This window comes from Sparus aurata, chromosome 12 (genome assembly GCF_900880675.1).
Source record: "Sparus aurata chromosome 12, fSpaAur1.1, whole genome shotgun sequence".
NCBI lineage: Eukaryota > Metazoa > Chordata > Actinopteri > Spariformes > Sparidae > Sparus > Sparus aurata.
In genome coordinates this window covers 29,080,132-29,325,131 of record NC_044198.1, presented here as the reverse complement: position 1 = coordinate 29,325,131, position 245,000 = coordinate 29,080,132, and the positions used below count along the sequence as shown (strand labels likewise).

General features: G+C 44.0%; 16 protein-coding genes and 2 long non-coding RNA genes across 23 annotated transcripts in view; 10 read left to right on the top strand and 8 right to left on the bottom strand.

Moving 5' to 3' along the window:
• The window catches only part of LOC115593034 (uncharacterized), a 4,803-nt gene extending 2,800 nt beyond the window's left edge, over positions 1–2,003 (top strand). Inside the window, exons 3-5 of the mRNA XM_030436347.1 lie at positions 683–776; positions 1,192–1,962; positions 2,000–2,003. Of these exons, the coding sequence (XP_030292207.1) occupies positions 683–776; positions 1,192–1,962; positions 2,000–2,003 (869 nt within the window). The remainder of the gene's footprint in view (positions 1–682; positions 777–1,191; positions 1,963–1,999) is intronic.
• LOC115592669 (uncharacterized) lies at positions 1,978–5,538 on the top strand. Its single transcript, XM_030435704.1, has 2 exons — positions 1,978–2,667; positions 3,094–5,538. Exons 1-2 carry the CDS (start codon positions 2,012–2,014, stop codon positions 4,640–4,642), a joined length of 2,205 nt encoding a protein of 734 aa, XP_030291564.1. The 5' UTR covers positions 1,978–2,011; the 3' UTR covers positions 4,643–5,538.
• Positions 5,539–14,659: 9,121 nt separating this feature from the next.
• Positions 14,660–16,172, top strand: LOC115592724 (uncharacterized). The gene is made up of 3 exons (XR_003986204.1): positions 14,660–14,725; positions 15,067–15,230; positions 16,109–16,172. It is a non-coding gene; the product is annotated as an uncharacterized LOC115592724 (long non-coding RNA).
• A 23,816-nt stretch (positions 16,173–39,988) lies between these two features.
• Positions 39,989–45,513, top strand: LOC115592673 (uncharacterized). Its single transcript, XM_030435710.1, has 4 exons — positions 39,989–40,036; positions 41,898–42,073; positions 42,852–42,883; positions 43,290–45,513. The coding sequence occupies exons 2-4, from the start codon at positions 41,993–41,995 to the stop codon at positions 44,878–44,880; spliced, it is 1,704 nt and encodes a 567-aa protein (XP_030291570.1). The 5' UTR covers positions 39,989–40,036; positions 41,898–41,992; the 3' UTR covers positions 44,881–45,513.
• Positions 45,514–59,772: 14,259 nt separating this feature from the next.
• Positions 59,773–66,773, top strand: LOC115592674 (uncharacterized). The gene is made up of 4 exons (XM_030435711.1): positions 59,773–59,917; positions 60,343–60,518; positions 62,864–62,895; positions 65,088–66,773. Exons 2-4 carry the CDS (start codon positions 60,438–60,440, stop codon positions 66,676–66,678), a joined length of 1,704 nt encoding a protein of 567 aa, XP_030291571.1. The 5' UTR covers positions 59,773–59,917; positions 60,343–60,437; the 3' UTR covers positions 66,679–66,773.
• Positions 66,774–70,230: 3,457 nt separating this feature from the next.
• LOC115592681 (cilia- and flagella-associated protein 53-like) lies at positions 70,231–76,030 on the top strand. Its single transcript, XM_030435724.1, has 8 exons — positions 70,231–70,392; positions 71,639–71,868; positions 73,600–73,773; positions 73,860–74,163; positions 74,329–74,547; positions 75,152–75,368; positions 75,460–75,562; positions 75,689–76,030. Exons 1-8 carry the CDS (start codon positions 70,324–70,326, stop codon positions 75,930–75,932), a joined length of 1,560 nt encoding a protein of 519 aa, XP_030291584.1. The 5' UTR covers positions 70,231–70,323; the 3' UTR covers positions 75,933–76,030.
• Positions 76,031–78,790: 2,760 nt separating this feature from the next.
• myo5b (myosin VB) lies at positions 78,791–111,323 on the top strand. The gene is given in 41 exon segments (XM_030435775.1): positions 78,791–79,157; positions 85,966–86,076; positions 86,453–86,624; positions 86,821–86,965; positions 87,059–87,215; positions 87,869–88,012; positions 88,125–88,206; positions 90,128–90,235; positions 90,745–90,854; positions 90,954–91,219; positions 91,415–91,496; positions 91,578–91,718; positions 92,385–92,507; positions 93,043–93,126; positions 93,854–93,988; positions 94,071–94,168; positions 94,852–94,938; positions 95,849–95,960; positions 96,111–96,322; positions 96,594–96,720; positions 96,722–96,751; positions 96,877–97,116; positions 97,389–97,625; positions 97,717–97,810; positions 98,025–98,167; positions 98,756–98,875; positions 98,949–99,083; positions 99,187–99,252; positions 99,567–99,803; positions 100,506–100,597; positions 101,140–101,217; positions 101,942–102,140; positions 102,233–102,326; positions 102,401–102,544; positions 105,374–105,525; positions 105,607–105,696; positions 105,770–105,920; positions 107,429–107,723; positions 107,818–107,992; positions 108,076–108,156; positions 109,112–111,323. Coding segments are annotated over 41 exon segments (5,529 nt in total). The 5' UTR covers positions 78,791–79,130; the 3' UTR covers positions 109,265–111,323.
• Positions 111,324–118,895: 7,572 nt separating this feature from the next.
• il7r (interleukin 7 receptor) lies at positions 118,896–125,455 on the top strand. Of its 4 annotated transcripts, none has more exons than XR_003986201.1 (9): positions 118,896–119,406; positions 121,518–121,650; positions 121,741–121,892; positions 122,577–122,728; positions 122,812–122,986; positions 123,084–123,174; positions 123,254–123,326; positions 123,565–124,794; positions 124,891–125,455. XR_003986201.1 is itself a non-coding variant. In XM_030435737.1 (9 exons), the coding sequence occupies exons 2-9, from the start codon at positions 119,313–119,315 to the stop codon at positions 123,964–123,966; spliced, it is 1,272 nt and encodes a 423-aa protein (XP_030291597.1). In that variant the 5' UTR covers positions 118,896–119,260; positions 119,300–119,312; the 3' UTR covers positions 123,967–125,455. The 4 variants fall into 4 exon arrangements, 2 of the variants coding, with proteins under 2 accessions (XP_030291597.1, XP_030291596.1); XR_003986200.1 differs by having other exon boundaries at positions 124,867–125,455; XM_030435737.1 differs by having other exon boundaries at positions 118,896–119,260; positions 119,300–119,406; positions 123,565–125,455.
• On the bottom strand, positions 125,365–136,662 carry capslb (calcyphosine-like b). Of its 2 annotated transcripts, XM_030435765.1 has the most exons (6): positions 136,139–136,662; positions 135,825–136,017; positions 130,477–130,654; positions 130,192–130,401; positions 126,550–126,666; positions 125,365–126,004 (listed from the first exon to the last, which is right to left on the bottom strand). In XM_030435765.1, exons 2-5 carry the CDS (start codon positions 135,959–135,961, stop codon positions 126,565–126,567), a joined length of 627 nt encoding a protein of 208 aa, XP_030291625.1. In that variant the 5' UTR covers positions 135,962–136,017; positions 136,139–136,662; the 3' UTR covers positions 125,365–126,004; positions 126,550–126,564. The 2 variants fall into 2 exon arrangements, with proteins under 2 accessions (XP_030291625.1, XP_030291624.1); XM_030435764.1 differs by lacking the exon at positions 126,550–126,666 and having other exon boundaries at positions 136,139–136,655.
• Positions 136,663–141,476: 4,814 nt separating this feature from the next.
• Positions 141,477–145,335, top strand: LOC115593029 (oocyte zinc finger protein XlCOF19-like). The gene is made up of 2 exons (XM_030436342.1): positions 141,477–141,498; positions 144,139–145,335. The coding sequence occupies exons 1-2, from the start codon at positions 141,477–141,479 to the stop codon at positions 144,996–144,998; spliced, it is 882 nt and encodes a 293-aa protein (XP_030292202.1). The 3' UTR covers positions 144,999–145,335.
• A 7,737-nt stretch (positions 145,336–153,072) lies between these two features.
• On the top strand, positions 153,073–155,883 carry LOC115593025 (zinc finger protein OZF-like). Its single transcript, XM_030436338.1, has 2 exons — positions 153,073–153,233; positions 154,083–155,883. Exons 1-2 carry the CDS (start codon positions 153,073–153,075, stop codon positions 155,215–155,217), a joined length of 1,296 nt encoding a protein of 431 aa, XP_030292198.1. The 3' UTR covers positions 155,218–155,883.
• Positions 155,884–172,821: 16,938 nt separating this feature from the next.
• Positions 172,822–174,298, bottom strand: LOC115592690 (gastrula zinc finger protein XlCGF8.2DB-like). Its single transcript, XM_030435738.1, has one exon. It carries the CDS (start codon positions 174,268–174,270, stop codon positions 173,113–173,115), a length of 1,158 nt encoding a protein of 385 aa, XP_030291598.1. The 5' UTR covers positions 174,271–174,298; the 3' UTR covers positions 172,822–173,112.
• On the bottom strand, positions 172,880–184,749 carry LOC115592698 (gastrula zinc finger protein XlCGF8.2DB-like). Of its 2 annotated transcripts, XR_003986202.1 has the most exons (2): positions 183,635–184,749; positions 172,880–172,926 (listed from the first exon to the last, which is right to left on the bottom strand). XR_003986202.1 is itself a non-coding variant. In XM_030435751.1 (1 exon), exon 1 carries the CDS (start codon positions 184,719–184,721, stop codon positions 183,732–183,734), a length of 990 nt encoding a protein of 329 aa, XP_030291611.1. In that variant the 5' UTR covers positions 184,722–184,749; the 3' UTR covers positions 183,426–183,731. The 2 variants fall into 2 exon arrangements, 1 of the variants encoding a protein (XP_030291611.1); XM_030435751.1 differs by lacking the exon at positions 172,880–172,926 and having other exon boundaries at positions 183,426–184,749.
• LOC115592725 (uncharacterized) lies at positions 174,401–203,636 on the bottom strand. Its single transcript, XR_003986205.1, has 3 exons — positions 203,509–203,636; positions 174,836–175,171; positions 174,401–174,458 (listed from the first exon to the last, which is right to left on the bottom strand). It is a non-coding gene; the product is annotated as an uncharacterized LOC115592725 (long non-coding RNA).
• LOC115592711 (zinc finger protein 37-like) lies at positions 190,342–191,876 on the bottom strand. The gene has a single exon (XM_030435767.1). The coding sequence runs from the start codon at positions 191,183–191,185 to the stop codon at positions 190,652–190,654; it is 534 nt and encodes a 177-aa protein (XP_030291627.1). The 5' UTR covers positions 191,186–191,876; the 3' UTR covers positions 190,342–190,651.
• On the bottom strand, positions 201,365–203,496 carry LOC115592706 (zinc finger protein 879-like). The gene has a single exon (XM_030435761.1). The coding sequence runs from the start codon at positions 203,354–203,356 to the stop codon at positions 202,583–202,585; it is 774 nt and encodes a 257-aa protein (XP_030291621.1). The 5' UTR covers positions 203,357–203,496; the 3' UTR covers positions 201,365–202,582.
• Positions 203,637–212,516: 8,880 nt separating the features above from the next.
• LOC115593024 (gastrula zinc finger protein XlCGF8.2DB-like) lies at positions 212,517–214,361 on the bottom strand. Its single transcript, XM_030436337.1, has 2 exons — positions 214,324–214,361; positions 212,517–213,760 (listed from the first exon to the last, which is right to left on the bottom strand). Exons 1-2 carry the CDS (start codon positions 214,359–214,361, stop codon positions 212,734–212,736), a joined length of 1,065 nt encoding a protein of 354 aa, XP_030292197.1. The 3' UTR covers positions 212,517–212,733.
• Positions 214,362–215,629: 1,268 nt separating this feature from the next.
• LOC115592684 (zinc finger protein OZF-like) lies at positions 215,630–217,280 on the bottom strand. Its single transcript, XM_030435731.1, has one exon. It carries the CDS (start codon positions 217,186–217,188, stop codon positions 215,794–215,796), a length of 1,395 nt encoding a protein of 464 aa, XP_030291591.1. The 5' UTR covers positions 217,189–217,280; the 3' UTR covers positions 215,630–215,793.
• Between the last annotated feature and the right edge of the window lie 27,720 nt (positions 217,281–245,000).

Here is a 245,000-nt window from a genome sequence, read left to right as displayed (position 1 = left end):
CTGGAGACTCTGAGCTGACCTGTGAGGACGACCAGCTGTTGGCTGCAGTGTTGAAGCCCTGTTGGTGTGTTTGAGTTGTCAGATATCATTTTACAACAGAGATGCACTGAGACACTGACACCTTCTGGTGACTGTCAGGGATGAAAGTACAAAGAAGTAAAAGTTTGACTTGTGTTGTGCATTGATTCTTTATCTAGTCTTTGTACCCTGTGGGTGTTTTAATTGCTTCTATTCATCCATTAGTTTTCTCTGAAAGTAATTTCAGTAAATATATTCTGCTCCGCTGCCGGCAGATGTTTTCAGCCTGTTGTATGAACACGCTCGAGGCTGATTCATGGAGTTGATAAAGTTGATGTGACAGCTGACTGATCATGGTTGTCATTGTCTCTGAAGCCTGACAACACAAAACATTTCACAGGAAAGGCTTCAGGTCAGGGATGAGGAGGAGGAGGAGTTTTAGGCCTCCATCCAGGTCTCCCACAGCCCGAACTGGGCGTTGGTTCACTGAGCAGCTTTGTTTGCTCTCAGCGATGGCGGTACCAGCCGGCCAGCTGATGTAGAAGAGTGAAGTGCTCTGGCTGACCTGTGTTTGGAGGTAGACGGTGCAGTTGCGTTGCAGTAGTCCAGGCGGGATATGACCCATAAATGACCACTAAACATGATTTGTTTTCCTTGTTTTCAGGATCAGGTGAAGACGTGTGTGACCAGAATCACTCTCCAGCTTCAGTTGGACCTCCTCTGAAGTCTCTGACGCTCAAAGCCATTCAAGGTGCCGGGTAAGAAAGTCACCAGTTTTTCTTTGAGTGATGTAAAAACTACAGACTTTGTACAAACTGAATTCTGTTTAGTTGCTCAAAAGATAAACAAAAAATCATCAGTGAGGCCACACAATCAACACAAAGCATTTACGATTTAGAAAAACGATGTTCATCCTGTTCATAATGTGTTCAATTGATTTTCTCTGCAAAAAACAACATAAAGATCCAATAAGAGTTCTATTAAAGTACCCGACTGACATGTAGATCAACACCGGAGAATGGGTCAGGGTTCGGGTTGGTACCCATCTCTATGCTGCTGTGTTACTTTGTGTTCAGTCTGAACACACCTGAAGAATGAGGGCTGAACTGATCACTAGTTGATTGTTGATTTGAGAATGTGTGTGTGTTCATTGGATTTCTGTTTTTCCCACAGCATCCCATCAGTCTATAAAGACATCATCGCTAAAAGCAGTTCGCTCCGTTCAGGATCTCCGGCTGTCTACCAGCTGAAACACAAGAAGAAGAAGTCTGGAGCGCTGACAAGAATAACTGTTGGTGAGAAAGACCCTGCAAAGACAAACAGAACCATCTTACTTGTTGGTGACACAGGAACAGAGAAATCTACTCTGATCAACGCTCTGGTCAACTACACCGTGGGACTGGGGGAGGAGGATGGCATCTCAGTTCAGATCGCAAAGGACGAGAGGAAAAGTCAATCCAAGAAACACGACGTGATCGTGTACCAGATCTTTGGATATGAAGGTAAAACTCTGCCCTACTCTCTGACCATCATCGATACTCCTGGATACGGAGCAACTGGTGGGATTGAACAAGATGCCATCATCAGTCAGAGTTTATACGACTTGTTCAGCTCAGAAGACGAAATCCATGAGATGAATGCAGTGGGTCTGGTGCTGAAAGCCACTGAGAATCGAGTGAGTGATCGACTGCGGTGCATCTTTGATTCAGTGTTGTCTGTGTTTGGAAAAGACATGAAGAAGAATACGGTCGCCCTCATCACACACTCCGATGGAAGAACACCAAAAAACACTCTGAAAGCCCTCAAGGATGCAAACATTAAGTGTGCCAAAGACAAAAAGAATCAGCCGGTTCACTTCCTGTTTAACTTCCAGACAGCAGACAAGACGCGGGACACAGAAGAGCTTCAACATGCAGATACACCGACAACAGACGGACTGCGTCAGTTTACAGACTTTCTGGAAAAATCTCCACCTCAACAGCTGACGACGACCATGGAAGTCCTGAGTTCACGCTTCCAACTGACAGCCTGCATCAAAAACCTGAAAGAGAGAGCTGAAACCATCCAACTCAAACAGAAGAAGATCCAACAGGCTCAGGAAGCTCTGAAGAAACACAAGCAGGAGATGAAGAACAATGGAAATGTTACTGAAGAGGAGGCTGAGGACAACACAGTCAGAGTACCTGTCACAGGTGGAAACAGGTGGTGGGGGTGTGGGTTGTTCAACAAGGAACCCGAAGTCTCCACTTCCAGCACCAGGGAGCGTCCTGCACCCGCTCCCATTACAGAGAAGAAGAGGACAAGCAAAGTTAGAAAGACCATAGAAGATATGAGAGAGAAGTATGGAAGAGGTAAAGGAGACTGTGAGAGCCGTCTGGAGAATCTGGAGAAGGAAATGGAAGAACTTCAGAGAGAGAGAGATCAGGTGTTGGAGGAAACCTTCCAGCATGTCATCAGCCTGGAGAAGATCGCCCTGAATGTGGATTCACTGTCCACTTATGTCCACTTGGACTTCCTGATTCAGAAGACGAAGGAGAAGAGAGACGCAAAGAAGGTCAAGAAACTGGAGGAGATGAAGAGTCGAGTGAACAAAGGAGTCGTGGGAGCGCTGCGGTACAAACGGACGGCAGCTGCCAGAGCAGCAATGAAGTAAGTGAACATTATTCTGACCTGTTAGTGTGATGAAGTCCGGTCCAACACCACCACAGACTGCAACCTTAATGACACACATAGTCACAGTCACACCTCTCTGACAGCAGCAGGCAACACTGACTGTAGAATGACTGACCGAGCAGGTGAAGCTAATAATACAGCTACATTATAATGTGCAATCAATATTTTAATACAGGTTTATATGTTTTAATGAAACTTAAAGTGCTGCTTTTAAAACAGAATGTCCTGTTTATTGTTTCATACATTACGTAAATCTGTTGAAGTGGCGTTAACACACAGCTGCAACATGTTTGGACCAAAGAACTTCTGCTCTTCTTGTTTAACATGTTTGAGGTTGACAAGGACGGAAGGCTTGAATCTTTACATGCAATTAAATGTGTACATGATCTCGTTCCTCTGCAGGAAAACGAACACCTTGTTGAAAAACAAGGACATCGTCTCTAAAAGTGATCTGATCCAATCAGGATCTCCTGCTGTCTACCAGCTGAGACCAAAGAAAGAAGAGATTGGAACTCTAAGAAGAATGACTCTTGGTAAAAAAGATGTGAACCAGTCAAACAGAACCATCTTACTGTTGGGAGAAACAGGAGCAGGAAAATCTACTCTGATCAACACTCTGGTCAACTACACCATGGGAGTAGAGTGGGAGGACGATGTCTGGTTTCAGATTGTAGAGGAGAAGAGAAACCAATCAGAGAGTCAGACATCAGATGTGATCGTGTACCAGATCTTTGAATTTGAAGGTAAAACTCTGCCCTACTCTCTGACCATCATCGACACTCCTGGATATGAATATAACAGAGGGATCGAACAGGAAGACATCATCAGTCAAAGATTATTTGACTTGTTTCGCTCAGATGATGGAGTTCATGAGATTAATGCAGTGGGTCTGGTGCTGAAAGCAACTGAGAATCGTCTGAACGATCGACTGAAGTACGTCTTTGATTCAGTGGTGTCTCTGTTTGGAAAAAACATGGAGCAGAACATCGTCGCCCTCATCACACACTCAGATGGTCTGAGACCTGAAAACACCCTGAAAGCTCTCAAGGCTGCAAACATCAAATGTTCCAAAGATGAAAATAATCAACCTGCTCATTTTCTGTTCAACAACTGTCAGAGCAAACAGAAAACACAGACAAATCAGGACCAATTGAAAAGCTCATGGGACTTAACAACAGATGAAATGGGTCAGTTCACTGACTTTTTGGACGAAGCTGCCCCTCAGAAGCTGATGACAACTGTTGAAGTGTTGAACACACGAATCAGACTGACAGCCTGCATCCAAAACCTGCAGGAGAGGATCGAGCTGACGGAACTGAAACAGAGAGAACTCCAACAGACTCACGATGGTCTGAAGAAACATGAAGAGGAGATGAAGAACAATGAGAACTTCACTATAGAAATCGATGTGCCCTATAAGGAAAAGGAGAGTAGTAAGAAAGGAGCGACCTGCTGTAAAGTCTGTAAGGAGAACTGCCACGACCCGTGCACACTGGCTCTGAGTCCAAAATGGTGTGATGTCATGAAAAAAGGCGGCTGCATCGTGTGCACCAAGAAGTGTCCTGTGTCAGATCACGAGAAAGAAAAGAAGGTCTACGTGAACAAGACAATGAAAGTTCAGATGGACCTGAAAGATGTGAGAGAAAAGTATGAACGGAGTAAAGCCAACTGTGAGAAGACAACAAGCCTTCTGGAAACTCTGGAGAAGGAAATGGAGGAAGTGACAGCGGCCAAGTATCAGATGTTGGATGAATCCTTCCAGCAGGTTGTCAATCTGGAGCAGATCGCCCTGAATGTGGATTCACTGTCCTCTCATGTCCACTTAGACTTCCTGATTGAGAAGATGAAGGAGAAAGGAGACAAAGAGAAGATCCAGAAACTGGAAGAGATGAAGAGTCGAGTGGATGAAAGAACCAGAGCGGCAGCAGCTGGAGAAGAAGCAGATGAGTGAGGGACAACAGCCGTGGAGGAAACAGGCTGAACACTGCTGACAACTAAAGGTTTTATAATGTTTTTTATAATGTTTTTCTATAATGTCGATCTTACTCACTACATGAGAAATGAACATGTAATCACTAGTTAAATGTGTACTTCATGTAGACAGCGCCCTCTGTGGTCTGTAACCTGTTTGTTCTTGTAGATTGATTCAGTAATCAATAGTTACTTCACTGTCAGATGAGCATCAGTGAAAGCTGTGTCATCATGTTCTGGTGCTGAGAACAGCTCTGGACTGAAGACGCCTCCTGGTGGTGGTTAATGTCGGGTATGACAGCTCCCTGTCCTGTATCACAAACTGAACTCAGTCAGATCTCACAATTATTATTTGTGCTGACATTGCTGTTATAATCATGATTCTCTCCAATATAATCAGGCTTTTTCTCACATGTATATGCTCCTGCTGGTCTGAATAGATGTGTCTTATATATCCACCATGATATTATAATGTTGTATAAGTTGTTGTGAAACTAAATAGAAGTAAAGTCATTGTAAAGGAGTTTAGCCTGGAGGGGGTTAAACCTCTTCCTGTGTGTTGTGACGGTGTTAATAACAGCAGGATGTATGTGTGGAGGAGTTTAAGGTGCAGCTGCTGGATGTTTGACACTTTGTGACATTTGGATGAGAGAAGAACAAAGTGTCTTTAGACAAGAACATGTAACCACCAAGTAAAGAAAGGTCAACAACAGCTGGAGTGAAATCATTTGCATCCTGTTGTTGCTCCAGTTAATGTGTGTTATCTCAAAGTGCTGTAAGAACTGAGGAGAGACTGCTTCTCTTCACTCATATCTCTGTGATGATGATGCTGCTCTGGCTTGTAATAAGATGATAAAGATTAACTGAGAATCTGAATATTGTTCCATATGTACTATAAGTAATGATTATTTCTTTTTCTCAACATTTTCTTTAGTTTCTTTGTGTTTTACGTTTTACATGATTGACTTATAGTTGTTGTATTTTTGTGACATCCTTTCTTTTTTCAGTGTGCATCCTCAACAGGTGCTGATGGTGCCACCTTTAAAAACTTGACCTCAGTCTGTGAGCTTGCTGTGCATCGTGTCTGCGCCTGTTTTAAACTGCTTGCATTTTATTTTGTATTTTATTTAATTTACAATAAAGCACCAGCAACAGTGGACAGTCAAACTCTCTTTCATTGAATGTTTTTTGACACAAACTGTGAGTCTGACACTGCATCACCCACAGTCTCCAGGTGGTACAAACACAAAGGCAATAGAGGGTTAAAGGGTTAAAGGAGAAACTCTAAACTGGTTTTTGCAACTACAGTCTGTTTGTCTTTGTTTCTGAAACACTTTGAGTCTGTCACAGATTCACACAGCACCGTTATAACTGAGGTTTCATTAAAGATGCTTTCTGTAGTGACCACTAGAGGGAGCCAACACTGCATTACTGAAGGGATTCTGCTGTGTGGACTGACGAGACTCTACTGAACTAAACTAGTCCACTTTTACTGAAATCACACAAACCTGGCAACACAGCAGAGACCTCACAGGTTCACCTCATGAGGAGTTAAGGTTCGGGCATCACACTGGAACTGTTTGTAACTACAAATCAGCAACTACTCCTGTAGTACTCTACTGGGGTAACATGTAAAGACTTTTGGCGAAAGAGTTCAAGATGTGAATCTCAAATTCAAGCATCATCAAAAACATGCTGAAATTTATATTGAGCAATTTGGAATGATGACTAACAGCGTGTTGCCCCATACGGGGCACCATGTACAGTGTTCCATTCAACATTAATAGGGTTCGCCAAATTTTGGGTTAAATCTGGCGAGAAATATCAATGAATGATTATCAAGGATAATTATCAATTATGATACATAATAACATCAAGTTTACATTAGATCAACACCCTTGAAGAAGGGAAAAGAGCCAATTTACCAAATAAGTACTAAACTATCAGTTTGTAACTCTGATGAATAATTAACTTAATAACTTCAAACACAATTACCATAACAGCTGTAATGGTTGAAGGATTTTGCAGTTCTTGACAGTGTAGAGGTTTGTGACATTCACTCTTGTACAAAATTAAATACACAGCAAGAAGTTTCAAAAGTATTTTATTTAACACAAAGATGAAAACACACAATCAAACTAACATGTACTCTACACAGGTGTGTGTGCGTGTGACGTGAGGAGAAGATGGTCAGTTGCATGCAAAGACTCTGAGTCTGTGTGAAGCATCACTCAACTGATGTCAAATTATCTGTGTTGACCCAGTTCAACATTACCATTCTTTGATAAAAAGTTGCTGGTGGTTCCTTGGCTGATGAACCATGCAGGAGAAGATTGTAACTTATGAAAGTGATGTGTGAGTGTAAATAGTATTGAAAATGATCTTAACTCACACAGAGTAAATGTCCATTTACCACTGAGTGTTGGGCTTATGAAGCAACACTGACACACCAAACTCCAGTCATTTTTTCACTGATTGAGATGCAGAACCACATCACACACAATCAGTCACACCTTCTCCTCATTAAGATCCAAACAGCTGATTACCTTCATCAATACACACTTTTAATGAAGCAGCACACAGAGAACATTTCTAATAACAAGGACGTTCTCCTGCACTGATGTTTCTATAGGAAATATACGTACGTGCTGCTCCGACAGCGAAGCTTCAGTCTGAACAATCTGATGATGTCACACAGAATCAGATATCAGTCACAGACACACACTTTACTGCACAACGCGTACTTTTACTGCATGTAGCTGATTCTATTTGTGTACTTATTGATTTAATAGAGTACTTCTTGTACCACTGTTGATTTTTGGCTGAGAACATGCTGTGACACCTCCTCTCCTCAAGGTGGCAGTGTAGCGTCAGATATATCAGTGTTTGTCACACACACACACACACACACACACACACACACACACAGAAATTCATGTATTTCTGTCACATTTTCCAAAATGTTTCCTCAAACACAGATGCACGGTTGCAGAGGTGGAAAGTATCCAGGTAGATTTACTCAGTTACCTTGTCATACTACAGTTTAAAGGTACAAGGTACTAGAGGATGGATTTTACTCTGCTACATTTATTTGACATATTTACATTATTGTTATTCTGCAATTCTGCAATTCTTCCACTTTAGATAAATATTGATGCTAATAATGTACTTTTTATTAAATAAAAGATTAAGTATTTTTTTCCATCACTGTATGGTTGTACTGTGTGTGTGCGCGCGCACTCATGCTCACACACCCGCTGGGTAATTTATTAAAGAAAAGAGACTCTGCAGGACGCTGTTCGCCAGAGAGAGACGATGGTGAGCAAAGAAGAGTTTGAAGATGAAAGTCAGCTGTTTCTCCACATGTGAATAAAACACACACACACACACACAGGAGAAAACAAAGACATGATGAAAGAGGAAGGAAAGCGTGCATTTAGAGGAGAGAGTGGAATAAGAAAGAGGATGGGTGTTATTAAAACCACACGGTGTGGGAGAGTAAACAGGAAAGAGGAAGTGGATGAGGTTCAGCAAAGAAGAGCGACACATAAGACGATATCATAACAGGTATGGAGAGGAGGGGGAGGAGCTTTAGGGGGCCCCAGGTGGCCTCTCTCGACTCTATCAGCGGCAGGAGATTGTGGTCCACGGAGAGAGGAGGAGGATCGATGGGTGGAGGACAGATCGAGACGCAGCAAACAAGAGGAAGAGATCTTCTTCAAACATGTCCTCCTCTGTCCTCTGCTCGTCCATCAACCTCAACATGGACTCCTCCTCTGACTGTCTCTGACGGTCCAGCCACAATACTGTTGTAGCCGGCCGTCTCTGGGCAACACAGAGTCCAACTACCTCGCAGACTTTTCTTCAAGCTCTCTCCTGATGTGCCCAAGTCTCTGTGTATCTGGTTCTGTCCCGGAGCTCCCGAGCCCCACTCCTATATGTGTATGGAGTGTGGTAGTAGTACCGGTGCGGTGGCACAGAGCTTGGGGAGCAGACCAGGGCGCTGCAGTTGGCGCTGCAGCCCCGGCTCGGAGCAACAGGCTGTTCTACTGTTGTGCTAACTGTGGCTAATGCTCCGTGCTCGGCGCCCCGGTACTACTACCACACTCCATATGCATGTAGAGACCGGAGCTCGGGAGCTCCGGGACAGAACCAGATACACAGAGACTTGGGCACATCAGGAGAGAGCTTGAAGAAAAGTCCGCGAGGTAGTTGGACGGCCGGCACACGGGCCCTAAAATGGTGTATTGTGGCTGGACGGTCTAGCCCCGCCTTCCCGCAGGCTGCTGCCATTACCTTCTCAAATTATATGCAAACCACGCTCTACTTGCCCCTCCCATCAGGCCCCTCCCTCTCGACGCCAAAACAGTGACAGAAAGTTGAAACTGAAATTAGTGACACTAAAAATAAACTGACATTGTAAAAAAATCTGTCACTGAAAAAAAACTGACATGAAGAAAAAATCTGAAGATTGTCATTGAAAAATACAAAAAAATCCCAATAAAATAAAATGGAAAGAATTTCAGACTTTTATTATTTGAATTACTTTCTTTTTTCAGTGCCAATACTTGTTTCAATGCCAATACAACTGTTTTCAATACAAATGTTTCAATGACAATGTTTCTTTTTTCAGTACTGGTTTTGTTTTCAATGCCAATTTCTTTTTTTTTGGATGCCAAATTTTAAAGTCACAGTTCTGGCTCCATAAAGAAGCTTTCTGTAGTGACCACTAGAGGGAGCCAACACTGCATTACTGAAGGGATTCTGCTGTGTGGACTGATGAGACTCTACTGAACTAAACTAGTCCACATTTTACTGAAAACACACAAACCTGGCAACACAGCAGAGACCTCACAGGTTCACCTCAGGAGCAGTTACCATGACAACGTTACACCTTTAAACATGTTGTTTCATACGAGAGGGAAAGTTTGGTGTCAGATAAATAAATCATTAATTATTATTACATTAGTTCTGATGCTTTTTATAATAATGTGGGAAACAAAACACTGGTCAGAATAAATTGTTGAACTATAAAAAACAACAGTCACATTTCAGAGACTTGATATGATAAATGTTGATGATATTTCATATAAGACATTTTTGACAGAAAATTCAAACTGTATTTCCAGTGTCAACAATGAACATTTAAACTCAATAAATAAAGTTTTATTTCAAACAGCTCTGTTTGATTCTGTTTGTCTGTGATTGATGATCAGATTGAGCTTTACTTTTATGTGTAAATGTAACGTTCACACAACATGTATGAAACATTATGAAGCCCTCATTAGAAGGGCACCACCTCCATTAGGTGGTTAATCAACTGATTAATTAGCAGGAAAATAATCACATCAAATGTAAATCTGATCATAAAATAGAAATAGATACAACAACTCAATTCAAGTTTTTGAATAAATGATAAGAGATGGATGATGAATAAGGACCATTTAACATATAAACATATTTACATATGAACAGCTAGAGTGGATGAATGATGAGGCATGAATTCATTCTTTGGTTATCAAACTATTGGAGACAGAATTAATGAATCAATGAATGAATGTTATCAAAAATAGTTCAGAAACAGATAAAGGGAGAATACTTCACTGAGATCAATAAAGAAAAACATTATTTCAGAATCAGCTCTGCATCAGCTCTCAGACAGACACATGACGCCATGGGGCACCGATTGTAAAGTTGTGCATGTTAAAATAAACAGCAACTTTTCACATTAAGCAACAAACCATGTTTAAAAAACCATGTAGGCCTATTTTTTCATCCACCTTTGACCAGATTTACAGCAAAATTTGTGAACTTTGTTATATTAACTTAAAAAAACAAACATGATGTCAATGTTAAATCTAAATACAAATTCTAAATCTAAGTGTTAAATATTAAATCAGATCTTAAATCTTAAATCTAAATGTTAGATATAAATTCAAATGTTAAATTTAAATCAAATGATACATTTGAATATAAATATTAAATGTAAATATTACATATTACATATAAATCTAAATCTAAATAAATTTAGATTGAACATTCAACATTTATATTGTGTTTTGTGAAATGTTTTGCTTTATTGATAATCGTCAAGTATTCTCCTTTTATATGTTTCTGAATCATGTGTTTGTATGTTTCTCCAGTAGTCACACAAAGTTAGTAACACGCACTGAAGCAGCAGATCACATGACAGGATCATGCTGTCACTAAATGTTCATGTGACAGAATATTAGGAAACCTTTTTAAAATTGTGCTCCATTAAAACACTGTACATTACTTCCTCCAATGATAAACACAGTAGAATTATTGCTCTTCTGTCAGCGTTGACAAAAACTGACTAAATCAAAAGCTGAACAACTGTTGTATTGGATTACAAACTATTTTTTCTCACAGTTCCTGTCGTTGTCTATTCCTTCTTTTTCTTATTCACCAGTTCTTTAGACTCAGAATCAGAATCTGCTTTATTGGCCAAGTCTGTGAACACAAACAAGGATTCTGGCTCTGGTTAAGTTGCTCTCACTGTGCAGGGAATGGTCTCATAAACATTGAATAAAATGATAAAATAATGATAATAATAATTGAAAAATGAAGACTCATTGTATATTATACACATTGTTTAATCTTTGTATGTTGACTCCAGTGTTTTCCCTGTTGTGTTCTTTGTGTCTCGGATGCATCGCTGCTTCTGTTTCAACTTAGTTTAGTCTTCTGCTCTTGATTTCTGTCTTTGTTTGTCAACTTCCAGTCTTTGGTCCTTTTTTCAAAAATCATCACAGCTGGTGAGTATTATTTAATAAGGTTGTGTGACGATCCCTCCATCCAGGCACTAGGTGTCCCTGTTGCTTTTGTGTTGTATCTTACAGGTGCTGAATGGAGGGTCGTCAGCTGCATGAGTAACACCTGGGGCAGGTGCTCTGTCTATAATGACCTCATTCTGCGGACGGCCTCTCTCCCTGGAACTGATCCCTGCTCACCGGCAGGCCTGATGACAGCACGTTTTCGTTTCTTTGGATCTGCACATACATGCTTGCATTACTGATACTGATCTTTACACGTTTTCCTTGATTGTTTTCTGTTGGAGACCAATAAAATACTGCTTGCTAGTAACCAGCTGGTGTTTTGTCTCCCTACTTTGGCACAGCCTTGGAGCCGAGTTGTGACAGATGGGGGCTCGTTCAGTCGTTGATTGACCCGGTTTTTGAAGCACAGTTGCTCGGCTGGTTGAAGTGGGCGGAGATTGTGATTTCCTGGTGTAATGTCTGCGTGACGTCGAGGGTCAGGTAGTAGGTTGTGCATCTTGTTTCTGTGAATGGGTGGCAACTAATCATTTGGGAGACAAGTGAGGAGAGTGGTAAGTAATCTGTTGTGCTGGTTTTGGTTAAATGTAAGCAGTTGTAGCCCACTGAGTAAAATGCCTTGTTTTCAGGTATGTGTTGTAGTCAAGCTAGTTATGATGGTGAGTTTGCCGTTTTAACATTTAATCGAACCACACTCCTATCTGTAATTACATTTTAGATAGCCATAATAGCATTTCTCCTAGTCAAAATGGTAATTAAAGATATCCGCAATAACATTCTTACTAGTAGAAATTTTATTTGAAGATATCTACAACTTGATCTAAACTACATTTAAGATATCTAAAAATCCTTGAAAATTATAAGTGGCCGTTTTAACATTTAATAGCTAGACTGGATATGTATTACAGATATCTGTATATCCAAAATGTAAATTTAAATATCCAAAAATACATTGTGACTAGTAAAAATGTCATTACAGATATCCACAATTCTTATTATGACTGGAAAAATGAAATTATGGACATCTGTGTATATATATTGTGGAAATCCATAATGACATTTTTACTAGTGTAGTTTCTGGGCTTTTCTTCTCAAAGGTGTCGGCATGTAGTTTGTGTAAAAAGGAGTCTGTGGAGGCAAGGCTGGGTGGAATAGAGCAATCTTTATTAAAACCAAATCTAGCACCTTAAGTCCGGATCAGAAGCGGCCGCATTCTGATATTATCAAATCTGTGGACAAAACAATGCCAAAATGCTTTGCCCTCTGCTCCATCAAAAACCTCAGCCTTTGCTCTTAGGAGGTTTACCAAGTGCCACCCCTCCCTCTCCACTCGTAGGAGCCTTCTTAAAGTCCCTTGGGCTGTACCTGCCTACTCCTAATTGGTCACTGTGGTGGGTAGAGGGTCCATCTATCTAATCGACATGAAAAGGAGGTGGTGTATCTCCCTGCTCATCTCCCATAAATGGCTAATTTGTTACTGTCCCTCCTTAGGTCTTGTACTCCAAAATTACCTAAATGATCTCTCTATCCTTTTCTGGAGATGTACACGTTTAGATATCTTCCTCCACCTGACATAGGAGTCAGGCTCTGTTTTAGTCCCTATAGTGGCCTTGTCTCCTCCTAACTTTTGACCCACACACAGCTGAATGCTGCCTCCAAGGTCCCTTGGCCCCGTACTGTCTACATTCCTTAACTTACACAAGGAGGAACAGGTTAAATTTAAACTGAGTTGAATTAAAGGCCCCGAATGTGTTGCTGTCCAGATACCTCACTAGTCACAATGTATTCAAATTTACATTCTGGATACGTGGAATAGTTTTTCATTTTGGATATCTGAAATGAAAATAATGACCAGTAACAATTGGATTGAAGATATCTAAAATGTGAGTTTTTCCTAGTAAGAATTCAATTGCAGATATCCAGAATGTAATTGTGGATATCTGAAAATGATAGCCCATTACGCATGAATAGTAAAAGTGACGTCATTTGGCCTAGGAAGAATGTAATTCTGGATAGTTGAAATGTTCTTTTTGATGAGGAAGAATTGAATTACAGATATCTGCAGTACATATCCAGCCTAGCTATTAAATGTTAAAACGGCTTGCCATCGAGTTTGTGGCATTGAGTTCTGGTCGTTCTGTGCACAGCCATGATTTTGCTGCTGTTCTGTCCCTGGGTAGGCTTAAGAGCGAATTCCCTTTGGGGTTTGTTTGGGGGGGCTTTGATAGTGTGGTGACGAAAGTGGTTAAAGCAGTTACCTTGGGAGCACGTCTGGGGCTGCAGGTGGAGTCGCCAAATTTTGGTTGCTTGGAGCCGGGTTGTGACAGTTGCAACATCAGAAACAGACGTAAGAAATTAGTTGATCACTTTATGATATCATGAAGGTTACTGGTCAAATCTTGCTGTTACTTCCTTATACCTACACTATACAATGATCTGACCTGCAGTTTAATGGCAAGTATAAAATTGAATCAGGTACAAAGTCTGAGACAAATTCAGATGGAGGTGGAGTTACCTGAGTCTGTTATAACAAACCATTTATAGTTGATGGTTTTAATATCAGAGCCTGAACTAAGTTGATTTAATATAAAGTCTGGAAGTTATTTAATTGATAATAAATTCATGCAACATGTGATGAGTTGGTAAAATCAGGAAACATTTGTTTTAATCCATGTTTTACGGTCATATCCATACTGTGCAGTAGAATCATATCACAATAATCTGATATTTATAAAACCACAGCTGAGACTGGTGTTGGGCTGCAGGTCAGTCTGTGTATTAACTGGAACAAGATAACTCATTATTAAAGCATTGGTGGCCTGTGTGTGTGAATACACCTGAGATATGTAGTTTGTTCACATTTCATCAGGAGCTTTGTGGAACACTTGATCACAGCCAGTGGCAGCATGATGGTTACATTCCTTTTATGATTTAGAGAAAAACAACTTGTGAGTGATATTTTTGAGAGCTGACATGTCAGAAACAATCAGTCTGCAATGTGAAGTTTACATGTCTGGATGTATTAACTCAGCTAATGGACTGTTGCTGCTGCAGTGTCTGAATTACCCCTCAGGGATCAATAAAGATGTGTCTTATCTTATCAAAGTGAACTCTTACCCTCCTTCACCACTTGTTTTATTGATGGTTTGAAGTCACAGTGTTTCTATGAAATCATGTGACCACAGATTGTTTACCTCCTGCTGCAGTTCTGCTGTTTGCTCCGTGTCCCTCTTCAGCATCAGACGGCTGCAAGAAGTCATCAACAGGTAAGAACACTTTGGAAATTGAATGATGAAATACTTTAATATGTGCAGGATATATAATAATCAACTCTTAAAATAATACTTAGAATACTTCAGGTCTGACAGTCAGAACCTTCACGACGTCCGACTGCAATATTGATTCTGTTGCCAAATTAAAGTTGCAGCCAATAAGAAAATCATAATCTGCACACTGCTGCATTTCTGCCTCCACACACACACACACACACACAGAGCAGGCTATGAAATATGATGTAGTAAGACAAATCTGAAATGGCTTTGTTGAAATAGAAAGTAGGAGAGAGGACTAAAATGAAATAAAATGTTTAAATGATCTTCTTCTACAGGAATACTTCTCCTGCTGTCACCCAGCTGACTCTGCAGAGGAGAACAGAGAACACACATTTAATTTCAGGGAACCTTCCTGAAAATGTAATCAACAGAACCAAGAAGGAACAGTAAGGAACATCCACCTTCCTTCACTGATCCACCTCCTGAATCTACAACAGAGGTAAGAAACCAACTTTAGTCAAAACCAGTTTTAATGGATCTGCACTGACTGATACATTCCGTGTGTTTGTTGTACATGAAACTGTTAACATCCAAAATAAATACATAAATAAATTATAATTAATAATATAACTAAATGCAGACATTAATTAATTTACCAAATATGACAAAATGCATATTTACATTTAAATTTTCTTCTGTATTTATTAATCTTTGTATTTACTGCTGTTAATATACTTCCATGTTTAATTTCTATTTTACTCATTCATTTATTTAATTCTAAATATATATATGAATTTATCTATCTGTGCTTCTCTCTGTGTATTTTTAGCCTTATTTATTTTCCCTGAACTTTATTTCCAGATTTCCTTTTTAATTGAGTCTAATGTATTTCTGCTTCATTATGTAAATGAGGGTGCTGCTAGTCACAGCCAATCACAGCACAGTATTCCAGGACTATGAGGACCAATAAAACAGCAGCATCAGCGACAGCCTCAGTGTCTCAGCTACTCTGATCTGGATCAGAACACCAAATGGTGAACTGACTGTAGAGAGCTGAAGTCACGCTTCAGTTTCCCTCATGGAGCTTATTTCAGAAAGACTTTGTGTGGTAGTGAATGAAGACAGACATTATTTATTGATCCTGTTTGTTCATTTAAAAGAAGAAAGTGTCAGTTTGTCATAAATAAAGTAGAATATCATCTGTCATCAGCTCATTTACATGATGAAGCAGGTCGATGATTCAGTCTGCTGTCAGGAAAGTGCTTTTTAAAGACTGTTGGACATTTGATTGTAATTGTGTTGAATCATGTCATTGTGTTAGTTTCCTTCATTACAGATGAATTAAATGTAGTTCTGGTTCTGATTTTGTTTCTTCAGACACCAACACCAGACGTCACCATGGCAACAAGGTGAGTAACACAACCAACCTTTAAAACTGAATACAAACAGATTTTCAAATAGTTTCTAATGTTGTGATTTGATTTAAGTGTTTAAAGCCTGAGCTAGTGCGGGAGGTTGAGCGGTACCCGCTAGAGATAGTCGGGCTCAGCTCCACGCACAGTCTGGGCTCTGGAACCCAACTCCTTGAGAGAGGCTGGACTCTCTTTTACTCTAGAGTTGCTTGCAGCGAGCTGGTGTGGGCTTGCTCATAGCTCCCCAGCTCAGCCCATGTGCTGGAGTTCACCCCGGTGAACGAGAGGGTCGCCTCCCTGCTCTTTCAGGCCGGGATAAGTCTCTCACTGTTTTTTCGGCTTATGGGCTAAACAGCAGTGCAGAGTACCCGGCCTTTTTGGAGGCCCTGGGAGGGGTACTGGAGAGTGAACAGTGACTGCTTAAGAAGAAATGTAAGTGAATAACATGACAGAGAGCAGACAGTGTAGAAAACATCTTCACACAGTTGATACAAATGTTGAAACATGACAAAATGTTGTTGAGTGTGTTTCTATAAAGTGTTGATGTGATATCTTCATCAGAACATTGAAATGTGATCAGCACAGCTAACAGCTCTGCATTAAATGGAGTGAGGACGCCCCCTGGTGTTTCATGTTGAATACAACAGCTCTCTCCTCTATATCACACATTTAACACAAAGTCACATCCTGTTGTTGCTCCAGTTAATGTGTGTTATCTCAAAGTGCTGTAAGAACTGAGGAGAGTTTGCTTCTCTTCACTCATATCTCTGTGATGATGATGGCGGCTCTGGCTTGTAATAAGATGATAAAGATTAACTAAGAATCTGAATATTGTTCCATCTGTGCTATAAGAACTGATTATTTCTTTTTCTCAACATTTTCTTTAGTTTCTTTGTGTGAGTTGAATGTTTTTAAGGCTGATCTAATGTGTTTTTATGTGATTTATTGTGATGTTACTCTGATGTTGACACAAGTCTCAGTAACACATCACTGACATACTTCTGCTCATATAAAGCAGTTAAACATTATGTTTGTCATGTTCATCACTGTACAGAGGACTCTGAGTCTGGAGGGTTTTTGAAGAGTCATGTGATCTACTGTTCTTTGATTTGATTGGTTCTCTGGTTCCTTTATGTGTCTCCATGCTTGTAGAATATCTCAGATGACTCAGTCCACGTGGAAACATGTTGATCCATATGTTTAGTGATTGTAATATATTGTGTTATTCCACATGAAGTCATGTCCTGACTGATGCAGTGTTCAGTGAATCCTTAATAAAATCTGTGCTTGATGAACTCAGTTTGTTCAGAGTGTCTTCACTGGATCATCAGCAGCTTTCTGACTCTGTTGAATCTTCTGCTGAACTTTCTTCAACAATCGTCTGTTTGTCTTAGTTACTGAAACACTTTGAGTCTGACACAGATTCACACTGCACCGTTATAACTGAGGTTTCATTAAAGATGCTTTCTGTAGTGACCACTAGAGGGAGCCAACACTGCATTACTGAAGGGATTCTGCTGTGTGGACTGACGAGACTCTACTGAACTAAACTAGTACACTTTTTACTGAAAACACACAAACCTGGCAACACAGCAGAGACCTCACAGGTTCACCTCATGAGGATTCTGTTTCGAGCTTAATTTCTATGTGTAAATGTAGCGTTCTATCAACATGAAACATTTTGAAGCCCTCATAAGAAGGGGCACCACCTCTATTAGGTGATTAATCAACTGATTAATTAGCAGGAAAATTAATCAAATCAAATGAATCATAATCTTATATCTTAAAGTTGAAAATATTGATAACATTGATCTCCAAGGGAAATAGATACAACAACTTAATTCAAGTTTTTGAATAAATAATAAGAGATGGATGATGAATAAGGACCACTTAACATATAAATATATGTGCATATATACAGCTACAGTGCATGAATGATGAGGCATGAATTCATTCTCTGGTTATCAATATATCGGAGACAGAATTAATGAATCATTAAATAAATGTTATCAAAAATGATTCAGAAAATTAAAGCTGCAAGCACCGATGAACGGGCCCTCGCAGTCCACACGTGTCGGGGTGTGCCGCGTACATGTATTCAGGGCAAGACCCTCTACATGTTTGAGCAATTTGGAGTAGATGGCAAATTGTATGTGGAAGTTATAATGAGATGATAGTTATATGGCGAAGCATCAAAATGGACTGCGCCACCAGGTGTGACATAGGTGAAAGCTTTTGATAAGATTTGTCCACAGATGCTACTCGCAAAGTTTGGTGCAAATCTGTCAAATGGCCTAGGAGGAGTTCGAAAAAGTAAGTTTATCATTTTTTCACAGAGCCTTAGTGGCTCATGGGGAAGTAGTCACCTGAGTTTCATTTCATTCAGACAGGCCAATGTGGAGATATGTAACACTAGCGTGTCATGTTGTGAGCAAAATGTACACAAAGTTGTTATTTAATGTTAAACTTGAGTATTGTTTGGAATATCAAAATTCTTTTAATAACTTTTTGCCAGCAGAGTCCACAGATGCTGTGTCCAAAGTTTCGTGGAAATCCATGAAATTGCCTGGGAGGAAAAACTAGGTTTGCTTCATTTCGCAAATTTGGGGAAAAAAGATGGTGGGCGGAAATCGGGCCTATATCACAAGATTCAGCACAATTCAGTGAACGCCTGGAGGTTTTTGAATGTGCTACAAAGTATATGTGAGTTAGAAGCCAAAACACACTTTCTCTGATTATAGCGCCACCTAGTGGTGGAAATCGAGGACAAAAATAGATTATGACATTCTTCAGCACGTATATTTCAAGTTTGGTGAGTTTTTGGGTATGTTGAGGGAGTGAAAAATGCGATCATTTGGGACGTTGTTTGAAAAACAATAGGGACCTTCGGGCCCTATATATAAAAAGAGAATACTTCACTGAGATCAATAAAGCAAAACATTATTTAAGAATCAGCTCTGCATCAACTCTCAGACAGACACATGAAGAGGTAGGTGAAACGCTACTGTCTTCCGGCAACTATCCACGCGAGATCTCACGTGACTTTTCCAGCTTTTGATTTTTGTATTGTTTCTTATATGAGGCTATTTTTCAACTTCAAGGTCAATCGAGCTAACGCTAATGACAAAACAACAAATTCTCCGTGCATTTAAATGGAACTAAGTTTTAGGAGCGTTCCGCCTTAACTATTGTCCATGTTACATCGCATTCGGAAATCAACACTCCTTTGCTGGCAGGACGGCGGCTAACGGAACAAGCAACTGCTCATGTGAGTTGTTCAAAAACGTTCTTTTTAGCAAACTCTGTGTACACAAACAATATTCTTAATGCTCATGATCATGTGTAGAGACCCTGGTGATACAACGAGCAAAGTTTCATTTTGTGTCAAGCCTTTTTAGTGTTTTAAAAATATCAATTTTGATGCAAACATAGTATTTGCCCCTAGCACTCCAATTGAAAATGAGCTTGACCCAAAAATGAAAATACAGTAAATCTTAAAAGTCCCTCTTTCGTCATAATTGTGCTTTTACAAGGTTTGACTCATGTACATTCACAAACAAAGGTTACATTTTGGCCAGAGTTTCATTTTAACATTTAGCTTTGGATTTAACATTTAGATTTAAATGTAACATTCAGATTTAGATTTAACCTTTAGATTTAAATTCAAAACTTAGATGTGGATTTAAAGTTCAGAATTGGATTTAACGTTTAGATTTGACATTTAGATTTAGATTTTTCATTTAGATTTAATATTGACATTTAGATTTAAATTTAAGATTTAGATTTAACATTCATATTTAAATTGAACATTGAACAACAAGATACTGAAATTGCTCCTGATGTGCAGTTGGCACCTTTGTGGCAGCCACTGCCATCAGCAAGGGCCCTGCGATGAGCTGGCGACTCGTCCAGGGAGTACCCTGGCCTTCGCCTATAGAGTCACTGGATTTGGCCCCAGTAATCCCCGCTCCACCTTGAAAAGGTGGTATAAAGCGGTAACATCACCCGCGACCCTCATGGAGAAAGCGGAAGAAAACGAAACTAATTTAAATGTCAAATTTGGATTTAGCATTTATATTTAAATGTAAGATTTGGATTTAGCATTTATATTTAAATTGAACATTTATACTTAGATTTAACATTTAGATTTAGATTTAACATTTAGATTTAGATTTAACATTTGACATTTAGATTGAAATTTAACATTTAGATTGAGGATTTAACATTTAGATTGAGGATTTAACATTTAGATTTAATGTCTAGATTCAGATTTAACATTTAACATTTAGATTAAAATGTAGATTTAAATTTAACATTTAGATATGGATTTAACATTTAGATTTAGATTTAACAATTATACTTAAATTTAACATTTAGACTTAAATTTAACATTTCAATTTCGATTTAACATTTTGAATTGGATTTAACATTTAGACTTAAATTTAACATTTCAATTTCGATTTAACATTTAGACTTAAATTTAACATTAAGATTTAACATTTAGATCTAGATTTTAACATTTAACATTTAGATTTAAATTTAACTTTTGGATTGAAATTTAACATTTAGATTTAGGATTTAACATTTAGATTTAACACTTAGATTTAACATTTAGATTTAACATTTAGATTTAGATTTATCATTTAGGTTAAGATTCAACATTTAGATTTAAATCTAATATTTAGAATTGGATTCAACATTTAGCTTTAACATTGACATTTAAAATTAACATTGACATTTAGATTTGGATTCAACATTTAGATTTAAATTCAAGGTGGCTGTAGCTCAGCGGGTAGAGGAGGTCGGCTAGTGATTGGGAGGTCACTGGTTCAAATCCCAGCTCCGGGCTGAGTTGAGCTACATGTCGAAGCATCCTTTTGGATTTGACATTATATTTTTTACAAGATTAGTTAATATTAAAAAATATTGTTGTAAATCTGGTCAAAAGTAAGATTAAAAAATTCACACATGTTTTTTAAACGTGGTTTGTTGCTAAATGTGGCAAAGAGTTGCTCTTTCTTCTAGCATGTGCAACTTAACAATTGGCGTCCCATATGAAGATGGTTATTTCCTTTTTTCTTTGTTGATGGACTGGTGATGAGGTGAACTTCCTGGAAAGCACCTAGTGACCAGATTGTGTGATGCTCTGAAGCATGACAACAGCCAAATGATGAGAGCTGTAGCAGCAGCTGGTCTCACCTCTTCAGGATGATGAGTCCAGGCTGAGACGAGGTCTATCTGAGTCCACAGAGGAGACATACAGCATGTGTTCTCTGGACCTGTTGCCTTCAGTGAAAGGCTGCAGAGTTCAGATGCACGGAGCCAAAAAAGTCTGGAAAAGTAAAAAAGTTAACTACATGAAAACAGGAGGATTACAAAGTTGATTATTTATAAAGCAAACAGTGGACTGCTTGTGTCTTCAGGAATCTTTGCAGTCTTTCTTCTCAGTTTAGAGTTAATTCTGGAGCTTTCTTCAGCTGTTAGTAAAAAGTGAAAAACTAAATCCAACACCCTTGCAGGCCTCTTGGCTGCATGGCCAAGCAGGGGGCTTCACCATGGAGAGCCCAAGAAGGGTGAGCAAAAACCAAGAGTCAGGAAAAGAGGATGATGCAATATATCATAAGAACCAATGGAAGCACTGAGAGCTCATAAGATGAATAAATCAAATAACAAGTAACATAACAAATAAACATGTTCTTATCTGTAGTTCAGAATTATATAACAGTGAAGCACATCTAAAAGTTATGACTAAAACTTATCATAGCAGAGTGGAATCCTGTAAATGATCAGATTTTGAATCAGAGTTTCATAATATCAAAAAATGAAGACATGCTCTGAAACACAACATGTAAAGAACAGTAAATTGTTTTGGGCTGTCACCTCAGCCTCTCTCTGTTTGTGGAGCATGTGAATGACCCTGGACTGCCATCTAGTGGCCAGTCATGGCAAGGTATAAAAGGGAGGAGACTATGAGCCCTGTAAGCTCACCTGTGCGCATCTTCACCTGTGCGCATCTCAGTCGCCTTCTCCTTTGTCTCCGCTGGGCTGGCGCTGCATCTGTGCTGCCAAGCCTTTTCTTTGCCTGGATTATTTGTGGCACTCCCAGTAAGTTTGCTGCAGTCTGTCTTAAGTTTGTTTATTGTTATTAGGAGGCAGATGGCTTTCCAAACAGCACCTTCAACATACAAACACTTAGCTCCCTTGGTAAAGTGGAACGAGGTATGTGAAACTCAAATTTTGGGCAATTACTTTTATCCTTGTGGTGTCTAGATTTATTTTTGGTTAATCAAGTTTTAACAATGAGGGTAAACATTTTCTAATAAATGTATCTCTTTCGTATTTTATTATTGAATGGGGGTGATTGTATTGAGGATTTGGAAATTGTAAATCAAATGTTTCATGTGTTTAATCTAACCTCTTTATTTCTTTCTGTATTTCCTTTTCATAGTTTTCACGGTGCTACAGCAAACAATAAAAATTAAGCACCCTGTCAGAATCTCTCCGCCTCATTTTATTGACGCCAAGGGTCCGCTACAGTGAAAACTCGACCATCACGTCCGAGCCATTCTCCTTTGTCACCCGACGTCAGTAGCCGACGCAGCCTACAACCTTCGCACATGGACAAGATCAGTAAAGGAACAGTGCCCAACCTTTAAAGGTACAGCAAATGCAGTGAGAGACACTGGACTGAATCAATAAAGAAACAGGAGAAAGCAAGAAAATGGAGCAACGCACTTCATGTCTTCTTTGAATTAAATGTCAAAACATAAACCCATAGTTGGCTATCAGGGGTTAAGAGTTCAATGTTTGGTAAAGGTTACAGTAGCCCACATATTTTCCATCCCTGAATGATACATTTACAATGTCTTTTTAAATGAAAATGCTGAAAGGGTAAAGTGCAATATAACCTTTTATGCTTATAGCAATTGTGTGTTAATTTTGGTCACAGTTTGATATATTTTTGTCAAGAACTTTGTGAATGTGTTACTTTGTGAACTAAAAGGACCATGGCCTAATTCTGAACACAACCTAAAAAAAAAAAAAACTAAACAAACAAAACAAAACAAAAAAAACAAACATTCAAAATGTCACTTAAATCACAAGGGGTGGATAGCATCAAGGGTCAACCATCCAGGTCCAGCTCCTGTGAAAGAACTTTAACAGATAAGGGCCGAGAGTTGTGGGAAGAGAAGGCTAAACAATATGAGAAAAACTTCAGTAAGGCATACAACTTTTGGAAACAAACAGCAAGGGACTCCAGAACGAAACTGAAGGTATTTTGTGCACTAGATGACCTTGATAACATCCAACAAACCATAAAAACCAAACATGACACAGTGTGTGAACATTATGAGCCTATTAGGCGCAACTGCGTTTCCACCCCAGAAATTACTAAGAAAATGGATGCCTGCATCTCCCTCACAGCTGAGATCTGTGACATTGTGTGTAAAAGAAAGGAAACTATTGAAGAGGCGTTTAATGATGAATTGGAGAAAGAGAGGGTGAGGGAGACCCTAAACAAAAAATTATCATGGCTCCATTTTTGGATACACCAACACAGAGACAGTAATTTCAGAGGCGTCCTCAGTCCATTCCTCTACTCATTCCAAACAAGCTGAGGCCAAAGCAGAGCCTTCACTAAAACTGGGAAAGGCAAAGCAGAAAACTGAGACATCCTCAATTCATTCTGCTCTCTCTACAGTCTCTAGCAAATGAGCCGAGGCTGAAGCAGAGCTTGCAGTAAAACTGGAAAGGGCAAAGGCAATGCAAAAGATTCAAGCTCAACAAACAAAATTGTGCAAAATGGAAAATGAATGGAAACAGAGTGAAGCAAAAATGTTGGCAGAAATAAAACAGAAGGAGGCTGAAATGCACTTAAAACGAGAAGAGGAGAAGTTGAGGTTAAGATAGCTAGAAGTTGAAAATGAGGTGGAAGTGGCAGCTGCCCGGGTGAGAGCCTATAAAAATCTTGAAGGCAGTGTGCAGAATCATGGAGAAGAGGGTGAGCCTGCTGAGATCCTCTCTGTGCACCAAAAGGTGGAGTCCAGCTATTCACTAAACCCACGGGCTGTGCCATTCCAAGCTCAGACACCTCCTGAAATAACAAGTCAAGACACAGCCAATCTAGCCCAAGCCATTGCAAGCTCTTTAAGTGTAAGCAGGCTGTCTCCCCCTGAACCGATAACATTTGCTGGTGACCCTTTAAAATTTATTGACTGGGAGATTTCCTTTATGGCCCTTATTGATCAGAAGCCCCTCCCAGTTTGTGAAAAGATGCTTTATCTTAAACACTATCTTGCAGGAGAAGCACGCAAGGCTGTGGAGGGATTCTTTTATAGGAATTCTGAAGATGCCTATTACAGTGCTTTGACATTGTTGCAGGAAAGATATGGAAATCCTTTCATCGTTCAAAAGGCCTTTCGGGACAAGCTTATGAAATGGCCCAAAATCAGTGGAAGTGACCCTCCAGCCCTCAGAGAATTTGCAGACTTTTTAAAAGGCTGTGCTGAGGCTATGCCCCATGTTAAAGGATTAGCCATCTTAAATGATTGTGAGGAAAACCATAAATTACTGAAGAAATTACCAGACTGGATCGTGCGCCGATGGAGTAGGATTGTTGTTGATGAGTTGGACGCATCTGGTGAATATCCAAGCTTTTCAAATTTTACAGATTTCATGCAAAAGGAACCCCGGATAGCATGCAATCCCATCGCCTCCCCATTTCTGATGAACTCCAAAGCCATGGATGACAGAGTACCTAAAAGAGCACATACTCTGAATACTAGCACCCTGTCTAATAATTCTTCTGCTGGGATGCATAGAACGGCCTATTTTAAATCAAAACCACCTTGCCCAGTCTGCGAGGATGAAACCCATGGCGTAGCTAAGTGCCCCACCTTTGTAGAAAGACCCATTGAAGACAAAAGGGCATTCGTTCGAGAAAACCAACTTTGCTTTGGCTGCCTGTGGAAGGGACACTTCACAAAGGACTGCAAAAGGTGACACACATGCAGTACATGTGGCCGGCGTCATCCAACCTGCCTGCATGAAGAGAAGGGAAACGCATCCATGGCAGCTTTGGAGCAAAATCTTACTTCCACAGAAGATGGCAGAAGTCAGGAAGTCCACAATGTATTGTCCCATGCCGTCACTCAAAGTTCTTTCTCCACCTCTAATATTGTACCTGTATTTTTGTCATCAGTGAAAAGAGCCACACAGAGAGCTGCTCACCTATGCTTTACTTGATACACAGAGTGATTCGACTTTTATTTTGGAAGATTTGCTCAAGGAACTTAACGTGAAGGCATCATCTGTTCAATTGAAATTAAGCACAATGACAGCTGTCAACACTATATTATCAAGCAAGATTGCACACGGTTTGCAAATTAGAGGAATCCACTCTGAAACTCATGTTCAGCTACTTATGGCTTACTTTAGGGATTTTATCCCAGTAGACAGATCTCATATCCCAACTGACAAGACAGCGCTGCAGTGGACACACCTGAGACATCTGGCTGACAAACTCTCACCACTGCAAGACTGCGAAGTGGGATTGTTGATCGGATATGATTGTCCATTAGCATTAGCACCTCTGGAGGTCATCAGAGGTGATGGAAATTAGCCCTTCGCACAGAGAACCGAGCTTGGGTGGAGTATAACAGGATCATCTTATCCCCATCTTGACAGACCGGGAAGCCAGAGCTTTGTATATAGAGTTGAAGTGAAGGAAATGCCAATGCCATCAGCTGCTGACATTCTTAAAATTCTTGAGTCAGATTTTAATGAGAGGGGATATGAAGACAAGTATGTATCACAAGACGATGTCCGCTTCATCCAACACCTTAGCGACAACATAAAGCAGAGAGAAGATGGGCATTATGAGCTCCCCCTCCCCTTTAAGAGTGGCACTTTGCCCTTATTGCCAAATAACAAAAGGCTTGCCACTGTTCGTCTGCAACATTTAAGGAAGAAACTGAAGAACAATAAGCAGTATTATGATCATTATAAGACCTTTATGGAGGAAATTATCAGCAGAGGCGATGCAGAGCCAGCCCCTCCCATGGCTGAGGGAGAGATTGTGTGGTACATACCTCATCACGGTGTATACCACCCGCAAAAACCAGACAAGTTGAGGGTGGTTTTTGACTGTTCAGCAAAGTTCCATGGAGTGTCCCTCAATGACACTCTCCTAACTGGTCCGGACCTCATTAACTCACTGGTGGGAGTCCTTTGTCGTTTCCGAAAGGAAGCTGTGGCTGTGGTATGTGATATTGAAAGGATGTTTCATCAGTTTTTTGTTCCACCCAGAGTACGGAACTATCTGAGGTTTCTCTGGTGGGAGCATGGAGATTTGGAAACAGAACCCCAGGAATATCAGATGGCAGTTCACCTTTTTGGTGCTGCCTCATCCCCTGGTTGTGCCAACTTCGGCCTCAAGTATTTAGCACAGCAACATAAATCTGCTCATTCTTCAGCCTCAGCTTTTGTTGAGAAGAACTTTTATGTAGATGATGGCCTGACCAGTGTTCCTTCAATCAAAGAAGCCAAGGACTTGATTGTTGAAGCTCAGAGCTTGTGTAAAAAGGGAGGTTTGCATTTGCATAAGTTTAACTCAAACAGGCAAGAAGTTCTCAGCTGTGTTGATCCCTCAGAAAGGGCGACAACCGCTAAATCCCATGATCTCGGCCTAGATGTGACATCAGTGGGGTGTGCGCTTGGCATTCAGTGGTCAATAGAACATGACACCTTCAGTTTCAATGTCAACTTCAAGGACCAACCTGCTACTCACCGTGGTATTCTTTCAGTTGTTGCCTCCTTGTATGATCCACTGGGCTTTGTCTCCCCTTTCGCCTTACGTGGAAAGTGCATTTTACAGGAATTGTGTCGCATGGGTAAGGGATGGGATGAGCCCCTTCCTGAGGATGTATACTCACGGTGGGAGGAGTGGAAAGGTGGTCTCCAGAAACTGAGAGAAGTCAAGATACCCAGATGCTATCACCCACAAAACTTTGGTGACATCATGAGGACGGAACTGCACCACTTCTCAGATGCCAGTAATGTTGGTTATGGTGCATGTTCCTATGTACGATACATCAACGACAGAAATGAAATCTACTGTAGCCTTGTGATGGCCAAGGCAAGAGTAGCGCCTACAAAAATCCCGAGCATTCCAAGACTGGAACTTTCTGCTGCTGTAGTCTCTGCCAGAACAAGTGCCATGTTGAAAACTGAACTGGAAATGAAAATCGATGAGGAGTTCTTTTGGACAGACTCTCAAGTTGTGTTGGCATACATCCATAATGACTCAAGAAGGTTTCACGTGTTTGTCGCAAATCGCCTTGAAGTGATAAAGGAAAAAACAGATCCTGGTCAATGGCATTATGTTGATACATTAGAAAACCCAGTCGACCATGCCTCTAGAGGCCTTCATGTCTCTGGCATCTCCTCAACAAGCTGGATGTCAGGACCCAAATTCCTGTGGGAGCAAGAAGTGAAACCTAGACCTAATTTTTCTACTGAACTGCTGGTGGGTGACCCTGAAGTTAGAGCAGTTCAAGTGAATGTAGCCACTACCACTACCAGTGACTCCAACAACATGCTCAGCAGTTTGAGCCGATTTTCATCTTGGATAAGGCTCCTTAAGGTTGTTGCAAGAATTAAGAGGCTAGCATCCAAGCAAGGACATCAAGGTAATCATGTGACTGTTGAAGAACGAGAGAGCAGCTGAGGTGGTCATTAAACTCGCTCAGCAGCAAGCATTTCCCCAAGAGATAAAAACCCTTGAAAGAGGAGGTAGTCTCCCTAGTTCCAGTCCTCTTTTCCGACTTGATCCTATTGTGGATAAGGGCTTACTTCGAATTGGTGGGAGGCTAAAGCAATCATCTCTCAGTCAAGAACTAAAACACCCAGTAATCCTTCCAAAAACCTCTCACATTACCAAGCTCATTCTGTCCCATTATCATGACAGAATTTGCCATCAAGGTCGAAGTCAAACTCAAATGGAGCTCAGAGCCAATGGGTTTTGGCTTATTGGTGGGAGTAAATCTGTCGCCAAGTTGATATACAACTGTGTGAGGTGTAGGAAACTCCGACGCCCAGTAGAGGAGCAACGTATGGCTGAGCTTCCGAGGGAACGAGTTGAGGTATCAGCACCATTCACACACTGTGGTATGGATGTGTTTGGCCCGTTCATCATCAAGAGAGTACGCAAGGAATATAAGAGGTATGGATTGATCCTAACTTGCCTCTCTTCCCGAGCTGTTCACATTGAAATGTTGGAGGATCTGTCAACAGACACATTTATCAATGCTTTAAGGTGTTTCATTAGCCTCAGAGGAGCAGTACGTCAACTCCATTGTGACCATGGAACAAATTTTGTGGGAGCCAGGAATGAGCTCAGAGAGGCACTCAAACAGTGTGACATCACTGACATTTACCTGGCTGATAAACAATGTGAGTTCATCTTCAACGTTCCTGCAGCAAGTCATGCCGGTGGTGTTTGGGAACGCCAAATCCGAACCGTGAGAAATGTGTTGAGGGCCACTCTTTCTCTCTGTCCTGGTAGACTAGATGATGCTTCACTTCGAACTTTGTTCTATGAAGCTATGGCCATTGTTAACAGCCGCCCACTGAATACAGATGGAATCAATGATCCCACATCACTAGAGCCCTTGACGCCCAACCATCTCATCCTGATGAAGTCAAAGGTTGCTCTCCCACCCCCTGGGAAATTTGTAAGGGAAGACATGTATGCGACAAAACGGTGGCGACGAGTGCAGTATTTGATTGAACAGTTTTGGAGTTGCTGGAAGAAGGAATACCTCTTGAATATTTCTACACGGCAGAAGTGGCATGTGCCTCGGCGCAACCTAAAAGTTAATGATGTTGTCATCATCAAGGATGACTTTCTCCCCAGAAACCAGTGGCAGTTAGGACGGGTGGTTGAACCCATTCAAGGAAATGATGACCTAGTTCGAAAGGTCAAAGTGCAAGTGGGAGATCGAAAATCATCAGGGAGACTTTCAGTTATTGAAAGACCCATTCAGAAGCTGGTGCTCCTTTTAGAGAACGAGTGACTTACTGTTGCTATTATGCCAACCTGTTAACATTTGTGGTTCAGTACAAGAGTGTCAGAAGTTATGAACCTGAGCTTTTACATTTTGTCACTTATTATTTAAAAATCATGTATGATTCTTGTGGTAATAAATTCATCATGACGTGATTGGTGGGAGTGTAAAGAACAGTAAATTGTTTTAGGCTGTCACCTCAGCCTCTCTCTGTTTGTGGAGCATGTGAATGACCCTGGACTGCCATCTAGTGGCCAGTCCTAGCAAGGTATAAAAGGGAGGAGACTATGAGACCTGTAAGCTCACCTGTGCGCATCTTCACCTGTGCGCATCTCAGTCGCCTTCTCCTTTGTCTCCGCTGGGCTGGCGCTGCATCTGTGCTGCCGAGCCTTTTCTTTGCCTGGATTATTTGTGGCACTCCCAGTAAGTTTGATTTGATCCATGTATTGTAATCACGTACCATCTTAATGTTGATTAGGTTGCTGCAGTCTGTCTTAAGTTTGTTTATTGTTAATAGGAGGCAGATGGCTTTCCAAACAGCACCTTCAACATACAAACAATTAGCTCCCTTGGTAAAGTGGAACGAGGTATGTGAAACTCAAATTTTGGGCAATTACTTTTATCCTTGTGGTGTCTAGATTTATTTTTGGTTAATCAAGTTTTAACAATGAGTGTAAACATTTTCTAATAAATGTATCTCTTTCGTATTTTATTATTGAATGGGGGTGATTGTATTGAGGATTTGGAAATTGTAAATCAAATGTTTCATGTGTTTAATCTAACCTCTTTATTTCTTTCTGTATTTCCTTTTCATAGTTTTCACGGTGCTACATCCATCCATCCATTTTCATCCGCTTATCCGGGGCCGGGTCGCGGGGGCAGCTGCCTGAGCAGGGACACCCAGACTTCCCTCTCCCCGGATACTGCCTCCAGCTCTTCCGGGAGGACCCCAAGGCGTTCCCAGGCCAGCTGGGCGACATAGTCACACCAGCGTGTCCTGGGTCTTCCTCGGGGTCTCCTCCCGGAGGGACATGCCAGGAACACCTCCCGAGGGAGGCGTCCCGGGGGCATCCGAAACAGATGCCCGAGCCACCTCAGCTGGCTCCTCTCGATGTGGAGGAGGAGCAGCGGCTCTACTCTGAGCTCCTCCTGGGTGACAGAGCTCTTCACCCTATCTCTAAGGGAGCGCCCTGCCACCCTGCGGAGGAAACTCATTTCGGCCGCTTGTATCCGGGATCTTATTCTTTCGGTCATGACCCAAAGTTCATGGCCATAGGTGAGGGTCGGAACGTAGATTGACTGGTAAATCGAGAGCTTCGCCTTTCGGCTCAGCTCTCTCTTCACCACGGCGGACCGATACAAAGACCGCATTACTGCGGCCGCTGCACCGATCCGTCTGTCAATCTCACGCTCCATCCTTCCCTCACTCGTGAACAAGACCCCAAGATACTTAAACTCCTCCACTTGAGGCAGGAACTCTCCTCCCACCTGGAGGGAGCAGGCCACCTTTTTCCGGTCGAGAACCATGGCCTCGGATTTGGAGGTGCTGATTCTCATCCCAGCCGCTTCGCACTCGGCTGCAAACCGCCCCAGGACATGCTGGAGGTCCCGGCTCGAAGGAGCCAACAAGACCACATCATCCGCGAAAAACAGAGATGAGATCCATTGGCTCCCGAACCAGATCCCCTCCGGCCCGTGGCTGCGCCTAGAAATTCTGTCCATAAAAGTAATGAACAGAACCGGTGACAAAGGGCAGCCCTGCCGGAGTCCAACATGTACTGGGAACAGGTCTGACTTACTGCCGGCAATGCGAACCAAGCTCCTGCTCCGGCAGTACAGGGACCGTACGGCCCTTAAAAGAGGGCCCCCGACCCCGTACTCCCGGAGCACCCCCCACAGTATGCCACGAGGGACACGGTCGAATGCCTTCTCCAAGTCCACAAAACACATGTGGACTGGTTGGGCAAACTCCCATGAACCCTCGAGCACCCTGCGGAGGGTATAGAGCTGGTCCAGTGTTCCACGGCCAGGACGAAAACCGCATTGTTCCTCCTGGATCCGAGGTTCGACTATCGGCCGAATTCTCCTCTCCGGTACCCTGGAATACACTTTCCCGGGGAGGCTGAGGAGTGTGATCCCCCGATAGTTGGAACACACCCTCCGGTCCCCCTTTTTAAATAGGGGGACCACCACCCCGGTCTGCCAGTCCAGAGGCACTGTCCCCGACTGCCACGCGATGCTGCAGAGACGTGTCAGCCAAGACAGCCCCACAACATCCAGAGACTTGAGGTACTCAGGGCGGATCTCATCCACCCCCGGTGCTTTGCCACTGAGGAGCTTACGGACTACCTCAGTGACTTCGGCTTGGGTGATGGATGGGTCAACCTCTGAGTCCCCAGCCTCTGCTTCCTCTATGGAAGGCGTGTCAGTGGGATTGAGGAGATCCTCGAAGTATTCCTTCCACCGCCCGACGATGTCCCCAGTCGAGGTCAACAGCTCCCCACCTCCACTGTAAACAGTGTTAATGGAGGACTGCTTCCCCCTCCTGAGGTGCCGGATGGTTTGCCAGAATTTCTTCGAGGCCGACCGGTAGTCCTCCTCCATGGCCTCCCCGAACTCTTCCCAGACCCGAGTTTTTGCTTCCGAGACTGCCCGTGCTGCCGCACGCTTGGCCTGCCGGTACCCGTCAGCTGCCTCAGGAGTCCCCCAGGCCAGCCAGGCCCGGTAGGACTCCTTCTTCAGCTTGACAGCAACCCTTACTTCTGGGGTCCACCACCGGGTTCGGGGATTGCCGCCGCGACAGGCACCGGAGACCTTACGGCCACAGCTCCGGACAGCCGCGTCAACAATGGAGGTGGAGAACATGGTCCATTCGGACTCAATGTCCCCAGCCTCCCTCGGGATCTGGTCAAAGCTCTCCCGGAGGTGGGAGTTAAAGCTCTCCCGGAGGTGGGAGTTAAAGATCTCCCTGGCAGAGGGTTCTGCCAGACGTTCCCAGCAGACCCTCACGATACGTTTGGGTCTGCCAGGTCTGTCCAGCTTCCTCCCCCGCCAGCGGATCCAACTCACCACCAGGTGGTAATCAGTTGACAGCTCAGCCCCTCTCTTCACCCGAGTGTCCAAGACATACGGCTGGAGGTCAGATGACACGACCACAAAGTTGATCATTGATCTCCGGCCTAGGGTGTCCTGGTGCCACGTGCACATATGGACACCCTTATGCTTGAACATGGTGTTTGTTATGGACAAACTGTGACTAGACCAGAAGTCCAATAACAAAACACCACTCGGGTTCAGATCGGGGAGGCCATTCCTCCCAATCACACCCCTCCAGGTAACACTGTCATCGCCCACGTGGGCGTTGAAGTCCCCCAGGAGAACGACGGAGTCCCCGGTTGGAGCACTCTCCAGTACCCCTCCCAGGGACTCCAAGAAGGCCGGGTACTCTGCGCCGCTGTTTGGCCCATAAGCCGAGACAACGGTGAGAGTCCTATCCCCGACCCGAAGGCGCAGGGAAACGACCCTCTCGTTCACCGGGGAGAACTCCAACACATGGCGGCTGAGCTGGGGGGCTATAAGCAAGTCCACACCAGCTCGCCGCCTCTCGCCGTGGGCAACTCCAGAGTAGAAGAGAGTCCAGCCTCTCTCAAGGAGTTGGGTTCCAGAGCCCAGGCTGTGCGTGGAGGTGAGCCCGACTATTTCTAGCCGGTACCGCTCAACCTCCCGCACCAGCTCAGGCTCTTTCCCCCCCAGTGAGGTGACATTCCATGTCCCCATGGCTAGAGTCACCATCCGGGGATTGGGCCGCCGGGGCCCCCGCCCACGACCGCCACCCATATCCCTCTGCACCGGCCCCTTCTGAACCCTCCCGCTAGTGGTGAGCCTACGGGAGGGCGGGCCCACGTTGCTCGTTCGGGCTGCGCTCGGCCGGGTCCCGTGGGCAGAGACCCGGCCACCAGGCGCTCGCCTGCGAGCCCCAACCCCAGGCCTGGCTCCAGGGTGGGGCCCCGGTGACGCCGATCCGGGCGACGTGCACGTCCTTGGTATTCTTGTTGTCATCAGGGGCGAGTGAACCGATCTTAGTCTGACCCATCACCTAGGACCTGTTTGCCTTGGGAGACCCTACCAGGGGCATTAAGCCCCGGACAACATAGCTCCTAGGATCATTCGGGTGCTCAAACCACTCCACCACGATAAGGTGCCGGTCCTAGGAGGACGGTGCTACAGCAAACAATAAAAATTAAGCACCCGTCAGAATCTCTCCGCCTCATTTTGTTGACGCCAAGGGTCCGCTACACAACATATATATTTATTTACACATTCAAGCTGATAGTTCTGACCATTTCAGTCACTTAGGGTGAACAGAAGAGAAGGAAGAAAGAGAAACCAACTTAGTTGTGAATGTGGTGTATTTATGAATCTTCATAGGATGAAGACATAAGGATAAAGAGTCCTGGGGTCCGTTTCACAAAGCAGGTTCAACAAACTCTGAGTCTAACCCTGAACTCTGAGTTGATCTACTCTGAGATAGGAAACACTGAGTTTTCGGTTCCAGAACAGCTGATTTGAGTTAGTTTGATCAACTCCGAGTCGTTTCACCTGGAGTTAAGCAAGTGCATCACAAGTATAAAAAGACAGCATCAATGGAGCCCCGATTCGACAAGTTACCATGGCAACAGGGAAGAGGAGGGCTACGTTTTTCACCCCACTGAAATTGGAAATATTCATGTGCTCATGAGTTTGAGCACGTTTTTAGAAGGAAGTGTAACACTGCTGCAGCAGCAAAAGAGGGAGACGGCGTGGGAGAACATTGGTGCTCGGGTCAATGCGTAAGTTTAAATGTCTTACTTTGCAATCACAATAATATTACAGGGGGAAACTTGAGTGGTAGCCTATTAATTTATTTCATTTAGGTGCAAACCTGAGGGGGAGAAGCGCACTTGGCAGCAGCTTAAGATGAAACATAAAAACATTGTTGGGTACCTCATTTTGATCATGTTTTACATTGTAAAGTAAATATTAAGTGGCTGTTTGACTGTACAGTTGTTTTATCCCCAACATAATGCTGTTTTCACACATATAAATGTCTTCTCATCTATATCATGTTCTGTTAAATAATTAAGCCTGTTTACAGACTTCTACTCAGCCAACAGAAAGAAAGCAGATGCCCGTAAAACGGGTGGTGGCCCAGCACCGCCACCTCTAACGGAGGCAGAGGAGCTGAAAATGATAAAGATGGGTAGTAGCCGTTTCAGGGCGAGGCACACTTTTCTGACCGCTCTGATACAGTTGCCTTGCTCAAGTGCTCTGCATCTCCGACGTTGTATAAAAAACTCCCATTTGCAAAAAAAACGCAGTGCAACACACAATATCTGCTGGGATGTGAGAGCATGACTTCAGTTGGTAATGTTGGAAATGTAAGGACGGATCAGGTTGTGTATGTAAATGATGGACTGTGACGTGAAACGGTACCGCTCAAAAAGATAATTGTCTGGAAATGCAAGAACATCTATGCGAGGTCTGATAATCATCTCCCGACGAATATTTAATTCTCTGCGCAGTAATGCTGCACCTTCATCCACGGGATCATTATCAACAGGACATGCCATGGTAGTGAAAATAGTCGCCACCTAATATAACTTCTAATGTAGACCTACTGACTGATTTTTGCAATGATCAATGAGAACTATACTACGCCAAAACTCGCCTGCTGACTGAATGAATGAGGAAATCAAATACCGTGTGTGGCTGAAAGAGGGCGGAGACAGAGAGAAACTCGAGGTTTTTTTTAGAAAAACCTGGGGTCCGTTTCACAAAGCAGGTTTAGTGAAAACTCTGAGTCTGTTAACCCTGAAATGAGGGAAACTCTGAGTTTTCCGTGTCACAAAGGGAGGTAACTCAAACCAGAGAAAGAGGGGTAACTCCAGCCTGTTTCACAGAGAGAGGTAACTTAAGCTCTCGGTCAGTTACCATGGTAACATACTCTCTGAACCTAACCTGGTCGGGACCAGGTTTTTCTCAACAAACCTCGAGTTTCTCTCTGTCTCCGCCCTCTTTCAGCCACACACGGTATTTGATTTCCTCATTCATTCAGTCAGCAGGCGAGTTTTGGCGTAGTATAGTTCTCATTGATCATTGCAAAAATCAGTCAGTAGGCCTACATTAGAAGTTATATTAGGTGGCGACTATTTTCACTACCATGGCATGTCCTTTTGATAATGATCCCGTGGATGAAGGTGCAGCATTACTGCGCAGAGAATTAAATATCCCCATAATACCCCACCACCCGTTTTACGGGCATCTGCTTTCTTTCTGTTGGCTGAGTAGAAGTCTGTAAACAGGCTTAATTATTTAACAGAACATGATATAGATGAGAAGACATTTATATGTGTGAAAACAGCATTATGTTGGGGATAAAACAACTGTACAGTCAAACAGCCACTTAATATTTACTTTACAATGTAAAACATGATCAAAATGAGGTACCCCATGAGATTATGCCGAGGTCTAATGTTTTTATGTTTCATCTTAAGCTGCAGCCAAGTGCGCTTCTCTCCTTCAGGTTTGCACCTAAATGAAATAAATTAATAGGCTACCACTCAAGTTTCCCCCTGTAATATTATTGTGATTGCAAAGGACTGCATTTAAACTTACGCATTAACCCGAGCACCAATGTTCTCCCACGCCGTCTCCCTCTCTTTTGCTGCTGCAGCGGTGTTACACTTTCTTTTAAAAACGTGCTCAAACTCACCGTATGAGCACATTAATATTTACATTTCCAGTGGGGTGAAAAACGTAGCCCTCCTCTTCCCCGTTGCCATGGTGACTCGTCGAATCAGGGCTCCATTGATGCTGTCTTTTTATACTTGTGGTGCACACGCTTAACTCCAGGTGAAACTACTTAATCCATCAAACTAACTCAAATCAGCTGTTCTGGAACCGAAAACTCAGAGTTTCCTATCTCAGAGTAGATCAACTCAGAGTTCAGGGTTAGACTCAGAGTTTGTTGAACCTGCTTTGTGAAACGGACCCCAGGAGAAGACAAGGTTAGGTTCATAGAGTATGTTACCATGGTAACTGACCGACAGCTTAAGTTACCTCTCTCTGTGAAACAGGCTAGAGTTACCCCTCTTTCTCTGGTTTGAGTTACCTCTCTTTGTGAAACGGAAAACTCAGTTTCCCTCATTTCAGGGTTAACAGACTCAGAGTTTTCACTAAACCTGCTTTGTGAAACGGACCCCAGGTTGGTATTCTGAGGTCTGATCCTCGTCTTTCTTGACTCCTTCCTCACTAAGGTCAGAGGTCATCGGGTCTGCGTGTGTCTCTGCACTCAAACACAGGCACAAGAAGCCTTTCTATAAAACCATCATGTATTTATGAAATAATTTAGTTTCTTCATGTATTGTGGTGGAATACATTTATAAAGAGGACATATTATAAAAGACTAACTTTTGCACACTTGCGTGTACATTTGGGTAACTGGAGTCCCTGCCAACCCACAAACTGTGAAATGAAACCTCCCAGTTAGTGTGTTTGAGCTGCCTCAGTCATAATACATCCGAGATTTTGGCCTCCTTCTCACATAAGTGTTACGAGTCTCAACATGAAGTACCTCAGCAACAAATGATTTTTGATCCAGTGCCGTTTAGTTTCCTGAAAAACACAGGTGAAAGTTCCGGGGTATGAAGACACAAACTGAAGCTTTCTCTTCCCAATTTTCTTCTTTTATCACAAGATCTCAAAAACATGAAGCATACATATGAAACTATCCCTGTGAATGAGTGTCCTTTGTTTTTTTTTTTACCTATGTCCATCATTTAATTCACTGTCAATGCCTTATTTCAATAAAGTTCATTAGTACAGTTCATCTCCTCTTGGCCATTGTCAGTTTCACCACACTCTTAGATGAACATAACTGCCTTTCATTAGCATCAGTACTGTGTCAATGGTTACTTCCACTTAGTGCAAATAATTCATCCGAGAGTTAAACTCTGGAATCTCTATAAACTGACCGTGCAGTATAAAATTACACACTGATCTTTTAAATCCACTAACTGTAGTATGAAACTGTTCATACAACAAAAAAAAATCAACCATGTCACATAGGGAAACAGTTAAGATTAAATTCACAAAGTTCACAGCTTGAACCTTTTATTTGAACAAACTGCTTTTCTTCACAAACCTCCTCATAAATCTTAGAAAAACTCCTAGTCATAGAAATAACAAAATATCAGCGTATATGCCAAATGTTCAGGACCACAGCTTCAAATAAAATGCTTAACATTCTACAAACCATGTTAACAGTGTGTTTAACCTCTATACAAATGTAAACATTGTGTGCAAATGAACTCGTGGGCAACGCAGGCATGGCCATTAACCGCAGTAAGCAGTTTTATTTCCTGCATTTTTAAGATCTAATTAATGAAAAACTCAAGTCCATCAACAAAACTCAAACACTCACGTTACATTTAGTTTCACTTTAGGAGTAATTATTAGTGGCTTTCACTGTATACTAACCTGAAAAATATATGAGAAAGTTCAGAGGAATGAAGACACAAACTGATGCTTTTCATGTGAATGTGAACCTAAATGGTGATCAATATCAACAGAATGAGCAGCAGCATCAGTGACAGACTTGTTCAACTGCTAACTGAGTAACACAAAGCTCACACCCTCTGAGCCCAATACAATGTTAGCACATAGCACTCAGTAAAAGGAGTAGTTGTTGCGACTGGTTGTCTTTGAGGTGAATTTGTCACAGCTATTTTTCTTGGGTTTATATGATTGTGGCATTAAAATTTGTAGTTATGTTTGATTAGACTAACAAAGCTCAGAGAGCTTGTTGAACTATGTGCTGACACATTTCACACAGGGTCCAGTGACAAACAGGCAGTCTGTATAAAACTGAGCTTTAATCCTCTGCAGTGTTTTTGTTCTCAGCAGACAGATTCAGTCCTGTTGTAGTTCAGTAAACCACAGAAGACGCCTCAAACAAAACTTCCGTTCACCGGAAAACAAAACAGTTCCTGTATCAGCCGTCTAATCTGCACAGACTGGTTAGACTGTCTCTGTGTGCCAACTTCATACCAACAACAAATACTTAAGGACTTTCTGTTTCTCACTGACAGGAGATCATTTGAGATGTGAACTTAAATACAATGAGAGCCATTATAGAATATGATCACTGAGAAACAAAAAGAGAAACTTTAAACATTTCCTAAAATGTGCTGTTTGCATAGTTTTGATTTTCAGCATGTTTCAGTGTCGAGGTGTGCTCTTGCTTGGTTGGAATGAAAACCTGCAGCCACAGTGGCCCTTTACTGGATCAGTTTGACACCACTGTTTTAGATCATACTCAACCTAAAACCTGGTTGGAGGATGATTAGAAGTGATATCAGATGTGGTTTACCTGAACAGACTGAAACAGACTGACAACAGCAACACAGACAGCAGCATGACTCTGTGCTGATCAACAAGCAGCTGTGGAGGAAAAGAGCAGCAGCACAAACCATGAACATCTATATTATGTCAACTGATTCTAAAAATAAGTTGTTACGTCGCAATAAAAATTTAAAAACAATGAAACATTATGCAGCCGACGGTGTGAATCAAGTTTGTATCACACATACAGACTCACAAGACATCATCAAGTCATTTAATCCAGATAAATAGTGCAGCACATATATTTTAATTCAAAACTGGAAATTAAAGTCCATCATATGGAATTTGAAACAACACAACAAACAGACTTCTATTATTGTCAGCAGAAAAGTCGAACACACAGACCTCACAGTCTGTTGGAGGTGAACACATTCTGGTTCTGGTCTAACTGTTCTCATGTGGTTTCTGGTCAGGTCCCACTCTGAACTGAGTCTCTCTTTTTAAATGTTGTGTATTGGCTGTATTGGGATTTCCCCTCCTTCATGTTGACACATGTAGAACATGGATGGATGGTCAGAGCTGATAGAAAGTCCACTTTGATCCACTCATATATAATATGTTGTTGACTTACAGACATGAGACTCACTGCAATACAATAAGACCCCATCAGGACCGGTTATACTGAACTGACCTAAAATCCACAAAGATGCAGAAAGACCTCGACTCTGAGCAACCTTTAAAAACGTAACAGTGCGTTTTCTGTCTCTAATTAGCAAAAGTGTTTTCAACACATATTATGCTTTCTATCTTATGCTTTTGTTATCCACTGAAGAAGAACTGGCTGCTGACTAATGTCAACATCACAGACATGACTCTGCTGCACAATTCTCTCTCAGAGCTGCAGATGATGGAGTTCATGAGATCAACGCAGTGAAAGTATCAAGACAGGACAGAGGACCCAGAAGATCTTCAACATGCATTTACAAAAACAACTGGAGGACTGAAGAAGTTCACAGACTTTCTGAAAGAGAGGATTCAGTTAACTGAGAGAAATCCAACAGACCCAGGAAGCTCTGATGAAACATGAACAAGAGATGAAGAATAATGAGAAGTTCAATTTAGACGTTGATGAGTTCTACAAAGAGAAACAAACTATCAGTGCTGGGAGGAGGTGGTGGGCGTTGTGGCTAAATTATGAAGGAGCTTTAACTGGATTTGCAGGTTGTAATATAATCACATGTTAAAGAAAAAGTGATGTTCATGTAGTCTCACACAGCACAGAGAAACTTAACTCACTGCAGTCTCTGCACAGGACGTTTCCTGTATCTGAGGCTGTTTCTGTGAAATCACATGACCACAGAGGATCCACCCTTCATGCTGGTATAAAGACGCTGTCTGCTCTCACTGCTTCCTGATTATCAGACAGCTCTCTGAAGCTACAGCAGGTAGGAACAATTCAATATGTACAAGTTAAACAAGTTTAGGTAGAAACAACGATAATTGAAAATGTGCAGGATTTTAGACTACTCAAATGCTTCAAACGAAACAGTCACTTGACATAACTTATATTAATATATGAACAAATAACCACTGATTGAAGAAAAGTTTTAAAAGTGAGAAAAAGTCTATAGAGTGAATGTTTTATATGTGAAGAGGAGACAAATTTAGAATCTCTTTCTTCTGCATTTAAAGTTCTTCACACGTTAAGAAAAAAATGCTAAATCAGAATATTACTTATCTGTCACAACTCAGAACCTCAATAATCCACAGAAATTTTGGAAAGTGATAAAGTCTTTATCTGTAATTAAAAGTCCTCAGGCTCTCCCGGCATTTCTTCTCAAAGACTCGGTCCAAGTCTACGAAAGAACTGAGGCCCTAAATTGCTTTAACAAGCATTTTGTATCATCTGGTTCTTTGTTTGACACTACAGGAGCTGCCCCTGTGACTCCCTGTGCAGACTCCCGCAAGGTTTTCAGGAGAATCCGTTAATTTTGTACCTTTTGCTGTGCAGCAAAACATAAGATCACAGAAAGCCCACTGGACCTGACTTGATAGAGCCCTACTTTTAAAAAATAGCAGCTGATTTTGTAGCAAAGCATCCATTTGTGTGTCAGCTTTTGTTGTCTCTTAATGTGTGGCTGTGGCTCAGTGGGTAGAGCGGGTCGCCTAGTGATCGGAAGGTCCCTGGTTTGAATCCCAGCTCCCCCTAGCTGCATGTCAAAATGTTTTTGAGCAAGATGCTGAACCCCAAATTGCTCCTGATGAACAGTTGGCCTTGCATGGCAGCCTCTGTCATCAGTGGGTCCTTCACTTTTTATTGATCTGTCAAAAGCTTTTGACACTGTGGACCATGCTGTTTTAAAGCATAGGCTTCTTTGTTTGGGTTTGTCAGATCATGTAGTTTCCTGGTTCACAAATCATTTGAGTGACCGGACTCAGTGTACTAAATATGAAGGTCTGTGTCCACAAGGGGGTGCTACAGGGTTCAATATTAGAACCCCTCCTGTTCATTATGTACACTTATGATTAGGGAAATAATGTGTTGCTTCTCTGAGGTTTATTGCTAACTGTGGAGCCCTGACCCATCGTTGTGAACTGTATTCTCGAGTGGGATGGCCTTCTCTGTCCACTTGGAGGTTGGGACACTGGTGCACTTTTATTTACAAGGCCATGCTTGGGCTACTGCCCTCCTACATCTGTTACCTAATCACATGGAGGACTGCTGGTTCTTACAGTTTGCCTTCAAATGATCAGTTGTTGCTGTCTGTTCAATTTGCCCGTGTAGAACTGGGAAAGAGGACTTTAGTCTCCTCTGCTCCTTCTACATGGAACATGCTGCAAAAAGACTGGAAAATAACTGAACTGATTTCTTTGAATGCTTTTAAACTCAGGCTGAGAGCACTTGAGACGACCTTCTTTACTTGTAACTGTTTTTTATCATTCTAATTCACTTGTAACTGCTTTCTATAATGTTAATTGCTAATAGTTTTTTGCAATCCTACTTGCTGTCTGTATGTTGTGAGTGCAACTGTGCTGCCTCTTGGCCAGGACTCCCTTGAAAAAGAGGTTATTAATCTCAATGGGACTTTCCTGGTCAAATAAACGTTAAATAGATAAAAAACTAAATAAATAAAAGACCTCAGTGCTCACATATAGTTTTATAGCAGAACCAGATATCAGATGTAAAGAAGAAGTGCTCGCCAAGAGGAAACCTCCAAAACACGCCCTCATGTACACGGTGGTCTGAGAAAGACAGCAGACCACAGCAGATCAATAATAATCAAAAATAAACTGATGTCTCCACAGAAACTCCCTGATGGACAACAGACTGTACAGCTTGTTCCACCGACTCTGCACAGAAAAGGAGAACAAACATTTAGTTTGAGGGAAACTTCCTGAAAATGGAATCAACGAAACAAAAAAGGAACAGCATGGAATATCCACCTTTATTCACTGATCCACCTCCTGAATATACAACAGAGGTGAGAAACCAACTTTAGTCAAAACCAGTTCAGTTTAATGGATCTGAACTGACTGATACATTCTGTGTGTTTGTAGTACATGAAACTGTTAACATCCAAAATGAATACATACATAAATAAATGGCTCAATAGATATATAAATACGTAATTAAATACAAAATTTATATGAAGACTAAATGCAGACATTAATTAATTTACAAAATGTAACAAAATTGATTTTTATATTATATTTTCTTCTGTATTTATTCACTTTTGTATTAACTTTAGTTTATAAACCTTCAAATTCAGTTTCTATTTTATTGATAATTGAGGGTGCTGCCAGTCACAGCCAATCACAGCACAGTATTCCAGGACTATGAGGACCAATGAAACAGCAGCATCAGCGACAGCCTCAGTGTCTCAGCTACTCTGATCTGGATCAGAACACCAAATGGTGAACTGACTGTAGAGAGCTGAAGTCATGCTTCAGTTTCCCTCATGGAGCTTATTTCAGAAAGACTTTGTGTGGTAGTGAATGAAGACGGACACATTATTTATTGATCCTGTTTGTTCATTTAAAAGAAGAAAGTGTCAGTTTGTCATAAATAAAGTAGAATATCATCTGTCATCAGCTCATTTACATGATGAAGCAGGTCGATGATTCAGTCTGCTGTCAGGAAAGTGCTTTTTAAAGACTGTTGGACATTTGATTGTAATTGTGTTGAATCATGTCATTGTGTTAGTTTCCTTCATTACAGATGAATTAAATGTAGTTCTGGTTCTGATTTTGTTTCTTCAGACACCAACACCAGACGTCACCATGGCAACAGGGTGAGTATCACAGCCAACCTTTAAACTGAATTCAAACCGATTTTCAAATAGTTTCTAATGTTGTGATTTGATTGAAGTGTTTAAAGATGTAAACCCTGTTTATTGTTTCATACATTCTGTAAATCACTTTGAATTACATGTGTTTGACTTCAGAGTGGTTTTAATACCTTCTCAAAATCAGAAGAGGTCCATTACAACACCAGAACACTTTAATATACAGCTGTCACATTTTGTTCTGTTCCAATCAGTAAATACAAGTTGTTTAGTTGTTTTCTGATTTATTTGATTTGATTTGATTTAGCTTTTTCTACAATTAATATTAAATAACACATTTGAGACATACAAGGAGGGGAGGCTAAAGTCTGTACATGAAATTAAATGTGTAAATGATCTCCTTCTTCTACAGGAAAACTAAAGGCTCAGTGAAATACGAGGACATCATCTCGAAGAGTCTTCTTGTCCGTTCAGGATCTCCTGCTGTCTACCAGCTGAGACCAAAGAAAGAGGAGATTGGATCTCTAAGAAGAATGACTCTTGGTGAAAATGATGTGAACCATCCAAACAAAACCATCTTACTTGTGGGAGAAACAGGAACAGGAAAATCTGCTCTGATCAACGCTCTGGTCAACTACACCATAGGAGTGAAGTGGGAGGACGATGTCTGGTTTCAGATTGTAGAGGAGAAGAGAAACCAATCAGAGAGTCAGACATCAGATGTGATTGTGTACCAGATCTTTGGATTTGAAGGTAAAACTCTGCCCTACTCTCTGACCATCATCGACACTCCTGGATATGAATATAACAGAGGGACCGAACATGATGTCATCATCAGTGAAAGATTATTAGAGTGGTTCCGCTCAGATGATGGAGTTCATGAGATTAATGCAGTGGGTCTGGTGCTGAAAGCCAGTGAGAATCGACTGGATGATCGACTGATGTACATCTTTAATTCAGTGGTGTCTCTGTTTGGAAAAAACATGGAGCAGAACATCGTCGCCCTCATCACACACTCAAGTGGTCCGACATATAAAAATGCTCTGAAAGCTCTCGAGGCTGCAAACATTAAATGTGCCAAAGATGAAAAGAATCAGCCTCTTCACTTCCTGTTTAATAACTGCCAGCAAGACAGGACAGAGGACACAGAAGAATATCTTCAACAAGCATTTACAGAAACAACTGGAGGACTGAAGAAGTTCACAGACTTTCTGGAAAAAACTAGACCACAACAGCTGAAGACAACTGTGGAAGTTCTGAATTCACGAATCAGACTGAAAGCCTGCATCCAAAACCTGAAAGAGAGGATTCAGTTAACTGAAGACCAACAGACAGAAATCCAACAGACACAGGAAGCTCTGAAGAAACATGAAGAAGAGATGAAGAGTAATGAGAAGTTCACTGTAGACGTTGATGAGGTCTACAAAGAGAAACAAACTATTAATAAGGGATATTGGGGGTTGTGGTTTTATGAAGGAGCTGTGTGCTGTACAGTCTGTGAGGAGAACTGTCACCATCCTGGATGCACAAAGGCCTGGTATCCAAAGCACTGTGAGGTGATGAAAGGTGGCCGCTGCACTTCATGTACCAATAAGTGTCCTGTGTCAGATCACGTGAAAGAAGGCTGGATCTATGTGACCAAGACAAGAAAAGTTGAAAAGACCCTACAAGATGTGAAAGAGAAGTATGAAAAGAACAAGGAGGGACATGAGAGCAAGTTGAGCCTTTTGGAAATTCTTGCAAAGAAAAAGAAAGAACTTCAGAAAGAGAGAGATCAGATGTTGGAGGAGACCTTCCAGTATATTTCCAAACTGCAGCAGATCGCTCTGAAAGTTGATTCACTGTCCACTCTGGTCCACTTGGACTTCCTGATTGAGAAGATGAAGGAGAAAGGAGACAAAGAGAAGATCCAGAAACTGGAAGAGATGAAGAGACGAGTGGATGACAGAACCAGAGCAGCGATGTGCTACAGACAAACAGTGACTGCTAAAGAAAAAATGTAAGTGAAGAAGATGACAGAGAGCAGACAGTGTAGAAAACATCTTCACAAAGTTGATATAAATGTTGAAACATGACAAAATGTTGTTGAGTGTGTTTGTATAAAGTGTTGATGTGATAACTTCATCAGAACATTGAAATGTGATCAGCACAGCTAACAGCTCTGCATTAAATGGAGTGAGGACGCCCCCTGGTGTTTCATGTTGAATACAACAGCTCCCTCCTCTATATCACACATTTAACACAAAGTCACATCCTGTTGTAGAAACACACATTATTTGTGCTGACATTGCTGTTATAATCATGTTTCTCTCCAATATAATCAGGCTTTTGCTCACATGTTTATGCTCTTGCTGGTCTGAATAGATGTGTCTTATATATCCACCATGATATTATAATGTTGTATAAGTTGTTGTGAAACTAAATAGAAGTAAAGTCATTGTAAAGGAGTTTAGCCTGGAGGGGGTTAAACCTCTTCCTGTGTGTTGTGACGGTGTTAATAACAGCAGGATGTATGTGTGGAGGAGTTTAAGGTGCAGCTGCTGGATGTTTGACACTTTGTCACATTTGGATGAGAGAAGAACAAAGTGTCTTTAGACAAGAACATGTAACCACCAAGTAAAGAAAGGTCAGTAACAGCTGGAGTGAAATCATTTGCATCCTGTTGTTGCCAGTGTTGGGAAGATTACTTTGGAAATGTAGTTGGTTACAATTACAAGTTACCCTCTTGAAAATGTAATAGAAGTGTAACTATTTCAATTACTTTCTCAAAGTAATGTAACTAATTACATTTGATTACATTATGATTACTTTTCTTAATTTTGAATGAAATCTCTCAACTGTTAACCATTTTCACATTTTAAGACCTATAGTGTGTTAAACCTTTCAGTTCAAAGGTTTAACCATATATTATGAGTCTGACCTTCGGCCTGTACTGAAGGAGGCTCACTTCCTCACTAAACGGAGCGACAGCGGGCTGATTTCAGCCAAGAGGAGCAGGTTGTTTTAATGGAGAGAGTATGAGCGATACAAAAAAGCCTGATCACAGCCTGAAGCAACAGTGTTGCTGCAAATATGACAAGAGGAGGCTGATTTTAATTTCTGACAGCTCTACATTGAGCTGCTTTTAAATATGAAGCTTTAGAGCAACAACTGTTGTTTTGAACTGTGTTTTATATTGTTTTCAAATATTTCACTGATCACAATAATAAAATGCCAGTGTGTGTTTTATTGAAAGCGAGGCTGGGTGTGCGTATGAAAATAGGTTACAGTGGGTTTTTAGGTGCTGTAGCTACAAGCAAATCTCATGTTGTCTCTGTACAAAGACCTTTTTAAATGTGAGAAAACAGAGTAGACCTACTCAAGATTTGCGTTTGGGCAACACATAACAGGCGAAACAATTAATTTATTCATGGCCACATTAAGTTAAATTATCTGTCCTGCTGCGAGCGCACAACTTCTTTCAGTGGTGACTGACTGTATATAAAAGTAAACAGGCTATAGCCTAATAAATGACCTCCTGACGCGAGTCGGATCAACAGCTGAGCAGCGTATCCCCTCAGCTGAACATCTGTAGAGACGCTCAGAGAGAAAGTAAACAGCAGCGGGTCAGCGCGATCTCTCCCTCCGTACAAATGTTCTGATCCAGCTCCACTGGACTTTCAAAGTAAAGGTGACGTCAGCTGTAAATGAGTTAAATAGTGAAACAGCGGCGCTTTTATAGCCGATTTTATGATTAAACTCTGAACAGAACCTGGTCGGGACCAGGTTATGAGCTAAGCATAAGTTACCATGGTGATGTAGTCGGGCTAAAAGAGAGCCACCTTTGTAATACAGGGAAGCCTGGCTTCTGTCTGTATAAAGTGTTTTTGTATTTCCAGCCCAGGAACATCATGTGCGCCGCCGACACTGTTGCTGCTGAGTCTGACTGCCGCCGTACGGTTTGTCGGTTGAGTCGAATGGCACATGACCAGAGAGAGCCAATCACAAGCGTCAGTTTTGGCAGGAGGATGTTGATATGAAAATAACTAAAAACAAACATGAATCCAGGGGGGCGAAAAACTATTTGATAAATCCGAGCTTTTGCGGCGATTTTTCAAATGTAACTTAAGTTGTAATCATTGAAATTTCCAAAAGCAACTGTAATTTAATTACATATTTTCTCCCAGTAATGTAACGGATTACAATTGCGTAAATTTTGTAATTAAATTACGTAACGTCGTTACATGTAATTCGTTACTCCCCAACACTGGTTGTTGCTCCAGTTAATGTGTGTTATCTCAAAGTGCTGTAAGAACTGAGGAGAGACTGCTTCTCTTCACTCATATCTCTGTGATGATGATGCCGCTCTGGCTTGTAATAAGATGATAAAGATTAACTGAGAATCTGAATATTGTGTCATATTTCAGTAATAAATCACATCGGCAATAAACAAGAACTGTTTTTTTCAGCTTTCACAACATGATTTTGTTCTGTATCTGTAAGTGTTGTTTCTTCTGGCCTGTATGAAGGAAACACTTGAATATGACAGCAGCCATCAGTGCAGTAAGGACTCATAATTTATCATATCAGTTATTGAACATGTGACTTCAACCTCATTTATGTTGTGACTCAGTGTTTATTGTGCCTGATGTAGATAAGATTAATAGAAGAGTTTGATGCAGCGTCCTCTCTGACTGATGTCACAACTAATGACATTTTACTAAAGAACAGAGCAGGAGTCAATTATACTTGGGTTTATTTCATCACTCATTTGTTGGACACAAAGTTTTGATTTTTTTACTGTAAATTAAAATCAGTCCCAGTCATCAGTTTTCAGACTGCTTGATGTCTAATAATCAGTTTTGGCCCTGAACAACCACATCAGTCGACCCTAGTAGAGATAAATTCACTTACAAGACTGAAGGGACGAGGGAGAAAAGTGAAGGAACTCCTGAAGATTGTTGAGTTACTGAGGAGAGCTGGAAGAGATAAAGAAGGTGTGTGAGGATCTGCAGAGACAATCAGAGGGAGCTGAAACAGGAAACACTGCAGGACTGACAGACAACATCAGCCAGCTGCTGGATATCACCTCCAAACTCAGAACCTCTGCAGCTTCAGACTGGCACAGATCTGCCTGATCAAGACAAAGATAAATGTTGACTTTAAATCTATTAAACTTATTTCTTTGCTAAAAAAAAAAGACCTTCTTGTCATGGTCAACACTTCATACTGACTGTCATTGATAAATGGTAAATGTATTTATTACATTTAGTTCAATAATTTCACTGTTAAGAATCAAACGCTTCATAAAACAAAGTTAAAATCATCAGCTCGACTCTCTGAAGGCTCCAGATGATGTTTATGAACCAACTACACAGTATTTATTAAAATGTATAAAGTATTAATACACATCAACTCAGCTTCTCAATAAACAACTGCTAATAAATCATTTATAACGCGTTTCATTGCATTCATTATAATTTGCCATTTTATTTGTATACATAATTGTTTATTTTATTGATATGTGTAATGGACCCTTGGCATCAACGAATGAGGTGGAGAGATTCAAACGGGTGTTTAAATGTTATTATCTGCTGTAGCACCGTGAAAACTCGTGTTTGGTCACTATAGGGTTAACTCCCCGCGAGTTGTTTGTTTTGAACCTGTCGGCACCTGTACTGACGTCAGGGCCGATCTCCCGCTCGTTAGACTGACGGAAAAGCGCAAGTAGGAAATAATCAGAGAGTTCCCAACATGTGTTTGGTGAAACCGAGAGCTCAGAGAAAACTGTTAAAAAGAGAGAAACGTGTGTGAGAGGAGGTGCAGCGAGCACGTTCGCTTACGTTGACGGATCAGGATAATTGTTGACTTACCTTTGAAACTCCGGTGAGTGAAGGAGTCAGGACTCTGTAAGTTAAAAAGTTAAGTGAAGAAATCTTGATTGATTGAATCTGATATTATGATGATATCATTTTTTATTGAAGATGATGAAGTAATTTGATTTGTTGTTCTGCACAATATGTGTAGACTGGTTTCTGGTGACCCTGGATCCGCTGAGAGAAGTTTGAGATTGATGGCGAGCCAGGCCACCAGGAGAACTCTGAGGAACTCTGTTAGTGGACTGGCCAGCTACTGCAGGGTCCTCACAGTCAGAACGTCGTGGAACGCAACAGGATTTCCCAGATAAGCACATGAACACATACACTAATACCTACCCGGGTAGTGTACAGTAGAAACACAAGACCAACAACACAAAGAACAGTACCGGTACCACAAGGACTGAATGAAAGAAACTGGATCCAGGGACAATTATTTCTTTTCCAGAGAATTTTTTATATTTTCAAATTTTATTTTTTTTTAAAAAGCGAGAGCTCTATTTTATTTGGGGATATTTTTGAGTCACTATAACTGTGATATTTATGTGTTCAGTTGTTACTTACCTTATCCATCTTCTCTATTACTCCTGAGAACCTAGGTCTCAGTTAGCACAGATTTAATACCGGTGCTACATATGGAAAGGAAATACAGAAAGAAAAAAAGAGAGTAGATTAAATAAATGAAGCATTTCATTTACAATTTCCAAACCCTCAATGTAATCACCCCCAGTCAATAGAAAAATTAAAGATACATTTATTAGAAAATGTTTACAATCATTGTTAAAACTCGATCAACCATATCAAAATAGTGTTGGCAGCATCCCTCAAGATAAAATAAATCACAAGGATAAAAGTAATAGACGAAAATCTGAGTTCCACATACCTCGTTCCACTTTACCAAGGGAGCTCATCGTTTATTATGTTGAAGGTTCTGTCTGGAGAACCATCTGCCTCCTAATAACAATAATCAAACTTTAAACAGACCGCAGCAACCTAATCAACATAAAGATGGTACATGATTACAATACATGGTTCAAAGCAAACTTACTCAGAGAACCACAAATAATCCAAACAAAGGAGAGACTCGGCAGCACAGACGCAGCGTCAACCCAGCAGAGACAAAGGAGAAGGTGATGGAGATGCACACAGGTGAGGACACGCACAGGTGAGCTTACAGGGCTCACAGTCTCCTCCCTTTTATACCTTGCTGCCCTCACCCGGACTGGCCACTAGGTGGCAGTCCAAGGTCATTTACTGGCTCATCAGACAGAACACAGAGAGGCTGAGGAGACAGCCTGACAACAATATACTGATCTATTTCGACCTCACTCAGACCGTCACCACGGTCTTCACCTTGAATGATACCATCATCTCCCTATCCTCGAGACCATATAACAACAAAGTCATGTGACTGACCTTAAGGAGGCTTGACTCGCCGCCTACAAAAGCATCCAGGTGAGCACGCCTCTCCCTCTTTGCCTCACTCGCCTCATCCGAGACCGCAGGTAAGTAGCGTTTTTTTTTGGACTCCACAATTAGCAATCCGTCACTGCAGTGCAGGTGCCTTGCGCCCCTGAGGATTGTAGGTGGATTGTTTCCTTGGCGCATTTGATGAATTGTAAACATGACGGAGGTTACGCCACGTGAAGCAGAGCGTTTAACCTCTCTCTTTGTTTCAGGTGATTGTCATTAGAGACCCGCAGCTTGTGGTAAGTGGTTTCGTTTTCACAGCGTTTTCTCCTTCATAGGTGCGAATTATCAAGCAAATTAAGCGTGCTCAGAAGCCGCTTCCCCCTTTGTTTGTATTAGTGTTGATTTCCCCGTTTAACCCGCTGTCCGCAGTGGGTGGGAGCTTGTGTCCCCCCCCCCTCGTGCGTTCGCGCACAATGAGTGGGGCTGGTGAGCTTAAGTTGGTCGTGGGGTTGCTTTCTTCCCAACCGGCTTATTGGTAATTGAGTTAATAGGCAGCCCCCTTGCCTCTGTGCGCAGTAGGCTGCTCGTTTAATTTTCTCCCGTTTTTGGGTCTCTTTCTGTCAAACTTAAAGCTGCAGTAGCAGAATTTTTCATTCGCCCTAAATCCCTGCTTTTTGCAGTAGGTGGGTTGTTTTTCTTTCACTGGTTGTGTGCAGCCTGGTTTTTTGTTTCCCTTTGACCAGCTATTCGTAGCTGTTGGCTACATAGAGGAATGGCCTCTCATGCCTGCCGCTTTTGCCTGGGTGTTATGGACCCCCGTGATGGCCATCGGGAGTGCCCCTCCTGTTTGGGCATTGCCCATGTGTTGGAGGATGTTGCCAACCCCTGTGCAGCGGCAGTCGAGCTGCCCAGGGAAGAACGGGCTTGCAGGGCCAAACGACTGGAACTGTCTGTTTGTGCAGGGGCTGCGCAACCTGACCCTTCCCAGTTCAGTGAGGAGGGCGTGCATGCTCCTAAGACACGCTCTCGGAAGCGCAAACATGAACGCACCCCTAACCGTAAGAGAAGGCGTGGCTCTGGTGAGAAGCAGGCGGTCCAGCCCCCTGATGACCCTGTGGATGCTCCGGGTGGCCAGGGTGCCCATGGAGACACCCAATTGCAAATCCTGGCTGCCATACGTGGTCTGTCAGAGAGATTGGGCAGAGTGGAGGCCCAGTGGCCCGCCATGGCAGGCACGCCGGGGGAGGAGCACTTGAAGGAGCCCTCCCCTGATGAGTTGCCCTCTGGTCAGGGAGATGGAGGTGATACTCCGGACGTCATCTCCCTGTATGCACGGGACTCACCTTTTGGGAGCGGCGAACAGTCTGACATTGCTGGTTCAGACGAGCAGCTCAGGTCCTCTGCGGTTGAGGGGATGTCTAACCTCAGCCCAGCTTGCGGGGGCGAGTCTTCTGCCATCGACATAATTTCCAAAATTATGAGTGCGGCGAAGATTGTGGGACTCAACATCCCAGTTGTGGCACCTGCTCCGATGGACGGTGTGTGGGCTGGTATTTCCCACTCTCAGCACCCCATATCTGTTCCTGTGGCAGCAGATTATTTGCACATGCTCAGAAAATCTTGGAATGCCCCGAGTGGTGCACCTCAATTCAACGCTGGATGCCGGAGGCTGACGAAGGTCATGTACGCTCCTGACACCGGCATGGGGGACATGCCCCCGGTTGAGAGGGAGATGGCGGCCCTTACGTCTCTAGGCCCAGAACGGGTGACCGCTAACCCTCGCTGTCCTGTAAAGGAATGCGAAAAGACCGACCGCCTGGTGTGTCGTTCTTACAATGCTGCCACCCGGGCTGCCCGCTCCGGTAATGCGCTCGCCATTTTGTTGGCAGCCCTCAGGAGGACGGCTAACCCAGAGGATCAGGAAACTATGAGCCTGATAGACTCCGCTCTTGTCACTCACTCCCAACTTACAAGGGATGTTGGTGTAGTGATGTCATCTGCCATGATGTCCAGGAGGCAGATTTGGTTGGCGCAGACATCCCTTCCAGAGAACATTAGGAAGGAGCTCACAAACATGCCAATTGTGCCTGCACGCGTTTTTCATCCTGATGCTCAGGGCGTGTTGGACAAAGCTGAACAGTCTCGCCGCACTAGAGATTGTGTGCGGCGCACCTTTAGCAGAACCACGGCTCCCAGGTATGGTTCTAGGGGTCCCCAGCATTCAAACCATCCCCCTGGCGCTCGCCAGGAGCCGTGGCGGCAGCATGCTGGTTTCCCGGCCTCTGGTAATACACAACCGCCGTCACGCCGGCAGCAGCGGTTTCAGCCCCGTCCTCCCAGTAAAGAGGGGTCCCACAGGAGACGCCCCCCCCAGGGGTACGGGACGACAGGCTGGGGCCCCATAGGGGTGGGGGGTCGGCCGCCACAGTTTCCTCCCAGCTTTGCCTGGACAGCTGGGAGGAAAGGGTTTTGGACCCCTGGGTGCTGGCTACAGTGTCCACAGGGTACAGGATCCAGTTTCGGCGGCGACCCCCCCCTTTCTCTGGGGTCCGTATGACCACGGTCAGGGACCCAGTCCAGGAGAAAATTTTAGCAGGGGAAATTGCGACCCTTCTACAGAAGGATGCAATTATGAGGGTAGAGCCAAGCGAACAGCTCGCTGGCTTTTACTCTCTGTACTTCCTCGTGTCAAAAAAAGATGGAGGCCTACGCCCCATCTTGGACCTCAGACGCTTAAATGCTTTCATAAAGGTTTTGCCCTTCAAGATGCTGACCACGAGTCAGATCTTGGAGGCTGTGGAAAAGGGGGATTGGTTCACATCAGTGGATCTAAGGGACGCTTATTTCCACGTGCCCATCTGCCCAGACCACAGACCTTTTCTCCGCTTTGCCTTCCAGGGACGGGCCTACCAGTTCAAGGTCCTCCCATTTGGCCTTTCCCTCTCACCAAGGGTCTTTACCAGGGTGATTGGAGCAGCTCTGCGCCCTCTCCAGCTGTCGGGTATGAAAATCCTCCAGTATTTGGACGACTGGCTGATCTGTGCCCCATCCCACGACCAAGTTCTACGGGATACGGGTTTGGTTCTCTCCCACATCCAGTCCCTGGGGCTCAAAGTGAACTGGACGAAAACCAACCTGGAGCCAGGTCAGCAGGCGGTCTTTGTCGGGCTGCGCCTGGACTCTGTCGCAATGTCCGTGTCACTCACCTCTCAGAGGGTGGGAAACATCCTGGCCCTTCTGTCCCATTTTCGCCTCGGCAAGAGGCTGGAGTTGGCCCAGTTCCAGAGGCTGTTGGGCATGATCTCGGCTGCAGTGGCCGTTGTTCCTCTTGGTCTCCTCAGGGCTCGGCCTTTGCAGAGATGGTTCAATGCTCTCGGCCTCCACCCGAAATTACACAGACGTGCAAAGGTTCGGGTGACACACACGTTTCTCCGGGCTTTGCGCCCATGGAGGGACACGAGGCTCCTTCTCCAGGGTGTCCCCCTTGGGAATATTCCTTCGAGAAGGACGGTGGTAACCACAGATGCCTCCCTGACAGGGTGGGGAGCAGTGTGGGAACACAGGATGGTGCGTGGTGTCTGGGAACCCCCTTGGGGGGAGGAGCACATCAACGTCTTGGAACTGAGGGCAGTTTTCCTGGCGTTGAAGGCGCTCCTTCCTTCCATCCAGGGCAGGCATGTCCTGGTACGCACGGACAGTTCCTCCACGGTGTTCCATGTGAACCACCAGGGGGGCACCAGGTCACTGCGTTGCCTCCAGGTGGCGCAGACACTTCTGTTTTGGGCGGCTCAACATCTAGCTTCACTCAGGGCAGTCTACATTCCCGGCATTGCGAACCGGGCGGCAGACCTCCTGTCCAGGACAGGCCCTCTCCCAGGAGAGTGGAGGCTTCACCCAGAGGTGGTGGCCCTCCTGTGGGCTCAGTTTGGCATGGCCTGCGCCGACCTGTTCGCCTCTGCGGAGACAACACACTGCAGGATGTGGTTCTCCCTATTGGGCAGGGGGGGCCCTCTGGGTCTGGATGCTCTGTCTCACGAGTGGCCGGACGGGTTGTTGTACGCTTTTCCCCCACTCCCGTTGGTTTCCCAGGTGCTCCACAGGGTCACTATGGGCCATTACAAGGTGCTGCTGATAGCCCCTCGGTGGCCGAGGAAGTACTGGTTCCCCAGGCTCCTTCGCCTTGTCCACGGTCAACCCTGGGCCCTACCGGGCAGGGTGGACCTCCTCTCACAGGCGGAGGGCCAGATCTGGCATCCCAGACCTGCTCTTCTGCAGCTCTGGGCATGGCCCCTCCTCAGTCCCGGCCTCAGGGATTAGATGAAGCTGTTCTGAGGACTATAGGACATGCCCGAGCTCCCTCCACCCGTGCCAATTATAGCCAGAAGTGGAGTGTTTTCCTGACATGGTGTCAACGCGCACAAGTTGACCCATCTACGTGCCCCATTGAACTGATCCTCCGTTTTCTCCAGTCTCTCTTGGACTCAGGGAGGGCCGCTAGCACCATTAAAGTATACACTGCTGCTATTTCTTTCTTTCATGAGGCAGTGGGTGGGGTTACCGTAGGCAGGCACCCTTTGGTGTCGCAGTTCGTTAAAGGGGCCTGTCGCCTGCGTCCAATCAGGTCCCCCAGAGCTCCATCGTGGGACCTCCCGTTGGTGCTGAGGTCCCTGACTCAACCCCCGTATGAGCCCCTTGATCAGTCCACCCTCAAGTTCCTGTCCCACAAAACAGCTTTCCTCTTGGCTATATGTTCAGCTAAACGAGTGGGCGAATTACACGCTCTGTCTGCGAGTGGGGATTGTTTGAGGTGGAAGGCAGATGACACTGGCGTGTCTCTTTGGCCGAACCCTGCATTTCTGCCTAAAGTCGTAAACCCTCAGACAGTGAATCAGGTTATTGAGGTCAGTGCTTTTCGACCTGACCCTAATTTGTGCCCTGTGCGGGCACTCAGCACTTACATTGCACGTACTCAATCTCTGAGGCGCTCGCATTCGCAGTTGTTTGTGTGTTTCCGTGCTGACAAGCTGGGCCTCCCCGTGTCGAAACAATGTCTGTCCCGCTGGGTTGCCAATACTATCTCTGAGGCGTACTCTATGCAGGGCCTCCCGGCCCCGGGAAACGTGGTGGCCCACTCCACCAGGAGTGTAGCCACCTCCTGGGCTGCTCTGCGGGGGGTCCCCTTTTCTGACATCTGTGCAGCAGCTTCTTGGAGTGCTCCCTGTACCTTTGCCAGATTTTATAGGGTCAACGTGGCGTCGCCCTCTCCACTGGGCTCCGCTGTGCTCTCGGCTGCTGGACGAGGAGTGGTGGAGTCCTCGGTTCCTTGCGACGCTGATGGTACTAGTCATCCAAGGTGAAGACCGTGGTGACGGTCTGAGTGAGGTCGAAATAGATCGTAAGTTATGACTATAACTATGGATCTATGAGACCGAATGATGACCGTCACCATCTCTTGTCGCTCAGAACGGGCTGAGGCGTTCCAGGCAAGAGGGAGAGGCGTGCTCACCTGGATGCTTTTGTAGGCGGCGAGTCAAGCCTCCTTAAGGTCAGTCACATGACTTTGTTGTTATATGGTCTCGAGGATAGGGAGATGATGGTATCATTCAAGGTGAAGACCGTGGTGACGGTCATCGTTCGGTCTCATAGATCCACTCTGTGCTTGATGAACTCAGTTTGTTCAGAGTGTCTTCACTGGATCATCAGCAGCTTTTTGACTCTGTTGAATCTTCTGCTGAACTTTCTTCAACAATCGTCTGTTTGTCTTTGTTACTGAAACACTTTGAGTCTGACACAGATTCACACAGCAGCATTATAACTGAGGTGTCATTAAAGATGCTTTCTGTAGTGACCACTAGAGGGAGCCAACACTGCATTACTGAAGGGATTCTGCTGTGTGGACTGACGAGACTCTACTGAACTAAACTAGTCCACTTTTTACTGAAAACACAAAAACCTGGCCTCTAGATTATGCTTATCATACCAAAATAAAGTTGTGTATCATTCATTGAATTTTATCATTTGATTAGGACAGAAAGGTCAGATTTGCTTAGACAAAAGTCTTGTCGTGTCTTAAAACGATACAACCAATCACAGATTAGAGCTCCACCTGTGACAAATACTGTAATTAACACATTCCCAGGTGTGTATAAAACGAACCCCAGCACACCAGACCTTCATTGAAGTGCAGCTTGACCTCTGACAACATGCAAAAGATTCAACCACAACCAAAGTGCTGATCATCAAGAGCCTGAAGACCAAGTCTGCTGCTGAGGTGGCAGACATCTTCAATGTGTCCAAACGTCAAGTGGTGAGGATTAAAAAAAGATTTGAAGAAACTGGTGACGTTCATGACGAGCCCAGGTCAGACAGATCCCATAAAGCCTGAAACACACCGGCCCAGCCGTTGGCCATCTGAGGCGTTTGGAGAGACTCGGACGAGTTCAGGAACAAATCTGCTTGGTGTTTTCAGCTGCGTTGGAAGCTTTTGGAACTGTGAGGACGTTGTCTGCTCTGATTCAGCTCGCGAAGTCTGAGAGTGTTGGCTGTCGGCTGTCTGAGCCATCAGATACTCTGATTGGTTGTGTGCCAGCTGTATGATCATTGTGATTGGCGGTGTACTAGCGAATCAGCCCAGTGTGTGGGAGGGGCGGAAGTGACGATTCTGCTTATTAATTTTTCCCTCCTGCGACGTCTTCGTGTAATAACAAGCCCGTGATCGGGCAAAGCGACCATCAGCTCAGCCATAATGATCTAATGCCAAGGATTGTATTCCACAGACATCTCAGACGAATACTGAGCCAACACTGTGTGCTCTTTGTTTTTCTAATCTGATAATCTATGGTCTGCATTCTGTTCTGTCATTTCCTGTTTTCATGTCTTGGATTACTGGCACAAGACTAGCGCCACCTGATGTTAAGGAGGCTTATTGCATCTTGCGCAAGCACAGAACGTACACGCTACTGTGGAGTTGGCAGTCGTCGAGGCGGTATGTTCAGTGCAACTTTTCTGCTGAACGGGTCAGACAAGAGGCAACGGAGTGGTCAGATAAAGTCTGAGTCTGGACAGAGTTTGGGCGGTGCATGGGGGCCTTAAGACAACTGTTTGTTGCTTCAGCAGTCCAGGGCCAGCCCTTTTTCTACTGCAGTAGAGCTACATGAGAACTGGTCACCAGAAACCCCTGTATCTAGAACAGTTTGTGGAATTCTCTCACGCAGTGGTCTCCATGGCTGAATTACTGCTCTAACAAAAGAATCGTGTTGCATTTGCCAAAGCCCACAGCTTGTGGAAAGGATGGACAGTGGAAAAGTGGCAGAAGGTTGATTTTTCTGATGAATCATCCATTCAACTGCATCCCAAATGCCGCAAATACTGCATAAGACCTGTTAGAACCTGCATGGACCCAAGAGTCACCCAGATAACAGTCAAGTTTGGTGGAGGAGAAATCATGGTTTGCGGTTACATCCAGTGAGGGGGTGTGCGAGAGGTCTGCAGAGTGGATGGCAACATCAACAGAACCATCCAAACCACAAGAGAGGGCAAATTGTTCAGCAGGATGGAGCTTCTTCTCAAACTTCAGCCTCCACATCAAAGTTCCTGAAAGCAAAGAAGGTCAAGGTGCTCCATGATTGGCTAGCCCAGTCACCAGACATGAACATTATTGAGCATGTCTGGGGTAAGATGAAGGAGAAGGCTTGGAAGATGAAACCAATGAATCTTGATGAACTCTGGGAGTCCTGCAAGACTGCTTTCTTTGTCATTCCAGATGACTTCATCAATAAGTTATTTGAGTCATTGCCGAAAGGGATGGATTAGAGCTGCGCAATATATTGTTTGCGCATCGCCATCGCGATGTATGTGTTTGCAATAGTCACATCGCAAAACCTGCGATGCAGGACGCAAATGAATTCATCTAATTTCAAAGGAACCTGACACACACTGTACATGCAGACTCTGCATGTACAGCGATCCACCAATCACATTAGTTCTTAATCAGTGTGCCAAAGCAGACCAGCCCCTGCACATGGAGTAAGTCGCCGGTAACAACATTGAAAAATGAGCAACGAACAAGAGAAAATCGCGAAAAGGAAGAGCCTCGCTTTCAATAAAACACACGCGCGCATTCTATAACTGAGATCAGTGAAATGTGAAGACAATATCGACATCATTCAAAAATGAAAAAAGATAGTTGTTGCTTCAGTTTATTTATTTTTTAAATAGATGAGGTATAATATGTAAAAGTAGCACAATGTTGAGCTTTCAGAAATGAAAACACTAAGGGCTTAATATAATATTGATCATAATATTAATCATTGTTAACTTACACATTTACACGGTCAGCAGTTTCCTGCCAGCAGCCCTCCCTCGCTCTGTTGGCGGCGACAGTGTTACTTTTTGCCGTGATGTTTCTTTGAATTCTTCATAGTCCTGCATAATAAGAATCTGCTCATCTTGAGTAAAATATGTGGCCCGGAATCGATCCATTTTCGCAAGGAAGTAGAATAATATGACGTCAAACGCCCCCTTTTATGTGTACGCGCGCAGAGCAAAAAGCAGAGAACCGGACTTGACACATTAAGTTGATAACCACCGTCGCAGTACCGTTTAACTCTGATTGGGGACTCGGGGCTTTGTTGAGCTGCATCATGAGCACAAAGCCTGGCTATGTTGAGCCCCCTTCGCAGTACAGGCCTCTGGTCAGGAGGTTCAGTGAGGCAGCTGGTCTCACCTCTTCTGATGTTAATTAATAACAATCAAATGTTCAGACTTTTATTATTATCTGCAGAGTAATGGAAGACAAACATTTGCTACACTTTCAAAGTCCAATCAGTCCATCTTGTCTTCTTTTCCAGCTTTTGAGACAAAGTTTGCCAAATGAAACACATCAAAATAAAACAAGCGTTCCAGGTTCTGTTGACCTCAGTGACCTGCGGGAGAAAACCAGGTCTCAACAGATCTTTGACTTGTTCACAGATGTCATGTTCTAACCAACATACTGGTAATCTGCCATGCGCAGACATTCGCACACAAACGCACAAACTCTGAACTGAGTCTCTCTTTTTAAATGTTGTGTATGTTGGTTTGAGCTTTCCCCTCCTTTATGTTGACAGATGTAGAACATGGAAGCAGTGGCTGCTGACTAACGTCCTCTATGGGATTAATAGTGACATAAAGAGAGGTGTGTGCAGCAGAGTCATGTCAACATCACAGATATGACTCTGCTACACACACCTCCCTCAGAGCTGCACAGCAAAGTGGCAATTTCTAATTTACAGACACATTCAGGAAGTCTGTCTGAGAGCAGCTGTGTGGACACCAGGATGTTTGTTCCTCTAACGTTTATTCACTGAGGAGGTCACACAGATACTGGTGTGAAACATTCAACAAAACTGTTGAAGTCTGACTTTTAAAAGGACTTTCTAAATAAAAAGTGAATTTAGATTCTTCTGACTGCTTTTATTAAATGATGAAAAAGCAGTCGTGTGCAGTCACAGAAAATTGAGGATTTCCTACACTGAGATTCTTCATGAATCACTTTAGCAGGATTTACAGGTTGTAATATAATCACATGTTAAAGAAAAAGTGACGTTCATGTTCTCACACAGCACAGAGAAACTTAACTCACTGCAGTCTCTGCACAGGATGTTTCTGGTATCTGAGGCTGTTTCTGTTAAATCATGTGACCACAGATGATCGACCCTTCATGCTGCTATAAAGACGCTGTCTGCTCTCGCTGCTTCCTGATTATCAGACAGCTCTGTGAAGCCTACAGCAGGTAGGAACAATTCAATACGTACAAGTTAAACAAGTTGTGGTAGAAACAATTAAATACTTGAAAATGTGCAGGATTTAAGACGACTCTTAACACTTCAAATGAAACAGAGTCACTCGATATAACTTATATTAATATATGAACAAAAAAACACTGGTTGAAGAAAAGTTTTAAAAGTTAAGAAAAAGTCTATTGTGTGAATGTTTTTATGTGAAGAGGAGACAAATTTAGAATTTAGAATTTCTTTTGGATTTAAAGTTCTTCGACTCTCACATGTAGTCTTATAACAGAACCAGATAGTAAATAAGAAGCTCGCCAAGAGGAAACCTCCAAAACACGCCCTCATGTACACGACACATGAAGGGCTGAGAAAGACAGCAGACCACAGCAGATCAACAATAATCAAGAATAAATTGATGTCTCAGCAGAAACTCCCTGATGGACAACAGACTGTACAGCTTGTTCCACCGACTCTGCACAGAAAAGTAGAACAAACATTTAGTTTGAGGGAAACTTCCTGAAAATGGAATCAACAGAAAAAAGAAGGAACAGCATGGACAGTCCACCTTCATTCACTGATCCACCTCCTGAATCTACAACAGAGGTAAGAAACCAACTTTAGTCAAAACCAGTTCAGTTTTAATTATCTGAACTGAGCCACCTGATGATACATGTTGTGTGTTTGTTATACTGTTAAAATCCAGAGTAGATACATACATAAATAAATGGCTCAATAAATAAATAAATATGTCATTAAATACGAAATTAATATTAAAACAAAATGAAGGCATTAATTTACAAAATGTGACAAAAATCATATTTACAGTGGCTTGCAAAAGTATTCATCCCCATTGAACTTTTCCACATTTTGTCATGTTACAACCACAAATGTGTTTTATTGGGATTTTATGTGATAGACCAAAACAAAGTTGTGCATAATTGTGAAGTGGAAGGAAAATGATACATGGTTTTTTTTATTTTTTTTACAGATAAAAAACAAAGTGTGGTGTGCAAAAGTATTCACCCCACTTTACTCTGATATGCTAAAATAAAATCCAGTGCAAACAGTTGCCTTCAGAAGTCACCTAATTAGTAAATGGAGTCCAGCTGTGTGTAATCTAATCTCAGTATAAATACAGCTGATCTGAGAGGGCTTCAGAGGTTTGCTAGAGAACATACAGCAAACAGCATCATGAAGCCCAAAGAACACACCAGACAGGTCAGGGATAAAGTTGTGGAGAAGTTTAAAGCATGATTAGGATATGAAAAAATATCCCAAGCTTTGAACATCTCACAGAGCACTGTTCAATCCATCACCTAAAAATGGAAAGAATATGGCACAACTGCAAACCTACCAAGACATGGCTGTCCACCTAAACTGACAGGCTGGGCAGGGAGAGCATTGATCAGAGAAACAGCCAAGAGGCCCATGATAACTCTGGAGGAGCTGCAGAGATCACCAGCTCAGGTGGGAGAATCTGTCCACAGGACAACTATTAGTCATGCACTCCACAAATTGGGCCTTTATGGAAGAGTGGCAAGAAGAGAGCCGTTGTTGAAACAAAGCCATGCAGTTTGCCACAAGCCATGGGGGGGCACAATAAACAGGTGGAGGAAGGTGCTCTGGTCAGATGAGACCAAAATAGAAGTTTTTGGCCTAAATGCAAAACACTAAACATAAAAATAACACTGCACATCACCCTGAACACACCATCCCCACCGTGAAACATGGTGGTGGCAGCATCGTGCTGTGAGGATGCTTTTCCTCAGCAGGGACAGGGAAGCTGGTCAGAGTTGATGGGAAGATGGATGGAGCCAAATACAGGACACTCGTGGAAGAAAACCTGTTAGAGTCTGCAAAAGACCTGAGACTGGGGCGGAGTTTCACCTTCCAGCAGGACAACAAGCCTAAACATGCAGCCAGAGCTACAATGGAAGAAGATCAAATAATATTTATATGTTAGAACGACCCAGTCAAAGTCCAGACCTAAATCCACTTGAGAATCTCTGGCAAGACTTGATATTGCTGTTCACAGACACTCTCCATCCAATCAGACTAAACTTGAGCTATTTTGCCAGGACGATTGGGCAAATATTTCAGTCTCTATATGTGCAGCGCTGGTAGAGACTTACCCAGAAAGACTTGCAGCTGTCATTGCAGCAAAAGGTGGTTCTACAAAGTGTTGACTCAGGGGGGTGAATACTTTGGCACGCCACACTTTTCTGTTTTTTATTTGTAAAAAACATGTAAACCATGTATCATTTTCCTTCCACTTCACAATTGTGCATCACATTGTGTTGGTCTATCACATAAAATCCCAATAAAATACATTTGTGGTTAAAACGTGACAAAATGTGGAAAGGTTCAAGGGGGCTGAATACTTTTGCAAGGCGCTGTGTGTTTTAATTTTCTTCTGTATTTATTCACCTTTGTATGTTAATATACCTTCACATTGTATTTCTGCTTCATTATGTAAATGAGGGTGCTGCCAGTCACAGCCAATCACAGCACAGTATTCCAGGACTATGAGGACCAATAAAACAGCAGCATCAGCGACAGCCTCAGTGTCTCAGCTACTCTGATCTGGATCAGAACACCAAATGGTGAACTGACTGTAGAGAGCTGAAGTCACGCTTCAGTTTCCCTCATGGAGCTTATTTCAGAAAGACTTTGTGTGGTAGTGAATGAAGACGGACACATTATTTATTGATCCTGTTTGTTCATTTAAAAGAAGAAAGTGTCAGTTTGTCATAAATAAAGTAGAATATCATCTGTCATCAGCTCATTTACATGATGAAGCAGGTCGATGATTCAGTCTGCTGTCAGGAAAGTGCTTTTTAAAGACTGTTGGACATTTGATTGTAATTGTGTTGAATCATGTCATTGTGTTAGTTTCCTTCATTACAGATGAATTAAATGTAGTTCTGGTTCTGATTTTGTTTCTTCAGACACCAACACCAGACGTCACCATGGCAACAGGGTGAGTAACACAACCAACCTTTAGAAATTCAAACAGATATTCAAATAGTTTCTAATGTTGTGATTTGATTGAAGTGTTTAAAGATGTAAAGCCTGTTTATTGTTTCATACATTCTGTAAATCACTTTGAATTACATGTGTTTGACTTCAGAGTGGTTTTAATACCTTCTCAGAATCAGAAGAGGTCCATTACAACACCAGAACACTTTAATATACAGCTGGAGCATTTTGTTCTGTTCCAATCAGTAAATACAAGTTTTAATCTAATATATTTGATTCAGCTTTTTCACAGTTAACAGAAACCTCAAACATGTTTGACATGTACAAGGACGTGAGGCTAAAGTCTGAACATAAAATTAAATGTTTATTAATTTTTGGATTCATTTATAATCAATTAATAATTGGGATAAAACAGAGATGATGCCAATTTCCAATTCTGACCATACTTTATTGAACCATCTTAATTGGAAATGGTCAACTAAATGTATTAAGTATTTGGGTGTTTTTTCAGAGAAAACCGGAAGACACCTTTAATTTGAATTATCTTCCATTAGTGAATAAAATATCAGAGGAATTAAAGAGAATACGTCATCTTCCAATTTCTCTGATCGGTAGAGTTAATATAGTTAAAATGTCTGTGTTGTTTTTATATTTATTTCAAAATCTTCCGACTACTCCACCACAATCCTTTTTTTTTTTTTTTAAGTACAGAGTTTAGTGTCTTCCTTTATATGGAACAATAAAACCGCACATATTCTTATGTCAGTGTTACATTTGCCATGAGTCCGGTGGCCTGAAGCTTCCCAACTTTTATTATTACTTTCTGTCATCTCAGCTTACCCAGTTTAAACAATGGTTTCTATATATTTCATGTTCATGGAAAAGAATAGAATCCTTTGATATGTATCCATACAGTTTGGAACATTTACCATACATTGAGTTCAAAGTAGTGGATAAAATGACCAAGAATCCTGTTATTTTAAACAGCCTCAGCATTTGGTAATTGTCTCATAAACTGTTAAGCTATAAGATTTCTCTTTTCTCCTTTTTATCCAATTTGGAGGAACCCAAGTATCCAAGAATGTTGTCATCTGTTTGATAATGGGACATTTCTTTCATTGGCTCAGCTGCAACAGAGATATGGATTACCTCTTTCCCATTTATTTAGATTTTTTCAAATAAGTCATTCAGTCAATATTGAAAATGGTTCTCTTCAAGAACCCACACTATCAGAAATGTATGCTATATTAAACAATAAGAAGCAGGACAAGCAGAAAGTTATTTCTAAATTATATCAGGTCAATCATTATTGATTGTTCTGTAGTAAATACTGATAATGTAAGACAAAATTTGGAACAAGATCTTCATATGGAAATTCAGAAAGAGGATTACGTTTGTAGGCAAGTTCATAAGTGTTCTTACAATTTAAGGCATAAACTAGCTTTATTTAAGATGATACAGAGGATTTATTACACTCCAGAGAAACTACTAAAAATGAACAGTGAGATGTCATTTCTCTGCTGGTGTTGTAAGAAACAAAAGGGAAATTTTTTTTCACGTTTTGATCATGTGACTCACTCTGCTTCTTTTGGAATTCTGTTATCCAGTTGATATCTCAATGTTTAAATGTTTCCATTCCATTGTCACCTCGTTTATGTCTTTTTGGAACCGGTATGTCTGACAAGTGGAATAAACATCAAAGTAGGTATATGGATCTTGCTGTGTTGGCAGCCAGGAAATGTAGAACTTTAAAATGGAAAGAATCCGAACCCCTATTAATAGTGCACTGGTGGAATGAACGTTCAAGCTACCTCATACTGGACAATATATATTACAGGAGTAAAGGCAGATCCTCAGACTTTTTAAAAATCTGGCAGTCTCATTTGACTTTATGAGTGTTCTGGGTCAACATAAGGCATAGCAAAAATGTTATGATCTAAATGTAATAATTTGTGTTGTTTTATTGTGGTAGTTTTTTGTTTATTGTGAGTGGTTTACTTCCCACTTTTTTTTTTGTTGGTTTGTTTTATTTGTTTCTTATTTTTGTTGTCAGTGTCTGTTGTGTTTCGAGGATATATGTTTGGGTATTATTTTGGTTCTTTGATTGTTGTATATAAAATCTACAAAGGGATATTTAAAAGAGAAAAAAAAAGAAAAGAAATTAAATGTTTAAATGATCTCCTTCTTCTACAGGAAAACTAAAGGCTCAGTGAAATACGAGGACATCATCTTGAAGAGTCTTCTTGTCCGTTCAGGATCTCCTGCTGTCTACCAGCTGAGATCAAAGAAAGAGGAGATTGGATCTCTAAGAAGAATGACTCTTGGTGAAAAAGATCTGAACAAGTCAAACAGAACCATCTTACTTGTGGGAGAAACAGGAGCAGGAAAATCTACTCTGATCAACACTCTGGTCAACTACACCATGGGAGTGAAGTGGGAGGACGATGTCTGGTTTCAGATTGTAGAGGACGAGAAGAGAAACCAATCAGAGAGTCAGACATCAGATGTGATCGTGTACCAGATCTTTGAATTTGAAGGTAAAACTCTGCCCTACTCTCTGACCATCATCGACACTCCTGGATACGGAGATACTGGAGGGATTGAAAGAGATGCTAAAGTCAGTGAAAGATTATTAGACTGGTTCCGCTCAGATGATGGAGTTCATGAGGTTAATGCAGTGGGTCTGGTGCTGAAAGCAGCTGAGAATCGACTGGATGATCGACTGATGTACATCTTTGATTCAGTGGTGTCTCTGTTTGGGAAAGACATGGAGGAGAACATCGTCGCCCTCATTACTCATTCAAGTGGTCAGACACCTACATACACTCTGAAAGCTCTCGAGGATGCAAACATTAAATGTGCCAAATATGAAAAGAATCAGCCGGTTCACTTCCTGTTTGATAACATGCAGCAAGTAGAAAGGACAGAGGACCCAGAAGAATATCTTCAACATGCATTTACAAAAACAACTAAAGGACTGAAAAAGTTCACAGACTTTCTGGAAAAAACTGGACCACAACAGCTGAAGACAACTGTGGAGGTTCTGAAGTCACGAATCAGACTGACAGCCTGCATCCAAAACCTGAAAGAGAGGATTCAGTTAACTGAACTAAAACAGACAGAAATCCAACAGACCCAGGAAGCTCTGAAGGAACATGAAGAAGAGATGAAGAATGATGAGAAGTTCACTATAGAAGTTGATGAAGTCTACAAAGATAAACAAACTATCAGTGCTGGGAGGAGGTGGGTGTTCTTTTATGAAGGAGCTGTCTGCTGTACAGTCTGTGAGGAGAACTGTCACTATCCTGGATGCACAATGGTCCGTAGTCCAGAAAGCTGTGAGGTCATGAAAGATGGCCGCTGCACTTCATGTACCAGGAAGTGTCCTGTGTCAGATCATGTGAAAGAAGACTGGATCTATGTGACCAAGACAAGAAAAGTTAAAAAGACCCTACAAGATGTGAAGAAGAAGTATGAAAAGGAGAAATCAGAGTGTGAGAGGCTTTTGAAAAATCTCAAGAAGGAAATGAAAGAACTTGAGAAAGAGAGAGATCAGATGTTGGATGAGTCCTCCCAACATATTTTCAAACTGCAGCAGATCGCTCTGAAAGTTGATTCACTGTCCACTCTGGTCCACTTGGACTTCCTGATTGAGAAGATGAAGGACAAAGGAGACAAAGAGAAGATCCAGAAACTGGAAGAGATGAAGAGACGAGTGGAGGGAGATAAAAGATTTAAAGCAGCACTGCATTACTGCTATAATAAACTGAAATCACTTTGGTAAAGCAGCATTAATGAAGTGAGTGCAGAAGATGACAGAGAGCAGACAGTGTAGAAAACATCTTCACACAGTTGATATAAATGTTGAAACATGACAAAATGTTGTTGAGTGTGTTTGTATAAAGTGTTGATGTGATAACTTCATCAGAACATTGAAATGTGATCAGCACAGCTAACAGCTCTGCATTAAATGGAGTGAGGACGCCCCCTGGTGTTTCATGTTGAATACAACAGCTCCCTCCTCTATATCACACATTTAACACAAAGTCACATCCTGTTGTTGCCCCAGTTAATGTGTGTTAGACTGCTTCTCTTCACTCATATCTCTGTGATACTGATGGCACGCAATGGCGGAGGGGTGAGGTGGCAGAGGGTGGCCCTGGCCACCTCACGCTGAATCCTGGCCACCCTGGCCTGACCCCAACCACCGCATCACAGCTGTCACTACTTTCTGGCCTACGGAGCCTTTCCTGCACTGCGACGGCACTACCGGACACTTTAGATGCGCGCACATCCTGTGTGAACCCCCCTCTCTCCCCGGAGGAGAGTGCTACCAGCGGGTGCACGGTGCAGGGTCCAGGGTGAGACTGGCTGCACTGGGAGTTTACAGACTCTGAAAGAGCTCCGACGGTGTTTCCGCGGCACCTCATCCTCCAAACCCTTGAGCGAGGTCGTGGGTGAGGCGCTTCCAGCTGCTGGAGGCGGGGACCGAGAGGCGTCCGGCGAGGGTTAGCGGGTGGTCGAGGGCCGCTGCTTGCCTGAATCGATTCATAGGATTTTATGAATCGATATTGAATTGGGAAAAAATATGTTGCAATGCATTGATCGATATTTTACCCACCACTATTGGATATGTGCAGGTGATTGTAACATAACTTCCAATGTATGCTGTCTGTTGACTGGTGTGTCTCTACCTGCCAGAGAGTTCAAATGTGACTGAAGCTGAAACATTTGACTGAGGAATACTGTTAGGGTTCTTTTTCAGTGCCAGCTGAAATAGCCTGGTCAGAGGGTTTTGATACAGAGTTCAAATGATTCTCAATGTAATTTTATGTGGAGAACAAACAATTATTAGTTTTATTCTAACAACATTCCAGACCATCAACAAAATGCAACACCAACTGTTTTGTGCATGTGTACAGTAGCCCTTAAGCCTTGTATGCCTACGACTGGAATCAAATCTCAATTTGTTCCTTGTTAGATCCTTATGTTGGCCCATTTTGTTGGCCATTATTCATATGTGTGTGTATATAGCTTGATCAGGCTATAATAAAGACAACTGTTTTTCAAATTATGTCTGTGTATTCCTGATACACCGAGAGAATGAGCTCATAGTGATCACTACAAGCTGAGCATCTCCCAAGTCCTCTCAGCACAGTACGCAGTACAGTTGTATGTATATTGTGCTACATTTGTATAGTGTATGCATCGTTGTTATTTTACTTGCAGGAATAAGAAAAAAGTTAGATACACTGAATAATATTTGATCTTTTCCACCATTACCTGCATTCCTGATAGCATGGAGGTGTGTGGTTTAGGTGCCCTAAATACCCCTATATTTTCTAGTGAGACATTATAAATATGTCGTTTATTATATTTTTCCATTGGTTCAGGGTGGAAGGTTCTCTAAGAAGCCAGCATCTAGTTATTTTTCCTTGCTGCCATGAGGATCTTTGATAAGTATCTGTCCCTGTTGTGCAGATCCTTTGATATATTCCCCAAATAGAATGAAAGACAAGTAAAATCAATGTCAAATCCCAGAATCCTCTTTGTTGTCGCCTGTACTTGAGTCCAGAAAGGTTGTAAGGCGGGTCAGGACCAAAAAATGTGAGTCTGCCATTAGTTGTCCACATTGTCTCCAGCATTGATCTGATGACCAGTTTGTTTTGATTTTATTTTTGGGGTTATGAAAAGTCTCACCAGATTCTTCCAACAAAAGTTTCTCCAACTCTGTGAATCTGTGGTCGACGTCTGGGTGGGAGATTACAATACCCAACTGTCTTTCCCATGTTTGTTTTATATAATCTGTTGAGTGGTTCTTGATCAATGAAATACTTGAATACAGGTTCCCAATAATATGTTGGGTGGACTCTGAGTTGTATCATGAACATTTGTGTAACCCCATATTGATCTTCCGTACTCTGTCCATTCACCTCATTTTGATAATAATGTTGGATTTGTGTGTGTCTATACAAATCTTGTCTTCCTAAACCATATTTTTCAGACATAGTCTGTAAGTCCTTTAATTTCCCATCCTTTACTAATGAAGAGTGTGATGTAATTTCATACATTATCCACTGTCTATATTTTAAATCCAGGGACGCTGGGTTAAAATCTGGATCGTACGCTGGCCACCTCAGTATTTTTATTTCTGTTTGGATCTGAAATTGCTAGAAAGTCTAGCACACATTCAGTGAGAAACAAACCCATTGGTTCTGGAAATCAAGTAAGTCCCTAATAACAGAAGGGCAGCCCAGCAAAGATTGTACAGGTCTACCTGATATTGATAATTTATATTTTTCCAGTTGGCTTCATATTCAGGGTTTCACCAACAACTGAACAATTTTGACTTTAAATCTATTAAACTTATTTATTTGCTAAAAAGAAATGTTGTTCAACACTTTATAATAACTGTCATTAATAAATGGTAAATGTATAGTTATATATATATTTATATTATTGAAGATTCAAGATTCAAAGGTTTTATTTGTCACATACTCATACGCAGTGAAATGTTTTTGTGACATGTACTGTACTTCTGTGCTTAATTTAAGTAAAAATAAAAATATAATGCAGTGCAAGTAAAATACAATATAATATAATAAATACAATAAAATACTTTTTTGTTCAGAGTGCAGAGTTCAGGGCTCTGATTGCTCCTCATTCTCTCTGTGCATGTTTTATTACATTTAGTTCAATAATTTCACTGTTTAGAATCATACGCTTCATAAAACAAAGTTAAAATCATCAGCTCGACTCTCTGAAGGCTCCAGACGATGTTTATGAACCAACTACACAGTTTTTATTAATATCTATAAAGTATTAATACACATCAACTAAGCTTCTCAATGAACAACTGCTAATAAATCATTTATAACGCGTTTCATTGCTTCTTAACAGTGAAATGAATATGAACTTAAGGTTGATGAACTATAATTTTCTATTTTATTTGTATATATAATTGTTTATTTTATTGATATGACAAATATGATTAAGTGTTTGTCCTGCAGGAGGAGCAGGTGGATGAACTCCATCCATCCAGCAGGTGGCGCTGCGGAGCTGATGGTTCAGTGTGCAGTGATGATATAAACTGAGCAGCATGTGATTGTACAGGAGCAGCTGATCATCAGCTGATCATCACAACAACAGGTGGTCTGTAACGTGTTAAAAACATGAAAATGATAACAAAAACGTTTGAATCCATAAAGTTCATGAAAACAAACCTGGTCACTGCTTAGTTACTCTCTCCTCTGTGATTGGTGGAGGTAAGTGAGGGGCGGGGCCTCCACCAGCAGGGGCGCTATTGTGTTTCATGTTTGTGGTTACCATAGTAACTGAACGCCTCTGTGTAATGTTGACGGACTGCACGGACTGATCGATACTACTGATCATCTTCATCATCTTCATCATCCTCATCAGACAGTTTAAAATGCTGCTGGGTCAAAGAAGGAGAAGATGTCGGGAGTTCACCGGACCGACGCCTCATTCAGTGGCCGTGGTGAGTCACCGACACACGGTCACTCAGAGCCCGTCTGTCCCCTCAGAGAGGAACCAGACTCCCTTTAGAAATCACTCAATTTAGAGAGTTGTTCCATGACTGGAAACTCAACAGACGTTGTTAAACTCTGTCTCTGACAAAAAGTAAATCATTGTCTCCTTCTTGTAAATTCAGCATAAAGTTTAATACATGAAGCCAAGTATTAACCACAACATCACCAGACTCCATTAACAAATCAGTTAATTTTAGGAGTTGTTGAGCAGCGTAACACTTTATGAACATTATGAAACTCAATCTATGACAGATTGTAACTCATTGTGTCCTTGTTGTAAATTCAGCATTAAATCTTTCAGCTGAAGTTGTTTGTCTCCTTGTAAAAAGTGTCAGTTTGTGGCAGCATGTCTGTACCAGCCTGTCTGCTTCTGTGTCTAAAGTGCTAAAGTCTTACCTGCCAACATTGATCAGCTGTTTGAACACACTGTTTACACTGATTTCACCATTTACACTCCATTTATGAAAGAAGAAACATGTTATTGATCTAAACATGTCACATGTTACAAAGACACTAAACAGTAACAATATAGGCTACTTCTTTGTCCCCGTGGAGAAAGTCCCCAGACTCCCTTAACAAATGTGTCAGTTTAGTGAGTTGTTGAGTTGGAGACACTTTATAAACTCTGTGAAACTCTGTCTCTGACTCATTCTGCATTATTTGGACCTTCTTGTTAATTCAACAAATGTTCTTCATGAACTTCTTTCTGTCTTTGAGTAGAAACATGTTGTCTGTTGCATGTTGGTTCATGTTACACAGTGACTCAGTGTTTAACGACACATGATGTCAGGTGAGCTGTTTCTTTGTTTTATGTTTTCTTTGAGTGAATATTATTCATCTCACAGCTGTGTTCATTTAATAACTAGCGGATGTAACTCATTTAGACTGCAGCTCATTTTACATGGAGACGTGTTTAAACAGGATCAAAGACTTAACAAGAAATTATAAACTAATTAAAATAAACCTGAAACACATGATGAGGTATGACAGCAAATGATTTAATCCTTCATCATTCATTCATTTAAAGTTCACTCAGATACATAAAGATATGATTTCATAACGTTTGGACCAAATGATTGTTATTAATAATATGATGGAGCTGTGATGAAGGTGGAGTCATGTGACAGCAGGTGAGTTCTGTTGGCATACAATCTGAGACCTGAGACACTAATAAACGTGTTCTGTGTCTAACAGATAGCAAAAGCTCCGGCTTCGAGGCCGGTGGACCATCTGATCCTGGACAGACAGAAAGAGGACGCGGCCCGAGACAAAGTTCTGGAGTTCAGCAGGATCCAGCAGAACTGCGACAGGAAGACGACGTGGCTGAAGAGTTCAGACAATCATTTCCTGAGAGGAACCATCAAGAGACAAGTCCAAACTGTTCTGAAACAGCAGGAGGCCCAGGTCCAAAAGAGGAGAGACAGGTCCGTCTGGCTCATCACTCACAGTTACTCGAGTACTTTACAGAGTCCTTCCCTCTCAGATAACGTCATACTTCTACTGCATCTCAGAGATAAATACTGCCTCATCCTGTCTGTCTCCACCTGTCTGTCTCCTCCTGTCTGTCTCCACCTGTCTGTCTCCACCTGTCTGCCTCATCCTGTCTGTCTCATCCTGTCTGTCTCCACCTGTCTGTCTCCTCCTGTCTGTCTCCACCTGTCTGACTTCACCTGTCTGTCTCCACCTGTCTGTCTCATCCTGTCTGTCTCCACCTGTCTGTCTCATCCTGTCTGTCTCATCCTGTCTGTCTCCACCTGTCTGTCTCATCCTGTCTGTCTCCACCTGTCTGTCTCCACCTGTCTGTCTCATCCTGTCTGTCTCCACCTGTCTGTCTCATCCTGTCTGTCTCATCCTGTCTGTCTCCACCTGTCTGTCTCATCCTGCTGTCTCCACCTGTCTGTCTCCACCTGTCTGTCTCATCCTGCTGTCTCCACCTGTCTGTCTCCTCCTGTCTGTCTCATCCTGTCTGACTCCACCTGTCTGTCTCATCCTGCTGTCTCCACCTGTCTGTCTCCACCTGTCTGTCTCATCTTGTCTGTCTCCACCTGTCTGTCTCATCCTGCTGTCTCCACCTGTCTGACTCCACCTGTCTGTCTCCTCCCGTCTGTCTCATCTTGTCTGTCTCCACCCGTCTGTCTCTCCTGCTGTCTCCACCTGTCTGACTCCACCTGTCTGACTCCACCTGTCTGTCTCATCCTGCTGTCTCCACCTGTCTGTCTCCACCTGTCTGTCTCATCTTGTCTGTCTCATCCTGTCTGACTCCACCTGTCTGTCTCCACCTGTCTGTCTCATCCTGTCTGCCTCATCCTGTCTGTCTCCACCTGTCTGTCTCATCCTGTCTGTCTCCACCTGTCTGTCTCATCCTGTCTGTCTCATCCTGTCTGTCTCCACCTGTCTGTCTCATCCTGTCTGCCTCATCCTGTCTGTCTCCACCTGTCTGTCTCATCCTGTCTGACTCCACCTGTCTGTCTCCACCTGTCTGTCTCATCCTGCTGTCTCCACCTGTCTGTCTCCACCTGTCTGTCTCATCTTGTCTGTCTCATCCTGTCTGACTCCACCTGTCTGTCTCCACCTGTCTGTCTCATCCTGTCTGCCTCATCCTGTCTGTCTCCACCTGTCTGTCTCATCCTGTCTGTCTCATCCTGTCTGTCTCCACCTGTCTGTCTCATCCTGTCTGCCTCATCCTGTCTGTCTCCACCTGTCTGTCTCATCCTGTCTGACTCCACCTGTCTGTCTCATCCTGTCTGCCTCATCCTGTCTGTCTCCACCTGTCTGTCTCCACCTGTCTGTCTCATCCTTTCTGTCTCCACCTGTCTGTCTCATCCTGTCTGTCTCCACCTGTCTGTCTCCACCTGTCTGTCTCATCCTTTCTGTCTCATCCTGTCTGTCTCCACCTGTCTGTCTCATCCTGTCTGCCTCATCCTGTCTGTCTCCACCTGTCTGTCTCCACCTGTCTGTCTCATCCTGTCTGTCTCCACCTGTCTGTCTCATCCTGTCTGCCTCATCCTGTCTGTCTCCACCTGTCTGTCTCCACCTGTCTGTCTCATCCTTTCTGTCTCCACCTGTCTGTCTCATCCTGTCTGTCTCCACCTGTCTGTCTCCACCTGTCTGTCTCATCCTTTCTGTCTCCACCTGTCTGTCTCCACCTGTCTCAGGCTGCGTGTGCTGCTGGGGGTGGAGGAGCAGCAGTTCCTGCATGAGATGGAGGAGAAGATGGAGACATCGGTGGAGAAACAGGCGAAGATGAGAGAGCGAGCTAAGACTCTGAGAGAGAGGAGAGAGAGAGACAGACAGCAGCTGGTCTCAGAGAAGCTGGACCAGATCTTCAGGTGAGCACACCTGCAGATCTTCACTATAAGAGTTTCTGCTCATCGTTAGAGAGCATACCTCACCAGGTGATCGTGTGTGTCGTCAGGGAGCGGTGTGAGGAGCTGCGCACCATCCAGAGCCGACGCAGAGAGCAGCAGGTGTGCTCAGAGCGAGCCGCTCAGGTGAGGAGCCGGCAGGAGCAGGAGGAGCAGAGGCAGCGCGAGGAGAAGGTGTTCGACGAGCTGTGGGAGGCCGACCGACGTGCCAAAGAGGAGAGAGAGGAGCAGAGAGTGCAGAGACAGCAGCAGAGAGACATGCAGCAGCTGGAAGTCATCAGGAGACAGATGGAGGAAGCTGAGCAGCAGAGACAGCAGCAGAGACAGCTGAGAGACGAGGAGGCGGAGCTCATGGTCTGCACACACACACACACACACACACACATACTTATAGTATATATACAGTACATACAGTAAATACACAGACCGTACTGTAGAATCAGGAGTCATGGTTCAACATGAAGTACTGCTCTGTTCTCCTCTGTTGGACCTGACCCACTGGACCTCTCGGTGGTCCAGCTGCAGCAGCAGGAGGTGCAGCGGCTGCAGAAGCAGCGCGAGCAGCAGCAGAAGCTGGAGGATCAGCAGAGCAGACGGCGGCTGCTGGATCGAGGTTTACGGCTGAAGATGAAGCGTCTGGCCAGAGAGCAGCAGGACGAGTTGCAGCGGGACATGAATATCCTGCAGCAGCTGCTGCGACAGGACACTGATGAGAAACAGGAAGCTGCCCAGAAGAAGGTGAACACACTTTACTGCTCAGCTCCAAAGTGTGATGGCAGGATGGCAGCCACCGCTATAAGTGTATGAATGTATTTATGTAAGTCGCTTTGGACAAAAGCATCTGCTTAATACCCTTAAATGTAAATGTAAATGTAAAAAATGTATGAATACTCTTTATTCACTAAAAGTACTGACAGGAAATACTCTGTTACACAGAAAAGTCCTGTAGTCTCTGACTGAACTCAGGCAAGCTTCATCTCCTCGTTAAGTCAAACTGGACTCAAACTGTAAATCACCTCTGTACTGTAAATCACCTCTGTACTGTAAATCACCTCTGTACTGTGTCCTCTGTCTTCACACTGACATCACATCTTCACTGAAAGGCTGCTGAGCCCTCTCACCTGTGCTGACTCCACCTGTGGTGACTCCACCTGTGATCTGAGGCTGACTACTGTGAGCCACTTGCTAACAGCAGCTAGTAGCTATAGCAAAGTGTAGAGTGAGCAGCAGTTAGCGGTTGGAGCCGCCCTGTTTAGTTTTGGATCCTACTTCAAATTCTGGTTGTTTCTGAGGGATGACTCGGTTACAGTTGAAGCTAACAGCTGAGCTCTGTGTGTCTCAGGCTGAGCTGCGTGAGGAGCAGCAGAGGTACCGGCAGTATCTGGCGGATGAGCTGCAGAGGCAGAAGGAGGAGGAGAAGGAGACGGAGCAGCTGATCGAGGAGAAACTGAAGGAGGTGCTGACTAAGCGGGAGGAGCGGAGTCGACTGCAGCGCGAGGCCAGAAACCGACTGATGAAGGAAGTGATGGAGGCTCGAAGTCTGCAGATTCAACACAAACGTGAGAAAACTGAGCATTTTATTCACAATGTGGATTAATCTACCGCTGAACATTTTCCCTGATAAACGTCCCGTGTCCTCTGGTCCTGCAGTGGACATGAACCAGCAGAAACAAGAGGAGCTGTCAAAAGAGAGAGACGAGCTGGCCAGAGTGATGGAGGAGATGAAGCTGATAGACGAGGAGGAGAAAAGACGGTACGTTAGCAATCAACCAGGATGCACACTGCCGGGTCCTGGACTGGTCTCTGTTGGTCCTGAACTAGTCTCTGTTGGACCTGAACTTGTTTCTGTTTCTGAACTGGTCTCTGTTGGTCTTTGCAGTCAGAAGCAGACCCGTAAGGCGTATGAAGCCGACCTGAAGGCTCAGATGAGGCAGCAGCAGCAGCTTCGGTGCGAGCAGAGAGCTGAGGCTGACAGGGAGTATCAGCAGGGTCTGATCCAGCAGGAGCTGTACAACCAGAAGAAAGACGAGATCCTGTCCAGACCCACATCTCACACCACCGCCCCACATCCATTCAGACGAGCAGAGGGATCCAAGTCCGCCTCCACAGTCCGCAGCACATAGTCAGCCTGCACATGAAAGTCAAATACTTTAATCGACACTTCACTCTGATGTTCCTGTAAAAAAGGAAATCTAAATAATAAATTCTGTTCATGCTGTGAGATTTGTCTTTAATCCTTTCAATCAAAATAAAACTACCCAGAAAAAACTCTCAGTATCTTTACTTGTGACCAGACTTTCAGGTTTCAGGAGTCTCCTTCACTTATTTCTGTCTCATTAACCAGCAGCAGCATGTGCTAACATGATAATGTTTAACACCATCTCAGATTAGCATGTTAGCATGCCGACATCAACTGATAACTGAAGCGTTGGACACATGCTGACCTGATGGTGGCGCTCCATGAAAGTCAGAGGATCAGTTCTACCAGTGGCTCCAGAGGGGAACATCCTCACTACATGCACCTGGTACCTGTAGCTGGAGGGCAGGTGTTGTGTTGGGTAATGCAGTATTTACTGAGGGTGAGGGAGGAGATCCATGTTGCATCAAGTCTGGGGCTTTTATTGTGAAAGAACCATAATCCAGGAAGAAACAAGGTGAGTCAGTGTTTGTTTCAGCTCACAGGTGATGCAGACGGGCTGATCCACACACGAGCCCTCTGCTGAGTAACTCAGAGCATCTACTCGAGTACTGCACCTCAGTTTGAGCTACTTTGACTTGACTTGAGTATTTTCTCTTTTTCTCTGTGTGTCAGCTGTGATTAACTGATAATTAACTGCCCAGATGTTTAAAGTGATGAGTCATAATTAAGGCTGATTATTTACATAAACAAATCAGTAAAATAAATGTTTGATTTATAAAAGACAGACAACAGTAACACAGCTGGTTCCATGTTCACACAGGAGACACTGAACCAGATTTAAAGGAGCAGTTCTCATAGTTAACAGAACAGTTCTGGAGCTTCCCAGTGAAACACAGTTGCAGCGCTCTGCTGACCTCTTTGTTGTGCTTCCTTCATGCTTGTGGCAGGAAGATAAAAGCTGTTCTGGGCGGACCGGCGTCCTGTCAGAGTCATCAGCAGGTTAACACCTCATACCTGCAGAGGGAGTGGTTTGGGAGTGGACTCATTAGCTCGTGTAAGAATCAAAGTTAATGCTCAGACAGGTCTGAGACGAGCTGCTTCCCACAGTCAGTCAGGTGATCCAAGGAACAGAATGAACGTCTCTGGACGGAACCACTGACCCGACACAGGATCCAGAACTCACCAACAGGATGACCAGTGATTACTACCCCTACTCCCAGGTAAGGTCCGTTTCTTTATATGTGAGAGTTCTGACAGGGCCGACAGAGGTGTGTGGGTTAATGTCCACACACACACGCACACACACACACACACACACACACACACACACACACACACACACACACACTATCAGTATATTCTTGTCCACATTACACAACATCGCTGATAAGATTTCTCTCCTCGGAGGACCTTGTTCTTCAGGTCCAACAGAGGATCAGTAAAGGAGCAGTTCACCCAAAACCTAAATACAGTCATCATCTCCTGATATCAGGCAGATGGAAAGTCAGGTGAAGTTGTGAAGTCTCCAAAACACAAAAATAAACTCAAAAACTAGATTAAATCTTTGCAGAATTAGCTGTAAGCGTTGTACTTGTAGATATACAGACGACCGTCACTGGATCACTGTGATACTGAAGAAAACTTTAAAACATGAAGTTTCTCAGGCAGGTTCTGCTCATGTGAGGAGACACTTCTTACAGGATTTCTAAGTGGACTGATGTCAGGAGAAGTGTTGTAGTCCTCAGAACAGTTCTGGAGCTTCACAGTCAAACAGAGTTGCAGGTTATTTACACCCTCGCCTTGCGGTCGAGCTCGTGCACCACCTTCAGACGGGGTGCACACTCTGGACAGTACATCACATCTGGACCCAGTGTTGGAGGTGGCACCATGTTCATTCAAAAAACAGAACTTTCTGGGTATAAATTACCCGGATCTTCTGCAGCGTGCGGGTAACAGAGCGTGTGCACTACAGACTTCCTCTGATCGTCACCTGGTGTCTGTTGTGATCACCTGTCTGTATTGATCTGTTGTGGATGTTGATTGAACATGTGATCCGTGATGATGTCATCACAGTGTGACCGCGTGCTTTTATTGGCATGAAGTCAGACGATAACACGGCTGTAAAGAGTTTCACATCACATCAGGCAGACTCTCTGTTGTCTCAGCAGACATCCTGAAACCTACAGTGACATAAAAGATGTGAAGGTTCAGAACAAACAGAACCTCGGTGCTGATCCGGTCAGTGCAGCAGAACATTTTTAATGTCAAACATGAACTCAGCGCCTCCTGGCCCATGTGTACAGGGAAGTTTTGTTAGAGCTGTGTGTTGTCCTCTGCAGCCATGTTGGTTCTGACCCATAATGCAACTGACCTATGACATCACAGCATGACATCACAGTGAGGGGTGGATGATACTGTTTTGTTCAAGGTTGATACCGATAACAGAGAGACTGATAATCAATATTCAAAACCAATATACATGAACAGAAAACACTGAATCCGTCTGTCTGTGACATTAAATGTCCCATGATGCTTTTCACCGTGATGTTCAGCTCCACATTAATCTAACAAAGTTTATATTAAACCTTTTGAACATCTTATGAGTTGCAATCAATCACTTTGATTCAATCATCACAAATGAACAGAATCTCTGTGACGTCATCTCATCTTCATTTTATTTGTTATTCAGTGATGAAAAATTAAAACTCTCCTCCTGAATCCTGATGGACCCCTCAGCTCGATCCGGGGACCTCTGTGGGGTCCCGACCCTCATGTTGACAACCTGCGGTGTGTGTTGCAGTGCCCTGATGATCCAGTTGGTGTGTGTGCGTGTGTGTGTGTGTGTACAGTAGATCACACAGTGTCGTCAGGAAGTAGTTCCTGTGTGTTGTTGCTGGATTCACGGATCATTTCACGTCGTTTCTTTCCGTCCAATCACTGAAACAACTCACACACACACCTGCCGGTACCGGGAGCCGCTCAGCACGGAGCACGCGGACCGAACCTGCACCTGTCCGGACCGGAGACATGCGGACTGGGAGCTGTCCGCCGCTCACCTGCTGTACATGAACAAACTTCCGGATTTAAGGATTTTAATGGACTCTTGATGGGAACAACGACCGGACCTGACCCGACCCGACCGTCGTAGTTAGTTGGTTCAGGAGGGAAGTCGAGCCGAACCATGTCTGTGAACGAGCTGTACACAAAGGTGAGCCTTTTACCTGGAAAACTGCCCGACGTCACGCTTATACACGGACAGGTGTCTCATCTACAGGTGTCCGATCAGCCGGTGTTTCAACTCCGTTCAGAACTCCGTTTAACAAATCGTTATTTTAACGAACACAGAGTGTGTGTGTGTGTGTGTGTGTGTGTGTGTGTGTGATACACCCTTTCTGTCCGACATGAACCAAACTCCATGTTGTTGTAACGAAACTCTGAGAGCTGTGGCACCTGTTCATGTGCGCTCGGTGCCGCCCGGTACAACAGTGGTACTGACCAAAAATGTAAATACTGTCACAACTGTGACTGTGTTCTGGGCCGAACACGAGCCGAATGAGTGAGGAGACCGAGCAGAACACCTGGGGTGTGTCGTGTGTGGAGTCGGTGTCAGAAGCGACGCTGCGCTTTAAAGTGACATATTTTTGAATGAAGTTTAACACGACAGTGAGCGGGAAGGTGCAGGAACCGCTTCACCTGCGGACAGGCTCGGTGGGAGGAGCCTAGCAGACCTGTTGAGTTTAAATCAGACTCAGGAACAGCCGGACGGTTGTGTTTATTATGAAGGCACCTGGCTGTTGGAGGTGTGACGTCATCAGGGTTGTGTGTGTGTGAGTGTGTAGTTTCACACTGTAAACATGTGAATGGATCCTCGGGTTGGTTCTGTTAACAGGCCCAGTTCTGTCCACAGAGCCCGCTGCTGTTTGTTAATCTGAGCAGATGTTCTGTCAGTCTCAGCTGAGGGAGAGCTTCAGTTTGATCCTGATCAATAAAACTGACAGATATTGATCCGGTATCGGTGACAGATTGTCTGGAGGTTCTGATCAGTGTCTCAGACAGTTTGTGTGGAGGCGGGGCTTTGATCTGGACAGCAGCCTGTAATCCCTCCTGCTGGACTCTGTAGTCCACATCATTAAGTAGGGCCACTTAAAGCCGCTTCACCCGCTGGGGGGTGAAATAATCCAGAGCTGCAGGCCAGCGGGGCCCGACCTGCTGCTCCATCTGTTGGTGTTCAGCGCCAACGTCAGCTGAGTCCCCATCAGACACTGGGGGGCCCCCGCAGTCTCATGTGCTCATGGAACCAGGTGCCACGGTCCAGGGCCCCACAGTCCAGGGCCCGACGGTCCAGGGCCTCACAGTCCAGGGCCCCACGGTCCAGGGCCCCACAGTCCAGGGCCTCACGGTCCAGGGCCCCACAGTCCAGGGCCCGACGGTCCAGGGCCTCACGGTCCAGGGCCCGACGGTCCAGGGCCTCACAGTCCAGGGCCTCACGGTCCAGGGCCCCACAGTCCAGGGCCCGACGGTCCAGGGCCTCACAGTCCAGGGCCCGACGGTCCAGGGCCTCACAGTCCAGGGCCTCACGGTCCAGGGCCCCACAGTCCAGGGCCCGACGGTCCAGGGCCTCACGGTCCAGGGCCCCACGGTCCAGGGCCCCACGGTCCAGGGCCTCACGGTCCAGGGCCCCACAGTCCAGGGCCCGACGGTCCAGGGCCTCACAGTCCAGGGCCCCACGGTCCAGGGCCTCACAGTCCAGGGCCTCACAGTCCAGGGCCCCACGGTCCAGGACATCACAGTCCAGGGCCTCACAGTCCAGGGCCCCACGGTCCAGGGCCTCACGGTCCAGGGCCCCACGGTCCAGGGCCTCACGGTCCAGGGCCTCACGGTCCAGGGCCCCACGGTCCAGGACATCACGGTCCAGGGCCCCACGGTCCAGGACATCACAGTCCAGGGCCCCACGGTCCAGGACATCACAGTCCAGGGCCCCACAATCATGTTCATGTTTTTAAAAGCGGATTGTTTCTGGCTGTCAACCTGCCCGAGCTGATCCTGATCAGATATTTATTATTTCTTATCTTCGATGTGTTCACGTCACAGCTGCAGGTTCAGGATGTGTGAGGACGTCAGTGTGGATCAGCACGTCACTCTTTACTGACTGTTGAACTGAGATCAGATCAGAGAATCAGAGCTGAGACACTGAATCCGCTGTAAGCCGATGACATCACACTGACAGACAATCAGTGAAGAGATGATCGATCAGCAGATGAAGTGACGACGTGTCAGGTTTCATCTGTTCATGATGAAACATGTCGAGGCCTCAGAGTTTAAAACTGCAAGGCGGGTTCTGGTCCAGCAGAGCCGGATCAGGCTGAAACACCACAGAGTGTGTGTGTGTGTGTGTGTGTGTGTGTGTGTGTGTGTGTGTGTGTGTGTGTGCTGAAGATAAGTATTTATTATAATAATGATAATGTGTATTCACAGTCTAATGCAGCTGACGGTTTCTCACTGTGATGTAAACAGAGAGGAGAAGTGTTCTGACCCGGTGTTTATGACGGGAGAACTGGATGATTGCAGGACGATCGTTAAAGTTTATTGAAGTTCCCTCATTTTTTTGTTCAGGTGATTTTTTTCACTTCACAGAAAAATAAATCTTTTTTCTCGTGAAAGAATAAAAGAAGAAGAGAAGAAGAGGAAGTGATGTTCTGATGTATAGAAACAGTGGAGGGGATCGCTGAGCGTTTCCTCTCTGTGACCTTTAGCTGCTGTCGTCAGATCAAAGTTCCTCGACAGGTGCAGGTGTGTTGTGACTTCCTGTCAGACACACCTAGTGTGTGTGTCCCCCCCCCCCTCCCCTGATGTAATTGTGGGCGGAGCCTCACAGATTTCACCTGTGAACAGAAACCTGAACAGACGGGTCGTGTGTCCACTCACAGTCTGAGTCAGGTGAGCGCTTCAGCTGCCGCTCGTCTTTATTCTGAACCTGTAGAACAACTTGTTCTCTGCTGTTCTTCTTGTTTCTTCACCTCGTCACACACAAACACTCCCCGACACAGCCATCAGCCAATCACAGGGTGACAGAGAGTTTGTAAGGAGGCTTTCTTTTTCTTTCTTTAGTCTGAAGAAACCAACAGAGCAGAGGAGGAGTGACTGACGGTGCTGTCAGAACTTTACTGTGTGTGAGGGGGAAGCAGAGCTGCAGTACAGGAACATCATGACACCTGACGAGTGACGACATGTTGGAGTGTGTCGCTGAGCTGCTGACTCACAGGGTCGTATTCACAGAACACGAGATCTGAAGTGTTTCACTTGTTCTGTTCTGGTTCTTTGTCTCTGACCCGGCAGGCTGACTGTCAGTGGCTCTGGTTGTGGTGGCGGTCCTGCTAGACTTCAGGTGAACTGATGAAGCTCTGCATCAGTCCTCTGTGCTCTGAGTGAAGACAGTGTTACACCTGCACGGTATCCCACAATGCATTTCACTCAGAAGCACACTGAACATTTAACTAAAGTCTTCAGGCTCATTTTGGTTCTGACGTAACGAGGCTGGTTTGTGCTGAGAAGAGTCAGTCTGATGTTTCAAGTCTGGATGTATGTTGGTCAGCCCCTCCCCCACGCAAGTATGTTCCCGCGGGCGTGGGAGTCCTCCACCCCCGACAACACCACCCCCACCTCCTCCTCCTCCTCCACCTCCTCCTCCTCCTCCTCCACCCCCGACAACACCACCCCCACCTCCTCCTCCTCCTCCACCTCCTCCTCCTCCACCTCCACCCCCGACAACACCACCCCCACCTCCTCCTCCTCCTCCACCTCCTCCTCCTCCTCCTCCACCCCCGACAACACCACCCCCACCTCCTCCTCCTCCTCCACCTCCTCCTCCTCCTCCTCCACCCCCGACAACACCACCCCCACCTCCTCCTCCTCCTCCACCTCCTCCTCCTCCACCCCCGACAACACCACCCCCTCCTCCTCCTCCTCCTCCTCCTCCACCTCCTCCTCCTCCACCCCCGACAACACCACCCCCTCCTCCTCCTCCTCCTCCACCTCCTCCTCCTCCACCCCCGACAACACCACCCCCACCTCCTCCTCCTCCTCCACCTCCTCCTCCTCCACCTCCACCCCCGACAACACCACCCCCTCCTCCTCCTCCTCCTCCCACCTCCTCCTCCTCCTCCTCCACCCCCGACAACACCACCCCCCTCCTCCTCCTCCTCCTCCTCCTCCACCTCCTCCTCCTCCACCCCCGACAACACCACCCCACCTCCTCCTCCTCCTCCTCCACCCCCGACAACACCACCCCCTCCTCCTCCTCCTCCTCCTCCACCTCCACCACCTCCTCCTCCACCCCCGACAACACCATCCCCACCTCCTCCTCCTCCTCCTCCACCGCCTCCTCCTCCTCCACCCCCGACAACACCACCCCCACCTCCACCTCCTCCTCCTCCACCTCCTCCACCCCCGACAACACCACCCCCACCTCCACCTCCTCCTCCACCCACAGCAGCACCATCAAAAAAGAAGGTGATGCAGGAAAAACACCAAAACTCCATTTTATATTTCACACAGCGTCAAGATGTGTCAGAGCAACTTTTAACTTCTAAATATATACGTGTGTGTGTGTGTGCGTGTGTGTGTGTGTGTGTGCGTGTGTGTGTGTGTGTGCGCGTGTGTGTGTGTGTGTGTGTGTGTGTGTGTGTGTGTGTGTGTGGGTGCGTGCGTGCGTGCGTGCGTGCGTGCGTGCGTGCGTGCGTGCGTGCGTGCGTGCGTGCGTGTGTGTGCGGCCTCATTCCTGCTGGTGTGTCCTGCTGAGAGGCTCCACACAGACGACATGCTGCGCAGCCATTGGTCAGTTTGTGTCTGTGTCCCAGATACACAGACGCTCTGCCGGGCTTCTCTGATTGGCTGCAGAGATTTGTTCATGAGCTCCGTGTGTGTTTTTATCTGAACGTCATGATTTGTCAGAGCAGAAAGTTTCAGATGAAGTTTATTAATGCAGGAGGACGTTACTGTGCCGAGACGACTGAGAGAGTCACGCTGACATCAACAATCACAGAAGAGATGAGATGAAAAATAAATCAACTACAATTAATATAGAAAATGTTGCAGCATCGACATGTAATAAAAGGTTATTGCACCAGATATTGTTCTTGAAGGACTTTATGTTAATGTTCTTCCTCTGTGATTTATTGACTGACTGTTTCATCTAAATGAGTCCTGAAACACAAAAACATCTGGAAACTAAAACCTGGAGAGACGAGCAGAAGAACCAGTTCAGTGACAGAAAACAGAAAAACTTTAATTATTAAAAATGTTCATTATTGATGAAAACAGCTGCAGAATGTTCTGATGGTGTGAGACCAGACCAGCAGAACTGATCCAGTCTGTGGGACTCTGGTGAAACTGGTCTGACAGCTGCTTTGATGCAGGAAGCAGTTTGATTATAGCAAACTTTATTGATCCCAACCAGACGAACAGGAGAACAGATTCACTGTCACTTCCTCCAAACTACCAACCGACACCAAGAAGTGTGTGTGTGTGTGTGTGTGTGTGTGTGTGTGTGTGTGTGTGTTTCTTTAGTCCCTTTAATGCAAATCAACTTCACTGAAACCAGCACGTCATTTGAATAAACACACACACACGCTACCTGAGGTCACATGACCTGACGACTCGTTATGTAACTTCACACAGATTTACTGAAGTGAAATGTGACGAACCAGACCCGACCCAGAACCAGACCCTGTCCCAGGCCTGAGCAGCCTGGTTCTGTGAGGTCACTGTATTTAAATCTGACTGCAGTGTATTAATCTAAATCCTGCGTGCTGACTCAGCACTCTGTTTCTGTTCATCATATATTTATCCTGCTGACTCGGCGTTACCAGATAATCTGCTCCCAGCAGAGATTAACTGCTCCACGATGTGAAGACACAAAGAAGAACCGGCTCGGCTCGGCTCGGCTCGGCTCGGTGTGGTGTCTTCATGCCTCCTCATCCCGTCCTGACCGACATGTTTCAGATCTGAGGCTCATATTCAGCCTCAGAAACACAAACACAACATGTTTGTGTTTGTGGACGACGAGAGGTCCGTTTCTGTCTGAGTCTGAACCCTCATTGGGTCAAATCAGCTTTTCTGTGCCCAGAGAAGATCCTTCACACCAGCTAACCCTGAGAGAGGAGAGTGAAAACAGAAGAGTTGTGTTCATGTGTTGTTGAGTGTGTTCTGGTCCTGTTGGCTGTTGGTCCTCCTGACTGAGACGTTCCTCAGAGGGAGAGTTTACACCTGGTGTTACAGCAGGTTCTGATCTGGACACGTTATCTGGACAGTGAAGGTTCTGACCCGGTCTTTGTGTTGAGGAGCTCGATGCTGCTGTGTCTCAGTCCAGACTCCCTCACAGTGTCACAGTTTTGTGGGTTGTTGAGTTCGAGGAAACTTTATAAACTGTGTGTAACGAGTTCTTCAGTGTTTTCTGTCTCTGTCTGAAACATCGTGTGAACTCGTCCTGATGTTCTGATGAGACCAGATGTTTCATCAGTAAACACAGTTTCTGTCAGACATCTGTCTCAGTGTTATGATGCGTGCAGATGACATCACGTCTGATCACGTGTTGACTTCAGGGTTCATGATGTCCTCTGCAGCTCTGCAGGAGTGTTTCCATCATGAAGGCTCGTCTGCTGTAATTTCCACAGAAATGATAATCAGTGAGAGTTAACGAGGTCTTTGATCGGGACAGAAACTGTGTTAATCTACAGAAACAGACGTTCAGAGGGAGCTGATGGTTATCGCTCATTACTGTGATGAGACCAACGAGGATCTCATGCAGGGAGCAAAGTAACTAACTACAGTTACTCAGTTACTGTGGTTCAGCTCAGTTTACAGGTTCTTTTACATCTCAGAGGGAAATATTCAGTCTGATTCTGCAAAGTAAATGAATGAAACGCAGAGGAGCAGAAGAAGCTCCGGCTGCTGCTGCTCGATGCGTCCTCACAGAAACCTGTCAGCAGGGAATAAATGTTGTGTTGTGTTTGTTTCAGTACACCCGGGTCTGGATCCCCGACCCGGACGATGTGTGGAAGGCTGCAGAGATCACCAGAGACTACAAGGAGGGAGAAGCTGTTCTCCACCTGAAACTGGAGGATGAGACGGTAGTTACCCCTCTGAGGAGGCTCTGCACCACACGCCACACTGTAAAGATAGAAAGCATGAACCAGACACACAGACTCAGCTTCTCCTTCATATCATCCTGACAGACGAGACACAGAGCCAATCAATGCATCAGTACAGATCTGTAGATCAATATGCAACAGTGATCCCTCCAATGTGGTTTAGAAGCACTTGAGATAAAACCAGAGACACGTACATGAAGACGTGTGACTACTGCAAACTAAACAGAGGACATTATTTGTGACTGTGTATTGATTGTGTATTGACTGTATTGATTGTGTATTGACTGTATTGATTGTGTATTGTCTGTACTGATTGTGTAATGACTGTATTGATTGTGTATCGACTGGCCCTCAGCCTCTGGAGTACCCCGTGGGTCCGAAGAGTAACCCTCTCCCCTTCCTGCGTAACCCCGACATCCTGGTCGGGGAGAACGACCTCACCGCTCTCAGTTACCTGCACGAACCGGCCGTCCTGCACAACCTGCGAGTCCGCTTCCTGGAGTCCAACCACATCTACACCTACTGCGGTCAGTCGCTCAGCGGCCGCTCCGTCTTTATCGTCATTGTTCTGCTGCAGAGACTATAAACTGTCCACACGCCTCAAATTCAAAGTAGCATTTGTGCTGACAAATCATTTTAAATTCATGCAGCACATCAGGACATCATAAAAAGTGTGTGTGTGTGTGTGTGTGTGTGTGTGTGTGTGTGTGTGTGTGTGTGCAGGGATCGTGCTGGTGGCCATCAACCCGTACGAGCAGCTGCAGATTTATGGCGAGGAGGTCATCAACGCCTACAGCGGGCAGAACATGGGCGACATGGACCCTCACATCTTCGCCGTGGCTGAGGAGGCGTACAAACAGATGGCCAGGTCCGGTGTCATGTTGATCTGATCAGACGGACCTGTGTAAAGCGTGTTTGTTGTTGTGTGTGTGTTAATGTCTGTGTGTGTGTGTGTGTGTAGAGATGAGAGGAACCAGTCCATCATCGTGAGCGGAGAATCTGGAGCAGGAAAGACGGTTTCTGCAAAGTACGCTATGCGTTTCTTTGCCACCGTCGGCGGCTCGGCCAACGACACCAACGTGGAGGAGAAAGTTCTCGCCTCCAGTCCCATCATGGAGGTGAGCGTCTCTGAGGCCGCCATGACCACTTCCTGTTTGATTTGAACATTACACTTGTTCAAGTTCGTCAAGAAATTAAAGGAGCAGTTCAACATTCAGTGAAAGTTTGTCTTTATGCTGAATCTGAAACTACAGTCAGCAGCTCTTTAGCTTAGCTTAGCTTAGCATAAAGACTGGGAGCTAGCCTGGCTCCACCCACAGGCCAGCTCTTGTAAAACTCGCTCATCAACATCTCTGATCTGGTTGGTTTTGTCTGAACAATAACTTGAGCGTAGAAACGACGTGTTGTGATGCGACAGACTGTTTCCTGTCGGGGATCTCTGACCTCCAGGAGTCTCAGCTGGTTGCCTGGCAACATCTCAGAGACAGGAAGTAGTCCAGCATGTAACGACTCGTAACTACTTGATTCTAGTCGTGTGTTAAAGGAAGTCGTCCAGCCATATGTTGCCTTCATACGTTTCAACTGAAACAGGAAGTGGATTTCTTGTTCTGCAAATCAAAGTTAATTTCTTTCCTTTTTCACGTGTCAACATGTTTGATGTTCTGCTAACATGAAGACAGTATTGTTGCACTGCGTTCATCCTGTGGTTCTGACAGTCACTCTGAGCTCTCACAGACTCTGCTGCTGCTGACACTGACCGTCTGTCCAACAGGCCATCGGAAACGCCAAAACGACTCGGAACGACAACAGCAGTCGCTTTGGAAAGTACATCCAGATCGGTTTCAGCCGACGGTACCACATCATCGGAGCCAACATGAGGACGTACCTGCTGGAGAAGTCCCGCGTGGTTTTTCAGGTGAGTTGGACCCAGTTTAAAGTATAAAGTACACAGTGTGTAGTAAACAGTGCAGGACGGCCTGCTGTCTCTTTGTACAAAATGTTTGAGCTGTTGGTTTTTTGTCCGTCAGGCGGAGGACGAGAGGAATTATCACATCTTCTACCAGCTGTGTGCTTCAGCCAGTCTACCAGAGTTCAGAGAGCTCGGCCTCAGTGAGTCCACCTGTCTGTCTGTCTTATCATCCCTGTGTGACCTCTCACCTGTGCTCAGGTGCCTGCTCCAGCCTCTCACTTACTGCAGAGACGCCCACTGATGTTCAGTATAAGTTCCAGCATGAACCGGTGCCTGATGTGAACACAGTCTCTCTGAAACAAAGATTATTACAACTTCTAAAAGCAGCATCAGGATCAGCTGATGACATCAGTGATCGATGTGTCGCTGTGTGGTGCAGAAACTGTTTCACAGGAGGAAATTAACTTTATTTGACTGAAGATTATTTTTGTTTGATAATTAATCCAATAAGTGTAGTTCTGTTGGTGCTCAGATTAATTTCAGATTAATTTCAGATTAATTTCAGATTAATGTCCATAAGCCTGAAACTCCAACAGTTTGATCTGAGCTGCGTCTGTAATCTTCAGTACAGGCAGAAATAATATGATGATATCTCAGTATTCTGTTTTCATCTATTTTCTTTGGCCTCCACAGTTCAACACACAATTATCTTGAGTTAACGTCCATCTTAACGTTCCCTCTGCTGTTCCCTCAGCTGTTCCCTCTGCTGTTCCCTCTGCTGTTCCCTCTGCTGTTCCCTCAGCTGTTCCCTCAGCCGTTCCTCCAGCTGTTCCCTCAGCTGTTCCCTCAGCTGTTCCCTCAGCTGTTCCCTCAGCCGTTCCTCCAGCTGTTCCCTCTGCTGTTCCCTCAGCTGTTCCCTCTGCTGTTCCCTCTACTGTTCCCTCAGCTGTTCCCTCTGCTGTTCCCTCAGCTGTTCCCTCTGCTGTTCCCTCTACTGTTCCCTCAGCTGTTCCCTCTGCTGTTCCCTCAGCTGTTCCATCAGCTGTTCCCTCTGCTGTTCCCTCTACTGTTCCCTCTGCTGTTCCCTCAGCCGTTCCTCCAGCTGTTCCCTCAGCTGTTCCCTCTGCTGTTCCCTCTGCTGTTCCCTCTGCTGTTCCCTCAGCTGTTCCCTCTGCTGTTCCCTCAGCTGTTCCATCAGCTGTTCCCTCTGCTGTTCCCTCTACTGTTCCCTCTGCTGTTCCCTCAGCCGTTCCTCCAGCTGTTCCCTCAGCTGTTCCCTCTGCTGTTCCCTCTGCTGTTCCCTCAGCTGTTCCATCAGCTGTTCCCTCTGCTGTTCCCTCTACTGTTCCCTCTGCTGTTCCCTCAGCCGTTCCTCCAGCCGTTCCCTCAGCTGTTCCCTCCGCTGTTCCCTCAGCTGTTCCCTCTGCTGTTCCCTCTGCTGTTCCCTCAGCTGTTCCCTCAGCTGTTCCCTCTGCTGTTCCCTCTGCTGTTCCCTCAGCTGTTCCCTCTGCTGTTCCCTCTGCTGTTCCCTCTGCTGTTCCCTCTGCTGTTCCCTCAGCTGTTCCCTCAGCTGTTCCCTCAGCCGTTCCTCCAGCTGTTCCTTCTGCTGTTCCCTCTGCTGTTCCCTCTGCTGTTCCCTCAGCTGTTCCCTCTGCTGTTCCCTCTGCTGTTCCCTCAGCTGTTCCCTCTGCTGTTCCCTCAGCTGTTCCCTCAGCTGTTCCCTCTGCTGTTCCCTCAGCTGTTCCCTCTGCTGTTCCCTCTGCTGTTCCCTCTGCTGTTCCCTCTGCTGTTCCCTCAGCTGTTCCCTCAGCTGTTCCCTCAGCCGTTCCTCCAGCTGTTCCTTCTGCTGTTCCCTCTGCTGTTCCCTCTGCTGTTCCCTCAGCTGTTCCCTCTGCTGTTCCCTCTGCTGTTCCCTCAGCTGTTCCCTCTGCTGTTCCCTCTGCTGTTCCCTCTGCTGTTCCCTCAGCTGTTCCCTCTGCTGTTCCCTCTGTTATCAGACATGTAGCAGGTCTCTGCTCGTCTGAAGTGACGGCTCCACAGAAACACTTCACCTGAACTGATCTGAGAGCAGCTGTTCAGACTGGATATTGATAATGAGATGAGATTCTTTTTGTCCCTCAGCCAGCGCAGAAGATTTCACCTTCACGTCTCTGGGTGAGAACATCTTCATCGAGGGAGTGAACGATGCCGACGACTTCATAAAGACCAGAGAGGCCTTCACGCTGCTGGGTGAGCATCCGTTATCATGTTTCATCACCGAGGAGACGGAATCACTTCCTGCATCCTGAACGCTCTCAGCGCCGAGAGAAACACGCAGAACTCAACCAGAACAGGAAAAGAACCTGAGCCGATCAGCCTCTGTCAAATGTGTTAAACCTGTGTGTGTGTGTGCCTGATGTGAACACAGTCTCTCTGAAACAAAGATTATTACAACTTCTAAAAGCAGCATCAGGATCAGCTGATGACATCAGTGATCAATGTGTCGCTGTGTGGTGCAGAAACTGTTTCACAGGAGGAAATTAACTTTATTTGACTGAAGATTATTTTTGTTTGATAATTAATCCAATAAGTGAAGTTCTGTTGGTGCTCAGATTAATTTCAGATTAATTTCAGATTAATTTCAGATTAATTTCAGATTAATGTCCATAAACCTGAAATGGACCTGTGTGTGTGTGTGTGCGTGTGTGTGTGTGTGTGTGTGTGTGTGCGTGCGTGTGCGTGTGTGTGTGTGTGTGCAGGTATAAAGGAGAGCAGTCAGAGCAGCGTCTTTAAGGTCGTCGCCTCCATCCTTCACCTGGGCAACATCGAGATCTGCTCGGAGCGAGACGGAGAGTCCTGTCACATCTCAGTACGTCACCATGGTTACCAGCTGCTGATGATGATGATGAGCAGGTCAGTGTGTGTGTGTCCGTCCTCTGACAGGTGAATCTGTGTGTGTGTGTTGCAGAGGGACGACGTCCACCTGCAGCACTTCTGCCGGCTGCTGGGGGTGGAGCTGCAGCAGATGGAGCACTGGCTCTGTCACAGGAAGCTCGCCACCACGTCCGAGACATACGTGAAGAACATGTCCAGCAAACAGGCCAGCAACGCCCGCGACGCGCTCGCCAAACACATCTACGCACGCATGTTCGACTGGATCGTGGAGCACATCAACATGTCTCTGCAGGCGTCGTCCAAACAGCACTCGTTCATCGGAGTCCTGGACATCTACGGGTGAGACGGAGACATCTCTCCTGCTCAGGATCTTGATGGATCCTGGTTGTGGTGTTTCTGTTCTGTTATTCTGATTTAAACCCGGGCAGTGATTCTCTCTCTGGTCTGAGGCCCGGTCATGTGGTCTCTGTCTGGTCCTGGTTCTTGGTGGCCTGTTGTCCTGTTGGACTCACTCAGACGTCTGTGTGATTGCAGGTTCGAGACGTTCGAGGTGAACAGTTTTGAGCAGTTCTGCATCAACTACGCCAACGAGAAGCTTCAGCAGCAGTTCAACTCTGTGAGTGTGACGACCCGCGGCTGATCCGATGTGTTCGGGCCGAGTGTGAACATTAACCGAGCCGTCGTTGTGTCTCTGCAGCACGTGTTCAAACTGGAGCAGGAGGAGTACATGAAGGAGCAGATCCCCTGGACGCTCATAGACTTCTACGACAACCAGCCCTGCATCGACCTGATCGAGGCCAAGCTCGGCATCCTCGACCTGCTCGATGAGGAGTGTAAGGTGAGAATCAGACGGGACGCTGATTAAAACCAGACTCATGTCGACTGAAGACAAAGATTTATTAATAATAATTCATTAATCCATGTAGAGAAATAAGGTCACGTTACAGTCGCTCCGTTACGGCAGCAAACAATACATAAATGCAGACGAGAGAATAATATGAAAACATTAGAATAAGCTCATTTGATGATCATTCATCAGTGTTTCTGGTATACACACAGTCTGGAGGCGCTTCACACAGCGCCGCTGCAGTAACAGTGAGATAACCAGGTTCTGATCCGGCCCACACTAACATGTTGTCTTTACTCTGGGGGAGCAGGTGTGTGGGTCGGGTCGGGTCGGGTCGGGTCGTCTCTGCAGCTCTACAGGACTTCATTAGAAGATTATCTGTGATGTGAATGTCTTCAGTGGTTTTCTGATAAATCGTGAAGCTTTAATAAACATAAATCTGACAGGAATAAGTAAATAAAGTGCTGTTGTCTGGTACCAGAACCTCTCACATGGACTCAGCTGCTCTCAGCTCTGATCTGTGATCATTAATTCATCCTCTGCATCTGTGAAGTTATTGATGAGGATGTGGAGCATCTGTTGTTCCGAGCGCAGGTAGCCTCAATACAAGTTTAATCTCCTCCTCCACTTCTTACATAATCTGCTTCCTTGTTTCAGGTGCCAAAGGGAACGGATCAGAACTGGGCTCAGAAGCTCTACAAGCAGCACTCGAGCAGCGCTCACTTCCAGAAACCTCGAATGTCCAACGTCTCCTTCATCATCATTCACTTCGCCGACAAGGTGAGCCGAGGATCCGACCCGTTAACATCCACACACACGAAACCGCAGCACACAGCTGAGAACCAGGACAGACCGTCCTCAGGCTGCCGGTCCAGCACAGAGTCCTGGACCAGCACAGAGTCCTGGACCAGCACAGAGTCCTGGACCAGTACAGAGTCCTGGACCAGCACAGAGTCCTGGACTAGTACAGAGTCCTGGACCAGCACAGAGTCCTGGACTAGTACAGAGTCCTGGACCAGTACAGAGTCCTGGACCAGCACAGAGTCCTGGACTAGTACAGAGTCCTGGACCAGCACAGAGTCCTGGACCAGCACAGAGTCCCAGCTGACCCGCTTAGAATTATACATTATAATATACATTTTAATTATAATGTATAATTCTAAGTCAGGACAGCTGAGTGTGAAACAGGAAACAGGACGTCTGACTGTGATGAAGCCTGGTGATGTCACATCTCTGTTGTGATGTCACATCTCTGTTGTGATGTCACGTGTTGTGTTTAATGAATGAGCTGATGATGTCACTGGCGGGTCCACAGGTGGAGTATCAGTGTGAAGGCTTCCTGGAGAAGAACCGAGACACCGTCTACGAGGAGCAGATCAACATCCTGAAAGCCAGCCAGGTAAGAACCACAGAACCAGAACCACAGAACCACAGAACCACAGAACCTAAACCATAGGAACTAGAGTCAGAGGAACCAAAACAATAGAAACCAGAACCAGAGGAACAGAACCAAAGAACCAGAACCACAGCTCCAAACATCTGACTCAGTTTTTAAACTTTTATATATATTTTTTTATATATATATATATATATATATATATATATATATATATATATAATATTCAAGCTTCTCCTGAATCAATTAGAGGTGAGGACTGTTGGACCGGACTGTTCTGGTCTGTTCTGGTCTGTTCCGGTCTGGGTCAGTCCCTGGTCTCACGTTGATGTGCCTCCCTGCGTTGTGAGACCTTCTTCTTCCTCTGCAGTCGGACATGAACCCAGTCAGGCGTGCTGTCTGACGGAGGGTTAATGGACCAACTGGGACGAGGCTTTTGTCCGTGTTCAGTGGTGTGAGGCGGTCCGAGGTCAGAGGTCACGTGGTGAAAGCCCGTGTGAACCCACAGCTTCACTGTGACAAACGGTTCAGTGTGTCGGCATCAAACCGTTTCTAGAGTTTCTGAGGACCCGGATGTTGTAGAGCTCTGTGAGTCTGTGGTGGTTCTGAAGCTGTTGGCTGTGTTCTACAGTACTGGACTGTTGTGTGTCTGTGGTTCTGAATGTAGATGTGATTATCATGTGATCGATGAGGTCAAACTGAGTCAACATGGCCGCCTGTTTCCTCGCAGTTCCAGCTGGTGGCAGATCTGTTTAACGACAAAGACGGCGTCCCGTCCTCGAAGTCGTCCAGAGTGAACGTGCGAGCGGCCAAGCCGACTCCCAAAACTCCCAACAGAGAGCACAGGAAGACGGTGGGACACCAGGTGAGCTGCACGCCGCCGCCGCCGCCGCAGGACTCTGAGTGTCCACGCTCGGGCTGATCACGTGTTCCTCTTCCTGTTTCAGTTCCGCTCTTCTCTTCATCTGCTCATGGAGACTCTGAACGCCACCACGCCTCATTATGTCCGCTGCATCAAACCCAACGATGTCAAGGAGGCCTTCTCGTGAGTCCACCTCGCCTCCTCCGCAGCACCTGACACTGACGCCTCTGTTAGGGGTCAATACAGATTATTAGTCATCCAGGTGATCAATAACAGATCACCAGAACATTGACAGTAAAGATCTCAGTCTCAAAGTTGAGTATAATGAATGATGTAACCGACTACACTCCCCTCAGGTTCTGTTCAGATGTGCAGGTTCCTGCTGCGGTGTGTTCAGGTTCTCAGTTACTTAGCAACTTTAGTTACAGTTACTTTGTTATGCAGATTATTCAGCGCTGATCAGCTGTTACTGATGACATCACAGAGAGGACGCTGCCAAAGACTGCTGCTTTTTAAATGAATGTATTTCTCTTTTATCAGTAGAATATTACGTCCATGTGACGCAGACTCTCTGCAGATAAACAGTGACATGTTTTCACTCCTGCTGCTAAATGAAATGAGGCTCAGTCACATGTTTCCCATCAGTGAGCTGCTCACAGTCACAGTCAGAGACACAGTCAGAGACAGACGGTCAGAGACAGACGGTCAGTGTGAGACAGACAGACAGTGTTGAGTGTGCGATGCCACAGCAGCAGCAGCAGCAGCAGCAGCAGAAGAAGAAGAAGAAGAGGTAGCAGACTCAGTGAGGAGCTGAACTTTGTTCTGAACATGATGAAGATGATCTGACGTGTGTTCTGTCCCTGCAGGTTCGACTCCAGCCGAGCGGTGCAGCAGCTCCGAGCCTGCGGAGTCCTGGAGACCATCCGGATCAGTGCCGCTGGGTACCCGTCCAGGTGAGTCCTCCTCCTCTTCCTTTACTCTGAGCGCTGTTCTCAGGTCAGCTCATTTCCCCGTCTGCTGGCTGAGTGCCTGAAGCTGTTTGTTCAGAGAGGCGGTGACGTTTCTCCTCGAGGCCCGACAGGCGACAGAGAGTCTCTCCTCCGTGAAATCTAATAATGTGAGTCGGTGTGACTGCAGACAGCAGAGAGAAGTTCTGTCAGAAACAAACCTGCGCTGTGAGCAGGAGACAGACATTTAACTCTGTGATGTTTGAATGTGTCTGTAAAGGTGAAGACAGGACAGGAAGTCAGGCGGTGAGCTCGCTGCTGACCTCTGCTGGTGTTGTAGACAGCTCCTCGTCAGTGTCGTGATTTCAGCTGGTTCAGAAATCACTGAACTCGAGCTGACTGTCTGTTTTCACTCCGTCTGCAGATGTTTTCTTGTTTATTTGATTAATTCTCTCCCTTTCTTGTTTCTGTTGACAAAGACAATATTCTGACTGTATAGACGAGACAAAACAAATCTGAATATTCAGCTAATATTTCCGTTTACATGCAGCAGTTGATACTCAGACTGACGCACATCCTTTTAAAGCCGTGTGGAGGGAGTGAGCTTCTGTTCTGTGCAGCTTCTTCACCTCCTCTGTCGTCTGACGTCAACACAGAACCAGAACCTGTGAACAGGAGGAGGCTGTGTGTCGCAGCCGAGGCTCGTATGAGCTGAGCTCATGTTCATGTCAGAGACAGAAACAACAATAGTACCAACAGTACTGATTAGGAATATCTGACCAGAACCTGCTGTTAGCTGGACCTGCAACAGATTCTGAATGTTGTAATATTAAGAATAATAGTAGAAAATGAGCATGAACATGTGAGTGTGACCTGGTGTACAAACTGCAGTCAAACGCTGTGGTGCTGTTTGCAGGTGGACGTACCCAGATTTCTTCAGCAGGTATCGAGTGTTGCTGAAGAAGTCGGACATGATGTCAGCAGACAAGAAGCAGGTGTGCAGAAACCTGCTGGAGACGCTGATCAAGGTGACAAAACTTTATTCACACAACTGCCAGAAAACAAAGCTTCTTGTGCTGTTTCATTCGTATGAAATAATCGAGTCACTCCAGATGTTTAGTTGGGAAAGACGACACGTGTTGATTCGACTCTTCATCAGTTGTCCTGTCGTGTCTCAGGAGCCGGACATGTACCAGTTCGGAAAGACAAAGATCTTCTTCCGGGCGGGTCAGGTGGCGTACCTGGAGAAGATCCGGGCCGATAAGTTCCGCTCGGCCTGCATCAAGATCCAGAAGACGGTTCGAGGTTGGCTGCAGAGAGTTCGATACCGAAAGATCCGGAAGTCTGCCATCACTCTGCAGAGATACGGCCGAGGATACCTGGCCCGCAGGTGAGTCAGGAAACACTCAGAACACAAGTCCTCAGATCAGAGACCTCCAGAATGATCTGCAGACGATCAGAGCAAAGAAGAGAAGCTCAAGTGAGAAACAACAAACAGGAAATGTGAAATATGAGCTTCAGAAACTGGCTGAGGTTCATCTGAATGATAAAACATCAGCATGTCATCAGCTGATTAATGTTTGCATGAACTCTGCGTCAGACAGCAGTGCAGACGTATCTCAGGTTTGGTGTTCGGTGTAACTCCTGCTGGTTCTCCTCAGATACGCTGAGTTCCTGCGTCTGAGCCGAGCCGCCCTCATCTGTCAGAAGCAGTACCGCATGGTGAGAGATCGACGGGCCTTTCTGAGAGTGAGACAGGCTGTGGTCACCATCCAGGCGCACACCAGAGGGAATGTTCACCCGCAGGATCTACTGGGAGGTACGTTACAACCTCGTCTCCCTGCCAGCAGACTCAGGCTGTCTGCTGAATGGACGAGTGAATTGGAGACAAAGTGTTTCTAATTTAAGTTGGAATGTTCCTGAATGCCTCCCTGTCTCCTGCAGTTCCTCATGCACCACAAGGCCATGATCATCCAGAAGAGCGTGCGCGGCTGGCTGCAGAGGAAGAAGTTCAGACGGGCGCGCGCCGCCGCCATCATCATCCAGTGTGCGTACAGACGCAGGCTCGCCAAGCGCCGGCTGCAGCAGCTGAAGATCGAAGCTCGCTCTGCCCAGCACCTGAAGAAGCTCAACACGGGCATGGAGAACAAGATCGTCCAGCTGCAGAGGAAGATGGACGACCAGGTACACACTCACCTCGAGTCCTGCCACATACTGCTGATGATAACACTGCAGCTCAGCTGTGTCAGCTTCATGTGTCGACTCAGTGTTCAACACAACTTCACTGTCAGCCTGAGAAACAACAACCGTCACATAACGACATTAATAACAGCAACACATAATACTAACATTCTTAATAATCACAGTCATAACAACAGTACCAGTTCACAATGACATCACTTACCTTGATACTGCCGACAGTAATAACACTGAACATGCTTGGTGTCTGCGCTCAGTCCAAAGAGTTGAAGTCTCAGAACGAGCAGCTGCAGCAGGTGAACGTCACTCTGGGCTCGGAGGTGAACAAGCTGCAGAAGCAGCTGGAGCAGGCCCGCGGGCAGCAGGCTGGAGGAGGCCAGCTGACGTCTCTGCAGGAGGAGCTGGAGAGGCTGAGAGAGGAGCTGCAGGAGGCGGAGGCCCGCAACAAGAAGCTGGAGGAGGAGCACGGCACGGAGAAACAGTCGCTGCAGCAGGTGAGAGCGGAGGAGACGGCAGCAGGATCAATCTGTTCTGTCTCACTGTGAAACATGAAGCTGACGTCTTCCTGTGTGTGTCTGAGCTCAGAGGGTGGACGAGCTGCAGAGGGAAAACTCCCTGCTGAAGACGGAGAAGGAGGAGATGAACCAGATCATTGTTCAGCTCTCAAAGAGCTCTGAAGGTGAGGCTGACTCACCTGTCCACACAGGAAGCACATTTCTTCTTCACTGGTCTATAAGAAAGTAGTGTCACAGGTTCCAGAGTGACGGAGGCTCAGTCATCATTCCAATCTGAAGAGAGGAAATCTTCTGTTGTCAACACGACTCAGCTCATTAACCTGTGTGTGTGTGTGTGTGTGTGTGTGTGTGTGTGTGTGTGTGTGTGTGTGTCAGTAGACGGCAGCAGTGTGTCTCAGAAGGAGGCGACTCTGCAGAAGGAGTTGGATCAGGAGAGGCAGCGGTACCAGAATCTGCTTAAAGAGTTCTCCAGACTGGAGCAGAGATACGACAACCTGAAGGAGGAGGTGTCCCTGAACAAGGTGAGACACACACACACACACACACACACACACACACACTCACACACAGGTGGGGGGGATTACACCTGTGCAGCTCTAAGTACAGGTGATGATTTCCTCATTTGTGATCTGCAACATTTGTGGTTTGTGAGAGAAATTACAAACTGTGTGATGAACCAGTAACACAACAGCACCAGACTCCATTAACAAATGTGGTGATTTTAAGAGTTGTTGAGTTGAAACAAACTTTATAAACATCATGAAACTGTGTGTGTGACAGATTGTAACTGATTGTGTCCTTGTTGTAAATTCAGCATTAAATCTTTCAGCTGAAGTTGTTTGTCTCCTTGTAAAAAGTGTCAGTTTGTGGCAGCATGTCTGTACCAGCCTGTCTGCTTCTGTGTCTAAAGTGCTAAAGTCTTACCTGCCAACATTGATCAGCTGTTTGAACACACTGTTTACACTGATTTCACCATTTACACTCCATTTATGAAAGAAGAAACATGTTATTGATCTAAACATGTCACATGTTACAAAGACACTAAACAGGAACAATGTAAGCTACTTTAGCACATATGAAGTAACTCTGTTCCTCCCATGATCCTCCAGTTCCACCCCGGCCACAGGAGGAACCCGTCCAACGTGAGCAGCCTGGAGTCGGACTCTAACTACCCGTCCATCTCCACCTCAGAGGTGGGAGACACCGAGGACTCCATCCAGCTGGTGGAGGTGAGTGTGAGTGAGTGGATGGTGGCGGGGTCAGCCGGTTGAAGCTGGCGAGCTAACAGTTTGCTGTGTGCAGGAGATGGGAGTGGAGAAGGCTGCGATGGACATCAGTCTGTTCATGAAGCTGCAGAAGAGAGTGCGAGAGCTGGAGACGGAGAGGAAGAGGCTGCAGGCCAGCGTGGACAAGATGGAGGAGCTCGCCAAGCGCAAGGTGACAGTCGTCAATCAGTATTCATCAGAACTGGTCTCATGATCTCTAATGATGCATCCAGCAGAGGATCAGTGCTGTCAATCACATGTGCTCTTCTTTAAAGGGCTCTGAGTCGAGGAGTCCCACCTCTGAGACGGAGACTGCAGATCTGGCCTACGACAGCCTGAAGGTTCGCTTCACTTTCCTTCACACACATCAGCTCCTCAGCACTGAAGCCAGGCTGAGACAGGCTGCAGGAGAAGTCCCCCAAAGACTTTCCCACTGTTTGACATTGTGGTCAAAGCTAACTGAAGCTCATGTTATTGATAATCAAAGACTTAAAGGTAGAATCAGTAGGATTCATCTCAGCTGTTTGATCTGGTTCTGCTTTGATATTCTGTCTGAACTGAACTCATGACTGAAACAACACCTCTGTTGATTTGTCACATTCAAACAGACAAATCTTTAGTTTCATGTGGATCTTATCTGGATCTTGTTCTGCAGAGACAGGAGCTGGAAACAGAGAACAAGAAACTGAAGAACGACCTGAACGAGCTGAGGAAGACGATCTCTGAGCGCGCGTCTCAGAACAATTCGTCCAATGAGCTGCAGGACGGCTACAACCTGCTGCTCAGCCAGCTGAAAGCAGCCAATGAGGAGCTGGATGCTCGTAAGGAGGAAGTCCTGATTCTGAGGACGCAGATCGTCAGCACCGCTGAGCAACAGAAGAACAATCACATCGTGAGTTTAAACACTGTGATTGTGTCGCCTGAGTGCTCAATCAGTTATATTCATGACTCACGTCTGGTACACTTAACTTTCTTTAACATTACATTTCATAACATTTCTTCACTTTCTGAGCATCAGAACATTCTCAGATTACTGACAGTGTTGCAGCATCAGAGCAGATTGTTGGTGGAGTTCTGAGGCGCTGCAGAACTTTAAAGAACAGAATCATAGAAGTGATCCACAGATCTGAACCCTGAGGTGCTCCACAGTCACGTGTTACAGACAGGGCTACTCACCCTTTCATGAGTAATGGATTACTTGCAACAGACAGTTCAGCCAGCGGACACTTCATGGTTTACTCCAGCTCTGAGTCGAGGCTCCGTGTGGCAGCTGGTGTCAGAGCGCCACCTGGTGGTGTTCAGAGGATGATGCACTGATGGAGTTCAGTTTGTGTTGTAAATAAGATATTCAGATTTGTATTTTTATTGAATCTATGTGGAGGCGCCTGCAGCCAGCTGATGCTGACGCAGCTCAGTTTAGATGCAGGCGTCAGTGAACTGGCAGTGACTGGAACACCTTGACGAGTGTCCGTTCATAAAGAGTTAACTCACAACGTTTCCATTAAAGACGCTCTCGGTGCGTTCAGGTTCAGGTGGGGATGTTTCTGTGACTGTGAACTCGTGCTGACATTCAGTCTTCTGTGTGTCTGAGCAGGAGAGCGAAAATGTTCCTGAGCTGAACAGCAAAGAGCCCATCGACAAAGAGGAGGCGGCCAAAGCTTATCACGGACTGACCGAGTCCAAAAAGTAAGTGACTCCATCACCCACCGCGTTTAAAGAGACAGTACGTGTACTCAGTCCCGGATCAGTTTTAATCATCGTGTCACAGTTTTGTGTCTCGTGTTTTTCCTGCTTGCTTCTGTTTCTGCAGCTTTAACTCTGCTGTGACACTGACAGACAAACACTCTTTGTTTTCATGAATGAACAAACTGACCTTAGAGGACTGCACGTACTGTATCACTGTTTAAATGTGGCGGACCCTGCCACCTTTCCAGCTTCAAGCAGTGGAGAACAGCTTGTTTGTTCACTGATGGACACAGCTTGTATTATTACCTCATTAATATTGTAAATACAAAAATTTCTGGCTTCAAATTTCTTCTCCAAAACTACAGACTGCTCCTTTAAAGTGGAGCCATGTTTCTGGTTGATTTTGTGTTTTTGTGTCTTCAGCTTCTGTCTGTTTCTGATCTGCAGTCTGCCTCACATTCTGCTCTGCTTTTTTCCCTCTTCCTCTCCTCCTCCTCTTCTTCCTCTTCCTCTTCCTCTCTGTGCGTCCTGCTGGACTCCAGCACACAACAGGACTGGTGTCATTTGAATGAAGATGGAGAGCTGGGTTTGGCTTATCAGGGCCTGAAACAAGTGGCCAGGTCTCTGTGTGTTTGCTTCTCATTGTTCTGCTCACTTTCTTTACTTACTCTCCTTTATCTAACACATCAGCTCACCCTTTAACTCGCTGCACCGGCCCACAGAGTGTGAAATACAGGAGCCTCTGAGGGTCACTAAACCTCAAAATCAATTTTTAAAAAACTGAAGCTCGTTATTCTCAGTTTTGTGTGTGAACAGATTCTGCTGCAGCTGCAGAATATCTCAGTCTTCAACCAGCAACATGTTGGTACGTCTGTTAATACAGTCTGACTTCCTGTCTGCGGTCCATTGGTTCCTCCTGAAGACGCAAATCTTTATAAAATCCTCACGGATAAACACAGGAGCAGTTTGTGACATATGGCCAGAAGTTTAGTTAATCTACCGAGTGTGAAGAAACAACAGTGTTGATGTCAAACACGTCTCTGATCTGTGTCTGCTGAAGTTAGCATGCTAACCAGCTAGCCCTGCCCTGCTGGGAAAACCAGCATAGACCTGCACCAAAACACAACATATGCTGGTCTTGCTGGTGACCGGTCACTATTTAGCTAGTTAGTGACAGAGACATGCCACAGGTCCAGTACCTGTGCAGGACTCTGGTTGAGACCTCAGAGGGTATTTCACACACTGGTTGTTCAGTGATGCCACCTTCAAATAAAGTGTTAATACAGCACACAGCTCATTGTGAGGACATGAGATCAGCCTGTGTTTACACTCCTCTCCTGTCAGGCTGCTGGAGGCTCAGCTGCAGACTCAGTCCAGGCAGCACAAAGATGAACTGGAGGCTCTGCACACTCAGATCGAGCTGCTGAGAGACGACATCGAGAAGAAGCAGGAGATCCTCAACTACATGTCGTCTCTGTCTCCGGAGGCGAAGGTGGAGTACAGCGTCCAGCAGGAGATCACACGGCTCACCAACGACAACCTGGTGAGAGAATCACCTGCTGCCGCCGCACTGAACACACGGACGCCAGAACCACGTCAGGTCCACCATGATGCTTTGATTTTCTCTGTTTGCAGGACCTCAAGGAGCTGGTGGAGAAACTGGAGAAGAACGAGAGGAAGCTGAAGAAGCAGCTCCGGATCTACATGAAGAAAGTGCAGGAGTTAGAAGGTAGCAGCAGCTGTCCACATCTGCAGCATAGCTCTGTGGTGATAGCAGTGCTGAACTTCTCTGTCTCTCTGCAGCTTCTATGGCGGCAGCTCAGTCCAGCAGGTCCAAACCGGAGCTGATCCGGCAGGTCACAGTCCAGAGGAAAGAGAAAGACTTCGAGGGAATGCTGGAGTACAACAAGGAGGACGAAGCCCTGCTGCTCAAAGCTCTGATCACAGGTCAGTTTCACCGTCACCGGCTGTCATTCAGACCACAGTGTGACGAAGCTCCTTCAGCGTGAACAAGGTCCGTTAGTAACACTGAGATTTAACACAGGCTGAGTGTTAATCAGGTACAATCAGTACAGTAAAGAACAATACATCACAGTAGAACACAGTAAAGTACAATACATCACAGTAGAACACAGTAGAACACAGTGTAGAACGGTAGAACACAGTGAAGTTCAGTAGAACTCAGTAAAGAACAGTAGAACACAGTAAAGAACAGTAGAACACAGTAAAGAACAGTAGAACACAGTGAAGAACAGTAGAACTCAGTAAAGAACAGTAGAACACAGTAAAGAACAGTAAAGAACAGTAGAACACAGTGAAGAACAGTAGAACACAGTGAAGAACAGTAGAACACAGTGGAGAACAGTAGAACACAGTAAAGAACAGTAGAACACAGTGAAGAACAGTAGAACATAGTAAAGAACAGTAGAACAGTAAAAAACAGTAAAGAACAGTAGAACACAGTAAAGAACAGTAGAACACAGTGGAGAACAGTAGAACACAGTAAAGAACAGTAGAACACAGTGGAGAACAGTAGAACACAGTAAAGAACAGTAGAACACAGTAAAGAACAGTAGAACACAGTGAAGAACAGTAGAACTCAGTAAAGAACAGTAGAACACAGTAAAGAACAGTAGAACACAGTAAAGAACAGTAGAACACAGTGAAGAACAGTAGAACATAGTAAAGAACAGTAAAGAACAGTAGAACATAGTAAAGAACAGTAAAGAACAGTAGAACACAGTAAAGAACAGTAGAACTCAGTAAAGAACAGTAGAACACAGTAAAGAACAGTAAAGAACAGTAGAACACAGTGAAGAACAGTAGAACACAGTGAAGAACAGTAGAACTCAGTGAAGAACAGTAGAACTCAGTGAAGAACAGTAGAACACAGTGAAGAACAGTAGAACTCAGTAAAGAACAGTAGAACACAGTAAAGAACAGTAGAACACAGTAAAGAACAGTAGAACACAGTAAAGAACAGTAAAGAACAGTAGAACACAGTAAAGAACAGTAGAACTCAGTAAAGAACAGTAAAGAACAGTAGAACACAGTAAAGAACAGTAGAACACAGTGAAGAACAGTAGAACTCAGTAAAGAACAGTAGAACACAGTAAAGAACAGTAGAACACAGTAAAGAACAGTAGAACTCAGTAAAGAACAGTAAAGAACAGTAGAACACAGTAAAGAACAGTAAAGAACAGTAGAACACAGTAAAGAACAGTAAAGAACAGTAGAACACAGCAAAGAACAGTAAAGAACAGTAGAACACAGTAAAGAACAGTAGAACACAGTAAAGAACAGTAGAACTCAGTAAAGAACAGTAAAGACCAGTAGAACACAGTAAAGAACAGTAGAACACAGTGAAGAACAGTAGAACTCAGTAAAGAACAGTAGAACACAGTAAAGAACAGTAGAACACAGTAAAGAACAGTAGAACACAGTGGAGAACAGTAGAACACAGTAAAGAACAGTAGAACACAGTGGAGAACAGTAGAACACAGTAAAGAACAGTAGAACACAGTAAAGAACAGTAGAACACAGTGAAGAACAGTAGAACTCAGTAAAGAACAGTAGAACACAGTAAAGAACAGTAGAACACAGTAAAGAACAGTAGAACACAGTGAAGAACAGTAGAACATAGTAAAGAACAGTAAAGAACAGTAGAACACAGTAAAGAACAGTAGAACTCAGTAAAGAACAGTAAAGAACAGTAGAACACAGTAAAGAACAGTAAAGAACAGTAGAACACAGTAAAGAACAGTAGAACACAGTGAAGAACAGTAGAACTCAATAAAGAACAGTAGAACACAGTAAAGAACAGTAAAGAACAGTAGAAACACAGTAAGAACGTAAAGAACAGTAGAACACGTAAAGAACATAGAACACAGTGAAGAACAGTAGAACTCAGTGAAAGAACAGTAGAACTCAGTGAAGAACAGTAGAACACAGTAAAGAACAGTAGAACTCAGTAAAGAACATAAGAAAGTAGAATCAGTAAAGAACAGTAAGAACAGTAGAACACAGTAAAAGAACAGTAAAGAACAGTAGAACACAGTAAAGAAAAGCAGTAAGACAGTAGAAACACAAAGCAAAGAACAGTAAAGAACAGTAGAACACAGTAAAGAACAGTAGAACTCAGTAAAGAACAGTAAAGACCAGTAGAACACAGTAAAGAACAGTAGAACACAGTGAAGAACAGTAGAACTCAGTAAAGAACAGTAGAACACAGTAAAGAACAGTAGAACACAGTAAAGAACAGTAGAACACAGTAAAGAACAGTAAAGAACAGTAGAACACAGTAAAGAACAGTAAAGAACAGTAGAACTCAGTAAAGAACAGTAAAGAACAGTAGAACACAGTAAAGAACAGTAGAACACAGTGGAGAACAGTAGAACACAGTAAAGAACAGTAGAACACAGTGGAGAACAGTAGAACACAGTGGAGAACAGTAGAACTCAGTAAAGAACAGTAGAACTCAGTAAAGAACAGTAGAACACAGTAAAGAACAGTAGAACTCAGTAAAGAACAGTAGAACACAGTAAAGAACAGTAGAACTCAGTAAAGAACAGTAGAACACAGTGAAGAACAGTAGAACTCAGTAAAGAACAGTAGAACACAGTAAAGAACAGTAGAACTCAGTAAAGAACAGTAGAACACAGTGAAGAACAGTAGAACTCAGTAAAGAACAGTAGAACACAGTGAAGAACAGTAGAACTCAGTAAAGAACAGCACAGTGTTTGTTTGAAGCAGCTCTCGTGGCTCCGTGTGTTTCAGACATGAGGCCCAGCACAGTGTCCGCCACTGTTCCCTGTCTGCCTGCTTACATCCTCTTCATGTGCATCCGCCACGCCGACTACATCAACGACGACCAGAAGGTGGAGGCTCTGCTCACCTCCACCATCAACTCCATCAAGAAGGTCCTCAAGGTGAGCGTCCGCCACACGTCCACCTGTCTCATCATTAACACGCGTCCTCTTATTAAAGACACTTGTTCATGTCGTCTGCAGAAGAACAACGATGACTTTGAGATGACGTCCTTCTGGCTGGCCAACACCAGCCGCCTGCTGCACTGTCTGAAGCAGTACAGCGGAGACGAGGTGAGACTCACAGAGACGCACTTCAGTCTGTAGATGAGCACACACACAAACATGAACTCGTCTTCTCTTTCAGGCCTTCATGACGCAGAACACGAGCAAACAGAACGAACACTGTCTGAAGAACTTCGACCTGGCAGAGTACCGACAGGTGCTCAGTGACCTCTCCATCCAGATCTACCAGCAGCTCATCAAGGTGGCAGAGGGCATCATACAGCCAATGATCGGTGAGTTCACATTCCAGACGGTACGGGGCCAGAACCAGTCCGCCCAAAACACTTAAAGGGACAGTTCCCCCAAAGAGTGAATCTCACTCATCATTTCCTCTGAGGATATACAGTCAAGAGTCAGGAGTGTTGTAGTCCACAGATTTCTGGAAAACAGAGTTGCATCATTCTGCTGAACAGCTGAAGTCGCTGCAGACTTGATTTAAAGATGTTATTTACACCCTCAACATGCAGTCGAGCTCACTGACACTTTTATCTGAGCAGCTACAGTGAAGACTTCATTTAATAAAGGGTGAAATAACATCTTTAAAAACAAGTCCCCAGCTGCTTCTGTTGACCTGACGCTCTACCTGACCCGATCCAGAAGGATGATGTTTGTATCAAGTCATAGTAATCACAAAGTCGTGATGGAACTTGACGACAAAGACTACCCACAATGCCCTCCTCAGCCAATAGCAGGTCTCTTAAGATGATGTGTCACAGCTACATCACTTGTCATCATTAGCAGCACCCACAACATTAACCCTGCTGTTGTCTTTGGGTCAAACTGACCCTAAACTCTGTTTAACAGCAGAGAAAACGCCTTAAATTGTTTTTTCAACTTGAAATTTTGTCACTTTTCCTAAAGTGACCCAACATTAGAAAAAGGTAAATATTACCTTTATTCATATTTCCATGGAAGCTGTTCACCACCTGGGTACAAAGAACGTCTTTGGGTCATTTTTGACCCGGCAGTTAAAATCACAGTCACAGAGTTACAGACTACAGAACACACACACACACACACACACACACACACGGTGCTGATTGATCTCAGACAGAACTCAAACTTTCTCGTGCAGGTGTTCCGTCACCTTTCCACGATCACATACACAACTTTCAAAGATCAAAGTTCAAACAGTTTCACACAAACATTAAAGACGATGTTTACTAACACTTCTGTAAACGTGCTGCAGATGAAAGTGATGAATGAAATGATATTGCTTTATATGAGATCTTCAGTGAGAGTGGGTCATTCTGACCCAGAGGACGAGGGGCGTGTACAGAATAACAGGAGGGCACTCAGTGATGAATGTAATGCATATGATGCTTTTCCACTGATGGACAGTAGGAGGAGCTGATGGGCAAAGAAACACACCATCATAGTACGTTGCACATGACACAGTTATGTTGACAGCTTCATGATACGAATCATAAACACCCTGAAGAAGAATATCTGAACTATTTGAAGTGAAAACAATCTGTGGAATGTGATTCTATTGATTAGATACCTGATCCCTGAAGTTCTGTCAGCAGCAGCTCAGCTGACATGAGTAACGTAACAGCATCACAGTATTTTCTGTGAGCTGCAGACTGAAAACGGTACAAAGAGGTCAGAGATGACAGACACTGTTCAGTTAAACAATGTTCATGAGTGCGACCAGTATCACTCTACTATCTGAGGAGTCCTAAACTCAGACTAGCACGCAGCCCTGATCTGTCCTGATGCCTCCCCGTGTCGTCTCCAGTGTCGGCCATGTTGGAGAGTGAGAGCATCCCCAGCCTGGCGGGGGTCAAGCCGATGGGCTACAGGAACCGTTCGTCCAGCATGGACACCGACGCCGGCGGGCCCAGCAGCTACACTCTGGAGGCCCTGATCCGACAGCTGGGACAGTTCCACGGCATCATGGGGCAACATGGCCTGGACCCCGAGATCGCGGGTCAGGTGGTCCGACAGCTCTTCCACTGCATCAACGCCATCACCCTCAACAACCTGCTGCTGCGCAAAGACGTGTGCTCATGGAGCACCGGCATGCAGCTCAGGTACAAACACACCAACACACCGTCTGTTCACTATACACAGTGAGACATCATCACTGAAGACTGTGTGTGTGTGTGTGTGTGTGTGTGTGTGCAGGTACAACACCAGTCAGATGGAGGAGTGGCTCAGAGCGAACAACTTGTATCAGAGTAACGCTGCTGCCACCTTGGAGCCGATCATCCAGGCGGCTCAGCTGCTGCAGGTCAAGAAGAAGACGACTCAGGACGCCGAGGCCATCTGCTCACTGTGCACCAGCCTGACAACACAGCAGGTCAGCTCATCAACCACTCATATCAATTAGATATATCAGCTGATCTCTACCTGATATTGATCGGGTTCTTCCTTTTGTTTCAGATTGTAAAGATCTTGAACCTGTACACTCCTCTGAATGAGTTTGAAGAGAGAGTCACTGTGTCATTCATCAGGACCATTCAGGTGAGATTCAAACCTCCTGAGAGAACACATGAAACATGTTGTTGAACACATGAAACATGATGAACACATGAAACATGTTGTTGAACACATGAAACATGATGAACACATGAAACATGTTGTTGAACACATGAAACATGTTGTTGAACACATGAAACATGATGAACACATGAAACATGTTGTTGAACACATGAAACATGTTGTTGAACACATGAAACATGTTGTTGAACACATGAAACATGATGAACACATGAAACATGTTGTTGAACACATGAAACATGTTGTTGAACACATGAAACATGATGAACACATGAAATGTGTGAACACATGAAACATGTTGTTGAACACATGAAACATGTTGTTGAACACATGAAACATGTTGTTGAACACATGAAACATGTTGTTGAACACATGAAACATGATGAACACATGAAACTTCACTTCCTGATGACATCATCGTCTCTGATGTCCACCCAGAACAAACATCAGTGACCCTGCAGACAAGAGAAAAAGAATCACCCTGTTTTTTTTTCAGTATTAAAGTCAAAATCAAATCAAATCAGTTTTATTTATATAGCCCAAAATCACAATCACATTGCCTCAGTGGGCTTTACAATGTGTACAGTGAACAACATCCTCTGTCCTTAGACCCTCGATTCAAGCGAGGAAAATTTTCACATGTTGATGGAAAAAAAAAAACTTTTAACAGGGTAAAAAAAACAATGGAAGAAACCTCAGGAAGAGCCACAGAGGAGGATCCCTCTTCCAGGACGGACAGACATGCAATAGATGTTGCGTGTACAGAAAAGAGCGACAAATCACAGTTTACAAGTTACATTAACAGAAAGTAATCTATTACATCCAAATGTCCTGATTACATGGAAACAGCTACATACTAAAACAATCAGTTTTCATGAGTCACACATGTGTAACCCTCCATGTTCCCCTGTGTCTGCAGAGCTCTCTCCAGGACCGAAACGATCCTCCTCAGCTCCTCCTGGACACCAAACAGACGTTCCCCGTCCTCTTCCCGTACACGCCGTCTGCTCTCAGCCTGGAGACGCTGCACATCCCCGCCTCCCTCGACCTCGACTTCCTCATCAGAGTCTGATGATCTGAGAGGACGTGGCTTTAAATCCAGGACGAGCTGAGAACAGTCTGAGCAGACGGACAGAATCACATCCACCAGCCTGCTGCCAAAGTGTCTTTGTCTTCTTCTGTCACAGAAACTTTTTCCTAAATATATTCAGACACCTGAAGAGACGGCAGAGAGGATCAGATCCAGTCTGTTGCTCTCCTCCACTGTCTTCTTCTTCTTCTTTTCTATCTTGTTCTTTCCTTTCTCCAGCCCACACACAGCAAACATAATGTTACAGTAAGTCTGGATGGAGTGAAGACAGGCGAGCGGTCATGTGACAGACAGAAGTAAACAGGAAGTGTCCTGCAGGATGAAGACGGTCAGTGAGAAGTTTCAGTAAAGATGAGAAAGGACGGACAGGAACAACTACAGCTTAGTAGTTCTGACAAATAATGTTTAATGACCAACAAATAAAAGCCTTGACACATCTGTATGATGATATATGAATATTTATTAAGCCACACACAGTTTTTACAGTTGTTTTCTTTATAAGCTGTCAGTTAGCTGATGTAGCTTCCATCTGAAGACTCATCTACTCACTAATCAAATCAAATCAAGATTTGATTTGATCTGTGTTGAAGTTAGCATCAAACATGCAATGTCCAGTTACACCTCCAAAATTAATGCACCAAGCTAATTGGTTAGATTTAGGAAAAGATCAGAGATCACAGGTTCACCTGCAGCGTGTTCCTCAGAGAGTCTTCTGATCGACATCGTACAGGATTGAAACCGTGGTCAGCACCTATGAATGAACCCTGACCTCATCCTGACCTGGACTTTGTTTGTGTTTTGCTCTGTTCCATATCGCCCCCTGCTGGTGCTTCATACACACATGTACTTTTCATACCTAGGCGAGGCAAACGTCACTCTCATATTCTGCCCTCTTGTGCCGCTGCTTGTGCCCTGAATTTATTTCATTCTCAAAAAACATTTCTGGGATTCCTTGGAGTACCACAAATGTTTTTTGAGAATGAAACAAGTTCCTTCATAAACATTTAGTTCAGTCAGAATACTGCAGAATCTGGTACAAAATGCATAAACTGAAATGTGATTTAAAACAGCCATGTCTGTCCTATAACATTTTGTTATTCCTACGCTGCTGTGTTAATGTCAGTCTTAATAGTGGCACTTGGAGAGCCCAATATTTTCTTAGGTGGTACTTGATGTAAAACATTTGAGAAGCACTGACCTGTAGCGGATCTGTGGGTCTGCAACACTCTTTAATGTCAAACTGTTTTAATGACTCTAAAGTAATCAATACTTTTTGCTGCTCTCCTTATTTTGCCTTGAGGTCAGAGTGATTTGATCAGAATCTCGTGGATGTTCAGAGAAGTTTTTATAATGAAACTCTGCGGCTGTGTGATTTTCTTTTTACTTTCCTGTGTGCAATCATTTTACTGTCTCTTTTTCTACGGTTTCAGCTCATTTGGAACTTTTTCCTTGTGTGATTTGTACAACTGTGGATTGACACTAATAACTAATGATGCTAATTAATAAGTAGAACACTAAAATACACTGACAGGTGTTGTGCTGCAGCCGTATATACTGTACATACGGTACATAATCAGTGTCATTGTACTGGGTTTATTCCATGTGTCACTGTGGGATGATGGAAGTCACAATAATGATTGACACCTGTAGTGAACTCGTTATCAACACACTGGATCCTTTCTACAAAATGTAACTGTTATAAAGATGAAGAAGTTTGATTCTGAAGAACTTTACTGCACAATGGTTCATCATACAAATAAATGAAATACTAATAATATATTTTCATACGTTCAAAATGTCTCTGCATAAACATCCCTTGCAAAGAGTTTTCATGCTGCAGTGAACTTCTAAAGCTGATGTAAATGTTTAAAATGAATGGAGCACAAAGTCACTTCCTGTATTTCAAAGATGTAATTTTGAAAAATGAAGTAATTTTACTCATAAATACAAATGTTTGATAATTGTGCTGTTCTGATAATGACTCAGTGTCTCATCTGTGTCATGAGGAATAAATACTTTGTTTTTTCCATCAAAAGCAAAATTCTACAGTTTCAGTTTTCTGCAGTTGTCTAGTTACTAAACATCGTTATAGTAGTTACTACAGTAGTTACTATACATCACTCGAGTAGTTACTTTAATAGTTACTATACATCGCTACAGTAGTTACTTTAATAGTTACTATACATCGCTACAGTAGTTACCATAGTAGTTACTATACATCACTACAGTAGTTACCATAGTAGTTAATATACATCACTACAGTAGTTATTATAGTAGTTACTATACATCACTACAGTAGTTACTATACATTACTACAGTAGTTATTATAGTAGTTACTATACATCACTACAGTAGTTACTATACATTACTACAGTAGTTATTATAGTAGTTACTATACATCACTACAGTAGTTATTATAGTAGTTACTATACATCACTACAGTAGTTACTATAGTAGTTACTATGCAACACTACAGTAGTTATTATAGTAGTTACTATACAACACTACAGTAGTTATTATAGTAGTTACTATACAACACTACAGTAGTTACTATAGTAGTTACTATACATCACTACAGTAGTTATTATAGTAGTTACTATGCATCACTACAGTAGTTACTATAGTAGTTACTATGCAACACTACAGTAGTTATTATAGTAGTTACTATACAACACTACAGTAGTTATTATAGTAGTTACTATACATCACTACAGTAGTTACTATAGTAGTTACTATACATCACTACAGTAGTTACTATAGTAGTTACTATACATCACTACAGTAGTTATTATAGTAGTTACTATACATCACTACATTAGTTATTATAGTAGTTACTATACATCACTACAGTAGTTATTATAGTAGTTACTATACATCACTACAGTAGTTACTATAGTAGTTACTATACATCACTACAGTAGTTACTATAGTAGTTACTATACATCACTACAGTAGTTATTATAGTAGTTACTATACAACACTACAGTAGTTACTATGCAACACTACAGTAGTTACTACAGTAGTTACTATACATCACTACAGTAGTTACTTTAATCGTTACTATACATCACTACAGTAGTAGTAGTTACTATACTATAGTAGACAAATGTGTAACATTGGTAATGTGATGGCATCAAAAGCACAAAGGTCAACTTCCTGTGACATCATAATATTTAGCCAAAACTGCTCAGTCGTTTACTCCGTGCCACAGCTCAGGAGCAGCAACATGACTGGGGAGGAGGCACCCAACCAAGAGGCGGTTAAACAGTTCAAATGTTTGAACTGTGACTGATTGGCTGTTGTTGAGTGTGTGTGTGTGTGTGTGTGTGTGTGTGTGTGTGTGTGTGCGTGTGTGTGGGTGTGACTGTGTGAACATGGCAGAGGGATGATTCCCACAGCAGCTCTGAGTGTGTCAGTTGTTCCAGCTGTCTGTGGTTTACCTGTCGCTCAGGTGGCACACACTGTGACTGTGACATTTTCTCTTCTCTGTTCTGGTGCCTCAGTGTTGGAATGAACTCGCGACCAATGTCAGGACAGAGGAATCACTCGCCATCTTCTGTCAAAGACTCATTTGTTCAGACTTCACCTCGACCCTGCAGAGCATGACTCCCTGTAAATGCAAATGTAATTTAGAGCCTGAAGCCAACAGTGAATGTTTCTCCTGACAAGTCTGATATCTTCTTCTTCTGTTCCCTAACACACCTCTGTGAGCCACACTGAACACACACTGGACTTTACTGTGACTCAGTCCCACACACACACGGTCCTGCTGCCACAAACACTCACTACAAACCACATGTGGATTCATTCGCCACTGAGAATGGCCCCCAACAATTATTTCCTCCTGTCCTGAAACTACAGCGAGCAGCTGTTTGAAACATGAAACTAAATATGCGATGAGTCTTAAAATCTCAGTCGGAACCAACAGACCACACACAGGAAGTCAGACAGGACTGAGAGGCGGACAAGCGTGTTGGTTTGAAGCTGAACATGAGATTAAACTTAAAAAAGCATAAATGCTGTATGTTCCTTTTACTCCACTATATTTATTTGATAACTTTAGTGACTAGTTACTCTACAGATTACATGCTGCATCAGAGACGAAGTAGAACATTTTTATTTATTTTTTATTTTTTATCAGCAATCAGATAAAAAAGTACAAGTGAATATGTGTATAATTTACTTTACTTATACTTTTGATGTCAGATACTTTAAGACTCGAGTACTAGTCATATGGGGACTTTTGCTTTTACGAAAGTAATATTTTAACACTGTATCAGTACTTTCATTGAGTGTAACTGGTTCAGAGATGTTATCACACGGCTCCGTCTCAGATGTCTTCCTCTATTTGTATTCAAAATGAAACTCTCGCCAAAATGCAACCCAGGCTTTTTTTTGGGAATGTATACGAGTCAAACCTTCATGTAAAAGCATAATTACGACGAAAGAGGCACTTTTAAGATTTACCATATATTAGTTTTTGGGTCAAGCTCATTTTCAATGGGAGCGTTACGGGTTCAAAAACCTTCTTTTTAGTAAACTCTGTGTACACAAACAATGTTCTCAATGCTCGTGTTCATGTGTAGAGACCCTGGTGATGCTACCAGCAAAGTTTCATGTTGTGTCGAGACTTCTTACTGTTTTAAACAGAGAGATTTTGATGCTATCGTAAAAGTGCCCGTAGCACTTTCACCTGAACACGAAAACAGGGTACATTTTAAAAATGCCTCTTTCATCGTAATTATACTTTTACACGAAGGTTTGACTCATATACATTCACAAATAGACCCTCGGTTGCATTTTGGCGAGAGTTTCACTTCAAGGCAGTGAACATGTCACCATGTTGAGACGTGCTCCCTGTTCAGGTCGTCCTTCCATACATACAGTATATATCCATACATACATATGTACCTGTATACCTGCAGAAGTGGCACATCTATTTCTGTCTCCCATCTTCACACCTACACACATACCATGAGACCACAGTGTAAAATCTCATGTGATGAATGTGAGTGAAGCCACACCAAACTGAGCGGCTCTTTGAAGCCGGAGCTCCAGCCGCCACATGAATGTGTCTCTGAGCTGCTCGCTACAAACGCTGCTTCCTGCTGCTGCTCACGGCCTGTTTGTGCTTCACATCATCATCCTCATCACCACGCACACACACACACACACACACACCACACATACACACACACACGCACACACACACACACCACACACACACACACACACACACAATACACACACACAACACGCACACACACACACACACCACACACACCACACACCACACACACACCACACACACACACGCACACACACACCACACACGCACACACCAACACACACAACACACACACACAGCACACACACATACACACACCCACACACACACCCGCACACCACACCACGCACACACACACACACACACACAACACATCCACACACACCACACACACACACCACACACACACACACACACAGCACACACACACACACACACGCACACACCACACACACACAACGCACACCAACACACACACACACACACACACACACACTCACACACACACACACACACACACACACGTCACACACACACACGCACACACACACACGCACACACACACGCACACACACACGCACACACACACCACACATACACACACACGCACACACACACCACACATACACACACACACACACACACACAGCGTTGTGTCTGACAGCAGTCTGTAGCGCTGACATGCGAGTGAATTTCTGTAGAAAGGTGTTGCAAGTTGTGCAAACAGAGGTGAGACGTGTTCAGTAATGACTCTTCACCACATCCTCTTCCTCAACTCCTAATTTGTCTTCATCCTTTAAAAACACGGCGAGCAGCTTCAGCTTCAGCTCAGACATCAACTCATGATGAACTCATGATGGACACATGATGCAACATGTCGTCCAGCTGCCCTCTGTGTCTGTGAGTGACGTCATGAAACAGCTGATGAGTCCCCTCCTATCACGGACTGATCATTACAAATCAATACATGTTGTTATACATCAGAGCTCCTGCGCTCCTACACAGGTGTGTGATTCTACCTGCTCAGTTTGTTGTGCTGCTCATCTCAGGTCAGACTGACAGGAGCTGTCAATCAAACCCAGTACAACAGGCTGAAGATATCTACATGTTTTATTCATCATTAATGTCCCTCAGTTTAATCCTGAAGCTCTTCATGTGTTAAAAACAGTTAGCGGTTGCTAACGAGTGTCTGAATGAGACTACAGAGGTTGTCGGGGACATTAAACGTCCTCACAGTGAACACGGAGACTCATCTACTCACTAGTCCGTCTTTACAGGCCACTTTAGTTACACCTTTAATTTAGCTTCAAACATCACAGAGTGGTCCATCTGTGGAGATTATCCTGATGAACAGAACCTGGAAGGATCAGAAACAGATTATTTTCTGTAATAATCCAGAATCTAATTTAATCCCACAGAGGAACCAGAGAGATGCTAACTGCAGTTAGCTACAGAAACACACCATCCTGACACACTCTGTGGACCAACAAGTGTTTATTCTTCATCTTTCCAGTTTGACAGAGAGAGAAACAAACTGCATCATGAACACATCATCACGGATCAGAACACGTTGTCCTCCAGCAGCCGGACCTCCTGGACCTGCAGCGTACGCTCAGTGTGTGTGTGTGTGTGTGTGTGTGTGTGGATCAGAAGCACAGCTCAGTGTAAACAGGTGGCTCATCAGATTCCCATCAGTGGCAGAGAGGGAGGCGACCCAACACATGAAACCACAGCTGAAGATGTTTTGCGATGTGGAGCTGAGATATGAAGCTGAGGCGTGTGGTTAGAGGGGGCGGGGGTGTGTTTACTGCACAGCGTTAACTCTTTCTCTTCACGACTCTGACATGCTGCCCGGCTCGTCCTCAAACTCTCCATCTGCCTCCAGGATTTTCATCCACTGCGTCTCCAACATGTGAACCACAGCTGACGCCCCCACACACACACACACACACGCTCAACAGCTCGACGCCACACCAACCCATCAGCCCTTGAACGCACCGGGCCTCACACACACACACACACACACACACACACACACACACCTCACACAGTGGAGTTATCTAACAGGCATAATCAAGTCAAAAGTAAAGATATGGTGTTCAAATACTACGAATAGTCCTCAAATTAAAGTTTTAAAGTATCTCCTTCCCCTGTATCACCTGCAGCAGAAAACAGTGTGACAGAAAATCTAACTCTGTCTTCTTTGAGCTGTTTCTGTTCTGAGATCGTTTGCCGGCACAGACAGCGTTTCCCAGCATGCCTTGTTTCACAACTTGACAGGACATTGCTGTGCCTGGAATCTACCTGGATCCTGGATGAGACACATGTTGTGTGCTCAGAGAGAGCAGCTGACAGAGGAGAGAACAGGAAAAACCACCAGAGACACTTTCAGCAAACACAAACGATTCATCAGAAGCAGAAATGAAACTTAAGCGGAGAGAAAAATAGTAACACGAGAGCAGAAGGGATCCTGAGTGTTGCTGTCTGTCTGACATGTCAGAGAGGTGGCAGACATGTTGGCTCGGGGTCACCTGAGGCTGAGCTGCTAGTCAACCATGTGAACACACTGGCCTCATTTGAAAACAAACCAGATCACCTGAGCAGACAGGAAGTGGTTTGTAGTTACTGGTTAGATGTTCTGCTTCATGGTTGCTGTTTGGCAGAGAGGAAGACTCGTGTTCAGCTGCAGGCCTCAAACCAGTTTGTTCTCTCGCACTCAGCTCAAACCTTTCCAGAACACGTAACTTTGTGATACTTAGAAGATATATCAATATATAAATGTCTCAGTAGAGCGCTTACCTTCACCAGGGCCCAACAGTTCCCTTCTGGACTCACTTGTAGATACCAGTCACCTGAATATACCTGCTTTTTGTTCAGCATGATCCATATATCCTACCTGAGACACCAACACAAGTACTGACAAACGATCATATTTCACAATGTTAAAGAAAGTGAGGAAACACAGTCCTGGATCCATCCCTTCATCTGGGTCAGCACCAAAAGTTAATGAGGTCTAATCTGGGCCGAGACCCATCCAACCAACCACCAACCATCCAACCAACCAACCAACCAACCATCCAACCAACCGACCAACCAACCAACCAACCAACCAACCATCCAACCATCCAACCAACCAACCAACCATCCAACCATCCAACCATCCAACCAACCAACCAACCAACCAACCAACCAACCAACCAACCAACCAACCAACCAACCATCCAACCAACCAACCAACCAACCAACCAACCAACCAACCAACCAACCAACCAACCGACCAACCAACCAACCAACCGACCAACCAACCAACCAACCAACTAACAAACAAACAAACAGCTTCAGTGGTGGTGATAAAGAGGAAAGTGATGTTTGCTTTGCAGCATCTTAAAGCAGATTTCATGATTTTTTTGTTCACTTCCAGCAGAACAAACTTTGACCACATCTGACATATAATCATCTTATAAAACAGTCGTCTGATCGTCCAACATGTGCACATCAGTGTTTCAGCTACAGAGCGCTGTGATGGTTCATGTGGAGTCGTGTTTGTTTCTCTTCTCTCTCTGTTTTTGGCCTCCACCACCTCCGGAGGGAAACATCAGTCTGTTTAGCTGTTGTTGGCTCCTCCATGTTCACCCGCCAGCCTCTGACTGTCTCTGTCTGCTGTTTGCTGCTCGGCAGGTCGTGTTCAGCGCCTTTGTCTGATGAAAACAGCTGAGACTGAACCACACAGGAAATGTGCTGCAAAATTAAAACTAGCAGCTATAAGAGGCTGAAAAGCTCCACAGAGCTGCAGAGACGGAGACAAACCCAATGAAGTCACATGATTCATTGTCATTATATTTTATCTTTTGGTAACCTGCTCTTTCTGAGTGGACCTGGACCAGCACTGACTCTGAGTCCATGTAGTTTTAGCCTGCAGCTGTGTGGTTGGTGGGGTTGTTGTGTCTGCTGGCATCTCTGAGTGAGGACAGTTTGATGAAGATCCAAATAAAAATGGATTTAAATATTCTTTATTTGATACTGGATGAGGTTTGTCTGAATTAGAGGAGGAGTGTTTGACCTTTGCAAAGGTATGCGCTCTACCCAGTTCCATTCTAGTAGCCTAGTTCAGACCATCAGTTACAAAAGGAGCAACATGTTGTGTTGAAGAGGACTTCAGCCTAGTTATCGAGACCATCAACTCAATGGGAAACAACTGAGGTCAGAAATCAAGTGAAAGTATTCTAATTTATTCATACGCTTAAATACAATCAGGCACCTGTTTGCAACCAGTGGAGTCACCGCCTGCAGGTCATCAGAGAGACTGCAGGTTACTGAGGCCCTTCAGGTGCTGACGCTCAGCAGCTTCACTGTCCAACAACTCATCCTGTCATCGACCTGCTGAGAGTCGAACAAAGATGTTTTCTGATTTCCTGAACATCCTGTGAGCAAACCAACCACCAACCACCAGCCGCTACCCCACCCCCCTCCTCTCACACGCTCAGCCCGCCTTCTTCCTCTAAACACGCCAGCTGACAAGAAAAGCTCTCAGCTGGTGAGACTGCAGCCAAACGAGTCTGCAGAGACACGACTGAGTTCATCTGTGCAGACGTCAGGAGGCTCAGTGAGGAGGCTCAGTGAGGAGGCTCAACGAGGAGGCTCAGTGAGGAGGCTCAGAGAGGAGGCTCAGTGAGGAGGCTCAGTGAGGAGGCTCAGTGAGGAGGCTCAGTGAGGAGGCTCAGCGAGGAGGCTCAGCGAGGAGGCTCAGCGAGGAGGCTCAGCGAGGAGGCTCAGGGAGGAGGCTCAGCGAGGAGGCTCAGCGAGGAGGCTCAGCGAGGAGGCTCAGCGAGGAGTTTCAGGGAGGAGGTTCAGTGAGGAGGCTCAGTGAGGAGGCTCAGGGAGGAGGCTCAGTGAGGAGGCTCAGTGAGGAGGTTCAGGGAGGAGGCTCAGTGAGGAGGCTCAGTGAGGAGGCTCAGGGAGGAGATGCTGTCCGGCTGCTGGGTCCCGGTGCTGCTGCTGCTGCTGCTGCTGCCGGCTGTGACTGAGGCTCAGAGTGGTGACGGAGAAGCTGACATGGGTGAGAGGATCATTTAAAATGTATTTAGTGGCTTTAAAAGGACGAGAACATGTGATTTAGATCTAGAACGTTTCTAAAAATCGGTTCTTGTTCAGTCGCTGTGACAGTGCTGACTCCTCTTTAGTAAACTCATCTGTCACTTACTGGATCCACAAACATCATTACATGTTCTGATCCTCAGGACTGGGTCAGCAGGAGACTCTGACTCTGGGTCAGCAGGAGACACTGACTCTGGGTCAGCAGGAGACACTGACTCTGGTCAGCAGGAGACTCTGACTCTGACTCTGGGTCAGCAGGAGACACTGACTCTGACTCTGGGTCAGCAAGGACACTGACTCTGGGTCAGCAGGAGACACTGACTCTGACTCTGGTCAGCAGGACACTGACTCTGGGTCAGCAGGAGACACTGACTCTGACTCTGACTCTGGGTCAGCAGGAGACACTGACTCTGACTCTGGGTCAGCAGGAGACTCTGACTCTGGGTCAGCAGGAGACTCTGACTCTGACTCTGGGTCAGCAGGAGACTCTGACTCTGACTCTGGGTCAGCAGGAGACACTGACTCTGGGTCAGCAGGAGACTCTGACTCTGGGTCAGCAGAAGACTCTGACTCTGGGTCAGCAGGAGACTCTGACTCTGACCTCTGGGTCAGCAGGAGACTCTGACCTCTGACTCTGGGTCAGCACGGAGACCTCTGACCTCTGGGTCAAGCAGGGAGACTCTGACTCTGACTCTGGGTCAGCAGGAGACTCTGACTCTGACTCTTGGTCAGCAGGAGGCACTCTTGACTCTGACTCTGGGTCAGCAGGACTCTGACTCTGACTCTGGGTCAGCAGGACAGACTGACTCCTGGGTCAGCAGGGACTCGACTCTGGGTCACAGGGACACTGGACTCTGGGTCAGCAGGAGACTCTGACCTCTGGACTCTGGGTACAGCAGGAGACTCTGGACTCTGGGGTCAGCAGGACACTCTGACTCTGACTCGGGTCAGCAGGAGACTCTGACTCTGACTCTGGGTCAGCAGGAGGACTCTGACTTCCTGAGGTCAGCAGGAGGACTACTGACTCTGGACTCTGGGTCAGCAGGAGACTCTGACTCTGACTGCTGGGTCAGCAGGACACCTCTGACTAGACTCGGGGTCAGCAGGAGACTCTGACCTCTGACTCTGGGTTCAGCAGGAGACTCTGACCTGACTCTGGGTCAGCAGGAGACTCCTGACTCTGGGTCAGCAGGAGACACTGACCCTCTGGTCAGGGACTCTGGGCAGCAGGAACTCTGACTGACTCTGGGTCAGCAGGAGACTCTGATCTCTGGGTCAGCAGGAGACTCTGACTTGACTCTGGGTCAGCAGGAGACTCTGACTCTGCTCTGGGTCAGCAGGAGACCTGACTCTGACTCTGGGTCAGCAGGAGACTCTGACTCTGACTCTGGGTCAGCAGGAGGACTCTGACTCTGGGTCAGCAGGAGACTCTGACTCTGTGGTCAGCAGGAAGGACTCTGACTCTGACTCTGGGTCAGCAGGAGACTCTGACTCTGACTCTGGGTCGCAGGAGACTCTGACTCTGCTGGTCAGCAGGAGACTCTGACTTCTGGGTCGCAGGAGACTGACTCTGACTCTGGGTCAGCAGGAGACTCTGACTCTGACTCTGGGTCAGCAGGAGACACTGACTCTGACTCTGGGTCAGCAGGAGACTCTGACTCTGACTCTGGGTCAGCAGGAGACTCTGACTCTGACTCTGGGTCAGCAGGAGACTCTGACTCTGGTCAGCAGGAGACTCTGACTGGGGCAGCAGGAGACTCTGACTCTGACTCTGGGTCAGCAGGAGACTCTGACTCTGACTCTGGGTCAGCAGGAGACTCTGACTCTGGGTCAGCAGGAGACTCTGACTCTGGGGCAGCAGGAGACTCTGACTCTGGGGCAGCAGGAGACTCTGACGAACGAAAAGTTTCTTCAGCCGCTTGTGTGTAAACTGACTCGTCTACTGGAGGACAAAAGTTATTCTGCATTCAGTCTGAACAGGTTCCTGTTGTGGATGGATTGTGTCACATGTTGACTGATAATCTTTACACAAAGTGGACTAATTGATTAATTGACTGACCCTCTCCTCCTCAGAGCTCAGACTCAGCTGCACCTCCCACATCATGATGGGCAGGAACAGTGTGACCTGTCAGCTGGTTGGAGGGCGGAGCGACAGTGAGGATGATGAAGATGATGAAGCTGACGGCATCGAGAGAATGACAGCCTGGTAAGCCTGACATCAGTCGGTGCTGGTGACGCGTTCACAGGACTCACAGGAGACTGCTGATGACACGTGGCTCTGTTCTTGTTTCCACAGCTACGGGTGGAGAATGAAGGAGAAGAACTGTGTGGAGGGTTTCGGGAACACCATCCACTCCAAAGATCTGCTCACTGTTGTGGACTACAATGTGACAGCTCACCTGAAGAGAGGAGGCCAGATTTCAACCGTGGTCGACCTGAAGAAAATAGGTAACAGCTCCTTGTTCACCTGCAGGCTGAGCTCCTGAGGTGTGGTCCAGTAAACTGAGGCCATATCCACACGTACCAAAACAATCTTTTTTCCTCCGTCTTCCTTGGCATTGTTTCAAGAATATTTGCGTCCAAATGGATCCATTGAAAATAACTCAACACGCTGTAGTTCATACTCCAGGCCTATAGGTGGTGCTTGAAATTCACCAAAAACAGAGAAGAAGAGACAGAGTATGAGCATAAAGCTTCAAAGAAGTGCGTTTACAGGATCCATGTGGACGCCCTGAGACAGTTCCCTCTGAGCACAAACACGTTTCTGAGGATCCAGTGGAGAGACACAATGACGTCTCTCTAGACGTCTGTTCATCGTTCCTCAGTGACGTCCAGGTGACGTCTTTACAGCTTACAGGGATCGAAAATCTTTTACAGTGTTGTGAAAAGTGTTCTTTTCAACTTCAGATACAGACTTATGAAGAACTTTGTTTTGTTGCCTTTATCTGACCAAACTGCGACTGTTTAACAATGTTAGCATGTTGGTCCAGTACGCAGTCACTGGTACTGTCCAACGCTCTCATGTTGTTCTGTGACTGTGTGGCAAACAGCTGGTTCTGTTGTTGGTATGAGGACATGTTGGTCGCTGTCACCCTCATCATGGTCTTCTGGTCCTCTGTTGTGTCCCTGCAGTAAAACCAAGAAGTCCTCAGGTGTGGAACGTGACTTTCAACCAGGAGTCTAACCAGGCTTTCATTTATATTCACACTCCGTACCACAACAATTACCTGAAAGTAGACAATCAGCTGTTCCAGCTGCACATCTGGAACACGAGCAGCAGCATAGTAAGATTCTTTGACTTATGTGGCTTCTTCCTTCTCGGCGACGGTTGAGTTGTTGTTCACAGTTTGTTCCTGTTCGACCACAGTATCAGAACATCTCCTCATCAGACCACGCCATCCTGAAGATTAACATGGAGCGTCTCCAAAGTAAAGCACAGTACCAGGTCAGAGTTCGAGCCATACCAAGAGCCAAGAGTTCCCTGCAGGGTTCCTGGAGCGACTGGAGCGAGACGGTCAGTTTCTCTACTGCTGCTGGAGACAGTAAGTCAGCTTCTACTCGTTCTGCTTCTTGAGAAGATAAAAGAAAACGTCAGAGGAGAATAAAGACATTATTTACCTCCTGTCTCTCTTTTTACAGGTGAGGAGCACACAGAGACGTACACACTGATTGTGTGTCTCGTTCTCCTGGCGGTGGTGACTTCCAGTGTTGTTTTGTTCTGGAAGAACAAGTATGAAGTCTTTGTTTCCTCAGCAGATCAGAGGATCTCGTTGTGTGTCATATGTTATTGATTTTTTCTTTCTTCACAGAATACTTACCTTCATGTGGCCGAGCATCCCGCACCCCAAACACACACTGGTGCAGATCTGCAAGCCAAATAAAGTGAGTCCTTTACTGTGACGGTCATCCAAAGAAAATGCAGAGCATCAAATGTGACAGCTCCCTCCAGTGGCCGGGAGAGTTATGACTCTATGTCTGACAGGGTTTTAAATGCTGCTGTGACCGAGTGTTAAGGGAGTTGTCAGTATTTGAAGCATCACGATGCTTAAAGTCGTATTTGTGCCTCAAACATCATAACATCCATCCCATAATAACCTCCTGTGATATTTCCTGTCCGCAGGGCCTCCTGCTCAACTTCAAACCTGAGGTGTTCAGTGCTCTCAAGGTGTATCCAATGGAGAAAACAGAGGAGGAGACGGAGCCGTCGATCTCCGCTGCTGCTGCTGAAGACAACCGGTCCAATCCTGCCTGCTCCACCCACAGCTCTGACTCCTCCAGGAGCACCACCAGCGTTAGCACAGAGGAGCTGGAGCTGTCCGCCCTGCTGAGCAGGAGCTCCTCCGAAGGAGAGGACGGCCTGCAGAGCACCAGTCCGTCCCCCGTCCACGTCCCCCAGCCGGAGGAGAGACGTCACAGCCCTCAGCCTGAGTGCAGCGGTGGAGGAGATGAAGCTGAGGAGTCTGCAGGGAGCCAGCAGGAGGAGGCCTACGTCACCATGTCCAGTTTCTATCAGATCAAGTAGATCAGCAGGAGCAACAGGGACTGACAGACAAACAGAACCAGGACTTTATCAAACTTCTGAGAATTAATCTTCAGGATGCTTTCCAAAATCAGCCAGTCCAAACCTGATGATGTGAGAAGATACTGAGCATCAGTGATTACGGCCAATCAGAAACAACGATCGACTCACCTCTGCTGCGTGGCCTCACGCGGAACAATCCATACATGACATGACGTATTGTTCTGCAAAGGCACACAACTTTATTATTTATTGAAGTGTTTTTTGATAAAGCCTCAGTCTGTCAGCCTGTCAACATGAGACGTGTAGCAGTTTGATAAATGTTGGCTGTCGAGGTACCGACATGTAGCTTCTATTGTATTCTGTAGTTTTTGATTGTATCAAGTATATTTTCATGTTATTTACACATTATATACCGACAACCTCCTCATGAAGTCATCTGGAGTTGTCAGAGGAACTTTAGAGGATCAAACTAGTGTTTCTGTGTGTTTTACTACATATCACAGCTGATTGGCTCAAGTCTACCTGTCACAACCTGCCTGGAAGGAAGTCCCAAACCTTCTTTATCAGAATCAGATGGGTGACAGATCTCCTGTAAGCACTTCAAGAATACCTTCTTAAAAACTACCTGAACCCCCAGGAGGATCACAAGATCTCTTCAATGACTCTAACAACCAATTACAAGACAACTAGAACCCTTCAATAACCACATAAAACAGCTCCTAACTGACCAAAGCTTCAGTAGATAAAGAGAACTTCTACACTGACCATAAGAACAACCTTAGAAACCCTGGAACCTTCTCAAAGCACCATCAGATCCAGGACTGACAGGTGTCCTGGGACCGTCCTGTTCAGGTGTCCTGGGACCGTCCTGTTCAGGTGTCCTGGGACCGTCCTGTTCAGGTGTCCTGGGACCGTCCTGTTCAGGTGTCCTGGGACCGTCCTGTTCAGGTGTCCTGCCACCTCGAGCCGTCAACAGTTTCAGAGGATTTTTTGTTTTTGTCATTCAGAGCTCTCGTGTGTCTGCATCCAGAATGTTTCACTTATTCATGTTTTGCCTTTAATTTGTCGCCCGTCTGTTTCAGGATTAACTGTAATTATTGAAACATACAAGCAGCAACGAGGTCCTCCAAAAGAAAGCTGCTCATACCTGCACTGAAACTGTGGGAGAGGTCTCGGTGGGTCGGTTCTTCTCCGGGTTATGAAGAGATGTGGGTGTGTTGCTGCAGCAACCCGACATCAAACACACAAAGCTGCTTCTCAACGTGTCCGACACAACCTCACCTCATGTTTCCTGACAGCGATGCTCACGTCGATACAGAGCGTCGCTTCACTGTCTGATTGTAATATTTCACTCAGGATTCTACTCGTCTCAACACACTGTAAATATGACTGCGTGTCTGATTGTACCTGATACAGTGATTTTATTTAAACAAAGCCTTCAGTATAATGTTTCATATCAACGTACAATAAAAAAGACTTTTATAAAACATACCTGCCTGTAGTTTGTTTGTAGCTTTGGTGAATAAACGTTAATGAGAAGACAAACGGAATAAACAAACTGATCTTAAAGGAGTCATACTTTGTTTACATGTGGCGGACCCTGCCACCTTTCTGGCTTCCAACAGTGATCCGGGGTCTGATTTTCCTCTGAGATCAGCTTGTTTATACACAGATGGAGACAGTTTTATTACCTCATTAATATTGTAAATGTTGAGTCTCTGACTTTGAATTTCTTCTACAGAACTACACAGAGCAGCTCTAACATGATTTTTATGCAAAATGATTAAAGTCACTCTCTAAACTATGAAACTACGTTCATGTAGAGACATTTTCTAACAAATAAAAGCACAGAATGAGACGAGAGCTCCTTCACACATCCTAATGCTCATGATAATAAATGCATCCTGCTGGCTGGAGGGTCGTGTGCTGTTTCATGTCAGAGCTTCCAGGCGTTTTTCATCATGAGAATGAAGTAGACGTCGCTGTCGACGGAGGCGCTGACTCCACAGTAGTAGTTGACAAACTCCTCTTTAGTCACCTGTTGATCAGAGGAAAGATTTTACAACCTCACAACAGTCAGAATCAGACGAGTGTAAATCAAGAGTTCGACTAGGAAGAGAAAAGCAGAGAAAATGTCAGAGTGTTGATCAGACAGCAGCTGGTTTCCATCCACTGACAAATGAAATGTGTCAGAAGAATAAAAGTTCAGGAGAACTTTGTTTGTGAAGATACTGATTAAAAATTAACAGATATTTATACAGCTATAAAAAAAATCTTATTTGGATGGAAACAGCAGTGAGCAGTGTGTGTGTGTGAGAGACAGAAGGATGATTAACAGTCTGTAAAGTCTCTGAGCAGAAACACCGGCTACCAAACCTCTGACGTCTGTGTGCTGTATGGTTCATGAGCCTGATCATCTTCACGCATTACGTTAGTCTTTAGTCTTTGTGGTTTACTTTATAAACAGAAACCATACAGCACACTGCGCAGAAGGTTTCCACATGAGGCAGTGAGGACGTTCTGTGGGGAAAGTTCAGTTTCAGTCTTCTCCTCCTCCCACCACCGAACCAACAGCTCGTTTACCAGAACGACGCTCAGTCAGAGTTTCCAGGCATTTCTCATCATCACAATAAAGTAGACGTCTGTATCGATGGACGCGCTCACACCAGCATAATAATTCATAAACTCCTCCTGGGTCACCTTCAGAGAGCAACAGCAGCATCAATGCACATCACATCAATAAAGACAACGCTGCAGGTAACAGACGCTGACACGCTCAATGACCTGCAGACACTAAACATCAGCGCCTCGAGGAACAGCTCACCCAAACTGTAAACCCAGTCATCTCCTCCTCCTGAGGATATAAAGTCCTCATCTCCTCCTCCTGAGGATATAAAGTCCTCCTCTCCTCCTCCTGAGGATATAAAGTCCTCATCTCCTCCTCCTGAGGATATAAAGTCCTCTCCTCCTCCTGATGATATAAAGTCCTCCTCTCCTCCTGATGATATAAAGTCCTCCTCTCCTCCTCCTGATGATATAAAGTCCTCCTCTCCTCCTCCTGATGATATAAAGTCCTCCTCTCCTCCTGATGATATAAAGTCCTCTCCTCCTCCTGATGATATAAAGTCCTCCTCTCCTCCTCCTGATGATATAAAGTCCTCCTCTCCTCCTCCTGAGGATATAAAGTCCTCCTCTCCTCCTCCTGATGATATAAAGTCCTCCTCTCCTCCTGATGATATAAAGTCCTCCTCTCCTCCTCCTGATGATATAAAGTCCTCCTCTCCTCCTCCTGATGATATAAAGTCCTCTCCTCCTCCTGATGATATAAAGTCCTCCTCTCCTCCTCCTGATGATATAAAGTCCTCCTCTCCTCCTCCTGAGGATATAAAGTCCTCCTCTCCTCCTCCTGATGATATAAAGTCCTCCTCTCCTCCTGATGATATAAAGTCCTCCTCTCCTCCTCCTGATGATATAAAGTCCTCATCTCCTCCTCCTGAGGATATAAAGTCCTCTCCTCCTCCTGATGATATAAAGTCCTCCTCTCCTCCTGATGATATAAAGTCCTCCTCTCCTCCTCCTGATGATATAAAGTCCTCCTCTCCTCCTCCTGATGATATAAAGTCCTCCTCTCCTCCTGATGATATAAAGTCCTCTCCTCCTCCTGATGATATAAAGTCCTCCTCTCCTCCTCCTGATGATATAAAGTCCTCCTCTCCTCCTCCTGAGGATATAAAGTCCTCCTCTCCTCCTCCTGATGAGGATATAAAGTCCTCCTCTCCTCCTCCTGATGATATAAAGTCCTCCTCTCCTCCTCCTGATGATATAAAGTCCTCCTCTCCTCCTCCTGATGATATAAAGTCCTCCTCTCCTCCTCCTGAGGATATAAAGTCCTCCTCTCCTCCTCCTGATGATATAAAGTCCTCCTCTCCTCCTCCTGATGATGATATAAAGTCCTCCTCTCCTCCTCCTGATGATATAAAGTCCTCCTCTCCTCCTCCTGATGATATAAAGTCCTCCTCTCCTCCTCCTGATGATATAAAGTCCTCCTCTCCTCCTCCTGATGATATAAAGTCCTCCTCTCCTCCTCCTGAGGATATAAAGTCCTCCTCTCCTCCTCCTGATGATATAAAGTCCTCCTCTCCTCCTCCTGAGGATATAAAGTCCTCCTCTCCTCCTGATGATATAGAGTCCTCCTCTCCTCCTCCTGAGGGATATAAAGTCCTCCTCTCCTCCTCCTGATGATATAAAGTCCTCCTCTCCTCCTCCTGAGGATATAAAGTCCTCCTCTCCTCCTCCTGATGAGGATATAAGTCCTCCTCTCCTCCTCCTGATGATATAAAGTCCTCCTCTCCTCCTCCTGATGATATAAAGTCCTCCTCTCCTCCTCCTGATGATATAAAGTCCTCCTCTCCTCCTCCTGAGGATATAAAGTCCTCCTCTCCTCCTGATGATATAAAGTCCTCCTCTCCTCCTCCTGATGATATAAAGTCCTCCTCTCCTCCTCCTGATGATATAAAGTCCTCCTCTCCTCCTCCTGATGATATAAAGTCCTCCTCTCCTCCTGATGATATAAAGTCCTCCCTCTCCTCCTCCTGATGATATAAAGTCCTCCTCTCCTCCTGATGATATAAAGTCCTCCTCTCCTCCTCCTGATGATATAAAGTCTCCTCTCCTCCTGATGATATAAAGTCCTCCTCTCCTCCTCCTGATGATATAAAGTCCTCCTCTCCTCCTCTGATGATATAAAGTCCTCCTCTCCTCCTCCTGATGATATAAAGTCCTCCTCTCCTCCTCCTGATGATATAAAGTCCTCCTCTCCTCCTCCTGAGGATATAAAGTCCTCCTCTCCTCCTGATGATATAGAGTCCTCCTCTCCTCCTCCTGAGGATATAAAGTCCTCCTCTCCTCCTCCTGATGATATAAAGTCCTCCTCTCCTCCTCCTGATGATGATATAAAGTCCTCCTCTCCTCCTCCTGATGATATAAAGTCCTCCTCTCCTCCTCCTGATGATATAAAGTCCTCCTCTCCTCCTCCTGAGGATATAAAGTCCTCCTCTCCTCCTGATGATATAAAGTCCTCCTCTCCTCCTCCTGATGATATAAAGTCCTCCTCTCCTCTCTGATGATATAAAGTCCTCCTCTCCTCTCCTGATGATATAAAGTCCTCCCTCCTCCTCCTGATGATATAAAGTCCTCCTATCCTCCTCCTGATGATATAAAGTCCTCCTCTCCTCCTCCTGATGATATAAAGTCCTCCTCTCCTCCTGATGATATAAGTCCCTCTCCTCCTCCTGATGATATAAAGTCCTCCTCTCCTCCTGATGATATAAAGTCCTCCTCTCCTCCTCCTGATGATATAAAGTCCTCCTCTCCTCCTGATGATATAAAGTCCTCCTCTCCTCCTCCTGATGATATAAAGTCCTCCTCTCCTCCTGATGATATAAAGTCCTCCTCTCCTCCTCCTGATGATATAAAGTCCTCCTCTCCTCCTCCTGATGATATAAAGTCCTCCTACTCCTCCTGATGATATAAAGTCCTCCTCTCCTCCTCCTGATGATATAAAGTCCTCCTCTCCTCCTGATGATATAAAGTCCTCCTCTCCTCCTGATGATATAAAGTCCTCCTCTCCTCCTCCTGATGATATAAAGTCCTCCTCTCCTCCTCCTGAGGATATAAAGTCCTCCTCTCCTCCTCCTGATGATATAAAGTCAGGTGAAGTGTGGTAGTCCACAGAACAGTTCTGGAGCTTCACAGTCAAACAGAGTTGCAGCATTCTGCTTAAAAACAACTGAAGCAGCTGAGAGTTGATTTAAACATCAGAAGTCTCCATCAGCTCGTCTGCTGTGATCACTCACAGGACCTCCTAAGTGAACCCTAAAACCTCTTAGATAGCTGCTGCAACATCCTAACAGAACTAGAACAAACAGAATTATCACACGACCCTCCTGAAGAACAGAAGCCACCGACATGACCTCCAGATCATCCTTGGCGATTAGTATACTCACCTTTATGGACCCATAGAACCTCCGACAGAACCAGTAGAACCACTTACTTAATCAAGTCTCCAGCTACTTCAGTTGTTTAGGAGAACGCTGTGACGCTGCAGAACTGTTCTGGACTACAGAACTTCACCTGACTTCCATCGACATGGAGGGAGGAGATGATGACTGGGTTTTGTATTTTTGGGTGAACTGTTCCTTTAAGCTGCCTTTCGGTGTGTTTTACCTGTCCATCTTTGTCATACGGAGAATCAAAGCTGTCCAAGAACTTCCTGAACACCTGGTCCTCGGTCCACTCCCCGTTCTGATACTTGGGGTGGTACTTGGCGTTATAAACGCCCCTCAGGTCCTCGATGGTGATCACACCGTCGCCCGTCTTGTCCAGCTTCCTGAACGCCTGCATGACCACCTCCTTCCTGGCCTTCGACATCTGTGGCTGCAGTGAAACGATCATGGAGGATCAGAAACACGACATGGCAGTCAGCTGTGCAGTAACAGTGAGTACATTTACCCTCAGAGTGATGAGGAACTCATCGAAGTCGATGGTCCCGCTCCCGTCGCGGTCGAACTGTTGAAAGAGAGCCATGGCCTCTTGTTTCTCCATCAGGATGCCGTAGTCGTTCAGACCCTTGAGGAACTCCTTCAGGTCCAGAGAGCGGCTGTTGTCATCATCCATGATTTTAAAGGTCCTGACAGACAGAACAGGAGGAACAGGTTTCATGTTTCTGTACCACAGAGTAGAAACAGCTGCATTCTGCCTCTAACGTCAGGAGAGTGCCACATTTATCTCCTATCAACGAGTTTCATTATAATATGAACTGCTAACATGTTACTGTTAATATGTTTACTGCATTAAGTTCATTTTTCAGTTCAGCCACAAGATATCTTCTGTGTTTATTTGCATATATTCAACATTTGTTTCCTTCCATCAGGTTTTGTACTGCAGAATGTAACAGGGTCACAGTCGGGTTGAGGCATTGTGGGTAATGACGTGGCGTTGTGAGGTCATGTCAGAGGCATTATGGGTCAGAACACACGACTCCTGAGAAACAATATTGTACATGAGCTGATGTTACGTGTCCTCGCGTGGACATCAGGGACTTACTTTGCTTTTATTGTGGATGTTGTGGAGAGACTTTAGCAGCGAGCCGGAGCTGAAACACATCCGGAGCTGCTGGATGTGTTCATGGAATGTCTGTTTTGTTGCTGTAGTGTTGGTGTGTGCTGAAACATTATTCTATTGGAGCGGTGCAGCTACAGAACCAACACCGCTGTATAAAAGTACTCTGAAACAGGTAAAAGTTGTGCATTGAGACTCTTTAGTGAAGTGTAAAGTTAAATCAGAGGTAGTGATGTGAGCCCACACACGCTCTGTCAGTGATGATTATTATTGTAGATTATTTAACATGTCATTTTAATCTTGTAGCTGCTGCAGCAGAGCGATCAATATAATATGCTGTTCACTGTTTACTGTGCCTGAGGTGCAATGGTCTGCAGAATGATCCCCGCCTCCAGCTGTGATATGAAAGTGGCGGAGTAAAAAATAAAGCTCGTCATGGTGACTGATAATCAGCGGCTTGCCTGCTGCAGACGACAGTTGGTCAAAACACCAAGTCTGACACAATATTTCTTTTCTAGAAATCCTTTAAAGTTCCTTTACTGCTTGCAAACAAGAGTCACACATCAGCAGCACACAGACGGTGACTGAAGAGGCCGTCTCTCCTCTCCTCTGTCATAACCCTAAAACAATACTCATAACTGTAGCATACGACTGCACTGATCTCACCCAAAGCACCGCTCCCATTATCTCAACATCCGCCTCATGACACACAGAAGACTTCAGTCACTGTTGTGTGTCATCATCAACACATTTGTAGAACACATGTACACAGAGGAGGCCTCACAAAACTCCTTCAGGATGAGTTCTTTATGTTAATTCTCACTGCAATGAAGTACAAGAATAAATCTATTTATATCCTGCAACCACACGACTCGTGTCTGAAGCTAACAGACACAAGATTTCACTTAAAATACACACTAATGTTGCATCTACAATTGTTAGGTTTCATATGTAAGAATAACATTAAAATAATACGGGACATTATTATCACAAGCTGAAGCCTGTGAGTGAACCTGATTGTTGAGCAGTCGAGTTAACGCGGCGCTGTGACAGCAGCTGAGCATCAACAACAAAACCACAGGATCAGCAACAACAACACGGTGACGTGACAGTAAAAACCAAAGACATGACAACATCCTGCAGGCTGGAGAGCAGCGCGGCGCTCAGCTCCTGCATCACAGGAAGGCTGCGACCTCACACACACACACACACACACACACACACACACACACACACACACACCGTCAACACCATACACACACTGTATGCATGCGTTATATTTACTATTAAGCTTCACGATAACATCACTGAGTGTTTTACATCAAGTCAGAGATCTCTGTGGTGGAAATTCTTATTTAGAAGTGAACAAATAATAGATGATTCACACGAAGTCGTCTTTGTGTAATTCAATAAAGTGGTAGAAGTTAACCAGTTTGAGCTCAGCGACCTCATCAACCGAGCAAACCCTGGAAGAGACAACGAGTCACAGGTCAAAGCTCAGAGATGCTGAGAAAGGGAGAGGAAGTCAAACAGTTCACAGTTCGGCCAGGTCATCATTCACAGTGCTAAAGGTGCAAAAAAGCGTCAGGTTAAAGGTCAACGTGTGGAATAAACCGTGCAAGGTAACAACAATATGTGTGGTTACATGCAAATGATAAGTCTTGCTACTACATGATTTGATGCTTTAGATGCTTTGATACTAAAGGTCGTCTACACACCGTCCTGCGGCCACACACACACTGACCACAGAGCACATGTGGATTCATCCACCACTGAAATTAGTCCCGACAGACGCTGTGAGGGAGCAGCTGTCTGAGGGTACGACTGAGGAGGAGGAGAGGAGGACTTTATATCCTCAGGAGGAGGAGAGGAGGACTTTATATCATCAGGAGGAGGATTAGGAGGAGAGGAGGACTTTATATCATCAGGAGGAGAGGAGGACTTTATATCATCAGGAGGAGAGGAGGACTTTATATCATCAGGAGGAGGAGAGGAGGACTTTATATCATCAGGAGGAGGAGAGGAGGACTTTATATCATCAGGAGGAGGAGAGGAGGACTTTATATCATCAGGAGGAGGAGAGGAGGACTTTATATCATCAGGAGGAGGAGAGGAGGACTTTATATCATCAGGAGGAGGAGAGGAGGACTTTATATCATCAGGAGGAGGAGAGGAGGACTTTATATCATCAGGAGGAGAGGAGGACTTTATATCATCAGGAGGAGGAGAGGAGGACTTTATATCATCAGGAGGAGGAGAGGAGGACTTTATATCATCAGGAGGAGGAGAGGAGGACTTATATCATCAGGAGGAGGAGAGGAGGACTTTATATCATCAGGAGGAGGAGAGGAGGACTTTATATCATCAGGAGGAGGAGAGGAGGACTTTATATCATCAGGAGGAGGAGAGGAGGACTTTATATCATCAGGAGGAGGAGAGGGAGGACTTTATATCATCAGGAGGGAGGAGAGGAGGACTTTATATCATCAGGAGGAGGAGAGGAGGACTTTATATCATCAGGAGGAGGAGAGGAGGACTTTATATCATCAGGAGGAGGAGAGGAGGACTTTATATCATCAGGAGGAGAGGAGGACTTTATATCATCAGGAGGAGAGGAGGAGGACTTTATATCCTCAGGAGGAGGAGAGGAGGACTTTATATCATCAGGAGGAGGAGAGGAGGACTTTATATCATCAGGAGAGGAGAGGAGGACTTTATATCATCAGGAGGAGGAGAGGAGGACTTTATATCATCAGGAGGAGGAGAGGAGGACTTTATATCATCAGGAGGAGGAGAGGAGGACTTTATATCATCAGGAGGAGGAGAGGAGGACTTTATATCATCAGGAGGAGGAGAGGAGGACCTTTATATCATCAGGAGGAGGAGAGGAGGACTTTATATCATCAGGAGGAGGAGAGGAGGGACTTTATATCATCAGGAGGAGGAGAGGAGGACTTTATATCATCAGGAGGAGGAGAGGAGGACTTTATATCATCAGGAGGAGGAGAGGAGGACTTTATATCATCAGGAGGAGGAGAGGAGGACTTTATATCATCAGGAGGAGAGGAGGACTTTATATCATCAGAGGAGGAGAGGGAGACTTTATATCATCAGGAGAGGAGAGGAGGACTTTATATCATCAGGAGGAGGAGAGGAGACTTTATATCATCAGGAGGAGGAGAGGAGGACTTTATATCCTCAGGAGGAGGAGAGGAGGACTTTATATCATCAGGAGAGGAGAGGAGGACTTTATATCATCAGGAGGAGGAGAGGAGGACTTTATATCATCAGGAGGAGAGAGGAGGACTTTATATCATCAGGAGGAGGAGAGGAGGACTTTATATCATCAGGAGGAGGAGAGGAGGACTTTATATCATCAGGGAGGAGAGGAGGACTTTATATCATCAGAGGAGGAGGAGAGGAGGACTTTATATCCTCAGGAGGAGGAGAGGAGGACTTTATATCATCAGGAGGAGGAGAGGAGGACTTTATATCATCAGGAGGAGGAGAGGAGGACTTTATATCATCAGGAGGAGGAGAGGAGGACTTTATATCATCAGGGAGGAGGAGGACTTTATATCATCAGGAGGAGAGAGGGACTTTATATCATCAGAGGAGGAGAGGAGGACTTTATATCATCAGAGGAGGAGAGGAGGACTTTATATCATCAGGAGAGGAGAGGAGGACTTTATATCATCAGGAGGAGGAGAGGAGGACTTTATATCATCAGGAGGAGGAGAGGAGACTTTATATCATCAGGAGGAGGAGAGGAGGACTTTATATCCTCAGGAGGAGGAGAGGAGGACTTTATATCATCAGGAGGAGGAGAGGAGGACTTTATATCATCAGGAGGAGGAGAGGAGGACTTTATATCATCAGGAGGAGGAGAGGAGGACTTTATATCATCAGGAGGAGGAGGAGACTAGGGAGGACTTTATATCATCAGGAGGAGGAGAGGAGGACTTTATATCATCAGGAGGAGGAGAGGAGGACTTATATCATCAGGAGGAGGAGAGGAGGACTTTATATCATCAGGAGGAGAGAGGAGGACTTTATATCATCAGGAGAGGAGAGGAGGACTTTATATCATCAGGAGGAGAGGAGGACTTTATATCATCAGGAGGAGAGGAGGACTTATATCATCAGGAGGAGGAGAGGAGGACTTTATATCATCAGGAGGAGAGGGAGGACTTTATATCATCAGGAGGAGGAGAGGAGGACTTTATATCATCAGGAGGAGGAGAGGAGGACTTTATATCATCAGGAGGAGGAGAGGAGGACTTTATATCATCAGGAGGAGGAGAGGAGGACTTTATATCATCAGGAGGAGGAGAGGAGGACTGAGCTTTAGTTTTTGGGTGTTCAAGTTATTATAAAGTTTTCACTTATAGAGGAATAAAGATGATTCACAAAATTCACTGCCACTCTGTTTTTTTGTAATTTTTCATACACTAAATATTTTCATACGGATATAAGTGTTTATTCTATTTCTTACCTTTTTAATTATTTTGTTTATTTTTCACTATTGTTGTTCTTTACAATACTACTGTCCTTTTGCTGTCCCTGTTTGTGGGACAATAAAGGTTCACTGATTCTGATTCTGAAGATGAATGCGACACAGTTACGTCCACCATCGGAGGACCGACGTCCAGCAGCAGTTTGTTCTCCTCTTCATTGAACTCACTGACTGTCCTCATGTGGACTCATTGAAACGATCTGATCGGTGCTGTGGAGCTCACCTGCCCAGACCTTTGATACCAGACGATCCTCGGGCCAGGCACTGCAGTCTGAGTCTCTCCACCGGGTCAGAACATTCTGACAGCCGTCGCTTGGCGTCCATCGCCATCTCTTTGTCGTGTCTCGACGTCCCGGCCATCACTGACGCCAGCAGCAGGAGGTGATGGTTGTTCACAGAGCTGAGCAGACAGAACTCTGAGTGGAAAAAACACAATAATACTCTACATAAATACTTTTACTATTCATACTTTAAGTACATTCTGCTGGTTTGCTGTTTGAATGTGTTTACACACCGTGGCATTTCTACCTGACTTACATGAAATATCTGAGTCCTTCTGCTGATGATTGGCTGAGATATCTTGATACTGCAGCGACGTTACAGTTACTCTAAGTAGTTTGTTTCCGGGTGTTTTTCTTCAGAGCCTCGTGCCAACAGGAAGTTGTGTGTGAAGAACATGAAGATAAAAACAACAATATTAATAAATATGTGCTGAGCTCGATCACGTCACGTCTCTGTCCTCAGCTGGAAACAACAACCAGGAAGTTTGACTCCAGTGATCCGCGGTTACTATGGAGACCTACTGTTCTGTCCTGTGATTGGCTGTTCGGAGCCTAATGAGCTCAGTGAAAACTTTATCAATAAATACTACTAATACGACTAAAAACCTGTATATCTTCAGTTTTAGTCGCAGTAGCTACTTGGACCACTGAAGACAAGTCCAAACACTTGGATTCATATTTCAAACCAGGAAGCGTTTCAGTGAGTCACGAGTCAAATGTTTGTTAGCTAACGTTGCTAACGGTGTTAACGCCTGCTGTGGTTGCTTCACATTAAAAGTCGACCACCGCCTTCAAATTAAGACGATTTTATTCTAAATTATTATGAAACACAGGAAGTGTTGATGATCATTCACGATGCGCAGTAAATGATATCTGATGAATAATAAGTGTTACACATGGAGTCATGTAAAACATCGGACAATAACTGCTGCTGCTTTTAATAACCAGTTCAGTTAAATTCTACATTCTGTATGTTTTTAATTATATATTATTTTGTTTGTATATCTCACTTGCCTAATTTCAAATGTGAGTCATTCTAATACTGTACAAGTGCAGCAGACGTCACTGTCTGTAACATGTTTGTTTTACTCCATGTTTTATTTAATTTTGGCTCTTAAAACTATCCATAAAATATGTTGTAAACAGGTTCTGGATATAATGTCTTTTTTTAGTAATCTTTTTTTTTATTTAGTCTGAAGCGGAACTAAAAGCCTCCGCACTTCCCTTGTCGGAGCTTTAGAGCGTGGCACCCAGCGGAAGTAAACAGTAGCAGCTAGCAAGCATTAGCTGGCTGTGTGTATGAATGAAGTGAAGACGGTACTGAGTCACAGCGCAGCTCATTATTGAATGAGTAATTAAAGAACAATGAGTTCAGTTGAGAGTTTGAGAGAGTTTGTCAACGAGCGACTAACTGCTGCTGCTGAAGAAATATTCAGAGTTTTTAAAACAACTATCGTCCAGTACGAGGAAGAGATCGATCGGCAGCGCGTCATGCTGGATATCTGCTGGAAACCCCAAGTAAAGTTACACAGGATAGGTGAGTAAAAGTTTCTTATTTTAATAACACTAATGTTCAGAGCCCTGGAGTGGCCACAGAGGGGGACATATGCATCGCAGCCACGTTTCACTACATGGAGCGAACATACGAGTGTTTCCCTCGTTTTGGTTCATTCCACTCCGGGACTCCGGAGGTTCTGAGTGTCCGCTGCACGGCTGGGCTCCGTTCTATAGAAGACCGCGGCGAAACTCCGCTCAGAAAATGATGATTTTACACACAAAACGTTCCGAAACATGTGAGGAGCACTAAAACTCAACAGAAAGAGGTGTGTCTCATTCAACCTGTTAGGAAGACATTTCGGCATTGGTTTTGAGTCAGTGGGTCACATGACCTGGAAGCTATTGGGAAAAAATTACATTTTACATTAACATTATTGACAGATATAAGGAACACTAAAGTCCATATAACAAACTTTATGAGTATTTCTACTTCTCAATGCCCTTGTAAATGAGGGTTGCCTCTCAATGATCTCTGGAGGATAAATAAAGGTTGATCGGTTGATTAAATATGGTGTTTCTCAACAGTTTGTGGAGTGGGATAGACTTGTATCCAGATGGAATGTCAAGAAGCCAAGGGCTAAATATAAAACTCTACAACTCAAGAAAGAATATGGAGGTATGGGGCTCCCATGCTTGTTGGAGTATTATTATGCAGCACAGCTGAGGCCTCTTATATGCTGGTGTGACCCGAGCTACTCAGCTAGGTGGAAGGAACTAGAGCTGGCAATGACTGATAAGATCCCACCCCAAGCTATTATTTCTGATGAAACATTAGTCAAATACCTGTTGGACAGAGAAAACCCATTGATCATTTTGTCCCTGAAGGCAACTCAAAAACTGTGTAATATACAGAGAGTATCATAACTGTTAAGATGGTGCGCCTTTGACAATGATTTTCCTTCAAATGTGGATGATGAAAGATTCAGTGTCTGGGTTAAGAAAGGGATCACAACTTACTGCACTCTGACACAAAAGTTCCCTCATTTGGATGGAATTATGTTGGAAGAGTCTGGTACGTTTCTTTGTCAGGATCGACATAGAACTTCTAATTCAGGCTGCTGGAGGCAATGTCAGGCCAACGATGCATATCACTATCACATATTTTGGTCTTGTCCGATGCTGGATGCTTTCTGGAAGAATATCCATCAAACTTTAAAGGAAGTATGTATGGTGTTCCCTTTAGATTTGATGTCTTGTATGTAATATTGCACAAGAGATAAACTCGAAGGACAGGTCCCGTATGATACCTCTGCTGGCTGCAGGTAAAAAAGCTATAACCTGCATGGTTGAAACCCAAATCTCCCTCAAACAAGGACTGGATAGACATAGTCCATCATATATACAGCATGGAAGAATTGACATACTCCCTTAGGGCGCAACAAGATAAATTTACCAATATATGATTGAGGTGGACTGACTTTATTAGACTTCAAAGACAAGATCTTACATGAGACATATGTGTGATGTAGCTTGAGTATAACCTTTCCTCCCAGTTGATGTAATTGTATTGTTCATCCATTTATTAAAGGGACAGTTTGTAACGATTTAAGTAATTTATTAACTCAAATCAACGTCTTTGTTCATAAGTAAGTCTTCATTGGTGTACAATTACCTCTGCCAACTATATGACTTATCCTCCTGAGCGAAGAATTACCGATCTGAATATACACAGCACGGGCAAGCTCTATGGAGGCCGCCATGTCTTTCCGGTTTTAAAAAAACTATGGACTGCTGAGAGGGACACAAAGCACTACGTGGTACTATGTAGTAAGGATACGCGCATTTTCGCTCAGAGCTAGCTTGACTGCGGAACTTAGAGGGAGCTCAGCGAAAGCGCTCGTCACTAACAATAACAATAACTAACTAACTACATCTTGACCTCATTACTTGAATCAGTAGAAATACTCGACGCTGTTGGGAAAGAGTCCATATTTTGAAAATGAGTTTCTTGTCCGTCAGCGCCACCGTAGCTTCCGGAACGTCTCCAACGTCTTCAGAACGGGAGGGGCGAGCACAGGAGTGTTGCAATGTAGAACCTCACAGCTAGATGGCGCTAAATACTTGATATATTACACATTGTCCCTTTAAATTTATCCATCCATCTTCTTCTGCATTATCCGGGGCCGGGTCGCGGAGGCAGCTGCCTGAGCAGGGACACCCAGACTTCCCTCTCCCCGGACACTGCCTCCAGCTCTTCCGGGAGGATCCCAAGGCGTTCCCAGGCCAGCCGAGCGACATAGTCACTCCAGCGTGTCCTGGGTCTTCCTCGGGGTCTCCTCCCGGCGGGACATGCCAGGAACACCTCCCGAGGGAGGCGTCCCGGGGGCATCCAAAACAGATGACCGAGCCACCTCAGCTGGCTCCTCTCGATGTGGAGGAGCAGCGGCTCTACTCCGAGCTCCTCCCGGGTGACAGAGCTCTTCACCCTATCTCTAAGGGAGCGCCCCGCCATCCTGCGGAGGAAACTCATTTCGGCCGCTTGTGTCCGGGATCTTATTCTTTCGGTCACGACCCAAAGTTCATGACCATAGGTGAGGTTAGGAAAACAGATTAGAAATATTCAGAGTTTTTAAAACAACTATCGTCCAGTACGAGGAAGAGATCGATCGGCAGCGCGTCATGCTGGATATCTGCTGGAAACCCCAAGTAAAGTTACACAGGATAGGTGAGTAAAAGTTTCTTATTTTAATAACACTAATGTTCAGAGCCCTGGAGTGGCCACAGAGGGGGACATATGCATCGCAGCCACGTTTCACTACATGGAGCGAACATACAAGTGTTTCCCTCGTTTTGGTTCATTCCACTCCGGGACTCCGGAGGTTCTGAGTGTCCGCTGCACGGCTGGGCTCCGTTCTATAGAAGACCGCGGCGAAACTCCGCTCAGAAAATGATGATTTTACACACAAAACGTTCCGAAACATGTGAGGAGCACTAAAACTCAACAGAAAGAGGTGTGTCTCATTCAACCTGTTAGGAAGACATTTCGGCACTGATTTGGAGTCAGAGGGTCAGATGAGATGGACGTTATTGGGAAAAATTACATTTCACTTAAAAACATTAATGACAAATATTAGGAGCAGTAAAGTCCATATAACAAGGTGTGTCCTAATCACCCAGTGTATTAATACAACTCAGCATCGGTTTGGAGTCAGTGGGTCACATGACCTGGAAGCTATTGAAACTTTCTGAGTATTTCTACTTGTTGTTATTCGGCCTTTGTTCTGTGGGCCTCGGTGCCCTTGTAAATGAGGGTTGCCTCTCAATGATCTCTGGAGGATAAATAAAGGTTGATCGGTTGATTAAATATGGTGTTTCTCAACAGTTTGTGGAGTGGGATAGACTTGTATCCAGATGGAATGTCAAGAAGCCAAGGGCTAAATATAAAACTCTACAACTCAAGAAAGAATATGGAGGTATGGGGCTCCCATGCTTGTTGGAGTATTATTATGCAGCACAGCTGAGGCCTCTTATATGCTGGTGTGACCCGAGCTACTCAGCTAGGTGGAAGGAACTAGAGCTGGCAATGACTGATAAGATCCCACCCCAAGCTATTATTTCTGATGAAACATTAGTCAAATACCTGTTGGACAGAGAAAACCCATTGATCATTTTGTCCCTGAAGGCAACTCAAAAACTGTGTAATATACAGAGAGAATCATAACTGATAAGATGGTGCGCCTTTGATAGTGATTTTCCTCCAAATGTGGGTGACAAAAGATTCAGTGTCTGGGTTAAGAAAGGGATCACAACTTACTGCACTCTGACACAAAAGTTCCCTCATTTGGATGGAATTATGTTGGAAGAGTCTGGTACGTTTCTTTGTCAGGAACGACATAGAACTTCTAATTCAGGCTGCTGGAGGCAATGTCAGGCCAACGATGCATATCACTATCACATATTTTGGTCTTGTCCGATGCTGGATGCTTTCTGGAAGAATATCCATCAAACTTTAAAGGAAGTATGTATGGTGTTCCCTTTAGATTTGATGTCTTGTATGTAATATTGCACAAGGGATAAACTCGAAGGACAGGTCCCGTATGATACCTCTGCTGGCTGCAGGTAAAAAAGCTATAACCCACATGGTTGAAGCCCAAATCTCCCTCAAACAAGGACTGGATAGACATAGTCCATCATATATACGGCATGGAAGAATTGACATACTCCCTTAGGGCGCAACAAGATAAATTTACCAATATGGCAATCTGCCCCCATTTCTTCCGTCTCACCTGCACCTGTCATTTTTTCTGGAGTTGCCTCTGTTACTCTCCCTTCATCTATTTTCCTTGGCTCCGGAGTCTGGCAGAAACATTTCTTTATATTAAGTTGTCTGTCACCCGCGATATTTTGTCTTTTCTTCGGCGGCGCCATAGTTGGTTAGCTAACAAACCTTAAACATCCCAGAATATATGCCCGCGCTCTCAGCAGCGGTACTCGCATCGTTACTAGGCAACGAAGCAGGTTGACTCGCGTTGCGCTGCACAGAGGCGCTCCTAATGTAAATGATTATTGATTTATGAATGAATTGATAGGTGGCTTATTTTTGACATTGATTTTTTTTTTTTTGGCCTGGCGGCAGGTCTCCTTGGCCTGGCGGCCTGTACAATGGTAGGGGAAACACTGATCTTTATCGCTTGTTTCCATTCATTCTGTATTTCTATTACTACTTTGCACGGAGCATTGGAACAAAAACAATTTCCCCCTGGTGATTAATAAAGTATTCTAAATCTGAATCTGAGTCTGAAACCACGACAGACCGATACTGCGGTCGCTGCACCGATCCGCCTGTCAATCTCACGTTCCATCCTTCCCTCACTCGTGAACAAGAGCCCAAGATACTTAAACTCCTCCACTTGAGGCAGGAGCTCCCCCCCACCCTGAGGGAGCAGGCCACCTTTTTCCGGTTGAGAACCATGGCCTCGGACTTGGAGGTGCTGATTCTCATCCCAGCTGCTTCACTCTCGGCTGCAAACCGCCACAGAACATGCTGGAGGTCCTGGCTGGAGGGAGCCAACAGGACCACATCATCCGCAAAAAGCAGAGATGAAACCCAGTGGCTCCGAACCAGACCACCTCCGGCCCCTGGCTGCGCCGAGAAATTCTGTCCATAAACGTAATGAACAGAAACGGTGACAAAGAGCAGCCCTGCCGGAGTCCAACATACTCCGGGAACAGGTCTGACTTACTGCCGGCATTCCAAACCAAGCTCCTGCTCTGGTTGTACAGGGACCGTACAGCCCTTAACAGAGGGCCTTTGACCCCGTACTCCCGGAGCACCTCCTACAAAATGCCACGAGGGACACAGTCGAATGCTTTCTCCAAGTCCACAAAGCACATGTGGACTGGTTGAGCAAACTCCCATGAACCCATGAGCACCCTGCGGAGGGTATGGAGCTGGTCCAGTGTTCCGGGGCCGGGACAAAAAGCGCATTGTTCCTCCTGAATCCGAGGTTCGACTACTGGCCGAATTCTCCTCTCCAGTACCCTGGAGTAGACTTTCCCAGGGAGGCTGAGGAGTGTGATCCCCAGATAGTTGAAACACACCCTCTGGTCCCCCTTTTTGAATAGGGGGACCACCACCCTGGTCTGCCAGTCCAGAGGCACTGTCCCCGACTGCCACGCGATGCTGCAGAGACGTGTCAGCCAAGACAGCCCCACAACATCCAGAGACTTGAGGTACTCAGGGCGGATCTCATCCACCCCCGGTGCTGTGCCACTGAGGAGCTTCCGGACTACCTCAGTGACTTCGGCTTGGGTGATGGATGGGTCAACCTCTGAGTCCCCAGCCTCTGCTTCCTCTATGGAAGGCGTGTCAGTGGGATTGAGGAGATCCTCGAAGGATTCCTTCTACCACCCGACGATGTCCCCAGTCGAGGTCAACAGCTCCCCACCTCAACTGTAAACACTGTTGGTGGAGGACTGCTTCCCCCTCCTGAGGCGCCGGAGGTTTTGCCAGAATTTCATATAAAATGTATGGATTTATTTATTTATTCGTTTTTTTAAATGTATTTTATTTTTCATATTTTTTAGTTTGGTGTCCATAGTCTGGTACCAGTAAGAATGCCTGTGAATTGTGACCAAGGTGGAAGGACTGTTACTCTACTCTTAAAATGGTGAATACTTTGTTAATGACTCAATAAGTCAGAGTGCAACTTTGAGTTTGAGTGTCACTAATGTATACGTTGAAGTTGAACCTATGGAATTTCATTTGATCTCATAACTCTTTTTGGTTATTATGTACCTGCTTCTTCCTGTAGAGACTAGAAACGGGCATACATGTACAGGTTTTGCTGTCTGTTGCCAACTATGGCTGCCAATAAAAAGTTAAATTTAAAAAAATAAATATTGTCTGTCTTTTGTTGTGTGTCCCTCCAGAGCTCCCACAGCAACATGTCTGTAAGGAGGAGGAGGAGGTTCTGGCTGACCAGCAGCTCTGTAACCAGGAGAGGAACTCCAGTCTGGACCAAGAGGACCCAGAGCCTCCAGAGATTAAAGAGGAACAGGAGGAACTCTGCACCAGTCGGGAGGGAGAGCAGCTTGTACTGAAGGTGGAGACGGATACCGTCATGTTGACTCCAGCTTATGAGGAAAGTGACCACAGTGAAGCAGAACCAACAAGTGACCACCAGCTCCTCTCTAACAACTCTCATGTAGCTGAGAGCCCAGACCAGAAAGGAGGAGAACATGGAGACTCAGGATCAGCTGGAGATGGAGAGCAGAAGCAACAGAAAAGACATCACCAAAAAAATAAAAACTCTACCTCATCAGACATTCAACATAACACTCACCCAGTTGAAAAGTCTTTCAAATGTGACACATGTGGAAAGACTTTTAAGTTTAAGTCCCTATTGAATGCACACCTAAGAACTCACACAGGTGAGAAGCCGTATTCTTGCAAAACATGTGGTAAAGATTTCAGGATTCGTAGTCAGTTAACAGTCCACATGAGAAACCACACAGGTGAGAATACGTATTCTTGCAAAACATGTGGGAAGACTTTCAGCCGTAGTGCTCACTTTACAGTTCACATGAGAACCCACACAGGTGAGAAGCCTTTTAACTGTGAAATTTGTGGGAACGCTTTTAGCCGTCATGCTCACTTAACGCGTCACATTCAAATCCACACAGACGACAAACCACATTCATGCAAGACGTGTGGGAAGACTTTCAGGCATCAGAGTTCCTTACCGCTTCACATGAGAATCCACACAGGTGAGAGGCCACATTCCTGCCAAACATGTGGAAAAACATTCTCTGAATCATCTACTTTGAAAATGCATACGAGAATCCACACAGGTGAGAAGCCGTATTCTTGCAAGACATGTGGGAAGACTTTCAGGCATCAGAGTTCCTTACCACCTCACATGAGAATCCACACAGGTGAAAAGCCGTATTCTTGCCAGACATGTGGGAAGACTTTCAGGTCTTGTGGTGACTTAAAAAAACATACGAGAATCCACACAGGTGAGAGGCCATTTTCTTGCAACACATGTGGGAAAACATTACGTGACTCATCTAGTTTGAAAAGGCACATGAGAACTCACACAGGTGAGAAACCATAACTTTGCCTGGGGAAAGTTTGTCTGATCAGTCTGCTCTGACAAAACTTTTGACGACACGTACAGGCGAGTAGCCTTGTATTTCCAAAACATGTTGGAGGTTGTTCAGTTCTAGTGCTTCATGCATAACTGCAGAACTTTAACTTTAAATGACCTACTTGTAGAGTCCTCAGAGGATCAATATACATAGGAGAAATGATGAGCTGATGCTGAATGTGAACAACTTCCCCTTGAGAAGATGTCAAAATATGTTTATGTGTCCATCTTCATGCTGATTTGACCATATTTGTTAACACGATGATTAAAAAGTCGAGTTAATCGCTCTCATGTGTCCCACTTATCATCGTTCCTCGTGTCCTGCTTTTATATAAACAGTTATATGTTAAATACTTGTAGGTTTTACAGTAGCTTCCATGTATGTAACCAAAAAGTCAGCTGTTAGTTTAAAGTAGCAGTTTAGAAAAGAGTCACACGTTTCTTTGTGGAATTAAGCAGAGTAGATCTACACCTTAATACAAGGAGCACACAAACATAGTGTAAACAGTGTGTGAAAAGATTATGAAAAATAAAGATGGTGTTAAATATAGTTAATTGCATGAATTTCAATAACATGTAAGAAATGGAAAAAAAGTATTGAAAGTCTTTTGAGTCTGCTTAGCAACTGGAGGACATTTGTTGGCCCAATTATTTTCTTCAAGTTTAAAACTGTAGTCAGATTTGTTTTAAACAAGTTCTGAATTAAATGTTTTCAGTCTGAAGCGGAACTAAAAGCCTCCGCACTTCCCCTGTCGGAGCTTTAGAGCGTGGCACCCGGCGGAAGTAAACAGTAGCAGCTAGCAGCATTAGCTGGCTGTGTGTATGAATGAAGTGAAGACGGTAGTGAGTCACAGCGCAGCTCATTATTGAATGAGTAATTAAAGAACAATGAGTTCAGTTGAGAGTTTGAGAGAGTTTGTCAACGAGCGACTAACTGCTGCTGCTGAAGAAATATTCAGAGTTTTTAAAACAACTATCGTCCAGTACGAGGAAGAGATCGATCGGCAGCGCGTCATGCTGGATATCTGCTGGAAACCCCAAGTAAAGTTACACAGGATAGGTGAGTAAAAGTTTCTTATTTTAATAACACTAATGTTCAGAGCCCTGGAGTGGCCACAGAGGGGGACATATGCATCGCAGCCACGTTTCACTACATGGAGCGAACATACGAGTGTTTCCCTCGTTTTGGTTCATTCCACTCCGGGACTCCGGAGGTTCTGAGTGTCCGCTGCACGGCTGGGCTCCGTTCTATAGAAGACCGCGGCGAAACTCCGCTCAGAAAATGATGATTTTACACACAAAACGTTCCGAAACATGTGAGGAGCACTAAAACTCAACAGAAAGAGGTGTGTCTCATTCAACCTGTTAGGAAGACATTTCGGCACTGATTTGGAGTCAGTGGGTCACATGAGATGGAAGCTATTGGAAAAAATTACATTTCACTTAAAAACATTAATGACAGATATGAGGAGCAGAAAAGTCCATATAACAAGGTGTGTCCTAATCACCCAGTGTATTAATACAATTCAGCATTGGTTTGGAGTCAGTGGGTCACATGACCTGGAAGCTATCGAAACTTTCTGAGTATTTGTACTTGTTGTTATTCGGCCTTTGTTCTGTGGGCCTTGATGCCCTTGTAAATGAGGGTTGCCTCTCAATGATCTCTGGAGGATAAATAAAGGTTGATTGGTTGATTAAATATTGTCTGTCTTTTGTTGTGTGTCCCTCCAGAGCTCCCACAGCAACATGTCTGTAAGGAGGAGGAGGTTCTGGCTGACCAGCAGCTCTGTAACCAGGAGAGGAACTCCAGTCTGGACCAAGAGGACCCAGAGCCTCCAGAGATTAAAGAGGAACAGGAGGAACTCTGCACCAGTCGGGAGGGAGAGCAGCTTGTACTGAAGGTGGAGACGGATACCGTCATGTTGACTCCAGCCTATGAGGAAAGTGACCACAGTGAAGCAGAACCAACAAGTGACCACCAGCTCCTCTCTAACAACTCTCATGTAGCTGAGAGCCCAGACCAGAAAGGAGGAAAACATGGAGACTCAGGATCAGCTGGAGATGGAGAGCCGAAGGAAAAGAAAAGACATCACGGAAGCAAAAGTCACAGTGATTATGCAAAAAACTCATCAGACATTCAACATAACACTCACCCAGGTGAAAAGTCTTTCAACTGGGATACATGTGGAAAGACTTTTAAGTTTAAATGCCATTTGAATTCACACATGAGAATCCACACAGGTGAGAAGCCGTTTACTTGCAACACATGTGGGAAAGCTTTCAGCCAACGCGCACACATAGCAGCCCACATGAAAACTCACACAAGTGAGAAACCTTTTACCTGTGAAATTTGTGGGAAGGCTTTCAGGGGTCGTGCTGCATTAATTTACCATATGAGAATCCACACAGGTGAGAAGCCATTTGCTTGCAACACATGTGGGAAGGCTTTCAGGTGGTGTGGTGACTTAAAAAAACATACAAGAACCCACACAGGTGAGAAACCGTACTCTTGCAACACATGTGGGAAGACTTTTACACTAAACAGTAATTTAAAGGTTCACTTGAGAATCCACACAGGTGAGAAACCGTATTCTTGCAAATTATGTGGGAAGACTTTCAAGCAAACCAATGCTTTAACAGCTCACATGAGAACTCACACAGGTGAGAAGCCATAACTTTGCCTGGGGAAAGTTTGTCTGATCAGTCTGCTTTGACGAGACATTTGATGACACGTTCAGGCGAGTAGCCTTGTATTTGCAAAACATGTTGGAGGTGGTTAAGTTCTAGTGTTTCATGCATAATTGCAGAACTTTAACTTTAAATGAGCTACTTGTAGAATCCTCAGAGGATCAATATACACAGGAGAAATGACGAGCTGATGCTGAATGTGAACAATTTCCCCTTGAGAAGATGTCAAAATATGTTTATGTGTCTTTCTTCATGCTGATTTGTCCATATTTGTTAACATGATGATTAAGAAGTCGAGATAATCGCTCTCATGTGTCCCACTTATTATCGCTCCTCGTGTCCTGCTTTTATATAAACAGTTATATGTTAAATACTTGTAGGTTTTACAGTAGCTTCCATGTATGTAACCAAAAAGTTAGCTGTTAGTTCAAAGTAGCAGTTTATAAAATAGTCCCACATTTCTTTGTGGAATTAAGCAGAGTAGATCTACACCTTAATACAAGGAGCACACAAACATAGTGTAAATGCACTGTGTGAAAAGAGTTTAAAGATGGTGTTAAATATAGTTAATTACATTAATTCAAATAATGTGAAAGAAAATAATTAAAGGTATTTTTAAGTCTGCTTAGCAACTGGAGGACATTTGTCGACCGAATTTTCTTCAAGTTAACAACTGTAGTCAGATATGTTTTTTTTTTGTTTTTTTTAATTAACTTTCTTTATTGAGAGCCATTTCACAGACATCAGCGTGACAGTACAATGTAACAGAGAGGTCTTCCATTTTTTCCCATCTTATTATCCCTCCCACAATCCACCCTACCCGAGAGAGAGCAATTCTCAAAGTAATCCAATATTGACATATGAAGAGTATGAAGTGCATAAAACAAAACCGGTACATAAATAAGGAAAATACTTTAAACAAATATGTAAATGAAGTAAAAGTGTAGAATAAATAAATAAAACAAACAAACAAAAATAATAAAACAAATGGATATATAAAAAAAATATATACATATAAAAATTAAAAAAAAATACAAAAAAAAGGGGGGGGGGCTCAGACGTCACTATCAGGCAGAGATACCAAAGATTCAATATCATTTAAGAGAGGTCTCATGTTGTTTCAAATGAATTTAAGGAGCCATTGAGGGAGAATCTGAGCTTTTCAAGTCTAATGGTCAGTAACACCTCTTTCACCCAACTGCTATAAGATGGAGGTTGGGGGAGTTTCCAGTTGAGGAGTATGAGACGCCTGGCCAACAGGGTGGTAAAGGCAAGAACGGTCCGCATGGCCTTGGAAGGAAGAGGTTGCAAAGGGGCACCAAACAAAGCTAGGAGAGGTTCAGGAGAGATCGTAGTGTTATAAGCTGTACTAAGAGTTTTAAAGATTTCCGACCAGAATGTGGTAAGCCTTGGACAGAACCAGAACATATGGGAATGGTCGGCTGGGGATTGTTTGCACCTATTACAGGAGTCAGTTACATTGGGATAAATCCGAGACAGCCTCAGATTAGTGTAGTGAACTTTGTGTACCACTTTACACTGTAAGAGGCTATGTCTCGCACAAATTGAAGAGGAATGAACTAACCGTAAGACTTGTTTCCAATAATCATCAGAAAGAGTGGTTCCGAGTTCTGGCTCCCAAGAGTCCTTGGGACCGGACGCTGGGGTGTCAATAGTTGAATTGATAAGGCTGTAAATGCTAGAAATTAGCTGCTTTTGTTCCGGGACAAGAGATTATAAATGAGTCAACCAGAGTTTCCGGGGGTCGACTCGGGAATTTGGGGTTCTGATTCCGAACAAAATGCCTTATCTGAAAAAAATGAAACAGGTGGGATTTAGGCAAATCAAATTTATTTGAGAGCTCAGAAAAGGACATAAATGTCCCTTTGTTATAAAGGTCCTTAAATTTAGTTATCCCTTTGTCAAACCAAGTCCGAAAAGTCAAATCCGTGCAAGAGGGCAGAAATAGGTGGTTGTCTACAATGGGGGAGAGGTCTGAGGCTCTATGGAGGCCTAGGCTTTTCCTAATTTGAATCCAAGTTTTAACAGAGTGAGCGACCACTGGGTTCGAGGGAAATTTGGAGGCAGACGAAGGGAGTTGGGAGCAAACCAGGGAGAGTCAGATATGTTTTAAACAAGTTCTGAATTAAATGTCTTCAGTCTGGAGCGGAACTAAAAGCCATAGACTGGTATTTGCTAGAGGTAAAAAGGAAAGAAAAAGGAAAAGTTGATTTGGTAAGTGCATTCAAATACCATGTCATGAAAGAATATAGTAATTTTACACAGGTTTAAACGGACGGTGCTAAGACACCTGAGACAGGAGTGACAGGGTATGGGGTGGCAATACCAGTAAAAAGAATTGGAATCAACAGAAGAAAATCAAATAAATTAGGCGTTTACACAGTGGAGATGTTGGCAGTATTGGTTGCTCTACGGTGGGTGGAAAAAACAAAACAAGATAAGGTGCTGATATGCTCAGATTCAACCTCAACTCTAGCAAGTATAAGGTCATTCCATTCAAACAGTCGTCAAGATGTACTATATGAAGTCCTGCAGTCAGTCACAAGAATAGCAAATCAGGGAGGTCAGGTAAACTTTCTGTGGGTTCCAGCGCATGTAGGAGTGAGGGGGAATGAGAGGGTGGATGAGTTGGCAAAGAGGGCTTCAAAGAAAGGAGATATAGAAATGCAAATTAATATCAGTAAAGCAGAGGTTAAATGTAAAATCTGGGAAAAAAACAACCAAATGTGGCAAGAAAGGTGGGACAGAGAAGAGAAAGGGAGACATCTATATCAGATTCAGAAGAATGTCAAAGTAAATAGGGTAGGTAGTGGAAACAGGAGAGAGGAAACTGTGTCAACAAGGTTGAGGTTGGGACATTGTGCACTGAACAAAACACTGAAAATGATAGGCAAACATCAAACAGGTCTGTGTGAGGGATGTCAGGAGGAGGAGTCAGTGGAGCATGTACTTCTACAGTGTAGGAAGTATAGGGCACAGAGAGAGATGATGAGGAATAATCTGAGGGAAATAGGGGTGCAAGAACTCACATTAAAAGGATTACTGAGTATGGGTGAGAGAGCACAGGTCCAGATACTGTTAGCTTTCTTAAGGGATACAGGGATTTTTCAAAGGATATGATGGGTAAGTAGGAATAGGGTGTTAGGGTGACTGACTTGGATGTAGCCTCCGCACTTCCCCTGTCGGAGCTTTAGAGCGTGACACCCAGCGGAAGTAAACAGTAGCAGCTAGCAGCATTAGCTGGCTGTGTGTGATGAATGAAGTGAAGACGGTACTGAGTCACAGCGCAGCTCATTATTGAATGAGTAATTAAAGAACAATGAGTTCAGTTGAGAGTTTGAGAGAGTTTGTCAACGAGCGACTAACTGCTGCTGCTGAAGAAATATTCAGAGTTTTTAAAACAACTATCGTCCAGTACGAGGAAGAGATCGATCGGCAGCGCGTCATGCTGGATATCTGCTGGAAACCCCAAGTAAAGTTACACAGGATAGGTGAGTAAAAGTTTCTTATTTTAATAACACTAATGTTCAGAGCCCTGGAGTGGCCACAGAGGGGGACATATGCATCGCAGCCACGTTTCACTACATGGAGCGAACATACGAGTGTTTCCCTCGTTTTGGTTCATTCCACTCCGGGACTCCGGAGGTTCTGAGTGTCCGCTGCACGGCTGGGCTCCGTTCTATAGAAGACCGCGGCGAAACTCCGCTCAGAAAATGATGATTTTACACACAAAACGTTCCGAAACATGTGAGGAGCACTAAAACTCAACAGAAAGAGGTGTGTCTCATTCAACCTGTTAGGAAGACATTTCGGCACTGATTTGGAGTCAGTGGGTCAGATGAGATGGAAGCTATTGAAACAAAAATACATTTTAGCCTACATTAAAAACATTAATAACAAATATGAGGAGCACATAAGTCCATATAACAAGGTGTGTCCTAATCACCCAGTGTATTAATACAATCCAGCATCAGTTTGGAGTCAGTGGGTCAGATGAGATGGAAGCTATTGAAACTTTATGAGTATTTCTACTTGTTGTTATTCGGCCTTTGTTCTGTGGGCAGGGCCGCCTTAACCTAATGTTAGGCCCCGGGGCTGAGAGGTTTTGTAGGCCCTCCATCCCCTCGATTTATAGAGTCTCATTTTAAAAAAGCGTAATATCTAGGTAATCTACATCACAAAATGCAGTAGTTTCTTTCGAGACATACAACAGTGAATTTTCCCTCTTTGAGCCAGAAAACACCATAATATTGTTATTAACATATCACTGAGCCCACTTGAGTAGAAACACAATACACTTTATTTAAGAACCACACACAGCAACTTATGGTGATAATAAAACCAAAATGTGTGCAAATATGATTTCAAACGATTTTATGAAAAACATCACCAACCATCACCTGTCTGCACAAACATTGATAATAACTAATAACAGTATAAGCGAAGAACAGCAACAGATCAAAGTTAGTGACCTGTTCTCCGGCCTCAGCGGGCCTGTGAACCAATCACATGCACCTGCACAGACACACTCCATTCAGCCCCATGGAGAGCAACATGGCCTAATGCCAGATGCCAAAAAGATGAAACTGAGCAACATTTACAGGAGGTTTGCAGTATAATCTAAAAACATAATTTAAATTTGTGGAAACAGAAATATATTCTGTGCTCAATAAATGTATTTGCATGTTTGCTTTTATGCATTTTAAGGTGCAATAACAACCCCTGCACTCTCACAGACTCTTGCTGGCTGCGCTGCAGACCGCTCACTCTTGCTCTCAGTCTCTCCTTCTGTGCGCTCAACTTCGCCTGCACACTGGCTTCAGTTAGCACTACGTTAACAACAGCTAATCCGAATTTAGCGTCTGATCTCCAAGTCGTTTGTCTTTCAGCTCCTGCGGCAGATGCTTTCTGAGCCACGCGTGGCCTTCATTTACGCAGCGCACTCGAGCCGCTCCTTTTGCGGATGAACGCAGGCTGAAGGGGTAATCACACACGCCGAGGAGTCCGTGAAAGGAGAAATACGAGAACCGTGTGTAGGGTAAACTCTGGCCGAGTACGGGGTCGAGGTATGCGGTGTCCAGGTGGAAGGGCAGTCGGAGTCGGAGCGCATCCTTGTTGTGCGCTCCGGTGTGGAGAAGTCATGGAGAGCAAGCGTGGACATATGAAACAGGCTCCACTAACGCCTCTCTATTAATTAAAAAGGATAGAACATGTTTGCATGGGGTGTGATCCATCATGTTAGCATCTTTACTTTGACAGGAATCCATTTTCGCCCAATAAGCGCGCACTTTTGCATCAGTATTGTTTCCCCTGCGGCCCGGGTCACTGTTACATGGGTCATTTGACTCGTCTCCCCCTGACTGCTTTGCAGCCTGGTCCTTTCTCTGGGGCCCGTGTGCTCCCCCTCCTCCTGCCCTCCACTGCTGCGGGCGGTCCCCTGCTCCTCTCCAGCTACATCCACCTGCGCGGCCTGCGCCTCCTCCGCTCCCTCCGGTGTGTGAGATAGCGAGCTTCCCCTGGTGCTGGGTCCATCTTCAGCAGCAGCTGGTTTAAAAAAGCATTGGGATGCTCTTCAGTAATTATTTTTCGCCCAACTCTTTCTTAGTTTTTTTCTTTTCTGGGCACCACTCTCAAACGTCCTCCCCGACATTTTCCACTAAATGTCAATCAATCATAGAGGGACACACCCCAAAACTAACTATAGACATTCTGATAGGTCAGCCCACGGGCCATAGGGCCACGTGGGTAACTCCTAATTTGGATCAATCAGCAGCCACGTAAGGTGCGATTAGAGTGATTGACAGAAAACCTGACAAGTTACAAAACAATATGATCTTTTCAGGTCATTGTGAACCTGAACTTGGGAGGCCCCTGAACGCGTGAGGCCCCTGGGCTTCAGCCCAGGTAAGCCCGTGCATTAAAGCGGCCTTGTCTGTGGGCCTCGATGCCCTTGTAAATGAGGGTTGCCTCTCAGTGATCTCTGGAGGATAAATAAAGGTTGATTGGTTGATTAAATATTGTCTGTCTTTTGTTGTGTGTCCCTCCAGAGCTCCCACAGCAACATGTCTGTAAGGAGGAGGAGGTTCTGGCTGACCAGCAGCTCTGTAACCAGGAGAGGAACTCCAGTCTGGACCAAGAGGACCCAGAGCCTCCAGAGATTAAAGAGGAACAGGAGGAACTCTGCACCAGTCGGGAGGGAGAGCAGCTTGTACTGAAGGTGGAGACGGATACCGTCATGTTGACTCCAGCTTATGAGGAAAGTGACCACAGTGAAGCAGAACCAACAAGTGACCACCAGCTCCTCTCTAACAACTCTCATGTAGCTGAGAGCCCAGACCAGAAAGGAGGAGAACATGGAGACTCAGGATCAGCTGGAGATGGAGAGCCAAAGAAAAAGAAAAGACGTCACAGAAAAAATAAAAACTCATCAGACATTCAACATAACACTCACTCAGGTGAAAAGACTTTCAACTGTGACACATGTGGAAAGACTTTTAAGTTTAAGTCCCTATTGAAAGCACACCTGAAAATCCACACAGGTGAGAAACTGTTTACTTGCAAAACATGTGGGAAAGCTTTCAGGATTCGTAGTCAGTTAACAATCCACCTGAGAATCCACACAGGTGAGAAGAAGTTTACTTGTAAAACATGTGGTAAAGGTTTTGGGATTCTTAGTCAGTTAACAGTTCACATGAGAGTCCACACAGGTGAGAAGCCGTATTCTTGCATCACCTGTGGGAAAACATTCTATGATGCATCTGGTTTGAAAAGGCACGTGAGAACTCACACAGGTGAGAAGCCGTTTACTTGCAAAACATGTGGGAGAGCTTTCACAGCAAACAGAAACTTAATAGCTCACATGAGAATCCACACAGGTGAGCGGCCATATTCTTGCAAAACATGTGGAAAAGATTTCAAGATTCATTGTGAATTGAAGCAACACATGAGAACTCACACAGGTGAGAACCCATTTACTTGCAAAACATGTGGAAAGACATTACGTGATTCATCTAGTTTCAATAGGCACATGAGAACTCACACAGGTGAGAAACCGTTCCCTTGCGAAATATGTGGGAAAGCTTACAGCCGGCGTGCACACATGGCAGTCCACATGAGAATCCATACAGGTGAGAAGCCGTATTCTTGCAAAACATGTGGAAAGACTTTCATGCAAGAAGCTAACTTAACACGTCACATGAGAACCCACACCGGTGAGAAACCGTATTCTTGCAAAATATGTGGGAAGACTTTCAGTTCTTGTAGTGACTTAAAAGTACATATGAGAATCCACACAGGTGAGAAACCGTATTCTTGCAAAACATGTGGGAAGACTTTCAGGTCTTGTAGTGACTTAAAAAGACACATGAAAATCCACACAGGTGAGAGACCTTTTACCTGTGAAATTTGTGGGAAGGCCTTTGGGAGTCGTGTTGTTTTAACTCGTCACACCAAAATCCACACAGGTGAGAAACCTTAATCTTGCAAAACACGTGGGATAACATTCCGTGATTCATCTAATTTGAAATGGCACGTGAGAAACCATAGTGTTGCCTGGAAAAGTTTGTCTGATCAGTCTGCTCTGACGAGACGTTTAATGACACGTACAGGCGAGTAGCCTTGTATTTGCAAAATATGTTGGAGGTGGTTCAGTTCTAGTGTTTCATGCATAATTGCAGAACTTTAAATGAGCTCCTCTGCCTCTATGGACGAGCCTCCCCTGGTGCATATTTCTACCCACTGAGTTAAAACTATAGACCAATAGTAAAGCTTTTAACAAAGGAATCAAACAGTGGCTAAAATCTAATCAACAGTGCACACATGAATAGTTCTTAACTGGTTTACTGCTTGCTCATATTGCCTCTGCTCTGTTGCCTATTATGTCCCTTATTTGAAACTTGCTTGTATTTCTTTGATTTCTTTTTCCTATCGTTTTGTTGCTGTTTTGTTTTATTCTTCTTTTTTTCCTGTCTTTGTCTGGTTTTTCCTTTTTCCATTCTTATTTTAATTGCCCCATTTTCTAACTGCTCTATCTTTTCAAAAGCTGCCTATGGACAAGGGTTACAAATTAGCACTTGTGCTAAAACACTTAAACAATGCATATGGTTTGTCCAATGTAATTGCTATGTCCATTTCAAATAAACATAAAAAAAACAATAATAATAGCAGCCTACTTTCTTTTACAATTAAATGTTATTGTTTACATTATCAGATGTTATAATGTTTTGTCATGGAGTTTATCTCTTCACTGCTGCTGCAGTTTCTGATCTTGAGCTGCAGACATTGTTAATTTTTTAGATTATCAAAAATCACTGCATTCATAAAATCGACGTTGGTGCTTTTTATTCTCACAGACATTTACATATCAGGACCTGGTTATTATAGACATATTCAATATTTAACTGTCATGTATCATCACAGTAACAGAGTTACATACATCAGCAGCTGCATTGCCGGCCTTGAGTAATTTAGTGCCCTCGGCAAGACCTTAGCCGGCGCCCTCTTGCATCTTAGTAAATTTCACAATCAATTTTCATACACTGACACAGAAACTGCAAGTATGTATTCATCAAGATTGTATTTCTTTTAAGTCAAAAATATTACAACTAATAAAAACTGAAGAAAGAAACAAGTGTGAAAATACACTATAAATTATAGCTGCTGCGCAGCGATGGGTCGCGTCCGGGCTATTTTGGCAATTCTGAGCAACAAACGGGAGAATAGGAAGACAAGACAGTTGACAACAATGTTCATTTTGGACCACTTGAGGCTTGAACTCACAACTTCTGGAGCTAAAGACTGTCATCTATCACTCTGAGCTAACTGGCAATACAACATTGGCTTCACAAATTGAGTAAGCCATTCACTGTTGTGCAGGCAGATTTGAAACCACTGTAAAAAATTCAGTTATCAAGACTAAAATCTGAAAATACACATATTGCAGCATGGAGATGTTGGTAATTTGTTGTTAACAATGATTGATTTGCTCCATAAGTGGATAACTGATGTTTAAAAATACTGCTTGCATTGACTGCAATATTCACATGAGAGCAGAATTCAAAATGTTCTCAAAAAGGTAGTTTTTTTTTTCATTTTTAAAAAATGTAGGTAAAATTCTGATGTTTGTCAGACATCATCTACCATGACTCTAAAAAATGTTAAATTTTTGTCATAAACATTAAAGATTTATTTATCAATTTGCAGGTATATGTTTACAGTAGTGTTCACAGTCAAACATTTTATGCACTGTAGGAAAAAATTGTGGGAGGAGATCGTTTTTTTTTTTATAAGTTTTACAGTTTAAAAAAAACAGAGTGATGGACTTCATTTTAATAGGTTTAAATTGGGGCAGTCAAACGATTAATTTTTCTAATCGCGATTAATCGCATTTTGTCCATAGTTTTGGCACATTTCTTTCTGTTTTAAATGACCTTAATGTATTTTTTAATACTTTTAACAACATAAAAAAATGGCAAATATGCTTGCTTTATGAAAATGTTTATTCATGCATTTCAAATAAAAGGCTCAAAAAATATCCCCTCACCCTAAACGGGATCAAAACATGGTGATATCAGCTTTTGGCGGTGGGCTCTCTGCATCTGCCGTGTGTTTGGCTTGCAAATGATATCTGAGACTCGACGTACTTCAGTGGTAACTCATTTCATGTTGACAGTACGTGCAGATAACTTTCGTCCTATGGACCGAACCAGTCCACCGTGTTTTTCCCAAACACCAACCCTGCTTCTTCTTCTTCTGATTCCCTTTCTTATTCTTCTGCCGCTCTCTGGATCAAGACTACAGGTGCCACTGATGGCCGTAAATCAAACAATGCACGTTTCTTTTTTTTTAAATACCGAGCGTTAATCGTGCGTTTAAAGAATTACGGCGTTAAGAGGATGTTGCGTTAACGCGTTGACTTACTTTGACAGCCCTAGTTTAAATGTACAAAAGTTTCTTCTTTGTTTTCAACTTGAGATGCTTGCTGTAGCGCCCCAATCAGGGCCTGTTTCAGGAAGAAAGTTTAACAGACTCTGAGCCTCACCCTGAACTCTGAGCTGACTTACACTGTGAAGTGAAACTCTGAGTTTTCAGTTCCAGAACAGCTGATCTGAGTTCGGTAAGTCGACTCTGAGTATGTTAACTCTGAGTTGAGGTCGTGCCTGGCGACCAGTAAACAGCCATCATCATCAATGGAGCTCCGATACAGTAAATCACCATGGCAACAGGGGAGAAAACAGGAAGCAGACATTTTCTGGGGAAAAAAAACTAACACGGCTGTGGCCGTAATAAAAATCACTGAGTTTTAGATGTGGTCGTCTTTTCATTTTGGATTTAACATCACTTTCTTTTATATTAGCCTTTGAGGAAGTGGTTAAATGTTGTTCAGTGTTTTATTTTATTTCATTTTATTTTAGGCTATTTTATTTTATTTTATTTTATTTCATTTTATTTTAGGCTATTTTATTTTATTTTATTTTATTTTATTTAGGCTATTTTATTTTATTTTATTTCAGGCTATTTTAGGCTATTTTATTTTATTTTAGGCTATTTTATTTTATTTTATTTCATTTTATTTTATTTTAGGCTATTTTATTTTATTTTATTTAGGCTATTTTATTTTATTTTATTTCATTTTATTTAGGCTATTTTATTTTATTTTATTTTATTTCATTTTATTTAGGCTATTTTATTTCATTTTATTTTATTTCAATCAGCTGAAAATGAAATATAGACTTTGACCTCTAACCACTCATCATTTGAATGTGACTGTTTGTAACTGCGTGTCCTGTGTGGTTGTAATATCTTTTACTCTCCTCAGTTTTATTAGTTTTGTTCATTTGCTGCAGTTTTGGATAATTTTCAACCACTTGTTTTCTGTTTTATTTGCATTCCGTCACGTTGCTTCTTGTCTGTTCTTCTGTTTATTCGCTCAGAGATTATGTTCGATATTTCTGTTTATCACATTTTTGCACCTAGTTACTAGGTGGGTGGCCCTCAAGGACTTCTTAAGATTTAAATAAAGGTTGAATGAATGAATGTGGGAAAAATATCTTTTTCATCTGTGAAACTGCAATTTTATTTTATATTATTGAAAAACGTGCATGTTTCAATCAAAATATAAAAAATATGTTCATTTGTTTGGGAAAAACTTTCAGATGTATCCTGTTAATCAGTTTCCCATATTCAGAGGAAACAAATGTTTCTTGTCGGTATGTGAAACAAAGTATTTTTTGAGTGAAATGAGATGAAAGAACCAGATGAACGTCTAAGAACCCAAATGTTTTGTCATTAAACTGAATTGCAGGTGGAGTGGACGGTGTGCACGAGTGCTTTTCTTGATTTTGTCGCATTTTTTCTCATCATGTTGGAAAATGAGGAAAGACAAAATTTCAAATGAAAAAAACTCGTCTGTAGTAGGAAAACTACACATGGAGGGAAATGAGTTGGGTGAAATTATCCAGTGTATTTGGGGTTTTTTTGGGATGGTAAAACTTTTCATGTAGAAGAACCTGTTTGTGGTTGTTCTAGTTGTTCTAGAGGGAAATACTTTAAAAGAAGTGACATCTGTCAAGTAGAATTTTCATTCAAGAGGATTTTTTTTCACGTTTGAAATGAACAGTTTTGTTTAGGATGATGGAACTTTTCATGTAGAATTTAGTTTTTGGGGGGGTTGCTCAAATGTCAAAACCAGCAAGCTTTCTTCTCAGGATGCTAACACAGTGAATGTGTAAAACTGAGTGAAAAATAGAATTTTAAAGAAAAAAGTGTGATTTCTTTTAAGAAGCAGTATTTTGGGGGCTTGTGTTAGCCCCTGGTCGAGGAGAACCAGACCATATGTGATGTGCTCCTCCTCCATTCTTCCCACTCCCAGGAAGGCCAGTGTCACAGGGAAGTTATATTTAAGGAAGCACTTTAGTTTTGCTTCAGAGGGAGAGAAGGCCGACACAACAGACAAACATATCTATCTCCCTGCCTTCCTTCCACAAGTTAATAGAAACAAGAAGACAAATTCTTACCTAACTCCTAAATGAGGAGAAACAGGAGAAAAGGGACAAAGAAAAGGCTTCTCTCTCTACTGGGTGACAAAAAAAATTCTATACACAAATTTACAAAATGCTCAGATTGTAGATTTCACAAACACAAAACACCAGTCAGTGCTTCACTCCTGCCTCTGACCAATCCTGGGGCAGCAATCAGGCGGCTCAAGCCAATCAGCAGGTCCAATCTGCTCACAGACACACACTCAGAGAGACTGCTACACACCTGGGGCCTGTTTCAGGAAGCAAGTTTAACAGACTCTGAGCCTCACCCTGAACTCTGAGCTGACTTACCCTGTGAAGTGAAACTCTGAGTTTTCAGTTCCAGAACAGCTGATCTGAGTTCGGTAAGTCGACCCTGAGTATGTTAACTCTGAGTTGAGGTCGTGCCTGGCGACCAGTAAACAGCCATCATCATCAATGGAGCTCCGATACAGTGATTCACCATGGCAACAGGGGAGAAAACAGGAAGCAGACATTTTCTGGGAAAAAAAAAAAGTAACACGGCTGCGACCATAATAAAAATCACTGACGGAGTTTTAGATGTGGTCGTCTTTTCATTTTGGATTTAACATCACTTTCTTTTATATTAGCCTTTGAGGAAGTGGTTGAATGTTGTTCAGTGTTTTATTTTATTTCATTTTGTTTTAGGCTATTTTATTTTATTTCATTTTATTTTAGGCTATTTTATTTTATTTTAGGCTATTTTATTTTATTTTATTTTATTTCATTTTATTTTAGGCTATTTTATTTTATTTTATTTTATTTTAGGCTATTTTATTTTATTTTATTTTATTTAGGCTATTTTATTTCATTTTATTTTATTTCAATCAGCTGAAAATGAAATATAGACTTTGACCTCCAACCACTCATCATTTGAATGTGACTGTTTGTAACTGCGTGTCCTGTGTGGTTGTCATATCTTTTACTCTCCTCAGTTTTATTAGTTTTGTTCATTTGCTGCAGTTTTGGATAATTTTCAACCACTTGTTTTCTGTTTTATTTGCATTCCGTCACGTTGCTTCTTGTCTGTTCTTCTGTTTATTCGCTCAGAGATTATGTTCGATATTTCTGTTTATCACATTTTTGCACCTAGTTACTAGGTGGGTGGCCCTCAAGGACTTCTCAAGATTTAAATAAAGGTTGAATGAATGAATGTGGGAAAAATATCTTTTTCATCTGTGAAACTGAAATTTAATTTTATATTATTGAAAAACGTGCATGTTTCAATCAAAATATAAAAAATATGTTCATTTGTTTGGGAAAAACTTTCAGATGTATCCTGTTAATCAGTTTCCCATATTCAGAGGAAACAAATGTTTCTAGTCGGTATGTGAAACAAAGTATTTTTTGAGTGAAATGAGATGAAAGAACCAGATGAACGTCTAAGAACCCAAATGTTTTGTCATTAAACTGAATTGCAGGTGGAGTGGACGGTGTGCACGAGTGCTTTTCTTGATTTTGTCGCATTTTTTCTCATCATGTTGGAAAATGAGGAAAGACAAAATTTCAAATGAATAGAACTCGTGTGTAGTAGGAAAACTACACATGGAGGGAAATGAGTTGGGTGAAATTATCCAGTGTATTTGGGTTTTTTTGGTATGGTAAAACTTTTCATGTAGAAGAACCTGTTTGTGGTTGTTCTAGTTGTTCTAGAGGGAAATACTTTAAAAGAAGTGACATCTGTCAAGTAGAATTTTCATTCAAGAGGATTTTTTTTTCACGTTTGAAATGAACAGTTTTGTTTAGGATGATGGAACTTTTCATGTAGAATTTAGTTTTTGGGGGGGTTGCTCAAATGTCAAAACCAGCAAGCTTTCTTCTCAGGATGCTAACACAGTGAATGTGTAAAACTGAGTGAAAAATAGAATTTTAAAGAAAAAAGTGTGATTTCTTTTAAGAAGCAGTATTTTGGGGGCTTGTGTTAGCCCCTGGTCAAGGAGAACCAGACCATATGTGATGTGCTCCTCCTCCATTCTTCCCACTCCCAGGAAGGCCAGTGTCACAGGGAAGTTATATTTAAGGAAGCACTTTAGTTTTGCTTCAGAGGGAGAGAAGGCCGACACAACAGACAAACATATCTATCTCCCTGCCTTCCTTCCACAAGTTAATAGAAACAAGAAGACAAATTCTTACCTAACTCCTAAATGAGGAGAAACAGGAGAAAAGGGACAAAGAAAAGGCTTCTCTCTCTACTGGGTGACAAAAAAAATTCTATACACAAATTTACAAAATGCTCAGATTGTAGATTTCACAAACACAAAACACCAGTCAGTGCTTCACTCCTGCCTCTGACCAATCCTGGGGCAGCAATCAGGCGGCTCAAGCCAATCAGCAGGTCCAATCGTCTCACAGACACACACTCAGAGAGACTGCTACACACCTGGGGCCTGTTTCAGGAAGCAAGTTTAACAGACTCTGAGCCTCACCCTGAACTCTGAGCTGACTTACCCTGTGAAGTGAAACTCTGAGTTTTCAGTTCCAGAACAGCTGATCTGAGTTCGGTAAGTCGACTCTGAGTATGTTAACTCTGAGCTGAGCTCGTGCCTGGCGACCAGTAAACAGCCATCATCATCAATGGAGCTCCGATACAGTGATTCACCATGGCAACAGGGGAGAAAACAGGAAGCAGACATTTTCTGGGAAAAAAAAAATTAACACGGCTGCGACCATAATAAAAATCACTGACGGAGTTTTAGATGTGGTCGTCTTTTCATTTTGGATTTAACATCACTTTCTTTTATATTAGCCTTTGAGGAAGTGGTTGAATGTTGTTCAGTGTTTTATTTTATTTCATTTTGTTTTAGGCTATTTTATTTTATTTCATTTTATTTTAGGCTATTTTATTTTATTTTAGGCTATTTTATTTTATTTTAGGCTATTTTATTTTATTTCATTTTATTTTAGGCTATTTTATTTTATTTTAGGCTATTTTATTTTATTTTATTTCATTTTAGGCTATTTTATTTTATTTTATTTTAGGCTATTTTATTTTATTTTATTTTATTTAGGCTATTTTATTTCATTTTATTTTATTTCAATCAGCTGAAAATGAAATATAGACTTTGACCTCTAACCACTCATCATTTGAATGTGACTGTTTGTAACTGCGTGTCCTGTGTGGTTGTCATATCTTTTACTCTCCTCAGTTTTATTAGTTTTGTTCATTTGCTGCAGTTTTGGATAATTTTCAAGCACTTGTTTTCTGTTTTTTATTTGCATTCCGTCACGTTGCTTCTTGTCTGTTCTTCTGTTTATTCGCTCAGAGATTATGTTCGATATTTCTGTTTATCACATTTTTGCACCTAGTTACTAGGTGGGTGGCCCTCAAGGACTTCTCAAGATTTAAATAAAGGTTGAATGAATGAATGTGGGAAAAATATCTTTTTCATCTGTGAAACTGAAATTTTATTTTATATTATTGAAAAACATGTGCATGTTTCAATCAAAATATAAAAAATATGTTCATTTGTTTGGGGAAAACTTTCAGATGTATCCTGTTAATCAGTTTCCCATATTCAGAGGAAACAAATGTTTCTTGTCGGTATGTGAAACAAAGTATTTTTTGAGTGAAATGAGATGAAAGAACCAGATGAACGTCTAAGAACCCAAATGTTTTGTCATTAAACTGAATTGCAGGTGGAGTGGACGGTGTGCACGAGTGCTTTTCTTGATTTTGTCGCATTTTTTCTCATCATGTTGGAAAATGAGGAAAGACAAAATTTCAAATGAAAAAAACTTGTGTGTAGTAGGAAAACTACACATGGAGGGAAATGAGTTGGGTGAAATTATCCAGTGTATTTGGGTTTTTTTGGGATGGTAAAACTTTTCATGTAGAAGAACCTGTTTGTGGTTGTTCTAGTTGTTCTAGAGGGAAATACTTTAAAAGAAGTGACATCTGTCAAGTAGAATTTTCATTCAAGAGGATTTTTTTTCACGTTTGAAATGAACAGTTTTGTTTAGGATGATGGAACTTTTCATGTAGAATTTAGTTTTTGGGGGGGTTGCTCAAATGTCAAAACCAGCAAGCTTTCTTCTCAGGATGCTAACACAGTGAATGTGTAAAACTGAGTGAAAAATAGAATTTTAAAGAAAAAAGTGTGATTTCTTTTAAGAAGCAGTATTTTGGGGGCTTGTGTTAGCCCCTGGTCGAGGAGAACCAGACCATATGTGATGTGCTCCTCCTCCATTCTTCCCACTCCCAGGAAGGCCAGTGTCATAGGGAAGTTATATTTAAGGAAGCACTTTAGTTTTGCTTCAGAGGGAGAGAAAGCCGACACAACAGACAAACATATCTATCTCCCTGCCTTCCTTCCACAAGTTAATAGAAACAAGAAGACAAATTCTTACCTAACTCCTAAATGAGGAGAAACAGGAGAAAAGGGACAAAGAAAAGGCTTCTCTCTCCACTGGGTGACAAAAAAAATTCTATACACAAATTTACAAAATGCTCAGATTGTAGATTTCACAAACACAAAACACCAGTCAGTGCTTCACTCCTGCCTCTGACCAATCCTGGGGCAGCAATCAGGCGGCTCAAGCCAATCAGCAGGTCCAATCTGCTCACAGACACACACTCAGAGAGACTGCTACACACCTGGGGCCTGTTTCAGGAAGCAAGTTTAACAGACTCTGAGCCTCACCCTGAACTCTGAGCTGACTTACCCTGTGAAGTGAAACTCTGAGTTTTCAGTTCCAGAACAGCTGATCTGAGTTCGGTAAGTCGACTCTGAGTATGTTAACTCTGAGTTGAGCTCGTGCCTGACGACTAGTAAACAGCCATCATCATCAATGGAGCTCCGATACAGTGATTCACCATGGCAACAGGGGAGAAAACAGGAAGCAGACATTTTCTGGGAAAAAAAAACTAACACGGCTGCGACCGTAATAAAAATCACTGACAGAGTTTTAGATGCGGTCGTCTTTTCATTTTGAATTTAACATCACTTTCTTTTATATTAGCCTTTGAGGAAGTGGTTAAATGTTGTTCAATGTTTTATTTTATTTTAATTTATTTTATTTTATTTTATTTCAGGCTATTTTAGGCTATTTCATCTTATTTTAGTCTATTTTATTTTATTTTATTTCATCTTATTTTAGTCTATTTTATTTTATTTTATTTTATTTCAGGCTATTTTATTTTATTTCATTTTATTTTAGTCTATTTCATTTTATTTTAGGCTATTTTATCTTATTTTAGGCAATTTTATTTTAGGCTGTGTCATCTGTGTCCTGACATCCTGCTGAGTAGTTGAACATGAAGTGGTGCTCACCTCCACCTGCAGCACGTCCGACAGAGGCAGAGGAGCTGGTCCTGAGTCAGGTCGCTGGGTGAGCAGAGGAGCTGGTCCTGAGTCAGGTCGCCGGGTGAGCAGAGGAGCTGGTCCTGAGTCAGGTCGCTGGGTGACCAGAGGAGCTGGTCCTAAGTCAGGTCACAGAGGAGCTGGTCCTGAGTCAGGTCGCTGGGTGAGCAGAGGAGCTGGTCCTGAGTCAGGTCACAGAGCAGCTGGTCCTGAGTCAGGTCGCTGGGTGAGCAGAGGAGCTGGTCCTGAGTCAGGTCACAGAGGAGCTGGTCCTGAGTCAGGTCGCTGGGTGAGCAGAGGCTGAGGGCGTCACTCACCCCCAGGACCCAACATTAGAGGCAGACACACACTTACTGTCTACAGATTCAACTACAAGTCATTTCATCTTATACTCAATGCGGCAGCAAACTAGAAACACAGACTTTGAAATTACGTGGTTGGAAACAATACAATAGGCTCTACTGATGGTTACTGTTGTAGTTATCTGTGGGAAATAAAGAAAGCCAAATGAAATGTGAGTTGTTTCTTGTTTTTGGCATCTGGAAGGTGATTGATTAACCTACGAAGTGATTAAAAAACAAAAAAAAACGAAGAGGATTGTTCAGATGTGAGAGCACGTCAGCGATGACGTGTAGCCTGATATTCGCTGTGCAGCCGGAGAATATAAATGACGGACTGATGAGAAGCGTCTGCTGTTCGGTTCAGTCCTCGTCAGGGAGTCAGAGCTCATCTAAATGAATCTAAATTCTCCTCCTGGTGTAAAACTATGTGAATTATTTCTGCTTCAACATGACGGACTGAGAAGGGAAGGACAGCCGCTGTCAGACAGCTCCGTCACACTCAGGGTTTCTTCAGGTAAACCTGCAGTGAGCAGGTTCTGTTCACAGACCCAGAGTTTAACTTACCTCTTTCTGGAACTGAACACTCGAAGTTTCTCTCATCTCAGAGTTAACAAACTCAGAATTTTCACAAAACCCGCTTTCTGAAACGGGCCCCAGGACTATTGGCTTGGGTTTACAGCTGAGGTATCTGGCATGAGACTGGACCTTAATGCAAAATTTGGTTAGCTTTCACCCATGGTCCGGTCCAAGATATTTGTTTTTATTTAATGTAGAGGCTTGCTGTGATGCCACCATCAGGACAATTGTCTTGTGTTTCATGTTGAGGACATTTTTGATCTGTCATCAACATCATCATCATTTATGCTGGGTTTCGAACCCACAACCCCTGACACCCAGAACCAGCTCCTAACTCACTGAGCTAATTGGCTGGAAGTGAGATCTGCTGTGTAGCTTCATTTGACGACTCAGGGAGTCACTGTCCGGGCAGCTGTTGTCAAGGCAGATTTCAAAAATGGTCGAAATGTCAGAAATTCTGTTACTTTAACAAAAATCTGATAATACATAAATTGCATCTTGACAGCATGGAAATGTTGGTGATTTGTTTCTAACTCTAAGTGTTTTGCTTCATAAGAGAAAATGGTTTTGAAAAAAACTGAGTGATGGACTTCATAATTTGTAATGATTTTATGTGGACTAAAGTTTCAGCAGTATTGGGGCTACAGTTTGGTGAAAGTTTCAAAACTGTAGCATGTACTGTTGGTTTTGTAGGTATTTCTTATTGTGGTCAGATTCAGGCAGCTCACCTCTCGAACCGCCCCCCCCTCACAGAGGACAGGTACACTGCAGAGAACCGGGAACGTCTTTGCTATGACGTTATATTGCTGTGGGCTTATATAATATTTCGAAATAATAGCAGTAATGGCACTGGTAAAATAAATTAAAAAAATTAATAAAAACAATTATATATATATATATATATATATATATAGATATAGATAGATAGATATTATTATTAATATTATTATTATTATTATTATTATTATCATTATTATTGTTAATTTAAACCCAGGAAAAAAAGACAAATACCTCATTCAGACAAGGGATAAATGGGACTTAAACAGTGTTTACAATTTTAACAATTTTGATTGGGTAGTAAACTGATGATACACTTGATTTCTGTCTTTCCCTTCAGTTCAAAATCATTGCAAGAAATCAGTCATTGTATTATTGATGCAGACTCCCTGTCAGGGTTACCACAGAGGGGTCCGGACTCAGAGTTACACACTGGCCCCTGTTGGCCCCCCTAGAACCACCCCTGCCCCCGTGGATGACGGCGCCCCTAGTTTTTGCCTATGCCCAGGGCCAGACACCGGCAACAACAGGAGGGAGCGCAGAGCGCTTCAATGTTGAAATTGAACCTATGGAATTTCATTTGATCTCATAGCTCTTTTGGGTTATTATGTACCTGCTTCTTCCTTTAGAGACTAGAAACAGGCATACAAGTACAGGTTTTGTTGTCTGTTGTACAACATAGCTGCCGATAAAAAGTTAAATAAAAAAAAAACATTCTCTGTCTTTTGTTGTGTGTCCCTCCAGAGCTCCCACAGCAACATGTCTGTAAGGAGGAGGAGGTTCTGGCTGACCAGCAGCTCTGTAACCAGGAGAGGAACTCCAGTCTGGACCAAGAGGACCCAGAGCCTCCAGAGATTAAAGAGGAACAGGAGGAACTCTGCACCAGCAGGGCCGTTTCAAGGAATTTGGGGGCCCCAAGCAAAATGGACATGGAGAACCCTATTTTATCCAGTGTAATGTATCACTTACCACTATCTTGTTTTTCTTATCCTCCTCTTCCTTTCTCTTCTTTCTTTTCTGGCTTCCTGATGCATTATTACGCTTCATGTGATGACTGCCGAGGAAAATTTATTAGTAGAACTCCAACAGGAACCTTTACACACGTAAATTAAGTTTACTTCTTTGAAATTAATCAGGTTTTAATTATCATGCCCGTTGAGAACCCTAGACCGCGTTAAAACCTAAACAGGATATAGCGGGAGGACACATATGTAATTTAAAGTTATCATTTCAGTGGATTCAGGATGGCTCTGCACGGGTTAGCAGCCTTCTAGCACTAAACGCCCAACGAGTCCTCTCCCAGGTGTAGGAACACAAGCCTTTGTCTCTGCATCTTAAAGTGGTCTCACTTCGGCCACGATTACCTTTAACCCATATTGACTTCTTTTTCCAGCATCATCATCGTCACCATCTCCTCACCTGGCAGATTTTCTCCTCTCCACAGAGGGGGAAGATGTTGTTTTTCTTGCTGTAAGCCGATCACCAGAGACCTTCTTTTAGTAATTTACAACGACTAAGCACATCTGGTCCCCCCTCCCCCAAAGAAGATGAACCCCTTTTCCTCAGGTCAAACGAGGTCAAGCACGATAGAGTCTTCTTTCTCCACATCAGAAGGGAGAACTGGTTTTTAACACAGATTGTGATTTAAGGTGTGTTACTAATCTACATGTCTCTCCTTCTGGAACATTCTCCAGTGGGAGAAGGCTTAATGGGAAACCTAATCTGTGTGTTCTTCTACCTCACATGTCCAACTGTGAGTTACGACCGTTGTTGTTCCTGGGTCTGACATACCAATCCCACTGCAGTTTCTATCCTGACCCAAATTCAAATACGGCCTAAATAACTAATAAACTACAATCTCAATTTCTTAATTTTAGTAGATTCCAATAGCCTACAAAATGCCATACAATCGTTCTTTCCCATGTTGTTGTCAAGCCCAAATGAAGTTTATTACTTAATGAGTTTGAGGTCAACTGAAACCAGCCCCTCCCCTTGGTGATGTAGGAGAGACTTGCAGACATCATTCCTTCTGAAATACTTGTGTTATTTACCAGTTAAATGTCTGATATGTTTTGTTAAGATAGAACTACAAGGAAAATGTAGGAAAGGAAAACTCCTTGGTCCTACTGTGTATTGCTTTATTGTTTTATGTTGTATACTTTATTGCTTCATGTCTTAATCAGGTTATAATTCTTTTGAATGATTTTTCTTTTGAATGAAATTATCATGTTGCATCTTTTCACGAAGGCAAAAATTCGACTTCTAAGATGGTGACGTTTTGGGAAGGTTAAACATGATTTCAAAACATTAAATACAATAGTGTAGTTAGATTAAACTTTTGGGAGCCTAAACTCTGTGATCTCACAGAAGGAGGGACACTCTGCCTCCACCCATTGTGGTCCATCTGCTGCAGGTCATAAAACAGACACTCTGCCCTTCTCTACTCTTCTGCTTCTTCTCCTGACTTCTTCTCTTTACTTCTCCCACTTCTCCTCTCTATTCTCTTTCTTTTCTTTTTAAAAGTAATCTTTACTTTTATTTTTGCAACAAGCTCTAAGACAAGCAAATTAATTCCATGCTTTAAGTGTTTTACATTTATCCAAGTTTTTAATGGAACAAATTATTTTCTTTTTGATTTTTGATTTTAATATACTGTTAAAGTATCATTGCCTGATCCAGAAGAAGTTGAATTAGTTTCAGAATCAGCACTTAAGAACCACTACTTGAAACAACAAAGAAAACGTCTTTTTCAAGACTGTGATCATTTGATGAAGAACGTTGCAGTCAGTGTCTGCTTAAGAAGCCTTGCAAGGAGTCTCAAACCAAAGAGAATTTGTGTGCTCCCAGCCGAAACCGACTCTGCCCCCAGCGCTCCCAAGGCGGAAACCACGCTGGGCCTTCGGACCAAGAGTTCTTCAACAGAGTACCGGCCTTCCTTCTGGCTACTGAACCAACGCACCGTGCCATAATCCAACCCAGAACTCTCAAGGACACCAAACTTCAGTGCCTCCTGACTCCCAAACAAAACAGGCTGAACGTCTTCATACAGCTGGAACAACACGTGTGAGAATGAGTGGTGTCTAAAGTTCTGACTTCTGTCTGAAGTTCTGACTTCTATCTTATGAATTTAAGAGAATTGAGATTATGGTCTCGTTAGTATTAAAAATTACTGTTTCAGTGTGAGTATATTCTGAGTAGACTTTTAAGAATATATCACATGGCAAACATGACTTCAAGGTTGCGTTGATCACTCCAGATAAGGGCTGAATGATATAATACATTTTACAATGTTTTACCAACTGCTTCACTGCTTTCATTGTAGTTAAATCTGTCATATTTAAAGTAAAAGGGCCAAAATGTGCACTGAGGAAAGTGACTGCTTACTCTTGTCAGCTGTTTGAAAACATTTTCTCCTTAACAGAGTGGAACTCCCATAGAGACAACTAGAGAAGTTGTCATCCGATGTCTCATTGTTCACCTTGGTAAAGATTAGGGTGGAGTTTGAGGTGAGTGCAATAGATGACTTTCAATATTCTCCCTGCTGTAATCTGTAAATTTGAAAGCGTTTCCGCTGAATACATCGTCAGCTTAAACAACTATTAATTGGCACTTTGACTTTTTGTGTCTAATGGAAAGACTGCAACATCAGTCATGTAGCTCACATCCAAATCAGTTTGGATTTTGCAAACCTAATACACCAAATATTATGTCAATTTAAAGTAATTCCATATTGGCATGAGGTTCAATTCAGATCTATTTTGTTTATATAGTGCCACTTAACAACAGAAACAATCTTCAGAGAGGATTTATTTTCACAGATTATGTTTCATTTCAATAGTTTCTATTGGTTAAAAAAACACTGGCATTGTCACAAAACTATTTGTTTCCCCTTTCATACACCTGCTGGTCATCACCTGTGTCTCACCTGTATGTTGTTTGCTATCATAATGCCTCACCTAATTTATGGCCCCCCACTACATTATGGCACCAACAGACATATCGCGAAGTCCAGTTATGACCTGGATGAATGAGAATGTGCATGGATATCTTAATTAGTGGTAAAGTCAGTATTATTATTGTTATTATTGTTGTTATTTTCATGTGTCTGTTCACATCACTCAAATTTGTCATATATGTTTGTTAAAATAATACACATCTTACAACATGATGTTTGTGTAGCTGATTTATGTAGTTAGTTTGGATTGTTCTTCTTTTGGTGACATCCTGCCTGCTATAACCAGTTTCCTCTACAATGTCTACAGAATTTTGGGTTAGGGTTAGTCATTGATTCAGCCGTGTGGAAGAAGAGCTGGCAGCAGAGACGATGGCTCTGTAGCTTGTGCCTAATGAAGATAGACAAGTCAGGGATGTAGGGATCCTCATTGAAGGCTCCATCGTACTCAACCAGCTTTGGGATCTCAGCAGAGCCTGCTGCTACTTGCTTGGACCTCAAATACCCCAAAACTCTTAAATACATTTTGAAGTATTTTAAAAGATGCTTGTTGAAGTGGATGCTGGAAACCTGTCAACAAAGGTGAAATGACTGAAAAACAATGTAATGATATAGTTGTCTGTGGGGTAGATGAGCAAAGATGAGACTCAACCACAACTGAATCATGCATGTAAGGCAAAAAACAGACTGTACCCGCAGTAATTAGTGAGGTTCTTCTGGACAGAAACTTGGACAATCTATGGCTTAATTTCATCAAACCACCTCCAGGTGTTGTCTGACTGATTGCAGGATATAAAGGGTTTTTTTTATCGTACATTTACATTTTGCATTAATATGCATTTTATTTTTTTCTTTGATCATTCTTGTGAGGCGTGAGGCATCCAATAGTTGAAATAGTGTAGTTTCTGGGCTGTCTTCATCAAAGGTATTGGCATGTAGAATGTTGATAAAAGGATTCTGCAGAAGATGGGCTGGCTGGAATCTAGAGCAATCTTTATTGAAACAGTATTCAAGCCAGCGTCCGAACAGAGTGTGGCCGCACATCTGGTTTTCTCAAATCTCTGGCAAAAGCAATGCCAAAATGCTTCGCCCTCTGCATATCAGAACTCCTATCAAGCCTTAGATCTTAGGAGATCTACCAATTGCCACCCCACTTTCTCTGGTGTGGGGTCTTTTTTTAAAGTCCATTTCCATAAGCGCCTGCTTCTCCTAATTGGTCACTTTGATAGATTAAAGGTACATCTATCCAATGGGAGAAAAGAAGGATGGGTCTGCCTCACACCCTCTATGCAGTAACTCTTATGTGTTACTTAACTTAGAACCCAGGATGTGTAAGAAAAACACAAACACTACGATAGTTTTTGTGAAAAACAGTTGAACCCCTCTGCTGTTGTTATATAGCTCTAGTTCTTATGGAGAAGTTGCCAAACTAAGTATTTTTAAAAAATCTTATTAAAAGGCACTTTTATGTATTAGGTATGTCCATATGCTGGAAAAAAAAAAATTTGAGAAAAATGTTTGAAATACAGTTTGTTTTGTGAGATCTTGGTCTTATTTGAATATAGTACTGAATATCCTCAAATCAATTACAGCATGTAGTGAATTAAGTTTAAAAGGGTTAGTAAATCAGTTATTACAGCAAATTGTTTAGTAAGTCATTAGAACATTTGCAATTATCCCCTACAAATGTTTTCAATTATATTTACTTAGTTTCTTTAGTGTTTTTTACTCTCCCATCTTTATCCTCTTTTCACACAGTGTGTTTACACTATGTATGTGTGCTCCTTGTATTAAGGTGTAGATCTACTCTGCTTAATTCCACAAAGAAATGTGGGACTCTTTCCTAAACTGCTTCTTTGAACTAACAGCTAACTTTTTGGTTACATACATGGAAGCTACTGTAAAATCTACAAGTATTTAACATATAACTGTTTCTATAAAAGCAGGACACGAGGAGCGATAATAAGTGGGACACATGAGAGCGATTAACTCGACTTTTAATCATCATGTTAACAAATATGGACAAATCAGCATGAAGATAGACACATAAACATATTTTGACATCTTCTCAAGGGGAAATTGTTCACATTCAGCATCAGCTCATCATTTCTCCTGTGTATATTGATCCTCTGAGGATTCTTCAAGTAGCTCATTTAAAATTAAAGTTCTGCAATTATGCATGAAACACTAGAACTGAACCACCTCCAACATATTTTGCAAATACAAGGCTACTCATGAACGTGTCATCTAATGTCTCGTCAAAACAGACTGATCAGACAAACTTTCTCAAGGCAAAGTTATGGTTTCTCACCTGTGTGAGTTCTCATGTGAGCTGTTAAGGCACTGGTTTGCTTAAAAGTTCTCCCACATGTTTTGCAAGTAAACCTCTCACCTGATCAGACACATTTTCTCCATGTCTTGCAAGGTTACCTGTTTCTCACCTGTGTGGATTCTCATGTGCCTTTTCAAATTAGATGAATTATGCAATTTTTTCCCACATGTTTTGCAAGAAAATTGCCTCTCACCTGTGTGGATTCTCATGTGCCTAATGAGATTAGACGAATTAAGCAATTTTTTCCCACATGTTTTGCAAGAAAATTGCCTCTCACCTGTGTGGATTCTCATGTGCCTAATCAGATTAGATGAATTACGCATTTTTTTCCCACATGTTTTACATGAATATGGCTTCTGACCTGTATGGATTCTCATGTGATATTCTAGAGCACAGTGTTGCTTGAAAGTCTTCCCACATGTTTTACATGAATATGGCGTCTCACCTGTGTGGATTCTCATGTGAACGGTTAAGTTTCCACGAATCCTGAAATCTTTCCCACAGGTATTGCAAGAAAAGGGCTTCACACCTGTGTGAGTACTCATGTGAGTTTCTAAGTGTCTACGTGCAGTGAAAGACTTCCCACATGTTTTGCAAGTAAATTTCTTATCACCTGTGTGGGTTCTCATGTGACAAGTTAAAGAAGCACGAATCCTGAAAGCCTTCCCACAAATATCGCAGGTAAAAGGCTTCTCACCTGTGTGAGTTCTCATGTGACCTGTTAAGGTACTCAGATGTGTGAAAGCCTTCCCACAAATTTCACAGGTAAAAGGCTTCTCACCTGTGTGAGTTCTCATGTGGACTGTTACGTTTGTACGCTGTCTGAAAGCTTTTCCACATGTGTTGCAAGTAAACGGTTTCTCACCCGTGTGGATTCTAATGTGATTATTCAATTCACCATGAGTCCTGAAAGTCTTCCCACAGGTTTGGCAAGAATACTTTTTCCCATCTGTGTGGATTCTTAGGTGTGAAATCAGTTGGCACTTATACTTATAAGTCTTTCCACATGTGTCACAGTTGTAAGTCTTGTCACCTGGGTGAGTGTTATGTTGAATGTCTGATGAGACAAAATTTTTTGCACTGTGACTTTTGCTTCCGTGATGTCTATTCAGGTCTGGGCTCTCAGCTACATGAGAGTTGTTAGAGAGGAGCTGGTGGTCACTTGTTGGTTCTGCTTCACTGTGGTCACTTTCCTCATAAGCTGGAGTCAACATGACGGTATCCGTCTCCACCTTCAGTACAAGCTGCTCTCCCTCCCGACTGGTGCAGAGTTCCTCCTGTTCCTCTTTAATCTCTGGAGGCTCTGGGTCCTCTTGGTCCAGACTGGAGTTCCTCTCCTGGTTACAGAGCTGCTGGTCAGCCAGAACCTCCTCCTCCTTACAGACATGTTGCTGTGGGAGCTCTGGAGGGACACACAACAAAAGACAGACAATATTTAATCAACCAATCAACCTTTATTTATCCTCCAGAGATCATTGAGAGGCAACCCTCATTTACAAGGGCATCGAGGCCCACAGAACAAAGGCCGAATAACAACAAGTAGAAATACTCAGAAAGTTTCAATAGCTTCCAGGTCATGTGACCCACTGACTCCAAACCGATGCGGAGTTGTATTAATACACTGGGTGATTAAGAAAGGTGTTACTTGTTTTCTTTACTCCACCCCGTCTTTAAATTTGGCTTTTAAAATCCTCTGAGAAATGTTTTTAACAAGTTCAGAAATGTTAGACCGATCAGAGTATGTTTTCCTCTAGGTCTTGCAAAGGAATAGCTTCTCACCTGTGTGGATTCTCTTGTGATCTTTCAAGTTCTTCAAAGATCGGAAAGTTTTCCCACATTTTTTGCAAGAATGCAGCTTCCCACCTGTGTGAGTTCTCATGTGTTGATTCAAATCACCATGAGACTTGAAATTTTTTCCACATGTTTGGCAAGAATATGGCCTCTCATCTGTGTGGACTCTCATGTGAGCTGTTAAGTTACTGTTTAGTGTGAAGGCTTTCCCACAAATTTCGCAGGTAAAAGGCTTCTCACCTGTGTGGCTTCTTAGGTGTGAATTCAATTGGGACTTAAACTTAAAAGTCTTTCCACACGTGTCACATTTGAAAGACTTTTCACCTGTGTGAGTGTTATGTTGAATGTCTGATGAGTTTTTTGCATCATCACTGTGACTTTTGCTTCTGTGACGTCTTTCCTTTTTCTTCAGCTCTCCATCTCCAGCTGATCCTGAGTCTCCATGTTCTCCTCCTTTCTGGTCTGGGCTCTCAGCTACATGAGAGTTGTTAGAGAGGAGCTGGTGGTCACTTGTTGGTTCTGCTTCACTGTGGTCACTTTCCTCATAAGCTGGAGTCAACATGACGGTATCCGTCTCCACCTTCAGTACAAGCTGCTCTCCCTCCCGACTGGTGCAGAGTTCCTCCTGTTCCTCTTTAATCTCTGGAGGCTCTGGGTCCTCTTGGTCCAGACTGGAGTTCCTCTCCTGGTTACAGAGCTGCTGGTCAGCCAGAACCTCCTCCTCCTTACAGACATGTTGCTGTGGGAGCTCTGGAGGGACACACAACAAAGACAGACAATATTTAATCAACCAATCAACCTTTATTTATCCTCCAGAGATCATTGAGAGGCAACCCTCATTTACAAGGGCATCGAGGCCCACAGAACAAAGGCCGAATAACAACAAGTACAAATACTCAGAAAGTTTTAATAGCTTCCAGGTCATGTGACCCACTGACTCCAAACCGATGCTGGATTGTATTAATACACTGGGTGATTAAGAAAGGTGTTACTTGTTTTCTTTACTCCATGTTTTGGAAGTGAGGGAGCACATTTTGGTTGCTGCAGCTCACTCCAACAAAATGTCAGGATGGGAGGCCGCACATCATCCACTCTCATCCTGAATACTGGCACACTACAGGGTTGTGTCTTCAGCCACCTCCTCTACTCCCTCTTCACCCATGACTGCTCCCCAATCCACCTCGCCCGCACAATCATCAAATTTGCGGATTACATGACCATTGTAGGACTAGGACTGATAACAAATAACAACGAGTCAGCTTACAGGGAGAAAATGCAGCATCTGACCGAATGGCATTCGGAGAATAACCAAGGAACCAATTGTGGATTTCTGGAAAATCAAAACGGAGCGCTCTGCCCTCTATATGCACGAACCTTCAGTATCACATGTCAGTCAACCTCACCTGGAGCACTCACATCTTTCATCAGGTGGGGAAGGCCCCAAAGAGACTTTACTTCCTCAGGAAACTAAAGCACACTCGCCTCACTCTTCTATCGGTCAACGATGGTAACCTATGGAAACCTCCTGACCTACTGCTGCATGGTGTGGTTCTCCAACTGCACAGCACAGGACAGGAAGGACCTGCAGCAAGTGGTGAGGGCAGCGAAGCTCGTCATCGGGACGACACTACCCCCTCTCTAAGACATCTATTCTGGCCCACTACAAAAGAAAGCCAGCTGTATCACTGAAGACCCAACACACCCCGGACATTACTCGTTCTCCCACATGTCCTCTAGGAAGAGATTTAGAGGCCGTCCACGTGGAAATACTCTTTTGTGTAAACACACATGTATTGCATCATTTTGGCCAATCGTCCACATGGATCCTGAAAACGCAGCGCCTGAAAACGCACTTTTTTGAAACCTGGTCTCAGGGTGAAAAAATCCATAAACGCAGCACTCGTGTTTCTGTGTGGATACTACATACTTTCTGAAATGATGACGCCAACGCCCCAGGTTGAGCATTGCCCGTGCCCTACAGAATGACCTCCAGCAGGCCACTGGTGTGAATGCCAAACAATCAGAGATAGACTTCATGAGGGTGGCCTTTGGGCACGATGTCCTGTAGTCGGCCCCATGCTCACCACCCAGCACTGTGGAGCTCAATTGGTATTTGCTGGAGAACACCAGAATTGGCAAGTCCGCCATGGGTGCCCTGTACTTTTCACAGATGAGAGTAGGTTCACCCTGAGCACCTGTGATAGACGTGAAAGAGTCTGGAGAAGACAAGGAGAATGCTATCCTGCCTGCAACATCATTCAGCATGACAGGTTCTGTGGTGGGTCAGTGATGGTCTGGAGAGGCATATCCATGGAGGGACACACAGACCTCTACTGGCTAGAAAATGGCAGTCTGACTGCCATTAGGTAAAGGGATGAAATCCTTGAACCCACTGTCAGACCCTACGCTGGTGCAGTAGGTCCTAGGTCCCTCGTGATGCAGGACAATGCCCGGCCTCATGTTGCAAGAGTATGCATGCAGTACCTGGTAGATAAAGGAATTGATATAACAGAATGGCCCTCACGATCACCTGACTTAAACCCGATAAAACACCTTTGGGACATTATGTTTCGGTCCATCAGGCGCCGCCAGGTTGCTCCTCGGATTTTACAGAAGCACAGTATACCCTTACACAGATCTTGGAGGACATCCCACAAGACACCATCCGTCGTCTCATTAGGAGCATGCCGCAACGATGTCAAGCATGCATACAAGAACATGGGGGTCAAACGAGATATTGAGAATCATTTTGAGTTGCAGAAATTACATTTTGGCAAAATGGACTAGCCTGCCACATCATTATTTCACATGAATTTTTGGGGTGTCTATACAATTAAGCCCTCTGTAGGCTGAAAACTTTTATGTCCATTAAAAGACGTGGCATCCTTTATTTCCTAAGACATTGCCCTGTCCATATCCGTATAGATGTCCAACATATTTTTTTCACATTGAGATCTGATGTTTTTTCAAATTGTTCCTTTAATATTTTTGAGCAGTGTATTTTACCACTGCTGTATATATTCTACTATTGCTGTTTAAATGTTCTTATATCTATTTTTGTCCATATTTTATATTTGTCAAACAAAGAGCTGCTAGCTATGTTTCATTGTTCTCCTCTGAAAACAATGACAATTAAAGCTGCAAGCAGCGATGAATGGGCCCACGTGTGTCAGGGCATGCTGCGTCGGGACGTGCCGCATACCCAGCCCCATTACGCAATTATTGTGTAGGCATCTCTTGACTGTCCATTTTTTGGACAGTGCAGGAAGGAGTTAAATGTAATTTCCTGTTTCCAACATGTGGTTCTTTGAACTCTGTTGAGGGAGTTGTTCTGTTATGATTTGGTTGCCTTCTCCTGGCGGAATTCAATAATTTAGGCTGACGTCAAAATAAGTTCCTACGGTCTACATGAAGAACAGATAATGAGAGGATTTCCTTACAGATCTTTAAACAGAGGTTTGTATCCATTAGCAAGGCAGCACTGCCCTCTGGTGGAGAAAGCCTGAATGTAGGCCATAGTAGAAACCATGTCAACCGAGAATCAAGTGAGAATCCTGAATAAGAGGGCTTTTGTACTGGGTAATGGGCCTCTTTTGCTTGAGACAAAGTATGCAAACTGAGAGTGAACTCCACGTCAGCTTGTTCTCACAACTTTCAAATTTTTGTGGGATTTTTTGCTAAGCGCTAAAAGTGACAACTAAATTGACAATATCTGGCTTCCTGTTGGATTTAGGTTATTGATCCAATAGGTTTTTTTTGTGCATCTGGTCCTGATATACATGCTCCTTGATTTTTTAAAATGTATTATTATGTTTTATTTAATTTTGGCTTTTCAATCCTCCGTAAGAAATGTTTTAAACAAGTTCTGAAATTAGAATTTAGACCGATCAGAGTATGTTTTCCCACAGGTCTTGCGAAGGAACAGCTACTCTCCTGCAGTGTTGCCACAGATACCTTGAAAAAGTAATCTGATTACTGATTACTCCTTTAAAAAGTAACTAAGTTAATTTACTGATTACCTTTTTTAAAAGTAACTAAGATTACAAGTTATTTTAAGAGTTACATTCAGAGCGGCCTTCAGATTTCTCTCCATCTCTGCATACCCTTCTATAGCTGTGAGACAGCTAACGCGAATCCGTTCTTTCTTCTCTTCCACTGACCTGGAGAAGGTTGTCCATGCTTTTATCTCTTCCAAGACTAGACTACTCTAATGCCCGGTACTGGGATCAGCAAGGGAAACATCTGTAGATTGCAACTTATTTAGAATGCTGCTGCCAGGCTTTTAACGGGTGCAAAGAGAAGTGACCATATCTCTCCAACCCTTGCTGCTCTCCACTGGCTGCCGGTGAGATTTAGAATTGATTTTAAGGTTTTACGAATTGTTTTTAAAGCCCTGGATGGTCAGGCTCCTGCCTATATCTGTGACTTGCTTTTACCCTACGAGCCTGAGATCTGCCGGCACAGCTTTATGGTCCTGAGGTTCCGTCTCATCTCAAAAGGTGACCGGGCCTTCGCTGTCCACAGATGTGGAACTCCCTGCCTGGCGATCTCAGGCCAATCGATTGGCCTGCAGGCATTCACACTATTGTTCTTCTGGAGTTTCTTATTATTCTTCTTCTGTACGTTTTTTTGCTCGCTTCTCCTCCTTCAAATCTTCAAACCATTCAAATATCAAAATGTTCAGCTTTTTGAGGACATTAGCGCGTATATTTTACTTGTTTCTATCTTTTATACTCTTGGAAATATTAAGCTTTAAATGCAAAATGTTTCCCATTCATCCATATGAGGATTTTTTCAAATTTCATTCTGCTATGACTTTAGCATACCTTCAGCTATAGAAACCATTCAACTATTAAAATGTTTGGCTTTTTCAGTCTTGTTACTTTCAGCTTTTCAACTTTTTCAGCTATTCAGCTTTTTCCCCAAAAAATTTAACATTGAATCAAATGGGAAAAGCTTCAAATCCTCTTCAAAACTCATCAACTTTCAACCTCTTCTTGTTCCTCATACGTTGAGCGAGAGACACCATTCAAACTTTAAATGAATCACAAAACCTTGAACTATTGACCCTGTATTCAGTTTTTTAAAAATCTTGTACGGTTTTGAAATGGTCGCAGTTTTAGTTTTAAGGATTTTAAGCCCGTCTTCTGAGTTTATAATGGGTGTGTATTGCGTGAGCTAGAGTGCGTGACATCATCAACTGCCGCACCCCAGAGTGACGAGCAGCTCCGAAAACTGGATTTTTTTTTGCTTCAGCTTGATTTGGATCCCACATCTTGTACTTGACATAGACGATATAGACATATAAATGTAGGAAATCTTGTTGGGTTTCAGCTGATGTTCTCATTTCAGCTGTAGGACTTACGGTTCTGGATTTAGAAGCCCGAGAGCTACAAGCACACCTGAATGTTCCCCATAAGCGGCAATGTTAATTTTGAGCCCAAATTTCTGGAGGATCGCAGACGGGACATGTTTTGTCTCTCGCTCCTGTGCCCTCATTATGCACTCTACAGAAATATAAATGACATGAGTGCGTTCAGCAATGTCTCCTGTTACTCAACATGTACATATTTTGGCAATAACTATAACAGTCTTCTCAAGAATCACAGGAGTTTGGGAGGCATTTTCCCATTCATTCCTTCTGGGGACATTTTCGTGTTTCTGCTCCTGCTGCAGCATGTCTGCAGCCATTTGAAGCTCTTTCTGCCTTTAACTTCTCACCTTTCAGACTTTTTTCACCTTTTTAACCTCTTTCTGCCCTCTTACTCTACAACTTTTTGGGCTTTTCAGTGTTTTTTCACCTTTTTAAGCTCTTTCTGCCCTCTTACTCTACAGCTTTTTAGCCTTTTCAGACATTGATTTTTCTGCCTTTTCAGCTTTTTAAAATATTCATCTTTCTTTTGAAATACAGACACCATTCCAACTATATAATATATAAATATTTTGGTGATAATCGTTACAGTTTTTTCAAAAATTGCAGGGGTTTAGGAGGCATTTTCCCATTAATTCTAATGAGGACATTGTCATCTTTGGCTGTGCTCCAGCTCCACCATGTGTGCAGCCATTTTAAGCTCTTTCTGCCTTTAACTTTTCTCCTTTCAACCTTTTTTCACCTCTTTTTACTACAACTACTACCAATACTAATAGTAGGCCTACTGCTGATACAATTGGTATTACTTTTGTAGAGAAACTGTTCAGCAATGAAAATGTTCACATTTTTGACCCATTCAGCCAATTAGTTTTAATCTTTTCAGCTTCTTTAAACTTTCAGCTTCATGTTAAGCTATCATCGTTCAACACTTTTTTAGCCCATTAGGCCTATTACTTTTCAGCTTTTTCAAACGTTCAGCTTCATGTGCAGCTAGAGAAACTGTTCGGCTATCAAAATGTTCACCCTTTAAAGCTTTTCCTGCCATTTTACTTTTCAGCTTTTCCAGCTTTTCAAATATTCAGCTTTCAAGTCTTTCCAGCTTTTTCAAATACTCATCTTTCTGCCTTTTCAGCTTGTTCATACATTCAGCTTCATATTCAGCTGGAGAAACTGTCCAGCTATCAAACTCCTCACCTTTTCATGGTCTTTCAGCCCTATTACTTTTCAGCTTTTTCAAATATTCATGTTCAACTAGAGAGAATGTTAAGCTACGAAAATGTTCAACATTTTGAAACCATTCAGCCGATTACTTTTCAGCCTTTGTTATTTTTCAGCTTTTGAAAATTTCAACTTTTTCTGCAAATTCCCGCCCATGCAACCTTATAGTTTTCTGCATTTTCTGCAGTACATTCAGCAGATTTCCAAAATCACTTCAGTCTTTAGCATTCACACTGTATTTTCGTAGGTAATGCAAATGTTTCTAGTTATTATTATTATTATTATTATTATGTTTCACATTTGAAAGACTTTTTACCTGGGTGAGTTTGAGCTGTGAGACGTCTTTTCTTTTCCATTGGCTCTCCATCTCCAGCTGATCCTGAGTCTCCATGTTCTCCTCCTTTCTGGTCTGGGCTCTCAGCTACATGAGAGTTGTTAGAGAGGAGCTGGTGGTCACTTGTTGGTTCTGCTTCACTGTGGTCACTTTCCTCATAAGCTGGAGTCAACATGACGGTATCCGTCTCCACCTTCAGTACAAGCTGCTCTCCCTCCCGACTGGTGCAGAGTTCCTCCTGTTCCTCTTTAATCTCTGGAGGCTCTGGGTCCTCTTGGTCCAGACTGGAGTTCCTCTCCTGGTTACAGAGCTGCTGGTCAGCCAGAACCTCCTCCTCCTTACAGACATGTTGCTGTGGGAGCTCTGGAGGGACACACAACAAAAGACAGACAATATTTAATCAACCAATCAACCTTTATTTATCCTCCAGAGATCATTGAGAGGCAACCCTCATTTACAAGGGCACCGAGGCCCACAGAACAAAGACCGAATAACAACAAGTAGAAATACTCAGAAAGTTTCAATAGCTTCCATCTCATGTGACCCACTGACTCCAAATCAGTGCCGAAATGTCTTCCTAACAGGTTGAATGAGACACACCTCTTTCTGTTGAGTTTTAGTGCTCCTCACATGTTTCGGAACGTTTTGTGTGTAAAATCATCATTTTCTGAGCGGAGTTTCGCCGCGGTCTTCTATAGAACGGAGCCCAGCCGTGCAGCGGACACTCAGAACCTCCGGAGTCCCGGAGTGGAATGAACCAAAACGAGGGAAACACTCGTATGTTCGCTCCATGTAGTGAAACGTGGCTGCGATGCATATGTCCCCCTCTGTGGCCACTCCAGGGCTCTGAACATTAGTGTTATTAAAATAACAAACTTTTACTCACCTATCCTGTGTAACTTTACTTGGGGTTTCCAGCAGATATCCAGCATGACGCGCTGCCGATCGATCTCTTCCTCGTACTGGACGATAGTTGTTTTAAAAACTCTGAATATTTCTTCAGCAGCAGCAGTTAGTCGCTCGTTGACAAACTCTCTCAAACTCTCAACTGAACTCATTGTTCTTTAATTACTCATTCAATAATGAGCTGCGCTGTGACTCAGTACCGTCTTCACTTCATTCATTACACACAGCCAGCTAATGCTGCTAGCTGCTTCCGTTTACCTCCACTGGGTGCCACGCTCTAAAGCTCCGACAGGGGAATTGTGGAGGCATTTAGTTCCGCTCCAGACTGAAGACATTTAATTCAGAACTTGTTTAAAACATATCTGACTACAGTTTTAAACTTAAAGAAAATCATTGGGCCAACAAATGTTCTCCAGTTGCTAAGCAGACTCAAAAGACTTTTAATTCGTTTTTTCCATGTCTTACATGTTATTGAAATTCATGTAATTAACTATATTTAACACCATCTTTATCCTCTTTTCACACAGTGTGTTTACACTATGTTTGTGTGCTCCTTGTATTAAGGTGTAGATCTACTGTGCTTAATTCCACAAAGAAAAGCGGGACTCTTTTATAAACTGCTACTTTGAATTAATAGCTTACTTTTTGGTTACATACATGGAAGCTACTGTAAAAACTACAAGTATTTAACATATAAGTGTTTATATAAAAGCAGGACACGAGGAGCGATAATAAGTGGGACACATGAGAGCAATTAACTCGACTTTTTAATTATCATGTTAACAAATATGGACAAATCAGCATGAAGAAAGACACATAAACATATTTTGACATCTTCTCAAGGGGAAATTGTTCACATTCAGCATCAGCTCATCATTTCTCCTGTGTATATTGATCCTCTGAGGATTCTTCAAGTAGCTCATTTAAAGTTAAAGTTCTGCAATTATGCATAAAACACCTCCAACATGTTTTGGAAATACAAGGCTACTCGCCTGACTGTGTCATCAAATGTCTCGTCAATGCAGACCGATCAAACAAACTTTCCCCAGGCAACATTATGGTTTCTCACTTGTGTGAGTTCTCATGTGAGCTGTTAAGTTACCGGTTCGATTAAAAGTCTTCCCACATGTTTGGCAAGCATACGGTTTCTCACCTGTGTGGATTCTTATGTGTGTTTTTAAGTCACCACAAGACCTGAAAGTCTTCCCACATGTTTGGCAAGAATACGGTTTCTCACCTGTGTGGATTCTCATGTGATAAGTTAATTCAGCACGATGCCTGAAAGCCTTCCCACAAATTACACAGGTAAAAGGTTTCTCACCTGTGTGGATTCTCATGTGTGTTTTTAAGTAACCACAAGAGCTGAAAGTCTTCCCACATGTTTGGCAAGTAAATGGCCTCTCACCTGTGTGGAGTCGTATGTGGACTGTTAAGTGTGCACGATGGCTGAAAGATTTCCCACATGTTTTGCAAGTAAACGGTTTCTCACCTGTGTGAGTTCTCATGTGACCTGTTAAGGCACCACCTTGCTTGAAAGTCTTCCCACATGTTTGGCAAGCATACGGCCTCTCACCTGTGTGGACTCTCATGTGATCTTTCAAACTCTTTGAAAATCGGAAAGCTTTCCCACATGTTTTGCAAGTAAACGGTTTCTCACCTGTGTGGATTCTCATGTGGACTGTCATGTTCTCATATCGGCTGAAAGCTTTCCCACATGTTTTGCAGGAAAACATCTTTTCACCTGTGTGGATTCTTAGGTGTGAATTCAATTGGGACTTAAACTTAAAAGTCTTTCCACATGTGTCACAGTTGAAAGACTTTTCACCTGGCTGAGTGTTATGTTGAATGTCTGATGAGTTTGTTTCTTTTTTATGATGTCTATTCTGTTGCTTCTGCTCTCCATCTCCAGCTGACCCTGAGTCTCCATGGTTTCCTCCTTTCAGGTCTGGGCTCTCAGCTACATGAGAGTTGTTAGAGAGGAGCTGGTGGTCACTTGTTGGTTCTGCTTCACTGTGGTCACTTTCCTCATAAGCTGGAGTCAACATGACGGTATCCGTCTCCACCTTCAGTACAAGCTGCTCTCCCTCCCGACTGGTGCAGAGTTCCTCCTGTTCCTCTTTAATCTCTGGAGGCTCTGGGTCCTCTTGGTCCAGACTGGAGTTCCTCTCCTGGTTACAGAGCTGCTGGTCAGCCAGAACCTCCTCCTCCTTACAGACATGTTGCTGTGGGAGCTCTGGAGGGACACACAACAAAAGACAGACAATATTTAATCAACCAATCAACCTTTATTTATCCTCCAGAGATCATTGAGAGGCAACCCTCATTTACAAGGGCATCGAGGCCCACAGAACAAAGGCCGAATAACAACAAGTAGAAATACTCAGAAAGTTTCAATAGCTTCCAGGTCATGTGACCCACTGACTCCAAACCAATGCCACATTGTATTAATACACTGGGTGATCAAGAAAAGTGTCACTTGTTTTCTTTACTCCATCCCGTCTTTAAATTTGGCTTTTAAAATCCTCTGTGAGAAATGTTTTTAACAAGTTCAGAAATGTTAGACCGATCAGAGTATGTTTTCCTCTAGGTCTTGCAAAGGAATAGCTTCTCACCACATGTTGCTGTGGGAGCTCTGGAGGGACACTGAACGAAAGACAGAGAATTAATAATATAAACTCACACACGCCCGACCGATTTATCGGCCGATATTAGGCATTTTCCAAACTATCGGTATCAGCATTTATAATGGTCGATAAATGAATATTAAAAAACGGACAAAACAGCCTTTAACCATGTTATGAGCATCCACCAGAGAGCACTCTACAACAGGTCGAGTCTATAGCTTAAATTGGGGGTCTGTCTTGGTCCATCAATTTGATGCCTCGAAAGGTTACACTTATTTCTACCTACATTGCTGTAAATCCAAGTTGTCTATGTGCCGGCAATTGCATGAGATGGGTGGAGGTGTCGATGACCTTCATTGTTGTGCGTATCCACAGCCTGGGTGTTTTAAAACCAGGAAACAGCTGATCACAGCAGTCAGTCCATCACTTCATCTGCAGACGTCAAGATGACTAAGTTTCGGTCCCCAGAGGTCGATCAAGTGATCAAGATCTGATAATGCTGCTGGTGATTAGCTGTAACATTACACGTGATTGCAGCATGCAGAAAAAATAAAGACGTTGTTATCACAGACGTTTTGTGGTTACGCCCACAGACGGGGTTCACAGGTATCTGTGTTGTGAACTGTAGTTTTGTGTGTCACTGAACTGGTTAAAAATGCCACCGAGGTCAAAAGCGTGACTCCATTTTAGCAAGGTTGATGCCAGTTGCAATACAGTTCCAGTTCTGATGCAATACATGCAAAAATGTCATTGTTGCTAAGGCTGGCAACACGACTAATTTGATGAAGCACCTGACTGTGCATGGAATCAATTTAAGAGCAGAAAGTTGCTCAGTGTTTGACTACAAGAAGAGCGAACCACAGCCATCATTCTCTCAGCATTTAAGTCCCCAGGTTGAGGTTACAGAGCCTGAGCGGCCTGATTCAAGATGTCCACCACCGTACTCCAGTGTGTAACGTTACCTAAAGTGTATAGCTTTATTTTATGGCTATATAGCTAGCTAAATCAAAAGCTTACTAGAGGTTGACAGTAACAGATACAGCTTAGCTTGTAGGGTTGGCTGGTTAAACAGCTCACCTTATGTTCACTGGTTTGTCTAGCTTCTCCTCACAGTTAGACACCATCAGCCAGGAGTGGGCTTGTCTGTGTCCTCAGAAAGCAGACATGTTGATTTTTCTGAAGAAAAACTGCAAAGGTCCTCACTATGTAGCAGTGAGCATTAGACATTGACTTGTCACTTGTTTGCAAGTGTTCTTTTACACTGGAAATTATTCGTTGTTGTATTTTTTCTGTAAAAAAAGTTGGTTGCAGTGGAAAAATACTAAAGCTGAAAAGTAAAACTCAAGATTTGTACTGTAATGTGTTATGTCATTTTCTTTTTGTTAGACTTGATATTATAAAATTGGTTATAAAAAAGTATCATTCAGGAACCGGTATTGAAGTGAAAGCATTGGTATTAGTACCAGTATCAAACATTTTTAAATTATAACCAGCCCTAGATACAAGGTGGGAAAACAAGATCAAGAGTGTGGAGCCCCTGAGGTATCAGGCAGCTGCAGTGAGGGAGGCACTGATGGAGGTGAGGGACCAAACCGAAGACCCTGTAACAAAGATCGAGGCTCAATCTCTGTAAGAGGAGGTGGGGTCATACCGCTTCACCATTTGTTCAGTGGTGTGGTATGACCTGTTGTGCGAGATACAGCATGTGAGCACGCAGATGCAGACTCCTAGTAGGCATGTTGACGTTGCGGTCAATCTCCTCAACAAAACCAAGAGAGGTCTCCGCATTTACAGGGCAACAGGCTTTATGGCTGCACAAATGGCAGCCAAAGATATCTGTGAACAAATGAATGTGGAGGCTGTCTTAAGACAAAAGCAGCACTTCTCCTATGAAGCATTTGATGAGCCCTTGACGGATGCTTTGAAGAAACTGGAGGTGACATTTTTCAATGCAGTCGTTGTTGCTGCAACATCAGCCATTCAGGAAAGATTTTCCACAATGGAAAAAGTGGGAGAGAAGTTTGGAGTGTTGCCACATTTCCAAAGTCTCACAGATGAGGAGTTGACAGAACAATGTGTGACCCTACTACACTGCACTTTAAGGGACAATCTGACTTGGATGGCAGAGAGCTTGCACAGGAGCTGAAGAACTTGCCTGACTTGCCATCAAAGACCATATCCTTGCTTGAGCTGCTGACATTTGTCCAAGAAGGGGAGCTTTCTGAAACATGAGTATAGTGGCGCTGAACTAGCGGTATAGCTGCGCAGCGCCGCTGTTCCACCATCTGGGGAGAACCCTGTTGTTGAAGCAGAGAGGAGCTTTTCAAAGCTGAAGTTCATCAAAACATACCTCAGGTCAACCATGTCATCAGTATCAATCTTACAGTTGCTGTGCAGATTTCATATGATGATTTGATTGATGACTTTGCATCAAGAAGGGCAAGAAGAGTCAGGCTATAGATGGCAGTTGTGCTATTTTTTTTGTGGAACAATCAATAAACTTGCTGTGATCTGCACACTGCAGAAAAGAGTTTTTATTTCACCGAAGCACCTCAAGCACTAACCATCATCTCAACGCAAAGCATGTATGTGTCAGGGCTTCAACCTCAGGTGCAACGTCTGGCTGGTGGCAGACCACCCTCACCGAACACAGGGAATTAAGTAAGTCTACCTCTGTAGACAGAGTGATATCGTCAAGGACATGAGCTGCAGTGAAGTTGTGAAAGTTGCACCTCATGACGTGTTCTGCAAGCCACTGTCAAGAGGCATAGGATTGACTAAAATCCACAAAATCTATGGGTACATTCAGCTTTACATTGAGAAAATGTTAACCAGTTAGTTTGCCTCAGCAACTGGCTAGAAGAAGAACAGGGAAAAGGGCAACATTTAATTATGTGAAAGTGCAGTTGTTAGTTGAATTAAAAAGAAAAAAGGTTCTTCCAACCCATACTTGCTAAAACGTGTTTTTAAAGAAAATAGGGTAATGGTTAAGAATGTACTGTATTGTTAAGAATGAAGGTTATCTTTGAGTTTGATTTAAAAAATTAACTTATTGTTCAATCTCAGTAATAACATAATTTGGATTTGTTATAAATAAAAAGCAAATGTTACACATGATATCTGCCTCCTGTCATTTATCTTTCCATTACCACAAAATACAGACAAAATGTGAAATCTTCGGTCATATTTAGGAATGTTGATTATTCGTTATTAACTCACAGATAACCCTATGATTAAACAGATAACATTTTTTAATCGTTTAACAGCCCAGGTTCTCTTGTTTCCTCCACCATCAAAAACATGTACATGAGGTCGATTCTCCAGTCTGTATCCTTGTCTGGGCACTGGCTAACACCTGGAGTTGGTTCTTGGGCCTGACACGTGCTGCCCACTGCTGCCTCAGGATGGGTTGAATGCAGAGTTCCAACTTCACCTTATTGTATATTGTATGATACAGGATCGAGTAAATACTGAGAGAGTTAAAACAGTCCAACAACAGGCTGGTAAAAAAAAAAAAAAAGCTAAAGCCATATAAAGAAGTTGGGTTGGGAGATAAATCATGAAGTTCCATAAAACAAAACTGATAAAACTTTGCAGTGAAGCCAGCTGATTTAATAAATATAATAATTTAAAACTCTGAGGCAAGATAAAACGACACCTCGTGTTGGCAGAGACATAGATTACTGTCTGACTCAAACAAAAAGAATTGTGTTGAAGTTAAATATGATACTGAATTGTTTTCATATAACTTTCCTCTTTTGAGGTGAAATGTGATTGTGTGTGATTCTGAAATGACTTCATTAAATGACCTGAATTAATTGTGCAGGTCATGTGACTCATTGACTCCAAACCGATGCCGAATTGTATTAATACACTGGGTGATTAGGACACACCTTGTTATATGGACTTTATTGCTCCTCATATCTGTCATTAATGTTTTTAATGTGAAATATATTTTTCCCCAATAGTTTCCATCTCATCTGACCCACTGACTCCAAATCAGTGCCGAAATGTCTTCCTAACAGGTTGAATGAGACACACCTCTTTCTGTTGAGTTTTAGAGCTCCTCACATGTTTCGGAACGTTTTGTGTGTAAAATCATCATTTTCTGAGCGGAGTTTCGCCGCGGTCTTCTATAGAACGGAGCCCAGCCGTGCAGCGGACACTCAGAACCTCCGGAGTCCCGGAGTGGAATGAACCAAAACGAGGGAAACACTCGTATGTTCGCTCCATGTAGTGAAACGTGGCTGCGATGCATATGTCCCCCTCTGTGGCCACTCCAGGGCTCTGAACATTAGTGTTATTAAAATAACAAACTTTTACTCACCTATCCTGTGTAACTTTACTTGGGGTTTCCAGCAGATATCCAGCATGACGCGCTGCCGATCGATCTCTTCCTCGTACTGGACGATAGTTGTTTTAAAAACTCTGAATATTTCTTCAGCAGCAGCAGTTAGTCGCTCGTTGACAAACTCTCTCAAACTCTCAACTGAACTCATTGTTCTTTAATTACTCATTCAATAATGAGCTGCGCTGTGACTCAGTACCGTCTTCACTTCATTCATCACACACAGCCAGCTAATGCTGCTAGCTGCTGCTGTTTACTTCCGCTGGGTGCCACGCTCTAAAGCTCCGACAGGGGAAGTGCGGAGGCTTTTAGTTCCGCTTCAGACTGAAGACATTTAATCCAGAAGTTGTTTAAAACATATCTGACTACAGTTTTAAACTTGAATAAAATTATTAGGTCGACAAATGTTCTCCAGTTGCTAAGCAGACTCAAAAAGACATTTAATCATACTTATTTATAAACACCTTTTTTATACTTTTTGTTTGTTTGCTTCTTGTATTAAGGTGTAGATCTACTTTGCCTAATTCCACAAAGAAATGTGGGACTCTTTTCTAAACTGCTTCTTTGAACTAACAGCTAACTGTTTGGTTACATACATGGAAGCTACTGTAAAAACTACAAGTATTTAACATAAATGTTTACATAAAAGCAGGACACGAGGAGCGATAAGTGAGACACACGTGACTGATTAACTGGACTTTTTAATCATCATGTTAACAAATATGGACAAATCAGCATGAAGAAAGACACATAAACATATTTTGACATCTTCTCAAGGGGAAATTGTTCACATTCAGCGTCAGCTCATCATTTCTCCTGTGTATATTGATCCTCTGAGGATTCTTCAAGTAGGTCATTTAAAGTTAAAGTTCTGCAATTATGCATGAAACACTAGAACTGAACCACCTCCAGCATATTTTGGAAATACAAGGCTACTCGCCTGTACGTGTCATCAAATGTCTCGTCAGAGCAGACTGATCAGACAAACTTTCCCCAGGCAAAACTACGGCTTCTCACTTGTGTGAGTTCTCATGTGACGTTTTACGTTACAAAGATGCCTGAAAGCTCTCCCACATGTTTGGCAAGTAAATGGTTTCTCACCTGTGTGGATTCTCATGTGTATCTTCAATTCAACATGAGACTTGAAATCTTTCCCACATGTTTCACAAGAATATGGCTTCTCTTCCGTGTGAGTTCTCATGTGAACTATTAAGTTACTGGTTTTACTAAAAGTCTTCCCACATGTTTGGCAAGAATACGGTTTCTCACCTGTGTGGATTCTCATGTGAGCTGTTAAGGTACTGTCATGCGTGAAAGCTTTCCCACATGTTTTGCAAGTGAACGGTTTCTCACCTGTGTGAGTTCTCACGTGCCTTTTCAAACCACCTGAATCACGGAATGTTTTCCCACATGTTTGGCAAGGATATGGTTTCTCACCCGTGTGGACTTTCATGCGAACTGTTAAGTTACCTTTTACCATGAAAGTCTTCCCACATGTTTGGCAAGAATATGGTTTCTCACCAGTGTGAGTTCTCATGTGACAAGTCAATCGAGTACGAAGCCTGAAAGCCTCCCCACAAATTCCACAGTTAAAAGGTTACTCACCTGTGTGGATTCTCATGTGTTCTGCTATGTGTGTATGTTGTCTGAAAGCTTTTCCACATGTTTTGCAAGTAAATGGTTTCTCACCTGTGTGAGTTTTCATGTGGAATGTTAAGGATCTGTTTAGCCTGTAAGTCTTTCCACATGTCTTGCAAGAATACGGCTTCTCAACTGTGTGGATTCTCAGGTGGCCTACCAAGAGTGTATGTCTGCTGAAAGCTTTCCCACACGTGTTGCAAGAAAAGGGCCTCTCACCCGTGTGGACTCTCATGTGAATTGTTAATTCATTAGGTTTCCTGAAATCTTTAACACATGTTTTGCAAGAATACGGTTTCTCGCCTGTGTGGATTCTCAGGTGTGAATTCAAGCGGGACGTAAACTTAAAAGTCTTTCCACACGTGTCACAGTTGAAGGACTTTTCACCTGGGTGAGTGTTATGTTGAATGTCTGATGAGTTTTTTGCATAATCACTGTGACTTTTGCTTCTGTTATGTCTATTCTGTTGATTCGGCTCTCCATCTCCAGCTGATCCTGAGTCTCCATGTTCTCCTCCTTTCTGGTCTGGGCTTTCAGCTACATGAGAGTTGTTAGAGAGGAGCTGGTGGTCACTTGTTGGTTCTGCTTCACTGTGGTCACTTTCCTCATAAGCTGGAGTCAACATGACGGTATCCGTCTCCACCTTCAGTACAAGCTGCTCTCCCTCCCGACTGGTGCAGAGTTCCTCCTGTTCCTCTTTAATCTCTGGAGGCTCTGGGTCCTCTTGGTCCAGACTGGAGTTCCTCTCCTGGTTACAGAGCTGCTGGTCAGCCAGAACCTCCTCCTCCTTACAGACATGTTGCTGTGGGAGCTCTGGAGGGACACACAACAAAAGACAGACAATATTTAATCAACCAATCAACCTCCAGAGATCATTGAGAGGCAACCCTCATTTACAAGGGCACCGAGGCCCACAGAACAAAGGCCGAATAACAACAAGTAGAAATACTCAGAAAGTTTCAATAGCTTCCAGGTCATGTGACCCACTGACTCCAAACTGATGCTGAATTGTATTAATACACTGGATGACTAGGACACACCTTGTAATATAGACTTTACCGCTCCTAATATTTGTCATTAATGTTGTTAAGTGAAATGTCATTTTCCCAATAGCTTCCATCTCATCTGACCCACTGACTCCAAATCAGTGCCGAAATGTCTTCCTAACAGGTTGAATGAGACACACCTCTTTCTGTTGAGTTTTAGTGCTCCTCACATGTTTCGGAACGTTTTGTGTGTAAAATCATCATTTTCTGAGCGGAGTTTCGCCGCGGTCTTCTATAGAACGGAGTCCAGCCGTGCAGCGGACACTCAGAACCTCCGGAGTCCCGGAGTGGAATGAACCAAAACGAGGGAAACACTCGTATGTTCGCTCCATGTAGTGAAACGTGGCTGCGATGCATATGTCCCCCTCTGTGGCCACTCCAGGGCTCTGAACATTAGTGTTATTAAAATAAGAAACTTTTACTCACCTATCCTGTGTAACTTTACTTGGGGTTTCCAGCAGATATCCAGCATGACGCGCTGCCGATCGATCTCTTCCTCGTACTGGACGATAGTTGTTTTAAAAACTCTGAATATTTCTTCAGCAGCAGCAGTTAGTCGCTCGTTGACAAACTCTCTCAAACTCTCAACTGAACTCATTGTCCATACACAGGTCTTTAAAATATGTACCTTAAAACACAAAAGTTGAGACTAATGAAACAGCCAGCAGCAACTTTTATCGGCAATAAAATAAAACATTCTTATCTTACATATTCATATATATTTATACTAGACTTGAGACTTTTTTTTTTATTCATCCGACATAGATAATACAGCCTCTTCAAAAACTCCTCAGAGTCCAGAGCTTTTCTGAGTTTTTCAGCATGGTTTCTAGTTGCTGTTTTTCTTAAAATACATATTTTTGCTTTTGAGGTATCTTGATGGCAACACATTTTGATTTTTGAATTTACTAAGGGTAGATTAAATGATGACTAATTGTTTCTCCTCATGTGAGTTAACAAATGCAGACAGAGTAAGCTCACAGCCCCAGGGGTCCTAAAGTAGTTTTTCAACGGATGAAGGCCAAAGGTTAGCAGACGGAAGGCCATCATAAAGTACTAAAAAACTGAGGTTGGCCCTGCCAAATGGTGGGAGATGCCCAAACGTGTATGTTCCCCTAGAGGGGTGGGGAACCCATTTGGGTCATTTTTGGGACAAGCCCTACAGTTGACCACAGCCAGGTCAGATGAGTTAGGGGAGAAGAGTAGAGAAACAGGTCAACTCCTCTTTTAGGCTATTGGATAATATGCCAAAATGACCAATTAGAAGAAGTGGGTGTTTACTGGGAAAGGGACTCTAAAGGCCGGTGCAGGGAAAGAAACGGGGGGTGGCACTTGGAAAACCTCCTAAGAGAAGAAGCTGAGGTTTTGAGGGAGCAGAGGGCAGAGCATTTTGGCATTGTTTTGTCCACAGATTTGATAATATCAGAATGTGGCCACTTCTGATCAGGATTCAAGGCGCTAGATTTTGTCTCAATAAAGATTGCTTCTTCATTCCACCCGCCTTGACTCCACAGACTCCTTTTATGATCAAACTACATGCCGACACCTTAAAGAAGGGAAGCCCAGAAACCACACTTTCTTCTAGCCTCTTTGTCGTTTTCCTTAGTAAAAATATCATTTTTAGTAAAACTATTATTTTAAATAAATAAATTAAAACCCTCAAATTTGGCTTCATCAATATTAGATCACTGTCAACCAAAGCCTTACTGATTAATAATTTGATCACTGAGCATAAGCTGGACATGATTTGCTTATGTGAAACATGGCTGAAACCTGATACCTTTCTGCCATTAAATGAAGCCTCTCCCCCTGACTATAACTACAGCCATGATGCTCGGCCTCTAAACAGGGGGGAGGTGTTGCTTTACTCTAAAATTCTATTCTCAACCTAAGCTCCAACCAGGATATTAAATTTACTTCATTTGAGGCTCTGGTTTTAAAACCATCCTCATCAATTAGTAACAGCCTTGTCCAGGGAACAGGCTTTCACCTGGTTGTACTGTACAGACCTCCAGGGCCTTACTCCCAATTCCTAGAAGAATTTGGTGAATTTATTGCAGATCTTGTGACTCGTTCAGATAAAATCCTAATCATTGGGGATTTCAATATTCACTTAAATAAGCCCTCTGACCCTCTAGGGAAAGCTTTTTTGAGACTTCTTGATATTTCCAACTTTACTCAGCTTGTCCATGAACCCACTCATTCCAGTGGAAACACTGTCGGACCACTTTCTCATCACATTTGAAGCGTCACTAGCCTGTCCCTATGTCAATGACTCAAATGTTTTTACTTCTCGTCGTATCAGCCCGGCAATCACAGCGACGCTCAGTGATAAAGTGCCTGGGGTCCTGGCTCCTCTTGCGACTGTGACAATACCTGTGGAAAGCCTCACAAATGACGTGAACTCAGTACTTGTTTCGCTCCTCGATTCTGTGGCACCGGTCTCTACCAGGACAAGGCGACCAAAGAAATCTACTCCCTGGTTTACAGACGAAACCCGAGATCTCAAGCAGGCCTGCAGGAAAATGGAACGAGCATGGCGTAAATCTAAACTGGAGGTTTTTCATCTTGCCTGGCATGATAGTGTACTAAACTATAAGCGTGCTCTAAATACTGCTAGAACTGCATATTTCTCCAGCCTAATAAACAATAATAAACACAATCCTAGATTTCTCTTTAACACTGTGGCTAAACTTACTCAAAAGCCACAGTCGGTGAGCTGTGCACCCTTTAATGCAAATGATTTCTTAGATTTCTTTTGCAATAAAATTGATGAGATCAGAATTAAAATTAACTCATCATCTCTGGCCTCCTCGTCAAACTCTGCCAAAAAATCGTCTGCTGCCTATTCTCAGTTAGTCTCAGCTCTAAGCACTTTTGAAAATATCTCCCTTGAGATACTGTCTAAAATTGTCTCATCCTCTAAACCAACTACCTGCATCCTGGACCCCTTTCCGGCAAAACTGTTTAAAGAACTATGGCCAGCACTGGGACCTACGATGTTAAATATTGTTAACTCATCTCTCATGACTGGTGTTGTCCCTTCTAGTTTTAAGTCTGCTGTGGTTAAGCCTCTACTTAAGAAACCACATCTCGACCCAGGGTCACTAAATAACTATCGACCAGTATCCAACCTTCCCTTCTTCTCGAAAGTCTTAGAAAGAGTCGTGTCCCAACAACTTTCAGGCTACCAACTCAATAATAATCTCCTGGAACCTTTTCAGTCAGCGTTCAGAGCCTGTCACTCCACTGAAACCGCCCTTACTAAAGTGGTAAATGACATTCTACTTACCTTAGACTCTAACTCGACCTCAGTGCTCATGCTACTGGATCTCAGCGCTGCATTTGATACTATAGATCATGGCATACTGTCAGACAGACTTGAAAGTCAATTTGGCATCTCTGGCCTGGCCCTAGCCTGGCTAAAATCGTACCTGTCCGAAAGAACACAATGTGTTTCCTACAACGGTACGTCATCAATTTTTACTCCTGTAAAGTATGGAGTTCCCCAGGGCTCTGTTTTGGGCCCTTTGCTCTTCTCTTTATATATTTCACCTCTCGGCCAAATTATTCGGAGCCATGGAATACAGTTCCACTGCTATGCGGACGACACTCAGCTGTATGTGCCCTTAAAAGCTGAGGACAAATCGCAAATCACGAAGCTAGAGGCCTGCCTATGTGCAGTGAAGAAGTGGATGTCAGAAAACTTCCTGCTCCTAAATTCGGAAAAAACTGAGATGCTGGTCATCGCCCCCGCCAGACAGAGACACCATGTTCACCAGGTGACTGTAACTCTCGACAACTGCGTTATCTCTCAAAGCTCAACCGTCAAGAATCTAGGTGTTGCTTTCGATTCTACACTCTCCTTTGATCAGCACATCAAAAAAATTACCAAGATCGCCTTCTACCACCTGCGCAATATAGCTAAAAGTAGATCCTTTCTGTCCACCGCGGATGCAGAGATCCTGATTCATGCCTTTGTTTCCTCAAGGCTTGATTACTGCAATGCCTTATTTCAGGTCCTCCACATGAGAGCACTAAAAGTCTTCAAAATGGTTCAGAATGCTGCAGCCAGAGTCTTAACACGTACAAGAAAATTTGATCATATTACACCAATCTTAGCATCTCGCCCAGTGCATCTAAGATCAGACTTTAAGGTGCTGATGACATACAAAACTGTATACGGTCTCGTCGTACATGTCAGATCTCATTACACCAGTTATTCCAGCCCGTGCATTACGCTCTCAGATTCAGGGCTCCTGGTGGTTCCCAGGATCAAAAAGAAGTCAGCTGGCTGCAGGGCTTTTTCCTATCGGGCTCCTTTCCTCTGGAATAACCTCCCAGCTGACATCAGACAATCTGGCTCTGTTGACGCCTTTAAATCTAAACTCAAAACTCACTTCTTCGACTTAGCCTTTAATTAGCCCTGGTGTCAATTGTAAGCTTCTCAGTGGGTCGGTGTCAGTCTCAATGCGTTCCTATAATACTAGATTACACTGTGCTGCCGACGAGAAACAATCTGTTTATTCTGATCAATATTGCATTTCTCTAACCTTGTTTTTGTTTCTGTTCCTGCAAGGCGCTGTGTCACTCTCTATAGCCTTCTCCCTCCCCCCCCTCCTCCTCCTCTTCGTCTCCTCCCTCTCCTTTATCCTACTTCCCATCTTTCTTTCAGCTCCCTTCTGATGGACCACCGGCCCCCTGGGACCATCTACCATTTCCGGCTCCTGCTGCCTTGAATAATTGACTGATCTGGATCGTCACACCCCGGGCTCTCGTGGATCATTGCTCTCCTCTGCTTCATCAACTCCTCATATCTATATTTCTGTTAACCTTGATGCCTCTCTCTGTCTGTTACTAATGATCTTGTGTGTCCTGCCCTCTTCCAGGTCAGCATGGTGGACAGGAGGTCGTCTGGCTCGGGCACGACTGGGTGATGCCTCGTCCTGCTCGATCGTCTCCTGGATCCACTAACTTTACATAACTTGTATCAGATTTTCTGTTGATGTAACTTGTAAACTGTGAATTGTTGCCCTTTTCTGTACACGCAACATCTATTGCATGTCTGTCGTCCTGGAAGAGGGATCCCTCCCTCTGTGGCTCTTCCTGAGGTTTCTTCCATTGTTTTTTTTTTTATCCTGTTAAAAGGTATTTTTTCCATCAACATGTGAAGTTTTTCCTCACTCGAATCGAGGGTCTAAGGACAGAGGATGTTGTTCACTGTACAGATTGTAAAGCCCACTGAGGCAATGTGATTGTGATTTTGGGCTATATAAATAAAATTGATTTGATTTGATTTGATTTGATCTTATTCTTTCGGTCATGACCCAAAGTTCATGGCCGTAGGTGAGGGTAGGAACATAGATTGACTGGTAAATCGAGAGCTTCGCCTTTCGGCTCAGCTCTCTCTTCACCATGACAGACCGATACAACGACCGCATTACTGCGGCTGCTGCACCGATCCGCCTGGCAATCTCACGCTCCATCTTTCCCTCACTCGTGAACAACACCCCAAGATACTTAAACTCCTCCACTTGAGGCAGGAACTCTCCCCCAATCTGGAGGGTGCAAACCACCTTTTTCCAGTCAAGAACCATGGCCTCGGATTTGGAGGTGCTGATTCTCATCCCAGCCGCTTCACACCTGGCTGCAAACTGCCCCAGGACATGCCGGAGGTCCTGGCTCGAAGGAGCCAACAAGACCACATCATCCGCGAAAAGCAGAGATGAGATCCATTGGCTCCCGAACCAGATCCCCTCCGGCCCGTGGCTGCGCCTAGAAACTTTCCCAGGGAGGCTGAGGAGTGTGATCCCCCGATAGTTGGAACACACCCTCCGGTCCCCCTTTTTAAATAGGAGGACCACCACCCCGGTCTGCCAGTCCAGAGGCACTGTCCCCGACTGCCACGCGCTGCTGCAGAGACTTGTCAGCCAAGACAGCCCCACAACATCTAGAGACTTGAGGTACTCAGGGCGGATCGTATCCACCCCCGGTGCTTTGCCACTGAGGAGCTTCCGGACTACCTCAGTGACTTCGGCTTGGGTGATTGATGGGTCAACCTCTGAGTCCCCAGCCTCTGCTTCCTCTATGGAAGGCATGTAAGTGGGATTGAGGAGATCCTCGAAGTATTCCTTCCACCGCCCGACGATGTCCCCAGTTGAGGTCAACAGCTCCCCACCTCCACTGTAAACAGTGTTGGTGATGGTCTGCTTCCCCCTCCTGCGGCGCCGGATGGTTTGCCAGAATTTCTTCGAGGCCGACCGGTAGTCCTCCTCCATGGCCTCCCCGAACTCTTCCCAGACCCGAGTTTTTGCTTCCGCGACTGCCCGTGCTGCAGCATGCTTGGCCTGCTGGTACCCGTCAGCTGCCTCAGGAGTCCCCTGGGCCATCCAGGCTCGGTAGGACTCCTTCTTCAGCTTGACAGCAACCCTTACTTCCGGGGTCCACCACTGGGTTCGGGGATTGCCGCCGCGACAGACCCCGGAGACCTTACGGCCACAGCTCCGGACAGCCGCATCAAAAATGGAAGTGGAGAACATGGTCCATTCGGACTCAATGTCCCCAGCCTCCCTTGGGATCTGGACAAAGTTCTCCCGGAGGTCGGAGTTAAAGATCTCCCTGGCAGAGGGTTCTGCCAGACGTTCCCAGCAGACCCTCACAATACAATTGGGTCTGCCAGGTCTGTCCAGCTTCCTCCCTCGCCAGCGGATCCAACTCACCACCAGGTGGTGATCAGTTGACAGCTCAACAGTTAAGAGCTTTCTATACTTATATTACCATATAAGTATAGAAAGACCTGCTGGTCCACTTCAGATGACATCATCGCAGTCACGCAACACACACACTTGAGTGATATTTCACCAGTGGTGTTAGGCAGACCCGTCTTGTTCTTCCCTCACTGAATGGAGGGGCCCTCAGTCCCCACAAGTAAACAACTAGAGGAAGTAGGCGGGTATGAACGAATGGACTTAAAAAAGGACCCGCGCACCAGGGAACAGGGTGGTACTTGGCTTCTCAGCTAACAAGTCTGCCTCATTGTGGAGAGGTGTGAGCTGGCTGACGACCTGAATGTCTTCTACTGCAGGTTTGAGAAGCCAACATTCACACCCAACACCCACTCCAGCATCAAACAACCCTCATCACCCCCTGCACCACCCTCATCCCTCCCTACTGACCCCGCACCATCACTCAGTATCCGTGAGGATGTGTGCCAGCTCTTCAGGAAACAGAAGACCAGGAAACTTCCAGGTCCAGACAGCATCTCACCCTCCTGTCTGAACATCTGTGCTGACCACATAGCCCCCCTCTTCACCTTCAACAGATCACTGGAGCTGTGTGAAGTCCCCTCCTGCTTCAAAAGCTCCACAATAATCCCGGTCCCCAAGCAACCACCAATCTCAGGACTCAATGACTACAGGTCTGTGTTCCTGATGTCTGTGGGCATCAAGTTGTTTGAGAGACAGGTGTTGAGCTACCCAAAGGACATCACAGGCCCCCTGTTGGACCCCATGCAGTCTACATATCGGAGTCAGAACAGGTCAGTGGATGATGCAAACAACATGGGACTGCACTACATCCTGCAACACCTCGAGCCCCCTGGACACATGCTAGGATCCTGTTTGTGGACTTCAACTCAGCGTTCAACACCATCATCCCAGACATCCTCCACTCATAACTCACCAAGCTCACTGTCCCAGCCTCCATCTATCAGTGGATCACAAACTTCCTGACAGACAGGAGGCAGCAGCTGAGGCTGACACAACAGTTGTCAGCCTCGTGCTTACAGATGAGAGGTGGTACAGCTGGCCCTCTGGTGTGGTCAGAACAATTTGGAGCTTAACACACTCAAAAATGTGGAGATGACAGTGGAGTTCAGGAGTAGCCCCCCTACACTGCCCCCCATCACCATTTTCAATAACTCCCTGTCTGTTGTGGAAACCTTCAGGTTCCTGGGAATTTCCCAGGACCTAAAGTGGGTCCCCAACATAGATTTCATAATCAAAAATGCCCAGAAGAGGGTGAACTTTCTGCCCCAGGAGCTGCTGATGCAGTAGTAGTATGCAATAGTCCAGTCTGTTCTCTGCACATCCATCATCGTCTGGTTTGGATCAATCACCCAACAGGACAGGAACAGACTGAAACGGACAATCAGGACTGCAGAAAAAATCACTGGTGCTAAACTGCCCCCCATCCAGGACCTATACACATCCAGAGTCAGGAAACATCTCTGCAGACCCATCAGACCCTGGACACAATCTGTTTGAACTTCTCCCCTCCGGCAGGTGCTATAGAACTCTGTACGCCAAAACAGCCAGACACAAGAACAGTGTCAGGGGGTGTAGTACAGTCGTCAAATCCGTGAGCCGGGGGACGGACCGACGCTAATCACCGTCAATGAGCGGGCAGGCACTTCTTTTACGAAAAGACCATGGCAGCTCTCAAACACTCGCTATAAAGAAGCTAACATTGAAAATGAGTACAGTGGCGCTGAGCTAGCAGTATAGCGTCACAGCGCCGTTGTTCCACCGTCTGGGGAGAACCCTGTGTGTCGTTAATGATGTTTTTGTTTTTACCCGCAGGTACCCAAACCCGTGCAGGACTCTGCCAGGTAGGATCAGCTCCAGGCATCATAAATCTGTATACAGAATTTGCCTCCTTGTACTTGGCAAATATGCAATGTAAAGCGGTTCTAGATACTGTGAAACGCTTGGAATTAGCAGTATAGCCTTCTCCCTTATTATGAGCCTCCACGATCTTCTTTCTGAGCTCAAGACTGATTTCCTTTGTCTTTTGTATGGTTAGTAAAAGTAGTCCCTCTCAATAATGTGAACAAGTGCCTTGTTCCTAGGAGCCCTTTTGTGCTCATTGAAGGCTCAGAATTTTAGGAAAATGTTCCATAATTCCTGGAGGCGAATGATGTTGGCCTCAACTGTGCATGGAAGCTACTCTAAAATCTATAAGTATTTAACATAAAACTGTTTATATAAAAGCAGGACAGGAGGAGCGATAATAAGTGGGACACATGAGAGCGATAAACTCGACTTTTTAATCATGTTAACAAATATGGACAAATCAGCATGAAGATAGACACATAAACATCATTCACAAACAACACATTTAAAGTTAAAGTTCTGCAATTATGCATGAACCACTAGAACTGAACCACCTACAAAATATCACTCACTGGTGACGGTGGCAGAAAGGAGGACACTGGACAAACTGCTGGACATTGTTGACAATGCCAGCCACCCCCTGCACACCGTCATCAGCAACCAGAAGAGCCTGTTCAGTGGAAGGCTGCTCCTTCCCAAGTGTAGGACCAACAGACTCAAGAACTCCTTTGTCCCGACATGACCACAAACATTATCACAGAGAAGTCATTCAATGAATCGCTCTGGATAACCAGCTCATCTCCGTGGTAGAGGATCAGGGTTTTTGAATCCCCGGTATGCCCTTATCACCTCGGCATTACATCCCATTGACTCAACTTTCGCGGTACAACATGCCGTATGCGTACTAGTTTCATGGGTCTCATACAGCAGAGCATGTAAAACAGCAGATACAGGAGATACTGAACGCTGTGAAATAGACAAGCAACACGTCCACGTCATTTAACATGACAACGTAAAGAATATGAAAAAAGCAGTGATGATATGGACGCACCAAGCGTGTGCTGCGTCTCACACACTTCAGCTGCTGTACACGAGGGTCTGCTGTCACAGTGCAGCGTCACACACTCACTCACTGCTAACACAAGGAAGGTGGAGGACAATACTGTAATAGCATATGCAGAATAAGACAGAACCGTATGAAAGTATATACTTTGTTTCAACAAAATAAAAACAATATAAAGGAACAGCTTGGATGCAGGTACTTTTTTTCTTGATGCAGCTGTATTATCCAGGAAAATATTAGTTCAGGGAGTTTATTTGTTTACTGTTTATTGTTTAACTTCCTATATTTAGTTTTGTAACTCCGTTTTTCTACTTGTCGGCTGCTGGAAATCCAATTTCGTTGTGGGAATCATTCCAAAAGGATCAATAAAGAGAAGTCTAAGTCTAAGTCTATACTTTGGAAATACAAGGCTACTCGCCAGTGGGTGTCATCAAATGTCTCGTCAAAGCAGACTGATCAGACAAACTTTCCCCAGGCAAAACTATTGTTTCTCACCTGTGTGAGTTCTCATGTGAGTTGTTAGGTTACTGGTTTGAGTAAAAGTCTTCCCACATGTTTTGCAAGTAAACGGTCTCTCACCTGTGAGTTCTCATGTGAGTTGTTAAGTGACTGGTTTTAGTAAAGGCCTTCCCACATGTTTTGCAAGTAAACGGTTTCTCATCTGTGTGAGTTCTCATGTGTTTTTTCAAAGCAGATGAATCAGAGAATGTTTTCCCACAGGTGATGCAAGAATACGGCTTCTCACCTGTGTGGATTCTCGTATGTTTTTTTAAGTCCCCACAATACCTGAAAGTCTTCAAACATGTTTTGCAAGAATACGCCTTTTCACCTGTGTGGATTCTCATGTGAATTTTCAAAACAGATGAATTGGCGAATGTTTTCCCACAGGTGTTGCAAGAATGCGGCTTCTCATCTGTGTGGATTCTTGCATGCATTTTTAACCCACTACAAAACGTGAAAGTCTTGCCACAGGTGTTGCAAGAATATGGCTTCTCACCTGTGTGGGTTCTCGCATGTTTTTTTAAGTATCCACAATACCTGAAAGTCTTCGAACATATTTTGCAAGAAAACGCCTTTTCACCTGTGTGGATTCTCATGTGAATTTTCAAACCAGATGAATCGGCGAATGTTTTCCCACAGGTGTTGCAAGAATACGGCTTCTTACCTGTGTGGACTCTCGTATGTTTTTCTAAGTCACTCCAAGACCTGAAAGTCTTCCCACATGTTTGGCAAGAATATGGCTTCTCACCTGTGTGGATTCTTGTATGTATTTTTAACCCACCACTAAACCTGAAAGTCTTCCCACAGGTGTTGCAAGAATACGGCTTCTCACCTGTGTGGACTCTCATGTGGATTGTTGCCTGACTAAGAGTCTTGAAATCTTTGCCACATGTTTTGCAAGAATACGGTTTCTCGCCTGTGTGGATTCTCAGGTGTGCATTCAATTGGGACTTAAACTTAAAAGTCTTTCCAAATTTGTCAAAGCTGAAAGACTTTTCACCTGGGTGAGTGTTATGTTGAATGTCTGATGAGCTTTTTGCATAATCACTGTGACTTTTGCTTCTGTGATATATATTCTGTTGCTTCAGCTCTCCATCTCCAGCTGATCCTGAGTCTCCATGTTTTCCTCCTTTCTGGTCTGGGCTCTCAGCTACATAAGAGTTGTTAGAGAGGAGCTGGTGGTCACTTGTTGGTTCTGCTTTACTGTGGTCACTTTCCTCATAAGCTGGAGTCACCATGACGGTATCCGTCTCCACCTTCAGTACAAGCTGCTCTCCCTCCCGACTGGTGCAGAGTTCCTCCTGTTCCTCTTTAATCTCTGGAGGCTCTGGGTCCTCTTGGTCCAGACTGGAGTTCCTCTCCTGGTTACAGAGCTGCTGGTCAGCCAGAACCTCCTCCTCCTTACAGACATGTTGCTGTGGGAGCTCTGGAGGGACACGCAACAAAAGACAGACAATATTTAATCAACCTATCAACCTTTATTTATCCTCCAGAGATCATTGAGAGGCAACCCTCATTTACAAGGGCACCGAGGCCCACAGAACAAAGACCGAATAACAACAAGTAGAAATACTCAGAAAGTTTCAGTAGCCTCTTTCACACTGCCGTTTGCATGCGGGGATCCTGCGCCAATTCTCCGCACCCTCCTCTGTGTGAAAGTTTCAGATGTGGAGAGGGGGGAAATTTCGCTCCGGCGCTGATCCGCCTCTGGAGGTAGTATCAGGGCCGCATTTTTGGTGAGCCGTCCCAGTGTGAACAGATAATCCGGAGCCGCGGAGCGAGGGCGTGTCGGCCTGACAGTCTGATAACTGCACAGGTCCTTCACTCAACTAAATACAGAGAAATGTCCCTCAAAGCAACGTTACAGGACCGAATGAAAGTAACGTAGTAACTGTTCTGTCTTTAGCAACTTATATGAGGAAAAGAAATACAACAGCTGTACGTGGAGAAGCGTCTGTCCTCCTGCCTGTCCTCCTGCCTGTCCTCCTGTCTGTCCTCCACCTGTCCTCCCGACTCTTCCTCACATTTTTGCTCAGAAAACAGCGTTTGTCACCGGCAAAAAACTTTAACTCACCGAGTGTTTGTGATGAAAATAAATCACTGCGACCGTGAGCCCTTCTGCCCTCCATCCCCACGAGTGACAGAGTCAGATAGCGTCCTGTTTACTGATGTAAATTAGCGTAAAAAATTTAACTCTGTCACTTTCCAGAATGTTTGGTGGGTCAGGATCTCAATCACTACACATTATAACAGCATCCATATGATTATAAACTGTCCGCGGATTTTGGATTAACAGGGGGACACCTGGGAAACACCGACGTCATCAACATGACGTGTACCATCACGCCTCTTTAGGAGCCGCAGCGCCGGCTTTCTGTGTGAATTAGACCTGAAGGCGGAGATGCTTCTCTGTGTGATTACATCGACAGAGAATTGCCGAACCACCGCTCCGGAGATAATGCGGAGAGGCTGTTTAAAAACGCCTAGTAGCTTCCAGGTCATGTGACCCACTGACTCCAAACCGATTCTGAACTGTATTAATACACTGAGTGATTAGGACACACCTTGTTATATGGACTTTACTGCTCCTAATATCTGTTATTCATGTTTTTAATGTGAAAATATATTTTTTCCCAATAGCTTCCATCTCATGTGACCCACTGACTCCAAATCAGTGCCGAAATGTCTTCCTAACAGGTTGAATGAGACACACCTCTTTCTGTTGAGTTTTAGTGCTCCTCACATGTTTCGGAACGTTTTGTGTGTAAAATCATCATTTTCTGAGCGGAGTTTCGCCGCGGTCTTCTATAGAACGGAGCCCAGCCGTGCAGCGGACACTCAGAACCTCCGGAGTCCCGGAGTGGAATGAACCAAAACGAGGGAAACACTCGTATGTTCGCTCCATGTAGTGAAACGTGGCTGCGATGCATATGTCCCCCTCTGTGGCCACTCCAGGGCTCTGAACATTAGTGTTATTAAAATAAGAAACTTTTACTCACCTATCCTGTGTAACTTTACTTGGGGTTTCCAGCAGATATCCAGCATGACGCGCTGCCGATCGATCTCTTCCTCGTACTGGACGATAGTTGTTTTAAAAACTCTGAATATTTCTTCAGCAGCAGCAGTTAGTCGCTCGTTGACAAACTCTCTCAAACTCTCAACTGAACTCATTATTCTTTAATTACTCATTCAATAATGAGCTGCGCTGTGACTCAGTACCGTCTTCACTTCATTCATTACACACAGCCAGCTAATGCTGCTAGCTGCTACTGTTTACTTCCGCTGGGTGCCACGCTCTAAAGCTCCGACAGGGGAAGTGCGGAGGCTTTTAGTTCCGCTTCAGACTGAAAACATTTAATTCAGAACTTGTTTAAAATACATCTGACTACAGTTTTAAACCTGAAGAAAATTATTGGGTCAACAAATGTTCTCCCGTTGCTAAGCAGACTCAAAAAGACTTTTAATAATTTCCACATTTCTTTCATGTTATTTAAATTGATTTTATTAACTATATTTAACATCATCTTTATAATCTTTTCACACAGTGTGTTCACACTATGTTTGTGTGCTCCTTATATTAAGGTGTAGATCTACTCTGCTTAATTCCACAAAGAAATGTGGGACTCTTTTCTAAACTGCTACTTTGAACTAACAGCTAACATTTTGGTTACATACATGGAAGCTACTGTAAAAACTACAAGTATTTGACATATAACTGTGGCATATGTTTATGTCAGGTGTCATGTAATGTGTATGTGGGTGTTATGAATGCTTGTGTATACTCTCTTCAAATGAAGTGTTGTTTTGTTGGTTTGTGGTTGTTCTCATGAGGTAGTGATTTGTTGGAAATCTGTGGAGTGAAGAGGTATGGTTAGGGAAGAGTTACCTGGGGTGTTCAGTGCTGCTCAGAAGCTTATATCTGAGCTGGAATTCTGGTCTCCCAAGGAGGTAAGTCCATCATCCACTCAGTAGGACCATGTGCATATGGCTGTATGGTACTGAAGTCTGGGTACTGAGGTCTACAATTATTCTGCAGTTCCTTGTCCAAGTGTCCTATATCTGCTCTTCCCTTTTCAGGATTTTAGCTCGTCTTGCAATGTCACCATTTTAGTTTTAGCACCTTATTTTTGTATTTTTTACTACATTTCGAATGATGATGTTGGGCCTGTTGGGCCTGTTGTCTCATCTTTGGGGTATAGTCGGGCAAGCAGCTATCTTTTTACACCCACAGGAATGTCTTTGTTGTTGAAGAAGTTGATGGCTTGCTGCTCAAGTGTGTGTAGTTACCTCTTGGTGCATCCTCACCCTCCTTGTCCCCTGCTGTGATGCGACGTCGGGTTGTCTCAAGTCCAGATATCACAAGATCTTCCATCCTTGTGTATTGCACCAAATCATCCACTCATCTTTCAAGCTCTTCAATTTTCTTTTTCTTCTTCTTTGATCACAGCCTTCAGTTGTTTCCCTTTTTCAGTTAATTCCAGTTGTCCCATCTGTTGCTTTACCACCTTATTTAGCTCCTCTGACATGAAGTTCAAAGATTTTTTAACCTCCTCCATGTCTTCTCCTAGTTTCTTTGTAGCCATGTCTTTAGTTGATTAAGACAGTCAAATACTTCAAACACTAGGAACAAAAGGCAAGGACGCTATGCACAGAGACACAAGACAAACGTGCAATAGACAGGGGAAACACAGGGACTATACATATACACACAGACTATACATACACACACAGAGGGAACAGGTGAAAGTAAAAAAGAGAGGAAAAATACATACAACAAAATAATACGGGAAGAAAACTATAACATGGAGCGAATCCCCCTCTAGGGACGGCACCTGACATCTAAGGCTGGCAGCGGCGGAAATCCTGGATGAGAGTGGGGTCCATATTGTTACTGGACGAGACCCAGCAACTCTCTTCAAGGTTCGTATCCTTCCCAATCCACCAGGTACTGTGACCACAACCACGCCGACGAACCGCGTCATGGTCACCGCCCCCACCAGGGGGCAGTGGTGGTTTGGGGGCTGGTACCAGAGAGCTTTCCATCGCCGGCTTGATCCGGGCCACGTGAAACGTTGGATGCATTCTCACGGACCTCAGAAGCTTGAGCCACTCGGCTGCCGGATTAACCACTTTGGAGATGGGGAAGGGACCTACGAAGCAAGGACCCAACTTGTGGTATTCCATTTGCAAGGGGAGATCCTTAGCAGAAAGCCACACCATCTGCCCAGGCTTGTAGGAAGGAGCTGGGATTCGCCAGCGGTCAGCTGCCCTCTTGGTCCTGGCTGAGCTCCAAAGAAGCTCCTGACAAGCTCCCGTCCAGATTCTGTGGCAACAACGAATGAGGACCTGTGCTGAAGAAACGCTGACTTCTTCCTCCAGGACTGGAAACAATGGCAGCTGATAACCGTAGGTGCACTGGAAGGGGGAAAGACCAGAGGCAGAACAGGGCAGGGTGTTGTGGTAAGACTTAACCCAGATGAGGTGTCTGCTCCATTTAGACGGATTCTGGGAAACCAGACAATGTAGTCCGGTCTCCAGCTCCTGGTTAAGATGTTCATTCTGGCTGTTTGACTGGGGATGTTATCCAGAGGTAAGGCTGACTGTTGTGCCTAGGAGAGAGCAAAAGGCCTTTCAGACCCGGGAGGCGAACTGCGATCCTTGATCTGACACGTCCTTAGAGAACCCACGTGAGTGGAAAACAAGCCGCAGTATTACCTCTGCCGTTTCCTTGGCGGGGGGCAACTTTGGAAAAGGAACAAAGTGAACCATTTTAGAAAATCTGTCCACTACAGTTAGAATGGTTGTGTTACCTTCAGAGGGGGGCAACCCAGTGACAAAGTTCTGGGAGATGTCAGACCAGGGGCGATGGGGCACCGGAAGAGGACAGAGAAGCCCTGCTGGAGGGGGACGAGAGACCTTGTTCCTTGCACAGACCTGACAGGCGGCCACATACTTGCCCACCCCCTTTTCCATGGCAAGCCACCAGAATTGATGTGTGATGACCAAGCATGTTCTCTTGACACCTGGATGGCAGGACAGGAGGGAGGTGTGAGCCTAGTGGATTACCTGAGATAAGAGAGAGACATTAACAAACAACCAGTTCTGGATCGGGTATATTAGAGGTAGAGGTGGCCTGTCTGACCTTCTCCTTGATTCCCCATGTGACTGCCCCAACCGTGCAGGAAGGAGGCAGGATATAGCTTGGGGATTTTGGACTAGAATCAAACAGGCGGGACAGAGCATCAGGCTTAACATTCTTTGAGCCAGGGTGATAAGCAGGGAAAGTCAAAGCGATTAAATAAAAGTGCCCATCTGGCTTGCCTTGAGTTGAGTCGCTTAACGGACCGAATCTACTCCAGGTTTTTGTGACCGATCCATACCAGGAATGGGTATAGCAGAGGTTAGATGCCCCGCCTATGTGCTGAGACCCTATTTGGACTGTTGCTGAAGTTTGGTGTTGTTCTGAGCATTATTTGTAGCTTTTTGGTGGCAGTTTATATTTGGATCCATTTACTGAAGTGTATTGTTGTTGTGCGGTCGTTTCTGAGGTTGATAAAACTCTGTAAATTTGCGGTCTACTAACTTGATCTCTCGAGAGGGAGTCTAACACAGTTTCACAGTGATTTAGACCAGGAAGGTCTAAATCACCTCAGGAAGCGTTGGACTAGCTTGCAGCTAGTGGGAATGGGTCAATCCACCACCGCACTGACCTTAGCAGTGTCCATCTGGAAGCTGTTGCCCGAAACAACTAAATCCAAAAATGACACAGTTGGGACATGAAATTCACACTTTTCAGCTTTCACAAAGAGCTGGTGATGGAGGAGACGCTTCAACACCTGTCACAAGCTGGATGTGCGTCTGCTCATCAGAAAAGAAAATAAGAATGTCATCTAAATACACAAAACCAAACTGGTCCAGTCACTAGGAGAACTAAAAGCAGTCTTACACTCATCCCCTTCTCTTATTCTGACCAGATGATAAGCATTATGGATATCTAGTTGGGTGAAAAATGAAACATCTTATAAAATTTCAAAAGCAGATGAAAAAAGAGGAAGGGCATACCTGTTCCGAATGGTGATGTTGTTCAGGCCTCGGTAGTCAATGCGGGGACGGAGAGTCTTATCCTTTTTATCGACCAAGAAAGGTGTACAGGTAGAAGAGCGGGGGAGAAGGAACGCAGCCCTAGGGGAATCTGGTGCTGATGGTCTGGGATTCAGAGAAACGTTTCCCCAACTTCATGCGCTGACAGGAAGTCTGTGATCCACCTGCAGGTGGAGTCAGGCACAGTTTGTACTGTCCTGAAGTCCACAAACAGGATCCTCCATATGTTCCTGGGGAGTCCAGATGCTGGGTGTAGTGCAGGGCCGTCTTTACTGCATCGTCTACAGACCTGTTGGCTCTGTAGGCGAACTGCAATGACTCCAGGAGTGGGTTGGTTAAGGATGTATTGTCCACAGAGGTCAGGGCAACAGGTCTGTAGTCATTCAGTCCTGTAGTCCTTGGCTTTTTGGGGATGGGGATGATGGTGGAGACTTTGAAGCAGGCTGGCACATGACACGTCTCAAGTGAGGTGTTGAAGATGCCTGTGAACACTGGAGACAGCTGGTCAGCGCAGTGCTTCAGGGTGGATGAGAGATAGAAGCCCCATTCACACTGCCGTTTGCATGCGGGGATCCTGCAATTCTCCGCACCCTCCTCTGTGTGAAAGTTTCAGATGTGGCGAGGGGTGAAATTTTCACTCTGGCGCTGTTCTGCCTCTGAAGGTAGTATCAGGGCCGCTTAATTGGTGAACCCAACCAGTGTGAATGAATAAGCCGACGGTGTTGAGTTGGGGCGTGTCGGTCAGATGGACGGTTAACTACACAGGTCCTTCACTCAATTGAATACAGAGAAATGTCCCACAAAGCAACATTACAGGACCAAACAAAAGTAACGTAGTAACTGTCTTTGGCAACTTATGTGATAAGAACAAATACTACAACTGTACGTGGAGAAGCGTTCATCCTCCTGTCTGTCCTCCCGCCCGTCCTAACGACTCTTCTACACATTTCTGTCTGAAAAACAGCATCTGTCACCAGAAAAAAAGAGTGTTTGTGATGAGAATAAATCACTGCTACCGTCAGCCCTCGAGATTAAGATGTCAGTGAACCCCAGAGAACAGCCTCCGTCCCCGCGAGTGACAGAGTCAGACAGCTTCCTGTTTGCTGATGGTGATTATGTATAATTATGTAATTTAGTGCAAAAATTTAGCTCTGTCACTTTTCAGGATGTTTGGTGGGTCAGGATCTCTATCACTACACATTATAACATCATCCATCTGATTATAAACTGTCCACAATATTAGATTGACAGGAGGACACCTTGGAGACACCTTAAAAACACACCGATGTCATCATCATGACCGTCACACCTCTTCAGGAGCCGCAGTGCTGGCTTTCTGTGCAAGTCACACAGCTGCTGCTTTACGGGGGTTCTGTCTCCTGAGCTCCCTCCTGCAGACTGAGAGATGTCAATCAGTATGTTAAGCATGCACATCTTAGTCAGATTACAGCCATGCTACTCAATCAGACAACTGCAGTTGTCGAGTATACATGCTGGTGAGAAAATCGAATTATTGGCCGAAGCATGTCATAACCAAGTACGATGGGTGGCGCTGTGCCCATTTCAACTAGTGGTAACAGAGCCACCTCCGGCTGACCTCTTTACATCACCAGCAACAACAAACTGCTTCGGCATTCGAGAAAGATGGCGTACAAAGAGCGAGACGAAACTACATCTCTGTACACTTCGAATATTGTGTACATGATAATTAAAGACAGTAGATGCACAATGGCGCTCTTTCTTACGGTGATTTTGGAAGAAAGACGATGCGGTCGCCATCCTACTTCGAATTTAGTCATACTAAGGTGTATACATGCATCTTAAAGATCCGATCATAGTCAGACTAACGCAGTAATTCGGTTTTCTTGAGTGTCATGTAAACGCACTATTTGTCTCTCAAAGCAACAGTCGAACTCATTCAGTTCATTGCAAGTCACAGGTCGTTGACGGAGTGGGGGGGTTTGGGTTTGGGATTTGTAATCTGTCTGAACCCCTTCCAAACAGAACCAGAGTCGTTACCTGAGAACTGGTGTTGGAGTTTCTCAGAGTACTGTTGTGAGGCTTCTCTCACCACCTTGCAGAAGCTGTATTTTGACTTCTTAAACCTGTCCCTGTCCCCACTTCTGAATGCATCCTTCTTTCGCAACCTTAGCTGTCAGAGTTTGGCTGTGAACCAGGATTTGTCAAGATGCAGACTGTAGAGCTGTCCTTTAATGTCAATCCTGTTTGTGACGCCAATTATGTTGTGGAGAAATCTCTCAGAATAATCACCCAGAGACAAGGCTTGCAGATAGTGGGTTCCTGTTTATTTATTGGACTGACCTAAAATTTCATACCTCAAATTCCCTCCATCTGGTTTAACAGCGTGTGTGTCTGTGTGTGCTTATTCAACATTATCTCATTCGTATTTCCTGATGTTCTGTTCAGGATATTTACGGTACATTCGTATTAAAAGGTCAGTACATGTCACATAGCCAGGCCACATTCCCAATAATTACTCATTCAATAATGAGCTGCGCTGTGACTCAGTACCGTCTTCACTTCATTCATTACACACAGCCAGCTAATGCTGCTAGCTGCTACTGTTTACTTTCGCTGGGTGTCACGCTCTAAAGCTCCGACAGGGGAAGTGCGGAGGCTTTTAGTTCCGCTTCAAACTGAAGACATTTAATTCAGAACGTGTTTAAAAAATACCTGACTACAGTTTTAAACTTAAAGAAAGTTATTAGGCTAACAAATGTTCTCCAGTTGCTAAGCAGACTCAAAAAGACTTTTAAGTAGGACAAGAGGAGCGATAATAAGTGGGACACATGAGAGCGATTTACTCAACTTTTTAATCATCATGTTAACAAATATGGACAAATCAGCATGAAGATGAACACAAACATATTTTGACATCTTCTCAAGGGGAAATTGTTCACATTCAGCATCAGCTCATCATTTCTCCTGTGTATATTGATCCTCTGAGGATTCTTCAAGTAGCTCATTTAAAGTTAAAGCTCTGCAAATGTGCATGAAACACTAGAACTGAACCACCTCCAACATGTTTTGGAAATACAAGGCTACTCGCCTGTACGTGTTATCAAATGTCTTGTCAAAGCAGACAAACTTTCCCCAGCCAAAATTATGGTTTCTCACCAGTGTGAGTTCTCATGTGAGCTGTTAAAGCACTGGTTTGCTTGAAAGTCTTCCCACATAATTTGCAAGAATACGGTTTCTCACCTGTGTGGATTCTCATGTGATTTGTTAAGTTACAGGTTTGAGTAAAAGTCTTCCCACATAATTTGCAAGAATACGGCTTCTCACCTGTGTGGGTTCTCATGTGGACTGCCAAGCGTGTACGTCCGCTGAAAGCTTTCCCACATGTTTTGCAAGTAAACGGTTTCTCACCTGTGTGGATTCTCATGTGAACTGTCATGGTTTCATGTCGGCTGAAAGCTTTCCCACATGTTTTGCAAGTAAACGGTTTCTCACCTGTGTGAATTCTCATGTGGACTGTCATGGTTTCGTGTCGGCTGAAAGCTTTCCCACATGTTTTGCAAGTAAAGGGTTTCTCACCTGTGTGAGTTTTCATGTGAGTTCTTAAGTTAACACTTTGGCTGAAAGCTTTCCCACATTTTTGGCAAGAATACGGCTTCTCACCTGTGTGGCTTCTTGTATGTTTTTTTAAGTCACCACGCCACCTGAAAGTCTTCCCACATGTGTTGCAAGCAAATGGCTTCTCACCTGTGTGGGTTCTCATGTGATAAATGAATGCAGCATGACTCCCGACAGCCTGCCCACAAATTCTACAGGTAAAAGGTTTCTCACCTGTGTGGCTTCTCGTATGATTTTTTAACCCACCACTAGAACTGAAAGTCTTTCCGCATGTTTTGCAAGAATACAACTTTTCACCTTTGTGGATTCTCATGTGGACTGTCAAGTTTTCTTGTCGGCTGAATACTTTCCCACATGTTTGGCAAGAATACGGCCTCTCACCTGTGTGAATTTTTAGGTGTGAATTCAAGTGGCAGTTAAACTTAAACTTCTTTCCACATGTGTCACAGTTGAAAGACTTTTCACCTGGGTGAGTGTTATGTTGAATGTCTGATGAGGTAGATTTTTTATTTTTTCCGTGACGTCTTTTCTTTTCCTTCTGCTCTCCATCTCCAGCTGATCCTGAGTCTCCATGTTCTCCTCCTTTCTGGTCTGGGCTCTCAGCTACATGAGAGTTGTTAGAGAGGAGCTGGTGGTCACTTGTTGGTTCTGCTTCACTGTGGTCACTTTCCTCATAAGCTGGAGTCAACATGACGGTATCCGTCTCCACCTTCAGTACAAGCTGCTCTCCCTCCCGACTGGTGCAGAGTTCCTCCTGTTCCTCTTTAATCTCTGGAGGCTCTGGGTCCTCTTGGTCCAGACTGGAGTTCCTCTCCTGGTTACAGAGCTGCTGGTCAGCCAGAACCTCCTCCTCCTTACAGACATGTTGCTGTGGGAGCTCTGGAGGGACACACAACAAAAGACAGACAATATTTAATCAACCAATCAACCTTTATTTATCCTCCAGAGATCATTGAGAGGCAACCCTCATTTACAAGGGCATCGAGGCCCACAGAACAAAGGCCGAATAACAACAAGTAGAAATACTCAGAAAGTTTCAATAGCTTCCAGGTCATGTGACCCACTGACTCCAAACTGATGCTGAATTGTATTAATACACTGGATGACTAGGACACACCTTGTAATATAGACTTTACCGCTCCTAATATTTGTCATTAATGTTGTTAAGTGAAATGTAATTTTCCCAATAGCTTCCATCTCATGTGACCCACTGACTCTAAATCAATGCCGAAATGTCTTCCTAACCGGTTGAATGAGACACACCTCTTTCTGTTGAGTTTTAGTGCTCCTCACATGTTTCGGAACGTTTTGTGTGTAAAATCATCATTTTCTGAGCGGAGTTTCGCCGCGGTCTTCTATAGAACGGAGCCCAGCCGTGCAGCGGACACTCAGAACCTCCGGAGTCCCGGAGTGGAATGAACCAAAACGAGGGAAACACTCGTATGTTCGCTCCATGTAGTGAAACGTGGCTGCGATGCATATGTCCCCCTCTGTGGCCACTCCAGGGCTCTGAACATTAGTGTTATTAAAATAAGAAACTTTTACTCACCTATCCTGTGTAACTTTACTTGGGGTTTCCAGCAGATATCCAGCATGACGCGCTGCCGATCGATCTCTTCCTCGTACTGGACGATAGTTGTTTTAAAAACTCTGAATATTTCTTCAGCAGCAGCAGTTAGTCGCTCGTTGACAAACTCTCTCAAACTCTCAACTGAACTCATTGTTCTTTAATTACTCATTCAATAATGAGCTGCGCTGTGACTCAGTACCGTCTTCACTTCATTCATACACACAGCCAGCTAATGCTGCTAGCTGCTGTTTACTTCCGCTGGGTGTCACGCTCTAAAGCTCCGACAGGGGAAGTGCGGAGGCTTTTAGTTCCGCTTCAGACTGGAGACATTTAATCCAGAAGTTGTTTAAGACATATCTGACTACAGTTTTAAACTTGAAGAAAATTATTGGGTCGACAAATGTTCTCCAGTTGCTAAGCAGACTCAAAAAGACATTTAATTATACTTATTAGTTAATAATTATTTATAAACATTCAACCTTTTTTATACTTTTTGTTTGTGTGCTCCTTGTATTAAGGTGTGGATCTACTCTGCTTAATTCCACAAATAAATGTGGGACTCTTTTCTAAACTGCTTCTTTGAACTAACAGCTAACTGTTTGGTTACATACATGGAAGCTACTGTAAAAACTACAAGTATTTAACATAAATGTTTACATAAAAGCAGGACACGAGGAGTGATAAGTGAGACACACGTGACTCATTAACTGGACTTTTTAATCATCATGTTAACAAATATGGCAAATCAGCATGAAGATAGACACATAAACATATTTTGACATTTTCTTAAGGGGAAATTGTTCACATTCAGCATCAGCTCATCATTTCTCCTGTGTATATTGATCCTCTGAGGATTCTACAAGTAGCTCATTTAAAGTTAAAGTTCTGCAATTATGCATGAAACACTAGAACTGAACCACCTCCAACATATTTTGCAAATACAAGGCTACTCGCCTGTACGTGTCATCAAATGTCTTGTCAGAGCAGACTGATCAGACAAACTTTACCCAGGCAAAATTACGGTTTCTCACCTGTGTGAGTTCTCATGTGACGTTTTACGTTACAATGATGCCTGAATGCTCTCCCACATGTTTGGCAAGTAAATGGTTTCTCACCTGTGTGGATTCTCATGTGTATCTTCAATTCAACATGAGACTTGAAATCTTTCCCACATGTTTCACAAGAATATGGCTTCTCTTCTATGTGAGTTCTCATGTGACGTGTTAAGTTACAATGATGCCTGAATGCTCTCCCACATGTTTGGCAAGTAAATGGTTTCTCACCTGTGTGGATTCTCATGTGTTGATTCAATTCAGCATGAGACTTGAAATCTTTCCCACATGTTTGGCAAGAATATGGCTTCTCACCTGTGTGAGTTCTCATGTGAACTATTAAGTTACTGGTTTTATTAAAAGTCTTCCCACATGTTTGGCAAGAATACGGTTTCTCCCCTGTGTGGATTCTCATGTGAGCTGTTAAGGTACTGTCATGCGTGAAAGCTTTCCCACATGTATTGCAAGTAAACGGCTTCTCACCTGTGTGAGTTCTCATGTGCCTTTTCAAACCACCTGAATCACGGAATGTTTTCCCACATGTTTGGCAAGAATATGGTTTCTCATCCATGTGGACTTTCATGTGAACTGTTAAGTTACCTTTTACCATGAAAGTCTTCCCACATGTTTGGCAAGAATATGGTTTCTCACCTGTGTGAGTTCTCATGTGACAAGTCAATCGAGTACGAAGCCTGAAAGCCTCCCCACAAATTCCACAGTTAAAAGGTTTCTCACCTGTGTGGATTCTCATATGTTTTCTTAACTCACCACAAGACTTGAAAGACTTCCCACATGGTTGGCAAGGATACGGTTTCTCACCTGTGTGGATTCTCATGTGTTCTGCTATGTGTGCATGTTGTCTGAAAGCTTTTCCACATGTTTTGCAAGTAAACGGTTTCTCACCTGTGTGAGTTTTCATGTGGAATGTTAAGGATCTGTTTAGCCTGTAAGTCTTTCCACATGTCTTGCAAGAATACGGCTTCTCACCTGTGTGAATTCTCAGGTGGCCTACCAAGCGTGTACGTCTACTGAAAGCTTTCCCACACGTGTTGCAAGAAAAGGGCCTCTCACCCGTGTGGACTCTCATGTGAATTGTTAATTCACTCGGTTTCCTGAAATCTTTACCACATGTTTTGCAAGAATACGGTTTCTCGCCCGTGTGGATTCTCAGGTGTGAATTCAAGTGGGACGTAAACTTAAAAGTCTTTCCACATGTGTCACAGTTGAAGGACTTTTCACCTGGGTGAGTGTTATGTTGAATGTCTGATGAGTTTTTTTGCATAATCACTGTGACTGTTGCTTCCGTGATGTCTATTCTGTTGCTTCTGCTCTCCATCTCCAGCTGATCCTGAGTCTCCATGTTTTCCTCCTTTCTGGTCTGGGCTCTCAGCTACATGAGAGTTGTTAGAGAGGAGCTGGTGGTCACTTGTTGGTTCTGCTTCACTGTGGTCACTTTCCTCATAAGCTGGAGTCAACATGACGGTATCCGTCTCCACCTTCAGTACAAGCTGCTCTCCCTCCCGACTGGTGCAGAGTTCCTCCTGTTCCTCTTTAATCTCTGGAGGCTCTGGGTCCTCTTGGTCCAGACTGGAGTTCCTCTCCTGGTTACAGAGCTGCTGGTCAGCCAGAACCTCCTCCTCCTTACAGACATGTTGCTGTGGGAGCTCTGGAGGGACACACAACAAAAGACAGACAATATTTAATCAACCAATCAACCTTTATTTATCCTCCAGAGATCATTGAGAGGCAACCCTCATTTACAAGGGCATCGAGGCCCACAGAGAAAAGGCCGAATAACAACAAGTAGAAACACTCAGAAAGTTTCAATAGCTTCCAGGTCATCTGACCCACTGACTCCAAACCGATGCCGAATTGTATTAATACACTGGGTGATTAGGACACACCTTGTTATTTATATGGACTTTACTGCTCCTCATATCTGTCATTAATGTTTTTGATGTGAAATGTAATGTTTCCAATAGCTTCCATCTCATCTGACCCACTGACTCCAAATCAGTGCCGAAATGTCTTCCTAACAGGTTGAATGAGACACACCTCTTTCTGTTGAGTTTTAGTGCTCCTCACATGTTTCGGAACGTTTTGTGTGTAAAATCATCATTTTCTGAGCGGAGTTTCGCCGCGGTCTTCTATAGAACGGAGCCCAGCCGTGCAGCGGACACTCAGAACCTCCGGAGTCCCGGAGTGGAATGAACCAAAACGAGGGAAACACTCGTATGTTCGCTCCATGTAGTGAAACGTGGCTGCGATGCATATGTCCCCCTCTGTGGCCACTCCAGGGCTCTGAACATTAGTGTTATTAAAATAAGAAACTTTTACTCACCTATCCTGTGTAACTTTACTTGGGGTTTCCAGCAGATATCCAGCATGACGCGCTGCCGATCGATCTCTTCCTCGTACTGGACGATAGTTGTTTTAAAAACTCTGAATATTTCTTCAGCAGCAGCAGTTAGTCGCTCGTTGACAAACTCTCTCAAACTCTCAACTGAACTCATTGTTCTTTAATTACTCTTTCAATAATGAGCTGCGCTGTGACTCAGTACCGTCTTCACTTCATTCATTACACACAGCCAGCTAATGCTGCTAGCTGCTACTGTTTACTTCTGTTACCTCGTGAGTGATCTGAAGATCAGACAGAGCCGCTACTAACCACGCCCCCTACAAACCACGTCCATACGACACTACGGTGGCTGTGGAGGTCCAGAGCACTTAGAAAGCAAACAGAAAGGAAACACATTTAACAACTTTAACGGTTGATTCACAACAATAAATGTCTTTCAATGCAAACAATGCGCCTGAAACCATAAATTAATACAAAAATACAAAGTAGTGTAATTAACAAGATTATATGGGACTGACAAAAAATATATGTGCACAAGGTTATTCTAAACTTAATAAAAATAATATTTACAATAATAATAATTTAGTAGTAGTTATTTCGATTAAAATAGGTTGTTTCCACTGGCCATTTTGTCAAGAGCCACACTGTCACAGAGCTTGGTCTCCTACATCAGATGCCATAAATATCACTCTAAGGTGGTGATTTCTTCTGGGTCAACAGAAAAAATTGCTCGCCCTTTGACACAAACAAAATGTATTTATTTATTTATGAACATGACCATACACAGGTCTTTAAAATATGTACCTTAAAACACAAAAGTTGAGACAAATGAAACAGCCAGCAGCAACTTTTATCGGCAATAAAATGAAACATTCTTATCTTACATATTTATATATATTTATACTAGACTTGAGACTTTTTTTTAATTCATCCGACATAGATAATACAGCCTCTTCAAAAACTCCTCAGAGTCCAGAGCTTTTCTGAGTTTTTCAGCATGGTTTCTAGTTGCTGTTTTGCCTCCTAGCTCATGTTTATTGTCATGTAATGAGTCAATGTCTGTGTGTTTCTTAAACAGCCCTGAGCTTTAAGTGAGTGTGTGAACGTAAAGGTTCCATGTCCAGTAGAGCTTAGATCCTCTGCCCGAGCCCGAGCCCGAGCCAATATTTCCTGTTACTATCCTCGGGCCGGGTCGGGCCCTTGATCAAGCATTTGTGTGTGTGTGTGTGTTTTTTAATAACTCAAAATAATGACTGTATTTCCAACTAAAAAAACACGCATCTCTCTCCTCCCTCCATGTTGTTTGTGTGGCTGTGTGGTGTTACACGTGAGTGTCCTCATGAAGAAAACGTGACTTCTCGAGCACGTGATGTTACTCCCCAAGACGCAAGAAGAAAGCAAAAATATATATTTCTTAAAATACATATTTTTGCTTTTGAGGTATCTTGATGGCAACACATTCTGATTTTTGAATTTACTAAGGGTAGATTAAATGATGACTAATTGTTTCTCCTCATGTGAGTTAACGAATGCAGACAGAGTAAGCTCACAGCCCCAGGGGTCCTAAAGTAGTTTTTCAACTGGTGAAGGCTAAAGGTTAGCAGACGGCAGGCCATCATAAAGTACTAAAAACCTGAGGTTGGCCCCGCCAAATGGTGGGAGATGCCCAAACGTTTATGTTCCCATAGAGGGATGGGGAACCCATTTGGGTCATTTTTGGGACAAGCCCTACAGTTGACCGCAGCCAGGTCAGATGAGTTAGGGGAGAAGAGTAGAGAAACAGGTCAACTCCTCTTTTAGGCTATTGGATAATATGCCAAAATGACCAATTAGAAGAAGTGGGTGTTTACTGGGAAAGGGGCTCTAAAGGCCGGTGCATGGAAAGAAACGGGGGGGTGGCACTTGGAAAACCTCCTAAGAGAAGAAGCTGAGGTTTTGAGGGAGCAGAGGGCAGAGCATTTTTGCATTGTTTTGTCCACAGATTTGATCATATCAGAATGCGGCCGCTTCTGATCAGGATTCAAGGCGCTAGATTTTGTCTCAATAAAGATTGCTTCTTCATTCCACCCGCCTTGACTCCGCAGACTCTTTTTATGATCAAACTACATGCCGACACCTTAAAGAAGGGAAGCCCAGAAACCACACTTTCTTCTTGCCTCTTTGTCATTTTCCTTCGTAAAAATATCATTTTTAGTAAAACTATTATTTTTACTAAGTATTTTTACTAAGTAATTATTTTTACGAAGCGGTGCGTCAGAACTGAAGGTAGCCGCAGTTAAGAGCCCATCCATCCATCCATCCATTTTCGTCCTCTTATCCGGGTCCGGGTCGCAGGGGCAGCTGCCTGAGCAGGGACACCCAGACTTCCCTCTCCCCGGACACTGCCTCCAGCTCTTCCGGGACGATCCCAAGGCGTTACCAGGCCAGCTGGGTGACATAGTCACACCAGCGTGCCCTGGGTCTTCCTCGGGGTCTCCTCCCGGCGGGACATGCCAGGAACACCTCCCGAGGGACGCGTCCCGGGGGCATCCGAAACAGATGCCCAAGCCCCCTCAGCTGGCTCCTCTCGATGTGGAAGAGCAGCAGCTCTACTCCGAGCTCCTCCCTGGTGACAGAGCTCCTCACCCTATCTCTAAGGGATCGCCCTGCCACCCTGCGGAGGAAACTCATTTCGGCCGCTTGTATCCGGGATCTTATTCTTTCGGTCATGACCCAAAGTTCATGGCCGTATGTGAGGGTAGGAATGTAGATTGACTGGTAAATCGAGAGCTTTCAGCTCAGCTTTCTCTTCACCACGACAGACCGATACAACAACCGCATTACTGCGGCTGCTGCACCGATCCGCCTGGCAATCTCACGCTCCATCTTTCCCTCACTTGTGAACAAGACCCCAAGATACGTAAACTCCTCCACTTGAGGCAGGAACTCTCCCCCAACCTGGAGGGAGCAAACCACCTTTTTCCGGTCAAGAACCATGGCCTCGGATTTGGAGGTGCTGATTCTCATCCCAGCCGCTTCACACTCGGCTGCAAACTGCCCCAGGACATGCTGAAGGTCCTGGCTCGATGGAGCCGATAAGACCACATCATCCGCGAAAAGCAGAGATGAGATCCAGTGGCTGCCAAACCAGATCCCCTCCGGCCCGTGGCTTCGCCTAGAAATTCTGTCCATAAAAATAATGAACAGAACTGGTGACAAAGGGCAGCCCTGCCGGAGTCCAACATGCACTGGGAACAGGTCTGACTTACTGCCGGCAATGCGAACCAAGCTCCTGCTCTGGTCGTACAAGGACTATGCAGCCCTTAACAGAGGGCCTCCGACCCCGTACTCCCGGAGCACCTCCCACAGTATGCCACGAGGGACACAGTCGAATGCTTTCTCCAAGTCCACAAAACACATGTGGACTGGTTGGGCAAACTCCCATGAACCCTCGCGCACCCTGCGGAGAGTATAGTGCTGGTCCAGTGTTCCACGGCCAGGACGAAAACCGCATCGTTCCTCCTGGATCCGAAGTTCGACAATCGGCCGAATTCTCCTCTCCAGTACCCTGGAATAGACTTTCCCAGGGAGGCTGAGGAGTGTGATCCCCCGATAGTTGGAACACACCCTCCGGTCCCCCTTTTTAAATAGGGGGACCACCACCCCGGTCTGCCAGTCCAGAGGCACTGTCCCCGACAGCCACGCGATGCTGCAGAGACGTGTCAGCCAAGACAGCCCCACAACATCCAGAGACTTGAGGTACTCAGGGCTGATCTCATCCACCCCCGGTGCTTTGCCACTGAAGAGCTTCCGGACTACCTCAGTGACTTCGGCTTGGGTGATGGATGGGTCAACCTCTGAGTCCCCAGCCTCTGCTTCCTCTATGGAAGGCGTGTAAGTGGGATTGAGGAGATCCTCGAAGGATTCCTTCCACCGCCCGACGATGTCCCCAGTTGAGGTCAACAGCTCCCCACCTCCACTGTAAACAGTGTTGGTGGAGGTCTGCGTCCCCCTCCTGAGGCGCCGGATGGTTTGCCAGAATTTCTTCGAGGCCGACCAGTAGTCCTCCTCCATGGCCTCCCCGAACTCTTCCCAGACCCGAGTTTTTGCTTCCGCGACTGCCCGTGCTGCCGCATGCTTGGCCTGCCGGTACCCGTCAGCTGCCTCATGGAGTCCCCTGGGCAAGCCATGCTCGGTAGGACTCCTTCTTCATCTTGACAGCGACCCTTACTTCCGGGGTCCACCACTGGGTTCGGGGATTGCCGCCGCGACAGGCACCGGAGACCTTACGGCCACAGCTCCGGACAGCCGCGTCAACAATGGAAGTGGAGAACATGGTCCATTCGGACTCAATGTCCCTAGCCTCCCTTGGGATCTGGACAAAGTTCTCCCGGAGGTGGGAGTTAAAGATCTCCCTGGCAGAGGGTTCCGCCAGACGTTCCCAGCAGACCCTCACAATACGTTTGGGTCTGCCAGGCCTGTCCAGCTTCCTCCCCCGCCAGCAGATCCAACTCACCACCAGGTGGTGATCAGTTGACAGCTCAACAGTTAAGAGCTTCAGAGTTAACTCAATGTATACATTCCCATATAAGTATAGAGAGACCTGCTGGTCCACTGGACATCATCGCAGTCATGCAACACACACACTTGAGTGATATTTCACCAGTGGTTTTAGGCAGACCCGTCCTGTTCTTTCCTCACTGAATGGAGGGGCCCTCAGTCCCCACAAGTAAACAACTAGAGGAAGTAGGCGGGTATGAACGAATGGACTTAAAAAAGGACCCACGCACCAGGGAACAGGGTGATACTTCTCAGCTAACAAGGCTGCCTCATTGTGGAGAGGTGTGACTTGGCTGACGACCTGAATGTCTTCTACTGCAGGTTTGAGAAGCTAACATTCACACCCAACACCCACTCCAGCATCAAACAACCCTCATCATCCCCTGCACCACCCTCATCCCTCCCTACTGACCCCCCACCATCACTCAGTATCTGTGAAGAGGATGTGTGCCAGCTCTTCAGGAAACAGAAGACCAGGAAACCTCCAGGTCCAGACAGCGTCTCACCCTCCTGTCTGAAGGTCTGTGCTGACCAGCTGGCCCCCCTCTTCACCCAGACCTTCAACAGATCACTGGAGCTGTGTGAAGTCCCCTCCTGCTTCACCCAAGAAACCACCAATCTCAGAACTCAATGACTACAGGCCCGTGGCCCTGACGTCTGTGGGCATCAAGTTATTTGAGAGACAGGTGTTGAGCTACCCAAAGGACATCACAGGCCCCCTGTTGGACCCCATGCAGTTTGCATATTGGCGTCAGAACAGGTCAGTGGATGAGGCAATCAACATGGGACTGCACTACATCCTGCAACACCACGATTCCCCAGGGACACATGCTAGGATCCTGTTTGTGGACTTCAACTCAGCGTTCAACACCATCATCCCAGACATCTTCCACTCCAAACTCACCCAGCTAACCGTCCCAGCCTCCACCTGTCAGTGGATCACAAACTTCCTGACAGACAGGAGGCAGCAGATGAGGCTGACACAACAGTTGTCAGCCTCATCTGCTTACAGACGGGAGGTGGAACAGCTGGCCCTCTGGTGTGGTCAGAACAATTCGGAGCTGAACACGCTCAAAAATGTGGAGATGACAGTGGACTTCAGGAGTAGCCACCCTACACTGCCCCCCATCACCATTTTCAATAACTCCCTGTCCGTTGTGGAAACCTTCAGGTTCCTGGGAACTTCCCAGGACCTAAAGTGGGCCCCCAATGTAGACTTCATAATCAAATAGGATGAACTTTCTGCCCCAGGAGCAGCTGATCCAGTTCCCAGCAGGACAGGAACAGACTGAAACAGACAATCAGGACTGCAGAAAAAAAACATTGGTGCTAAACTGCCCACCATCCAGGACCTTTACACATCCAGAGTCATGAAGAAGAAGATGATGGATGAGAAGACTCGGATGCCGTTCCGGAGCTGTTTGCCGTAGCAGGAGGAGATGCTACAGACCCGTCCTCCCGTCTTTCATCGTGGGGAATGTGAGATCTCTACCCAATAAGATGGATGAGCTAACGGCACTGACCTGGCATCAGAGGGACTACCGAGACTGCAGCATCATGGTGCTCACTTAGACGTGGCTAACGGCGCTGACTCCGGACACGGATGCTAACCTGGACAGTTTTCAACTGTGGCGGGCAGACAGGACGGCAGACAACTGCCCCATTCTCACCTCTACCTCCCTCTCCACTGCTTTCATGTCGCAGACTCCCCCCACTGCCCCCCTGACATTCACCCTCCCCCCTCATCCGACACTCAGCCCCCCTGCTCCACTCTGTCCCTCTCGTCTCACCAGGTGACAAATGAGTTGAGGAAGATGAAGGTAAAGAAGGCTACGGGTCCAGATGGGATCAGCTCCAGGCTTCTCAGGTCCTGTGCAGACCAGCTGTGCAGGATTGTGAAATATATATTCAGCCTGAGCCTGAAGCTGGGGTTAGGGTTAGAACCAAGATGTCAACATCTTGACTAACATCAACTTTTTCCATTTGCTTATCATTAATCTGCTTACAGAATTTTCTCCATGTACTTGGCAAGTATGCAACGTAAAGTGGTTCTAGACACTGTGAAACGCTTGGAAATAGCAGTATAGCCTTCCCCCTTAATATGAGCCTCCACCATCTTCTTTCTGAGCTCAAGACTGATTTCCTTTGTCTTTGGCATGGTGAGTAAAAGTAGTCCCTCTCAATAATGTGAACAAGTGCCTTGTTCCTAGGAGACCTTTTGTGCTGATTGAAGGCTCAGGTGTTGTTAGGAAGCCAGCTGACTGCACAGGTGTGTTTTGAAAGCAAAAAAAATCACGAGGTCTAACATTTTTGACTATATTTGATATAAAGCATTCCTAAAACTGATACCAAAAAAACTGATACTAATACCAAAAGTGACTAAATAGCACTAGTGAATATTTGATAATATCAAGTTTTATCAATGCTGCAATCAATGGGAAGAATTTTATGAAAATGTTCTATAATTCCTGGTGGCTAATAATTTTGGCCTCAACTGTACATGGAAGCTACTGTAAATTCTACAAGTTTTTAACATAAAACTGTTTATATAAAAGCAGGACACAAGGAGCGATAATAAGTGGGACACATGAGAGCGATTAACTCGACTTTTTAATCATCATGTTAACAAATATGGACAAATCAGGATGAAGATAGACACATAAACATATTTGACATCTTCTCAAGGGGAAATTGTTCACATTCAGCATCAGCTCATCATTTCTCCTGTGTATATTGATCCTCTGAGGATTCTTCAAGTAGCTCATTTAAAGTTCTGCAATTATGCATGAACCACTAGAACTGAACCACCTCCAAAATATCACTCACTGGTGACGGTGGCAGAAAGGAGGACACTGGACAAAGTGCTGGACATTGTTGACAATGCCATCCACCCCCTGCACACCAGCATCAGCAACCAGAGGAGCCTGTTCAGTGGAAGGCTGCTCCTTCCCAAGTGTAGGACCAACAGACTCAAGAACTCCTTTGTCCCGACATAGCCACAAATATCACAGAGAAGTCATTCAATTAATCGCTCTGGATAACCAGCTCATCTCCGTGGTAGAGGATCAGGGTTTTTGAATCCCCGGTATGCCCTTATTGACTCCACTTTCGAGTTACAATGTGCGCACTAGTTTTCGTGGGTTTCATACAACAGAGCATGTAAAACAGCCGATAGAGATGCTGAACACTGTGAAATAGACAAGCAACACGTCCACGTCATTTAACATGACAACGTAAAGAGGCACCAAGCGTGTGCTGCGTCTCACACACTTCAGCTGCTGTACACGAGGGTCTGCTGTCACAGTGCAGCGTCACACTCACCTGCTAACACAAGGAAGGTGGAGGACAATACTGTAATAGCATATGCAGAATAAGACAGAGCCGTATGAAAGTATATACTTTGTTTCAACAAAATAAAAACAATATAAAGGAACAGCTTGGATGCAGGTACTTTTTTTCTTAATGCAGCTGTATTATCCAGGAAAATATTAGTTCAGGGAGTTTATTGTTTACTGTTTATTGTTTTACTTCCTATATTTAGTTTTGTAACTCTGTTTTTCTACTTGTCGGCTGCTGGAAATCCAATTTCGTTGTGGGAGTCATCCCAAAAGGATCAATAAAGAGAAGTCTAAGTCTAAGTCTATACTTTGGAAATACAAGGCTACTCGCCTGTACGTGTCATCAAATGTCTCGTCAAAGCAGACTGATCAGACAAACTTTCCCCAGGCAAAACTATGGTTTCTCACCTGTGTGAGTCCTCATGTGAGTTGTTAAGTTACTGGTTTGAGTAAAAGTCTTCCCACATGTTTTGCAAGTAAACGGTTTCTCACCTGTGTGAGTTCTCATGTGAACTATTAAGTGACTGTTTTTAGTAAAAGTCTTCCCACATGTTTTGCAAGTGAACAGTTTCTCACCTGTGTGAGTTCTCATGTGAACTATTAAGTGATTGTTTTTAGTAAAAGTCTTCCCACATGTTTTGCAAGTAAACAGTTTCTCACCTGTGTGGACTCTCATGTGGATTGTTAACTGACTAAGAGTCCTGAAATCTTTACCACATGTTTTGCAAGAATACGGTTTCTCGCCTGTGTGGATTCTCAGGTGTGCATTCAATTGGGACGTAAACTTAAAAGTCTTTCCAAATTTGTCAAAGCTGAAAGACTTTTCACCTGGGTGAGTGTTATGTTGAATGTCTGATGAGTTTTTTGCATCATCACTGTGACTTTTGCTTCTGTGATGTCTATTCTGTTGCTTCTGCTCTCCATCTCCAGCTGATCCTGAGTCTCCATGTTTTCCTCCTTTCTGGTCTGGGCTCTCAGCTACATGAGAGTTGTTAGAGAGGAGCTGGTGGTCACTTGTTGGTTCTGCTTCACTGTGGTCACTTTCCTCATAGGCTGGAGTCAACATGACGGTATCCGTCTCCACCTTCAGTACAAGCTGCTCTCCCTCCCGACTGGTGCAGAGTTCCTCCTGTTCCTCTTTAATCTCTGGAGGCTCTGGGTCCTCTTGGTCCAGACTGGAGTTCCTCTCCTGGTTACAGAGCTGCTGGTCAGCCAGAACCTCCTCCTCCTTACAGACATGTTGCTGTGGGAGCTCTGGAGGGACACACAACAAAGACAGACAATATTTAATCAACCAATCAACCTTTATTTATCCTCCAGAGATCATTGAGAGGCAACCCTCATTTACAAGGGCATCGAGGCCCACAGAACAAAGGCCGAATAACAACAAGTAGAAATACTCAGAAAGTATCAATAGCCTCTTTCACACTGCCGTTTGCATGCGGGGATCCTGCGCCAATTCTCCGCCTCCTCCTCTGTGTGAAAGTTTCAGATGCAGCGAGGTTTGAAGTTTCGCTCCGGCGCTGATCCGCCTCTGGAGGGTAGTATCAGGGCCGCATTATTGGTGAGCCGTCCCAGTGTGAACAGATAATCCGGAGGTGCAGAGCGAGGGCGTGTCGGCCTGACAGTCTGATAACTACACAGGTCCTTCACTCAACTAAATACAGAGAAATGTCCCACAGAGCAACGTTACAGGACCGAACGAAAGTAACGTAGTAACTGTTCTGTCTTTAGCAACTTATATGAGGAAAAGAAATACAACAGCTGTGCGTGGAGAAGCGTCTGTCCTCCCGACTCTTCGTCACATTTCTGCTCAGAAAACAGCGTTTGTCACCGGCAAAAAACTTTAACTCACCGAGTGTTTGTGATGAAAATAAATCACTGCGACCGTCAGCCCTCCGGACCGAGACTTCAGGGAGCAATTCCCCCAGAAAACAGCCTCCGTCCCCGCGAGTGACAGTCAGACAGCGTCCTGTTTACTGATGGTGATTATGTATAATTATGTAATTTACCAAGAACAACTTCACTCCGTCACTTTTCAGAATGTTTGGTGGGTCAGGATCTCAATCACTACACATTATAACAGCATCCATATGATTATAAACTGTCAGCGGATTTTGGATTAACAGGGGGACACCTGGGAAACACCGACGTCATCAACATGACGTGTGCCATAACGCCTCTTTAGGAGCCGCAGCTTTCTGTGTGAATCACCATCGGCAGAGAATTGCCGAACCACCGCTCCGGAGATAATGCGGAGACGCTGTTTAAAAACGGCTAGTAGCTTCCAGGTCATGTGACCCACTGACTCCAAACCGATGCCGAATTGTATTAATACACTGGGTGATTAGGACACACTTTGTTATATGGACTTTACTGCTCCTAAAATGTTTGTTATCAATGTCTTTCATGTAAAATGTATTTTTCCCAATAGCTTCCATCTCATGTGACCCACTGACTCCAAATCAGTGCCGAAATGTCTTCCTAACAGGTTGAATGAGACACACCTCTTTCTGTTGAGTTTTAGTGCTCCTCACATGTTTCGGAACGTTTTGTGTGTAAAATCATCATTTTCTGAGCGGAGTTTCGCCGCGGTCTTCTATAGAACGGAGCCCAGCCGTGCAGCGGACACTCAGAACCTCCGGAGTCCCGGAGTGGAATGAACCAAAACGAGGGAAACACTCGTATGTTCGCTCCATGTAGTGAAACGTGGCTGCGATGCATATGTCCCCCTCTGTGGCCACTCCAGGGCTCTGAACATTAGTGTTATTAAAATAAGAAACTTTTACTCACCTATCCTGTGTAACTTTACTTGGGGTTTCCAGCAGATATCCAGCATGACGCGCTGCCGATCGATCTCTTCCTCGTACTGGACGATAGTTGTTTTAAAAACTCTGAATATTTCTTCAGCAGCAGCAGTTAGTCGCTCGTTGACAAACTCTCTCAAACTCTCAACTGAACTCATTGTTCTTTAATTACTCATTCAATAATGAGCTGCGCTGTGACTCAGTACCGTCTTCACTTCATTCATTACACACAGCCAGCTAATGCTGCTAGCTGCTACTGTTTACTTCCGCTGGGTGTCACGCTCTAAAGCTCCGACAGGGGAAGTGAGGAGGCTTTTAGTTCCGCTTCAGATTGAAGACATTTGATTCACAACGGCCCTCATTTATCAATCTTGCGTGAAAACGGGTGCAGATCTGAGCGCAGAATTGGTCGTACGACAGGACACAGCAGTGGCGGACTGGGACAATAATTCAGGCCGAGAATTTGATGCCATTCCAGGCCACCCTTCTCATGCAGACCACTATATCTCTAGTTGTGTATTCTAACCCTATTTGATAGTTAAAAGAATTTTCCCCTGCGCTGGACTCTGAACCTCTCTCTCTCTCTCTTCCTCAACTTCTACTTCTGGTTGCTCTGCAGAATGAGATTGATGTTGCAAGTATAGCCTGATCATAAACTTGTATTATGCAGTCATCAATTGTATACCTCTTGATTACACTCCTACTTATAGTTTCATTAATAAATCACCTATTAATCTAAAAGCATACTCTGTGTGCTCTAAGTGGTACCTGGAGGTCCTGCTCTGTTTCTGACTGTGTATCGACACACTCCAGTTCTGCAGGAGCACCTGTGGTACCAGTGCTCCTGCTGCTTCCTTCTTCACCTTTGCAAGGAAAAACCAAAGAGCAGGCCATGTTTTAAGTTTATTTCACTGCTGTTTACATTTGAGCAATGTGTAAAAAACTACTGTAAAACTACAAGTATTAATAAATAAGTGTTTATATAAAAGCAGGACACGAGGAGCGATAATAAGTGGGACACATGAGAGCGAATAACTTGACTTTTTAATCATCATGTTAACAAATATGGACAAATCAACATGAAGATAGACACATAAACATATTTTGACATCTTCTAAAGGGGAAATTGTTCACATTCAGCATCAGCTCATCATATCTCCTGTGTATATTGATCCTCTGAGGATTCTTCAAGAAGCTCATTGTTCTTCTGGAGTTTAATATTATTCTTCTTCCGTACGTTTTTTGTCCATTTTAAACTCCTTCAAATTGAGCTATTGAAACCATTCAACCATCAAAATGTTCAGCTTTTTAAGGACATTACTGCTGTTACTTTTGGAGATATTCAGCGTTTTCTGCAAAATTTCTCCCATTCATCCATATGGGGAATTTTTCAAATTTCATTCTGCTACAACTTCAGCATAACTTCAACTATAGAAACCGTTCAACTATCAAAATGTTCAGCATTTTAAGCTCCTTCAGCCTAGAGATTTTCAGCTTTTCAACTCTTCAACTTTTTCAGCAATTAAGTTTTTTTCAAAAAAACAATTAACATTGCAGCAAATGGGAAAATCTTCAAATCCTCCTCAGAACTCATCAACTTTTAACCTCTTCTTCTCCCTCATACCTTGAGCTAGAGACACCATTCCAACCTTGAACTATTGACCCTGTATTCATTTTTTAAAAATCTTGTACGGTTTTGAAATGGTCGCAGTTTTAGTTTTAAGGATTTAAGCCCGTCTTCTGAGTTTATAATGGGTGTGTATTGCGTGAGCTAGAGTGCGTGACATCAACAACTGCTACACCCCAGAGTGAGGAGCAGGTCCAAAAATGGGAGAAAAATTATCTTCAGCTTGATTTGGATCCCACACATTTTACTTGACATAGACAATATAGGCATAGAAATGTAGGAAATGTTGTTGGGTTTCAGCTGATGGTCTCATTTCAGCTGTAGGACTTACGGTTTTGCATGTAGAAGCCGGAGAGCGACAAGCACTCCTGAATCTTTCCCATAAACCGCAATGTTAATTTTGAGCCTACATTTCTGGAGGATCGCAGACAGTACCTGTTTTTATCTGTCGCTCCTGTGCCCTCATTATGCATTGTACAGAAATATAAACATCATGAGTGCGTTCAGCAATGTCTCCTGTTACTCAACATGTAATATTTTGGCAATAACTATTTTTTTTTTTCTCAAGAATCGCTGGGGTTTGGGAGGCATTTTCCCATTCATTCCTTATGGGGACATCTTCGTCTGTGTTTCTGCTCCTGCTGCAGCATGTCTGCAGCCATTTTAAGCTCTTTCTGCCTTTAACTTCTCACCTTTCCGCCTTTTTTCACCTTTTTAACCTCTTTCTGCCCTCTTACTCTACAACTTTTGGGCCTTTTCATTCTTTTTTCACCTTTTTAGGCTCTTACCGGCCTCTTACTCTACAGCTTTTTAGCCTTTTCAGACATTCATTTTTCTGTGTTTTCAGCTCCTTCAAACATTCAACTTCATGTTCAGCAATTAAAATTTTCAACTTTTTCAACTCTTTCAGCCCTCCTAAGCTTATCTGCCTTTTCAGCTTTTTAAAATATTCATCTTCCTGCCTTTCAACTCCTTCAAACATTCCGCTTCATGTTCACCTATGAAAATGTTAAACTTTATGAACTCTTTTAGCCCTCCTAAGCTTATCCCCCTTTTCAGCTTTTTAAAATAATCATCTTTCTTTTGAGCTACAGACACCATTCCAACTTTATAATATATAAATATTTTGGTGATAATGTTACAGTTTTTCAAAAATCACAGGGGTTTGGCAGGCATTTTCCCATTCACATTGGGGACATTTTAATCTTTGGCTCTGCTCCTGCTCCACCATGTGTGCAGCCATTTTAAACTTTTTCTGCCTTTAAATTTTCTCCATGTCAACCTTTTTTCACCTCTTCAAGCTCTTTCATCTCCTCTTCTCTACTGCTCTTTAGCCTTTTTCAGCCTTTATTCACCTTTTAAGCTCTTTCAGCCCTCTTACTCTACAGCTTTTTAGCCTTTTTAGATATTCATCTTTCTGCCTTTTCAACTCCTTTAAATATTCAACTTCATGTTCAGCTAGAGAAACTGTTCAGCTATCCAAATGTTCCACTTTGTTAGCTTATTAAACCTATTACTTTTAAGCCTTTCTGCCTTACCAGCTAAATTTTGCTTTTCTGCAAATTCCTGACCATTCAACCTATAGTTTTATGCATGTTCGGCAGTACATCCAGCAGAGTTCGCTTCAGCCTTCAGCATTCACACTGTAATTAATGCATGAAACACTAGAACTGAACCACCTCCAACATATCACTCACTGGTGACGGTGGCAGAAAGGAGGACACTGGACAAACTGCTGGACATTATTGACAATGCCAGCCACCCCCTGCACACCGTCATCAGCAACCAGAGGAGCCTGTTCAGTGGAAGGCTGCTCCTTCCCAAGTGTAGGACCAACAGACTCAAGAACTCCTTTGTCCCGACATGGCCACAAATATTACAGAGAGGTAATTCAATTAATCGCTCTGGATAACCAGCTCATCTCCGTGGTAGAGGATCAGGGTTTTTGAATCCCCGGTATGCCCTTATCACCTCGGCATTACATCACATTGACTCCACTTTACAATGTGCCGTTTTCGCAGCTGGAGAGGAGATGCTGAACGCTTCCTATATTAAATTTTGTACCTACGTTTTTCTACTTGTAGGCTGTTAAAAATCCAATTTCCCTGCAGGAGTCATCCCAAAAGGATCAATAAAGAGAAGTCCAAGGGTGTTTTCACACTGAACCGTAGTACCGTTCGCTAAAATCAGTGGTACGGTTTGCCTAATCTGCGCATTGTGAACACAAAGCACACCGGTTTCTTCTTCGCCTTCTTCACCATATTGTAACCTCCTTCGCTTGCTGTTGATCGGTAACGTGACTGAAGCCAGGAAACTCAAAAGTGTTACTAGAATCAGATGTTGTCTGATCATTTTTTGTTGCGACAAAGTTGTGCTCCGCAATGCAGTCTTCTTTTTAGGCTCCTCAATTGCTATCTCTATCTCTATCTCTCTCTATATATACATATACATATACACACACCAGCTCTGGCCACCCGGTTGAAGAGATACACCAAGGAGGGAGAGGCCAGGAGAATAAACAAGCTGTTCTCCACTAAACCAGCCAAGGTGTACTCTCAGTGGCACAACCAAACAACAACAGCTAGTCAGACCCACCAAGAGTTGAGGTGGAAAAATACTGGAAAGACATATGGGAAAGAAGGCATCACACAACACTGATGCCCAATGGTAAGTTGACCTAAGAGTTGACCACAGCAACCTCCCAGAACAAGAACCAGTAACCATCTCAATGGCAGACATCCAAGAAAGAGTGTCAAAGATGAAGAGCAGGATCTACAGCGATGACATAGGAATGTCATTCGGATTGGACAAGTGTGGCCAGATGGTCTCAAAGAGAGGTATGATGATCAGGGGGATCAATCTACCAGAGGGCAACATAGGTGATATCCAAGACAGCTACAAGTACCTGGGCATCCCACAGGCTAATGGAAACCATGAAGAGGCCACAAGGAAGTCAACCACAGCCAAATACCTCCAGAGAGTAAGGCAGGTCCTGAAAGTCAGCTGAATGGTAGGAACAAGATCCAAGTCATCAACATGTTCGCACTACCAGTCATTAGATACCCCTCTGGTATCATAAGCTGGCCAAAGGAGGAGATAGAAGCCACAGATATCAAGACTAGAAAGCTCCTCACCATGCACGGAGGGTTCCACCCCAAGTGCAGCACCCTGAGGCTATACACTAAGCGGAAAGAGGGAGGCCGAGGGCTAGTGAGTGTCAAGGCCACGGTCCAGGGTGAAACATCAAAAATTCGAGAATACATCGAAAAAATGGCCCCGAAGGATGAACTGCTAAGTGAATGCCTCAGGCAGCAGAACCCTGATGAGAGGGCAGAGGAGGAGGAGCAGACAACCTGGGGGGACAAGCCCCTACATGTACCACCGTCAGATAGAGGAAGAGGCTGATATCAAGAAATCCTACCAGTGGCTGGAAAATGCTGGACTGACAGACAGCACAGAGGCACTAATCATGGCAGCACAAGAACAGGCCATAAGCATAAGAGCCCTTTTTGCCTTCTGATTCGTGTATACGTATCGCTCCGCGCTCTAAAATCTTTACTCCGTAAGTAGTCCCGGTCACTTATCACAGCAGCTTCTTCGGTTGCTAAGCGACGTCAGCTGATCTGTGGAATACTTAATGTGGGAAAAAACTACTCCTATGCCACTAGTATGGATGAGTTTCACATTGACTTTAATATTTTTGGTAAATACGGTGATTTCGAGTCTTGGCAAAAGGCTGAGTTGTTGCCACCAGTCAAGAAAAGAAAAAGAGAGCAAAGCAGCGAAGAGGGATAAGCGAAACAGCGTTGGTGAGGCAAACTATATTTCTCTGCTGAAAAACACTGAACGCCTGAACGGTAACATATAAATTGTAAAAAGACATACTGTGTGACGTTTTTTTTCGTGTTGGCAAGCAGCCGTGTAATTAGCGGGATAATGTATATCGGGAAAATAAGTCCCTTCAGGACGGATCATCCTGTCAGGAGAAAATAGAAATTAGCAAATAACCATATCTCCTTTTCGGTCGAAATTGTCCCACACAGAACTCCTTTTTGCTCGCTTCATTTTTGCTGTTAAGTGGGCTGTGGCGGAAAGCACGTAAAGGCACGCATTGCACCTGTCGACACGCTCCTATGAGTTGATTGACAAGTAGCTAAAAAAAACTTTAACCGATAGTATTATCGGTCAAAGTTCCTGTTATCTGTTAACGGTTAAACGGTTTAACCATGTGCATCCATAACTGGACATAGTGGTGGTGGATAAAGAGCAGAAGAGGGTGGTGGTGATAGATGTGGCAATCCCAGCTGACGCCAAACATCAGGAAGAAGGAACGCGAGAAACTTGAGAAGTACCAACGGTTTGAAAGAGCAACTGGAACGCTTGTGGAAGGTCAAGGCTAAGCGTGGTCCCCGTGGTAGTGGGAGCACTCGGGGCAGTAACCCTCAAACGGGGAGAGTGGCTCCAACAGATTCCAGAAACAACCTCTGAAGCCTCAGTCCAGAAGAGCGCAGTCCTAGTAACAGCCAAGATTCTGCGCAGAACCCTCAAACTCCAGGCCTCTGGTAGAGGACCCGAGCTTGAGGATGACACAGATACCACCCCTACCAGGATGAGAAGGAGATTTATATATTATAGATAATATATATAATAATATAGATTATATAGATATATATATATCTATATATATATATATATAATATCTATAGATCTATATATATATATATAGATACTATATATATATATATATATATATAGATAGATAATATATAAATATACTATATATCTATTATATATATATTATATATATCTATATATAGATATTATTATATTATATATATATATATATATATACGCGGGTCCTCTTTGTAATAAACTCACAGTGTGAACACAAAAAGAACTGAGTTCTTTTTCTGTTGGTCCATTTTTTGGTCCACTTATAGAGGACTGAGTTTGGTTCGCTTAAAGGGGTCTATGTGAAAACACCGTAAGTCTAAGTCTATACTTTGGAAATACAAGGCTACTCGCCTGTATGTGTCATCAAATGTTTTGTCAAAGATGACTGATCAGAGTGAGTTCTCATGTGACGTGTCAAGACATTGGTTTGATTAAAAGTCTTCCCACATATTTTGCACGTAAACGGTTTCTCACCTGTGTGGATTCTCATGTGAACTGTTAAGTTACTGGTTTTATTAAAAGTCTTCCCACATATTTGGCAAGAATATGGCCTCTCACCTGTGTGGATTCTCATGTGAGCTGTTACGGTACTGTCATGCTTGAAAGCTTTCCCAATATTTTGCAAGAATACGGCTTCTCACCTGTGTGAGTTCTAATGTGCCTTTCAACCACCTGATTCAGAGAATGTTTTCCCACATGTGTTGCAAGAATACGGCTTCTCACCTGTGTGGATTCTCGTATGTTTTTTTAACTCACCACCAGACCTGAAAGTCTTCCCACATGTTTTGCAAGAATATGGTTTCTCACCTTTGTGGATTCTCAAGTGGGATTCCAAGCGCTTACGTGTCCTGAAATCGTTCCACATGTTGGCAAGTTAAACAGCTTTTCACCAGGGTGAGTTCTCATGTGCCTTTTCAAACTGGATGGATCAGAGAATGTTTTCCCACAGGTGATGCAAGAATACGGCTCTCACCTGTGTGGACTCTAATGTGGATTGTTAACTGACTAAGAGTCCTGAAATCTTTACCACATGTTTGCAAAGAATACGGTTCTTCGGCCCGTGTGGATTCTCAGGTGTGAATTCAAGTAGGACTTAAACTTAAAGTCCTCCACATGTGTCACCGCTGAAAGACGTTTCACCTGGGTGAGTGTTATGTTGAATGTCTTGATGAGGAAGAGTTTTTATTTTGTCCGTGATGTCTTTTCTTTTTCTTCTGCTCTCCATCTCCAGCTGATCCTGAGTCCTCCATGTTCTCCTCCTTTCTGGTCTGGGCTCTCAGCTACATGAGAGTTGTTAGAGAGGAGCTGGTGGGTCACTTGTTGGTTCTGCCTTCACTGTGGTCACTTTCTCATAAGCTGGAGTCAACATGACGGTATCCGTCTCCACCTTCAGTACAAGCTGCTCTCCCTCCCGGACTGGTGCAGAGTTCCTCCTGTTCCTCTTTAATCTCTGGAGGCTCTGGGTCCTCTTGGTCCAGACTGGAGTTCCTATCCTGGTACAGAGCTGCTGGTCAGCCAGAACCTCCTCCTTACAGACATGTTGCTGTGGAAGCTCTGGAGGGACACACAACAAAAGAAGACAAACATTTAATCAACCTTTATTTATCCTCCAGAGATCATGAGAGGCAAGGATGACAAGATGGTGCCGTCCAGGTGGCTGCATGTAGCTGCAGCTCCCGTCGTAAACTTTGTTTATTTGTTGTTCTATTCCTTTCTTTTTTTTTTTCGGGCCAATCACAACTTGTTTGTGAAAGTTGTGACAATGGCTGGTCTAAGTTTTGTTACCCTTCTCCGTGTTCTCCTGTTACTTTTTTCTAATATTTGTCACAGAGAACCTCGCCGGTAGAAGGGGGGGCATTGTTTACTCATGTGAACAGCTGATTGCACTGTGTAAGCCTGTGCTGCTGCCGGAGACAGGACTGAGGTCCCGCAGGAGGAGTTACAGAGGAGACGTCGGGGCTGCAGGTCTGGAGCCAAACGGAGGGAGAGAAGGAGGCATAAGCCAGCAGGGGGGTACCGGCGATTATAATGGGAAACATGAGTTATCTGGGGAATAAACGGACGAACTTACAGCGCTCGTGAAGACCCAGAGGGAATACCATGAGTGTAGCATATTTTGCTTCAGAGAAACTTGGGCTGCGCTCGCACATTCCGGACAACAGCATGGAGGGTCTGCTAAGTTTTCGACGGGGAGACAGCGCCTGTTTACAAAAGTCGGAAGAAGAAAGGGTGGCGGGCTTGCACTTTATGTGAGTGAGAGTGGTGCAATCCGGACATGTTAACATGAAAGAACGTCTCTGTACCCCGGACATTGACAACTTGCTGGCCACGGTTACCATTGTTATCGATGTTTACATCCCCCCCCGTCAGCTGATGCTGCCGTGGTGGCCTGTGAGGTCATCAGCTCCGCTGCTGCCAAACTACAGACTGAACACCCCGGATGCATTCATGGCTATTACAGGTGATTTAATCGCGCTCACTGGACAAAACTTTAAATAACTTTCACCAATATGTTGACTGCCCCACAAGAGACCAATAAAACGCTGGACTCTCCTGTATGCTAATGTATGATGGATATGACGCCCACAGCCTTCCCCATCGGGCGGTCAGACCACAGCTTGCTTCATGATGACTACCCGAAGTTTATTGCGTCCCTCTTGTGAGAAGGCAGCCTGTGCACACAGGCCGGTGAAGAGGGTGGACACTGGCGGCTGCTGAGCGCCATGCAGGCCTGCTTCGAGCTGACAGATGGGATGTTACTATGTGAGCCTCATGGGGAGACCCTGATCTGATGACTGACTGCATCACTGATTACATCAGACTCTGTGAGGACACCAACATGCCAGCCTGGACCGTGCACTGCTCCAACAACAAGCCCTGGATCAGTGACCTGAAGACACTTCTGAACAAGAAGAAGAGAGCTTTCAGGTCTGGAGACAGAGAGGAGCAGAAGAGAGTGCAGCACGAACTCAGACAGATGCTGAGGACATGTAAGGACAACTACAGGAGGAAGCTGGAGGCCAAACTCCAGCAGAACAGTGTGAGAGATGTGTGGACGGGAATGAAGAACATCACAGGGATGAAGGGAAAATACAGGCAGACATCAGGGAGCCTGGATAGAGCAAACCAGTCCAACCAGTTCTTTAACAGGTTTAGCTCACCTCCTGCCCCCTCCGACACCCCCAGCCCCCCACACACCCAGACTGTCCCAAATGGCTCGACCCTCCCCCCAGCACTCTCCTGTACAGCATCTCCCCATCTGGCCCCCCTCCTTCTCCCCCTCCCCCTGAAGACATCTGCATCAACCCCCGCCCAACAGTAGCCCTTTTTAGATAGAAAAGGCGGCACATTTGCTCCAAGGTAAGGGCGGCAATGTGCCGGCCTGTCTTTCTAAAACCGAGGCGTAATATTCCTCCTTTTCCAGAAGCCGCCTCTGAGGTAGGTGTAAACATGTGACGTGACGTGAAGCTCGAAGTTGGGCTGTGAACAGTTGACAACGAATTTGACTTCAAAATAAGAGCTTTACATTGCACCCCATTGGAGTTTAGAACTGGGTTCTTAGCGGGGGGCTTTTAATTGAAAGTAGCGACCGTCCTTAGCTTGCTGCTACAACATCAAGCTAACACAACCAAACAGCTACAGAGACCGAGGAGACGCTAGCATCTCCTGGATCTCAGCGGCTGTCCAATTGTTCATCTTAATGTCCGCGGATGACGTGAAGGACTGACTGCTGTGATCAGCTGTTTCCTGGTCTTAAAACTCCCCGGCTGTGGGTCGCACTACAGTGCAGGTCATCCACACCTCCACCCATCTCACGCAGAGGCCGCCACATATCCGCCTCGTTTTTAGATAGCAGGCAGGCGGAAATAAGTGTTCCCTCCGAGGAGGAAATCGGCAGACCAAAGCAGACCCCCGATTTGCCGCCCTCTATCTAAAAACGCTGACCGAGCCGCCAAAAGGAAGGGCAAAATGGCGCCTCGCTGCTCTGTCTAAAAACGGCTACTGACTACAGGCCAGGTAAAGAGGCAGCTGGAAACACCTCACCAGCGAAAGGCTGCAGGCCTGATGGCATCACACCCACGACCCTGAAGACCAGTGCCAGCCAGCTGTCTCCTGTACTGGGACATCTGTACAACCTGAGTCTGAGTCAGGAGAAGGTCCAGATGCTTTGGAAAAATCCTGCTGGTTCCAGTCCCCAAGAAGTCGAGGCCATCCGACCGGTCGTTCTCACATCTCATGTGATGAAGGTCCTGGAGAGACAGGTCTTAGCCCAGCTGAGGCCACAGGTGAGGACGTTTCTGGACCCTTTGCAATTTGCCTATCAGCCCCATTTAGGAGTCGATGATGCTGTCATCTACCTGCTGCAATGAGCTCATATGCACCTGGATGGTGGAGGAGGCACTGTGAGGATCACATTCTTTGATTTCTCCAGTGATTTCATCACCATTCAGCCTCTGCTACTGGGTGAGAAGCTGCAGGTGATGGGAGTTAATGACACAATGATCTCCTGGACTCCTGACTACTTGACAGGCAGGCCACAGTTTCTCCGTATGGGCAGTGTTCTGTCTGACTTGGTGGTCAGTGATACAGGAGCTCCACAGGGAACTGTGCTTTCCCCATTCCTCTTCACCTGATACACGACTGACTTTCAGCACAACTCTGAGTCGTGTCACCTGCAGATGTTTTCTGACGACTCAGCTGTTGTCGGGTGTATAAGGGGAGGAGAGGAGGGTGAGTACAGGACACTGGTAGACGGCTTTGTAGAGTGGTCCAAACAGAATCACCTGAGGCTGAATGTCGACAAGACCAGAGAGATGGTGATCGACTTCAGGAGGAAGAAGATGCCTTCACAGCCACTACGGATAAGAGGGGAGGTGGTGGAAGAGGTGGAGGACTACAAATACCTGGGAGTGGTGATCGACAACAGACTGGACTGGAAATCTAATACGGAGGCTGTGTACAAGAAGGGGATGAGCAGACTCTATTTCCTGAGGAAGCTGAGATCCTTCAACGTGTGCAGAAAGATGTTGGAGATCTTTCACCAGTCTGTTGTTGCCAGCGTCATCTTCTTTGCTGCTGTGTGTTAGACCAGCAGCATCAGAGCCAGCGACACCAACAGACTTGATAAAATCATCAAGAAGGCTGGCTCTGTACCTGGTCTCAGGTTGGAGTCTTCTGAGACCGTGGTGGAGAGGAGAACGCTGAACAAACTGTTATCCATCATGGACAATGATCAGCACCCTCTCCATCACACAGTAGACAGACAGCGGAGCTCCTTCTCTCACAGACTGCTGCAGCTCTGCTGTCGAAGGGACAGATTCAGGAAATCTTTCCTGCCACACACCATCACACTGTACAATAACAGCTAAAACTCTTGTCATAACACATATTGTCTGCGCACGTTGTTTTTTTACACACTCTGTTCACTGCACCTTATATTATATCTTGCACTACAGTCACTCTGCTTATTTATACATTTGTAAATACTTCCCGATATTTTTATGCAAAGTGAGAGCAAATGTTCAGTCAAAGTCAAAGTCAAATGTGACATGTCGGTGGGAATTTCGTCATTTTAGGGGCAAGTCCATTTGGCCTTCACTCTGTTTTTTGTCAGGGGCACCAAGGCCACTGAGTAAAATTTATTGATTTACCTTTCAGATGATACCATATTTTTAAATACCAATATCAGTTAATGTTACATTACAAAACAGTTTTTTGTTAAGTAGGGTTAGGTGAGTTTTGTGACACTCCACTGAATATTAGTGTTACTGAATATTTCTCCCAAATAGAAATTCCTCAAAATTATGGCAAAGCAAATTTTTTCTATAACTGCCGACATGTCAGTTTAATGTATTCTCATTTATTTATCTATTTTTTGGTTCCTACCTACCTTCAGTTGAGGCGGGCTCATTGATTGTTTCTGTTTCTACACGGTACCACTTTAATGAAACACCGTCTGGCAGAGCACGGCAAGGGAGAAACCTCATGGTTGGCCTCCACACTCGGAAGAGTGAGCAAAGATAAAGAGTTACAACATTAAAAGTAAACTAAGAAGACGAAGAACGAAGAAAAGACAAGATTCAGCCCCTTTTGGTAGTGCTGTTGTTTATTGTTGTATTTGTGTAATAAAATTAAGCTAGGAACCTTGCATTAGCATGTATGTGATTGTTTACTTCCTTTTCCTCAGTTCTCACGGGTCCGGTGACGTGACTGTGAATAAACCATGTTTTGAAACGATCTCGGGCCTCACGCTTGACTACCTAGAGGAGCTAAATTTTCCAAACAAAAAAATTGTAGAATAACAGCAGGAGAATATTTTTTGTAGTTTCTCTTTTCAGTGTTGCATTTTGTTGTCCAGCCGCTCGTTTAGATGAAAATACGGTTGTAGTTCGTTGTCTATCGTACTACGGTAGGAAAGAGCCGTCAGTTGTGTTTTAACAAGGTTTCACTTATGAGTTATTGAATGGGAAGTTCGAATCTGTGAATATATTTCCAACTTTACCGGACTAAATCCTACCACATAAGTCAGTTGCGTATCATGTCAAACCGGCTGCGCTCGCTCGCTGTGCTGTAAGTTTCGTTGTTCTGTTTTGAGACACTGCTGCTGTGTGAGAGGCTTTCACCTGAGATCATCGTGATAATGAGTCTCCACCTGCGCAAACCGCAGAGTCACTGAAGTTACTGTGAGTGACTTCTGTGCACTCAGGTGGCTGTAATTAAAGGCAAGCTCAAAGTGTTTGTTGAAGAGTACCGGAGTGTCTGTTCCAGCCCCTCCCCTCTCTGTGCATGATGGAGGAGCAGCGCAGAGAGCTCCTGGTCAGCGGCTCGCCTGGAGCAAGGATCACAGCACAAATTTGAACTATATCGATGCGATATGGTCTAATTTCATATCACATTTAAAAAATATATCGATATAAGTTTTATATCGATATATCGCCCAGCCCTAATCGAGGCCCACAGAACAAAGGCTGAATAACAACAAGTAGAAATACTCAGAAAGTTTCAATAGCTTCCAGGTCATCTGACCCACTGACTCCAAACCGATGCTGAACTTGTAATACACTGGGTGATTAGGACACAACATGGAGTGAACTGCTCCTCCTATCTGTTTTTAATATCAAATGTATTTTTCCCAATAGTTTCCATCTCATGTGACCCACTGACTCCAAATCAGTGCCGAAATGTCTTCCTAACAGGTTGAATGAGACACACCTCTTTCTGTTGAGTTTTAGTGCTCCTCACATGTTTCGGAACGTTTTGTGTGTAAAATCATCATTTTCTGAGCGGAGTTTCGCCGCGGTCTTCTATAGAACGGAGCCCAGCCGTGCAGCGGACACTCAGAACCTCCGGAGTCCCGGAGTGGAATGAACCAAAACGAGGGAAACACTCGTATGTTCGCTCCATGTAGTGAAACGTGGCTGCGATGCATATGTCCCCCTCTGTGGCCACTCCAGGGCTCTGAACATTAGTGTTATTAAAATAAGAAACTTTTACTCACCTATCCTGTGTAACTTTACTTGGGGTTTCCAGCAGATATCCAGCATGACGCGCTGCCGATCGATCTCTTCCTCGTACTGGACGATAGTTGTTTTAAAAACTCTGAATATTTCTTCAGCAGCAGCAGTTAGTCGCTCGTTGACAAACTCTCTCAAACTCTCAACTGAACTCATTGTTCTTTAATTACTCGTTCAATAATGAGCTGCGCTGTGACTCAGTACCGTCTTCACTTCATTCATTACACACAGTCAGCTAATGCTGCTAGCTGCTACTGTTTACTTCTGTTACCTCGGGTGATCTGAAGATCAGACAGAGCCGCTACAAACCACGCCCCCTACAAACCACGTCCATACGACACTACGGTGGCTGTGGAGGTCCAGAGCACTTAGAAGCAAACAGAAGGAAACATGTTTAACAACTTTAACGGTTGATTCAATGCAAACAATGCGCTTGAAATAATAAATTAATACAAAACAAAACATAAAGTATGTAATTAAAAAGATTATAAAGGACTGATAAAAATGTCAGGACAGGAAGCGACAGAGGAAGATGAAGGTGAAGAAGGCTACAGGTCCAGATGGGATCAGCTCCAGGCTCCTCAGGTTCTGTGCAGACCAGCTGTGCAGGATTGTGGAATATATCTTCAACCTGAGCCTGAAACTGGGGTTAGGATTAGCACCAAGATGTTTAATTCATCAACATCTTGACTAACATCAACTTTTTCCATTTCCTTATCTTTAATCAGCTTACAGAATTTGTCCTTGTACTTGGCAATGATGCAATGTAAAGTGGTTCTAGACACTGTGAAACACTTGGAAATAGCAGGATAGCCTTCCCCCTTATTATGAGCCTCCACCATCTTCTTTCTGAGCTCAAGACTGATTTCCTTTGTCTTTGGCATGGTGAGTAAAAGTAGTCCCTCTCAATAATGTGAACAAGTGCCTTGTTCCTAGGAGCCCTTTGTGCTGATTGAAGGCTCAGGTGTTGTTAGGAAGCCAGCTGACTGCACAGGTGTGTTTTGAAAGCAAAAAAAAAAATCAATGAGGTCTAACATTTTTGATATATTTGATAAAGCATTCCTAAAACTGTATTTCATATTCCAAAATATACCAAAAGCGACTAAATAGCACTAGTGAATATTTGATTATATCAAGTTTTATCAATGCTGCAAAATGGGAAGAATTTTAGGAAAATGTTCCATAATTCCTGGTGGCTAATTATGTTGACCTCAACTGTACATGGAAGCTACTGTAAAATCTACAAGTATTTAACATGTAACTGTTTATATAAAAGCAGGACAGGAGGAGCAATAATAAGTGGGACACATGAGAGCGATTAACTCAACTTTTTAATCATCATGTTAACAAATATGGACAAATCAGCATGAAGATAGACACAAACATATTGACATCTTCTCAAGGGGAAATTGTTCACATTCAGCATCAGCTCATCATTTCTCCTGTGTATATTGATCCTCTGAGGATTCTTCAAGTAGCTCATTTAAAGTTAAAGTTCTGCAATTATGCATGAAACACTAGAAGTGAACCACCTCCAACATATCACTCACTGGTGACGGTGGCAGAAAGGAGGACACTGGACAAACTGCTGGACATTATTGACAATGCCAGCCACCCCTGCACACCATCATCAGCAACCAGAGGAGCCTGTTCAGTGGAAGGCTGCTCCTTCCCAAGTGTAGGACCAACAGACTCAAGAACTCCTTTGTCCCGACATGGCCACAGATATTACAGAGAAGTCATTCAATTAATCGCTCTGGATAACCAGCTCATCTCCGTGGTAGAGGATCAGGGTTTTTGATCCCCGGTATGCCCTTATCACCTCGACATTACATCACATTGACTCCACTTTCGAGTTACAATGTGCCGTAGGCGCACTAGTTTCGTGGGTCTCATACAGCAGAGCATGTAAACAGCCGATACAGGAGATACTGAACTGTGAAATAGACAAGCAACACGTCCACGTCTTTAACATGACAACGTAAGAATATGAAAAAAGCAGTGATGATATGGAGGCACCAAGCGTGTGCTGCGTCTCACACACTTCAGCTGCTGTACACGAGGGTCTGCTGTCACAGTGCAGCGTCACACACTCACCTGCTAACACAAGGAAGGTGGAGGACAATACTGTAATAGCATATGCAGATAAGACAGACCGTATGAAAGTATAGACTTTGTTTCAACAAAATAAAAACAATATAAAGGAACAGCTTGGATGCAGGCTTTTTTTCTTAATGCAGCTGTATTATCCAGGAAAATATTAGTTCAGGGAGTTTATTTACTGCTTATTGTTTACTTCCTATATTTAGTTTTT

What these genes read in the sequence shown, in the direction of transcription:
- LOC115593025 (XM_030436338.1), top strand. Translation starts at nt 153,073, where the DNA reads ATGGGTCATTTGACTCGTCTCCCCCTGACTGCTTTGCAGCCTGGTCCT. An exon ending in CGCCTCCTCCGCTCCCTCCG is followed by an intron (nt 153,234 to 154,082) that starts GTGTGTGAGATA and finishes CCCAGACCAGAA; the next exon opens with AGGAGGAGAACATGGAGACT.
- LOC115592681 (XM_030435724.1), top strand. Translation starts at nt 70,324, where the DNA reads ATGCTGCTGGGTCAAAGAAGGAGAAGATGTCGGGAGTTCACCGGACCG. An exon ending in CGCCTCATTCAGTGGCCGTG is followed by an intron (nt 70,393 to 71,638) that starts GTGAGTCACCGA and finishes TGTGTCTAACAG; the next exon opens with ATAGCAAAAGCTCCGGCTTC. An exon ending in TCTGCAGATTCAACACAAAC is followed by an intron (nt 75,369 to 75,459) that starts GTGAGAAAACTG and finishes CTGGTCCTGCAG; the next exon opens with TGGACATGAACCAGCAGAAA.
- LOC115592706 (XM_030435761.1), bottom strand. Translation starts at nt 203,356, where the DNA reads ATGAGAGTCCACACAGGTGAGAAGCCGTATTCTTGCAACACCTGTGGG.
- LOC115592674 (XM_030435711.1), top strand. Translation starts at nt 60,438, where the DNA reads ATGGAATCAACAGAAAAAAGAAGGAACAGCATGGACAGTCCACCTTCA. An exon ending in CTCCTGAATCTACAACAGAG is followed by an intron (nt 60,519 to 62,863) that starts GTAAGAAACCAA and finishes TTGTTTCTTCAG; the next exon opens with ACACCAACACCAGACGTCAC. An exon ending in GACGTCACCATGGCAACAGG is followed by an intron (nt 62,896 to 65,087) that starts GTGAGTAACACA and finishes CTTCTTCTACAG; the next exon opens with GAAAACTAAAGGCTCAGTGA.
- LOC115593029 (XM_030436342.1), top strand. Translation starts at nt 141,477, where the DNA reads ATGATACCTCTGCTGGCTGCAG. An exon ending in GATACCTCTGCTGGCTGCAG is followed by an intron (nt 141,499 to 144,138) that starts GTAAAAAAGCTA and finishes ACTCAGGATCAG; the next exon opens with CTGGAGATGGAGAGCAGAAG.
- LOC115592673 (XM_030435710.1), top strand. Translation starts at nt 41,993, where the DNA reads ATGGAATCAACGAAACAAAAAAGGAACAGCATGGAATATCCACCTTTA. An exon ending in CTCCTGAATATACAACAGAG is followed by an intron (nt 42,074 to 42,851) that starts GTGAGAAACCAA and finishes TTGTTTCTTCAG; the next exon opens with ACACCAACACCAGACGTCAC. An exon ending in GACGTCACCATGGCAACAGG is followed by an intron (nt 42,884 to 43,289) that starts GTGAGTATCACA and finishes CTTCTTCTACAG; the next exon opens with GAAAACTAAAGGCTCAGTGA.
- LOC115592690 (XM_030435738.1), bottom strand. Translation starts at nt 174,270, where the DNA reads ATGTTGACTCCAGCTTATGAGGAAAGTGACCACAGTGAAGCAGAACCA.
- LOC115592711 (XM_030435767.1), bottom strand. Translation starts at nt 191,185, where the DNA reads ATGAGAACTCACACTGGTGAGAAACCATATTCTTGCCAAACATGTGGG.
- LOC115593024 (XM_030436337.1), bottom strand. Translation starts at nt 214,361, where the DNA reads ATGACAAATATTAGGAGCGGTAAAGTCTATATTACAAG. An exon ending in GGTAAAGTCTATATTACAAG is followed by an intron (nt 213,761 to 214,323) that starts GTGTGTCCTAGT and finishes CTCAGGATCAGC; the next exon opens with TGGAGATGGAGAGCAGAAGG.
- capslb (XM_030435765.1), bottom strand. Translation starts at nt 135,961, where the DNA reads ATGGCCGGGACGTCGAGACACGACAAAGAGATGGCGATGGACGCCAAG. An exon ending in GGTATCAAAGGTCTGGGCAG is followed by an intron (nt 130,655 to 135,824) that starts GTGAGCTCCACA and finishes TCTGTCTGTCAG; the next exon opens with GACCTTTAAAATCATGGATG. An exon ending in AGTTCCTCATCACTCTGAGG is followed by an intron (nt 130,402 to 130,476) that starts GTAAATGTACTC and finishes GTTTCACTGCAG; the next exon opens with CCACAGATGTCGAAGGCCAG.
- LOC115592669 (XM_030435704.1), top strand. Translation starts at nt 2,012, where the DNA reads ATGGAAGTCCTGAGTTCACGCTTCCAACTGACAGCCTGCATCAAAAAC. An exon ending in GCTGCCAGAGCAGCAATGAA is followed by an intron (nt 2,668 to 3,093) that starts GTAAGTGAACAT and finishes GTTCCTCTGCAG; the next exon opens with GAAAACGAACACCTTGTTGA.
- il7r (XM_030435737.1), top strand. Translation starts at nt 119,313, where the DNA reads ATGCTGTCCGGCTGCTGGGTCCCGGTGCTGCTGCTGCTGCTGCTGCTG. An exon ending in GGAACACGAGCAGCAGCATA is followed by an intron (nt 122,729 to 122,811) that starts GTAAGATTCTTT and finishes GTTCGACCACAG; the next exon opens with TATCAGAACATCTCCTCATC. An exon ending in AGATCTGCAAGCCAAATAAA is followed by an intron (nt 123,327 to 123,564) that starts GTGAGTCCTTTA and finishes TCCTGTCCGCAG; the next exon opens with GGCCTCCTGCTCAACTTCAA.
- LOC115592698 (XM_030435751.1), bottom strand. Translation starts at nt 184,721, where the DNA reads ATGTTGACTCCAGCTTATGAGGAAAGTGACCACAGTGAAGCAGAACCA.
- LOC115592684 (XM_030435731.1), bottom strand. Translation starts at nt 217,188, where the DNA reads ATGGAGACTCAGGATCAGCTGGAGATGGAGAGCAGAAGCAACAGAATA.